This window comes from Moschus berezovskii, chromosome 18 (genome assembly GCF_049115385.1).
Source record: "Moschus berezovskii isolate FMDL1 chromosome 18, NW_MosBer_1.0, whole genome shotgun sequence".
In the NCBI taxonomy this organism is placed as follows: Eukaryota; Metazoa; Chordata; class Mammalia; order Artiodactyla; family Moschidae; genus Moschus; species Moschus berezovskii.
The window spans coordinates 69208098-69496455 of record NC_142477.1 but is presented as its reverse complement, the minus strand read 5'-3'; the positions used below and the strand labels follow the sequence as shown (position 1 = coordinate 69496455).

The window sequence follows — 288358 nt, the reverse complement described above, 5'->3', positions numbered from 1 at the left end:
GAAGCTGAAGACAGATACCCAAGGCCAGCTCATCACAAACAAGCAGTTTATACTGTACCTCCCACTCCACCCTACCCCCAAAATGTGGGGTGAGCATTTAAAAAGCTGTTTGGAGCAGAACCACTTTGTGCATTTGAAACTTACACCCGTGCCTTGTTCAGTGGAACAAAAGGGTAACTGATGGCAGTCTCCAAAAGACACTCACCTCCCAGGGCCCGGCAGGAGGAAGTGGCCGAGATCCACACTGCAGCAGAGACCTCGGCCGGAGCGGAGAAAGAAGCCTAAGAGCTTTGTGAAAACTTCTTCCCTTCGGTGCCTGAGCTTCACCTTCCCAGCTCCGATGGTCTTTTCCTGCCGCGTAAAGGTCGCCAGCTGTCAGCAGTGTGTCAAGCCCAAAGCCCCAACCCAAATTGACTCCTGAGAGATGTTAATATTTAGTTCTTAAAAACCTGTCTCCTTTGATTGCCAAGCTTTGTTTGGAATTACATGTAAATTGAAGAGGCTGCCCAGCCATGGCACCCCAGCAAAGACGGAGGGTGGAGGAAAGGGTGTCTCTGGACTTCACCAGCAAGGTCAGTGTCATACTGTATACGCCTCTGGGTCTTCTCTAACCAGCAAGTGTTCGGAATCAGATTGCATCCCCTCCTCATTAAAACTCTTCAGTGACTTCCCAGTAGTTCTGCAGACATAGGCTAAGATGTTTGACAAGGCCCCATGGGTTCTGATTGGGACACCAGAACTTTCAGCTTGTACCTACAGTCAGGGCCACACTCCACACCAGGAATCTCAGGGTTAGGGTTAGCACATCACAGCCGGGACCAGGCAGACCCCAAGTCACTGTCCCCAGTCATGATCCTCCACTCAGCCCTGATGCTGAGAGAGAGAATGAATAAAGGCAGATATCCAGACAATAAACCTGCAACTCTGTTAGGAGTGTGTCCTTGCTGGCCAGAGACCTGGTGTGAGTCCAGGGGCCACTCAGTGGACTTCCCATCATGTTGATCCCTGCAACCCCAAAATGAAGACAGAAAGAGAGCAAGGTGGGGTTGTTTCAAAGCCAGGGAGCTGGTGGATATGATTTCCTGGGTGTTGGACAGCAGCTCTGTTTGGGGACTGTAGCAGCAGTGAAATATAAAGGTATACATAGCCTGCAAGTTGCCCTCCGGTACCTTTCCCCCACTCCACGGTCTTGCCAGGCTCCCCCTCCTCCTCTTTTTAAGGATCAGCTACTGTTCCTTTAGCTCCCAGCATAGTCCCCAGAAGTCCAAGGAGTCTGATGGCACGGCTGTCTGTGTAACAGTGCTCCCAGGGTTCTACCCAGCAGTGGTTCTGACTTCACTTTGGCAAGGAAGCCCTGATAACCCTTCTGACTAGTCCAAGTGCCCCTCTTATGGTTCTGGGACCAGGAATAAGTGATCAGTATCTGTCTTCGTCTCTAGACTAGAGGCTTCACCAGAGCAAACCCACAGGTCCTGTTCTGTGGCTTTGCTTTTTCAGTTGTATGTCCCCACTTGATGGCCTCAGTCCTGACACAGAGGAGATGATGAGATGAGATTGTCTGCTAAGTCATGTCTGACTCTTGTGACCCCATGGACTGGGGCCTGCCAGGCTCCTCTGTCCATGGGATTCTCCAGGCAAGAATACTGGAGTGGGTTGCCACTTCCTTCTCCAGGGGCTTTTCCCCACCCAGGAATCAAACCCAGGTCTCCTGCATGGCAGGCAGACTCTACTGACTGAGCTACGAGGGAAGTCCAAGGGGAGACAGAGGAGATGCTCAGCAGATAGGTGCTGAATTCCTCTTTTCGGAGCCCTATCTCCAACCTTGAGCCATCAGCTCTGATGCTCTGTCTTTAAAAACATAAATTACCTCTGTGTTAGCACTTTTTCTGTCTTGGGACAGTTGGTGTTGAATGACTCTGCTGTCTGGAACTAAGCCCCATCGAGGCCAGTTCCCTGCCTATCAGACTCCAAGCATCACCGTGACAAACTGGCTGTCCTGCCCTCCCTCCTTCCACACTCAGATGTCCTTTCCTAACGCCTCTTCCCCTTTTGAGCCACCCTTGCCACTCGCCAGAACCCAAATCCAGGGATAAAAGTGCGGTGAATGAGGATGAGGAGGGAGAAGGAGGAAGCTGTGTAGGCAGTGGCGGTGGGGACGCCACTGGTGATGCTCCACTGGGTCCCTGTCACCAAACGTCCTCCCTGAACTGATGGTCCTCAGGCAGGAGTCCAGTAGTTCATGAATGCATTGAGTGTAAAGCTAGTTTCTATAAAATGAATTATATCTTTCAATTACCTTCTATCAGTGAACATGAAAATGAATCTTCATATACGGAGATTTCATCCCTAAGATGAAATTTGTAAGAGTACAAATCACAATAATAATATCGAGCTTATTTTAATCATATCTTTGGAAAACTAGATATTTCTAATCAAGATTAGTAAAAATCACTCCATATACAAACGCAGTAACCAGACTCTGAAGGACTGCTATGTCCTGTTTTCCTTTGGCTTGAGCTTCCCTTTCCTTACGTGGCCTGTCCTTTGTAGCCTTTGGAAAATACTTTCTTTTAAGCCCTGATGGTTTTATCTGTCTCTTCTAAAGTCTGAGAGTCTGTTCTAGTTGTCAGTTCAGATTCTTGGAGGTTAAGGGTACCAAAGATTTTTTTTTTTTTATATAAAGAAGGTGACCTTATCTTAACCATAAAGATTGTTTCTATGACTCATGGTTTTCCAGGTGTTGACACGGGAGCTCTCTTCTGACTTAACAGATCTCATCTATGTGAAGGGAAGTGATCATGTTCTGTTGGCCCCTGGGCCCAGGACAGATCCTGTTCTGGGGTGGATGGGCTTCAACTTTGCTGAAGAACTGCTGGGACCCAGTGATAACTCAAGGATTTATTGATTTCATTGTCCCATTATTATTTATTTTGCATGTTTAATCCAGCTATCTAATAGTATTCTAACAGGAGACATTCTTTTACTCCACTTGATTCATTTATTTTTGCAGACTTTAAGATATCCAGAGTCCTCCAGGGACACCAGATGGCCACCAAGTTCTTACAGATATGTGGATACCCTTTAGGGGCTGAGAACAGGCACTGGAAAATCTCCATGTGAGCCTGTTTTCTGTTCCCTGCTTCCTTCCCACCCCTACTCTCACTACTGTGGAAACTCCCAAAGTCACAGCAGCAGTGATTTTTCCCTTGGCTGTGCTGTGCTGTACTGTGCTTAGTTGCTCATTCGTGTCCGACTCTTTGCAATCCCATGGACTGTAGCCTGCTAGGCTCCTCTCTCCGTGGGGATTCTCCAGGCAAGTATACTGGAGTGTGTTGCCATGCCCTCCTCAGGTTCCCTTGGCTGCTAGAGCTCAAATGAAGACACCAGTGCTTCCCAGTGGGAAAGGGATGGGTGGTGGATAAACAGGTTAAATTCCTGATCCTGAACCATATCCAGGGGATTTCTAGCTCTATCAGAAGGACACTTCCCCACCCCTGCCTAATTTTTACCAACCAGAGAGATTCAACCTGCCACTTCTCCCTGCCCCACCCTCCCCAAATGGTATCTGTCAGGACTTTCTGGTTAGACAGCTCTGCTATCTAATTTCTGAAGGTCACAGCACAGAACACTTCAGCTGTCAGCAACAAAACTAAAATGTTGTGCCCTCAGCTTCATAGTCTAGCGAGAAGGGGAGCATATCTCCTCATACGGAGGAGGGGAGAAGCAGGCAGAGTCCTCATCTCCCAGCGGTGTCTCTTCTAGTTGCTCAGCATCAGGGCTGGACCTGAAATGGAAGCAGAAAGGACAAGATGCCTTACAGCCCCCAGCACGATTCTCAAAAACGGTGACACCGTCACAGCAACAGGCCACGTAGAGATCCGCAGTCTCCCACCACCTCCCTTGCAGATGGAACACAGCCTTAGATCGTGACTGCCGCAGCTGGGAGGGGATCATCCGCACTTCACCCACCCTACCTGCCGTCTCCAGTGTCCACAAAGGAAGGGTAGTCCAGGTCGTCAACAAAGGCAGCATTCTCCGGAGGGTAGATGGTATAGTACTGAGGGGGGCTGGGCATGGTGGCCGCGACCCCTCCGGTTGGTATGAGGCCACATGGGGTCACCACTGGCTGCAGGTAGGTGGGGTTCATCCCCATAGGCTCTTGAGAGCCATAAGGAGGAGGGATATACTGTACCACAGTGGCGCCGTGGAAGGTGATGGGTTGGTTGATACCAGTGAACACAAAGGATTGTCCTCCCGCTGTCTGCTCCGGATCCGGGAGCCTCTCCTCACTTCCTCTGCACCACTGGCAGGACAGCATTCTGAACTTGCACACGGCAATCAGGATGAACGTCACCCCCACCGACAGCAGGATGGGCCCGAGGAGCTGGGTCCATTCGAAGTGGGAGACCCCTTGGTATTTGATCCAGCCCATGATGGTGAACGTGACCCCCACCAGTCCCAGGAAGATGCCCGAGAAGAGCAAGGTGGCCCCTGCCTTGTCGTCGTCTGACACCTGGATGTCGGCGGTGCTGGGTGTGTACGGAGTGACCGAGAACACGTTGAGAGGGAAGTCCTCCATGCGGCCGCAGCCCCGCTCCATTGTCCTCACGCCTGCCCCAGGGCAGAGCGATTGTGAGAGCTCCTGAGAGCGGAGCCCGGGAACCCCTGGTTCAGGTTAGTTATGGAAGAACTTTGGGCTTCTGTGGTTAACAGAGTAGAACATTCAGAGGCCTGAACTTTGCTTAGAAGAACAAAGGTCTGAGAAGTGAAGCCTGCAGCTTTCTCATAAATTTCATCAACAGTTGGAGGCCTCTGATTTGCAATTCAATGACAAGCGCTCTCCCACAGTCATTCCTTCACTCATTCAGAACGTTTTTACTGAGCACATTTTATGTGCCAGGAGCTACTTTTTTTAGATGTGTCAGGGGCTGCTCCGAGACTCTGTTTTGTTGTTTAATTGCTAAGTTGTCTCTGACTCTTTGTGATCTCATGAACTGTAGCCTGTCAGATGCCTCTGTCCATGGGATTTCCCAGGCAAAATTACTGTAGTAGATAGCCCTTTCCTTCTCCAGGGCATTTTCCCCACCCAGGGATCAAACCCTTGTCTCCTGCATTGGCAGGTATTGGGAGGTGGATTCTTTGCCACTAAGCCACCAGGGAAGCTCTGTTCACATCCTGCCCAAACCAAGACTGTAGAAATGGCAGAGGACCTCCAGGGCCCTGGGTTGTGCAGGGGCCCTAGATATGTCCACCATGTGCTCAGGGATCTACTCCAACTTTCCTGCTGGGTCAGTTCACTAGAAATAAGCAGAGACCTGTTTGAGGGTGGTCTGTTTTCCTCCCCACCTCAGGAACCTCTAGTTGCGATGACACAAACTTTCACATTTCTGTCTCGCAGAGTCCTGAGGTCCTGGTCTTTCCTGACCAGCTCAAGTGCCTTTGCTGTCAGCATCTGGGGAGCAGTTGCTGCTGTGGGAGAGGAGAGACACCCTGGAAGCCTTTCCATGCCTTGCCTCTTTGCCAGAGAATCGGGTGTGACCTGGGGTCTCAGGGAAATGCACTTCAGACCCTCGCTCAGTGGTGGCAGCACAGCCCTCAGTTTCCATGGAGAAGTAAATAGCTGCATTATCAAGCCTCCTGTGTTTCTGCAATCACACCCAAGCTCATTTTGGGAAGAAAACTTGCCCTTCCTGATATGATCTGTCATTCATAACTACAGAACTTCAGAACAGCCCCATCGATAATATTTTAAAATATTTTTTTGATGTAGACCCTTTTTAAAGTCTTTATTGAATTTGTTACAATATAACTTCTGTTTCATGTTTTGGTTATTTTGGCCACAAGGCTTGTGGGATCTTAGGTCTCCGACCAGGAATGGAACCCGACACCCCCTGCATTGGAAGAATGGAGTCTTAAGCCCTAGACTGCCAGGGAAGTGCTGAGTCCCACCAGTTTCATCTTTCATGGAACAGTAACTGTAGCCCTGTTCCTGTCTCCAAACAGATGTCTCTCTTCAATGGTTAAATGTTATATCCGCTGCCTTTTGCAGGCATGAGTTCAAGGTCCAGGCAGAGTTGTCCTCTTGCCCCGTGGTAGGGCTTCCCAAACTTGCTTGATGATAAAAATCACCTGGGCCACTATTTTAACTGGCAACATCCAAGTTCCCACCTCAGCGCAGCAGAACTAACATTTCCAAGGGAGGGAAAATACCCCAGGTGCCTCTTATCATCAGGAATCTCTGGAAACCCCATGTTAATCCCAAGTGCTCTTAGGAAACCAGAGCGCTTTTCTCCCCTCCAAAATGCCTCTCCCTGCCACAGGACAAGGCTTGTGACCAGCTTCACTGCCAAGCAGACGGGAAAGCAAGCAAATGACCCTCTCAGGTATCTCCCTGCAAGCATCCTAGAGCAGCAAGGATGGAGCATTGTTGCAATAGGTGTGGTCTACCCTTTTTCCCACGGGGCTAGATCAGAGATCCAGGGGAGCCAACTTTTCTTGTTAATCATGAAAATTCTGGTCAGCTAGCCTGACATTCTTTTCAGGCGCTTAACCCCTGAGTTAACAGTTGGGCTCTGAAAACATTGTTCTTCTAAATCGTTCAGTTCATGTTTCCCATTTGTCTTTAGCGACAGTCACTTACAATTAAGATAAGAACTGGAAAGTTAAAGTTGCTCAGTCATGCCCGACTCTGCAACCCGTGGACTGTCCATGGAATTCTCTAGGCCAGAATACTCCAGGGGATCTTCCCAACCCAGGGATCGAACCCAGGTCTCCTGCATTGCAGGAAGATTCTTTACAAGCTGAGCCACCAGAGAAACCAAGATAAGAACTGGAAACAGGGAAAGAGTAGACACAAGAGATCACCTTCCTCCAAACAGCCCTTGAATCCATAACTAGAATGGATTCCAGAGCACACGGGTAAGAAAATCCTAGTTGTACTTTTTTTATTTCATTATTTTAAATTGAGGTGTAGTTGATTTACAATATTGTATTCATTTTAGGTTACAACAAAGTGATTAAAATTTGTATAGATGATACTCTAAAGTTATAAAATACTGGCTCTATCCCCTGTGCTGTACAGTTTATCCTTGTGGCTTCTTTACTTAATACATAGTACTTTGTGCCACTTAATCCCCTACCCCTGTCTTGTCCCTCTCCCATTCCCTCTCCCTACTGGTAGCTACTGGTTTGTTCTTTATTTCCACAAGTTTGTTTCTGTTTTGCTATATTCATTCATTTGCTTTAATTTTTTTCAGTTCCACATATAAATGATAGCACACAGTATTTGTGTTTCTTGGCTGACTTATTTTACTAAGCATCAGTTGACTGCACCAATTTACAATCCCACCAACAGCTCAGGAGGATTCCCTTTTCTCCACATTCTAGCATAAGTTATCTGTGTTCTTTTTCATGGTAGCAATCCTGACAGGTGTGAGGTGATATGTCATTGTGGCTTTGATTTGCATTTCTCTGATTAGCAGAGTTTAACCTTTTAAAGTTTAATCTTTTCATGTGATTGTTGGCCAGGTGGCCATTTGGGAAAATGTCTATTTAGGTCTTCTCTTCATTTTTCTATTAGGTCGGGGTTTCTTATTTTCAGTCTTATGAGCTATTTATATATTTTGGATAGTAACTCCTTATCGGTCACATCATTTATAAATATTTCCTCCCATTCAGTATGTTTTCTTTTTATTTTGTCAGTGGTTTCCGTTGCTGTGCAAAAGCTTTTAAGTCCCATTTGTTTATTTTTGTGTCTTTTGCCTTAGGAGAGAGATTCAAAAAAGCTATTGCTATAATTTATGTCAAAGAATGTTCTGTCTATGTTTTCTCCTAAAGATATGATGTTTCCAAATAAGTTCCCTGCTCCTTTCACTCTTGTTTCTCCTGCTGGGCCCCCTGTAATGTGAGTGTTAGTGTGTCTGATGTTGTCTCAGAAGTCTTTTAAACTGTCCTCATTTCTTTTTATTCTTTTTTCTGTGTTTTCCACCAACTACTCTTCTCCTGGCTCGCTAATCCATTCCTCTGTATCATTTCATCTAATGTTGACTCCTTCTAATGTATTTTTCATTTCAGTTATTGCATTCTTGGGCTCTATTTGATTCTTCTTTATCCCTTCTAATGCTTTGTAAAAGTTCTCACTGTGTTCATCCAAAAGAACTTGTGTTCTTCTCCCAAGTTCTTTGATCATCTTTATGATCATTACTTTGAACTTTCATTGAGTAAATCCACTTTGTCTAGTTCTTCTGGGGTTCTAGATTGTTCCTTAATTTGGAAAATATTTTTTCTGCTTTTAATTTCTACATATCTGGTAGATTGGATACATTTCCCAACATTGGAGAAGTGATCTTTTGTAAGAAATGTACTGTGTATCCTGGGATTGCACCCCTCTCTGGTACCCAAAGCTACATACTCTAGGGGTGCCCCGTGTGTGGGCTGCCTAGTCTTCCTCTGGTGGTGGCTGACTGCCATAGGCAGTCTGGTAGGTGTGGCTGGCATTCAGTCTGTTTGGTTGCCAGGCACTGGTTTGTGTGGAAGTGGTTGGCTGCTTGTTAGGGGGGCCAGAATGCAAGGCGACTGGCTATGGAACTCTAGGGGGTGCGAGGGCTAGTTTTGGTTCACTAGAGGGCAGAGCCAGGTTCTGGGGTGGTTAATTGTGGGGCCAGGATTTCCAGATCTAGTGACAGCCTATTGGTGGGTGTGACCAGTTCCTGACACAGCTGGCTGTGGGTTCCAGGGTGTCCCAAAGCTGGTATTGGCCTCCTTGTGAAAGGGACTGGATCCCAAGATGGCTGGTTGAGGAGTCCAAGGTGTCTCTAAGCTGTTGTTGCCCTGCTGGTGGGTGGGACTGGGACCTGAGTTGTCCTAGAGCTAAAATTGGCCTGCTGGTGGGCAGAGTCAGGGCTGAAGGGGTTCTGGGCTGGCATTGGCCCACTGGCACATTAGCTGAGTCCTGCAGTGGTCCTGAAGCTAGGCAGAGTTGGGGTCCAGGAGTTCCTAGGACTGGTGTCTACCCACCGGTGGGCAAAGGTCCATCTAGTCAAAGCTATGGTTTTTTCAGTAGTCATGTATGGATGTGAGAGTTGGACCATAAAGAAGGCTGAGCACCAAAGAACTGATGCTTTTTAACTGTGGTATTGGAAAAAGCTCTTGAGAGTCCCTTGCATTTCAAGGAGATCAAACCAGTCGATCCTAAAGGAAATCAATCTTGAATATTCATTGGAAGGACTGATACTGAAGCTGAAGCTCCAATACTTTGGCCACCTGATGCGAAGAGCTGACTCGTTAGAAAAGAACCCTGATGCTGGGAGAGATTGAAGGCCGGAGGAGCAGGGTTGAGAGAAAACAAGATGGTTGGATGTCATTACCTACTCAATGGACATGAGTTTGAGCAAGCCCCAGGAGATGGTGAAGGGCATGGAAGACTGGCATGCTACAGTCCATGGGGTTGCAAAGAGTCAGACACGACCGAGTGACTGAAAAACAACCAAAGGGCTAGTGGCAGCCCCCTGGCAGGCAGAGCCAGGCCCTAGAATCTCTGGTTGCAGAGCCCACACTGCTCAGAGCTGCTGTCAGACTGCTGGTGGTTAAGGCTGATTCCGGACACTGACGGCTGTGGAGTCCAGGCTGTCCCGAATCTTGTGTCAGCCCACTGGTGAATGGAGCCAGATTCTGGGGGCAGCTGGCTGAGGGGCCCAAGGTGTCTCGAGTTGGGTAGGGCTGCTGGAGGGCAGGGTTGGGGCCCAGCAGGTCTGGGGGATGATTTTACTCTACCACTGAGTGGCCTGGGTCTGGTCATGGCCGGCTGCAGGGCTGTGTTTATCCTGGGGTGGGTGCCTGCCTGCTGAGTCTTCCAGTCTCTGGTTGGAAGACCCTGCAGGTCTTGGGTCTAGCACCTGTGCACTGCTGTGTGCGGCTAATTTCTGGGCACTCTGGTGCACTGGGCTGTGTCTAGGGATGGCTGTGCATTCAGGGAGCCCTAAGGATGCCTGCCTGCTGGCAGGTGGGGCTACGACCCCACCTGGTTTGTTGCTTGGCCTGAGATATCCCAGCACTGGTGCCTACCGGTTAGTGGGCAGGGGTTGGGACTGGGTCCTGAGGCTGAGAAGCTGTGGGGAGGATGACAGAGTAGAACTTGCCAGCACTAGAGTCCACAAGCTCCCCAAATTAGCTCCTGTCAGTGCCTATGCCCCAGGGTGATCTCTAGTTGCCTCCTTTTCAGGAGACACTTCAAGATCAGCAGATGGGTTTGACCCAGACTCCTTTCAAATGACTGCTTCTGCTCTGGGTCTCAGACAGTGTGACATTTTGTGTACACCCTTTAAGAGTGGAGTCTCTATTTCCCACAGGCCTGTGGGGCTCCCCGTAGTAAACCCCACTGGTCTTCAAAATCAAATGGGCTTGTCTTCCTCAAGCAGGGCTCCCAGGCTGAGGAGCCTGATATGAGGTTTAGACCCCTCATTCCTTGGGGAAGACCTCTGCAATTGTAATTATTCTCTCATTTGTGGGTCACCAACCTGGGCTTGGAAGGAAAGTTATGACCAAACTAGATAGTATATTAAAAAGCAGAGACATTACTTTGCCAACAAAGGTCCGTCTAGTCAAGGCTATGGTTTTTCCCGTGGTCATGTATGGATGTGAGAGTTGGACTGTGAAGAAAGCTGATTGCCGAAGAATTGATGCTTTTGAACTGTGGTGCTGGAGAAGACTCTTGAGAGTCCCTTGGACTGCAAGGAGATCCAACCAGTCCATTCTAAGGGAGATCGATCCTGGGTGTTCATTGGAAGGACTGATGCTGAAGGTGAAACTGCAATACTTTGGCCACCTCATGCGACGAGTTGACTCACTGGAAAAGACTCTGATGCTGGGAAAGGTTGGGGGCGGGAGGAGACGGGGACGACAGAGAATGAGATGGCTGGATGGCATCACCGACTTGATGGCCATGAGTTTGAGTGAACTCAGGGAGTTGGTGATGGACAGGGAGGCCTGGCGTGCTGTGATTCATGGGGTCGCGGAGAGTCGGACACGACTGAGCGACTGAACTGAACTGAACCTGGGCTCACGGGTCTTGACTATACTGTGACTCCACCTCTCTTACCCGTCTCATTGCAGTTCCTTCTTTATATCTTTAGTTGTAGAAGGTCTTTTCTAGTAGATTCTAGTCTTTCTTACCAATGCTTGCTTTGTAAATAGACGTAATTTTGGTGTGCCGTAAGAGGGGGTAAGCTGAGGGTCTTCCTACTCCACCGTCTTGTCTAACATCTTGATTCAGATCCCTCTAGTTACACTTTTAAGGTCACCTTGACTGAGCTTCTCTCACTGAAAACTCAAATCCTGTGTGTGTGTGTGTGTGTATATATAAATTGGAATCTCCTATATATAGATAGATACCAATTTTTAAAAAGCTAACAAGCTGAATTCAATAGCTTATAACAAGTGTTACACATCGTGACCAACTGAGAGTCACTCCTGGAGTGCAAGGATGATCCGGCGTGTGAGCACCAATCAGCGTCGCCCACGGCATTAGCAGAGTGAAGGGGAGAGACCCCGTGTGCTCACTCACTGTGTGCACATGTTGACACTCGGTCCCTAAGGCTCTTTTTTCACCAGGCACTTTTCTGCAGCCTACTGCAGGTAATATTTTGATTAATTTTGATGTTACTGCATGCCATGGGTTGCTAATGTTCCATTTTTCACCGGGCTTGGTATTGTATGTGAGGGCAAGAAAAAGACCAGACCAACTCCCGACTCCCATCTGTATCGGTCTGCTCCCTAAACCCACTGCTGGTAATAAGCATTAGTCAGGATACAGCTGCTGTGCCATGCTCAGCCACTTCAGTCATGTCTCTTTGTGACCCCATGGACTGTACCTGCCAAGCTCCTCGGTCTGTGGGATTTTTCAGACAAGAATACTGGAGTGGGTTGCCACACTCTCCTCCAGGAGCTCGTCCCAACCCAGGGATGAAACCCGCATCTCCTGTGTTGCAGTTGGATTCTTTAGCCCTGAGCCACCAGGGAAGCCCCAGGATCCAGTTAGGGAAACACAAACCATATCAGTGATTTTAATAGAGAGGACTTAATTTAGGAAACTACTTAAACAGGTATTAGAGGACTGAAAAGGCAAAAAGTGAACTCTGAGGTAACTCAGAGACAGTAAAAAAAAGAAAAGAAAAAAATAAATAGGTTGGGGGAACAGAGGGAAGAGGCTGGAAATACATTCGAATGTGGAAACTCAGAGATGGGCCCCTATGGAGCTGGCATCTGGCTTTCTGAATAAAGGATGTCACTCAGCTTGTGCTGGCATCTCAGGAGGTTAGATAAAGAATCTCTGGGAAGCCTCCATTAAAGTCTAAAAGGACCGGGTCCAGAGAGCTTCTGGGTTGGTGAGCATGTGGAGTTTTTGGGAGAGTGGTGCCCTCTGAGAGAGGATGGGAACTCTGCACACCTTTCCCCATACCTGCCCTCTGCACTTCTGCTGTCTGACTGTCCCTGAGTTACAGCCTTTTAAAATAAAGCAGCAATCTATTTACAAAGAAAAGAGTGACTCTCTGAGGAGAGCGCACTGTTTGGCTGCTGGTGGTATTTTGGAAGGGGCACAGTGAGGCAGGGTCTGGGGGTGTGTGTGGAGGGAAACTGAAAATTGGAACTGTTGCTGCTAGGATGAAGAACTGCTACGGGAGTGACTGACAGTAGCCGCAAGCAGGACCGGAAACAGTACAGCTGGCCCGTGAACCACGCGGTGGGCGTGGTTAGGGACGTTGACCTTCCAGACAGCTGAAGAACCTGCGCATCACTGGTAGTTGGCCCTGGTATCTGTGGCCTCCTTGGATCTCTAGTTCTGCATCTGCAGATTCAACCAATCACAGATCGTATAGTACTGTACATTTACTATTGAAAAAACCTCAGTGTATATGGGCCCATGCAGCTGTTGTTCAAGGATCTATTGTAATTGCTTTCTCCTTCCTTCCACCTTGTAATCTCCCTCTAAGGCACCATGTTAGCAGAACTGAATATGGAACCATTGGGCAGAGGAAAATGTCCATGACAAAGTGTCAGCCAAAGCAAAGTATCAAAGGGTGGGTTTGGAGCAGACTCAGAACAGCTTAATAATCAGCATACTTCTCCTGATTGTAACCTGGGTGTCAAATGGATGAAATGAAACTGTGTATATTAAATATCTAGAATAGCTATAGCCTGTGGAATAGAGATGGCCACTTCAGAGTGCCCTCGAATACTTACAGAAAGAAGAACAACCACCTCAAGTCTTTAAAATCTCAGCCCAAGTAATGGTGAGAAAGCCAAAGACTTTCCACTGGCCTTAAAAGAATCGATTCTTTTCAGAATCTACAGGGCTCACTGAAAATCAAACACAAAATTTAAATATGCCATTTACATAATTACAACAAAAGTTTAATTCACAACCTTATCAAGTTTCTAACATGGAAGTTAGGGGGTTGATTGTGAAGCATTGGGATCTCGAGACTTGGAATGAGGATGCCTGTGTAGGCTCAGGGGAAGTTGAGACTCCTGAGCTCTGAGTCATTCTGAGCCATCCTTGTTGGCAGAAGCAACTCTCCCCGCTTACTTTACCTGAATACACTATCATAACCTTGCCTTCACCAGCAAAGGATGCCTATTCTCAAAATCCGTGCCAAGTACCTCTTACTGCTCTAAACATATTAGATTTCAGCATACTCTAGGAATATATAGTACATTCTCTTCTGACTCAGAAAAAAACGGTGAACTCTGCAAAAGACTTGTAAGATTTAAAAAATTTGTATTGGCATAAATGTGGAGAATTTGTAGACATTAATCCTAAGGATGCTAGACCAAGGAGAATAGAAAATAATATTGGATTGATACATTTTTGTGTAGGTGCACTTAACAGATATTCTAGATTTAATGTTAGTGCTATTAATTTATTGTTACTTAATGTATTCTAGATCTAATGTTAATGCTAATTTGTATAACTGGAGGTGACCTTACTAGTATACTTGGTTGGTTGATTGGTAAGTGGCTTGTATTCAATGAGGTTGAGACACCAGAAGTTCTCTGGTATAATGTACAGGAATTCAAAGCCTTTGAGAGAGAGAACTATTGGAGTGGATTTTTAATGACTGACTTTTATACCTGTTTTCCACCCCTTGATCCCTTCTCCAAGGGTTGAGAAGTACCCTAGTTCAGAGAGCATCAATATCCTTGATAAGCTTGCCGATGGCTGTCTTCTCTAGGCCAGGTATGATATCAAGAGAGATCGCCAACAAGGTGGGTCCCCTTATTTTAGTGGTGGTGATGTGGGAATTTCAGCCTAGTAGAAGCCAAGAGAAAGCACTTAATAGCCAGAGACAAGAAGACTGCATTTATTATAATGGGTATTTTGACCTTCCATAATCTCGGGTTATGGTTAATTGATCATTGTGTCCCTAGGAATGAAATAGATGAGTATACTACTAAAATGTTACTCGGTGTGCAAAACAGGAAAACCTCCAGACCTGGTGACCAAAACCTGACCCATGTCATCACAACAGAGAGTCAGGCTTCTTATTCAGTTTTTGAATTGAATCCATTCATAGACCTGGAGCGCCTTGATTGGAGGAGAGCCTGGTTCCACTTGAAAAGAACCCTGCCACAATGCTACAATATGCATACTTTAAATCTTCTTCCAACTGTTTTTCAAAGGACATAGAGCCATTTGCCCAAATCTCTGGGGACTGATATACCCTGAGTCTGAACTGACAGTCTTTCTAGGACCCAAAATGTCACTGTGGTCCCTAAATAAAAGTGGGGGCTTAAGGTGGTCAGGTGCTAAATGGAATTTTGTCTTATTGATTAACAGTGAGGCCAGTAGGTCTGTGAAACTGCCCTGTGTTTACCTCCCTAGTTCTTGAATGTAAAATCAGAAGAGATATACTTGGCAATTGGCAAATCCCCACATTGACTTTCTAATCTGTGCAGCAAGGGCTACTATGGCAGGAAAAGCCCAATAGAAGTCCTTCTTTATCAGGACAGAAAAATAAAACCAGTGATATTCTCCTGGAGGAAACTGCAGAGATCAGTGTCGTCACGAAAGACTTGAAAGATACTGGGGTGGTGATCACATCCTATTTAATTCACCCCTTTGACTTCTTAAGAAGCCAGGTAAATCTTAAAAAATGGATGTTTATTATCGTAAATTTATCAAGTGGTGATTCCAGTTGTAGTTGATATTCCGAATATAGATTTTAACTAGAGAAAATCATATAGCCCCTCGTACCTGATACACAGTGATTGATAAAAAAAACAAAAACTTTTTTCTGCATCAGTTTATAAGAGGGTTTCCCAGGTGGTGCTAGTGGTAAAGGACCCACCTGCCAATGCCGGAGACATTAGAGATGTGGATTTGATCTTTGGGTCAAGAAGATCCCCAGGAGGAGGGCATGGCAACCCACTTGAGTAGTCTTGCCTGGAGAATCCCATGGACAGAGGAGCCTAGCGGGTTACAGTCCATAGGGTTGCAAGAGTCAGACTGAAGCAACTTGGCATGCAGGCAGTCCAAAGAACCAGGTCTTTCTCTATTCTCTCTTCAAAATTTTTTTCAGTGTAAATAAACGGTCTCAAATGACTTATAGTATATCTGATCAAGTAAGTCTCTTCCTTCAGTTTTCAATTTTTATTTTTACTATTGTGACTTCATGCACAATAAAAATATCCAGTTTTCCCTTGCAGTTGTTGTTCAAGAATATTTAGCATTGAAACTTGAAAAATATGTGTTAACTAAATCAACATTGTGAGCCTTTTGTCCTTAAAGTGAGCAATCCATTCCTTCCTTTTATCCAGATTGTAACCCTTTGTACCAGTGGAATAGTTCTTCTCCAATGAATACAAATGAGAATTCAACTCTGAATTCAGAAAGCCTGGCTGGTAACTTTTCACAATGATTAATAATCGTTAATTTTAAATGTGCTGAAAGCATTTGCATTCAATACACACTATGCATTTTAAAAAGCAGAACTTTCTTTTATTTAATTCCTCTAAATAAAAAAATGCAGGGGCAAATTCTTTGGGGTGGGATTCTCAGTAAAAGCAGTGGCTGATGGAGATACCTCAGGACCCCACCTTATTGAAAATTTCTCCAGCAGGTATTGTCTGATCAACTGGAAAGGTCCTCATAGACATTATAAATTAAAGTTATCTCCCTTGGGCTCCCCTTGTCTCCATCGCCAGCTGCATCAGATACGTAACTAACTGAATCAGAGACAAAATGACTCGAGGTTCTGTTACAACAAGTGAAATCTAGTCAATTAAAACTAAATACGTAAACAACTAACAAATTATTCAGCAAATCAACCTAGATCCATTTTCATGTATGGAACTAAGACTTGTTAAATCATTGATGTTCATACTTTTGAAAATGTTAAAATCATTCTTTCACTAATTGTTCAAATACCACATATCTTTTCTTACGAGCACCCTTTTTAGTCTGGCTGCCTCTTTCAACTCAAGTATTTTTTCTGTCCTCTCTAGAGTCACCTTCTTCTGAAGCACTCATGACATTTTCCTTGCAGGACATTTCAGGCAGTGTTTTATTGCTGGTTTGATTGTGGTTTATAATTTGGATAGGTTTTGCTTCTTATTGACACCTTGTATTTATACTTCCAGACTTTTTTTTTCTTAGAAGAAGTTTACACATTTTATAGAAATGGAATTGCATGAAACTAAGTTATTCATCCACTCTCTTTTTACCTAATAGCTCATGCTATCTTTTCCCAATCCATACAACTTATTTTTTAATATTCTGACATAGATAATTGTTTCATACAATTATAGCTGGGAGTTTCTCAACAAGAGGTATCTAGACATCAAATAGAAATCAAGGATTAAGTTCATTTTTTTTGCAACTATAATAAAATCCATAATCTGTATGAGAATCCAGGGTAAACAATACCCCCCCATGGAGAAACCTTGTTTATTTGATTAGACAAAAATAAAATAAGCTGCATAGGAACAATTTTAAAGTCCAAAGAGACACCAACTTTGTTTTAAGGTTGCAATAGCTGATATGGCATCTCCTTGCTACCTTGCCCAGCCTCCTCTGTGGACCACAGCAAAATATTCAGAAGCCTATGAGCTAACACAGGAGTTTTTGAACACTTTTCCGTTGGTGAAGAACCAACAGAAAACCAAAATAAACTTCAACCAAGCTACATGTGCTACACTTGGAAATTAAAGCATTTTGCTGACTGTCCATGACAGTGAATGGACTGTATTAAGCAAAATTCATTAAAAAAAAAAAAAAGACTAACAACCCTCCCACCCACTGGAATATAACTAATAAGCTAGTTAAAAATGACTTCCCTACCCCACCCACCCTCTCACCTGTACTGAATTTAGGGGAAAAGAAGGGGGACAAAGGAATCTTACCACCCTAAAAATAAGAACACTGCAGAACATGAAAAATCTTCCTCTGAAAAAGATAACTACACAAACTGCTAGAAACACAAAGAACTATTCCAGAGCTGGTTATTTAAAGAAAGCGAACACTTAGCTACAAACATTAACATTCAGTCAGTGTGCTCTGAGATAGAGCCTTTAGAAAAATACTACCTGAGCTTGTAAGTTAGTACAGTCATCATAAGCAGGTCAACCCTAAAGGAAGTCAACCCTGAATATTCATTGGAAGGACTGATGTTGAAGCTCCAATTCTTTAGCCACCTGATGTGAAGAGCTGACTCATTGGAACAGACCCTGATGCTGGGAAAGATTGGAGGCAAAAGGAGAAGGGGAAGGGGAGGATGAGATGGTTAGATAGCATCACCGACACAGTGGACATGAATTTGAGCAAACTCTGAGAGACAGTGAGGGACAGGGAAGCCTGGCGTGCTGCTGCCCATGGGGTTGCAGAGTCAGACACGACTGAGCGACTGAACAACAAAGAAGGAGGTCCACACCCACGTGGATGCACAAAACCCTTAGAACCATTATTGGTTAAATGGTGATGGAAAAGCATCCCAGCAGGCTGGCTTGTTAACTTGTAAGATTAGTTTTTAAAATAGGCATCATTGAGGGATATATCCACCATGACATTTTTAAACCAAATTCATGAGAATGACTGGTCTTAAGGACCCTCTCTTCCAACCAAAACAAAAATTAAGCAAGAGGGGGAAGTGAGGTGGAGAGACAATACAGTATTAACTTGGTAGTGTGCTTCTCTATTTTATCAAGTATTTAATCAACAAGCAAAGGGAAAAAATAACCTATCAAAGAACATGTTAGAGGGTAAACAATTTTTAAACTTCAGTTAAGCACTGTCAGGGCAAGAGTATAGGAAAATAGTCATCTTTAAATCTAATTGGTGAGAATATGACTTGACATAACTTCTCCTTTGGAGGGGAGCAATTTGGCAATATCTATTAACATTTAAAGTGCACATATAATTAAATTCAATTATAGGAATGTAACCTACGTATATCCTTTAGATATCTGCACAAAAGCGTGTTTTAGCAGAATACACAACGAATCACTGCCTTTGGGAAAAAAAAGATCTAAATGTCCATCGGTGGCCTGGCTGCATAAGTTATTCTGATAAACAATGGGGTATCCTGTCAGTGCTTCAGAAAGGGTACGCTCTCAAGCCCTGTGTTTCCTTTTCCACCACTTTTTGTGCTTCAGAAGAGAGAAGAGCAGGGTGTTCAATTCTGCCCTGTTTCTGTTTCTGCTTGGGAACAAACATTGGGTGTGTGTGTCTGTTTTTCTGTCATTGTTCAAGAGCAAGGCATGTCTGTGTGAAGTGGTATGGAATAATCTCTAAGATGTGCTGTTGACTGAAAAAAAGAAAAGCAAAGTAAATAGTGTATTTACTATGCTATCATTTTGCAAGGGGAGCAAGGTATACTTGTCATTGAAGGTACATGCATAAAATATCACTGAAGGGATGCATAATCAATCAGGAAAGAGAAATGGGAGGATGTTTCAGTTGTAGAAGAAACTACCCCCAAGCTTTGTGACTTAAAACGTAATTCTGTAAGTTGACTGAGTTTTGCTGGGCAGTTGGCTAGGGTTGCAGTCATCTGTAAGCCCAACTGAATTGGATGTCCAAGATGTTTCACTCACATGGCTGAGTTATTCTGGCTGTTGCTCAGAGTTCTGTGAGGGTTGCCTACCAGACCTCCTGCCTGGAGGAAGACCTGGACCACCTTTCCAGGTGATTTCTCTAAGCACGGCAACTGGATTTTGAGAGGTAATGTCTTAACAGCAAGTGTTTCAAGGGTCCCAGGTGGAAGCTGCAAGGTGTCTTGTTAATAGCTTTGGAAGTCCCAGAATATCACTTTCATTGCATTCTACTGCTTGAGCAAGTCACCAAGTCAACCCAGATACAAAAGGAAAAGAATTAGATTCTTCTTCTCTAGGGGAAGAATGTCAAGGTCATAGTACAAAAAAAAACATGTGAAATAGGAGATATTATTGTCACTCTCTGGAAAATACATCTTCATCTGTGCTACTGCTTGAATTTTTGCCCATGTGAACATCCAAGTATGCCCCAGGATTTTAAATCAAGTGTGTTTGTCTGCTTATTAACTTACGGTTGGTTAGTAGCCTCTTCTTTCTTTGCTGGCAAATTCTCAATGGGATCTGCACTGACAAATCTGTTGCCGTCATCAGTATCATTAAGTTCTGATTTGTTCTGAGTTTCTTGCATATTTCCACTGTTTCTCAGACTTAAACATCATTCCAATTTTCAAGCACTAATCCACATTCCTAGTTAAAAATTATAATTTTGGAATGATTACAGTTCAAAGAGTTGAATGAAAAGTGACACTAAAACCACAAAAACAGAGCTTTCAGAGCTTATCAGAGAACTCTGGTGGGAAGTGAAACTAAATGCAGTCACATTTGTTAACGAAACATTTGACTGAACACATTGTGGTGGGAAGTAAATTGCTTTGTGGAAGCCGTGTGGGTGTGTGTTATGTGTTTGAGCAAATGCCTTTTAAAAAAGTTTGATAGTGACAAATAGGTCTTTCAGCAATCTAGCTGCTCAGCCATGCTCCCGCAGTGTAACCTCTTTTCCTGCTGTGCGGGCCACACTGACTTTGATTTGATTACAGATGAAGTACCATCAGTTCTCTAATACCAAAAAAAAGTATCAAAAATTTCAACCATTCAAAGCACATAAAAGGCAAAATAAAATAAAACAAAGCCATGAGCTTGGACAACATGCAAAAACAGCTATCTACTAGGTTTGCTTTCAAATATGTGTCTCAAAACCCTTCACGGTTTCTAAAATTCAGAATTTCTTCACATTTGGGTAGAAGTGACACTACATGGCTTCCCCTAACCCAAGCATATTGTGGGGCGAGGGGTGTGAAAGGGGTTGGAGGGGGAACAGAACAGCAGGAGGGAGCTGGACACTCTGCTCTGCACAGCAGACCAGCGTCAATGGACGTTGCAATGGTCCATGCAATGGAGTGCAATGCAATAATCCTGCAACGGTGAGATCAGCAAAATCAAGCAAGGTGTGGAGGACATGTTTGGATTCTCAAGGAAACTGGTCCATGGGCTCAACTCTGCATCCAGCTGCTATGAGAAGAAAACAGTCAGAACTCACAGCTTCCGACCCTGCTTGTAAGTCCAGACTATAGACTGGTTCTGCTGTCCCACACAAGGCAGGTGCTTCCTCCGAGACGTACCTGTCATTAGGGCTAGAGCAGGGAAAGCAGGCAGCTGTCATTGAGAGCAGCAGCTAGGGTCCAAAGCCATGCTCCAACCAGCTCTGTGCCTTCAGAGGGCCAAGGTTGCAGACTTCAGGGAGCATGAGCAAGGCTACTCATGTACTCAGCCACACCCGGAAAAGGACTTGTGGCAGGAGGATCAATGCACAGTAAGGATGGAACAGATGTGGGACCTCAACCCTGAGAGGTGAATCTGCACTATATGAATGTCAGGGGCCTGTAAGTCAGGTGGAGGTATTTGGGGACATCTCAATAGTAGGAATTGTCCACCACTAACCAGTTTTATTTACTTGAATTTCGTCTGACTGGTGGCAGAGAGTTATATTGACCTTTTACAAGTCATGACGGTGGTTGAATCAGAGCTGTGTGTGTGTGTGAGTCATTCATGTCCAGCTCTTTGTGACCCCATGGACTATAGCCTGCCAGGCTCTCCTCTGTCCATGGAATTCTCAGGCAAGAATACTGTAGTGGATTGCCATTCCCTTTCCTGACCTAGGGATCAAACCTGTGTCTCCTGGATTGCAGGTGGATTCTTTACCATCTGAGCTACCAAAGGAATCCTTGTACTATCAGAGCTGTACTATAATCACATTGAAAATCAAAATGGTCCCAGGTATTTCACTTTGTTATAAGAATAACAAAAATCTTTGGGGGTAGGGTGTGGGGATCATTGTTGTACAAGATCTACATACTTATCCCATCCTGTTGCTTGAGCTTCCGTATCCTGGCGAGGGACATCTTTATAGATGATGAATCTCAGAAACAGGGAAGTATGTTATCTGACCAAGGAGCAGCACAGGAGGATAATGTGTTTTCTTGAACTGTTTTTAAACTGCTCTTCCATGACGGGCAGGCAAATGTGTACAAGCTATCTGCTGAGCTCTGAGTCCGGCTGTCTGCAAGGGGCACTGGGGCAGGCAGTCCTCGGGGTGTTCCTCCGATGACCTTTTTTCTAACTGAACTGAATGTTACCTTGTTGGGGCTGGAATTTAGGTCACAGCCACTAACATTTTTAGCAAACAATAAGGTAAACCTCCCAGGGGCTCAGCTTGTGGTCTGAGGATTTTCTGATGAAGTGGGTCTGCGTTGGACAGTAGCTCCTTTCTGAATTCAGGAATGTGTGTACTTGTGTATTCGCTTCCTACTGTGGTCATAACCACAAACTTAGAGGCTTACAAAGTCGCTCATGTTATAGTAGGTCAGGCATCATCTTATCTGGAGGTTCTGGGAAGAATCTGCTCCCAGGTTCCTTCAGGTTGTTTGCAAATTGCACCCTGTGCAGTTGCAGGAGTGGAGGCCTGGTTCCTTGCTGGAAGTCACGTTCTGCTTCCCCGCTCCTTCTCTCCATCCTCACAGCAGCACTTCCCCTCATTCTCAGACTTCAGATCCCTCTGACTTCTCTTCTGCCTCCTCCTTGCCTTAATCTTGTGCTGTGACAACCACAGAAAGTTCTCTGCTTCTCTGAAAGATCTGTGTGATCAAATTATTATTGGCCTCAAGGCATGTGGGGTCTTATTTCCCTGAGCAGGAACTGAACCCACCCATGCACTAGAAGCATGGAGTCTTAACCACTGGACTGCCAGGCAAGTCCCATGTATGATTAAATGAGACCCACTCAGATAATCCTCTTCGAGATGGACTGTGCCACAGAACATAGCACAATCACAGGAATGCTATCATATCCACAGCCTGGGGGCGAAATGGCTATGGAATCCTTTTTGGGAGGGGGAGGGCTTTTTTTTTTTAAGAATTCTTCCTACCACCGTCTGGTTCTGTTGCTGAAAGCAGGAGGTTATTTTATGAACAAGTGACTCAGCTAAGAATGACCTGGCTGGGCATGCATAGGTTTTGACATTGCTAAGAAATAGTAACAGCACCGCAGTGGGTCTTATCGTTCTTACTGAGTCCACTTTACTCTCGTGCAGTTTTCACAGGGTACAGTCCAGGGACCAGCAGCATCAGCCTCACTCAGGACTTTGACAGAAATGTAAATTTGGGGCCCCACCCAGACCTACTGAATTAGACACTCTGGGGTTGGAGTCCAAAGTAACCAAGTGATTCTGATGCTTGGCCAGTTAGGAACTATTTCTTTAAGGCAAGTCTCCTCTTCCCTTTTTTGTGGAAATCAAAAGTCAGGGACGGGCCAGATAGGTCATCTCTAAGCTTACGTTCAACAACCTATGATTCTGTGAATATTATTAAAATGACTACAGTGTATAAACAGGGTAAAAAAGGGTACGTGTATACACCATTGTGTGTGTGTATGTGTGTGTATGAGTTTACACACACAAAGTGGTTAAGAGTGAGCTTGGGCTCTGCAGTCTTTTCTGTGATCAAAGCCTGGCTCCATTGATCACTAGATATCAACTCCATCAGCTGCTTAGGTTCTCTGAGCCTCAGTTTGCACATTTATAAAAGAAACGAATGACGGTATCCGTGTGATGAGGGTATGAGGGGTGAGTGAGATGACAGAGAATGGCGTCTTGTAAGCTCAGCAGCTCTCAGCTACATTTAGTTAGTATTTTTTAAAGAGCTTATTTATTTATGTTTTAATTTACTTGGGTGCAGAGGGTCTTGGTTGGTGCACATGGAATCTTTAGTTGTGGCATATGGGCTCCAGTTCCCTGATCGGGGATCAAACCCAGGCCCCCTGCATTGGGAGCAGGAGTCTTAGCCACTGGACCGCCAGGGAAGTCCCTCAGCTACATTTATTTTTCTCTTGCTACATTTCTTTACGCTTCCCCTTTGGGTACTTGAGGAGCTGGGTCCCTGGTAGGGGTGAACAGCCAGGCCCTCGCCAGGAGGCCCTGAGGCCATTGCCTGGGTACTAAGGATTAGCTGCCACTAGACCTGAAGGCCAAGATGAAACTTCTCCGATTCTTAGCGTCAGCAAAAGTCCTATTACAGCAAAGGAAGACATATAGGTGAAGTGTGTATGGTATTTATCTTCTCTGGGAGGCTGAAAATCACAAGGTGGAAAACTCATATCTTAACGTAGAATCAGCTGAAATTTGGAGCGGGACTGGAAACAATAGGTCTCTGCTGTCTCTGTGTGTGCCTGTTTATAGATTTGCTTATTTTCGGTTTTGCATTTTGTTCTTTCTGTATCTTCAAAGGAGCAGAAATACTTGAGCCCAAAACAGAGTCCAGATGCGCCTTGTATGAAGCTCAGGTGAGAAAGTGTCACCTGGGGGAACAGAAGGTCCCCTCCACCCCACATTCCTCCCTGCCCTCACCAGCCAAGCCTCACAGAGACAGGCTTGCCGAGAGGTGGGAATGGGAGATGGAGTCCTTGTGGACCACAAGCAGGGAGAGAGGAGAGGCCGTCTTTTCTCCAAGGGGAGCTACGCTCCTCTCAACCTTCTGGATAGTTCTCCGTGGTGCTGGTGTGGGGAACACGGCGGAGGCCACCCAGTGTGAATCGCTGCAGCCTGAAATGGAATCCAGTCTCCAGGTGTCAGCAGGCGGGGGGCTGCTCCCCGCTGCTGCTCCCTGCCTGCAGCCCCTCCCCAGCCCCCACACGGCCCCCCCGAGCCTCACTGCCACCAGGAGGGCGGCTTGGCCTGCGAGAGACACTGCTCTGCTCATAGCCACTATTAACCTCGGGAGCTCTCCGGGCAGGATCTCCGTCCGGGAAGAAGGAATCAGAGCTAGCAGATACCTGTGCTGCTGGAGGTATGGACCTCTGGCTGAGGTCTTAAGCAGCTGCCTTTCTTGCTGTGTCTGATGAAATACAAGCCAGAGCCAGGGAACTGCTCCTCTCACCCCCTCCAGGAAAATGCCCTCCAGCCTCGAGGGACAGGTGAGCTCCCCCAGGGAGAGTTCGGAGGGTCTGGCATGTTTGGGGAAGGCCTGTTAGTTCAGAGAGTCAGAGGTCCAGAGTACCTCAGTAACTGCTCTCACAACCTAACACCTCACTCACTCCCCAGCCATGTGCTGTCCCTGTTCATCCTTTGGTCTCCTCATGCAGACCAAATAGTACAACTGGGGAGGTGGAGATTAAAGGTATTTTGTTCTCCCTTTTGCCACTCTAGAAAACCTGAAAATTTCAGTTAGTGAGAAGTCTGTATAACAGTATTCTGCCATACTAAACAGGATTTGTAAAATGTCACTATGGAAGGAGCCTTGGTGGTGGTGGTGGTTTAGTCACTAAGTCGTGTCCGACTCTTGCGACACTTTGGACTGTAGCCCGTCAGGCTCCTCTGTCCATGGGAATTCTCTAGGCAAGAATACTAGAGTGGGTTGCTATTTCCTTCTCCAGGGAATCTTCCCGACCCAGGAATCGAACCCAGGTCTTCTGCATTGCAGGCAGATTCTTTACCAACTGAACTACAGGGGAAGCCTGGAAGGAGCCTTCAGTTCAGTTCAGTTCAGTTCAGTCGCTCAGTCATGTCCAACTCTCTGCAACCCCATGAATCACAGCACGCCAGGCCTCCCTGTCCATCACCAACTCCCAGAGTTCACTCAAACTCACCTCCATGGAGTCGGTGATGCCATCCAGCCATCTCATTCTCTGTCGTCCCCTTCTCCTCCTGCCCCCAATCCTTCCCAGCATCAGAGTCTTTTCCAGTGAGTCAACTCGTCGCATGAGGTGGCCAAAGTATTGGAGTTTCAGCTTTAGCATCAGTCCTTCCAATGAACACCCAGGATTGATCTCCTTTAGAATGGACTGATTGGAAGGAGCCTTAGAGACTAGCAAATGGTGCTGAGTTAAAAAAAAATTTAGGAATAAAATGAAGAGATAGTACAATATGATATATGAAAATTTAAAGTCCGTACATGAAACAATGCTCATGTTATAAAACTACATACCTGCTCAAAGAGAAATATCTTTCATATCGATGTGGTTGCCTATTGGGAGAAAAGGGATCAATGCTGGGAATGGAAAAAGCAGGAAGAGCAGAAAATGAAGAAAGGGGGAGGGAGGAGAAAGGGGAGGGGAGGGGAGACTTGCCGTAAAGATAATGGTAGCAGACTATGTCTTGAGTGTGAGCAATTCTACCCTTTAGAATGAAGTTCTAGAACAAAAGGTAAAAAAAGAAAGGAAGCAAGCCCTACTTAGACTGGTGCTGCTGCTGCTAAGTCACTTCAGTTGTGTTCAACTCTGCGCGACCCCATAGACGGCAGCCCACCAGGCTCCCCCGTCCCTGGGATTCTCCAGGCAAGAACACTGGAGTGGGTTGCCATTTCCTTCTCCAATGTGTGAAAGTGAAAAGTGAAAGTGAAGTCGCTCAGTCATGTCCGACTCTTAGCAACCCCGTGGACTGCAGCCTACCAGGCTTCTCCATCCCTGGGATTTTCCAGGCGAGAGTACTGGAGTGGGGTGCCATTGCCTTCTCCCTACCTAGTCTAGTCTTTTTATTTTACAAATGGAGAAATGGAGACTCAAAAAGATGAATTATTTGACTCTACCGGAAGGCAGAAACCAGATATTTTGATTCCTGCTTCACTGCCCCCTCCACTGCATCAAACTGCTGCACATGTTCTTATGATACCTCTTTGCCTTCTCTTCTAATGAGTTACAGTTTTAACTAGAGATGTTGATCATTGCTGGCCCAACTCACATCCCCTCCTCGGAGAAGCTGGAAGACAGGAGCCTTGCTGGATATCAGATGATTCAGCCCTCCGCTTGAGGCGGCATGTGATCCAAGGGCAAGCCTTCCCAAGATAGAGGGAAGGCTGGCCAATTACCATGATTTGCCTGGTCTGAGGGGGTGCCCAGAACACAAAAATTTCTGTGCTAAAACTAGAAAATTCCTAAGCCAACTAGGACAAGTTGGCAACCCTAGCAGAAAGGGACTTATGACCTGTGTAGCCAAGTTCAAAACAATAACACAGACAATCAGCTTCTCCGTTAGAAACTGGGAAACTAAAAGGTTGAGGGGCGGAAGTAAAAGTGCTGTGATGCAGAGAAGGCAAGGAGCGCTGAGGAGCTGCCAAGTTGGCCACATGTAAACAGAAGTTAAGAGCAGGAACTATGAATAAGTACAGGACACTGACTGTATTGTAGGAAAATTGACTTTCGGTAGCTTTTTCCTTAAAAACCACCATAGCCAATTTCCGATCCTCGCAGAGACTCTTTCCAGATGCTTCTGTTTGCTGCTGCTGTTTCTGCTTTCATTGCCAAGGAGAAGATTCTAGCAGATGACTCTTCTGTATTAAAAACAATTCTCTCCAGACCAGTGCTGCTTATCTTCCAGATTAAGAAGTAAGCAAAGTGCAGCACACTTAGAAATTTCAAGTTGGGAAAGGCAAAAGTGACTTTCTGACATCTTCTGGAGCTCACAAAGCTCTTAATTAGCCAAAGTTGGCGTAACATCATTTTTCCCAAAGATAGCAACAATCGCATTTCCTATTTCTCCTTCTCTTCTTACATTGTTACTTTGATGTTACTCTCATTGAGAGATGGAGTTTTTTTTATGTTCCCTGTTTTTGAAACTGACAGGATTTTGTAACCGTCTCCTAGAATATGATGGAAGCAACACCATGTGACCTCCAAGGCGAGGTCCTCAAACACAGCTTCCACATTGTTCCCTAGTAGATTTCATCTGGACGGCCCAGAGACAGCCATGCTGTGAGGAAGCCCAAGCTGCTCCATGTGGAGAAACCACACACAGAGGTCCTGAGACTCTGTGAGGCGAGAGATCAATGTCTGGGCCAGCCCCAACTGCTTCATCTCTTCTCTCTTCCAGCTCCAGCTGGCAGGTGATTACAACTTCATGAGAGACCCTGAGCTGGAAGTGACGGGCCAAGCCAGTCCTTAATTTCTGACCCAGAGACACATAGTTTATAAGAGATAATAGAGTGACTATTGTTACTTTAATCCCCTAAGTTTGGGATGATTTTTATACGGCAATAGATAGAAGAATCAGCTGACCTTGAAGATGTAATCACACCTGTGGCCTGATCTCTCTTCGGAACCATGCCTGCCACAGCAGGACCAGAAGAACCTAACTAAATGCAGCAGCTAGCCCCACGCTCCAAGCTAGGGATATATCTACACATTTGCTTGAAAGACAAAGCAGGTAGTGACCAGTCTTCTAGAAATAATTACTCATTTTACTAAATGACTCACAAAACATCCTTGATACATGCAAGTATTTCAAATAAGTTAAATAAAATTATTTTTCTTTATGAAAAATGATCTAGACTCAACTTTTGGGGAACATATCAGTTCAGTTCAGTCACTCAGTCATGTCCGACTCTTTGCGACCCCATGAATCACAGCACGCCAGGCCTCCCTGTCCATCACCAACTCCCGGAGTTCACTCAAACTCATGTCCATCGAGTTGGGGAACATATCAGGATGTGCTAAATTCTAAATGCAGGGCTCACCACCAGTAGTTGAAAGCAGTTGTGTTTTCTAGGCACCAGACCCCAGGCAGCTAGCCCTGATGCCGGCCAACACATACAGAGCATACAGACAGGAGACCAAACACAAGACTGTAAGAACAGGCAAGAGAGCTGAGCCTCTCGGAGGATGACATTGAGTCGGGATTTTAGGACTGCACATTTTTTCTTTAACAAGGACGTTTCAGGTTTCAGTTGGGCACCTAATCGTTTGGGTAGAGAATACATTCAGTTCAGTCTCCCTTCCAGCAGGTGTAGCCATGTGACTAATTTCTGGCTGAGAGAGGTGAGTGGAACTGGTCTATGTCACTTTGGGGATTGTGCCTGTGAAAGAAATGGGTGAAGCTCTGGCGATGAATGGTGGTGAAGGTTGCACAATCATGTGAATGTACTTAATGCCCCTGAATTGCACACTTAAAAATAACCAAAACGATAAGTTCTATATTATGTGTATTTTCCCCCAATGTGGATGAATGAATGAACAAACAAACAAAAGCAAGGGGCCCCTCTTGCCCGTTTCCCCTCCCCTGGCTGCAGCGCAGACATGGCAGCAAGAGCTGGGGCAGCTGTCACAGGCTGTGCGATGAAGCTGAGTTTCAAGGATGGCAATGGGACCACACGGAGTGACTCGCACTCCTGATCTCAGGTCTCTGGACAGTCTCTTGGGGCAGAGCCCCCTCTCTAGCCTTCAGCTTCCTCCAGGCTGGTTTGTGAGAGAATAATACACAACTGTCTTACTAAGCAACTTTTGGATCTGCTTGGTGGCACAGCTTAGACTGAACCCTGACTAGGGAAGCAAAATTGCAGGAACATTATCTCTTTCACCAAGTAGGAGAAATTCTAAGGTGATCACTTTATCTGAGTGGCAGTAAGTGGGCGCTGATCTCATCTGTGCCTCCCTGCTCCTCACCACTAGTGGGAAGAGATGATTCAGCTCAGGGACATTTCAAGGTTACACTGTGAAAGGTGGAGAGTATTAATGAATGGAATATTTGTTTCTCTGTGGGCGTGCCTCGCTACAGAACTTGACCTGAGCCGTAAGGGACCACCAGCTACATTACTTCCCGGTCGCCCCTTCAGTGGCATCAGCCACAGTAGAAGCTGGTTGGAATCAGGACCCTGTAGGGCTAGCTAAGATGGAGAAAAGGAAAGAGAAAGGAAAACTAGAGGAGGGGAGCTCCTGGAAACCATCAGAGAGTAACTGTAAATGGATTGAAAATCCTGGCCCAAATTTCCTTAGCGGAGCCTGGACACCCACACTCTAGCTACTGTGACTGCGGCCAAGAATAGTTCACAACTGTTCCCAATTCAGAGAATTGCCACTGCCCACACCCCCGCTCCCATACACATACCCGGTAATGGGAGCCTTCTCTCCTAGACCCATAACAGTGTTGCAACTGCTCAACTTCTTGAAAAATCCTTTGCATCCTGTGCCCCCATTTCCCTCCCTCTCGGGCAATCTCTCAGTTCAGCCGCCCAGTCATGTCTGACTCTCTGAGATCCCATGGACTGCAGCACGCCAGGCTTCCCTGTCTATCACCAACTCCTGGAGTTTACTCAAACTCATGTCCATTGAGTTGGTAATACCATCCAACCATCTCATCCTCTGTTGTCCCCTTCTCCTCTTGCTTTCAATCTTTCCCAGCATCAGGGTCTTTTTTAGTGAGTCAGTTCTTCGCATCAGGTGGCCAAAGGATTGGAGCTTCAGCATCAGTCCTTCCAATGAATATTCAGGACTGATTTCCTTTAGACTGGTTTGATCTCCTTGCAGTCCAAGGGGCTCTCAAGAGCCTTCTCCAATACCACAGTTCAAAAGCATCAATTCTTTGGTGCTCAGCTTTCTTTATGGTTCAACTCTCACATCCATACACGACTACTGGAAAAACCATAGCCTTGACTAGACAGACCTTTGTCAGTTAAAGTAATGTCTGTGCTTTTTAATACGCTGTCTAGGTTGGTCATAGCTTTTCTTCCAAGGAGGCTTTTAATTTCGTGGCTGCAGTCACCATCTGCAGTGATTTTGGAGCCCAAGAAAAAGTCTCTCGCTGTTTCCATTGTTTTCCCTTCTATTTGCTATGAAGTGATGGGGTTGAATGCCATGATCTTAGTATTTCGAGTGCTGAGCTCTAAGCCAGCTTTTTCACTGTCCTCCTTCACATCCATCAAGATGCTCTTCAGTTCCTGTTGCTTTCTGCCATAAGGGTGGTGTCATCTGTGCCACAGGGCAATCTCTAAGCCTCCCTATTTATCCCCTTCCCCCTACCTGGGGGAAATTACTAAGGTCCTTATCCCCAAGCTCACCCAGCAGCCGGATCCAGTAAAGTAATTTTGGCCCTTAAGCTGAGATGCCCCACTCTTGTGTAATGTCTCACACGTTTACTACACGCTCCCCGTCGCACTTTTCTCTGGCTCTGCCCCTACTTGCTAACGGTGGACCTTCCTAAGGAAGAGCTTCGGGATGTCCCACCCTTCCCTCCTCAGCTCCAAGACCTCACTTGGGCACTGTCTCAGGCTGCTGGTGAGTTAGAGGTCTGAAGGGAGACATTTTAATACCAAAATGTACCCTTTTGTAAGAGATGTGTAGCCTTTTGTAAGGAGTGCCTTTTGCAAGGTGTCCGCATAAACCTGGTTTTCATTGTTTAGCAAACAGGGCCACCTGTGCCTTGTTTTCCCTGAAACTCAGTTTGGCCTGCAGGATTCAGCTGGGGAACACCTGTGCCTGCTCAGAGAGAGTTCAACTGTGCAGGAGTGGGGATCTAGGTAACCATTCACCTCCTTCCTACCTAGGGCAGCAGAGACATGGCCCCTGCCCAGGTGTCCCTGACATGTTTTGAGACCACCCTCCTTCCCCCAGGAGCTGCCGAGAGACCCAGAAATCCAGCAGAGCTGCAGGCAGGTATTTGTAATGCTCTTTGTTTCTAGAATTCTGTTCAAAAACAAGCACTTAGAAGAGTTTGGAGAAAATCATGATTCTAGCCATGTCTTTATAAGTGTCCTTCTCTAAAGAAGAATTTGTAGACTTGGGGCAAGCCATAACACCTCAACATTAATTTTTCTTCACTGGTAGTGATAGTAACTGTCATCATCATCATTATTATTGAAAGTTGGTGGGAAATGTAGAGAAGTCATCAAAGTTGAAAGTACAGAGAAACTCTAAATGCCCTTCATCTTTTTCAGCAACGATTAACATCTACCAGATTTGCTCCGTCTCTGCATTTGTGTACAGAATTTTGTTCTTATTGAACCATTTGAAGGTAAGTTGCAGGCACCATGACATTTCAATTATAAATACTTCAGCATGTATCTCCTAAGAATAAGGACGTGCTTCTACCCAACCAAAATAGCATAAGTACACCTAAGGCTATCAACATTCTGGAATATTATCTAATAGCCAGACCACAGTCAAAAATTCCAGTCATCTTAGTCATATCTTTCATAGCTTTGTTTTCACCAAATTGGGATCCAATTGAAATTCACAGAGTGCATTTGGATATTAGTCTTTATTTGGTCTTTAGTCTATTAGAACTTTTTTCAACTGAAGTAAAATTAACATTCAATTTTAATGCACCCATTTAAAATGTATATTTGATGAGTTTTATATATATACATATATACACACACACACACATATATATGTATACACTTACAACAATCACATCAAAATATAGAAAATGTTCCCTCATGCCAACTTTGTAACCAACCACCCTTTCACTGCCCTGCCCCAGTAAGCCACTGGTCTGATTTTCTTATCACTATAGATAGCTTTGCTTATCAAGAACGTCATAAATCCAAGAATTTGGATTTGCTTCTTTTGTGTCTGGCTTCTTTTGCTCAGCATATTTTTGAGAATCATCTCTCTTATTGTGTATATGAGAAATTTGTTCCTTTTTATTGATCGGTAAGAGTCAGTTGTATGAATATACCAGATCATTTACCCATTCACCGATCGATGAACTGAATTGCTCCCAGTTTTATGCTATTGTGATTCAAGCCACTAGGAACATCCATATGTAACTCTTTTTGTGGACATATATTTTCATTTCTCTTGAGTAAAAATCTAGATTTAAAATTGCTAGATTATAGAGTAAGTGTATAACTTTATAAGAAACTGCCAAACTGCTTTCCAAAGTGCTTATAATGGTTTATACTCTTACCAGGAATATATGAGTAGTTTCTCCACATTCTTAACAATACTTCATGTTATCAATCTTTTTACTTTTTTTCATTTTACTGGGTGTATCTCAGTGTGGTTTTAATTTGCATGTCCCTCATAGCTAGAGATGTTGTACATCTTTTCATGTGCTTATGGCATATATATGTGTATACACACACACACACATATATACTTTTGTGATGTGTCTGTTCAAATATTTGCTCTTTTAAAAACTGGGCTGCCTTTTTGTTATTGACTTGTATATATGAGTCCTTTGCCAGGTTTATGCATTACAAATATTCTATTCAGTGACTTGACTTTTCATTTTTTAATGGTGTCTTTTGAAGAGCAGTTTTAATTTTAGTGAAATCCAGTTTATCAATATTTTAAGATTGGCACTTTTCTGTATTCTAAGAAAATTTTGCCTATCCCCAGATTGTTCTTTGTTTTATTCTAGAGGTTTTTTAGTTTTAGCTTTTATATGTAGGTCTAGAATTCATTGAGTTAATTTTTATATATAGTGTGAGATAGGGGTTGAGGTTTTTTTCATATATATCTTCAGTTGTTCTAGCACCATTTAAGAAGACTGCTTTTTTCCCATTCTATTGCCATGACACCTTTGCAAAAAAAGAAAAATTGACATTGTGCATATGGGTCTACTTCTGAATTCTATTTTATTCCATTGTCTAGTCTATGCCAATATCACAGTATCTTGACTACTATAGCTTTTTGTAGGTCTTGAATTCAGTGTGTGTTTCAGATTTGTTCTTCTTTTCCAAAATTATTTTGAGTCTTCTGGTCCTTGTCATATAAATTTTATAAGAAACTTCCCATTTTCTTTTTAAAAAATGGCTGTTGAGATTTTGGTTGGGATTGTACAGAATCTGTTAATCTGTTTGGGAGAACTGACATTTTAACAATACTGATTCTTCTGATCCATGAACATGGTAAATCTGTCCACTCATTTGGACATTTCATAGAGATTTAATTTAATTTTTTAAATTAATTTCATAGAGATTGTTTAATTTTGTTCAACAATCTACTGTAATTTTCAGTACACAGTTCATATATTTATGTGTAAGTTTATCTGAAAACAAATTTTTATATTATAAGCAGTATTTAATTTTCCTGTTGTTTTTGCTGAATAAGGACATACATTTAATTTCTGTCTATTGACCTTGTGTTCTATATTCTTGCTAGATTCACTTTTTGGTTTTAGTAGCTTTTTTGTGGAATCCTTAGGATTTTCTATGGTCACAACCATGTTTTCTTCTTCCTTTCCAATGTTTATCCCATTCTTTTCTTGCCTTTTTGCACCGGCAAGGACCACGTAAAATGCTGAATAAAAATGGTGAAAGAAAACTCCCTTCCTGTCTTTGATCTTGGAGGGAACTAGTCTTTTACCAAAATATGTGGTGCTGCTGCTGCTGCTGCTAAGTCACTTCAGTCATGTCCGACTCTGTGCAACCCCATAGACAGCAGCCCACCAGGCTCTAGCTAAAGGTTAATAGGTTCAGAAAAAGCATTTTACACATTTCAAAACCCATTCGTGATTAGAATTCTCAGTAAACTTGGAATCAAAAGTCAAAGGCATCTATGTTGTCTTCCTTCAGAGGTTGTTGAGTTTTGTTTTCACAGGCAGTTAATTCATGGATTGACTTGCTTCTTTCAGGACTTAAGCTTTGCTGAGGCGGCTTAGCTGAAGTCGGTTAGCCCTAATCCTGAGGTGTGGCCTTTCTGGTAGTCTAATCCTAACACCCTCCGTGCTCAGTAAGGCCTTTCCATTCCGGTTGGTCAGAACCCAAGCGTCTCCCAGCTCCGTGGGCTCCAGGAGTTATGATGTTTGCAGCTCCCTGGTAACCTTTCTTTCCCAGCGTTTTGCTTTTGAATCTAACCTGTGGTATCTCCCACTACTTGTGCACAGCCTAGTATTTAGCCAAAGACTCGAAAGGAAGGGTCTAGAACTCCTCCTCTGTGTAGTTTCTTCCTCTAAAATGCAAATTCCAGCTGCCTCAGCCTCCCCTCCCCGCTGTTCAGTGTCCGTCTTGTCGGCTCAGTGAGAACTCTGTATTCTGTTTGCACACCCCTCCCTAAGTGGGGAATCCAGCGAGTGCCTCTGGTAGACAACTTAAATGATTGCAGGGCTCACCTTGTTTGTTCCTTTCTCTCAGAGAGTCCAGCCCTGTGCTGCCAACCATTTCATGACCGAAAACAATTATTTCATGTTTCATCCAGTGTTCTAGTTGTGTATGCCAGAATGGCTAGCCAGTACTACTTAGTCTGTCGTCAGTGGAAGCAGACGAGTTATTTTTAATGACCAGTTAGGTCTAAACTTATTCTCAAGAGCAAGAGAGAAAATATTCCAGGCCACACTGTTCCTGTCGCAGTCACTCAGCTATGACACTGTAGCACAAAAACAGCCATAGACAATCTGCAAATTAAAAAGCATGGCTGGTTTCCAATAAAATTATATTTACAAAAATAGACGGTTGACCTTCCAGAAAAACATCTATTTCTGCTTTATTGACTATGCCAAAGCCTTTGACTGTGTGGATCACAACAAACTGTGGAACATTCTGAAAGAGATGGGAATACCAGACCACCTGACCTGCCTCTTGAGAAACCTGTATGCAGGTCAGGAAGCAACTGTTAGAACTGGACATGGAACAACAGACTGGTTCCAAATAGGAAAAGAAGTACGTCAAGGCTGTATATTGTCACCCTGCTTATTTAACTTATATGCAGAGTACATCATGAGGAACGCTGGGCTGGAAGAAGCACAAGCTGGAATCAAGCTTGCCGCTAGAAATATCAATAACCTCAGATACGCAGATGACACCACCCTTATGGCAGAAAGTGAGAGGAACTATGACCTGGAGGGAGGATATGGGGAGGAGGGGGGTGGGAGGGGGTTCAAGAGGGGGACACATGTACACCCAGGGCGGATTCGTGTCAATGTATGGCAAAACCAACCAATATATTAATGGAAGGTAATGTGCCTCCAATTTAAAAAAAAGCCTCTTGATGAAAGTGAAAGAGGAGAGTGAAAAGGTTGGCTTGAAGCTCAACATTCAGAAAACTAAGATCATGGCATCTGGTCCCATCACTTCATGGCAAATAGATGGGGAAACAGTGGAAACAGTGTCAGACTTTATTTTTTTGGGCTCCAAAATCACTGCAGATGCTGACTGCAGCCATGAAATTAAAAGACGCTTAATCCTTGGAAGGAAAGTTATGACCAACCTAGATAGCATATTAAAAAGCAGAGACATTACTTTGCCAACCAAGGTCCGTCTAGTCAAGGCTATGGTTTTTCCCATGGTCATGTATGGATGTGAGAGTTGGACTGTGAAGAAAGCTGAGCGCCAAAGAATTGATGCTTTTGAACTGTGGTGCTGGAGAAGACTCTTGAGAGTCCCTTGGACTGCAAGGAGATCCAACCAGTCCATTCTAGAGGAGATCAATCCTGGGTGTTCATTGGAAGGACTGATGCTAAAGCTGAAACTCCAATACTTTGGCCATCTCATGTGATGAGTTGACTCACTGGAAAAGACTCTGATGCTGGGAAGGATTGGGGACGGGAGGAGAAGGGGACGACCGAGAATGAGATGGCTGGATGGCATCACCGACTCGATGGACATGAGTTTGAGTGAACTCTGGGAGTTGGTGATGGACAGGGAGGCCTGGCGTGCTGGGATTCATGGGGTCGCGGAGAGTCGGACATGACTGAGCGACTGAACTGAACTGAACTGAACTGCTAGTCATAGTTTGGCAACTCTCGATCTAGAACGTGCTTCTGCCTTCCTTTACCCCATGCTGTAAACTTTTCGAAGAGTCCAAGCCAATCATCTTATTGAATTCCCCCAATTCTAGATTGATCCAGTTAGTTTCTCAAGATATTGTGTAATGCACTCCTTCATCCTCTATATTCTCTATAAACTGTTAATTAGGTCAAGAGGCTTTATGAGAGTCAGGTTAAATATTTGGGGGTGATAATGATGCCATAAGTAATGTTGGGAATATTAACTTTTGAAGAAACCTCATCCAAGTTGATTCAACTGCATTTCAATCCCTGATTCACACATTCATTCACTCACCCATCCATCATCCATCCATCAAGGCTCTACAATGAGCTCACCTTCTGTCATGTGTGATGTTGAGTGCTCTGATGAATACAGTGATACAGCCAAGTCTTTCCTCAATGACTGGGTGACAGAAAAGCACAGAACTAGAAAAGTCAGTGCCTTACTCCATCTTTCTGGGTCAGAGCCAAAGGGTTCACTTTATCTGAAATAGTTGTGAAAATATAGATTCACCAACCCATATCCAGTGAAATGTGAAATAGAACCCCTTGGCAAGGTCCAGAAACCTGTGTGTTAACCAATTCCATGGTTAAAAGAGGTCAAAGGAAAGCCGGTTGTGATGAAAGTTAATTCCTAAGGGGAGAACCATCCACCTAGGAGGAGGCTATATTTTCCATTGATTTACCAGAAAGGTAGACATAAAGGACAACCCCAGGGTCTGGCAGTCCTTCAGTTGCTGGAGAAAAAGCATCCTGGCCTTAGGGACTGTGGTGATTTTAAAATACGCCATGAATTCTTTGGGCCACCTCCCTTCAAAAGGTAGAAATTAATTTCTCTCCCCTTGAGAGTAAGCCAGACTTAGTGATTTGCTTCTAACAAATAGGTTATGATGGAGATGATCATCTTTGGCTTCAAGACTAAATTCTGAAAAGCACTGCAGCTTCCCCCTTGCTTTCTCTTAAACCTCTTGCTGAAGGGAATCCAGGCATCATATTCGGAAGGACTCCAGCAGCCTTATGGCTATCCCCACGGAAAGCAACTGAGGCCTCCTGCGAAGAGCCAGCATCACCTTGTCAGTCTGTGAGGGACCATCTTGGTAGTGGGCTGTCCAGCCCCCATCAAGTCAAGTCAGAGGACTGTGACCTTGGCTAACATTTTAACCACCATCTCTGAAGAGACTGCAAGCCAGAAAAACCCAGCTAAGCTGGTCCTAAATTTCTGACCCACAGAAACACATGGGATAATAAGTTTATTCATTCGGGGATCACTGGTTATGCAGCCATATATAATTAATAACACAGAGACATCACACATGATTTTAGGACTGCTGCTGAGACCATGCCAGTGAGCCTCATCTGTCTCTCCAACTTGAAAACATCATTACGCAGGGCTCTGCATGCTTTCCTGTTGGATACATGTGTCTTCTCAACTGCTGGCTGACCTCACAGTGAAACTCCGAGGCAGAAACCTGTGCCCAGCCTCCAAAGAATCGGGAGTTGGAACATCCACCCCCTGAGAGAACAATGTTTGGGGATGACGCCATTGCCCCTTCCTTAGCCGCAGAGTGTTTTTTTTTTTTTTTTTTTTTGAGACTTCTGTCTGAATGAATGGCAGCTGGGCAGCCCCACTCCTGGCTGGAGAACAGCTCTACTTGATGTGGGTATCAAAAGTGCCACCTTTGTTTCATTAGCACCATGTTCTAGCAAAACCAGCTGACTGGGTGTGATTTTGAAAAGGATTATAACATTGCTTTGGTGCCAGAATTCTCTAGTCAATTTGATAAGACCTTTGAAGAAAGGTTAAATGTTAAAGGATAGCCAGTATTTTTTGGTTTACAGTGAGTTTGGGGGGAGGGAGCAAAGTACAGTGTAGTGACGTTTCCTTGTCGGCTTGATTTTGTTTTATATTTCTCTAGTAGGTACAAATGAAAAGTGAAGTTGTTTGTATCAAGTAAGACTTGAATTAAATTTTAAAAAATTAGACTACAAGCCAGTAAATAACGAGCAAAGACTGTAAACTGATAGTTCACAGAAGAGTCAAAATCCCTTGACATTTGAAAAGATTTTCCGTCTGACTCATAGGTTATTGCTGCTCAGTCACTGAGTCGTGCACGACTCTTTGCGACCCCATGGACTGTAGCACGCCAGTCTTCCCTGTCCTTCACTATCTCCCAGAGTTTGCTCAAACCCATGTCCACTGAGTCTGTGATGCCATAGGTAGAGAAGTATAAATTAAAACTGCCCTGAAATATGATCTTCCACCTAACAGTCTGACAAAACCCCCAAAAGTTGGATTTGAATGACATGCTCTATTGATGAAGCTGTAAGGAAATAGGCACTTTTATATCTTGCTAATAAGAGTGAAAAATGACACACCTTATGGAGGAAAATTTTTCAATATCTAACAATATTGACTGGTTTGATCTGCTTGCAGTCCAAGGGGCTCTCAAGAGTCTTCTCCAAAACCACAGTTCAAAAGCATCAGTTCTTTGGTGCTCAGCTTTCTTTATGGTCCAACTCTCACTTCCATACATGACTACTGGAAAAACCATAGCTTTGACTAGATGGACCTTCATTGGCAAAGTAATGTCTCTGCTTTCTAATACACTGTCTAGGTTTGTCACAGCTTTTCTTCCAAGGAGCAAGCATCTTTTAATTTCATGGCTGCAGTCACCATCTGCAGTGATTGTGGAGCCCAAGAAAATAAAGTCTGTCATTGTTTCCCTATCTGTTTTCCATGAAGTGATGGGATACATGATCTTTGTTTTTGAATGTTTGAAGCCAGCTTTTTCACTCTTCTCTTTCACCTTCGTCAAGAAGCTCTTTAGTTCCTCTTTTCTTTCTGCCATGAGGGTGGTGTCATCTGAATATCTGAGGTTATTGCTATTTCTCCTGGCAATCTTGATTCCAGCTTGTGCATCATCCAGCCCATCATTTCTCATGATATACTCTGCATATAAGTTAAATAAGCAGGGTGACAATATACAGCCTTGATGTACTTCTCTCCCAATTTGGAACCAGTCCATTGTTCCACATCTGGTTCTAACTGTTGCTTCTTGACCTGTGTACAGATTTCTCAGGAGGAAGGTAAGGTGATCTGGTATTCCCATCTCTTTCAGAATTTTCCACATTCTGTTGTGATCCACACAGTCAAAGGCTTTGGTGTAGTCAATAAAGAAGAAGTAGATGTTTTTCTGGAACTCTCTTGCTTTTTGAATAATCCAACAGATGTTTGGCAATTTAATCAATCTGCAAGGAGATCAAACCAGTCAATCCTAAAGGAAACCAGTCCTGAATATTCATTGGAAGGACTGATGCTGAAGCTCCAATACACTGGCCACCTGATGTGAAGAGCTGACTCATTGGAAAAGACCCTGAGGCTGGGAAAGATTGAAGGCAGGAGGGGAAGGGGACAAGAGAGGATGAGATGGTTGGATGGCATCACCGACTCAATGGCCATGAGTTTGAACAAGCTCTGGGAATTGGTGACTGACAGGGAAGCCTGGTGTGCTGCAGTCCGTGGGGTTGCAAAGAGTTGGACACAACAGAGCGACTGAAATGAACTGAATTAAACTGAAAAAAATTAAATATTCATTTACATTTCAAAGTAGCAATGTCACTTTTAGAAATTTACAGTGAAGATGCATCTACTCAAATAAAAAGCAACATAAACATGAGGTTACTCATTGTGATACTATTGTAATATTAAAAGACTAGGGAAGGGCTCCAAAATCACTGCAGATGCTGATTGCAGCCAGGAAATTAAAAGACGCTTCCTCCCTGGAAGGAAAGTTATGACCAACCTAGATAGCATATTAAAAAACAGAGACATTACTTTGCCAACAAAGGTCTGTCTAGTCAAGGCTATGGTTTTTCCCGTGGTCATGTATGGATGTGAGAGTTGGACTGTGAAGAAAGCTGATGGCCGAAGAATTGATGCTTTTGAGCTGTGGTGCTGGAGAAGACTCTTGAGAGTCCCTTGGACTGCAAGGAGATCCAGCCAGTCCATTCTAAAGGAGATCAATCCTGGGTGTTCATTGGAAGGACTGATGCTAAAGTTGAAGCTCCAATGCTTTGGCCACCTCATGCGACGAGTTGACTCACTGGAAAAGAGTCTGATGCTGGGAGGGATTGGGGGTGGGAGGAGACGGGGACGACAGAGAATGAGATGGCTGGATGGCATCACCGACTCTGTGGACATGAGTTTGAGTGAACTCCGGGAGTTGGTGATGGACAGGGAGGCCTGGCGTGCTGTGATTCATGGGGTCACAAAGAGTTGGACATGACTGAGCGACAGAACTGAACTGAACTGAGGGAACTTCCCTGAAGGGCCAGTGGTTAAGGATCCACCTGCTAATGAAGGGGACACAGGTTCAATCTCTGGTCCAGGAAGATCCCACATGCCACTTAGCAACTAAAGAATAGGCACCAGAACTACTCAGCCTTTATGGTGCAACTACTAAAGCCTGTGTGCCTAGAGCCTGTGCTCTGCAACAAGAGAAGCTACCACAACAAGGCCCATGTACTGCAACGAAGAGTAGTCCCTGCTCATTGCAACTAGAGAAAGCCCACACACAGCAGCAGAGACCCAGCACAACCAAAAACTAATTTAAAAAATAGGAACAATCTAAATCTCCATAAAAGTTGAATAAACCATGAGATATTCACATAATGGTGTGTATGTGTATGCGTGCTCCATCATGTCTGACTCTTTATGATCTCGCAAACTGTAGCCCAAAAGTCACCTCTGTCCATGAGATTTTCCAGGCAAGAATACTAGAGTGGGTTGCCATTTCCTCCTCCAGGGGATCTTCCTGATCCAGGTATTGAACCTGTGTCTCTTGCATTGGCAGGCAGATTCTTTACCACTGAGCCACTGGAAAAGCCCAGTATATAAATAAATAAATAATATATGGGTGGTTTCCCAGGTGGCATTATTGGTAAAAAACCTGCCTCCCAAGGCAGGAGACATAAGAGACACAGTTTCAATCCCTGGGTCAGGGAGATCCTCTGGAGGAGGGCATGGCAACCCATTCCAGTGTTCTTGCCTGGAAAATCCCGTGGACAGAAGAGCCTGGTGGGCTACAGTCCATGGGATCACAAAGAATCGGACATGACTGAAGTGACTTCACACACACACACATATATATACACACATACATACCAAAAAGGAAACACTGGAAGTATACTTGAAACTAATAACAATAATGATGGCCTAAAGGGGATGGGTGGGACAGGGTCGATGAGAAAGGAGTGGAACCGAGACTTTCCTAGCACATTTTTTCATACAGTATATGTTTTGTGTGTTAAAAATTAAAATTAATCTCAATACTGAATATTAACAGGAGTAAATGACTGTAATTGTATATCGTCAGTAATATAAAAGCAAAGAAAAACAATTATCTAAATAACTTTCAACACACTATTCTAAGTTTACAAATGTGCTTAGTAAGATATATTTTAAGGACTTAAAAACTTCAAAAAATCTTTTACTTTACCCAGTAGTTTTAATGGTAGTAACATTGAATTGTAATCCAAAGAGAGAAAGAATTCCAAAGCCAGCAACCTACTATGGAAAGAGGATACCCTTATAGAAGCTGGACTACAATTCTGGCTTTTTTCCAGAGCCAAAGGGCACCTCAGACATGGGCCGGGACAGGAACGGAGCAGCGACCCGCCCAAGGCCACACACATCTAACCAGCTGTGAAGGCCCCGCCCCAGCACACAACCCTGAAGGGCACAGGCCCTCCTGAAGGACATTGGGCTCTGCCAGGTTCGACCCATGGGACTGATAACAACTGCTAGTGTTCACAGAGCAGCTGTGGGGGAACAGCTCGGCCAGCTGGCACCTGCAGAGCTGAACTCTAGCCCCCAACCTGCAGGCTCCTGTGGAAAACTCCATCTGGAAAAAGGGATGAGAGAGCAGAGCTTCAGAGCCTGAGAAAAGAAATCTTGGAGGCAACATAGCACCTAAAGACTTGAAGGAAACTGGGAGCACCAGAGTTTCTGGTGGGGCCTGGAAGACTTGACAGACGGGGCAATGGTTACTTGCTACGTAGGTTCTGGAACCACCAGGATGGCCCTGAGCTGGAGGAAGAACCACAGCCCCTCTAGGGACTGGGACCTCACCAAGCCTCTGCAGTCATACTAGATGCTGGTTCCCTCCTTCTTCTGGAAAAGACAGGCCTCCTCCTTTGTGAAAACCCCTAATAAGCCATTTGACCCGCACAGCACCTATTGGTAGGATTCACTGGCTCATTCAAAGGCCTTTAAGGAAATTTCCTAGGAGTGGTTTGGCACATGACACCAGTGGTGGCTCATCCACCCCAACCAAACTATCCTGCCCAGCTTCCGCCCCTTCAGGCCTGAGCAAGCTCCTGGAGAACTTCTAAAGCAGTTAAATCACCACCCAACTCTCTTCCTCATCAAGTTGCTATCTGTCACTTTGTCCCCTCAGGGAGGGAGAGCATTAAGTCACCCTGCACTCCTAGCCTTGGTCCCATTCAGACAGAGGGCCGGGCACCCGCTAAATGAAACAAGGTGCAGACAGCGTTTCTAAGCAGTCACATGCTTCACTCAGCAGGAATCTCCTCCCATCCCCCAAAGCATTCCTTACTAGCAAAACTCCATCCATGTCCTCCACTTTGTTCCTGTTGGGGTACTCGGATTGGTGGCAGCATGCATGATACTCCAGGAATCCCAGGTATGCAAGATCCAGGAGGGCTTATGGCATGAAGCACCCAACCATGCATGGTTGCCCACCAACATTTAGAGGACATTTGCCCCTCCAGCCACTCACCACTGAGAATGGAATATTTCCTACCGTATCAGTGAACAAAGGATGTCAGCAACTGCAGCCACCACTTACTGCGAGCTGGTGAGCTCCGAGGGAACTCAGGAAGGAAAGAATACCTGCCATCTAGCAGCCATCAGACTGCAACCGCTTCCTATGATGAGCCCTGAAATTCAGGATGTGAAAACACAGGATACTGGCCCCAGATAGCTGAGGTGCATATCAAAGGAATGATTTCAGTGAGCCCAGACTCTTGCATCTTCCTGTACATAGAAAAGTACCAAATTCCTTAACTTGAGATATCTGGTTTTCTTTAATTTACAAAAGTCTTTTGATGTTCGGATTACTTGCCCTTTGTTGTAAATCTCCTATGCATCATGGCTTCCCATCTCACCTCCTCGAAACATTTCTCTCGGGGTTACTTGACATGCTGCCTCCCAGGCTCAAGTCCTAAAAATTTCCACCAAATAAACAATAACTCTCAACTTTTAGCTTGGGTGTGTTTTTTCATTTGACACCACCCCCACAGTGTGCTTCCTGACCTCCCTTTCCTTTGTAGAAACTTCTACACCAGAGACTCAAGGATCAGTGTCCAGGGTGGCAGCTAGCAGAGCCCAGGCCACCATGCTGATTGGGCCATCATGGGCTGGGAGGAACTGAGAAGAAGGAGTCCTGGCTGAGGCAGTTTCATACTTCTGCCCACTTGGACGATCTTGAGCGTTTTCCATTTCAACCTAATTAGCATTTTCCTCCACTCTGTCTCATTTTGATAAATGTCATTGGCGCTTCCAGTTTGTAGACACATAGCCATCTTGACCTCTTCCAACACAAAACCATGCCTTCCTTAATAAATGAGTCCAAATTTCCTCAGTCTGGAAATACAGGAGGAAGGGGTAGGTGACATCAACCTGGCTTTGTTTCCCCACTCCCTTGGGGCTCTTTCATAAATCACATGCAGAGTTGTGTAGAAGGCTAGGACTGGGCAACACTGCAAAGCCTCCATCAGCACTGGGGACTGACCAGGAACTCACATGCTACCCCTCAAAGATCCTTAGTGCAGGCTGGGAAGTATAAACAGAACCCTCCAGAAGGAACTGAAGTCAAAACAAGGAGCTCATAATCCCAGATAATCTAGCCCACAAGATGTTGCCTCTGCAGTTTCCCTCTGTTGTCCTCTTAGCAGTGTTTCCCAGATTCTGAGATGATTTGGGCCAGGTCGAAATGGGACTCAGGAATTTAACATGTTCAACAGTCATCTTGGTTCTTATCATCATGGATCTTTGCAGATCCAACCAGACTACCATATCTCTTTTGCCCATCTATCATATCTCTTTTCTGCCCTTCCAAGGTTGACTTCCTATTTCTGGATTCATCCCCTTCCTGTGACCTGCCCTGGAATAATGACCCCCTTCAGGAGGGACCTACTCCAACTCCCATGGCCTCAGTCCTCTACATGTTAACCACACAAGAAGGCCAACAGTCATATCACAAAAGGTTGTCACAGAAGCCACCTTAAATTTTTTTTTACTTTTTAAAATTGAGGTATAGTTGATTTGCAATGTTGTGTTCATTGCTGCTGTACACTAAGTGATTTAGTTATACACACACACACACACACACGCACACACACACACACATGCTTTACAGAATTTTGCTGCTTTCTGTCAAACCTCAACATGAATCATCCATCAGTTCAGTTCAGTTCAGTCGCTCAGTCGTGTCCGACTCTTTGCAACCCCATGAATCACAGCACGCCAGGCCTCCCTGTCCATCACCAACTCCCGGAGTTCACTCAAACTCATGTCCACAGAGTCGGTGATACCATCCAGCCATCTCACTCTCTGTCGTCCCCTTCTCCTCCCACCCCCAATCTTTCCCAGCATCAGAGTCTTTTCCAGTGAGTCAACTTGTCACATGAGGTGACCAAAGTATTGGAGTTTCAGCTTTAGCATCAGTCCCTCCAATGAACACCCAGAATTGATCTCCTTTAGAATGAACTGGTTGGATCTCCTTGCAGTCCAAGGGACTCTCAAGAGTCTTCTCCAACACCACAGTTCAAAAGCATCAATTCTTCAGTGATCAGCTTTCTTTACAGTCCAACTCTCACATCCACAGCCTTGACTAAATGGACCTTGGTTGGCAAAGTAATGTCTCTGCTTTTTAATATACTATCTAGGTTGGTCAAAACTTTCCTTCTAAGGAGTAAGTGTCTTTTAATTTTATGGCTGCAATCAGCATCCACAGTGATTTTGGAGCCCAAAAAAATAAAGTCTGGCTCTGTTTCCCCATCTATTTCCCATGAAATGATGGGACCAGATGACATGATCTTTGTTTTCTGAATGTTGAGCTTCAAGCCAACCTTTTCACTCTCTTTCACGTTCATCAAGAGGCTTTTGAGTTCCTCTTCACTTTCTGCCATAAGGGTGGTGTCAACTGCATATCTGAGGTTATTGATATTTCTCCCAGCAATCTTGATTCCAGCTTGTGCTTCTTCCAGCCCAGTATTCCTCATGATTACTCTGCATATAAGTTAAATAAGCAGGGTGACAATATACAACCTTGACGTACTCCTTTTCCTATTTAGAACCAGTCTGTTGTTCCATGTCCATAGGTATCCCTATATCCCCTCCCTTTTGAACCTCCCTCCCATCTCCCTCCCCATCCCACCCCTCCAGGTTGATAGAGCCCCTGTTTGAGTTTCCTGAGCCATACAGCAAATTCCCATTGGCCATCTATTTTACATATGGTAGTGAAAGTTTCCATGTTACTCTTTCCACACATCTCACCCTCTCCTCCCCTCTCCCCATGTCCATAAGTCTATCCTCTATGTCTGTTTCTCTGTTGCTGCCCTGTTAATAAGTTCTTCAGTACCTTTCTTCTAGGTTCCATATATATGCGTTAGAATACAATATTTATCTTTCTCTTTCTGACTCACTTCACTCTGTATAATAGGTTCTAGGTTCATCCACTTCATCAGAACTGACTCAGATGTGTTCGTTTTTATGGCTTAGTAATATTCCATTGTGTAAATGTACCACAACTTCTCTATCCATTCATCTGTTGGTGGACATCTAGGTTGCTTCCATGTTCTAGCTATTGTAAATAGTGCTTCAGTGAACAATGGGGTACATGTGTCTTTTTCAACTTTGGTTTCCTCAGGGTTTATGCCTAGGAGTGGGATTGCTGGTTCATATGGTGGTTTTATTCCTAGTTTTTAAAGGAATCTCCATACTGTCTTTCGTAGGGGCTGTATCAATTTACATTCCCACCAAAAATGCAAGAGGGTTCCCTTTTCTCCACACTCTCTCCAGCATTTATTGTTTGTAGACTTTTTGATGATGGCCATTCTTACTGGTGTGAGATGATATCTTATTGTAGTTTTGATTTGCATTTCTCTAATAATGAGCGATGTTGGGCATCTTTTCATGTGTTTGTTAGCCATCTGTATGTCTTCTTTGGAGAAATGTCTGTTTAGGTCTTTTCCCCACATTTTGATTGGGTTGTTTGTTTCTCTAGCATTGAGTTGTATGAGCTGCTTGTATATTTTGGAAATTAATCCTTTGTCAGTTGTTTCATTTGCTATTATTTTCTCCCATTCTGAGGGTTGTATTTCACTTTGCTTGTAGTTTCCTTTGCTGTGCAAAAGCTTATAAGTTTAATCAGGTCCCACTTGTTTACTTTTGCTTTTATTTCCGTTACTCTAGGAGGTGGGTCATAGAGGATCTTGCTTTGATTTATTCATCGAGTGTTCTGCCTATGTTTTCCTCTAAGAGTTTTATAGTTTCTGGTTTTACATTTAGGTCTTTAATCCATTTTGAGTATATGGTGTTAGGAAGTGTTCTAATTTTATTCTTTTACATGTAGTTGTCCAGTTTTCCCAGCCACCTCATGAGGCTGTCTTTGCCTCATTGTATATTATTGCCTCCTTTGTAAAAAATAAGGTACCCATAGGTGTATGGGTTTATTTCTGGGCTTTTATCTTGTTCTGTTGGTCTATATTTCTGTTTTTATTCCAATACCATACTGTCTTGATGACTGTAGCTTTGTAGTATAATCTGAAGTCAGGACAGTTGATTACTCCAGCTCCATTCTTCTTTCTCAAGACTGCTTTGGCTCTTCAGGGTCTTTTGTGTTTCCATATGAACTGGGAAATTTTTTGTCCTAGTTCTATGAAAAATACCATTAGTAATTTGATACTGATCACATTGAATCTGTAGATTGCATTTGGTAGTATAGTCATTTTCATAAAATTGAGTCTTCCTACCCAGGGACATGGAATATCTCTCCATCTGTTTATGTCGTCTTTGATTTCTTTCATTAGTGTCTTATAATTTTCTGTGTACAGTTCTTTTGTCTCCTTCAGTTCAGTTCAGTTCAGTCGCTCAGTCATGTTTGATTCTTTGAGACCCCATGAGTCACAGCACGCCAGGCCTCCCTGTTCACCACCAATTCCCGGAGTCCACCCAAACCCATGTCCATCAAGTCGATGATGCCATCCAACCATCTCATCCTCTGTCATCCCCTCCTGCCCCCAATCCCTCCCAGCATCAGGGTCTTTTCTAATGAGTCAACTCTTCGCATGAGGTGGCCAAAGTATTGCAGTTTCAGCTTCAGCATCAGTCCTTCCAATGAACACCCAGGACTGGTCTCCTTTAGGATGGACTGGTTGGATCTCCTTGCAATCCAAGAGACTCTCAAGAGTCTTCTCCAGCACCACAGTTCAAAAGCATCAGTTCTTTGGCATTCAGCTTTCTTCACATCCATACATGACCACTGGAAAAACCATAGCCTTAACTAGACGGACCTTTGTTGGCAAAGTAATGTCTCTGCTTTTTAATATGCTATCTAGGTTGATCATAACTTTCCTTTCAAGCAGTAAGCATCTTTTAATTTCATGGCTGCAATCACCATCTGCAGTGATTTTGGAGCCCAAGAAAATAAAGTCTGCCACTGTTTCCCCATCTATTTCCCATGAAGTGATGGGACCAGATGACATGATCTTAGTTTTCTGAGTGTTGAGCTTTAAGCCAACTTTTTCACTCTCCTCTTTCACTTTCATCAAGAGGCTTTTGAGTTCCTCTTCACTTTCTGCCATAAGGGTGGTGTCATCTGCATATCTGAGGTTATTGATATTTCTCCCGGCAATCTTGATTCCAGCTTGTGCTTCTTCCAACCTAGCATTCCTCATGATGTACTCTGCATATAAGTTAAATAAGCAGGGTGACAATATACAGCTTTGATGTACTCCTTTTCCTATTTGAAACCAGTCTGTTGTTCCATGTACAGTTCTGACTGTTGCTTCCTGACCTGCATACAGGTTTCTTAAGAGGCAGGTCAGGTGGTCTGGTATTCCCATCTCTTTCAGAATTTTCCACAGTTTATTGTGATCCACACAGTCAAAGGCTTTGGCATAGTCAATAAAGCAGAAATAGATGTTTTTCTGGAACTCTCTTGCTTTTTTGATGATCCAGCGGATGTTGGCAATTTGATCTCTGGTTCCTCTGCCTTTTCTAAAACCAGCTTGAACGTCTGGAAGTTCACGGTTAATGTATTGCTGAAGCCTGGCTTGGAGAATTTTGAACATTACTTTACTAGTGTGTGAGATGAGTGCAATTGTGCGGTAGTTTGAGCATTCTTTGGCATTGCCTTTCTTTAGGTAAGCTTATTCCTAGATATTTAATTCTTTTTGTTGCAATGGTGAATGAGATTGGTTCCTTAATTTCTCTTTCTGATTTTTCATTGTTAATATGTAGAAATGCAAGTGAATTCTGTGTATTGATTTTGTATCCTGCAACTTTGCTAAATTCACTGATTAGCTCTAGTAATTTTCTGGTACTATCTTTAGGGTTTTCTGTGTACAGTATCATGTCATGTGCAAACAGTCAGAGCTTTACTTCTTTTCTAATCTGGATTTCTTTTATTTCTTTTTCTTTTCTGATTGCTGTCGCTAGGTCTTCCAAAACTATGTTGAATAATAGTGGTGACAGTAGATACCCTTGTCTTGTTCCTGATCTTGGGGGGAATGCTTTCAGTTTTTCACCATTGAAAATAATGTTTGCTGTAGGCTTATCATATATGGCCTTTACTATGTTGAGGTAGGTTCCTTCTGTGCCCATTTATTGAAGAGTTTTAATCAGAAATGGGTGCTGAATTTTGTCAAAGGCTTTTTCTGCATCTATTGAGATGATCATATGGTTTTTATCTTTCAATTTGTTAATATGGTGTATCACATTGATTGATTTACATATATTGAAGAATCCTTGCATTCCTGGAATAAACCCAACTTGATCATGGTGTGTGAGCTTTTTGATGTGTTGCTGAATTCTGTTTGCTAAAATTTTATTAAGGATTTTTGCATCTATGTTCATCAGTGATCTTGGCCTGTAGTTTTCTTTTTTCGTGTTGTCTTTGTCTGGTTTTGGTATCAGGGTGATGGTGGTCTTATAGATGGTGGCCTCCTCTGCAATTTTTTGAGAGTTTTAGAAGGATAGGCATTTTCTCTTCTCTAAATGTTTAATAGAATTCTCCTGTGAAGCCATCTGGTCCTGGGCTTTTTTTTTTTTGGGATATTTTTGATCACAGCTTCAATTTCAGTGCTTGTAACTGGGTTGCTCATAATTTCTGTTTCTTCCTGGTTCAGTCTTGGAAGATTGAACTTTTCTACAAATCTGTCCATTTCTTCCAGGTTATCCTTTTTATTGCCATATAGTTGTTCATAATAGTCTCTTATAATCCTTTGTATTTCTGCCTTGTCTGTTGTAACCTCTCCTTTTTTGTTTCTAATTTTGTTGATTTGATTCTTCTCTCTTTTTTTCTTGATGAGTCTGGCTAAAGGCTTGTCAGTTTTATCTTCTCAAAAAGCCAACTTTTAGTTTTATTTATATTTACTATTGTTTTTTTCATTTATTTCTGCTCGGATCTTTATGATTTCTTTCCCTCTACTAATTTTGTTTTGTTTTGTTCTTCTTCTTTTTCCAGTTGTTTTAGGTGTAAATTAGGTTGTCTATTCAATGCTTTTCTTGTTTCTTGATGTAGGATTGTATTGCTATAAACTTCCCTCTTAGAACTGCTTTTGCTGCATCCCATAGGTTTTAAGTTGTTGTGTTTTCATTGTCATTTGTTTCTCGAAATGTTTCAATTTCCCTTTTGATTTCTTCAGTAACCTGTTGGTTATTTAGAAACATGTCGTTTAATCTCCATGTGTTTGTGTTTCTTACAGTTTTTTCCTTGTAATTGATATCTAGTCTCAGCATTGTGGTTGGAGAAGATGCTTGATATGATTTCAATTTCCTTAAATTTACTGAGGTTTGATTTGTGTCTCAAGATGTGGTCTATCCTGGAGAATGTTCCATGTGCACTTAAGAAGAAGGTGTATTCTTCTGCATTTGCATGGAATGTCCTGAAGATATCAGTGAGATCCATCTCATCTAATGCATCATTTAAGACTTGTGTTTCCTTATTAATTTTCTGTTTTGGTGATCTGTCCATTGGTGTGAGTGGGGTGATAATTTATCCTTTTATGTCTGTTAGTGTTTGTCTTATGTACTGAGGTGCTCCTATGTTGGGTGCATCAGTTCAGTTCAGTTCAGTCACTCAGTCGTGTCCGACTCTCCGCGACCCCATGAATCACAGCACGCCAGGCTTCCCTGTCCATCACCAACTCCCGGAGTTCACTCAAACTCATGTCCACAGAGTTAGTGATGCCATCCAGCCATCTCATTCTCCGTCGTCCCCTTCTCCTCCCGCCCCCAACCTTTCCCAGCATCAGAGTCTTTTCCAGTGAGTCAACTCGTTGCATGAGGTGGCCAAAGTATTGCAGTTTCAGCTTTAGCATCAGTCCTTCCAATGAACACCCAGGATCGATCTCCTTTAGAATGGACTGGTTGGATCTCCTTGCAGTCCAAGGGACTCTCAAGAGTCTTCTCCAACACCACGGTTCGAAAGCATCAATTCTTCAGCGATCAGCTTTCTTCACAGTCCAACTCTCACATCCATACATGACCACGGGAAAAACCATAGCCTTGATTAGATGGACCTTGGTTGGCAAAGTAATGTCTCTGTTTTTTAATATACTATCAAGTTTGGTCATAACTTTCCTTCCAAGGAGAAGGCGTCTTTTAATTTCATGGCTGCAATCAGAATCTGCAGTGATTTTGGAGCCCAAAAAAATAAAGTCTGACACTGTGTCTTCCGCTTGGATTGATCCCTTGGTCATTATGTAGTGTCCTTCCTTATCTCTTGTAGCAGTCTTTATATTAACGTCTATTTTGTCTGATATAAGGATTGCTACTCCAGCTTTCTTTTGCTTCCCATTTGTAAGGAATATATTTTTCCATCCTCTCACTTTCAGTCTATATGTGTCTTTAGGTCTGAAGTGTGTTTCTTGTAGACAGCATATATATGGGTCTTGTTTTTGTATCCATTCAACCAGTCTGTCTTTTGGTTGGAACATTTAATCCACTTACATTTAAAGTAATTACGTTATATATGTTCCTCTTGCCATTTTCTTAATTGTTTGGTGTTGATTTTGTAGATCTTTTTTCTTCTCTTGTATTTCTTGACTATATAAGTCCCTTTAACATTTGTTGTAAAGCTGGTTTGGTGCTACTGAATTATATTAACTTTTTCTTGTCTGAAAAGCTTTTTATTTCTCCATCAATTTTGAATGAGATCCTTGCCGGGTACAGTAATCTTGGGTGTAGATTTTTCCCTTTCAGTACTTTAAATACATCCTGCCATTCCCTTCTGGCCTGCAGAGTTTCTGCTGAAAGATCAGCTGTTAAGCGTATGGGGTTTCCCTTGTATGTTACTTGTTGCTTCTCCCTTGCTGCTTTTAATGTTCTTTCTTTGTGTTTAGTCTTTGTTAGTTTGATTCATATGTGTCTTGGTGTGTTTCTCCTTGGGTTTATCCGGTATGGAACTCTTTGTGCCTCTTGGACTTGACTGACTATTTCCTTTTCCATGTTAGGGAAATTTTCAACTCTAATCTCTTCAAAAATGTTCTCATACCCTTTCTTTTTCTCTTCTTCTTCTGGGACCCCTATAATTTGAGTGTTGGTGCATTTGATATTATCCCAGAGGTCTCTGAGACTATCCTCAGTTCTTTTCATTCTTTTTACTTTATTCTGCTCTTCAGAAGTTATTTCCACCATTTTATCTTTCAGCTTACTGATTTGTTCTTCTGCTTCAACTATTCTGCTATTGATTCCTTCCAGAGTATTTTTAATTTCAGTAATTGTGTTGTTTGTATCTGTATGTTTATTCTTTAATTCTTCTAAGTCTTTTGTAATTGATTCTTGCATTTTTCTCCATTTTGTTTTCAAGGTTTTTGATCATTTTTACTATCATTATTCTGAATTCTTTTTCAGGTAGTTTGCCTACTTCCTCTTCATTTATTTGGATTTCTGTGTTTCTAGTTTGTTCCTTCATTTGTGTAGTATTTCTCTGCCTTTTCATCATATTTTTTTAACTTATTGTGTTTGAGGTCTCCTTTTCCCAGGCTTCAAGGTTGAATTCTTTCTTCCTTTTGCTTTCTGCCCTTCTAAGGTTGGTCCAGTGGTGTGTGTAAGCTTCCTATAGGGTGAGATTTGTGCTGAGTTTTTGTTTGCTTGTTTGTTTGTTTTTCCTCTGATGAGCAAGGCTGAGTGAGGTGGTAAACCTGTCTGCTGATGATTGGGTTTGTATTTTTGCTTTGTTTGTTGTTTAGATGAGGCATCCTGCACAGGGTGCTACTGGTGGTTGAGTGATGCTGGGTCTTGTATTCAAGCTGTTTCCTTTGTGTGAGTTCTCACTATTTGATACTCCCTACGGTTAGTTCTCTGATAGTCTAGAGTCTTGGAGTCAGCGCTCCCACTCCAAAGGCTCAAGGCTTGATCTCAGAACTTATGAAATGCATCAAAGTCAACTTAGATGAAAATTCCTGGGATAAATGCTTAATTGTGATATTCTCTTTATTGCAGTGGTCTGAAACCAGACTCACAAAATCTCCTGAGATATGCATGCTATTGATGCATCCACTGTGTCCCCACCACAGCCAGATCGTCAGCTTCAGCTTCTTAGTGCTGGAAGAGGGTCTTCCTTATTGCAGTTTCCAGCCTCTGACAAGGAGGAAAACTTAGTGCACATTCCTCAAACCTCTGAATTGTTTTGTCAATGGATATTTAGGTTGTTCCCATGCCTCCTGAGAAACCTGTATGCAGGTCAAGAAGCAATATTTAGAACCAGACATGGAACAACAGGTTGGTTCCAAATTGGGGAAGGAGTATATCAAGGCTGTATATTGTCACCCTGCTTATTTACCTTATATACGAAATGCTTATATGCTTATTTACCTTATATGCGTCATGCAAAATGCTGGATGAAGCACAAGCTGGAATCAAGATTGCCAGGAGAAATAGCAATAACCTCAGATTTGCAGATGACACCACCTTCATGGCAGAAGGAAAAGAGGAACTAAAGAGCCTCTTGATGAAGGTGAAAGAGAAGAGTGAAAAAGCTGGCTTAAAACTCAACATTCAAAAACAAAGATCATGGTATCCAGTCCCATCACTTCATGGAAAACAGATGGGGAAACAATGGAAACAGTGACAGACTTTATTTTCTTGGGCTCCACAATCACTGCAGATGGTGACTATAGCCATGAAATTAAAAGATGCTTGCTCCTTGGAAGAAAAGCTATGACAAACCTAGATAGCATATGAGAAAGCAGAGACATTACTTTGCCAATGAAGGTCCATCTAGTCAAAGCTATGGTTTTTCCAATAGTCATGTATGGAAGTGAGAGTTGGACCTTAAAGAAAGCTGAGCACCAAAGAATTGATGCTTCTGAACTGTGGTGTTGGAGAAGACTCTTGAGAGTCCCTTGGACTGCAAGGAGATCAAACCAGTCAATCCTAAAGGAAGTCAGTCCTGAATATTCATTGGAAGGACTGAAGCTGAAGCTGAAACTCCAGTACATTGGATACCTGATGTGAAGAGCTGACTCACTAAAAAAGACCCTGAGGCTGGAAAAGATTGAAGGCAGGAGGAGACGGGGACGACAGAGGATGAGATGGTTGGATGGCATCATTGACTCAATGGACATGAGTTTGAGCAAACTCCAGGAGTTGCTGATGGACAGGGAAGCCTGGCGTGCTTCAGTCCATGGGGCTGCAAAGAGCTGGACACGACGGAGTGACTGAACAACAACAACAACGCGTTATGAACAAAGGGTGTGTGTATTTTTGAGTTATAGTTTCCTCTGGGTACATCCCCAGGAGTGGGATTTCTGGATCATATGGTGATTCTATTTTCAGTTTTCTGAGGAACTTCCATACTATTTTCCACAGCAGCCGCCCTAACTTACGTTCCCACCAACAGTGTAGGAGTGTTCACTTTTCTCTATACCCTCTCCAGCATTTGTTATTTGTAGACTTTTTAATGATGGCCATTCTGACTGGTGTGAGGTGGTACCTCATTGTAGTCATGATTTACATTTCTCTAATAATTAGTAATATTGAGCATCTTTTCATGTGCCTATTAGCCATTGGTATTTCTTCTTTGGAGAAATGTCTATTTAGGTCTTCTGCTCATTTTTGGATTGGGTTGTTTTTTTGTTGTTGTTGTTGAGTTTATGAGCTGATTGCATATTCTGGAAATTATAGCCCTTGATCGTATCATTTACAGTATTTTCTCCCATTCTATAGATTGTCTCTTCATTTATTTATGGTTTCCTTTGCTGTGCAAAAATTTGTAAGTTTCATTAGGTCATATTTTTTAATTTTTGTTTTTATTTCTGTTTCCTTGGGAGACTAGCCTAAGAAAACATTGGTAAGATTTATGTCACTGTTTTGCTTATATTCTCTTCTAGGAGTTTTATGGTGTCATGTCTTATGTTTAAGTCTTTAAGCCATTTTAAGTTTATTTTTGTGTATGATGTGAACGTATATTCTAATTTGATTGATTTATAGTCAGCTGTCAAACTTCCCAACAGCACTTGCTGAAGTGACTTATCTTTTTCCCATCGTATAATCTTGCCTCCTTTGTAGCAGGTTAGTTGACCATAGTGTCTGGATTTATTTGTCGGCTCTCTGTTCCATTCTATTGATCCATGTATCTTTTTTCGTGCCAATACCATGCTCTTTTTGGTTGCTGTAGCTTTGTAGTATTGTCTGAAGTCTGGGAACTTCTCCCAGACTCCTCCTGCTTTGTTCATTTTACTCAAGATTGCTTTGGCAATTCTGGGTCTTTTATGGCCATATGAACTTTAGAATTACTGGGTCTAGTTCTATACAAAATGTCATGGGTACTTTGATAGGGATCACATTGAAGAGGCCACCTTAACTTTAACTGCCCCTCCAATCCACTCCAGCCTCTCAGATGGAACCTGGATGAACACATACTCACCTGCCCCTTCCGCTTTCATCCTCTGAAATCTGCTTTGTTGTCTTGCTCCACTCCTCCATAGCTTGTGGAAATACTAAAGGAACCTGACCTTGTCCAAAAATGCTTCAATTTCAGTAGAATTTCTTGACTGGGTCTACTTAACTTATCCCTGAGGGAGGACAAAGATGTCACAAGAGGGGTTTTTCATAGTGCAGAGGGAGCATGGCAGCACCTGGCATGGGTAGTCCCACCTGATGTAGACCTCATCACTATTTTCTGTAAAGTAGAGCATCACACCTCCCAAGACCATAGGAGGAAAATCTGGAGTAAGATTTCTTATGCTCCTGATGATAATGTTTAGTATTCAAAACAATACATGAAAAGATACTCAACATTATTTGTCATGAGGGAATGACTTCATCAGTGAAGTCAAAACCATAATGAAATACCACTTCACACAAAGATGAAAATAATAATAATGATAATAATATTAACAGAAAATAAGTGGTGCTGAGGATGTGGAAGAATGGAACTTGTACATGGTTGGTGGTAATATTAAAAGGGGCAGCCTCTGTGGAAAACAGTATTCAATTCCTTAAAAACTTAAAGGTCATGTATGACCCAGCAATTTCATATCTATGTATATACCCAAAATAATTGAAAATAGATACTCCAAAAAATACTTGGATACAAATATTAATACCTACACTATTCACAACTGCCAGACGGTAGATACAACTCAAATGTCCATCATGAATAAACTGTAGTATATACATACAATGGAATATTAGCTCCAAAAAGGAATGAAGTATTGATACATATTACAACATGGATGAAGCTCTAAAACAGCATGCTAAATGAAAGAAGACAGACACAAACATTCACATAGTGTATGATATAACTTATATGAAATACCCAGAAAAGGTAAATCTAGAGAGAGAGAAGCAGGTTGGTAGTTGCCAGGGGTTGGGAAGGAAACAGTGGGCAGAGACTACTTACTGGGTATGGGGTTTTATTTAGGGATGAAAATATTTTGGAAATAGAGATGTTGACCATACAACATTGTGAATGTACTAAACACCATTGAATTGTTCCCTTTGAAACGGTTGATCTTATATGACTAATTTCACATTAAAAAAAGTTAAGTAATAAAAAGACAAAAAGAAAATCAGTAACAGCCTTCCAGATGGGTTTTCAGAGCTGTCATACTTTTTTAGAAACTTGAAAGGTGAAGGAAGCATCTTCCTATGACTAAAGGATTCATCCCAGCTTGGCTGCCCAAGACTCATTCCTGCAATGAACATCTCTTGCTTAGGGTCCCCTTGCAATGGTGTGGCTTCGTCAGCTCTCACTTGGCTGAACACTGAGGAGACGGATGGAGGTAAAACAGACTTCTCCCACCGGAAGGTCAAACTTATACCTAAGCATTTCTAACTGCCATTTAAGTTTACTAGCATATAAAAGTAAAATGCCCAGTTACAAACCCTAACCCTGAGCCATTAAAAAGGGTCTTGATTATATATGAGAACTTGTAAGTGTTTAAAACTTAACTGTACCTAGAAGTTTTGGCTTAATCATTTGAAACAAGTAACAGCAGAAGCCAGTGGTGATAATCTACCCTTTGTCCTAATTTTAGAATGTGAATAATTAACCTTCCAGGGGGAAAAAAAGCAGAATTTTAAGAGCAGTTCAATCCAATAAATGTTCAGTTTAGAAATAGGTCGGTCCTGCTGGTACAGACTGTTACTCCTAATTTATTGCAGTGGCAATTCCCATGAAATCAGTCATTACTTCATTTAAACTATTGAAGCATTAACGCCTTAAATTCTGCTTTCAGGCACTTAAATATTGGATAATACTGATTTTTATGGGGATTATGGTAAAAGGGCTTGTGGTAAAAGGCATAAAAAGTTCATATTGTTGCTACATCAAATTTTGTTAACAAAAATGCTAAGTTCCTACAAATTTTCGATTCTAAAAATAAGTTTTTCCCAGGTAAAATCAATAATACTTAGTGATTATTGTTTAAAGTTTATATCTAGAATAAATATCTATTATAGTACCTAACTATACACGTGTTTTTATTCAGCAATAGATTTATAAGAATAAAAGCTGGTGGTGCAGACAGTTGGGTACCTTATAATACAAAAAGACATATCCTTCCTGAATCTCTATGGGGGAATCCAGTTACCAAAATGTCCCAAGAAATTTCTTCTCCAAAATGTCACATCATTGTAAGAAGGCTTTCAGGCATCAGTGTGTTGGTAACTGCCCCAGTGTAGATTACCTAGTTACCCTAACTACCTTCTTTCAAAATGAAAAAACAGAAAAAAGGAATAGGAAGAGGAGGAAGAAATAATAAATGAGGAGAGTAATCTGGTTTCCCTGACCCAGAAGCAATTAACATTGGAAACCCGATGGGCCAAGCTAAACATTAACCACTGCTTTTGGTTGGCCTTTGACAGCACAGGGTAGAGATATCCACCTGGCTTTCAGAAACCAGCTAGGTGGGTTCAACATCTAACCTCACCATTGAGAAGCAATGTGACCTTGAATAAGTTCATCAGCCTCTCTGAACCTTTGTCTCTTCACGCACCAGTACAAATGACCCCACCCATCTCCCAAAATAGTAAGTCTCAGTGACAGAACCTGCTTAAGTTCCCATCTGGAGGCACCCTGCCTCTCCCGTGGTCTAAAGCACTGACGGCTTCACCTGGAAGGTTTGTTACTGATTTTGATGCTATACCAAGAAGTCAGGACACAGCTGATGCTACTGTATTTTTTATTAGAAAACAAATTAAATAAAATAGTGATTGATTCTATACAAAATTGAACTCGAGTCCATGGTTCATGGCGGGGAAGGCTCAGAAGATGGAGACAAGGATGTGGTAGCAGCAGTTTCTTTTTCTTCATATCTGGGAGGCAGTTCGGATAAGAGATGGAGAGCGTGGGAGATCTCAGAGGAAGAAGCAGTCCCAGAAATAGTATATATCGATTCACAATCTCTCTCAGAGGCTGCACCTTGGCCCTCAGGAGTTGGGGACCTATGAAGAAGAAGAGAGAACATGAACGGGAGAAGAGGAAATCAGTCATCACGCTTAAATACCAGGTTCTTTTCACATATTTAATTAGATGCATTTAGAAGCATTTGCAAGGGCTTCCAGAGTAACTTCTTCCCATATATATTTTGCATAGATATGTTTTAATTTCTTGCCCCTTTCTGTCCTTAGAGCTGATTGTAATATTAAGACAGTTTCACTCCTGTTGTCATGCCCCTTGTCATTGAAAACACAAAGGGTACAAACGTATAGTGAAGTCGCTCAGTCGTGTCTGACTCTTTGCGACCCTGTGGACTGTAGCCCACCAGGCTCCTCCATCCATGGGATTTTCCAAGCAAGGGTACTGGAGTGGGTTGCCATTTCCTTCTCCAGGGGATCTTCCCAACCCAGGGATCGAACCCAGGTCTCCCGCATTGCAGGCAGACACTTTACCGTCTGAGCCACTATTCACACAAACATATAGATGCCTTCCAAAAAGAACATGCACATACATACACAGCTACTCTTCTCTGCTATTTCATCTGGAGACAGCTAACATAAGGGAGACAAACTTATGCAAATAGAAAATTAAATCATTAAGCCAAAAACTTGAAGGGAGGTGGGAAGGCATACTAGTTAATTGAGTGGGCTCCAGCAAAGGGCAGACCTACATCTAAATTTCCACCCTGCTGCTTTTGAGCTGTTTGATCGCTAAGCCTCAGCTTTCTCATCTGTAAAATGGGGGGTGATGCCAATGTCTACCTTCTAAGTAACTATGAGAATGATATAAGGTAATGGAAGAAAAGCCAGACTCTGGCATAGTAGCGGGAGTCATTTTTAGTAGAAGTAATAGACATATATCTATTTATCTCTGCGAAATTCATCACTGGAGAAACGAATACAAAAATTCACAAACAGAATTCTCCAAATTCCAGAACCTAACCTCCCTTTCATCCACACAGGGCAACTCCTGCATTCGTCCCTGGTTGGATCTCCAGCTCACCACCTAGACTGTATATCTTAAAACATGAACGACCAGGTAAGGCAGCACTCATCCCTAGCATGCTCAGGTCCCTAGCAATCTCTTGGGCCCCACTTCTCATTGCCTTTAAAAAATGCGCGTCTCAAAAGTCAATTTTCACTGAGTGCTGCTCTGTCCTGGGAGATTTTCCAGGGATCCTGCCTTCACTTCCTACAGCCTGGGTTCCCATCTGGGAAGGTACAGTGCCTTCCCCAGCCCTGCTCATCCCTGGCGTTTCCCAGAACGCCTTCCCTTCATACCATCCCTGCCCGTGGATTCTCCCCAGGTCTCTGATGCCTCTGTCCTCTTGGTTTCAGCTGCCTCCTTGCCATTCCATCTCCAGGACCTCAATTCCCTCCAAGCTCTGGCCCACCCAGTCTCCCTCCAAGGCCCATGCCTTGCTCTCCTACCACCACAAGCCAGCCATTCTCTTCTCCTGATTACACGAGCCCCTTCCCATCCTCCTCAGTCAGGGACCTCCCCTGTCCCTGTCTCTCACACTTGACATCACGACCTCTGATTTTCCCATCATCCTCCACCACAGACTCCCTCCCATACTCCTACTCTCCCCTCTTTTTTTTTTTAAATAAATGCTCTATCATTTTATTTAATTTGGCCACACCACATGGCATGTGGGAATCTTAGCTCCTTGACCAGGGATCGAGCCCACGACCTCTGCCGAAGCACAGTCTTAGTCACTGGACCACCAAGATGTCCTGCTCCTCCCTTTCTGATCACCACAACCCCAGGCTTCTGTTACCTCCAGCCTGTCCATGATCATGAGTCAGCCTCCTAACTGGTCTGGCCACCCTCAGCCTTTCCCCAGTCGGAGCTGAGCTAACCACTGTTCACTTTCCGTTGCTGTAACTCCTCAACCTTCAATGGCATCCCTCTGCCTCAAGAAAAAACACTGACATCTGCACTGTTTAATGTGACCCCCAGGCAGGCCTCCTAATTTGTGACATATGGGAAGCCTGGGGGATGTAAATGGGAATCTAACATTTCTCTTCAAGCAATCTGAGAAGACTCTGAGGCCCAGGGAACAACTTAAAATTGAGGGGAGAAGACTGGCATGCTCAAGGCAGGGTGCAGGCTGATTTCAGTCAGTCACTCAAGTATCCCCATTAGATATCAGAACCTCTGTAGCTTCCGGGAGTCTCCTGAGACCCCCACACCTCCCAGTCCACAGCAGCCTAACTTAGCAGGGGCCTCCCAAGTTCTGGTCTAGCGCTCAGGCTGGCTGACAGGTGGTTCAGCATTTTGAGACCCAGTTCTGCTACAAGCACATACAGATGAACGGAGAAGGCTTCGCATGAACCTGGCGCAACCACTCTTATAATTTTTAACTTATGTGCTATCCAAAGTTTCCTGGAAGGTACTGTGAATATTAAGATGATAATTCTGACATAATGTCAGCAAAATAGATACTCCTCCTTGATGCTTACACCTGTATCACAGCATAAAGCTGACTTGGCCTGAAGACAGGTACAGGCCTGAAAAGGTTCAGTGTTTCTACACTTCAACTTCAAAGGGAGAGTCTTACCCAGAGTGAAAAATACTGTAATATGAAGGTGGGCTTTCATCCGGAAGCAAACTGTCAGTCCCAGGACTCCGAGTAGCTGCAGAAGCTGAAGACTCAGGAAAGTAAGGTGGTGGAGGGGGTGGGAATATGATCACGGCATCACCTAAGGAAACACAACATTTTGTTGAAGACGGATGAGTAATAAATGTAAGCAAATGAGCAAGACCTAAAGACATTAATTATACATTTGGCCCATCTACAGCAAAGGTCAGAACACCAGAATTGAAAAGTGGGCCTATCAAATTTACAGAGGCAGAGAATAGAGGTCACTAAGGAACTGGAGGCGAGGGCAATAGAGTTAGAGTTTAATGGAGGCAGAGATTCTGTTCAGGATAATGAAAAAACCTCCAGGAACTGATAATGGTGATGGCTGGTTGTACAACATGGTGAATGGACCGAATGCCACTATACATTTCAGTTCAGTTCAGTCACTCAGTCGTGTCTGACTCTTTGCGACTCCATGAACCACAGCACACCAGGCCTTCCTGTCCATCACCAACTCCCGGAGTTCACTCAAACTCATATCCATTGAGTCGGTGATGCCATCCAGCCATCTCATTCTCTGTCGTCCCCGTCTCCTCCCGCCCCCAATCCCTCCCAGCATCAGAGTCTTTTCCAGTGAGTCAACTCATCGCATGAGGTGGCCAAAGTATTGGAGCTTCAGCTTTAGCATCAGTCCTTCCAATGAACACCCAGGATTGATCTCCTTTAGAATGGACTGGTTGGATCTCCTTGCAGTCCAAGGGACTCTCAAGAGTGTTCTCCAACACCACAGTGCAAAAGCATAAATTCTTCGGCACTCAGCTTTCTTCACAGTCCAACTCTCACATCCATACATGACCACTTGAAAAACCATAGCCTTGACTAGATGGACCTTGGTTGGCAAAGTAATGTCTCTGCTTTTTAATATGCTGTCTAGGTTGGTCATAACTTTCCTTCAACAATGATTAAATTGGTAAATTTTAGGTTATATCTTTTTTACCATATTAAAAAAACTGAGCCTACATTTCATAGCAAGTCTGAGCTAAAGCATTTCTGGCAAGTGTTTGCTAACAGTGTTCCTTATCTCCCCTGGGATGTCTACTGCTGTCAAGTTTTTCTTATTTCCAACTTACAGTTTTAATTCTTCAAAAGTTAGCTGTTGGATAAAGTGCCTCTGCTCCTCAAAAGCAGTTTCAGCCTCTGAACAAATGACAGTACAGCAACAATATAGTCCCTCATCCCTATTTCCACAAATGTGGTTTCCATTCTTGCTGAGTATTTATCTACCAACGTTTCTTCCAAGCTTTATCAAAGAAAATCAAACTCAAAGAAAAGCTATGGTTTTTCCCCCCTGCATTTTTTATTGCTACTGTTCACTCCAGAACACATTACTGTGTTTTGGGTAGAACAGGGGACCAGATACAGCTCATATTCTAACTCAGAATGTACTAAATGAGTTGCCCAGAACCTTCTAGACATGTGGCGGCACCTCTATGAAGAGGCCACTCCAAATGACAGCTCAGGCAGAAGGAAGGAGGAGAGGACTTTACTTCCCATCAGGGAGGAGACTGGTTTATACTGGTGGCAGTCCTGATGCTTGCAGGGTTCTCTAAAGCTACTGGGGTTCCACTTGCCAGTTACTACCCAGTGTGGCCCAAACAAGTCCTTTGCCCTCTCCAGGCTCCAGCCTACATCTGTAAACTGCAGGCAGTAACTGCACCTGCCTCAGAGGACAGATAGGAGGACCAGATTCATGTGAGGGGTTGAGACGGTGCTGAGCACGGAACAAGCTCTCTCAGAGGCCACACACCCTCAGAGGGACTTTCTCCACAGCCACCAGCACGTGGCACCTGTCTGCATGTCTGAAGAAACAATCCCACCGGCCAGTGGTTCCACTCTCCACCTTGTTGCCTCAAATGCCTCCCCGACAGAAAATGCATAAATTCCATCTCTCCTTCTGCAAGGAAATAGCAATTGGCGCTTAAAATATGCATGGCTAACTGAAGCTCGAAAAACAACAGTGGTTTTCTTGGGATTCTCATTTAATTTTTTCAGAAGGTCTTGGTAGGTCAGAGGAAGGTAGGTTGAGTGTTCACTTTAAGTACACACTGCAGGACAAAGGAGCTGGAAATAAGCCTCCAAAACAGTCCAATCACCTATCAAACACAGACAAGGAAGTACTCAGCCTCCAGCCATCTCAGAGGCTTACCTGTCCCTCTGAAAGGTCTGCGCCCAGCCCTCTTGCTCTCCCTGGGAAACTCCTGGCTCCCTTTCACTATGGGGTTCCTCCTGCAGGACTTGATGTCCCCTGTTGGTTGACCAGTCATCTGCTTGTGTATCCAGCGTCCAACACTAGGTGTGCCCACAATGCACATACCATGCATCTTGATTTATCTACTCTGTCTTCTGGAAAGAGCTGAATTCCGGCACTTAGATAAGATTTGCCTCATATCACCCTCAATTTCCCTCGTAAGGCAGAACTGACCATTGACAGACAATGTCCAGAGTCTTAACTATTGTGCTAAAAGGCATGATTTCTAAAGACGTAAACCCTATTCCATAACATCAAAGGAGAGAAAGACAGTGAATTACAGTGCCAGATTTTCACAAATTTGATAGGACTTAAATGGTTATATGGAAAAGATTTTAAACTCTTCAGTGTCAACATCAGGACAGAAATGCTCAGGAGTCACCACACCCCTGCTCCAGCCCTGCCCCCAGCTGCCCCTGAATCCAGTCACCAGGAGTAAGGCTGGACCCCCAAACTCCCTGATAGTAAACCCAAAGGGCACACTCAATACGCCCCCACCTAAGTGGAAGAACATGAGTGTCCCACGAGTATATTTACTTGACCCGCATTGTGTTCCCCAGAAGAACTAAGAGCATCTATAATATTGGGTGAGCCTTTTCATCATTTAACAGTGACTCAGGACACCAGGTGAAGGATGAAGCCTGCAGAAACAGAATTACAGGAAGTGACCCAGGAGGGCCCATGTGAGCATATGCATGCCCACTGCCTCAGTTAGGATCCTGGCTCTGCCACCTGCTAGTTTGTGACCTTAGGCCCCAATTATTTGGAATCCTTGAGCCTTGGTTTCTTCATCTTTTACATGGAGACACTAAGTATCTGCCACAGTGGACTGTCGAGGGCATGGATGAATTTCACATAACAGGCTCTTGAGGAGCGCACACTAAAACACTAAGATCATTATTTGGCCCAAGAATAAGCTCTATATGTGTGTTATCTATTATTAACAAATAACTAGTGTTGATGTCACAGTAAGTATATAAACACACAATTAAGTAAGCTGGGAGTTTCAACCCTCACCAAACACAATGATCATCTATAAATCCATCTGCCCTTCCTCTCTGAGGCCAATACCATGCAAGCCCCACAGCCCCAGGAATCCCCCCAGTAAGAACTGCTGGCTCAACAGACAGCCTCACCCACGAGAAACAGCTCACTTCTTCCCTGTTCCCTCCACAGTTTCTGCTCTGTAATCCCCTTTGCCCACCCAGCCTTTTAGATGTTAAGGCTGTGCCTTCAGGGTGGGAGACTGAAATAAAACAGCAATTTGCAAAAATAAGCAGTGATGGGGGCTTTTCTTTCTGCGCGAAGGTGAGGCCAGAGCTCCTGACGTGGTTCCATGGGGGCCCAACTCTGGGACATGGCGATGCAGGTCTCCTGCAGGGGGACCAAAGGGAATCTCTGGACACCCCGAGGGGAAAGAAGTGACCAGACAGTCACATTTCATCTGTATCCATGCCCCTGCTCCAAACTTTGCCCCGACCCTGGAGTCAAGGACAAAATCACAGAGGATGAAAAGGTGGACAATAGTACAGAAGCCTCCTTCAAAACGTGGAAGACCAGTGGACTTGCAACAGACTCAGAATCCTAGAATGTCAGTGCTGCCAGGAAACTCAGAAGTGCAATGTTCATTTTACAGACACACAAAGTAAGGCCAGGAGAAGTTAAGGACTTCCAAGGGCAGCCGGTCAAGGATAACCAGTGATGAGAACCCACGTTTTCAACAACCAGAAGTGCCATAAGAGTTTGGTGTGAGAATAATAGGAGAAACAGGGCTACGTGGCAGGTCCCTTCGGTGACAGAAGGCTCCCAGGGTAGCCCCAGGATCCTATCACGTCCTCTTTATTTGCCCTGCAACCTCAGTCAAGTCACAACTCAATGTCCTGATGCTTCACCGACTCGATGGACATGAGTTTGAGTGAACTCCGGGAGTTGGTGATGGACAGGGAGGCCTGGCGTGCTGTGATTCATGGGGTCGCAAAGAGTCGGACACGACTGAGAGACTGAACTGAACTGAGGGTATTGCTGGGACGGAAGGATGTGCTGAGGGATTCTTATGGGGATAATGACAGAGGGAGAACTGTGTCTGGGTGCATCTGTGCGTGCGTGAGAGGACAGACAGAGGACGGAGACGAAGAGACAGAATTTAGCCAGACCCAAGAGCAGCCTTGATGCTGCAGCCATGGTGATATGAACAAGCAAAGACAAGACAGCGACCCACCTACAGTCACCTGGATGGGCTCCAGGCTCTGGGTTTGTCTCTCTTCACTTTCAGAAGCATCCTGGGCCCCATTCAAATCGTTTCTCTTCTTAACATGGGCCACCACGAAGAAACACAATCCCACAAGCACAATCAAGGGACCCAAGATCTGCAGGGACAGGAACCCACAGATCGGGGGCTCTGAGCCAGCTGCGTCTGTCTCATTCACTGGTTCCTGCATCCAGTCTGAGCCACACCCAGGCACCCAAATGCCCAGTACACTGACGAGCATACCGCTCGTCAGGAACAGAAACCCAAAGATGAGACACTGGACAAACTGGCGGCTCTCCCCACAGAGGAAGGGTCGGTCGGAGTCCCCCTGGTTGTTGCCTCGCAGGCGCGCCTCAGTTTGCTGAAGTCGTGCCCGGGAGCGGGCCAGGATCACAGCCCCCAGTCCAACCACAGCACACGCGGGTCCCGCGATCTTCAGCACCATGCTGCAGTCTGAGAAGGTTTTGTATTGGCATGCCTGGAACCCAAAGATGGAGAGCAGGACCCCCACACACAGCAGGATGGCACCGATGACAAAAAGGAAGAAAATGAGCTTGCTGACACGCCTGTCTCCCTGGACCCCGTCTGGCTCGGCAGCAGCTGCAGGAGACATGGCCAGGAGAGGACCCTCGCCCGAGGTGGGTGGGATGTGTGCGTTCCCTTCGATGGTTTTAGCAGCTCTGCAGACATAACCAAACACCAAATTATAAAACGGGCACAGGTGTTCCTGACCCGCCCTGTTCTTTCTCCAAAATCACACTAGGATGAAATCATAAGGAACAACTTTGTGCAGCTGATACACTGTAGAACAATGAGTTGGTTCATGAGTCAGAGGAGCTGCCATTCAGAAACTCCTGAATATGTAATTTTATAAAGATATGTAAGAAGGGGAAATGCATTCACCATGCACCTAAGAGTATCTTGAAAACTCAAAACCCATACAACAAAAGTGACTGGGTGTGGCTTTTCCTGTTATGAGTCTTATGGACTCACTTCCCCAGGCCAAAAAAAAAAAAAAAAAACACCAACACACACACACACACAACGGTAAGTGAAGGAAGAACCACACAGATTGTTTTGATTTATTGACATCCCACATTTCATCACAGCTGCTCTGAGCATTTCCAAGTGGGTAAATTTTCCCCTTCAGTAACTAACTTTCCATTTCCTGTTTTATATTGCAGCAACTTTCCATTCCTGGCTTTATTCTAAGGCTCCATCTACAGAAGACCCAAGTTCAACAGTTTCAACTGAAGGTGAAGGCGGTTCAGAATCACAGTGAGTTTGGGAGATTTTAAGTTAATTCTGTCAAAATGTGACTCTTGAGACCTCAAACAGGCACACACTGAGGCTGCCCTGAAATCTGGTGGTCTGGTTACTGGGTCTCAGATCTTGGGGGGGGGGGGGTCTGGCACAGCGGGCCACGTAGCACCTTGTCCCCCAGGTGGGCAGGCAGCCTCCTGCTTGCCTTCCTTCATGGTGCCACCCACTTCCACAAAAAGTTTCGGCCCCATTAAAAATATGCAGTAGATAAAAATCACCAGTTACAAAACACTAAACAGTGACAGAACTTTGAAAGAGTATACATGAAATCAAGTGGGAAAGAACCTTCCACAAGATCACCCAAGCCCTGTACTTCAACGGTCTCCTATATTAAATGTACCCCCAAGCAGTGAGTAAAGAGCTGTCTACTTTATACAGACTGACTTTATCAGCCAGTTACCTTGTCTTACGCTAATGAATGGAATATTTTTCTAGGACCCTTCTAGTCAGGGCACTCAAAAAGACAACCCCAGTGTAAAGAACATATTCATTTACTCAAAGAAGAAAAACTTGAAAAACATTTTATGCCACTTGCATCCATGATCCCATGAAAGAGCTAGAGACTGAGTCGCTAAAGCCAAGGCCATCTTGACAAACACAAATCAAATGCAAGTAGCGTCAGTTTCAGTAAAGGAAACAGCTGATCTGATTCTAGGAAGTGCTTTTCCAGGAATAAGTAAGATAAAATCAGAAGGAAGTTGGAGAGAAGGAAATAGAAGTGGGAAACAAGCTTGTGCTTTAAACTTGGACAAACTATATTTATGAAGATGAAATTAAGCTGAAACAAACATTGAAAGTATTTCACTAATTAAAAAAAAGAAAAGATTCTGAATCCTGTAATACCTTTTGCTAGTCTGGAGATAGAGGTGAAGGGTGACTCTGTGCTACAAAGCCCTATCAATTCATTGCAGGGTGGTGTTTTGACTCTGATGTGAGTCACACGGCTTCAATTGCCTTAAGGCAAATTCCCAAATGCTAGTAAAGCCTAAATTTGGATGTGTAGCTTCCTTTCCATGGACTAATGGATTAAGTACTTGGCATAGGTAGTTAATCCCCCATTCAAATTAGTATGTGGGTAGTTCGTCCATCTCTCCGCCCCCCCACCCCCACCACGGATACACTCGCAAAGTGGCACGGATATCTGCAGTAATAGGAAGGAAAACCTTTCCCAAATACCAGCCTCCACTTCTTTTCCCCAAAGCCAAATCCGCCTCACAACGCTGTTTGCCAAAGGACATTTCCAAATGAGCAGAGGGGCACCACGTCCAAAGCGCTGTGTCTGGGGGCTGACGCAAAGAGACGCAAAGCCCTTCCTGGGAAAGAGCTTTGTGGGTTTCGAGAGCCAGAGCCCCCGCGGGAGCAAGCTCGGCGCCGCTGCCCGCACCCCGCCGGGACGCTAAACTCCGCGCTCGCCCCGAGGCTGCGGAGGAGCGCGGGGCCCGGGGCGCTTACCTGAGGCTCGGGCCTGCGAGCGCGCTGCCTGCGCCGGCGATCGGCCGGCAGCCCGGGCCGTGGGCGCCCGCCCCGCCCGCGGCCTGGCCGGCGCCCGGCGGCCCGGCGCTCTCCCACCTGCGCGTCGGGGCGCGGAGGGCGGGCCGCGCGGTGTGTGCAGAGGCGGCGGTGCGGGGAGGGCGCGGCGGCGCGGCCGGGAGCACTGGCCGGGGCTGGCCGCCGCCGGGCGCTGCCCTTGCGGGCCAGAGGCGCGCCGGCCCCGGGGTGGAGAGTGAGGGGCCGCCGCGGGGCTCCGGCGGCTTCCGCGTCCGTACCCGCGCGCGCAAGGAATCCGGGAAAAGTGGCCCCCGCCGCCACCTCCTTGGCCTGTGGCCTTCGGATAGGGGCGGCAAGTTGGCGTTCTCCTGGCTGTCCCAAGTCACAAGGCGACGGTCGCGATCCAGGCGGCGTATAGGAGCCGGTTCCCTTCCGGGCCGAGAGCCCAGAATTTGGGCTGGGAGTGGGGGGAAAGGGCAGCTCCTGCCCCTCTCTCTGGCTTGACCGCCGCCTGGGCAGGGGTCCCCGGGTTCCCGCCGCTGCGCCCTCTGCGACGGTCCACCCAGTGGCCTGTGGCCCTCCTGCCGCTCCGGAGATCTTGGCCGGGGTCAGTGGAGAGAGCCTGTCGCCGCGAGCGCCCGGACGAACAGGTTATAAAGACACCAGGTCACAGAAACGCGCGCTCCATTAGCGTGTGAGACAAGGGTCCTCCTTCCGTCCTAGCTCTGAGACGCACAGTCCCTTTTTGCCATCGAACTCCCTTCCCGGTTCGCAGTCGCAAATGATTTGCCGGAATTAAACTGGTAACTTTGCCCTTGAACCAGGAGGTTTCGGGATGGGTTTGCTAATCCCCGTGCTATTTGTAACCTGCCCCGTATAACACGTGACACGGAATTAACTGTGCCAGTTTCCACACCAGAGGTCAGGGCGCTGTGAAAGGTGAGTCAAGCTCAAACAGGGGAGCGCCCTGAGCCCTTCCCCATCCCTGCCACTCCTCTCTGGGGTCCTGTCCACTTCTTCTGAAACCTAGTCAAGAGTTCACACCCATTGCCTTAACCTTTTGAAAGAGTAAGCACCTTGCATGCCTAATTGTCCCCAGCTGTTTTCCACTGCAGAAAAGAATGAGTTGGTTTGGCTGATTACAGAAGTGAGAGGGAGACTCAAAGAAGGGGCCAGAGGGAGGCAAATAGGGAAGGGTGGCCAGCTGGGCTCTGCGGCACAAGGGCTGGGTGGGTGAGACAGGGCTGCCTCTGGTGAGGAAGGCTGCCAGGGTCCAGTGAGAGGGATTTGCTGGGCCACTGACCGCAGTGCCGGAAGATTATTACCATCTTGAGTATCAGCACCCCTTGCTCTGGGCCAGGTTCTGTGTTACCTGCTTCACCTACATACAGCCTGTGTGTGGTTCTCCGCTATGTGTCTCCAGCAGCTCCAGAAAGGTTACAGGCAACAGGGGAGCTAAAAAGTTCATCTTTCAGCTGAGGAACTGCAGCCCTAAGAGAGGTAAAGTGACCACCACAACTGGTTAGTGGGGAGCACGGGCCTGAACCAGATGTACTGACTGTTCCTCCTGGGGGACGCCTGTCACCCAGAGGACAGACACACAATGCCACAAACTCAGAAAATGGCTTTTTTATTATGTGGCTTTTTGATCATTACAACAAAACAGACACTGTTCCCAAGGACACTGCGGCAATCTGTGTCCAGGTGGAGCTGGTCAAAGTGTCAGGTTCTACCACCTGCTGGAAGGGCCTCCGAGCACGCCCAGCTAACGAGCAAATAACCAGCAGTGGCGATTACACAACAGCAGGGGCGTGCAGCTTTCTAAGAACGCAGCCCTGACTATACAGGCTCTCTACACAGGCCTGCTAGCAACTCCTTTCTACAAGGGACTTTCCTTCTCCTTCCCCTACACATTTTTTCCTTCTTCCTTATTTGAAACTCAATCTCCGGCCCGTCGTGTGTGGGCCTGCAAGGGGCCTGTTGATACAGCTGCCCCTCTGGTGCCACATGACTGCAGGCTGGCCACACATGACAGATTTGAATGTACTGGCACCAAGGACAATCAGATTAGCCTCCACTTGGGATGTCTGCTGCTTGGACTGTTTGTGTCTTTTGGAGCCTGTTTGACTAAATTAAACTCCTTGGAAACCACTCACCGGTCAAGTATGAAAGACGTACCCACCAGCCTTCAAGGTGCTTATCTTTGTAGCAGACCTGTTCTTAGGAGATTGGATGACCTTGTCACTATCTAAAACCTGGCGGCCTTTTCCAGTCAATGTGGTATGAAAAAAGATCAGTCTGAGTCTTTAGAAAAATAGCATCAGAACAAGCCTTAAAAAAGGATTAATCTTGAATTCAGGAAGTGAAAATGGAGAGTAAAGCTGAGGAATGCATCCATTTATTCATTCAGCAAATATTTATTGAGTGCTGACTATGTGCCAATAAGAAACACAAAATCCTTTTGCCTCATGGAACTTATGTTTTTAATGAGGAGAAAGGCAATGAAAGAAATGTGGAAATTGCACAGAGTGCTAGAAGGTTGATTGGGGGTCCCAGGTGGCACGGTGGTAAAGAATCTGCCTGCCAGTGCAGGAGACGAGGCTTCCACCCCTGGGTTGGCAAATTTCCCTGGAGGAGGAAATGGCAACCCAGTCCAGTATTCTTGCTGGGAAAAATCCCATGGACAGAGGAGCCTGGTGGGCTACAATCCATGGGGACGCTATCGAGTTGGACACTGCTGAGCGATTGAGCAGGCATGCAGAAGGTGATAAGTGTTGTGGAGAAAAAGAAATCACAAGTGGAGACTGGGGAGTGCTGGGGAGATTCCAGTTTCATAGGGTAGTTAAGGAAGACATCTCTGAGAAAGTGATATGGCAGCAAAAACTTAAGGGGAATGAGAAAGCAAGTATATGCTATCTGTCATCGCATAAGAAATGATCTGCAAAGGCAGAGTTTAAACAGCAAAGGTTTATGCTCTGGTAATTTCTGAGGGTCAGGGATCTGGGAGCAGCTTGGCAGGGCGTGGCTCTGGCTTGGGATTGCTCATGAGGCTGGGGTCAATGCTGGGCTCCCTCGTCTGAAGACCTGACTAGGGCTGGAGGGTCTGTTTCCAGGGTGCCTCTCCCCCGTGACTCTGGGTGGGAGGGCTGTTTTTCACTCTAAACCTCTCTCCACCACACTGCTCGAATGTTCTCAGGACGTGGCAGATGGCTTCCTCTGGGGGGCGTGATTCAAGAGAGAATGAATGAGCAGGAAGCTGTAGTGCCTTTTATGACATAGTCTTGAAGTTCCACTTCATTGCTTCTGCTTTATTCGGTTCCTTAGAATTGAGTCACTAGGTCAAGGAAAGAAGGGGAGAGTATCAAAGAATTTGTGAATACATTTAAAAACTGTCACAGAGAAATGTGGAGGTATGTGGGGGGAGAAGGGAAGAGCACTTCAGGCAGAGGAAACAGCAAGGACAAAGGCCCTGAAGCAGGAGCAGGCATGGTATATTCAAGGATGAACAAGAAGCCAGGGTAGTTTGAGCAGGTAAGCAAGGGGGAGAGACTAGGAGGAGGTCAGAGAGAAAAGGTGTGTATGTCACGTCTCTAGAGTTTGTCAGGCTTGGTAGGCCACTGTAAGTACTTTTCTTTACCCCCTGGCCACTCTGTACAGCTTACAAGATCTTAGTTCCCCAACCTGGGATTGAACCCAGGCCCCCAGCAGTGAAAGCACAGCGTTCTAACCACTGGACCACCAGAGAATTCCCCATTGTAAATATTTTGAGTACGATGAGAAGCCTTTTCAGGGTTTTTTAGCTGAGTGTGATTGATCTGACTTATTTTAAAATAAGAAAACAGGATTCCGGGTGTGAACAGCCATGGGAGGAGGAAGTGGAGATGAAGAGACCATTAAGGAGGCAATTATGAATAATCCAAGAGAGAGATGACCATGGCTACTGTTTGAAGGTGATCAACACAGTTGGATTCTGAATGTGTCTCATACATCTCAAAGACAGAGTCAGCAGAGTTTTCCGTGGACTGGATATGGGTTTTGACCCAAAGGTTTTTGACCTGAAGAACTGGAAACATGGTTCTGGCATTGACTGAGACTGCAGGTAGGCCAGTTTGAGTGTGAGGCTTCACAGATTGGTTTGGAAATTGGTGCTTTCAAACTGTGGTGCTGGAGAAGACTCTTGAGAGTCCCTTGGACTGCATGGAGATCAAACCAGTCATCCTCAAGGAAATCAACCCTGAATATTCCTTGGAAGGACTGATGCTGAAGCTGAAGCTCCAATACTTTGGTCACCTAAAGAGCCAAAGAACTGACTCACTGGAAAAGACCCTGATGCTGGGAAAGATTGAGGGAGGAGGAGAAGGAGCCGACAAGGATGAGAAGGGGGTGACAGAAACATCATTGACTCAATGGACATGAGTTTGAGCAATCTCTTGGAGATAGTGAAGGACAGGGAAGCCTGGCGTGCTGCAGTTCACAGGGTTGCAAAGAGTCAGACACAACTTAGTGACTGAACAGCAACTTTGAGATGTCCATTAGACGTCTAAGTGGAGGAGGTGAGGAGGCAATGGAATGTATTGTCCTGAAGTTCAGGAATTCTGAAAGAAACAGCTTCCTGTGTCTGTCAGTGATGGTCATTAGAACATCAACAGGGTTGGGCCCACCCTCTAGAAGAGTTGACACGTGCATATATGTCTACTGAGGGCTCCAGGCAGGCAGAAAACAGGGGCTGACTGATGCCTGACACTTCCCAGGGCACTGCCAACCCGGAGAAGCAGTTCAGAACAAGTGATTGGCTCAAGACTGTAGAATTCAGCATGCTCATTTTTCAGAATTCACAAGATTGCAGAAAGACAGTTCATCAGTAGAGTCTGCCAGCTTCTAGTTTTTCTTTTCTGGTTGCCCTCTGGTTCTGCTCCAGATTAATCTGAGCACCCAGAGGCATGCATTCCTCTCTTCCAATTCCTGACTTTTCTTGAGGCTCACCTGGGGTACAGGAATTTGCTCTCAAGTGCTTTCTTGGATCCATGTTTCAACTCATATTCCCAGGACTCCCGGCTATGCCTCCAAACCAGGCTGGGCCTCCACCAGCGGCCTAACCCTGTAGAGGGTACTGCAGGCAGGGGAGACCAAGGTTCCTGGGGCATTTTCCTCCTTCCCACCCTTGTGTTAGCTGTTGACCCAGGGGCCTGAGAGCTATATATGAGGTGGGTTAGTTGCTTCAGTTGTATCTGATTGTTTGCAACCCCATGGATTGTACCCCACCAGGCTCCTCTGTCCATGGGATTTCCCAGGCAAGAATACAAAGGTTGGTTGCCATTTCCTCCTCCAGGGGATCGTCCCGACCTGGGGATTGACCTGGGTCTCCTGCATTGCAGGCAGATTTTTTACTGTCCGAGCCACCAGGGAAGTCCTCCATATTTGAGATGGGATTTGGCAAACTTGAGTTGATCATTTCAGTTTGGTCCCTTAGCTGATCCCCAGTGCAAAGATGAAAGTTTTTGTAGAGTCATTTTATTGCCTGGGATAAATATTGCCTGGGTGCTGTTGATTTTTCATGGCTGATAACAGCTCAGCTTGAGTGTGGCTAGTTGGAACTGGGGGTGTGGAACACAAGGAGTTGTTTGAGAGAGAATGAAAGTGAGGATTTGCCAATTGTTTTTATCGACGGAGGCCTTCTCACTGTTAAGGGAGAGAAGGACACCCTTCAACAGAGGGGGCAGCCCCTGGGCAGAGACTAGAGGAGGTGTGGACAGTAAGAGGTCCACGGAAATGCAGTGGTCTCCTGTTTCCTGGCATCTGCTGTCGGCTCCATCAAATACCTACAGCTCACTGGGTCCCAGAGAATGAGTCATTCCTCCCCAGCATATAAAAAAGGGATGAGTCAGAACTCAGTTTAGATCTTGGCTTTGCCACTTATTAGCTGTGTGACCTTGGGCAAGCACACAACTTTTCTGTGCCTCAGTGTCCTCATCCAAAATAAGGAAATAAACAGACCTACTTCAAAAGATGCCTGGAGGAGGAAGTTTCTGGCCCATGGAGGGCTGTCAGTGAATATATCCAGCTAATTGCCTCGTCTTCCATCTGCGGCTCCTTCCCCACAATCTTCAGGAAGGTTGATCTGATAAATCCATAGAGAAGGTAGAGACAGAGGAAAAGAAAGGTCAGGGTCAGGATGCTTGCTGAGAGCAAGGTGAGTCACGTTGGCTTTGAATGCCAGCTCAACTCGCTTCTTCTGAAACATGTCTCCCAGTATTCCTTGGCGTCTCGCAGGGCTGTCACAGGATCTCAAAGATGAGCCATGCAGGTGGTCACCCTGTGTTCTCTGCCCTGTCGTTCTCTGCCTCTGCTCCACCACCGTCTGCAGCCACCCAAGCTTCAGGAAGGCACCTCTGCTGCGGGTGTCCCTAGAGGGATGAGGGGACCCTGCTAGGCGCTCCCCCAGCCAGCCAGGGGCTGGCTTCAGGCCCTACCTGCCCAGCCTCGCCTGCGTCCACCTGACTGTGTCCACCCCATCACTGTGCCCTCAGTTCTGGCTTTCCATGTCCTGGCTGCCACTGATGATTCCAAAAAGGACTCAAATCAGCCTACAGTGTTGTGAAAATAAAGCTAGTGAAATAAATATGACAGTAAATAAGAAAAAGAAAGAAGAGAGAAAGAAAAGGTTAACTGTGTTTCCCTCCTGGTTCTTGCAGGGTGGGCTGGAGTCCTTCTGTTGTGCATTCCCGTCATTTACCCATTTTAGGATCAGATCTGGAAACATGCCTGAGACGTTGGAGGTGGCTCTCCAGATGGCCTATCTGACCACTGAGGGGCTGGACGTGGGGTTTCCCCAAACCCAGCGGAGGGTCCAGTGGGTGGGGCGCGGCCTCCCTGTGAGGCATTGGTTATCTCCTCACGGTCACACACCCGAGCCCTGGCTTCTGCTGCTACCACTGCTGGCCTCGAAAGTGAAGCAATGAGAACTTGGACACCTGAGAACCGGGCGTCTGACAAATTAAAGGTGGTTTGGCAGGAAGCCACCCCCTGAGTGCCCTGTTTTTTAACAGAAGGCCCCTTGTCACAGACACAGAATTCAAGTAAAGCCCGGGCTTGAGGCAGTGCTGATTCCAAAAGAAGGAAAAGAAAGCTGCTTTGGGTTACTTTTTTTTTTTTTCTTGTTAACCTACCTCACAGGGTTATTGAAAGGATTAGATGAATACAGAAAGACCTACTGTAATTTGTGCTTGGATGCAGATCGGGGAGAAATATTTTCTCCTAAACAGTGATAGCAGCTAACCCTGCATAAAACCTGCTCTGTGTTTTGTGACGTCCGCCTTAGTCTCTTGCATTTTGTAATAAGCTGATGAGGTGGGTATGGCTGTGCTCCATTTTACAGATGCACAGAGAGAGGAGCAGCTCCTGGCTGGCCAGGAAGTGGCCGAGCTGGCCTTGACACACCAAGCTTCTCCCTTCTCGTGGGTGAGCACGGGAGGTAGCGATGGCTATTTTGTTAACATCAATTTAGAGTCAGTCAAGAGCAAACTAACAAACTCCCACCCATTCTTTAATTCTCCAATTAAATGTCACTTTCCCAAAGAGACCCCCTCATTGGAAACAGCCCCAGTTCCCCCACACCACCTGTTGTTTTCAGAGTACTTGGTAGTTTTCATTCAGGGCACTTATCACCAGCGTAGTTATTGATTATCCCTTTGCTGTTTATACCACGGTGCTGCCTTCTGCCTTTCCTGTTGCTGTTATCACGGACCTCCCAGATCTCCTGCCATGTGGCTCAGGTGTTGGCACTGGGTGCTCAGATCTCTTCCATTTCAAGTCCTACCTACTCCTGGATGCATTCAACCTCGCATGGGGGACACCTGGCATTCTGCTGTCCAGCCCTTCCTCTCTGTCCACCTCAGGGGCTGCCCCTACCAGCTCGCGCTGCACCACACTTGACCTGAAGCAGCTCCTCCTGCAAATGCAGGAGCTGCACCATCTCTGTCTGTCATGCTCATCCAGTCATTCCAGTTACAACCATCCTGCACACTCACCTGGACCCTGCACCTGCTCCAGAGGGCGCCTCTCCCTTCTTCACGTCTTTCTTATGGACTTACGGTCCACGGCCGACCAGGTCAGTGGTACTCTTTCTAATGCTCTGCATTTCCAGGCCTGCATCTTTTCATCACACCATCTGCCATCACGGCCTTTGCTCACTTGTCTGCTCTGCTCAGAGCCAGCACCTGAGCAGCTGAGCGCTGCTGGGGAAAGAACAGCTCTAGGCTCAATTGCTCTCTGTGTAAATCAGTGTTCCCAAAGCCAAGAGCCCTAGGCAGTGCCTGGCAACCCAGCCTGGTTTTGCTCCTAGACTCACTTTCCAACGACTGTTCCAGCAGGTGACCCAAGGCCCAGGGAGCCTTTTGCTCCACTCTGGTAACACCCCTGATGGTCCAAATCCCTGCCTGGCCAGCCTGGTTTTTCAAGAGAAGACAAGCCCTTGGCGGAACCTGTTCCACCTCAGATGCCCCTGGCATAGGGTCCCGGGGTTACACCTCCTGAATTTGTTCTTAAATGCTTGGTTCCTAAAGCAGAATGGCTTCTAGCTTAAGCCAGGGGCTTCAAGCCCTGGACTCCTAAGCTAGTGCCAGTTCTTCCTTCACAGTGACCCTGCCCTGACACTGGATCCATATCATCATTCTAGGCCCCCTTGGGATGAGTTCTTCCTCGAGTGCCCTAGATTATCTCCTGCCAAGGCCAAAGTCAGAACCACCTCCATCCATCAGCAAGATGTAAGGAAGGGAAGGTAATTTTCATTCTACTCTTCTGAGTTCTTGGCTGAAACCCTGTGACAAAAGAATATTAACAAAAGAAAAACCAACAGAAGTTTACTATCATGGCTACCTCCTGGATATATGGGAGATACCCAGGGAAAAATGAGTAAGTCACCAACGTGGCCTAGAATTCAGGCTTAACTACCGCCTTCGTAGAGAAAAAGGAGAGGGAATGGTGGCTTCTTCAGTTCAGTTCAGTTCAGTCATGTCCGACTCTTTGCGAGTCACAGCACGCCAGGCCTCCCTGTCCATCACCAACTCCCGGAGTTCACTCAAACTCATGTCCATCGAGTCAGTGATGCCATCCAGCCATCTCATTCTCTGTCGTCCCCATCTCCTCCCGCCCCCAATCCCTCCCAGCATCAGAGTCTTTTCAAGTGAGTCAACTCGTCGCATGAGATGGCCAAAGTATTGGAGTTTCAGCTTTAGCATCAGTCCTTCCAATGAACACCCAGGATTGATCTCCTTTAGAATGGACTGGTTGGATCTCCTTGCAGTCCAAGGGACTCTCAAGAGTCTTCTCCAGCACCACAGTTCAAAAGCTTCTTAGGGGAGAGTAAGTGGTTTTTAGGAGAGATGAATGGGCCCCTAGAGAAATAGATGGGAGGTGTGATCGTTCGTGACAGTTTGCTGGGGTGTGGTGTTGACTTCTGGAACTTCTCTCCTGTGATAAAAGTCAGTCTTCCCTGGTTGATGAAACTCCTGGGAAGGGGATTTATGACAATTGAGTTTTGTTTGGAAGATCTGTCTTCAGGTAGACAAGGGGAGTTCCAATAAAGACTCTGCATTTGCTGTTTTTTAAAGTGCCTATAGCAGTAAGAATGATTTTTACACATAAATGGTTTAAAAAAATTTGAAATGAGACTATTTTGTGATGTGGAAAATATATATAATGTATATTTTTTTCCAAAGCATAATATATTTATTTCAAAGAAATATAGTAAAGTGATTAATAAGAAATGCTTTTATATTAAAATTATTACATTAGGATAAAATTCTGTAGGGAGGACATATATGGAAATAAAAGTTTACAGTAACAAAAACCATGTAATATTTGATATATTGAATAACATGTTAGTCACTCAGTCATGTCCGACTCTTTGCAACCCCATGGACTGTAGCCCACCAGGCTCCTCTGTCCATGAAATTCTCCAGGCAAGAATAATGGAGTGGGTAGCCATTGCCTTCTCCAGGGGATCTTTCTGACCCAGTGATTGAACCCAGGTCTCTTGCATTGCAGGCAGATTCATTACCATCTGAGCCACCATAAATGTTGGCTAATTTTTAATAAGATATTATGATTATTTCATGAACTAACAGGCTAAACCAAGTTAATCATATACACCCCGTGTTTTGTTTCAGTAGCTACCAAAAATATCTGAAGTACTTGAAGGCTCGCTACTCCCTCACAATCCCACTAATATGTGAAAGCAAAGATCTCAGACATCTCAGATCAAATTCTACTAGACATCCAGATGCTTATTAAATGTGTTAACATGCACAAAGCAGTGTATATGGCTGCCCATCCCATGAGTGTGAAGACGCTGACCTGACAGGAGGTGGCACTGACCTTTTCTGGAGCCGAAATTCATCAGACATCCTTGTCCATCAGCTGTTGGCTGACCTGGGAAGGGTTGAGCCACTGGTGCCTTCCCTAAGGGCAAGTCAACCTTGCTCACTCTAGAGTAAAGGATACCTCTAAAATCATAGCCACCCACAGGTCTTGCATACCTCGAATGCCCCAGGGAAAAAGCCCATCACTAACTTCATTGTGCCGATTAACAGACCACTACTTTCACCAATAAAACCACACTTTGGACCCTAATGCTAATTAGCCAAGTCCTGGTGTGGGTTGAGATGAGGATGCAGAAGCCTCTGTGGGAGCCCCTGACCTGTGGCCTTTCTGATCTTAGCTGGCTTCTGGATATCCTAGCTGACCTGTTGGAGTTTAACCTAAGTAGCACGCACACAATGTCACACGTAGCCACAGAGTTTTGAAATAAACCACAGACATCTAACAGTGAGTGTGTATCCTACCTTTTCAAATGAGGTGTGTTTTATTTTTAAATGTATTTATTACGTGACATGGGAAGAAATCTTGTCTACTTAAATTTATGATGAAAATTTCACACGCCAACTTTAAATGAGCAAGAGACCGTGCTGTGTGCGTGCTTGGTCACTCAGCTGTGTCCAGCTCTTTGTGACCCCATGGACTGTAGCCCGCCAGGCTTCTCTGTCCCTGGGGATTCTCCAGGAAAGAAGACTGGAGTGGGTTGCCATGCCCTACTCCAGGGGATCTTCCCAACCCAGGTTTCCCACATTGCCGGCAGATTCTTTACTGTCTGAGCCACCAGGGAAGCCCAAGAATACTGGAGTGGGTAGCCTACCCTTCTCCAAGGGATCTTCCCAACTCAGGAATCGAACTGGGGTCTCCGGCACTGCAGTGGATTTTTTACCAGCTGAGCTACCAGGGAAGAACAAGGGACTACATAGTTTTAAAAATGAGTTCACGGTCAGCCTCAGCAGGGCTTTCTTTGGTGGTGGTACGGAATGTCTCCTTGGCCGTCCTGCCCTCTCCTCACCCTTTCCCTAGAACCCTCAGAGCTCTGAGCTCCAGAAAGTCAGGTGGAGCAGCCTCTATGACATCACCAGGTTCCTGGGATGCTGTCTCCCAGCAGAGGGGGCCATCTGGCCTTGTAGTTTATAGCCAAGAAGCTTTTTTAAAAAAATTAATTAATTTTAATTGGAGGCTAATTATTTTACAATATTGTGGTGGTTTTTGCCATACATCCACATGAATCAGCCATGGGTGTACGTGTGTCCCCCATCCTGAACCCCCACCCACCTCCCTCCCCATCCCATCCCTCAGGGTCATCCCAGTGCACCAGCCCTGAGCATGCTGCCTCGTGCGTTGAACCTCGACTGGCGATCTGTTTCACGAAGATCTGTCTGAGGTGGTGTGCTTCTTCTTCTTAAACTGAGAGGCCCTGATTGCTTAAATAGCCAGCTTTTCTCCTAAGAAAAAAAGCTTTACTTTACCAGTGCCCTCTTTACAATACAATTCTACGTATATTTGATTTGTTTTGTTTAAAGGTCTGTGTGCTTTATTAGACTAAAGCTGAGCTCCAAGGAATTAATGCTTTTGAACTGTGGTGTTGGAGAAGACTCTTGAGAGTCCCTTGCACAGTAAGGAAATCCAACCAGTCCATCCTAAAGGAGATCAGTCCTGGGTGTTCATTGGAAGGACTGATGCTGAAGCTGAAACTCCAATCCTTTGGCCACCTGATTTGAAGAACTGACTCATTTGAAAAGACTCTGATGCTGGGAAAGATTGAAGGCGGGAGGAGAAGAGGACGACCGAGGATGAGATGGCTGGATGGCATCACCGACTCGATGGACATGAGTTTGAGTGAACTCCGGGAGTTGGTGATGGACAGTGAGCCTGGCGTGCTGCAGTCCACGGGGTCGCGGAGAGTCGGACACGCCTGAGCGGCTGTGCTGACTGAAGCGCCAAGAGAGCAGGGAGGCGTCTGCACTGTCCCCACCGCGCCCCCAGGACCTGGCCACACAGCTGTGGAGCCAGGATGAGAGAAAGTCAGCCGCTCAGCCCTGTCTGATTCTTTGTAACCCCGTGGACTGTAGCCCACCAGGCTCCTCTGTCCATGGGATTCTCCAGGCAAGAATCCTGGAGTGGGTAGCCATCCCCTCCTCCAGGGGATCTTCCTGACCCAGAGACTGAACCCAGGTCTCCTGCACTGTGGGCGGATTCTTTACTGTCTGAGCTATCAGGAAATAAAGGTAGGTGCTCAATGAATGTTTGCTGAATGAAGGATGAGATGACTTGAGATGGGATGAGATGGAAATGAAACAGAACCAGGAGATCCCCTGTGTTGAAGCTAACGATGGTGGAGGAACTAGGCCGCCAGTCAGCTAAGTGGATCTGGTGTTTCTAAGGAAACTGGATAAAAGCCTCTGGGGACAGAAGACAAGCGAGCCAGGTCTGGGTCCATGCAGAGCCAATCAAGAATTCTGGGAATTCGTAAGTCTGAGTCTAGAAATGAGCTGACATAGATAATACTTCCTTCTTTCTGGTTCCTGCTTGCCAGGCTTCCACGTTCCTCCACTACTCTCTTCAACTTTGATGGCTCATCCTTCATTTCCTGCTTTCTTAGCCTTACCAGGAGCTCCTGTTTCACAGAGGTCATTGCCTCATCAAGTTTTCAAGCTCATAATTTTATATTTGGTCTCGTTATTCATGTTTCTCAAAGGTATCTGATGGCAGCCTGTTTCTGGTGACTGTACATCACCTGCCATTTGTTTTACCTGTCGTGCTTGTTTTGTTCTCTCCTTTTTTAAAAACAATCAATGCATAGACATTTAAAATTAGTACTTGTGTTTGGATAAGGTCAGTGTTTTGTGGGCAAGATATTGTTAGGAGTTATGTGCAGAGAGAGGACAGGCCTGTGTTCCAAGCTGTAACAGGTATTCTCCTATGATATGTTGTGGGTTGTATGAGTTGATTCTTTCAGGCGTCACTCCCCCAAAGCCAGCCGAGATCGCAACTATCGAGTTCCTCTGCTGGAGCCTTCCCTACAAGTACGGCTTGTACATGTGATTCCATATTTGACCCTTCTTCCCCACATTTTCTTGGAGACAAACCAGGTCAGAAAAACTCCTGCTGCCCAGGTACTTGCTTGTTCTCGCTGCTGAATAGTTCTTTAATTGTGCCCTCAGTATGGTTGTCTCCTGCCTTTGGAGAACCACGTGTGTTCGGTTTTGTTTGGGATGTGCACCTACAATTCCAAAGGCACCCTTCCCGCTTGCTGTGTTTGCTTTCACCTGGTGACAAGGTGCTGGGGGAGCGAGCCGTCCCTCACGTCAGCCAGCAGGGCCACCCAGGTGATCCTCATGCTCTGGGTGTCACTGCGCTGATAGCTCTTTATTACTATTATGTCTTGTGGTTTTGAGTTATACATGTCCTCTGGCTTTGTCCAGGGGGTAATTTGCATTTCTGTTGCTCACTGTTATCACTGTCTAGGGACAATTTTGAACAGGGAGAAGAGGGCAGCGTTTGTTGTAAAGGAGCCATCACCTGGGCTGGGGAGTTGATGTTGGCAGTGGAGGAGACAGAGAGAGGCAGGCATCCCATGTGGAGTGAGAGACGGTGATACATGAAGGCCAGGGGCTGGAAGAGCGCTCTGGAGTTAATGAGCCAGACTAGGTTAAGCTAAAGCACTGCACAAGTCAGGGGAAATGTGAGACAAATTTACTTGGGAAAAGTCAGAAATCCTTCCCTGCCAGATGGGATGTGTTCACTGAGTTCTGTAGGCACAGGAGGGTCTTCCCAGGTGGCTCAGTGGTAAAGAATCTGCATGCCAATGCAGGAGACACAGGAGACGTGGGTTTGACCCCTGGGTGGGGAAGAGCATTTCCCTGGGAGGAAATGGCAACCCACTTCAGTATTCTTGCCTGGGGAGTCCCATGGACAGAGAAGCCTGGAGGACTATAGTCCATGGGGTCACAAAGAGGCGAACACGACTGAGCGCATACATGCAGGCAAAAGAGAACCACTGAAAGTTTATAAACAGAGCCTTAGCAGGTCATAGCTTATAAAGCAGATTGAAAGTGGATGGAGCATCAGACAAACCAGTGACGAGATGTTGCTGACACCTGGCAGAGAAGTGCTGAGGAATCAAACTCCTGCCACACACACACACACTCTTTCTCTCTCTTAATTGATTTATTCATACTATATAGGTCAACAAAGATTCAAGCTGGTTTACAAACGACATAATGCAACTACATAAAGTGAATTAACAAATGCCATGCTATAATGTAGAATCCTGCCCGCCTACCACCTCCACCTGACTTGAGTTCTTTGAAGACTAGACCTACATGCCTCGAATGTCCTTCTCCCCTCTGGGAGGCAGACACATAAGAAAGAACGGAGGAAAGGGGGAGCTAGACTGACAGGAAGCTGCCTGTCAGCTCATCTCTCCCTTGCGGACTTTGCAGGCCAAAGAAGCAGTCCCTGAGGGAGGCAGGGGACACCCTTGCCCAGGAGGGACTTGAAAATGGGGCAGTGGAGCCCTCACGCCATCTCCAGGTGCCATCCCCTGAGGCCGTCTCTCAGACGTGTGGAGGCTGCTCTCCAGGGTTTGAGTTTAGGGGGAGGTGGAGCTCAGGGATGCTGAAACCCATGCTCAGCCAGGAGGAGCACACACTGAAGGTGATGGGGTGACACTGCCTTACAGAAGGAGTCATCTCTTTGTCGTTTATACAAACAGGTGAACTTCATTTCAGACACTATCTCCCCACCCTTGCTGGTAGATGATAATCCCGCGGGACCTGCTCTCCTCAGCTGCACTTGGATCTGCTTAGATCTTTCTGGCATTCTCAAGTTAGGAACCATTGTATTTTCCCATGTGAAAACCCTTAGGTGAGATGCCAGCTGGGGAACATCAACCAGACTTGTGAAACTTACTTCTCTCTGGAGCCAATTAAAGGAACGTGGATGGGACCTGGAAGACCCACATCTCATCCTGGCTCTGAGCAGGAGCCAGGAAATTCATTTAATTTTTCTGAACCTCAGTTTCCTCATCTGTAAAGTGGGGTGAGATGATCCCTTTCCTTGTTGGCCTCTGTCCTGAGGTCATGGAAGAGAGGAACGCTTGCTGGCATGGGAGCAACGGCAGGAGCCCGCCCATCAGAGGAACCCTTGCTGGTCCAAGACTTTGAAAGTTGGGCCAGGCAGGTCCACGCTTGGCCCTCAGTCATGTCCATGGACAGTATGACCTCATGTCAGGAAAGAAGCAGTGGGCGCCCATCATGCAGGCCATGAGCAGAAAGGAGCTGTGGCTCTGGAGGCAATCCCAGTCCCGACCCTGCCGGTGCCTCGCAAGGTGGAGGGCAGGATGGGCTCTGGAGCTCAGTGGTAATCTTTCTTCTCTGAAGAGTAAAGCGTTACTCTTTTACTCCAAGAGTAAAGCCCCAAAGCCTTTACTCACGCGCAGTCTTGAGCGTGGACAAGCAGGAAGACTCAGTGTGTAGAACAGATCTTGGGCTGGACTCCCTTGGAACATTAGCCTGGTCCCATCCGACCGGCCCCTTCTCCTGACACACAGAGAAGCTGGACCCAGAGAAAGCAATGTTTGCCTAAGGTCACATAGCTGGTTCATGACAGAGTCAAAATGAAAGGGAAACAATCCAGAGATCTCCCATTTGATGAAGATGGATTTCAGGATGAGCCCATAGAAGCGGGAAGATGAATGGAGGAGGAGGCAACCAGAGGTGAGTAAGAAACAGTGAAGGAAACCTTGCCCAGGGAGACAGAGTCCTGAGCGAAAGAGGACTCTGTGCAGCGGGAAAGATGGGTGCTGGGAATGGGGTCAAGTCCATTGAAAAGGGGGGTGGTGGCAGGAAGCAACTCAACTTTTGCCATCAAGAGGGCTCTGTCAGTGGGGAAAAAGTACCAGTACCCTTCCAAGTAAGGGTTCCTATAAGTGCAGGGCTCCTAGAAGTTGCTGGAACTGGGATTTCCTATATGATATGCATGAGTTTGTGTCATTGAGTGTTATCATGGAAATAAAGGCTTCCTAAGTCATGCTCAAAATTCTCCAAGCCAGGCTTCAGCAATACACGAACCGTGAACTTCCAGATGTTCAAACTGGTTTTAGAACAGGCAGAGGAACCAGAGATCAAATTGCCAACATCCGCTGGATCATTGAAAAAGCAAGAGAGTTCCAGAAAAACATCTATTTCTGCTTCATTGACTATGCCAAAGCCTTTGACTGTGTGGATCACAATAAACTGTGGAAAATTCTCAAAGAGATGGGAATACCAGACCACCTGACCTGCCTCTTGAGAAACCTGTATGCAGGTCAAGAAGCAACAGTTAGAACTGGACATGGAACAACAGACTGTTTCCAAATAGGAAAAGGAATACGTCAAGGTTGTATATTGTCACCCTTCTTATTTAACTTCTATGCAGAATACATCATGAGGAAAGCTGGGCTGGAAGAAACACAAGCTGGAATCAAGATTGCTGGGAGAAATATCAATAACCTCAGATATGCAGATGACACTACCCTTATGGCAGAAAGTGAAGAGGAACTCAAAAGCCTCTTGATGAAAGTGAAAGAGGAGAGTGAAAAGGTTGGCTTGAAGCTCAACATTCAGAAAACAAAGAACATGGCATCTGGTCCCATCACTTCATGGGAAATAGATGGGGAAACAGTGGAAACAGTGTCAGACTTTATTTTTTGGGGCTCCAAAATCACTGTGGATGCTGATTGCAGCCATGAAATTAAAAGACGCTTACTCCTTGGAAGGAAAGTTATGACCAACCTAGATAGTATATTAAAAAGCAGAGACATTACTTTGCCAAGAAAGGTCCGTCTAGTCAAGGCTATGGTTTTTCCAGTGGTCATATATGGATGTGAGAGTTGGACTGTGAAGAAAGCTGATCGCCGAAGAATTGATGCTTTTAAACTGTGGTGCTGGAGAAGACTCTTGAGAGTTCCTTGGACTGCAAGGAGATCCAACCAGTTCATTCTAAAGGAGATCAATCCTGGGTGTTCATTGGAAGGACTGATGCTAAAGCTGAAACTCCAATACTTTGGCCACCTCATGCGATGAGTTGACTCACTGGAAAAGACTCTGATGCTGGGAGGGATTGGGGGCAGGAGGAGAAGGGGATGACAGAGAATGAGATGGCTGGATGGCATCACCGACTTGATGGACATGAGTTTGAGTGAACTCCGGGAGTTGGTGATGGACAGGGAGGCCTGGCATGCTGTGATTCATGGGGTCACAAAGAGTCAGACACGACTGAGCGACTGAACTGAACTGAATTGTTAAGGACGTAAGCTTGAATTAAAGCTGTTGGGAACTCAAGAATAGTAAATAAGATCAAGATCAAAATAATAAATATGATAGAAGTCGTAGTAGGGCTAACGCGTAATAAGGCTAAGGTTGCTCCTCCAATGAAAACAATTCATAAGTGGCCAGCAGTAGTGCCGCCTGTTAGTCACATCGCTACGGCTGCTGGCTGAATAAATCGCCCAATGGTTTTGATTATTAGTAATATAGGAGTAAGTGGAATGGTTGTCCCTTGGAGTAGGAAACAAAATGTTTCTTTTTTGGGGGTGGGGGGAATCCAGTAATTATAGTTTCTGCTCATAAGGGAATGGCAGTTCCTAGATTTATTGAGCACTGTGTGGCAGGTGTAAATGTGCCTAGCAGGTTTTTTGAGCCAATAAATAAGTGATGCGAGTGTTAGGTATTGCTTTTACTTGCATGCTTATCATACAGTGAGGGGGCTTGCCTGATGGCTCAGCTGGTGAAGAATCTGCCTGCAGTGCAGGAGACACAGGAGGCGCAGGTTCAATCCCTGGATCGGGAAGTTCCCCTGGAAGAGGAAATGGCAACCCACTCCAGGACTCTTGTCTGGGAAATCCGTGGGGTCACAAAGAGTCAGATGACTGAGCAGCAGCATCAGCATATATGGAGTCTCAGTCCCTGCCCACTTAGAGGGCTCTGTGCTTACAAGAGCCCTCACTTGGAAGGGTCCTGGCACTTTCTCCCTAGCGGCCGATGGCGAAAGCTGAGCTGCTTCAGATGGCCATTATCTGTATATGTTGAATTTATCATCGTTGGGTAGAAATGACACAGTTACTGGTTAGTTGGTGGGGTTTGAGAAACCACTGAAACAACAACAGGTAGCTCTGCTATTGTTTGGGTGGGAAAAGAGGTAAAACAGTCCTGGTTCGTTTTGTTCCTCAAGGGGTATAATGTCTGATGGTTTCATTTCAGTTCTGAGTTGAAAGATGAGAATGTTTTGAAATTTTCAATTGAAATATAGTAAATAGTACTATAATTATAATAGTGATGAATCATGTTAATGTATCTAGTTGTGGCTTATCCTTAGGGAAAGGTTGAAATTCTGTTTTTAACTTAAAAAGTTTATACTATTTAGCTTCTTAATGATCTTATAATTTGATGCTGATCCTTTTTAAAATGTTTTAGTGGAACTAATTTGAAGTCAATAGGCATGAGGCTGTGACTTGACCCCTAAATTTCTGAATGTTGTCCAAGCCTGTAAATATTAGCATTGTTTAAGGTTCTCTGGAATAGCATCTGTCTTTAGACCTACAAGGGAATAGATCAAGGGTGTAGAAGGTCTTTCGGAGAAGGCAATGGCAAGCCACTCCAGTACTCTTGCCTAGAAAATTCCAAGGATGGAGGAGCCTGGTAGGCTGCAGTCTCTGGGGTCGCTAAGGGTCGGACACGACTGAGCAACTTCACTTTCACTTTTCACTTGCACACATTGGAGAAGGAAATGGCAACCCACTCCAGTGTTCTTGCCTGGAGAATCCTAGGGACGGGGGACCTGGTGGGCTTCCATCTATGGGGTCACACAGAGTCGGACACGACTGAAGTGACTTAGCAGCAGCAGCAGCAGTAGAAGGTCTTTGGGTGAAATTAGTATTCAGACTGTTGTTTCTGAAGGCGAGACTGCCCCATTATCGATTTGCAGTGGTTGTAGGTCTCCCTTTAAATCCATTGTAGGAATTATATAGAAATCAAAGGTTAGAACTTCATAGTCTGTGTTCAAAGCTTCACTACCATTGGTCACCTATAGTTTTTACAGCTAGGGAAGGATTATTAATTCATCTATTATGTAAAGAATTTGTAACCATGGTAGAGAAATTAGAATGATAGCAGCTAGAATAGTTCACACTGTTTGTACCTCTTGTACGTCTGTTGTACTTGTGTGAGTTAGTTTAAAGGTTAGTATTAATGAAATGATGTGAAGAGTCACAGAACTAATTGGGAAAGCACTTATGACTGTATAATCATGAAAATACAGAAGTTCTTCTATAAAAGGCAGTGTTGTGTCTTGCAAGCCTAGTTGGAGTGGATATGGCACAGAGATATAAAAGGTTTGAACCTGTAATTTAACTTTGATGAAGTTACATAATTTTTACTAATCTCTCATTTGTTGAAAAGACATAGTGATTATGAAGTTGGCTTGAGACCAGATGGAGAAGGTTTGATTCCTTCCTTCTTAAATTTATGTAAGTTATTCAAATATGTTATGGTGGGAAACAGATGTTCAAGGTATTTGTTAATTCCATTACTGCGTCTATATTCTTGTTTAGCTGCAAAGTCTTGACAAATTATAAAAATCACTGGTAGTACTCCTGTTAATGATGAACTGGGAGAAATATCAATAACCTCAGATATGCAGATGACACCACCCTTAGGGCAGAAAGTGAAGAGGAACTCAAAGGCCTCTTGATGAAAGTGAAAGAGGAGAGTGAAAAGGTTGGCTTAAAGCTCAACATTCAGAAAACGAAGATCATGGCATCTGTCCCATCACTTCATGGGAAATAGATGGGGAAACAGTGGAAACCGTGTCAGACTTTATTTTTTTGGGCTCCAAAATCACTGCGGATGCTGATTGCAGCCATGAAATTAAAAGACGCTTGCTCCTTGGAAGGAAAGTTATGACCAGCCTAGATAGCATATTAAAGAGCAGAGACATTACTTTGTCAACCAAGGTCCGTCTAGTCAAGGCTATGGTTTTCCCCTGGTGGTATTACTGAAAGGCCAAGAATGTTGTGGAAAGAGATTTATATTAATGCTTACAAATTGAATTGTAAAATGAAACTTTGCTTAGGTTGAGTCTGTAGTCTGAAAACAATGAAAATCAATGATCAAACCTCTTACAATGGTGAATACTGCTCCTGTTGTTAAGACACAGTGAAAATGTCTTGCTGCATAGTATGTATCATGAAAAGCACTAAGGAGGAATTAGCTGGGACAATTCCAGTTAAACCTCCTATTGAAAATAAGAAAATAAAACTTAAGGCTCAGAATGTGGCTGATGGTCATTTATTATCACCTCCATGGAAGGTTGCTAGTCAACTGAATACTTTAACTCCTATGGGGACAGCAGTAATTAGAGTAACTGATGTAATACATTCTCATATGAGCATCTGCTCCTATTGTGAACACGTGTTGAGCTCATATGTGAAAGCCTGGGAAGATATAAGTCTTCAGACTATTACTGTGTACTCCAAAGGTTCTTGTTTTCCTGAATAATATGTGATGATATGTGAAATTATCTCAAAGCCAGGTAAATGAAGGACATTAAAATCTGGATGGCCAAAGATTCAGAATAAATGTTGATATAAAATTGGATCACTTCCGCCTTCAGGATTAAAGAAAAATTAATAGACTGTGGTTATTAACAAAGTGATTCTGGCTGCTAGAACTGGGAGTGACAATAATAGTATGGCCAGAATTATAATGAATCAAACAGTGGTGTTTGGTAAAGAGATGTTGCTGGAGATTTTATGCTAATAATTGTGGTGATAAAATTAATAACAGAATTAAGTATAAATCTGCTAAATGTAGGGGAAAAAATGGTTAGGGGAACAGAAGCTCCCATGTAGGCCAGATTGCCAGTTAATCACAGATACACTGTTGAGCCTGTCAGCCTGATGGTGGTGGAAAAGGTGAAACGCTTTTTATTGGGGGTAATGCTATCACGTGCTCCAGTTATTAGTGGACTACTCAGTCTTTGGATCCTCCAATTAATAGTAGGTATAGCCAGGAAAAATTACTACATATGCATGGGTGGTACAGCTACCTTGTAGATCTGATCAACTTCCAGTAAAGCTCCAGGCCTGATTTGGCACAATTAAAAGGCTTAAGGCAGGACTTCCACTCTGGCACAGACCAAAAACCAGATGCTCAGTGTCTGTGACATTATGGTTTTTTGAGAATAAACAGCAGTTTATGAACATAGAAAAAAAAGACTGAGCAAGCATTAGACTGTAAACATAAGGACAGATTGAGGTCTTTTTGCCAAGCCCAGTGGTGAATGACCTCAGTTCAGTCACTCAGTCGTGTCCGACTCTTTGCAACCCCATGGACTGCAGCATGCCAGGCTTCCTTGTCCATCACCAACTCCTGGAGCTTGCTCAAACTCATGTCCATCGAGTCGGTGATGCCATCCAACCATCTCATCCTCTGTTGTAACCTTATCCTCCTGCCTTCAATCTTTCCCAGCCTCAGGGTCTTTTCCAATGAGTCAGTTCTTCGCATCAGGTGGCCAAAGGATTGGAGTTTCAGCTTCAGCATCAGTCCTTGCAATGATTATTCAGGACTGATCTCCTTTAGGATGGACTGGTTGGATCTCCTTGCAGTCCAAGGGACTCTCAAGAGTCTTCTCTAACACCACAGTTCAAAAGCATCAATTCTTTGGCGTTCAGCTTTCTTTATAGTCCAACTCTCAACATCCATATTTGACTACAGAAAAACCATAGCCTTGACTAGACAGACCTTTGTTGGCAAAGTAGTGGCTCTGCTTTTAATATGCTGTCTAGGTTGGTCACAGCTTTTCTTCTAAGGAGCAAGCATCTTCTAATTTCATGACTGCAGTCACCATCTGCAGTGATTGTGGAGTCCAAGAAAATAAAGTCTGTCACTGTTTCCCCATCTGTTTGCCATGAAGTGTTGGGACCAGATGCCATGATCTTAGTTTCCTGAATGTTGAGTTTTAAGCCAGCTTTCTCACTCTCCACTTTCACCTTCATCAAGAGGCTCTTTAGTTCCTCTTTGCTTTCTGCCATAAGGGTGGTGTCATCTGCATATCTGAGGTTATTGCTGTTTCTCCTGGCAATCTTGATTCCAGCTTGTGCTTCTTCCAGCCTGGCATTTTGCATGATGTACTCTGCATGTAAGTTAAATAAGCAGGGTGACAATATACAGCCTTGATGGACTCCTTTCCCAATTTGAAACCAGTCTGTTGTTCCATGTCCAGTTCTAACTGTTGCTTCTTGACCTTCACACAGATTTCTCAGGAGGCAAGCAAGGTAGTCTGGTATTCCCATCTCTTTAAGAATTTTCCAGTTTGCTATGATCCACACAGTCAAAGGCTTTGGTGTAGTCAATAAAGCAGAAGTAGATGTTTTTCTGGAACTCTCGCTTTTTCTATGGGATCTCTTGCTTTTTTAATGAGATCAAAGGCCACCAAATCTAGTAAGAATTTAGTTTAATAAAGGTGTTTGGGAAGGAGGTGGGAGGAAGGTTCAAAAGGGATGGGACATATTAATATATGGCAGAAATCATCACAATTTTGTAATTATCCTCCAATTAAAAATAAATTTTACAAAATGTTTTATTTGCATTCAGTTGATGTAGGATAAAAGTCTTGCAATCCTTATCTTCAGGAATTAAGTAAATGATACTTGATTAGGGCTTTGAGGGCTCTTAGTCTGTGTTCATCTAGATCCTAGTCCAGTGCTGATAACATTGATGAAAAGGGAAGAAGTACTTTGATACTATGATTAGTGGTGGTAAAAACATTATTCAATTCATAATTTTTGTATTGTCATTTTATTTTCATATTATTTTTGGGAATGTGGTTGATGATATGGATTAGATTTATATGAAAATATAGATTAAATTGTGTTCTGATAGCTATTAATATTGGTGAAATATTTTTTGCTATTTCTTGAGTAATCATTCAGGTAAAACTCAAAGTGGTAGGAGGCCTCCTAATTATATTGTAATAGTGAGAATAAATATAGCAATTAAGGGTGTTTATTTCACAAATTAGGGGAGGGATGGCATTGTGGATGAATTATATATAAATAATATAAATGCAGTTAGTGTTTATAAGTATAGGATTATTATAGCTGGATTATAAATGATAATAGCTGTTATTCAATTTATGTTACCAATTGATGAGCAGGCTATGATTTTTGTAGTTGGGTTTGGTTGAGACTTCTTCATTCTCCTACTACTTAGTAACATGTTTAGATTAATGAATGATGAAATTCAATATAAAATAAAAGTTTTTATATTTCTATTAAAAAGAAACTTGATAGTGATACAAGTTTTCGTCATGTTAATAAAATTAGGTACTCAGAAGTAGAATGGGGCAAGTTCAAGTTTTATGACAAGGGCTGCTGTGATAATGGATGTTGTTGGATTAAACATGTTTATACTTGTTCATTGGCTAGAATATATTAGATTAGTAGGAACAGATGTGATGGCTTGTGTCAAAAAAAAATTAATGGAGGCTTCTTTGGCTCGTGGGTTGAATTTTTAATTAAAACTAATATTTCAAAGCCAATTCGGATTATTAATCAGTGTGAGCTTATCATAACAACTGTAGTTCCTGAAATTATAGTGAAATGATAATAAAAATAGGGGATTTGTTACTATGGGAAGGATATAAATCAACATTTTCAGGGCATGGCTTATTTAGCTGACCTTACTATAGCTGCTACTGCTAAGTCACTTCAGTCGTGTCCGACTCTGTGTGACCCCATAGACGGCCTCCTACCAGGCTCCCCCATCCCTAGGATTCTCCAGGCAAGAACACTGGAGTGGGTTGCCATTTTCTTCTCCAATGCATGAAAGTGAAAAGTGAAAGTGAAGTCGCTCAGTCGTGTCCGACATTGAGGGACCTCATGGACTGCAGCCTACCAGGCTCCCCTGCCCATGGGATTTTCCAGGCAAGAGTACTGGAGTGGGGTGCCATTGCCTTCTCCGGACCTTACTATAGAATACGATGTAATTGGTAGCGCAGAAATTTTTGAATTCTTAGTAGGTTCTATCCCTATAACAATAGAAATAAGAGGATTTAAACTCCTATAATTCATTCCATCAAAGTAACTGTTTTGTCAGACATTATGTTTGGTGGGATGCTTGTTATAATGATGGTTAATAATATATTTCATATTAAAAGAGCTAGTGTTAATAGTAGGAAATTTTTCATAGAAGATGTGTAAGTTGGAATCATGGATAGGATGCTCAAATTTATAGGAAAAATGATTAGGAAGATGATTTAGGTAATAAAATTGAGTACATTTCTGGTTTGTGGGGGCCGTGAAATGCTCCTACGAATAGAATTGTAAAAAATATATTTATAATAGTAATGTTGGCATATTCTGCTAAAAAGAATAGGGCAAATGGACCTGCTGCATGCTCAGAATTGAAGCCAGAGACAAGTTCTGATTCTCCTTTTGTTAAGTAGAAAGGAGTTTGGTTGGTTTCTGCTGGGATTGAGAGAAATCATATTATGGCCAGCAGCCAAGACAGAAAAATTAGACATAAGTATTCTTGAGTAGTGATTAATGTTGAAAGGGTCATTGTTGTTCAGTTGCTAAGTCGTGTCCGACTCTTTGTGACCCCATGGACTGCATCACCCGAACTTCCCTGTCCTTCACCATATCCCAGAGTTTGTCCGAATTCATGTCCACTGAGTCGGTGATGCCATCCAACCATCTAATCCTCTGTTGCCCCCTTCTCCTGCCTTCGATCTTACCCAGCATCAGGGTCTTTTCCAATAAGTTGGCTCTTCACATCAGGTGGCCAAAGTATAGGAGCTTCAGCTCAGTCCTTCCATTAAATATTCAGGACTGGTTTTGTTTAGGACTGACTGGTTTGAACTCCTTACTGTCCAAGGGACTCTCAAGAGTCTTCTCCAGCACCACAGTTTGAAAGCATTAATTCTTCGGTGCTCAGCCTTCTTTATGGTCTAAGTTGAGAGTTGGACTTGAGAGTCATCTGTATATGACTGCTAGAAAAAGCATAGCTTTGATTAGATAAGACACTTGTCAGCAAAGTGATATCTCTGCTTTTTTATACACTGTCTAGGTTTGTCATAGCTTTTCTTCTGAGGCACAAGTGTCTTTTAATTTCATGGCTGCAGTTGCCATTCGTAGTGATTTGGGAACCCAAGAAAATAAAGTCTGTCTCTGTTTCCATTGTTTCCCCATCTATTTGCCATGAAGTGATGGACTGAATGCCATGATCTTAGTTTCCTGAATGTTGAGTTTTAAGCCAGCTTTTTCACTCTCCTCTTTCACCTTCATCAAGAGACTATTTAGTCCCTCTTCACTTTCTGCTGTAAGGGTAGTGTCATCTGCATATCTGAGGTTATTGATATTTCTCCCAGCAGTCTTGATTCCAGCTTATGATTCATCCAGTTTGGCATTTGTACATGATATACTCTACATATAAGCAGGATGACGGTATAGAGCCTTGACGTACTCTTTTCCCTATCTGGAACCAGTCTGTTGTTCCATGTACAGTTCTAACTGTAGCTTCCTGACCTGCATACAGATTTCCCAAGAGGCAGGTCAGGTGGTCTGGTATTCCCATCTCTTTCAGAATTTTCCACAGTTTATTGTGATCCAGACTATCAAAGGCTTTGGCATAGTCAATAAAGCAGATGTAGATGTTTTTCTGGAACTCTCTTGGTTTTTTGATGATCCAATGGATGTTGGCAATTTGATCTTTGGTTCCTCTGCCTTTTCTAAAACCAGCTTGAACATCTGGAAGTTCACAGTTCACATACTGTTGAAGCCTGGGTTGGAGAATTTTGAGCATTACATTATTAGCGTGTGAGATGAGTGCAATTGTGCAGTAGTTTGAGCATTCTTTGGCATTGCCTTTCTTTGGGATTGGAATGAAAACTGACCTTTTCCAGTCCTGTGGCCACTGCTGAGTTTTCCAAATTTGCTGGCATATTGAGTGCAGCACTTTCACAGCATCATCTTTTAGGAGAGAGATGAATTAATACTAAGTCCTTTGACTTTTAGGCTATTGCAAGTAATACTCTGGCATATAGTTTTAATTATTGCATTTAGGGCTAAGCATAATAGAATATTGGATCCCAGTTTGAGTCTTATTGTGTAATCAGGAATATTAAAGTCATTTTAGCTATAACATTTGCAGCCTAAGTAAAGTTTATTATATCTTTAACATACTTTACACTGAAATTTTGAGTTACTCATATGACCTTGATGGCTTGCACGAAATTTCACAACTCTTGCTATTGTTTAGTCACTCAGTCGTGTCTGACTCTTTGCGACCCCATGGACTGCAGCCCGCCAGGTTCCTCTGTCTGTGGGATTTCCCAGGCAAGAATACTGGAGTGGGTTGCCATTTCCTTCTCCAGGGGATTTTTCCCAACCCAGGGATCAAACCCCTGTCTTCTGCACTGCAGGCAGATTCTTTACAGCTGTGCCACTAGGGAAGCCCCGTACGGGCCACCAAATGTCATGGTCTAAGCAGGGATTGGAAAAGAATTTCCAGACACAGAGTGTTTCCGAATAGAGTTTATTAGAGCAGCGGTTGCTGCTAGAACAGCGGGGACAGCTCAAGGGAGAGCTCATGCTTTTATGAGCTACTACCCAATTTTTATAGCCTCAAGACAAAATTCCTGCTGGAAGGATGGCATTAGGTGACTGTTTGGCTGGGTATTTTTACCTAATGTGGGGTTAGGGAGCTGGCCAGTTTAGATCAGTGGGGCTTATGGCAGTGGTTGGTGTGAGGCTCAATCAATTCTGGAGATGACCTTGATGCGGGGCTCTGCATCTGTGGCTTTGGTACAGCTGTGACTTTGGTGCAGGGCTCCACATCGGTGTCATGAGCTACTTGGTAATGTGCCTCATACCTACTCCTTTCAATTGTTGGTGATCCAAAGGCCATTCTTACTTGGATGGAGAATACTTGCACGTGTAATTTTATTAAGAATTAATAGAAAGGACTGGTGCCAAACCTGTGTGTTTATGGAGTTAGTAATCTCATCTAGGTATTTTTAATGCCTTGCTTTATTGTTAGAGTAACAAACTAGATACAGGGAGATCCCTGTCCATCAAAATTTTGTGAATTTAAGTAGCATGCTAGTGTTAGTAGAAGTATTTTAAGTTACTGTGGAGGGAGTACGTTTTTCTAGTCCATAGGTGTTTTTTGTATTTTTTGGTTGTGCTGGGTCTTTGTTGCTGTGCGAGGACTTTCCCTACTTGTGGCATTCGGGCTTCTCTTGCAGTGCCTTTTCTGGTGGCAGAGCACAGACTCTAAGGGGCACAGGCTTCAGTAGCTATAGTGTAAGGGCTCAGTAGTTGTGGTGCATGGGCTTTAGTTGCTCACAGCATGCAGAATCTTTCCAGACCAGGGATGGAACCCGTGTCCCCTGCGTGGACAGGTGGATTCTTATCATCTGTACCAACAGGGAAGTCCAGGTGAGTAGGTTTAAAGTTAAGAGTCTTTGATGTTGAAAATTTCATTTTGTTAAAAATCTTGGCTAAAGTATGTCTTAGTTTAATTTGTGATTTAGGTATTTCTTATAGAAAGTAAGCTTTTATGTACTTATTGGAAACTTGGCAAGATTGGTAATATATACTGTGAGGTGTACAGGTGCTAAGGGGAATTAGCTAACTTTCTTTGGAGAATGAATGTACACATGTATCCATTTTCTTATGTATTTCAAGCATTGACTAATATCTATGGTTCTTGATGTTGAAAAATAATATTCAATATAGACTCTGCTATATGTTGCTTTACTGTGTCCAGGCCTCAGATGGCCATAGCTGCCCTCACATTGAAAAATATCAAAAGTATGACACCACAGTTATGTGTGCTGATTAGTCATTAGTCCAACAAGATGTCTTATTTAAGAGGAAAGGTTGGGAGATTTCAGGTGGGACAGTCCTGAAGAACCAGATGGCAGATACGTTTCAGTTCTAGAAACCTCCACATGTTAAATGGGCCCAAAGCAAGAAGAGGGGTATGTTTGTGAATGAGTTGCAGACCTCCCAAAGCTTGGGATTAAGCAAAGTCATGGGTTGTGATAAGTATGGTGACTAGAGTTGACTTAATGGAATTTGTACAATGAGTATTTTGTTCTGTGTAATTATATTATATTCAGTTTGTACTTGTGCATGGAGTAAACAGTGTATAATTATATAGAGTGTATCATGTACAATCGAGTATGTATGACTAATACACTGTAATAGGGTAGGTCACTTAATATCTGAAGCACACAGCAATGTGATCCTCTAGAATTTTTTAACACTGACATAGCATGATAGTCGGAGAAGGCAATGGCAAGCCACTCCAGTACTATTGCCTAGAAAATCCCATGGATGGAGGAGCCTGGTAGGCTGCAGTCTGTGGGGTCGCTAAGGGTCGGACACGACTGAGCGACTTCACTTTCACTTTCCACTTTCACACATTGGAGAAGGAAATGGCAACCCACTCCAGTGTTCTTGCCTGGAGAATCCCAGGGACGGGGGAGCCTGGTGGGCTTCCGTCTATGGGGTCACACAGAGTCGGACACGACTGAGGTGACTCAGCAGCAGCATGATAGTAGTAGTTTACTGTTGATGTACAACTTTCAAGGAATAGTTTAGGTAGAATTCCAGCTTTGGGTGCTGATGGTGGAGTTGGACCTTCTTCCTTGATGTTGTAGGGAGGTTTTTTTTTTCCTTTTCTGGGTTTCAAGACTGGAATGATAAATAAACTATAAAGATTCTTCATTTTAGGTTATTTTCAGTTAAGTTTGTAAGTAGCCTAAGTAGAGAATAAGAAAATAAAAGATTGATGCTAGTTGTCCAGTGATGATAAATGGGTGTTTAACTGGTTATCCTCCAACTATTTTACGTTGGTAGGTCTGCTACTAGAAGCCAGAATGAGCACTGGCTGAGGGGCCAGAATATTATGCTTTGATATATGAACTATTGAGATAATTGCTAGAATTAGGATGGAAAATAATAGCACTAATATGCTACCTGTGAAAGTGAAAGTGCCTCAGTTGTGTCTGACTCTTTGCGACCCCATGGACTATACAATGAAATTCTCTAGGCCAGGATACTGGAGTTGGTAGCCTTTTCCTTCTCCAGGGGATCTTCCCAACCCAGGGATCGTACCCAGGTCTCCTGCATTGCAGGCGGATTCTTTACCAACTGAGCTATCAGGGAAGTCCAGCCACCTAAATTATTGGAATGATATTGAGGTGATAACATCAAGTTTCTGAAATTTAAAGGGCTCTTAATTTTGCCAAAATCTACCCTAAGACAGAAAAATGATTCAGTGGAAACCATTGGAGCCTTTAGTGGAAGAGCTTCCTGCCAACCCATGGAAATGGCCAGTGTCAACATCATTAACTGACTTGTTTGTTGATAGGAAACTGATGTAATTAAATATTGTTATGTTAAAAAAAAAAAGATAGCCTGAACCACGTCGTACTTATATATTTCTTAAGTCCCTTCTCTTGATCATACCTTTTTAAAAGAGATTGATTTGGGCAGAAAAAATAATTGATCCTGTATTCACTTAGGAAAAACATATTGGGGCATTTAGCTTTGAAACAAAAGAAGTGTGTGTGTGGTGGGGGTAGCAAGTGGAGCAGAAATCTACTCCAATACATTAATAAGCAATACAAAACAAAGTAGTTATTTTGCAGAATGACAGAATCAAGTGGAAGGTTAAGGCAATGATCAAAATAGGAAGACCATTATGTAAAGAGATCCTGTACATTGTTTATATTGGCTTGTACTCTATTTCTAAAACTATTTTTCAAAATAAAAAATTTTTGTTATAAATGTAATACCTACTCATTATTTTAACAAGTGCAATTTGGACATTAAACAGTCTATGTAAAAGAAAATATCCCATCACCCAGAAATTATAATACAACTCGGTACGTAATTTTACAAAGGTTTTTTGCTTTAGGTATATGTATTTTAAAAACAAAAAATAACTACCTTTAACATCTAACAATATCATGGCAATATTCCATGTTGTTGCTGTTGTTTAGTCGCTCAGTTGTGTCCAACTCTTTGCAACCCCATGGAATGCAGCACACCAGGATTACCTGTTCTTCAGTATCTCCCAGAGTTTGCTCAAACTCATGTACATTGAGTTGACGATGTTACTTAAACATCTCATTCTCTACCTTCCCCTTCTCCTTTTGCCCTCAATCTTTCCCAGCATTCAGTTCAGTCGCTCAGTCGTGTCCGACTCTTTGCGACCCCATGATTCACAGCACACCAGGCCTCCCTGTCCATCACCAATTCTCAGAGTCCACCCAAACCCATGTCCATTGAGTCGGTGATGCCATCCAACCATCTCATCCTCTGTCTTCCCCTTCTCCTCCTGCCCTCAATCTTTCCCAGGATCAGGGTCTTTTCAAATGAGTCAGCTCTTCGCATCAGGTGGCCAAAGTATTTGAGTTTCAGCTTCAACATCAGTCCTTCCAATGAACACCCAGGACTGATCTTTAGGATGGACTGGTTGGATCTCCTTGCAGTTCAAGGGACTCTCAAGAGTCTTCTCCAACACCACAGTTCAAAAGCATCAATTCTTCGGCACTTAGCTTTCTTTATAGTCCAAATCTCATATCCATACATGACCACTGGAAAAACCATAACCTTGACTAGACGGACCTTTGTTGACAAAGTAATGTCCCTGCTTTCTCATATGCTGTCTAGGTTGGTCATAACTTTCCTTCCAAGGAGTCAGCGTCTTTTAATTTCATGGCTGCAATCACCATCTGCAGTGATTTTGGAGTTCCTAAAAATAAAGTCAGCCACTGTTTCCCCATCTATTTCCCATGAAGTGATGGGACCAGATGCCATGATCTTAGTTTTCTGAATGCTGAGCTTTAAGCCAACTTTTTCACTCTCCTCTTTCACTTTCATCAAGAGGCTCTTTAGTTCTTCACTTTCTGCCATAAGGGTGGTGTCATCTGCATATCTGAGGTTATTGATATTTCTCCCAGCAATCTTGATTCCAGCTTGTGGAATCCAGATTCCAGTCTGGCATTTCACATGATGTACTTTGCATAGAAGTTAGATAAGCAGGATGACAATACAGAGCTTTGATGTAGTCCTTTCCCTATTTGGAACCAATCTGTTGTTCCATGTCCAGTTCTAACTATTGCTTCTTGACCTGCATGCAGATTTCTCAGGAGGCAGGTAAGGTGGTCTGGTATTCCTGTCTCTAAGAATTTTCCACAGTTTGTTGTGATCCATAAAGCCTTTAGTGTAGTCAATGAAGCAGATGCTTTTCTGGAATTCCCTTGCTTTTTCTATGATTCAACAGATGTTGGCATTTTGTTCTCTGGTTCCTGTCTTTTTTTTTTTTTCAAGTATTTTCTTTTTTATTTAAATATAAGCAGCATCCATCTCTACAGAGTATTTTCTTTCATACTGAAACCTCATCTTAGCTTTTAGGTTAAATTTTCCTTTGAGAAAACAATTGTCCCACCCTACTTTCTTTATGGACTACTATGGCAATTGACTGCCAGTACCTTATCTTCCTCCTTCCACTGGTATGTATCCTCAAATGCTCATCTTTTTTTAAAAAAATTACTTTATTTTTAAATGAAAAAAAAAAGAATATTTTTAATGATAAAGGGTACAATGCACAAAGATAGACATTATAAACAGACACCTAACAACAAAGAAACAAAGATACAGAAAGCAAAAATGAGAAGAAATATAAGGGAAAAGAAAAAATATATAATCATAGTGAGACATATTAACATTTCTCTGAGAATATTTTATCAAGTGCAGAAAAAATAACAGGAGCACCTTGAATGATGCTACTAATAATTTAAATATAATAGATTTATATTTATATTAATCTTATATCCTACATAAATATATTTAGAATGTTGTATCTCATACATTCTTATTAGATTTCTATAGGACATTTAGAAACTGGCAAAAAGATAAACATCATTAAATTTCAAAAAATAGAATCTTTTTTTTGTGATTGAGTTATACATATGCACATATATTTTTGAAATTATTTTCCTTTATAAGTTATTATGACAGAGGATTAGATGTTGGATGGCATCACTGACTCAATGGACCTGAGTTTGAGTAAGATCCAGGAGTTGGTGATGGACAGGGAAGCCTGGTGTGCTGTAGTCCATGAGGTTGCAAAGAGCCGGACATGACTGAGCTGAACCAACCAAACTGATAGGCTATTACAAGATATTGACTATAGTTCCCTGTACTTTTCAGTAAACTTTTGTTGCATATCTATTTTTTAAAATTAAGAATCTGGCATTCTATTCATACTAAGTCAAATAAGTGGAATCAAAATGTCATTAATTGTTTAGTTTGGCAAAAATTAAGTTTTCTAAACTATATATACTATACATATTACATATATATATATAAGCTATTTTCTACTACTTAAAGGTTTAAGGAAGAACATCCAAAAAGAAAAAAAGAGATGGGGAAGTCAGAAAATATAAACTTAAATGAAATGGGAACAATGAATATGAAATAGAAAAAGTGAAACAAACTAGATAAAAGTAAAAGATCTTCATATAGTCCAGTTGTTTTTAGACATGACTGCTCATTAGAAACATCTGGAACTCTGGTGGAAAAAAAAAGCAATACCTGTGCATTTTGCATTTTTCAAAAAATGTCAAGATAATTTTGATATATATGCATCTGGATTTTAAAAAGTGATTACAGGTTTTTCTATTAAGTGGTAGTTTTGGTGATACAGAATTCTATTATTTTTCTGTTGACCAATCATGACACAATGGTATTAAAATCACAATAGTAAAAGATGTTTACCAGTTTTCACTATCAATAGCCAGACCAAAAAAAAAAGATAATTACAGTTGCAAGCCATAATGGGAACATGAGTAACCTAACAGTATAAAACAGTTACGTACAATTTGGGGAGATCAAGCAGTGATGTAGTGAAAGTGCATCCATGCATATGTTTTTGTCTGCTCAGTCAGTCTATGTCTTTTGGTTGGTGCATTTAATCCATTTAAGGTAATTCATGATATTTATGATCCAATCAATAATGTGCTGAAGTCAGTCCATGGGGTTGCAAAGAGTTGGACACAACTGAGCAGCTGAACTGATCAATAATGTATGATCCTGTTATCATTTTCTTAATTATTTTGGGTTTATTTTCTGTAGGTAGTCTTTTCCTTCTCTTGTTTCCTGCCTAGAGATGTTCCTTTAGCATTTGTTGTAAAGCTGCTTTGGTGGTGCTGAATTGTTTTTAACTTTTGCTTGTCTGGAAAGCTTTTGATTTCTCCATTAAATCTGAAGGAGAGTCTTGCTGGGTAGAGTCTTCTTGGTTGTAGGGTCTTCCCTTTCATCACTTTAAATATATCATGCCATTCCCTTCTGGCTTGTAGAGTTTGTGTCAAGACATCAGCTGACAGCCTGATGGAAGTTCCCTTGTACATTATTTGTTGTTTTCCCTTGTTGCTTTTAATGTTTTATCTTGGTCTTGTAATTTTTCCAGTTTGATTACTATGTGTCTCCATGTGTTCCTCCTTAGGTTTATCCTGCCTGGGACTCTCTGTGCTTCCTGGACTTGGTTGACTATTTCCTTTACCATGTTAGGGAGGGAAGTTCTCAGCTATTATCCCTTCAAATATTTTCTCAGGTCCTTTCTCTCTCTTCTCCTTCTGGGACCTCTATAATGTGAATGTTGGTGCATTTAGTGTCGTCCCAGAGGTCTCTTAGGCTGTCTTCATGCTTTTCATTCTTTTTTCTATGTTCTATTTTGCAGCAGTGATTTCCACCATTCGGTCCTCCAGGTCATTTATCCGTTCTTCTGCCTCAGTTATTCTGCTATTGGTTCCTTCTAGTGTACTATTCATCTGTTTGTTCTTAACTCTTCGGTAAACATTTCTTCGATCTTCTCAATCTTTGCCTCCATTCTTTTCCTGAGATCCTGAATCATCTTCACTATCATTAACCCTTTTTCTGAAAGGTTGCTTATCTCCACTTCATTTAGTTGTTTTTCTGGTGTTTTTATGTTGCCCCTTCATCTGGGACATAACTTTCTGCTTTTTCATGCTGATTAACTTTCTGTAATGTGCCTTTTTTAGTCATTGTGGGACTGTGGTTCTTCTCGCTTCTTCCAGATGCCCTCTGATGGAGGAGGTTATGAGGCTTTTGTAAGCTTCCTGATGGGAGGGAGGGACTGGTGGTGGGAAAAACTGGGTCTTGCTCTGTTGGGCAGGGTCTTGCTCAGTGAAGCTTCAGCTATCTGCTGATGGATGGGGTTGCACTCCCTCCCTGGTAGTTTCTTGGCCTGAGGTGACCCAGCTCTCAGGTCTACGAGTGCTATGTTGCGCTCTATGGTCAGGTTAATGGCGACCTCCAAGAGGGTTTATGCCAAGGGGGCCCTCCGCAGACTGCTGCTGCCAGCGTTCCCATCCCTGTGATGAGCACCTGCCAACCCACGCCTCCAAGGAGACCCTCCAACACTAGCAGGTAGTTTTGGTTCAGTCTCCTATGGGGTCACTGCTCCTTTCCTCTGAATCTTGGTGTGGGCAAGGTTTTGTTTGTGGCCTCCAAGACTGGAGTCTCTGTTTTCTCTAGTCCTGTGGAATTCTTCTAATCAAGTCCCGCCGGTCTTCAAGGTCAGATTCCCTGGGGATTCGTAGTCTCTTTGTCGGATCCTCAGGCTGGGAAGCCTGAAATGGGGTTCAGAACCTTCACAACAGTGGGAGAACTTCTTTGGATTTTGAGCATTACCTTGCTATCATGTGAAATGAGTGTAATTGTGCGGTAGTTTGAACACTCTCTGGCATCGCCCTTCTTTGGAATTGAAATAAAAACTGACCTTTTCATTATCAATGACTATAGACCTTCATGATTGTTTTAATTTATTGAAGTTGATTTACAATGTGTTTCTGGTGTATGGCAAAGTAATTCAGTTATACATATATACACATACTCTTTTTCATATTTTTTCCATTATGGTTTATTATAGGTATTCACAGTGCTATTCAGTAGAACCTTGTTCATGATTAAATACCTATATATTTCACTAAATGGGAGTTATCAACTCACTTAACCAATCCTTCCAAGCTTTTTATATTATAAACTTACCTTTGCTTTAGTTAGTCAGTTCAGTCACTCAGTCGTGTCCGACTCTCCACGACCCCATGAATCACAGCACGCCAGGCCTCCCTGTCCATCACCAACTCCCGGAGTTCACTCAAACTCATGTCCATCGATCGAGTTGGTGATGCCATCCAGCCATCTCATTCTCCATCGTCCCCTTTTCTTTGCTTGTCTCATTTTCTTAGGACAAATTCCCAGCAGTGATGAATTACTAGTTTAAATGATAGATAAGGTTTTTAAAGGTTTTGGAAAACTGCTCTTTAGGGAAATTATACTGATTCACTCTTCTGAAGATAAAAAAAGATTTAGAGCACTTTCAAGTTCACCCTGCTCCTTGCTGAGTTAAAATTGTCAAGTAAGTTGACTGGGCTAAATGCAGAGATTTAATTGGAAATTTGCTGTAAGGAAACATGCTCACATGCATTGGTGTGCTAAGTTGCTTCAGTCATGTCCAACTCTTTGACCCTATGGACTGTAGCCCTCCAGGTTCCTCTGTCCATGGGATTCTCCTGGCAAGAATTCTGGAGTGGGCTGCAGGGTCCTCCTCCAGGGGATCTTCCTGAACCAGGGACTGAACTTGTGTCTCTTCTGTCTCCTGCATTGGCAGGAAGGTTCTTTACTACTAGTGCCACCAGTCAGAAATTCTGTGGTTGATCTGCTGGCTAGCTCATTTTCAAGCCATTCCCAGCCCCTTCTCCTTTATCATTTAAAAATAAAGCCTACTTTAAACAATTCTGCCCCTTACACAATTCTGGCCAGTAAGAAGTAAGCAGAAACGTGCTGGAAAAGCTTTAACTCTCCTGATAAAAAGGACAGACATACTTGAAACTGCCCCTCTCCTAGATTTGGATGTAAACATATAATCTGAAGCTGTGGCAGCCATATTGCAACCACAGAAAAATGCCAAGAGAATCACTTGTTCTGTCCAATAACAGCAACAGACAAACTCGCAGACTTTGTGATGTGAAAAACACTTTGTTTAAAACATTTTTAGTTTTGTGTTACTTGCAGTTAAAAAATTACTGATAGATGAAATGCTGCATACTAAAGCACTAGTTTCTGAGTTATAAATAATCATAAATATCATATACAATTAGATGAAATTTGGAAATAATCAGATATAATTTAAAATAGGGGTAAAATATGTATATAATAGCAAGAGATGATGGAACAGACCATTTGGAGTAAAAGCCACAGACACTATTAAATACACATTTAAGAGAAAGGAATAAAGTAAGTTAATCAAATAGAGAAAGGGTAGGTAGGATACCTGCCAGAGGATTACTGTGTTAATGTTTTCTTTTCCTCCCAGGCACACAGCCACACTATATACTTCCCATCTTTCCTTGTAGTTAGTTGGGAGCACAGATCAAGTTGTTGCTAAAGGAATGTGAACAGAAATAATGCCAATTCTGGGCCTGGCCCATAAATACCCATTTTCTCTCTTTCCCCATCCACTTGGCCAAATGGAGAAGATATTGAGCAGAGTCACAAAAACAGAGGGAGCCTGCCCTGAATTACTGTGAGGAGCAGAGCTCTTCCTCCATAGTGTTAAGTTCCCAAGACCGACCTTATTATAGCAGCAAGCATCATTCACCATAACAGGTGGGAGTGTGGGAAGGGGAAAAAAGAGACTAATGAAGAAATAAGATAAGTGCATGACATGAAAGGTGAGAGTGCTGCCTGTGTGTTACACAGGTTCCCCAACCCGACACAACCTGTCCTTTTTATGACACAGATTCAGCAAAATGTTTAGTATTTATGAGGAAATCTTTTTCAGTTTTTGTTTAACTCCTTTCTAAATCCACTGGTTTCTGAAAGCCTTGATGTTCCTTCAGTTCAGTTCAGTCGCTCAGTCGTGTCCGACTCTTTGCGACCCCATGAATCACAGCACGCCAGGCCTCCCTGTCCATCACCAACTCCCGGAGTTCACTCAAACTCATGTCCATCGAGTAGGTGATGCCATCCAGCCATCTCATTCTCTGTCGTCCCCGTCTCCTCCCACCCCCAGTCCTTCCCAGCATCAGATTCTTTTCCAGTGAGTCAACTCGATGCATGAGGTGGCCAAAGTATTGGAGTTTCAGCTTTAGCATCAGTCCTTCCAATGAACACCCAGGATTGATCTCCTTTAGAATGGACTGGTTGGATCTCCTTGCAGTCCAAGGGACTCTCAAGAGTCTTCTTGGAAGAGTATAATTTTGAAACTGTAACAGTGTGTTCCTAAAAAACTGGTCAGGGGGAAAGTATTTGCTAAAGCTTAACATCAATTTAAGTATCAGTTCAGTTCAGTGGCTCAGTCGTGTCCGACTCTCCGCGACCCCATGAATCACAGCACGCCAGGCCTCCCTGTCCACCACCAACTCCCGGAGTACACTCAAACTCATGTCCACAGAGTCGGTGATGCCATCCAGCCATCTCATTCTCCGTCGTCCCCTTCTCCTCCCGCCCCCAACCTTTCCCAGCATCAGAGTCTTTTCCAGTGAGTCAACTCGTCGCATGAGGTGGCCAAAGTATTGCAGTTTCAGCTTCAGCATCAGTCCTTCCAATGAACACCCAGGATTGATCTCCTTTAGAATGGACTGGTTGGATCTCCTTGCAGTATAAGGGACTCTCAACAGTCTTCTCCAGCACCACAGTTCAAAAGCATCGATTCTTAGGCAATCAGCTTTCTTCACAGTCCAACTCTCACATCCATTGAGAAAAACCATTGCCTTGACTAGACGGACCTTGGTTGGCAAAGTAATGTCTCTGCTTTTTAATATACTCTCAAGGTTGGTCATAACTTTCCTTCCAAGGAGCAAGCGTCTTTTAATTTCATGGCTGCAATCAGCATCTGCAGTGATTTTGGAGCCCAAAAAAATAAAGTCTGACACTGTTTCCACTGTTTTTCCATCTATTTCCCATGAAGTGATGGGACCAGATGCCATGATCTTTGTTTTCTGAATGTTGAGTATATTTAGAAACAAAAATAATCCCTTGTTAAACAATTTTTACATTTTTGGGTTATACGCTAAATGAAGTTTTCCTATATTACCAATTAAAACTCAATAACAGATCAATCTATATGCCTGTCTAAATGGTGATACAAAGTTCAAAACTAATTATTCATTACTTACCAAGCTTGCCTTGTCCTAATGTTTATGACATAGCTATTATTACCATCAACAAAAGTACAACACACAAACCAACTGATAAATTATATATTACATGTTTATTAAGGGTACAACTTTTATGTAAAATTTACATTTTTATGAAAAATCAAAGATATTTACAAAATATTGTAAGATTTGCCTTGTTCTAATTACAACTCAAAGTAGTAAACAACAAATCTTAAAAACTCACATTTGTTAGAGTTCTGTGTTTACAAATTCTTGGTTAAAGAGGCAGCTACAAAGTTTATCACTATACATAAGCAAGAACCAGCTTGCTAAAATACATTTCCCATTGAAAATCTATTGGTCTTTTTTTACACCATTAGTGGATTTTTAAATGAAAAAATCAGTATAAACTCATATGGCTTCAAAATTGTAACCTGCACCCGATACAAATTTATGTACCAACACTTGATATGAAGACTGGTAATTAAGAAAGTGCAGAAGTATAACCATTTCACTAGTTTGTACATTTTAAGGTAATACTTGATTAAAAACAAACATGGTGAGTATAATGGTGTCTATCCAATAATAAAATATTAACTGCCCAATAAAAGCAGTTTGACTGCAAAGCAATTACAGTTAAGATTCCAGTAAGGGACTGTAATTGGCATTTAAAAGGGTACAATATGTTAGAAATTCTAATTCTGTCCACTATCTAGTAAAGATGAAAATTTTAGCAAACTGTCTTATGTATTGCTTTAGTCAAATCTAAATTTAGAATGGGGCTAACACTGAATATATTAAAAAGCACATATTGTGTTATATATATATTGCTAATGAGTAGATTTTCTGCTGTATTTAATATAGCAAGATGTTGCATAAGTGTATAGAGGGAGGGATTTTACTTTCTGTAGAGCTTAGGAGAACAACTAGTGATTTTATATAAATTTACTGTATATAACACAATTTATTACTTCTATGCAAAATGCAGGACACTGGTACTTATCCTTATAAATAAAGTTCCCATTTGTAAATTATGAAACTGTGTCCAAAATATTTACTTCCTTCAGTTAATCAGGATTTGTTATAAAGTTAGGTTTTTTACTATTTAATATTAGTAGTTTATTTTAAGAAACGCTTAACCCAATCCATCATTTCAAATAGTTTCCTCATTTTTAGCAGGTGGTGATTAGATAAGAAAAAGAACATAAAAACTGCTAATTTTTCCAAGTGTTGAAAATGCCAAAACTGATCTTTTCTAAAGTGTGTTCCTCACAAACTACTACAAACTCATGCTTACATCACATTCAGTAAATAAATATATAAATTTCCAATAATAAGAGTGAGGGGAAATGTTAAATTGAGAGTGAAAATGCCAGTTTCCAATTTACCATTACGGTTTTGCAGAATTTTCTGATAAGGTTAAGATGGAACATCTGAAGGTAATCCTTTCCCTGTAAACATATGCTGTTAGCTGTATTTCTCTAGTGGCTACAGTGTAACACTAAAGAAGGGAGCCAGGGTTCTTAAGTATAAATTGTCCTCTAGTTATTCTGAACTCCCATTGCAACTGCAACCAAAGATTTTTATAAAAATCACAATTATCTTGTAAAAATTCTTGACTAAGATTCTGAATATAAAATCTGGACTGTGAGGAAAAAAGTGAGGCACATTAATGAACACAAACTGGATAGGCACATTTCTGGGTTTTGTTAATGTTTTAAAGGCACACATTATGCAATCCATATAAAAATAAATTAAATCTACATCATTAATTCATCAAAAGAATCACAACTTCTATAAAGTTAACTGCAGAAGCAAATTTCTCTGCTGTCTTTTGCAAGCTTATTTTAAAACACATTGCACTTGAGGATTAAAAAAAAATCATATAAAACACCATTTACATTTTATTAATATGTTTATATGAGAATCAAATTATAAATTTTGCATACACCTTGTACTCTGGTCTGATTACTTTATGGCACATAACTCAATTTGATTGAGTATTATTAACATTATCCCAAACTTAGAATTCACGTTCTGTCTGTATCCATTCAATATCAAACTTAAACGTTTAAAAGCTATCTCTGACTCTAAAAACTTATAGAAAGCTAAATTATTTTGTGCTTGCTCTCCTGAAATTTCAGGCCTCATATTACACTATAAGCCCCTTTTTCAACATAGACACTGAAGATAACTTAAAATTTCCAGCCTATAAAAACTTCGTTTTACTGAGAATCTGAATAAATGTGCTTCCTGAATATCGCAGTTGATCATTTACAGCGTTGAAAATCATTTCAGTGCTATTTTCTTCGGTGACTCACTTCAAAAGTGCAATTTAATGTTTGTAGTCAGCTCTTAAAGATATAATACAAGTCAGAATAGTGTTTGGAAAGAAAAACAATGCAGAACGGCAGGTTTGTACTATTCCCTTGAGCCAACCACTTTCCCAGGTCCATCAACAATCCGCCAGATATCGTCCTGGAAAACACCAAGTAGACCTTTGCCGTTATAATTTCAAACAAACTCAAAGGAGGACATTTCTCTGTGGTTACAGATACAAGCCCCAGTCCCCATCTGCTGTTTACAGTACATTAGAATCAGATCACAGGTGTTCAGCTACACTGACCATGAGTACTCTCTCTCCCAGGTGTGTCTCTATCTGGCACTTTGTACCAAAGGTCAAAGGAAACACCTCCATGCCTTCAGACTATAAACTACTTGAGAGTCATTTAGTAACTGTCAGAATATAAATGTTTCCCATGTACATGAAAAAGCTTGAAATCTCCCAACTTACCAGTGGCAAACCGCTTCTTTACTAAGGAAAGCCTGTAGCCAGTGCCTACAAGTTCAGTATCTACTCCTGAGAGGGTGCTTCCCTCGCTGAGGAATTGCACTGCAAGTGTTGTGGGTTTACTGGGTCCTTCTGAAAGATCAAATTTTGCTCTGAGGGACCCAGAACCTATAAGGAAAAGAACAAAGAACTTATACAGGATACTATATTTCACACCAAAAAAGGCAAGTGAGCAGGTAAAAGCTAAAAAACAAGTCCTATCCCAAATTCTTTAAACATGTAAGTGAATCATCGTCCTGTTTTCAAACCAAATTTTCGTCACTGAATCTGAATTTTCATTAAGTAATCTTAATCCATGCTTCTCTGACTTAACAACAGTCTTCAGAGGGATTCACTATTGATATTCCTATACTCTGCGTGTGAAGGGAGTCAAAAGACAAGTAAGGCTGAGGGCAGGAAGGAAGGAAGCCCTGGAAGCGATGAATGGGCATTAAAGCCAAGGGAAAATGACTGCTGAGGACCATGGGGCGGGAGAGGTACAGAAGCGAAGATTGGGGAGAGCTGTATCAGTATTGCCTCTGTATTCACCTTTCTTTTTAAAATCATGCCAAATATGTCTGAGGGGCTTTCTTTTCAATGTAACCATTTATTCTGCATTCCTCAGTCTAATAGTCTGGCAGAAATAGTATATAATTATGAATATTATAAATGCTGCAAAAAAAACTATCAAAAGCTATGGACACAAAGCACATAAAATGTTGTGGGGATGATGGTGTCTATTTCAGGAAAAGGAAACTACAGGTGCCGAGACGGGAGAGCTGACAGCACGATGCATTTAAGGTAACTACGTCTATACCAGAAGATCTGGAGAACAGATGTAAGTGGAGCAAAGCGGCAGAAGATGACAGACTGGCAGCTAAGAAAAGCTCTAAGTATCTTTACAGACCATGGGAAGAAATAACCATAGGGAGCCACCAAAGACAAGGAAGACAAAACATTTCAGGTAAGAATCTTAGAAGGGCAGCAAGGTGCAAGATGCAAGGTAGGGACAACACCTGAAAGTCAAAAAAATGGTCTAGGACTCCAGGTGACAGGAAAAGTGTATTTGAACTACACTGAGGGCAAGGAAAGAGGAGAATAAATTTGGAAAACATTCAGGAGTTGAAATCAAAGGGTAAATAGGAGGAGAAGCCCAGGAGGGAGGGTTCCCAGGCTTCTGGTTTGAGGAAAGTAGACAGAATTGCTGGGTAGAAACAGTGACATTCTATGATTCCCCGTACAGAAACCGAACACCACAGAGAGAAATGTGAAAGAAAATATAACAAAGACCCATCCTATACTAGTGTACCTGGTGGCACACAGATCAGTTGGGAAAACGAATGGCTGTCTAACTCTTAGCCCGTGTCCGAGTCCTCCTTAAACTTTTAGTTTGTGATATGCAACTCAATTCTGTGCAAGTGCGACCACAGGCCAAGAGCGGTCACCAGGGCAACCCTTAAACTTTGGAATATTTCCTGCTCCTCTCTGGAGCATAAAGCCAAAATAGAAACAGATTTCTGCCTTACTGTGTTCCGATTTGGAGATCTCTCTTTAGAGGCTGACTAACCAAATCAGAACCACATTTGAAAGATGTTTCCATTTCCTCACATAGTCACTCTGATACCCGAACAGCAGAGGGAAACTAGAATGACAGTACCCAGTTAGAAAATCTGTATCCTGTTTTTCACAGAAAAAATCCCCTTCTTGGCAAATATCTACAATATTATTGTTTAATTAAATATGGGGAAAATATACCCTTCTTCCTTGCTAACTGGTTGTACTTCCAGTTTCAACTAGGAATTTCAGTTTTATCTCCTAACCATACAGCTAGAGTAAAAATCAGTACATTTGCCACTTGAACATAGGCAACCTTTAAGTACCAAATACGAACAAAGGAACCACAGATTAGCTAGGTTATTTCATCCAATGTGTGGTTCTCTAGTAGTAAAAGCCTAGTTCAGCACAGGAGGTGAACAACACAAGTATGTACCTGGTCTTTTATGCAGAAATACCTTCAAGAAAAACTACTGATGATATATTTTACATTTTAATCACATGATGCTTAAAATGTTCAAAAGGAAAAAAGTGAGTACAACTTGAAAAGCCAAAAAACCTACTTAATGGGAAAAGTTATTGGAGATTAATTAGGCATTCAAAAGAGGTAGGAGAAGTATCCTTTGATTAAGAGAAACTGCCATTAAAATGTTAAAGACTGTCCTGGAAATTATATTCTAAATTGAGTTAGAGGATATACTAGGAGGAATCAACTAACTAGTAGAGACTTTTCCTTTGCATTGTGAACACAAACAAATGCAGACATGGTGGGAGGAGGCAACTAACTTGCTTCTCCTTGAAATAATGATCACAAAATTAAAGGCTGTTAATAGTTTTAATAAGGGTAAATGACCAAGGAAAGGTTCTCTTGAGAAAGAGTAGGCAAGATAGGCAAGGGGAGTTTTTAAAGCCTGAAAGCTTCTGTACTATTTCCAGGAGGCCAGGCAGACCCCATTAACAGAATGAACTAAACAACATGTTAATTACTTTAATTAGTTATCAGTTTCAATTATCAGGTTTCCCAGATGTCTATAAATTAACAGGTATCTTCTCAATGTTAGCACATGAACATAAGGAACAGTTACATAATATTTATAAAGTTACAGCAAAACATTTTCTCACAGAGAAAGCACATTCAATAGAGAAGAAAAAAATGTGTTCTGAAATCTCAATTGGTCCACTCTTCTTTAAGGTATTAACTTCCACCTAGTGGTCAGTTCTAGAACTGAAGGCATGAAATTCCAGGAGAAAATTTTCCATAAACATGCCTAAAAGATCCATTTTCAGTGCCATTATATTATAAACAAAAAAGCCATGCACACACACTAACCTCCATTTTCTGATTTTTCTGAAATACCAGACAGTTTCCAAAAGGCTTTCATCTGTTCTGCATTCCTGTAAGAACAAATATCTTCAGCTAATGTGTCTAGTATAATGCCCTGTACATGGATGAACACTCCAATAAATATTTTAAATATTTCACTAGAACTAGTGCTAAATTTACTTTAGAATAGTATCACTGGTGAAAATGTGTTTATGAATAATATAAACAACATATTATTATTTTTCTTAATAAGTAGATATTTACCAAATTATATAATTCCATTTCTATTGATAAGAGAAAGGAAAACAATGTGTAAGTGATCAAGTACCTTCATTACTCAAGGAAAATAGTTTTATTATTAAATGGTGAAGCAGATATAAACAAAGATTAGTTAGAGTATATACTAACATTAATGGACGAAGCAAGAGAGGCAGTTAAGAGACGGGACTAAAACTAAACACTAACCAGGTAGCTTTTCCTATAGATATGCTAAATACTATATTTAACTCTGTAAAATAATTATTTTTAAATGAAAAAAATAGTTTAGAAAAGTAACGTACTTTGAGGGTAAAGTTGTACTGAATCATTCAAGTCTGGGTGGGGACAGCAAACTAGTTTGCTTATTCTCGGTTGAAGCTACTGTAGCTTGACTAGTAAAATGTATGATACATTTTATAACATGATTTCTATGAAAATACACTAGAAATTTTCAAACTTGTAAGACAACTTTCAGAAATTAAGTCCTATAACTGGGGGACTGCAGACAGACATTTAGTAGCAATTCAGAAATCTACTTATTTACCATATTGCAGGGGGAAGGGACTGCATGTTTGTGACTCCTCCGTCCACTGGTACCACCACCTGTATGTTGGAAAGCACACTTGGTGCCACCATAGCTTCCGGGTTGTACTTGTAATCCACTCTAAGATCTGTGGTGCCCGCACTACATTTCCAATATGTTGCAAGATTTAGAGGAGTGGACTGAATGCCATTTGATGATACCTTTAAAGAGAGAAAAAAACAAACAACTGCCTTTGACCTACAAAGTAAACAAGTCATACTGACATATACATGAACACAAGAGATCACACATTCAAAAACAATAATGAGGGAACTGTCTGTTGCTAGGTAGAGTGAAGCAGGCTCATCTCAAAGGTATAAGCATGACTCTCAAAGTGTAGACCTGGGACTGTTTACATCAAAATTTCTGTGGTGCTTGTGGACAATGCATAATCCTCTGGCTCCAAATGCAGAAAATCTGGAGGCATTGGTGGTATTAGTGGTTACCACTGCTGCCTTCCAAATGCAGAAAATCCAATTCAACAGGTAGAGTATAGAAATCAGGGTGTTACCACGTGATTCTTATTTATGCAGGTAACGTTTGAGAATCTCAACATTCAACAGAAAATTCTAAGATTCTTCTTAAGAATTTGGATTTAAAACAGAAAAACTGGGTCACCATGCAGTTCCACAAGCCTGGAGTTAGAATACTTCAAACTTCAAATGAAATTTTAATCACAACGACTTACTCCTTTTCAATGAGACCTACTCTGATCATCCTGTCTAAATTTACAATGAAAACTCCATCTTCACTCTTCCTATCTTATTCTATAGACTTTCCTTTCTCCATTGCACAATATACATTACTTACTTATTATGTTTTCTATCTCCCTATGCTAGTCATAGCAATTAGCAAGCAATGAATAATAAATACTTGCTGAATGAATGATAAAATAAATACTTGGAATAAACTTTAAGCCAACTTAAGTGGCAGTACTTTTTAATACTTTTAAGTATATTTCCTAGAAATGTTGTCATTTTTAATACAGTTACCCTATTAAAAATTCAAACAAGACATAAGTATATGAAAATAGGAAATTTATCCCTTGGCACTTACTCCCCACTGTTAACCTCATGGTACATACACTTCCAGACTTTCTAGGGATGCAAACGAGATCTGTCTCATTCTTTGAAATGGCCATAATAATTAATTTAATCAATCTCTTCCTCTGTGGACATGTACTTGAGTGGTGTCCAAACAATGCGGAAGTGAATATCCTTTGTACCTTCCAACCCCATCTGTGTGATTTCCAAACGATTGATTTCTGGAACTGCTGAATTAAAGGTTACATCTATTCAACAATCTAATAGTTACCTTCTAAGAGGTTCTATTAATTTGTACTTCTATTAACAAGTGGTAATTTTATGGACAGAGGAGCCTGGCTGGCTACAGTTCATAGGGTCACAGAGTCAGACATGAATGAGCATGCACGCACACACATACCTTTCCTAATAGAGCAATCTTTTTCATTTTGGTCAATCTAATGTTGTCTTAACAGTCACTGCTCTGATTACTACTGACATGGAGCATCTTTCTAAAAGTTATCTATTGAGTTATTCATCTTTTACTTCTAATTTATAAGGATTCTTTGAAGCAAACCTTTTGATCTATTTTACATAATATTTTTCCCTCAGATTAAATACTGATTCTGTTTCAACAAATATAAACACACACAGATTCATTTCTTTCTGTCTCAAGTATCTTATTTGCTTATTGTCTTCTGGGTTTGCAGTATACTTAGGTCTTCCACACTTTAAGATTAAAAAATATGTAATAAACACACAGTTCAGTTCAGTTCAGTCGCTCAGTCGTGTCCGACTCTCCGCGACCCCATGAATCACAGCACGCCAGGCCTCCCTGTCCACCACCAACTCCCGGAGTTCACTCAAACTCATGTCCACAGAGTCGGTGATGCCATCCAGCCATCTCATTCTCGGTCGTCCCCTTCTCCTCCCGCCCCCAACCTTTCCCAGCATCAGAGTCTTTTCCAGTGAGTCAACTCGTCGCATGAGGTGGCCAAAGTATTGCAGTTTCAGCTTTAGCATCAGTCCTTCCAATGAACACCCAGGATCGAGCTCCCTTAGAATGGACTGGTTGGATCTCCTTGCGGTACAAGGGACTCTCAAGAGTCTTCTCCAGCACCACACAGTACACATGCATATATACCCATGGATATACATATATTCGCCCATGCTTTATTTTAGTATGTTTTATGTCTTTATTTGGGCTTCCCTGCTAGCTCAGCTGGTAAAGAATCCGCCTGCAATGCGGGAGACTTGGGTTTGATCCCGGGGTTGGGATGATCCCCTGGAGAAGGGAACAGCTGACCACTCCAGTATTCTGACCTGGAGAATTCCATGGACTGTATAGTCCATGGGGTCACAAAGAGTCAGGCATGACCGAGCAACTTTCGCTTCACTTCACGGCTTGATTATTATTAAACATTTGATACATGCAGATTTTATTTTGGTTTAAGGTATGAGCTAGGGATTTAGCCACATTTTCCCCTCAAATCTCTAGTCTGTTGCCCCAATTTCACTTATTGAAAAATTCATCATTTCCACATTGTCTTGAAATGCTACTATGTCATATAAGCAATTTTCTGTTTATTCTTAGATCTATTTCTGGATACTCTAATCTGTTCCATTCATCTGGCCATCTATTGTTCAGCCAGTTCCAAACTATTTTAAATACTGTTGGCTTATAATGTTTTCCCATTACAACTAAACAGTACTTCACGTTACTTTTTAAAACATTTCTTAATTTTCCAAGCTTTATGCTTCTGAGAACTTAAAAATGATCATCAGGTCTCCAGAATTCACTAAGTTTCTGATCAGGATCACATTAAATTTATAACCTAATTTAGAAACAGCTTTTTACAACATAAGTCTTCCTTTTTAAAGTATACCTTTCTAACAATATTCAGGCAGTAGAGATGATATTATGTTTCTTCTTAATTAGTTTGAAAAAAAATTTTGTGTGTTCACTGTAGCCACAGGAAAAGGGATGCTATAATAGATCTTTTAAAACACAATTTTAACTATAACTGACTTATTAGCTTCAGGTGTACCATGCGATGATTTGATATTTATATACACTGCGCAGTGACCACCACAATGATCATCACAGTAAGTCTAGTTACTGGGTGTCACCATACATACTACACATTTTTTTCCTGTCCTGAGAACTTTTAAAATATACTCTTAGCAACTTAGAAACATGTTTAAAAACTCTCCAGAATTAACAACTTTGGTTACCATGCTGTGCATTACATCCCCATGACTTTTATAACGACAAGTGTGTAATTTTTGACTGCCCACGCCTTCATGCATTTCACGTATCCCCAGCCCCCTGTGCCCCAGCAGTCACCAATCTGTTCCCTGTGCCTATGAACCTGGTCTGGTTTGTTTGGTTTTACAGATTCCACATATAAGAGAGATCCTGCGATTTGTCTTCCTTTGCTTGACTCATTTCACTATGTTTTGCCAATACCATGTTTCGATTACTATGCCTACGTCGTAAGGTTTGAAGTCATGGAGCGTAAAGCCTGTAGCATTTTGTCCTTTCTCAAGACTGCTTTGGCTACTTGGGGTCTTTTGTGAATCCATACAAATTTCACGATAGTTTATCCTATTCCTGGGGCTTTCCTGGTGGTTCGGTTGGTAAAGAATCTGCCTGTGATGTGGGAGACCTAGGTTGGGAAGATCCCTGGAGGAGGGCATGGCAACCCACTACAAGATTCTTGCCTGAAGAACCCCCAAGGACAGGTGGGCTACAGTTCATGGGGTCGCAGAGCTTTGGACATGACTGAGCGACTAAGCACATTTATTTCTGTGAAAAAATGCCATTGAAATTTTAATAGGTATTACATTACGTCTGGGTAGTATGGATGTTTTAACAATTTTAATTCTTCCATCAATGAGCATGGATTAGCTTTTCATTTAGTTTTGTCTTTATCACTGTCTTCTAGTTCTCAGTGTACAGGTATTTCACCTCCTTGGTTAAATTTATCTCTAAGTATTTGATACTTTTGATTATTTTCTTAATTTCCTCTTCTAATTTATTATTAGTGTACAGAAGCACAACATATATTTTGGATTCTGCAACATCACTGAATTCATTTATTATTCAATATTTATTCAAAGTTTTGTTTTGAAGGAGTCTAAAGGTTTTCTACATATACTATGTGATTGGCAAAGAGTGATAACTGTGCTTCTTCCTTTCTAAATTGGATGCCTTTTCTTTTTCTTCCCTAATTGATTTGGCTAGAACTTTTATTACCGAATAAGAGTTAAGAGTGGGCCTCCTTGTCTTATACCTGCTCCTCGAGGAAAAGCTTTCAGATTTCCACAGCTGAGCCCGATGCTAGCTGTAGGCTTGTCATATATAGCATTTATTATGTTGAGGCATGGTGCCTCTATACCCACTGCATTGGGAGTTTTTAATCATAAATAGATGCTAAATCTTGTCACATACTTTTTCTGTAATCCATTGAGATGATCATATGATTTTCATCTTCCTTTTCTTAATGTTGTACATTATGTTGACTGATTTCTGGATGTGAAACCATCCTTGCATCCCTAGAATATATCCTACTTGATCACAGTGTATGACCTTTTTAATGTACTACTGAGTTGGTATGCTAATATTTTGTTGAGGATTTTTGCATCTATATTCATCAGGGATCAGTTCCGTTCAGTTCAGTTCAGTCGCTCAGTCGTGTCCGACTCTCCGCAACCCCATGAATCACAGCACGCCAGGCCTCCCTATCTATCACCAACTCCTGGAGTTCACTCAAACTCATGTCCACAAAGTCGGTGATGCCATCCAGCCATCTCATTCTCGGTCGTCCCCTTCTCCTCCCGCCTCCAACCTTTCCCAGCATCAGAGTCTTTTCCAGTGAGTCAACTCGTCGCATGAGGTGGCCAAAGTATTGCAGTTTCAGCTTTAGCATCAGTCCTTCCAATGAACACCCAGGATTGATCTCCTCTAGAATGGACTGGTTGGATCTCCTTGCAGTCCAAGGGACTCTCAAGAGTCTTCTCCAGCACCACAGTTCAAAAGCATCAATTCTTCGGTGCTCAGCTTTCTTCACAGTCCAACTCTCACATCCATACATAGCCTTGACTAGACGGACCTTTGTTGGCAAAGTAATGTCTCTGCTTTTTAATATACTATCTAGGTTGGTCATAACTTTCCTTCCAAGGAGTAAGCGTCTTTTAATTTCATGGCTGCAATCAGCATCTGCAGTGATTTTGGAGCCCCCAAAAATAAAGTCTGACACGGTTTCCACTCTTTTTCCATCTATTTCCCATGAAGTGATGGGACCAGACGCCATGATCTTAGTTTTCTGAATGTTGAGCTTCAAGCCAACCTTTTCACTCTTCTCTTTCACTTTCATCAAGAGGCTTTTGAGTTCCTCTTCACTTTCTGCCATAAGGGTAGCGTCATCTGCATATCTCAGGTTACTGATATTTCTCCCGGCAATCTTGATTCCAGCTTGTGCTTCTTCCAGCCCAGCGTTCCTCATGATGTACTCTGCATAGAAGTTAAATAAGCAAGGTGACAACATACAGCCTTGACGTACTCCTTTTCCTATTTGGAACCAGTGTGTTGTTCCATGTACAGTTCTGACTGTTGCTTCCTGACCTGCATACAGGTTTCTCAAGAGGCAGGTCAGGTGGTCTGGTATTCCCATCTCTTTCAGAATTTTCCACAGTTTATTGTGATCCACACAGTCAAAGGCTTTGGCATAGTCAATGAAGCAGAAATAGATGTTTTTCTGGAACTCTCTTGCTTTCTCCATGATCCAGTGGATGATGGTAATTTGATCTCTGGTGCCTCTGCCTTTTCTAAAACCTGCTTGAACATCTGGGAGTTCACGGTTCACATATTGCTGAAGCCTGGCTTGGAGAATTTTGAGCATGACTTTACTAGCGTGTGAGATGAGTGCAATTGTGCGGTAGTTTGAGCATTCTTTGGCATTGCCTTTCTTTGGGATTGGGATGAAGACTGACCTTTTCTAGTCCTGTGGCCACTGCTGAGTTTTCCAATTTGCTGGCATATTGAGTGCAGCACTTTCACAGCATCATCTTTCAGGATTTGAAATAGCTCAACTGGAATTCCATCATCTCCACTAGCTTTGTTTGTAGTGATGCTTTCTAAGGCCCACTTGACTTCACATTCCAAGATGTCTGGCTCTAGGTCAGTGATCACGTTATTGTGACTATCTTGGTCGTGAAGATCTTTTTTGTACAGTTCTTCTGTGTATTCTTGGCACCTCTTCTTAATGTCTTCTGCTTCTGTTAGGTCCATACCATTTCTGTCATTTATCGAGCCCATCTTTGCATGAAATGTTCCCTTGGAATCTCTAATTTCTTGAAGAGATCTCTTGTTTTTCCTATTCTGTTGTTTTCCTCTATTTCTTTGCATTGATCACTGAGGAAGGCTTTCTTATCTCTCCATGCTATTCTTTGGAACTCTGCATTCAGATGCTTCTATCTTTCCTTTTCTCCTTTGCTTTTCGCCTCTCTTCTTTTCACAGCCTGTAATTTTTCTCTTATTCTGTCCTTTTCTGGTTTTGTTATCAGGGTAATGCTGGTCTCATAAAATGAGTTTGGAAGTCTTTCCATTTTTCCTGTTTTTCTTTTTTTGGGAAGAGTTTGAGAAGTTCCGTTTGGTCGCTCAGTCCTGTCCAACTCTTTGTGACCCCATGGACTGCAGCACACCAGGCTTCCCATCACCAACTCCACCAACTCCCGGAGCTTGCTCAAACTCATGTCCATCGAGTTGGTGATGCCATCCAACCATCTCATCCTCTGTTGTCCCCTTCTCCTCCTGCCTTCAATCTTTCCCAGCCTCAGGGTTTTTTCCAATGAGTCAGTTTTTCGTATCACGTGGCCAAAGTATTGGAGCTTCAGCATCAGTCCTTCCAATGAATATTCAGGACTGATCTCCTTTAGGACTGACTGGTTTGATCTCCTTGCAGTCCAAGGGTCTCTCAAGAGTATTCTCCAACACCACAATTCAAAAGCATCAATTCTTCAGGGCTCAGCTTTCTTTACAGTCCAGCTCTCACATCCATGTATGACTACTGGAAAAACCACAGCTTTGACCAGATGGACCTTGGTTGGCAAAGTACTGTCTCTGCTTTTTAATATGCTGTCTAGGTTGGTCGTAACTTTTCTTCCAAGGAGCAAGCATCTTTTAATTTCATGGCTGCAGTCACCATCAGCAGTGGTTTTGCAGCCCCCAAAAAAGTCTCTGTTTCCATTGTTTACCCATCTATTTGCCATGAAGTGATGGGATCGGATGCCATGATTTTAGTTTTCTGAATGTTGAGTTTTAAGCCAACTTTTTCACTCCCCTCTTTCACCTTCATCAAGAGGCTCTTTAGTTCTTCTTCACTTTCTGCCATAAGGGTGGTGTCATCTGCATATCTGAGGTTATTGATATTTCTCCCAGCAATCTTGATTCCAACTTGTGCTTCATCCAGCCTGGCATTTTGCATGATGTGCTCTGCATATAAATTAAATAAGCAGGGTAATAATGTACGGCCTTGACGTACTCCTTTCCCTAGGAACCAGTCTGTTGTTCCACGTCCAGTTCTAATTATTGCTTCTTGACCTGCATACAGATTTCTCAGGAGGTAGGTTAAAGTGGCCTGGTATTCCCATTTCTTGAAGGACTTTTCACAGTTTGTTGTGATCCACACAGTCAAAGGCTTTGGTGTTGTCAATAAAGCAGAAGTACATTTTTTTTTTGGGAATTCTTTTGCTTTTTCGATGTCCCAATGGATGTTGGCAATTTGATCTCTGGTTCCTCTGCCTTTTCTAAATCTAGCTCGAACATCTGCAAGTTCACGGTTTATGAACTTTGAAGCCTGGCTTGGAGAATTTTGAGCATTACTTTACTAGTGTGTGAGATGAGTGCAATTGTGTGGTAGTTTGAACATTTTTTGGCATTGCCTTTCTTTGGGATTGGAATGAAAACTGACCTTTTCCAGTCCTGTAACCACTGCTGAGTTTTCCAAATTTGCTGGCATACTGAGAGCAGTGCTTTAACAGCATCATTTTTCAGGATTTGAAATAGCTCAGCTGGAATTCCATCACCTCCACTACCTTTGTTTGTAGTGATGCTTCCTAAGGCCCGCTTGACTTTGCACTCCAGGATGTCTGGCTCTAGATTGGTGATCACACCACCGTGATTATCTGGGTCATGAAGATCTTTTCTGTATAGTTCTTCTGTGTATTCTTGCCACCTCTTCTTAATATCTTCTGCTTCTGTTAGGTCCATTTTTGGACCTTTTTTGTCCTTTATTGTGCCCATCTTTGCATGAAATATTCCCTTGGTATCTCTAATTTTCCTGAAGAGATCTCTAGTCTTTCCCATTCTACTATTCTTTGCACTGATCACTGAGGAAGGCTTTCTTATTCTCCTTGCTATTCTTTGGAACTCTGCATTCAAATGGGTATATCTTTCCTTCTCTCCTTTGTCTTTAGCTTCTCTTCTTTTCTCAGCTATTTGTAAGGTCTCCTCAGATAACCATTTTGCCATTTTTCATTTCTCTTTCTTGGGGATGGTCTTGATCACGCCTCCTGTACAGTGTCATGAACCTGCATCCATAGCTCTTCAGGCACTCTATCAGATCTAGTCCCTGGCATCTATTTGGAATCAGTTTGAGAAGAACTGGAATTAATTCTTTAAATGCTTGGCAGAATCTGGCAGTGAAACTATATGGTCCTGGACTTCTGTTTGTTGGGAGGGTTCTGATTATGGATTCATATCTCCTTACTAGGAACTGACCTATTCATATTTCTACTTTATGATTCAGTATTGGAAAGCTGGTTGGATGTTCCTACTAATTTATCTATTTCTTATAGGTTGGCCAACTTGTTGACATAGAATTGTTCATAGCAGTCTCGTGTGATTCTCTGTATTTCAGTGGTAAGGTTGTAACAACTCCTCCTTTGTTTCTGATTTGAGCCCTCCTTTTTTCTTGGTGAGTTTAGATAAAAGTTTGTCAATTTTGTCTACCTTTTCAAAGAACCAGCTCTTAGTTTCACTGATCTTTTTTCTTAGATTTCTGCTCTGAACTTTGTTATTACCGTCCTCTACCAACTTTGGGCTCTGTTTGCTTTTCTTTTCTATTTGCTTGAGGTGTAAAGTTCAGCTGTCTGAGATTATTCTTTCTCCTTAAGGTAGGCATGTATCACTTTGAACTTCACTCTAAGAAATGCTTCTGCTGCATCCCGTTAATTTTGGTGTATTGTATTTTCATTTGTTTCAAGTTTTTTTTAACTTCTCCTAGGATTTCTTTGTTGACCTATTGGTTACTCAGTAGCATACTGTTCAATCTATATATATATGTGCATTTTTCAGTCTTCCTGTAACCAATTTCTAGTTTCGTACTGCTGTGATCCAAAAAGAGATGTCTGATATGACTCCAATATTAAATTTATTACGATTGTTTTTTAACCTAATGTATGATCCTGGAGAATGTTCCATATGCAGTTGAGAATATGTATTCTGCTGCTTTTGGATGGAATATTTTCTAATTATCTGTTAAGTCTATCTAGTTTAATGTGCCAGACGAGCCTGGCAGGCTACAATGCATGCGGTCGCAGACACGACTAAGTGACCAACATTAACACTTTACATGTAACAACCTACGTAACAGTCTAAGTTGCAAACAACCTTAAGTTTGAATATTTTCCAAAGCTCTACATTTTTACTTCTCCCAATTTTGTTTTTCACATCACATTTTGTATCTTTTTATCTTGTGTATAACTTCACTAATTACTGTAGCTATTTTTTTTTTACTATTTTTGTCTTTTATCCTTCATATCACCTATGTATGATTAATCTACCTCTACTTTATATTTACCTTTACCAGTGAGATTTATACTTTCATACTTTTGTTACTAATTAGCACCCTTTTCAGCTTACGAAGTCCCTTTAACATTTCTTGTAAGGCTGGTTTATTAGTGATGAACTCCTTTAAATTTTGCTTGTCTAGGAAACTCTTTTATCTTTCCTTCAATTCTGAGCTATAACTTTGCCACGAAGAGAATTCTTGATTAAAAACTTACTTTGAATATATCCCTCTGGCCTGCAAAATTTCTGCTGATAGTCTTAGGAGAGTTCCCTTGGTTTTTTCCATTGCTGCTTTTAAGATTCTTTTTTTTAAACTTTCAACATTTTAATTATAATGTGTCTTAGTGTGAGTCTCTCTGGGCTTCTTGGATCTAATGTCCATTTCCTTCCCCAGGTTAGGGAAGTTCTCAGCTATTATTTCTTCAACAAGTTTTCAGCCCCTTTATTCTCCTTCTGGAACTCCCAAAATGTGAATGTTAGTTTGCTTGATGTTGTCCAATAAGCTATGTCCACTTTCTAAAGTTCTTTTTTTGGTTTCTGTTGTTCTGATTAAGGTGAGTTTCACTGCCCTGTCTTTGCATTTACTTGTCTTTTCTTTGCTTCATGTAGTGTGCGGCTGAACCCCTCCAGTACATATTTCAAATCTGTTACTGTATTCTTCAGTTCAGTGACTTCTATTTGTTACTTTCTTTTGTTTTCTATTTTTTTGTTGAAATTCTCACTGTGCTTATCCATTCTTCTCCCAAGTGAGGTGAGCATTTTATTACCACTACTGAGAACTCTTCATCAGGTAAATTACTTACCTCTGTTTCATCAAGGTTTCTTCCCTTAGGTTTTATCTTATTCTTTTGTTCGGAATATATTCCTGTTTCCTCATTTTACTTGATTTTCTGTGCTTCTTTGTGAAATAGCCATTCCTTCCAGTCTTGAATGACTAACCTCTTGTAGGAGATGAACCTTATTGTTCAACCTTGCCTTAGCTCTTGGTTGCCTCTTAAACCTTGGTGATTGTCCAAGGAGCCTATTTTATATTTACTAGCTCCTGGTGATCAAGGGTGTGCCAAGACCTGTTAGTGTTCCAAAGCAGGAAATTTGCCAGCATGTAGATTCAGACTGATTAGGAAGCTAGACCCTCAGGCAGCAGCTTTGAAAGGAAGCAAATAGATATAGTCCTGTGGGACTGAACACAAGTGTAAGCCCTGCTAGCCACCTGATCAGGTGATCTGGAGATGTCCCTTGGTTAACAGTCATAAAAATCAGGGCTCTGGATGAGTGCATACGTTCTGAGGGAGGCAGAGGGAGTGAACTGACAGCATCCCCAAGCCTATGTTCTCTGAGAACATACCTGCAGACTCCTAGATGTGCGTATCTGAAGTTTGTCCCTTGGGCTGCTGTTCCAGGCCAAGCAAATGAAGTCTTTTAGAGAAAGACTACCAGGGTTTTCCAGTCTGCTTTCTGTGCATTACCCTGGTGGCAGTAGCCTACCAAGAACTGTCTCACTAACTGTTATAGTCCTGTGGGACTCAGAATTATAAGCTACCCTGGCCTCCAGAGCCAGGAGAACAAGGGGTGTCCCCTGGGCTGCAGCTGCAAAACCTGGGGCACCAGACATCTATAAAAATTCCTCTAGTAGATACCAGTGTTTCAGAAGACAGCACTAAGATGACACCCACCAAGGAAAGGACGGGGAGAGTCTTAAATAAAAAAGATAGCACCTGCCAGCCTTAGCATGAGAGAGGGAGAGTCCACTGGTTGGAGGATAACGTAGCGCCCACCAAGAGAAAAAATCTACAGTAAAACTAGCCATCAAGTGGTACCTGTTTGCTTCAGCAAAGCAGAGGGAGAGAAAGAGGTGCCCTCAGCACCTCATTCCCTGGACAGCGTTCACCTCACGCCCTGGCCCTTCAAGCTGACACTTTAAGGTCAGCAAATGAATCTCCTTCACGTGACTGCTTGTATACCTAGAGTGCCTGAGTCTGCATGCAAGCCCTTCAAAGCTGTTTCTCAGATCCCTGCAGCCCTTGGTTCCTGTGGATGTGAGCTCCGCTGGTTTTCAAAGCCGGATGTTTCAGGGACTTGTCTATCATATGCAGGTCTCAGAAGCTGGAGTGTCTGTGCTGGTTACAAACCGTTTGTTCCTCAGAAAGAAGCTCCAGGTTTCTGAGTTCCATCCAGGTAATAAACAGGCTGCCTTGCTAGGGTTGAGGCCTGTGGTGAAGCTGGATCTCAGCCTCTCCTACTTGCCTCAATGTGGTCCTTTTCTCATATGCTGATGTGAAGGAGCTAGTTAGCTATCTTTCAGTCTCTTTAAGAGGGAACATTCCACATGCGGCTACAGATGTGGTGTGTCCCTGGGAGAAAGTGAGTTCAGGATCTTCCTGTGTTACCACCTTGGACACCGCCTCCATATTTTTCTCCATTAGTTTCCCTAAATGGTTGTTTTGAAAGCTATTAATTTTTAATATTAATTTTTAAATGACCACTTTGCTAAATTCTCCATCAGTTTTTAAGTCGATTATTTTGAGATATATTGATATCAACATATCTCTTGATATATTCAGAACTATATCACCTTTACTAATAACTTTGGTTCTTTCCCAAATTTATCACCAATTACTTAATTCTCTTGTGTAACTACACTAACATATCCAGAAAAATCTTACATACTAATAGGAATAATAGGTATCTTTGCCATTTCTTTCAATGCTTTAGGTATTTCATTATTAAGATTGATACGCTGGTCTTTTCAGGTGAAGGACATATTCATATATTTATATTTACTCAGTATTTTAATTGGTAATAGGTGGTGAATTTGATCAAATTGGTCAAAATCTCCATAAGCTTATTAAAAGATTTTTAAATTTTGAAATATCTTTGCATTGCTCAAATGAACTTCATTTTGACCATGACATGTTATTTAATGATATGCAAGATTCTATCTGCTAATATTTTAATTGAATATCAAAATATTTTAATATTTTATCAATGATATGATACTTACCTGATACTTTAATACATCTACATTATAGTAAGAAGCAGCTGGATTTTGCTCTGATAGCTTCTTGAGGTAGACAGTAACAGCTTGCATGTTCATCCAGAAATCTTTTGTGTTAGAATCACACTGTGATGGATCACTGTACGTATAAGAAATATTTTCATTATTTTATTTATCTTTATTCTCTGCCTCTCTGTAGTAATTTGGTGACTTGGGAAAGACTAGTAGAAATGAACCAAAAGATAGGATAGAAAAAATTAAAGTTAGGGAATAAAGAATGGTACACGGTAGAAGGCTGCCTAAAAGATGAGAAGATGTACAGCAGAGAAGGATTTAACAATAACTATTACCACCACCAGCACACGTAAAGACAGCAGAAGTCTAATTAGTCATACTAATTTTGGTACTGTCTTCAAATTGAACCATTATTGCTTCAAAGAAGAAATAAAAAATTTCTTAAAAAGGAATTTCACCTTCAAAACAAAAGTACACAAACCTGAACACAAGTTGTGCATTTGGAAGAATCTGTTCTAGTCTGCTGATATTTTTCACTCTGAAGCAGAGCACAGCTGGAGATGGATTACTGGTGAAGACTTTAATAACTCCACTTGGAAATGATATTGTCATGTCACCAGTGATCTTCACAATACACCTGAAAGTGGAGATTGTGAAAAATTTGAACAGTTTATAAATAAGGCATTTAAATCTCCATTTAAAGCACATTTAAAAAGGGCTTTATTTATACATACAGCATTTTATAATTATGGATGAATTATTTCTTAATAAAAATGATTAATTGTGAAATGACGTATTCATCTAACACCAGTCTTTCCTAGAATTAAATTCCAAACACAAATGGAAGCACACTGATAATGTTTGCTCAAACCATCCCCGGGTGGTCTCACAAGGCCACTGCTTCCCTGGTAACACTATCTCAAGCTGCAGCTATTTTTCCCTCCAAACCCTACAAAGTGCTGGGCCTGATGGTGGCAGTGGTAGGTGCCTTGCTTCTTACTGCTTCTTACAACTATATATTCTTTCTTCCTTCTGAAAAACGTTCTTTTGAAAGAAGAACCACCTTTTGAAAACTCAAACCACCAGATTATACTACTCTCTATCACAACCCTTCAAATAATTTTCAACATTTCATTTCCTGAAAATTTCAGCTCCTGACCCATTGTCAATCTGTTTCTGTACCACTACTCCTATCATAAATTTTTAGTGATTTCAATATCCACACAGACAATCCTCTCAATACTTTGGTCACCTAGTTCTTCAGCCCCTTACCTTCTAGATCCTGCCTTCCAGCCTACCTCAGCGACACTTCAGCCCCTCTATCATCTCAGTCTGACTCCCCACTGATCAGATTGTCACTTCCTACGTTTATCATTCTGTCTAGTACTGCATCCCCAACTTCATCAAAACCCTCCACAGTCCATGTTCCTGCTAGCCTTTCCACTAATCTTCACCCTTCCTTCCCTTTACAGCCTCAGCTTCCCCTACCCTGAGACTTCATGGCCCCTCACTATGCACACTCCTTTGCATAACCCACCCCTTGGCTCTCTCTCACATGACTAGGCTTGCTTGGCAAAAGTCTTAACTATTCCAGCTCCTCACCCCCTTCTATATGGCTGAACGTGACTAGGAAAAACATAACTATACAGCCAGAACTCTCAACTGGACCCCCTTAGTATTGGTATAGGATATTCAATTACATTCCCTAGCTCTTTTCATACTTTCTTTCTCCTTTAACCTGTAAAATACCACCCCCTCCACCTGCAGTCAATGACTTTCCTTTACATGTCTTGAAGGAAATAAAATGAGAAAAGAACTTCCTCATAGTCTCACTGCTAAAATCCTAAATCTCCCTTAGGCTGAAGGCATCTATACCTTCTGCCTTCCCTCCTATTTCAACAGATAATAAGTCTATGCACCTAAGGTTAATCCTACCACTTCTGTCCTGAAGCACATCTCATACTGAAGAATTTCACTCATGCAATTGTCCCCTTTCCTGCAGGTTCAGTTTTTTCCATAAATTATTAATTTTTCCCACATGCATACTGAAATGCCTATTATCTTTAAAAAACACAAAAACTAAAATTAATAAAAGCCTCCTCTGATTTCTCTCCTGCTACCGCCTGCTTCCTCTACTTCTACTTAGAGCAAACTATCCTGTGAGAAGTGCCTAACACTTGCTCTCTCTGAATACAGCTATGTGTATTTGCATCATCTGCTCCTGAGCTCCCCTGAAGCAGGCTTTCATCTCCACCAGTCTACTAGAGTTGCTCCTGTGAAGGTCATTAGAGACCTCTATAATGTCAATCATCAGTTTTTCTTGACCTGACGCCTGTTTTCATGAAAGGGTTTATTCACAGTTTCTGGGACACTGCTCTACTGGTTCTCTCCTCACCTCTCATATTGCTTGCTGTCCCAAACTCCACTGCTCATCATTCTTAGCTTCCTATTTTTAAACACTGGAGGGGCCAGGACTTAGTTCTCATCAGGTCTCTTCTTTACATCCTAATGCCCCCAGTTTAAAGTGTCATGTACAAACTAATAACTTCCAAATATTTTCTCTCTAATCTGAACCTATCTCCCTAACTCCAGAATCATGTATTCAACTATCATCAACATCTCCACTAAGTTGTCTTAGAATAAGTACTTCAAATTTAGCAATCTACACCCTCAACAATCTTGACAGCTCTCTTTTCAAAATATATTCAAAATTCCCATTACCATTCACTATCTCCTCTGCTAATACCCTTATACAAATAACCATCATCTCTCACCTGGACTTCAGTGGTTAACCCTTTCTCTGCATCTACTCTGGCTCCTTCTAGTTTACTCTCCATAGAGCAGGCAGAGTGCTACTTCAGAACGATAGGTTAGCAACCTCATCACTTCTCTACCCAAAGTCTCGCCTTGCTTCCGGAATGACTTCCAACCGTGTTATCATGGTCCGCAATACCCAACTCAATCTGTTCCGTCTGTGGACTGGTCGTGCTTCCCACCTCACCCGGAATGACTTCCAACTGCGTTATCATGGTCCGCAATACCCAACTCGATCTGTTGCATCTGTGGACTTGTCGTGACTACCATCCTCTTTGTTTACTTCTACTCAGTGACATGGTTCTTTCTGCTGTTTCTTGAGTATTTCAAGTGTGCTTCTACCTCAGTCCCTTATACCTCCTGGAATGCCCTTCACACAAGTTATGTGCATGGCTTGCTCTTCCCTCAATGTCTTTCACAAATCTACTTAAATCAACCTCAAAAAGTTTTCTCTGATCATTTTATCTAAAATAGTAGCTGACTTTTGTTAACTGTTTATCCCCTTAAATTGGTTTTTCTTCACAGCATATTATCAATACCTCTACTTTTCATAAGTAACATTATTCATTCAACACACATTAATTCATGAAATATTTGCATGCTTACCACGTGTAAGACTCTGTTATAAGTGCTGAGGATACTTCAGTAAACAAAAATTCTCTGCAGATCTTACATTATCTCAAGAGAAAACTAATAAACTTTCACAACAATGCAAACTTATAATAGTCTTACACATATTATGCACTAAACTACTTAATGAATGAATGTTATACATGAAAAATAAGAGTGATCATTTACCCAAAGATCATTTTCTTAAAAGAGGTTAAACTAATCCTTCATGAGTCTGCTATAAATACATATACACTGTAGGTCGTTCTTGCAAAAATCACACTTTCACCAAAGATATACATTAGCGAAGATTCAAGTTCTATCCCCATCTAGGTCAGCTGCCACAATCCTGTTCTACAGATGTGTTAAACAACAATGTGTCACATTGGTCATAAAACCTGGCCAAAAAGGTACATAAACTAGAAGAAAGCCAACACTACTCATTATAGTGGTTTCTAACATCTGAAAGACAATCTCTAAATGACTATAGTTGGTAGCAAAAAGCAAGGAAACAAGTAATAGAAAACCCTAGCCTATAGACAATCAAAAGATAACTCTCAAAATTTACCACCAAGTCCCCTGTTCCCTGCAACACACACACACACACATCTTTTAAAAACTAACTTGGTGGGATCTGCCCCTTTAAAGTAGGCATTAACAGATTCTGTGAGGGCAATTGCCACAGGCAGGGTGTCTTGATTTCCAAGGCTGACAGGACTGGGACCTCGTGACACACCTAGAATAAACACAAGTTATTTGTTAATCCTATAGAAAGATATTTATTGAATACCAAGACAGAGTAGAGTAAAAATGTTAGCTTGTCACAATTAACTCTATTACTGGTTTCAAAGATGCCCCAAGTATAAATCTGGTTAAAAAACAGAGCATAAAACAAATTGGACAAATAAAAAGTCAGGAAAACATGTCACACTGACTTTTAATGGAATGACACAGAACGGTTGGGTTAAGGAATGTCAGCGGGGAAAAAGCTCTTCACATAAAGAGCTGAAGTTATTAAATATGGCTTCAAAACCATTCAGATATTAAATTCTCTCAGGTTCTACCCTGAGATTTTTCTTCTTAGGGTATCTCTATCCATTAGGTACTTCTAAATGAGCAATGTACTATGATCAAGTACTACTTATCATTGCGCATGTGTGTGTGTGTGCGTGTGCACGCACGCACAGGCTCAGTCATATCTGAGTCTTTGCGACCCTACGGATTACAGCCCGCCAGGATCCTCTGTCCATGGGATTTTCCAGGCAAGAACACTGGAGTGGGCTGCTGGAATTCTCTTCTGCCTCTTCTTTGTCTAATGCTTGTACTATATTCCCATAATGTCTTTCCTTGAAATATGACTAATAACATAATTTGGGTGTAACATTCATGACATAAAGTTCACTTAGTAAGATACCTTTAAGAGACAAATCATACATGTTTTGAAAGCATAACAAAATGTAAACAAATTCAACGCATGTGTATTTTAAAAACCTAAACAAAGTATCTGGTTTACTTCATGACAGAAAAATCCCTTCAAATAGTGCATGCTGCTGCTGCATCACTTCAGTCGTGTTCGACTCTGTGTGACCCCATAGATGGCAGCCAACCAGGCTCCCCCGTCCCTGGGATTCTCTAGGCAAGAACACTGGAGTGGGTCAAATAGTGCACTACCTTTTTTTTTCTTTACAAATGTACTCTTCTCATTTATGCCTTACCATTATTGTTACTGGTTGGAAAGTGGAACATTTCTTTTAACATATGATTTATGATGCAATTTTGTAAAAATAAGTCAATAGAGTAATTATTCATTCTTAAAAAAATAACCTAGATCAACACATACCTCTGAAATTTGAATGTATGTTTTTGTTATGTAAACATTATACAATGTTCACAGTCACCAAATGTTTTTATTTCAATGTGAGTTACTTCGTTATACCTAGAATATTAATTCTGACAAAAATCAGTTTTCTTTGCCTTGCAACTAAACTTAGTATCCCACAAACAATGAGAAAGAGCTTTTGTTACCTTTAGGGGACAGGAAGATTTTGTAATGTTAAAGATTTTGACGAATTCTGATTTAGAAGGTTCTTCATAATTTAAAAAAAGGGCTCAGTGATTAAAAATACAGGGAAACAGGAACTGCTATTTCTAGGTCACTGGGAAAGTAAATCCTCCCTAACAAGACAACTTAAAATTTCATACGAAAATAAACTCAGTATTAAAATGTATTCACAAAATCACAACAGCTACTATTTACTAAGCACTAATATATGCCAGACACTTTGCCAAAGAGGCATGGAAGAAATGGTGCCTTTTTGAACCACAAATAGTTTTTTTTGCAAATCAGAAACATACTTTGTGGTTGATAGGCTGAGTGATGAAAGGACATGAAAATGTGTCTGAAGAAGTGTTTATGACCCAGACAGGACATGGAGGACCTTTAATTTTATCCTTCTGGCACTAAAAGCCACTGAAAATGTTTAAAAGAAACATGATTACGTTTTTCATTCTGCAAGATCACTGAACACAGTGAATCCTGGATTGAAGATACAAATGACTTGACAGTGATTCAAGATGAGGCGAGAGATAATTTAATGAAGGGCTTGATCAAGAGGCAGTAGTTTCTAGGATATGTGATTATAACTATGCAAACACATGTTCATGCAGTGGAAAATTTCACTGTAAATCTAAATTAGTTCAATTGTTTAAAAATATATTGTTTAAACTAGAGTCACTAGAAATTCAGGAAAGCATATTTTCAGAGAAAGAGGAAGGCTATAGTAATCTTTTATTAGAGAAAATTGTATTTTCCTAAATATGGAATAAATCTTTTCCCTTAAACAATCTACACAAGTGAGTATTTACACACAGTCAGGGGTAACATTGTCTGCTACTGCTCTGACATTAAAAATCAAAAGAACCTACCAAGTTATTCTTTTCAATTATCCAATTTGGCCATATAAAATGAGAGTTCTTGAAATAGTTTCCCCATAAATTGTAAAGCCTGTTATTGAAATACTGGTGAGAAGGAAAAAGTATTGGGAGAGTCAGGGAAAAAACTCAAAATCTACTTAACATTTTTGCATATCCTCCTTTGTATTTTCCATTTTTGTTCCCAAGACCATATTGTATATGCATACTTAAAATGTTTGACATAGGAAATATGTACTTAAGTCCCTAAAAAGTCTAAATGTGTACTGTATTATTCAGAATAACTCACTGTATAGAAATAATTCCTTGGATATTCTTTTTAAGGATAAAATGCATTCTAACTCTGACTTAACTGTTGCATATTTAAACACTGTATGTGTTTTGAAAATGCAGAGACAGCCGAAATAAAGAGTATCTACCTTTGTAACAATCAATGAATATATTTCTGTGGAATTCCTCTCAGCTCAGAAGTGAAAAACAGGTGCTTAATCCCAACTACTTCCTGTCTCTGTGCCACTAACTTCAGCTCACTGTATGAGTGGTTTTTGTATAATAGCCTTTGCTTTGGATGTCTTTATGGTTTTCTTTACACTGATATATTCTTTCTGGTTCTTTCCTAATCACTTTTTCTCTGCTTCTGATAGCCCCAGAGGTAATATTTATTGTTATATCTTAATAGAGAGGAAAGAAGAGCAGGGAGATGGAAGATAATGCAAAAATACTATATATTTTTATAATTTATCCAGTATCATCAATAGATCCTGTACAGAAACTGGACATAATTAGTACAAAATTGAGATAGTTAAACCTTAGAGTTATTCTTGATTTCTTAAACACCATACATTGCTGGAAAAGGAAAAACTGGGTAACAGTATTTTAGATATACTTTAGGATCATTAGTCAACACATACATCTGCTTTCGATACAATACCTTGTGAAGTTTCACAGTGCTTTTCAATTTCAGAGAGTGTCCCAATCAAATTATCATCTTCTATCATATTTAAATAAAACAAAATATTGCAGGAAAATACTTTCAAGAACAAGAAGAATCAAAAACTTAAATCTGAACAGAGAGCTGAATAAATATCACAATAAAGCGAGCCAACATTTTAGATGGATTTAAAGAAACTCTGGACAAAGTCCACATTACATCCTGCATGCCTGTGCCGTCAACGCCACCTACTGTGATTCTCCTATTGCCAGCACTGGCTAAAACTATAAACAAATATTTTCCAACTTAATCAAAATTAAAGTTTCCTTTACAAACAGAAAACCTTATGAATTATCAAGGTAATGGGAAAGGACTAAAGCAATTTTGGTAACTCAGACCTGCTTGATTTCTAACAGGACCCATCTACGTTCTTTATCACTAAAACACAGATTCTATGGAAATAAAAAGTAAGGAAACCACATATGCAAAGAAAATACAAAAAGAAAGCGCCTGTTACAGCAAACAGAAATACTTACTGAATATATTATTTACATAAAGTTAGAACATGGGAAAAACCGCATGCTCACAAAGGTACATAAAATAAAATAGTAACACCATGTTCAGACATTTAGAAATCAAATCACTCCTCTCAGCCTGTGCCACTCATGCCATTTTTATAATGGATACACACGGAAGATGCATTTCTCCTGAGTTTTGATGAATCAAATTGGGTATAATTACATCAGCTTAATTAGAGTTGGGATTCTGAAACTTAACATGCATCAGAATTGCCTGGAAGGCCTATTCAAGGACTGCTAGCCCCACTCCAGAGTTTCCAGCTTAAAAGGACTGCATTTCTATTAAGTTCCCAGGTGATACAGACAGATGCTGCAGGTCCAACGATCACACTGCAAGCACAAAGCCCTCTTTCTTTCAGAGCCAACTGCTTTTTAAAACAAATTTTTTTAGGAATGCAAATATTAATTCACAGTAGAAAGTACTGCATCATATTCTGCCTTCAACTATATTTATATTGGTCAAAAGTTTATAAATTTTATGTATTCTTAACAGTGTTAATCATGATTAAAATTCTCTATTCAGATAATATAAAATGTGAAAACAAAAAGGAACTATCATTATTAGTTTGATAATGCCAGATGTGTTTCCAAAAAACCAAAATGTCAAATATTAAAACTTTACTACCATCAATCAAGCTGATCATATTTTGGACGCTAACTTTTGCATGTAATCTGTGATATTTACTTACCTACAGTTGGAGTATTGGCAGCACTTAGTGAAGCAGAAGATGAGATAGAGGAAGAACTTTCTGCCCGCGCTAATGGAGCAGCAGGAGGTGGGCTGGTATTAGAAGTTACAGGTGGGCTGAATGGCCTGGGCTTAAAAACAAAATGTCATTTACCAAAATGCTCAAACAACCCCCCAGTTATATACTATTAATAAACCAAATTTATTATGTTTCTTAAAACTCACAATTACATGCCATAGAGCTGAAAAAGCTATTTTAAAATAATCCTGTCAAGAGAATCTTTGTATATAAAACTTTTTCTGTATTTTAAAAAGAGTACTTTAGATTCTCAGAAGTTAAATTATTAAACAGTATGAAAGCTTTTCATACATAGTGCCAAACTGCCTCCCATCTGGGTAACTCACTTTACCCTATTGCCTATTGTAATATAAGAGAATATTTTTCTGCACTCTTGCCAGCAATGAATAGATGAACCTTAAAAGAAGGAAAAATAATATAAACTTTAAAAATTTTTAGCTAATTCTATAGATAAAAACAAAACTGGCATTTCTGTCTTACAAGCTATCTATATTAGCTTTGCCTGATTCAGTTCGAGGAGGTCTTAGTATTATCTGAGCTTTCACTATCTCTTTTTTTTCATTTGAAGCAAGTATTTTCTTCCTAAATATTGCTTCAATTTTGGCATTTATAAATCTGTCTACATTTTCCTTATAATTCATTGTAATGTCTCCTCACTGAGAAAAGTTTACCCCATTCAGAGGAGAAAAATCTTAACTCTATTGTCTTCCCAGTTTTCTGGTTAAAAACAAATACAAAAAATATGATTCTAATTCATTTATCTTTTACTTGGTGAATGGATTTTTTCCTTCCAAATTCCTAACTGTTCCAATAATACATTAGCAACACTTCCTGAGGTGTTTCATTTTTAAAATATGGAATACTGAGCTTAGTTAAAAACAACCCTTTCCTTATTATGTGAATTAAGTATTTATTTAGTGCCTACTATATGTCAAATCACGGGTACTAGATACAAAGCAGTGGAAGACTCTGTTTCTGTCCCCAGTTATTTGGGTTCTATTCGGAGTCAGACTCTCCCAAACTAGTCTTCTTTCCTTCAATCTGTTCTGCTTTACTTCAGCTAAAACATTCAATACATGGATAATGGAGTAACACTGCAGATGTGTATCAGGGGAAAAGATTAAGCTTGACACTTAGAAATTTAATTCTGGCAATTAAACAGGCAAGTAAAAGATGAAGTAAAGCAGGGAAAATTTTTCTGTACTGTGAAGACTTGAGTAGAAAATGCCAAGGATTTAGCAGTAAAGGAACATATAGAAAAATATCATTTGCATATTAAATCAAAACAGTTATGATGAAAAAGAAAACTAAGTACATACTATTTCGTTAATCCCGCAGAGTCTGCCTGAAGTGAGCTTTGGTCTGGAAGCGGGCCTTGGAGGTGGGACAATGGTGCCCACAGAAAGAGGAGTTGTGGGCCTGGCTGGTGGGTAAAAGAAGAGGATTTGAAGAAAATCATTAATACTTAGATAAAACATTCCATTACAGAGCACTTGTTAGGATTCAGAGCTCATTTTTCAGAACTTCTTTTTCTTTAATTAAATGTAATTATGGCTATTTATGAAATGCTGGGAATCTATCAAGTATGATTTTCTCAGAGTTACCAATAATATTCCTGAAAAAAATTAAGTTTTCAATAAAACTGACAATTATAAATTATATTAGCTTCAATTATTTATATATATAAAAATCAAATAAGAAGGTAAAAATAAACTAATTTAAGGCCTAAGGTCTTTAGTTTCTTGCCAATACTTGTAATTTACACTTATGTAAGAACAAGCCTTTGAAGCAACATCTTCAAAGAAATAACATGAACTCTAAATAAAATATCTACCTTAATTAAACTTGTAATCTCACTTTTAAGTTGAACCACACTGTGCCATTTTTTGGTGACAATCAAAATATCTTATTAGTTTACAAAAACCTTCCCCCCAAATCACTATAATTAATTTCTGGCAAACAGAAAATTATGTATTAACTTCCTAAATCCTATGTAAATTTAGTGTTCAAATTTTTTCAATACTATTTGCAAATGTTGCAGTTTTAAAAACCAGAAATACAAATCTCAGTTCAGTTCAGTCACTCAGTTGTGTCCGACTCTTTGCGACCCCATGAATCACAGCACGCCAGGCCTCCCTGTCCATCACCAACTCCCGGAGTTCAGTAGTCCTAATTAAAAATAACTCTCAGCATGACAGAAATTAATGAATAAAGTTCAAGTGTATATTATCAAAAGTTACACATGTATTAGCATAATCAAAGCAAGAATGTAGAATGGAAGCAAATACATTTAGATAATCTTTAATTAAAATGACCTTCATATTCTTTTGGTCCATTCTAAAAAGTGGGTCTATAATTCAGATTGAAGAATATATTTCAGTAAGTTCTATAAGTTAAAAATATAAGAAAGTGCCTAAGTACGTACACAGAAAAACAAACACTAAAGCTCAGAACTCTTAGCAATGGAGGAGTAAAAGGAAGGAGCGTGGAGGTGGTAGGAAGAGACCCAAAGAAAAAAGCAGTTACACAGGAGTGAAAGCAAATGCATGGGGGAATGGATTTATCTAGAAAGCAGATCATACAGACAAAAGATGCAAGCACAGTTCAGGTTGCTTGAAGAAAAGAGTAAAACCCTGATAAGAAATCAAGTTTAGCACCTGCCATCTTCCAGTCAGCACCAGTTCTTTCATGCTGTTCCCTTACTTTAAGCCGAACACTGGAAGAAATATGAACTAACCTGAGGGCTGGAATACTTCCTTGTGTGATGACACATTTACTTTATTTTTTATTTTTTAACTGATCATATGGGCTTTTTATTTTATTTTTTTTAATTGGAGGCTAATTACTTTACAATATTATATTGATTGGTTTTGCCATACATTGACATGAATCCGCCCCGGGTGTACTTGTGTTCCCCTTCTTGAACCCCCCTCCCACCTCCCTCCTCCTCATATCCTCCCTCCAGGTCATCCCCATGCACCAACCCCGAGCATCCTGTATCATGCATTTAACCTGGATTGGTTATTCGTTTCACATATGCTAATATACATGTTTCAATGCCATTCTCCCAAATCATCCCAGCCTCATCCTCTCCCACAGAGTCCCAAAGACTGTTCTATACACCTGTGTCTCTTTTGCTGTCTCATATACAGGGTTAATGTTACCATCTTTCTAAATTCCATATATATGCATTAGTATACTGTATTGGCATCACCGACTCTGTGGACATGAGTTTGAGTGTACTCCGGGAGTTGGTGATGGACAGGGAGGCCTGGCGTGCTGTAATTCATGGGGTCGCGGAGAGTCGGACACGACTGAGCAACTGAACTGAACTGATACTGTATTGGTGTTCTTCTTTCTGGCTTACTTCACTCTGTATAATAGGCTCCAATTTCATCCACCTCATTAGAACTGATTCAAATGTATTCTTTTTGATGGCTGAATAATACTCCATTGTGTATATGTACCAAAGCTTTCTTGTCCATTTGTCTGCAGATGGACATCTAGGTTGCTTCCATGTCCTCGCTGTTATAAACAGTGCTGCAATGAACACTGGAGTACATGTATTTCTTTCAATTCTGGTTTCCTCGGTGTGGATGCCCAGGAGTGCAATTGCTGGATCATATGGCAGTTCTATTTCCAGTTTTTTGAGAAATCTCCACACTTCTCCAGTGTGGAGTTTGCATTCCCACCAACAGTGTAAGAGGGTTCCCTTTTCTCCACACCCTCTCCAGCATTTATTGCATGTAGACTTTTGGATAGCAGCCATTCTGACTGGTGTGAAATGGTATCTCATTGTGGTTTTGATTTGCATTTCTCTGATTATGAGGGATGTTGAGCATTTTTTCATGTGTTTGTTAGCCATCTGTATGTCTTCTTTGGAGAAATGTCTGTTTAGTTCTTTGGCCCATTTTTTGATTGGGTCACTTATTTTTCTGGAATTGAGCTGCAGGAGCTGCTTGTATATTTTGGAGATTAATCCTTTATCAGTTACTTCATTTGCTATTATTTTCTCCCATTCTGAAGGCTGTCTTTTCACCTTGCTTAGAGTTTCCTTTGCTGTGCAGAAGCTTTTGATTTTAATTAGGTCCCATTTGTTTATTTTTGCTTTTATTTCCAATATTCTGGGAGGTGGGTCTTGGAGGATCCTGCTGTGATTTATGTCGGAGAGTGTTTTGCCTTGTTCTCCTCTAGGAGTTTTATACTTTCTGGTCTTACATTTAGATCTTTAATCCATTTTGAGTTTATTTTTGTGTATGGTGTTAGGAAGTGTTCTAGTTTCATTCTTTTACAAGTGGCTGACCAGTTTTCCCAGCACCACTTGTTAAAGTGACTGTCTTTTGTCCATTTCATATTTGTGCCTCCTTTGTCAAAGATAAGGTGTCCATAGGTGCGTGGATTTATCTCTGGGCTTTCTATTTTGTTCCATTGATCTATATTTCTGTCTTTATGCCAGTACCATACTGTCTTGATGACTGTGGCTTTGTAGTAGAGCCTGAAGTCCGGCAGGTTGATTCCCCCAGTTCCATTCTTCTTCCTCAAGACTGATTTGGCTATTCTAGGTTCTTTGTATTTCCATACAAATTGTGAGATTATTTGTTCTAGCTCTGTGAAAAATATCGTTGGTAGCTTGATAGGGATTGCATTGAATGTATATATTACTTTGGGTAGTATACTCATTTTAACAATATTCTTCCAATCCACGAACATGGTATATTTCTCCATCTATTAGTGTCCTCTTTGATTACTTTCACTAGTGTTTTATAGTTTTCTATGTACAAGTCTTTTGTTTCTTTAGGTAGATATATTCCTAAGTATTTAATTTTTTTCGTTGCAACAGTGAATGGAATAGTTTCCTTAATTTATCTATTTTCTCATTATTAGTGTATAGGAATGCAAGGGATTTCTGTGTGTTGATTTTATATCCTGCAACTTTACTGTATTCACTGATTAGCTCTAGTAGTTTTCTGGTAGAGTCTTTAGGGTTTTCTGTGTAGAGGATCATGTCATCAGCAAACAGTGAAAGTTTTACTTCTTTTCCAATTTGGATTCCTTTTATGTCTTTTTCTGCTCTGATTGCTGTGGCCAAAACTTCCAGAACTATGTTGAACAGTAGTGGTAAGAGTGGGCACCCTTGTCTTGTTCCTGACTTTAGGGGAAATGCTTTCAGTTTTCACCATTGAGGATAATGCTTGCTGTGGGTCTGTCATATATAGCTTTTATTATGTTGAGGTATGTCCCTTCTATTCCCACTTTCTGGAGGGTTTTTTTCATAAATGGATGTTGAATTTTGTCGAAGGCTTTCTCTGCATCTATTGAGATAATCATATGATTTTTATGTTTCAGTTTGTTAATGTGGTGTATTACGCTGATTGATTTGCGGATATTGAAGAATCCTTGCATTCCTGGGATAAAGCCCACTTGGTAATGATGTATGATCTTCTTAATGTGTTGTTGAATTCTGGTTGCTAGAATTTTGTTAAGGATTTTTGCATCTATGTTCATCGGTGATATTGGCCTGTAGTTTTGTTTTTCTGTGGGATCTTTATCAGGTTTGGGGATTAGGGTGATGGTGGCCTCATAGAATGAGTTTGGAAGTTTCCCTTCCTCAGCAATTTTCTGGAAGAGTTTGAGTAGAATAGGTGTTACCTCTTCTCTAAATTTTTGGTAGAATTCAGCTGTGAAGCCGTCTGGACCTGGGCTTTTGTTTGCTGGAAGGTTTCTGATTACAGCTTCTATTCCCATGCTTGTGATGCGTCTGTTAAGATTTTCTATTTCTTCCCGGTTCAGTTTTGGAAAGTTGTACTTTTCTAAGAATTTGTCCATTTCTTCCAAGTTGTCCATTTTATTGGCATATAATTGCTGATAGTATTCTCTAATAATCCTTTGTATTTCTGTGTTGTTGGTTGTGATCTCTCCATTTTCATTTCTAATTTTATTGATTTGGTTCTTCTCCCTTTGTTTCTTGATGAGTCTGGCTAGTGGTTTGTCAATTTTATTTACCTTCTCAAAGAACCAGCTTTTGGCTTTGTTGATTTTTGCTATGGTCTCTTTTGTTTCTTTTGCATTTATTTCTGCCCTAATTTTTACGATTTCTTTCCTTCTACTAACCCTGGGGGTCTTCATTTCTTCCTTTTCTAGTTTCTTTAGATGTAGAGTTAGGTTATTTAATTTTTTTCTTGTTTCTTGAGGTGTGCCTGTATTGCTATGAACCTTCCCCTTAGCACTGCTTTTACAGTGTCCCAGAGGTTTGTGGTTGTTGTGTTTTCATTTACATTCATTTCTATGCATATTTTGATTTCTCTTTTGATTTCTTCTATGATTTGTTCGTTATTTAGCAGCGTGTTGTTCAGCCTCCATATGTTGGCATTTTTAATATTTTTCTCCTGTAATTGAGATCTAATCTTACTGCACTGTGGTCAGAAAAGATGCTTTTGGAATGATTTCAATTTTTTTGAATTTACCAAGGCTAGATTTATGGCCCAGGATGTGATCTATCCTGGAAAAGGTTCCGTGTGCGCTTGAGAAAAAGGTGAAATTCATTGTTTTGGGGTGAAATGTCTTATAGAGATCTATTAGGTCTAACTGGTCTATTGTATCATTTAAAGTTTGTGTTTCCTTGTTAAATTTCTGTTTAGTTGATCTATCCATAGGTGTGAGCGGGGTATTAAAGTCTCCCACTATTATTGCGTTGTTGTTAATTTCCCCTTTCATACTTGTTAGTAATTGTCTTTCATATTACGGTGCTCCTATGTTGGGTGCATAAATATTTATAATTGTTACATCTTCTTCTCGGATTGATCCTTTGATCATTATGTAGTTTCCTTCTTTGTCCGTTTTCACAGCCTTTGTTTTAAAATCTATTTTATCTGATATGAGTATTGCTACTCCTGCTTTCTTTTGGTCTCTATTTGCATGGAATATCTTTTTCCAGCCCTTCACTTTCAGTCTGTATGTGTCCCTCGTTTTGAGGTGGGTCTCTTGTAGACAATATATATGGGGGTCTTGTTTTTGTATCCATTCAGCCAGCCTTTGTCTTTTGGTTGGGGCATTCAACCCATTTACGTTTAAGGTGATTATTGATAAGTATGATCCCGTTGCCATTTTCTTTATTGTTTTGGGTTCGAGTTTATATACCCTTTCTGTGTTTCCTGTCTAGAGAAGATCCTTTAGTATTTGTCGGAGAGCTAGTTTGGTGATGCTGAATTCTCTCAGCTTTTGCTTGTCTGTAAAGATTTTGATTTCTCCTTCATATTTGAATGAGATCCTTGCTGGGTATAGTAATCTGGGCTGTAGGTTACCTTCTTTCATCACTTGAAGTATGTCTTGCCATTCCCTCCTGGCCTGAAGAGTTTCTGTTGAAAGATCAGCTGTTATCCTTATGGGAATCCCCTTGTGTGTTATTTGTTGCTTTTCCCTTGCTGCTTTTAATATTTGTTCTTTGTGTTTGACCTTTGTTAATTTGATTAATTTGTGTCTTGGAGTATTTTACCTTGGGTTTATCCTGTTAGGGACTCCCTGGGTTTCTTGGACTTGGGTGATTATTTCCTTCCCCATTTCAGGGAAATTTTCAACTATTATCTCCCCAAGTATTCTCTCATGGTCTTTTTGTCTTCTTCTGGGACTCCTATGATTCGAATGTTGGGGCATTTAACGTCCCAGAGGCCTCTAATATTGTCCTCATTTCTTTTAATTCGTTTTTCTTTTTCCCTCTCTGTTTCATTTATTTCTACAATTCTATCTTCTAGCTCGCCTATCCTGTCTTCTGCCTCCGTTATTCTGTTTGTTCCCTCGAGAGTGTTTCTGATCTCATCTATTGCATTATTCATTGTGCTGCTGCTAAGTCACTTCAGTCGTGTCCGACTCTGTGTGACCCCATAGATGGAAGCCCACCAGGCTCTCCCGTCCCTGGGATTCTCCAAGCAAGAACACTGGAGTGGGTTGCCATTTCCTTCTCTATGTGTGAAAGTGAAGTCGCTCAGTCGTGTCCGATCCTTAGCGACCCCACAGACTGCAGCCTACCAGGCTGCTCCATCCATGGATTTTCTAGGCAAGAGTACTGGTACTGGAATGGCTTATTATTCATTGTATCCTGACTCTTTTTTATTTCCTCTAATTCCTTATTAAACCTTTCTTGCATCTTCTCAATCCTTTTCTCCAGTTTATCTGTAACTCCATTTTGTTTTCCAGATTTTGAATCATTTTCACAATTAAAATTCGAAATTCTTTATCAGGTAGGTTCCCTATATCTTCCTCTTTTGTTTGTGTTGGTGAGCATTTATCCTGTTCTTTACTTGCTGGGTATTTCTCTGCCTCTTCATCGTGCTTATATTGCTGTGCTTGGGGTGGCTTTTCCGTCTTCTGACAGTTTGTGGAATTCTCTTTAGTATGTAGTTTCCTCACTGTGTGTGGGGTTGGACGGGTGACTTGTCAAGGTTTCCTGGTTAGGGAAGCTTGTGTCGGTGTTCTGGTGGGTGGAACTGGATTTCTTCTCTCTGGAGTGCAGTGAAGTGTCCAGTAATGAGTTTGAGATGTCAATGGGTTTGGAGTGGCTTTGGACAGCCTGCATACTGAAGCTCAGGGCTATTCTCCTGTGTTGCTGGAGAATTTGCATGGTATGTCTTTCTCTGAAACTTGTTGACCCTTGGGTGGTGCCTGGTTTCAGTGTATGTATGGAGGCATTTGATGAGCACCTATCAATTAATGTTCTCTGGAACAGGAGATCTCTGGTGTTCTCAGGATTTGGACTTAAGCCTCTGCCTCTGGTTTTCAGTCTTATTCTTGCAGTAGGCTCAAGACTTCTCCCTCTGTTACTTCCAAGGCAGTTCCTTCTGTTAAAGCTCTTCTGTTTGCTGGTCTCTTCAGTGTCTAATACCCGTCATGACACCAGGGGGCGGTGGTGGACACTTTTTTCTGCTCATCTGTTCAGTCCTGCTGTGGGGAGGGAGGAACGCTGCTAACAAATATCCCTGGCGTCTGTGGGGAGTGCGCGCAGTGTCTCCGCTTCACTGGGATTGCTCCCGCTCGCGGCACGTATGCTTTCCCTGTTTATGCTGCTCAGGCTCTAGGTTGCTCTGCCAGGAGCTGTCCGCGGCCGGCACTGGGTTGCATGCACTTCCCAGGTCTGAGAGGCTCAGGTTTGGTACTCGGGTACTCCACAAAGGCGCAGACTTGGTTGGGCCTGCGTTTTGTGCCTTCCTTGGTCCAAGCAGCTCAGATGACCAGGCGTTTGGCAAGCACCATCGCTGAGACTTATCGCCTCCTCGGTCCCTGCCCGCTCGGTTTTCTGGGTGTACAACCAGCACACCTTCTCAGGCGGATATCCACCAGCCCGAACCCAAGAAGTCTTGGTTAGCAAAGAAGCCTGCCTGCAGCTTGGTATGGGAAGCCTCTCTGGGGCCACGGTTGCTTGCCCCTTCCGGCTCTGGCCGCCCTCCCCTGTCTGTCCCGGTGGGGGGTGGGGGATGGGCCGCCTGCAGCCGGCTCGCTCTGCTCAGTCTTTATTCTGTGAGAGGGGCTGCAGCAGTCTTAGGTTGGGGCTTTTTGCCTTTTCGCAGGCTTTTCGCCTTTCCGCGGGCATCGCTTTCCCACCTTCTGCTTAGCTATCTCCCATTAGCACCCTCAGCTTGCCCGCGGGGCATTCAGGCCCAGTCCTCACTCTAAGTGCTGCCACCCGCGCCTCCCTGCCTGGCCCCCACTTGCTAGTGGGGGGTGAGGGCGTCTGCGCTGCTTCTCTGCTGGAAGTTTCCTCTGGGCACTTAGTTTGTGGATTTTAATTATTTATTTCTTTTTTCTCCCGGTTATGTGGCCCTCTGAGGTTCCAAGGCTCGCCACAGACTCGTTAGTGAGCATTTCCAGGTGTTTGGAAACTTCTTTTTTTTTTTTTTAGGCCTCCCTTCCCAGGATGGAGCTCCGTCCCTCCCTCTTTTTATCTTTTATACTATTTCCTACCTCCTTTCGAAGACAATGGGCTGCTTTTCTGGGTGCCTGATGTCCTCTGCTGGCATTCAGAAGTTGTTTTGCGGGATTTACTCAGCGTTCAAATGTTCTTTTGCTGATTTTGTCGGGGAGAAAGTGGTCGCCCTGTCCTTTATTCCTCCGCCATCTTCCTAAGCCCACCACATTTACTTTAAAGATGTGTTCATTATCAACGAAACCAGCACTCAAGCTACTTCACTCTTATAAGAGAGCTTAACATAGCAGAGATATTAACACTTGAAACTTCACTAGGGAACAAGTGGCATTTAGACTGATTCAATCCAAGCCTGGTAGGAGTGTCAAGTTCCACTTTTTCAAATAATCAGAATTTGCTTTTTGAGAAAAACTAACTTGGGGGCAGGAGAAGGGGACGACAGAGAATGAGATGGCTGGATGACATCACCGACGCAATGGACATGAGTTTGAGTGAACTCCGGGAGTTGGTGATGGACAGGGAGGCCTGGCGTGCTGTGATTCGTGGGGTCGCAAAGAGTTGGACACGACTGAGCAACTGAACTGAACAGCAATATTCATTCACTTCACTGTTTATAAATTAATCTATCAGTTATAAGTTATAATAAGTAAATTATAAATAAATCTATCCAAAACACCAGAGAACCTGAAAGTATTTTCATTCAGCTTTACAATGCAATCTCTGGAGTACCTTCTGGGCTCCACCACTAATTTTAACAAGTTCATCAGTAAAGGAAATCCACCAACTTTGCAACCATGAGGCAAAAGAAAATTTTTTATGCTTGCTGGTGGTGTCATCACAGCAGGAGAGCAGAGAGGATTGGTGGAAGAGTCTGGTGATGGGTTTTCTAGACACAAAATCTGACCTGGTTTCAAGTTAACATGCAATTATCCCACACCCAGACAAATGAATCTGGGAGAGAAAAGCAGAGTTCCTATTTTGTTCATTAAGAACAACAGCCACAGAAGAAAGCAACTGAAAATTAGAAACAACAGGAACATTCTAAAACCAAAATATAAATCTATATAGCCAAATCGTTCTTACTTCAGGTTAGGATTATTTTAATTACTCAAAAACAGAAAAGTTTAATACTACGTGGAACAAGACAAGGAGCTCAAACTTTATATTAACTGGGGAAAATAATTACGAGAATAAGAAACTAAATTTAAGGCCCAAAGTTATATAAAGCCAGAATTATTCTTGTTTTCCCAGAGGAGCAAAAGGTAATGCTAAGTGTCAGTAAAAGTCTAAAAGATTTGACAAGGTGTCAAAGTGATGGCGCTAGGTACATGTGTTTCTCAACAAGTGGTAAAACTTAAAACTGTCATAGGAAGTAAGACAGGCGAAATCAGTGTTGGAGTTGAGATGGTCTATACTAGCACTTATCAAAGGGGAGGCAGGTATGAGATATTTATATACATGTTTTTATTATATATAAATTTGTATGTAAGTTATACATATGTAACATCTATATGGTAGAAAAAGCAACTGAAAATACTTCTGTACCAAGCTCTAAGCATGTTTTTTAAATATAAAACACTGAAAGGTTTATTGTATCAGTTATTAACTGACAGGAATTATTTTCTTAGACTAGTTTAGCTGAGATGGAGTCATTAATGAATTAACATTCTGGAGGGGACAAAAGAGAGGAGGAAATAATCTGACAACCTGGCCCATTCTAACATGAGAATGGGTTATTGGTGTAGATGATGTTAAAATAAGGGAGACATGTACTGCAAAAAGAGGTGGAAGGAAATTTAAGACAAAATGCCTCTTTAATAATTTTACTTAGGGCCAGTCTTATGAAATAGAATCATCATAATGTATTTATCAGTTTTTTCAATAATTATATCCTGTCCAGGTGAAGACCTAATAATAATTACAGGTGAAGACCTAATAATAATTATTGTACAGCAGAATAACTCTTTTCAACATCACTAACATTCTTTGAAGGGAAAATAATATAGCATTTTTTTAGACTTAACAGGAAGGTTTTAAAAGGCATATCAAAATAAATTTTAAAATAAGCAAAAAAAATAGTTTTATCACTCCCAACCCACTAAACATCAAATGACAACTAAAGTATCACTTGTTTTACTTGAAGTTGAAAGTAATATGGGCAAAACATTCTTTAGATGGTAGCAAGGGGAGAAGAGCAATTTTCTGAAAAGAAAGAGACTGTGCTAAAGAAAATAATGAGAAACAATGGTGGAGTTATGAAGAAATTTCTGTATGACAGAAACCTCTGTGAGAACAGACAATGTGAAAATTTTGATTAAAGATAAAAAACCAATTCATAATACTAACTAAATTAGAATTAGGACCTTCTTCATTCTAAAAACAAAATGAAACAGTATTCTAACATTTTTACTAAATAAAAAGAGACCTTAATACAACTTCAGTTTTTAAGATCCATTAGTAAGATTAGTTTCCTGAAACTGAACAGTAAACAAAAGCCAAATGAGAAAGGCTAAAATGCCACTTCAGAATATGTTCAATTAGCTAATGACTGGTTCTTGCTCTTCAAAATCCTCAGTCGTTTCAGTTAAGGTTGCCTTTGGCCACCTCATGCGACGAGTTGACTCACTGGAAAACACTCTGATGCTGGGAAGGATTGGGGGCAGGAGGAGAAGGGGACGACAGAGAATGAGATGGCTGGATGGCATCACCAACTCGATGGACATGAGTTTGAGTGAACTCCAGGAGTTGGTGATGGACAGGGAGGCCTGGAGTGCTGTGATTCATGGGGTCGCAAAGAGTCGGACACGACTGAGTGACTGAACTGAACTGAAAATCCACATAATTTCTAAAACTAAAAAACACTAGTTTCTAAACAATCCAATTGTAAATACTAGTGTTTGTTTTAGTATTTATAGCAAAGTGTTTCAATGTGACTTACTGTTTTGTTAATCTGCCAGAGTATGATGAACTGAACGAAGATTTTGGAATTAGTAAAATCCAGGTTTGACTCTATGCTTCAATTCCTAGTTATACGGTGTTAGAGAAGTTCCTGATCATCTCTGAACTTTAATTTTTTCATATATAAAATACTGACAGTAAAAAGGACTTCATGCAACACTTCCTTAACTCTAAATACTGTACAGCATTTCTGAAATCCCAAAGAAGTTTTAAGATCAACTTAAAGTGATTTTATTTTCTGTTTCTGAACAAGCAGTTTTATTAAACATGCTCTGATTGCTGACTAATGGGATTTTATATTTTGAAGAAAAGAGGAGTTTAATATATTCTTTCCAGAAGAATAACTAAAATGCATTCATTAAGTTCTTTCATGCACTTAAAGTGCATGGTGAAGTGCTGAAGCCTTTCTGGAAAGCAGTTTGGCAGTAAGCATCAACGGGCATATCTTGTGACTCCTAAATCTTGTATTGATAAATTATTATAAGGATATGAGACGTGTGGACAAAATCTGTTATATCTATGAATGTCCATAACACTAAAATTTAGATGCAATTTGAATGTACATCAAGAATGGACTAGTTATATTAACACACATCTATGCTGCTGCTGCTGCTGCTGCTAAGTCACTTCAGTCGTGCCCGACTCTGTGTGACCCCATAGACGGTAGCCCACCAGGCTCCCCCATCCCTGGGATTCTCCAGGCAAGAACACTGGAGTGGGTTGCCATTTCCTTCTCCAATGTGTGAAAGTGAAGTTGCTCAGTCATGTCCGACCCTTAGCGACCCCATGGACTGCAGCCTACCAGGCTCCTCCATCCATGGGATTTTCTAGGCAATAGTACTGGAGTGGCTTGCCACACATCTATGCAGTTGAATACTAAAAATTATTATTTGTGCAGTGATATACAAAGGGAAAAAGTTGGGTTTTGATGAATTTTTACTTTAAAGCCATATGGTCTTTAACGTAAGTTAACAAATCAGTATAAAATTACTTTTATAGGGGCAATATGATCAGAGGACAAGTTAAATTTTTGATAGTTAAGTACAACATAGAAGCAATGGATAAATCAGTTAGAAAAAATAACTGCTGCATTCCTTTACAGTTTAAAAAAATAAATATATTTACCTGATGATGATGATGAAGTTAATGAAGCTGAAGAAGATGAATCAAGAGATGGTCCAAACAGGGGGTCCCAAGCAAGTAAATCACTGGTCCCTTTCCTATCAGAACATTTTAAAAATAAGCATTTTAGCAAATGAGCATTTTATTAGTATAAAATCTAGGAATACATTTCATAGCAAGAACTACAACAGCAATATATATGATCAAAGAACTGGATATTCTGCCAGCTGAATATATGAAGAACTTAATTAGCAGGTAAATAGGTTTAATAAATTGTATTTATTAACTGCTATAAACAGAACCTACAATAACATCATGTAAAGCTTGCTCCTTGGAAGGAAAGTTATGACCAACCTTGATAGTATATTAAAAAGCAGAGACATTACTTTGCCGACCAAGGTCCGTCTAGTCAAGGCAATGGTTTTTCCCGTGGTCATGTATGGATGTGAGAGTTGGACTGTGAAGAAAGCTGATCGCCGAAGAATCGATGCTTTTGAACTGTGGTGTTGGAGAAGACTCTTGAGAGTCCCTTATACTGCAAGGAGATCCAACCAGTCCATTCTAAAGGAGATCAATCCTGGATGTTCATTGGAGGGACTGATGCTAAAGCTGAAACTCCAATACTTTGGCCACCTCATGAGACGAGTTGACTCACTGGAAAAGACTCTGATGCTGGGAAAGGTTGGGGGCGGGAGGAGAAGGGGACGACGGAGAATGAGATGGCTGGATGGCATCACCGACTCTGTGGACATGAGTTTGAGTGTACTCCGGGAGTTGGTGATGGACAGGGAGGCCTGGCATGCTGTGATTCATGGGGTCGCGGAGAGTCGGACACGACTGAGCGACTGAACTGAACTGAACTGAACTGAAAGTTCCTAAGTGAGAACAGTTTAATCCCTACTAATTAAATCTTGTTATATTCTAATAATCATAGGAGCTGCCAGAATGGAAATTAATTTCAGTTTCACAAATGAAAAGCAGCATGGGGAGTCTAAAAGAGCTGCCTAAACTCAATGAGCTAATTCTATGGCAGTGTCAGATTTGAGAATTCACATCTAGAACCCAGTCTTGGACAGAAATTTCTTAAGTGACATGAAATCATATAGAAATTTTATAAGGGCATATTTATTATCGAAGATGAAGAAAGCGGGTAAAGGACTTTTTAAAAGTATCTTTTAAGTACAGGGTGGTGGCTTAAGCCCTATGTGTATAAATGATGCTACAAACTTCAACAGTCTGACCACTGCAGTAGATCATGCACAGGCAGAATTTCTCCCTAGGTAATCCCTGCCTGGGCCACTAGATGTATGGGTCATACACGCCTTTTTATGAGAGGATCTTCCCTGGTGGCTCAGACGGTAAGGCGTCTGCCTACAATGCCTACCATGTGGGAGACCGGGTTCAGTCCCTGGGTCGGGAAGATCTCCTGGAGAAGGAAATGGCAACCCACTCCAGTATTCTTGCCTGGAAAATCCCATGGATGGTGGAACCTGGCAGGCTACAGTCCAGGGGGTCGCAAAGAGTCGGACACGACTGAGTGACTTCACCAAGACTAACGACAAAATCAAGAGCATGAATATTTTCGTTTCAGAAACCTCAGTGTGCTGCATAAACAAAGATTTCCTCCACTAACCTTTCGGAGAACCCTCCAAACTAGTTACTCTCTACAAAATCAAGAGCATGAATATTTTCGTTTCAGAAACCTCAGTGTGCTGCATAACCAAAGATTTCCTCCACTAACCTTTCGGAGAATCCTCCAAACTAGTTACTCTCAAGATTTCAATCTTGGCTCTTCACTTTAATACAAACTTTTATATAAATGTTTCTCTTTTTCATTTTAGTCATACTCCTTTTAAGATGCTTAATCTCTATTCTGAACACCTGACCTTGGTATCCCCTTCTTTTTAAACTAATTGTCCCGACTTTATTGAGGTATTCTTGACAAATAAAAATTGTATGTATTTATGCATAAAAATAAAATTAATCCCCATTTTAAAATAATTTAATGTATCAAACTACGATTATTGAAAATATTTTTTAGAAACCTGAGAAAACAGGCCCACGATAATAAAATATTACAATCACTTATGATAAAGTACAGAATCATAACTGTATAAATGATTCCCGAAAACAGTCTTAAAACACTAAACAACTTATCTTTAAAAATGAAAAATCAAATGAATACCACTGGTGTGCTCAATTAGTGCTTAGCTTCGAAAGTTTACATTTCAAACTATCCATTTAATTAAGTCTAGTTTTACTCATGCAATAAATATTTAAAGTATTCTTACTGATATAGAAGTGAGGAAAAAACCCATGCAACACTGGCTTAAAATATTTTTTCTTTTTAAGAACAACTGGCAACAAGTCTTCTCTTCTTTATTAACTTAATTGAAACACTTCATTTTGAGGTTCATCAAGTATTGGAGTCCAAAAAAATAAAGTCTGACACTGTTTCCACTGTTTTTCCATCTATTTCCCATGAAGTGATGGGACCAGATGCCATGATCTTTGTCTTCTGAATGTTGAGCTTCAAGCCAACCTTTTCACTCTCCTCTTTCACTTTCATCAAGAGGCTTTTGAGTTCCTCTTCACTTTCTGCCATAAGGGTAGCGTCATCTGCATATCTCAGGTTATTGATATTTCTCCCAGCAATCTTGATTCCAGCTTGTGCTTCTTCCAGCCCAGCGTTCCTCATGATGTACTCTGCATAGAAGTTAAATAAGCAAGGTGACAATATACAGCCTTGACGTACTCCTTTTCCTATTTGGAACCAGTGTGTTGTTCCATGTACAGTTCTGACTGTTGCTTCCTGACCTGCATACAGGTTTCTCAAGAAACAGGTCAGGTGGTCTGGTATTCCCATCTCTTTCAGAATTTTCCACAGTTTATTGTGATCCACACAGTCAAAGGCTTTGGCATAGTCAATGAAGCAGAAATAGATGCTCTTCTGGAACTCTCTTGCTTTCTCCATGATCCAGTGGCTGTTGGTAATTTGATCTCTGGTGCCTCTGCCTTTTCTAAAACCTGCTTGAACATCTGGGAGTTCACAGTTCACATACTGCTGAAGCCTGGCTTGGAGAATTTTGAGCATGACTTTACTAGCGTGTGAGATGAGTGCAATTGTGTGGTAGTTTGAGCATTCTTTGGCATTGCCTTTCTTTGGGATTGGGATGAAGACTGACCTTTTCCAGTCCTGTGGCCATTGCTGAGTTTTCCAAATTTGCTGGCATATTGAGTGCAGCACTTTCACAGCATCATCTTTCAGGATTTGAAATAGCTCAACTGGAATTCCATCACCTCCACTAGCTTTGTTTGTCGTGATGCTTTCTAAGGCCCACTTGACTTCACATTCCAAGATGTCTGGCTCTAGGTCAGTGATCACATTATCGTGACTATCTTGGTCGTGAAGATCTTTTTTGTACAGTTCTTCTGTGTATTCTTGGCACCTCTTCTTAATATCCTCTGCTTCTGTTAGGTCCATACCATTTCTGTCCTTTATCGAGCCCATCTTTGCATGAAATGTTCCCTTGATATCTCTAATTTTCTTGAAGAGATCTCTTGTTTTTCCTATTCTGTTGTTTTCCTCTATTTCTTTGCATTGATCACTGAGGAAGGCTTTCTTATCTTGCCTTGCTATTCTTTGGAACTCTGCATTCAGATGCTTGTATCTTTCCTTTTCTCTTTTGCTTTTCGCTTCTCTTCTTTTCACAGCTATTTGTAAGCACTCCTCAGACTGCAGATGCTGATTGCAGCCATGAAATTAAAAGACGCTTACTCCTTGGAAGGAAAGTTATGACCAACCTAGACAGCATATTAAAAAGCAGAGACATTACTTTGCCAACAAAGGTCCGTCTAGTCAAGGCTATGGTTTTTCCCGTGGTCATGTATGGATGTGAGAGTTGGACTGTGAAGAAAGCTGATCGCTGAAGAATTGATTCTTTTGAACTGTGGTGTCGGAGAAGACTCTTGAGAGTCCCTTGTACCGCAAGGAGATCCAACCAGTCCATTCTAAGGGAGAACGATCCTGGGTGTTCATTGGAAGGACTGATGCTAAAGCTGAAACTGCAATACTTTGGCCACCTCATGGGACGAGTTGACTCACTGGAAAAGACTCTGATGCTGGGAAAGGTTGGGGGCGGGAGGAAAAGGGGACGGCAGAGAATGAGATGGCTGGATGGCATCACCGACTCTGTGGACATGAATTTGAGTGAACTCCAGGAGTTGGTGATGGACAGGGAGGCCTGGCGTGCTGTGATTTACGGGGTCGCGGAGAGTTGGACACGACTGAGCAACTGAACTAACTAACTAAAGTATACATTCTACTTTTCTAAGTCATAGACAAAATTGAAGGAAAAGTGAGAGAATTTCCATGAGAATAACTAGTTGAAATATAGACATGTACGCTGCTGTATTTAAAATGAATAACCAATGTCCTACTGCACAACACAGGCAACTCTGCTCAGGGTTATGTGAAAGCCTGGATAGGAGAGGAGTCTGGGGGAGAAAGGATACATGTATATGTAAAGCTGAGTCCCTTGCTGTCCACCTGAAACTGTCACAACACTGTTAATCAGCTATACTCCAATATAAACTAGAGTTAACATAAAAAAAAAAGTATATGAATTTGGGATACTATCATTTACTTAGAAGCAGCAGTGAGGACACCAAAGCCAAATACAGTTGAACGAATGCTTTTTTTAATTATCACAGAAATAAATACTATCAAAAGAGAAATAATTTAAAACATCTAAAACCTCTGACATTTCACAGCTTAGGAAATGGGATGATTACAGTCTTCTAGAATTAAAACTACAGAGAAAGTACAACTCTCTAGAAAGTTTAAAATTTAAATGAAGTGGGGAGGAAAGGATTAACAGGTAGAGGACATAGGATTTTTAGGGCAGTGAAATTATTCTGTATGATACTGTAATGGTGGACACATGTCATTATCCATTTGTCAAAACTCACAGGATATATACAACACCAAGACATAATCCTAATGTAAACCATGGACTTTGGGTGGTAACGATTTGTATATAGAGGTTCATCAATTGTAACTATGCTCCTTGGTGGTGGATTCTGATAGTGGGGGAGGTTTGGCATATGTGGAGGCAAAGCGTACATGCAAAAACCTCTGAACCTTCCACTCAATTTTGCTGTGAACCTAAAATTTCTCTAAAAAATAAAGTCTATTCACAAAAGATTTAACGTAAAACTTACTCATTGGATGCAGCAGATGGCTTTGATTTTGTTAACTCTTCACCTAGTTAAAAAGTTGAAATATTATGAAAAAACTAATCCAGTAAAATATTTTAATGTAAAGAAAACTACTAAACATAGATCAACTTTTAAATTCTGATATTAATAACATACACACACACATGAAGAAAATGAAAATAAGCCTTTAACAAATTTTCTACCATGCTTAAGGATATTAAAATAAGAGCTGAATTTCTGCTAAATCTTTATCTCTAATATCTCTGATAAGAAATAACTTGAGTCCACTAAATCATCATATTCATTAAACTGCTGTTCATTAAAAAATATGGGATGCAACTCTAAAAATCAGAACAGATGTTTAAAAGCTTATGTACTACTCAAAAATTTTCACTGATGAATCATGAAAGCATTTTTCAAGCTCTAAGATATTATTAGTGATTATTTTATTGACCAAAAGTAGATACTAACTCTTAAGGAACACCTTATTTTGAAAAATAAAATTTTTGTAACAACCTAGAGCAACAGTCTCTTTATGAGATAGTCTATTTTGCCACCTTCTGCATTTGTAACATGAATCATTTCATAAGCAACTGGTACCTGGGGGAACAGCATCAGTAATGCAAAAGTTCTGTTGGTTCATAAGCAATTTCCACTGCACCTTAATGTTTTGTATCACCAAGAATAGCTGATGAATGCAAAATACATCAGCATGGGTAATTCCAGTGAACTGTGAGGAATAACTCTGTGCGACCCCAAAGACGGAAGCCCACCAGGCTCCCCCATCCCTGGGATTCTCCAGGCAAGAACACTGGAGTGGGTTGCCATTTCCTTCTCCAATGTGTGAAAGTGAAAAGTGAAAGTGAAGTCACTCAGTCGTGTCCGACCCTTAGCGACCCCACGGACTACAGCCAACCAGGCTCCTCCATCCATGGGATTTTCTAGGCAATAGTACTGGAGTGGCACGACTGAAGTGACTTAGCAGCAGCAGCAGCATGAGGAATAACAGGCTTCCCTGGTAACTCAGTAGTAAAGAATCCACTTGCCAATGCAGGAGACACAGGTTCAATCCCTAGGTTGGGAAGATCCCCTGGAGAAGGAAATGGCAAATCCCTCTAGTATTCTTGCCTGGACAAGAATCCCATGGACAAAGGAATCTGGTGGGCCCATGGGGTTACAAAAGAGTTGGATACTACGGCGCAACTAAACAACAATAACAAATGTGGAATAACACCACAGTGTACATAATGCCCATTCATATCACATTCTCCCATTCGGCTTTTCTCAGCCATTTGTTTTGCCTCAAAGCATTTACTGTGGTGTTCTTTATCTTCCTGCACTTTGCCCTCATCTTCATAACTCAGCTGCTGAAACTGAGTTTATACTCTTTTTCCTCATATCCCCTAGCAACAAGCTACTTAGCATTTTTTAAAGTATTAATGAAATCTTACTTTTAGTTTGGTATTTACTATGAATTTAATAGGTCTTTTCAACTGTTCTAGAATTTTTAACTACGACTGATGTCATGGCTTTTATTAGGCACTGTTCACAGAACTGCATAACTTCGGTGTGGGCTGCTCAACTCTGTTTTTCCCACAACATGTGTTATGTTTGGGCTTCCCTGATAGCTCAGCTGGTAAAGAATCCACCTGCAATGCAGCAGACCCTGGTTTGATTCCTGTTATGTTTAACACATGATTCTGCAAATGGTGTTACCACCCCCAAATCATTTTTAATATAATTTAAGTTACTATACTAAAAACTTTATAATAGAAACTACAAATATGATATGACTTAAAGATCAACCTAAAACTCAAAAGCGCTTTCTGCTTCATGAAGAGTTATGATAGTTTAACTGTTTTATAAGCTCAATCAGAAGCTGCTCTTTGGTTTTGCTGATTTATGAAAAATGTGGTAGCCATGTATTAAAGCTTAAAGCACATCTTAAAACTAAAAGAAATAATACACATAAATTGTCTTCTGTTGCAAAATAGCTATACTTCTAGCCTATTATGGTTAATGATGAGCAAAGACCATTTCTACAACTACATATGTTAGGCTACAAGCTTAGCAAATTCTCTGATAAATTTTAATAGACTTAAAATAACCAATTTAATGTCAAACTTACTAGATGAATTCCGATTCATCTGCACCTAAAACAGAAATGCAAAAACTAAGTGCCATCAAACAAATAATTTAATGTGGTAATAAAATTACTTGATAAAATGCTAACACTGGGAACATAAATTTTAAGTTTTTCATATATCTGCTCAATTATAAACTGTATTCAGCTAAAAAGATTACAGAAAAAACCTTTTGTTTTATAGTCAAAATATAACATGTGCACCTTTTTAAAATAATTCAATAAAATGACATGTTTTAAAATACTAGTACCTACAGCATGATACTATGACTTGCTAACCTAAAAAAAAATATTTTGAAAATCAATGTTTAAATATACAATGATTTTTTAAGTCAATAAATAAAAATATAAAATTTTGCACTTACTGGGCTGTGTCTCTAGTAGTACATGGAAAGAAAAAGAAAAACATAGTGTTAAAAAAAGGAAAAAGAAAACCACAGTACTCATTTCAGAGTCTGAAATATATTTCTCTGCTCTAACAATTTGTCTATTCCCCCCTTCTTAATCATATCTAAAATCTATATATATATACCTTAAAAGACATACACTGCTGGAGGAAAAAACAACTTAAGCTAGATAAGCAAACTAGGCAACAAAATATACTCTCAAGATCCTCTTTTCAAACCTGATATTAACAATTAACTTTCCTGATTATTACTTATTTTCTGAGTATGAAATCAATACATTCCTTTTAAAAAAAGAAAAGAGCACAAAGCATCAATTATCTCCCTACCCAAAGATGATTAATATTTTATTTCCTCTAGGCTTTTTATTTATTTACATATATATTTTAAATTAGTTATGCTATTACAAAATAAAACTTTTTAATAGCTTTAAAACTGTCTACTTCATTTATATATGCACCATGATTTAACCTTGGCATTAATAACAATAGTAGAATAAAACCTCACGTCAGAAATATCTTTTTGGTGGAAAAAACAGTTCTCAAATTCTAAAAGTGTAAAGGAAATCAGTCCCGAATATTCACTGGAAGAACTGATTGCTGAAGCTGAAACTCCAATATTTTGACCACCTGATGCGAAGAACTGACACATTGGAAAAGATCCTGATGCTGGGAATGACTGAAGGTGGGAGGAGAAGGGGACAAAAGAGGATGAGATGGTTGGATGGCATCACTGACTCAATGGACATGAGTTAGAGCAAGCTCCAGGAGTTGGTGATGGACAGGGAAGCCTGGTGTACTGCAGTCCATGGGGTCGCAGAGTCGGACATGACTGAATGACTAAACTGAACTGATTTGATGACACTGGGAGAAAAACACTTTTTCCAACAAATACATATAACATACTTAAAATCTGCAATTAAATAATAATACAAAATGGTGAGAATTTTTATTCTCCATTATCAAGAATAGGTTTAATATCAACTACAATAAGTATATACAGATAAACTAATTTGACATTCTAAGACATGCTTTTTATTCCCCACAGTTTAACATTTCTGAATTTAAAAGTATGACATCATTAGAAAGATCTATTATGTTGACTGCTTTTCTGCCTCAAAAGCTATCAAGTTTAGTATCTCAGAATTGAGGAATTAATCACTATCAACTAAGAATTCTTATCTGTGCCTTTTCCAGTATGAAAATTATGGAAAATAACTATTCATTACAGTGACAGGAAAAAAAATGAAGATACAATTTAACCATGAGATTCATTTTAATGGAATTCCCTTTTACAATAAAGCTTACCAAAAAAAAAAAAAAAAGGATGAAAAACTTTAACATCAGACCAGGAAAAGATTAACACTGTAGTTTACAAAATTCTGCCTGAGACATATAGTAGTATTTATAAAATACATCAATGACAAAAATAGTGGATTTTCCATGTTTTCACTTAAAACACATTCAAAAGGAAGCAAAACTAAGCCAAACTCACAAACTCATTTGCCTGTATAAAGATTATAAACTGTATACTCAATAAAGCTGAAAAAATAATAAATTATTTCCTTATCCAACATGCTTAAATAAACTCTAACTAAGTGATTTGAGGGTAAAGCGGCTGCCTGCAATGTGGGAGACCCAGGTTCAATCCCTGGATTGCGAAGATCCCCTGGAGAAGGAAATGGCAACCCACTCCAGTACTCTTGTCTAGAAAATTCCATGGAAGGAGAAGCCTCTACGGTAGGCTACAGTCCATGGGGTCGCAGAGTTGGACAGGACTGAGCAACTTCACTTTCTTTCACTAAGTGATTTTTAATTTTTGTTACTCCTAAAACTATCCAGATGCAGGTAGATGAGCTACTAAACAAAAACCAAAGGCTTCTATATAGTGAGTAGAAACTTGATTATTTTCTTACTTACAGATACTGCTGGGGAGAGTGTTATATTTCCTATAGATACTTTTAATTCATCCAAGGAAGCCATTGTGTGATGTGAGTTGTTTGGATGCACAGGTTTGATTTCTATCCGATACTTCTTTGGTTCTTCATCTTCAGAATCAGAATCACTAGATGAGTAGAAATGGTTCTCTTTGGTATGTAAGTATTGGTTAAAGAATTGAGTTTTTAGATTATCTTAGTGCACAACCAGTTTTTTACACATTGATAAAAAGGAACAAAAAACTTTAAAAGGTAAGATGGATTTTACCAGAGATGTAACTACTAACTTATAACATATCAAATAAAGAACACAGAGGTACATTTTATTACAATTAATTAAAAATTAAAGTCTTTATTAAACAATAGGTTATTTTGTTATAACTGTCTACTTATATATGCCAACACAATCCACAAGAATACCCAGATGGTAAAAGGATATCATTCTGATTTGCTTCTGGTTTTATACTATAGCCTTCTTCATCCACATCAGGGATGTTCTGTGGGGAAAAGATAAAACCTTTATCAATGGCTCCAACTACAAAAAACATTAAAGGTTATCAAAACAGCCTTAATTTAACAACTACTGAGGGATTTTACTATAATTTATCAATAGCAATAGATTAACAAAATTATTAACATTATGGGAAATTATGTCTTTTTAGTTTGCTTCAAATGATACTCCATACTTAAGATGTCTAGAAGAGAAAAGCACTGCAAAACAAACAGGATAAACACTGAAAGGAAGTGAACAGGTGTTCCACTGGGCATGCCAGCAGTTCTGCGAACAATCAAAATTTCACCCAAATCTTCAAAATGAAGAAATAAAAGCATGGGGTTGTGTGTAACATGGAAGAGAGGAGGTAAAATCAGAGGACTGACAGCTTAAGTACATGGAAATACATATCAAAATTACAAAACAAATAAATAAAAGACTACCAAGAAAATTTAAACTATACTAAAATACCATCTTTTACCCATGAGACTGGATAAAAACTCAAGTTTGAAAATATACTCCGCTGGCAAAGCTGTGAAGAAATGTACTCTTATATTGTGCGAGTATAAATACAAAATAGTACAATGCATACAGATAGAAAAATAGCAGTATCTAACAAAAATATTTACATGCTTATTCTTCTACCCGAGTTCCTTTTCTAGGAATTTATTCTGAAGATATGCCCCCCCCAGGAATTTAAAAATACATATGCAATAAGGTTATTTATAACTCAAAATTTTGGAAACATAACATGTCCAAAGTATAGGCGAATAAATTATAGGTGTAAACACAAAATGAAGTACTATGCAGGTATTTAAAAACAAAAAAGATGAGAGAAGTTTTTATGCACTGATATGTGGAGACCTCCAGGAAATACTGCTAACTGAAAAAAAAAACAAGTACAAGAGAACACATGAAAGACTGCTAATCTAAGAGGCACAGCACTAAGGTTTACACAGTTACAGCTTCCAAGTTATAACTATATAAACCTTGTGCTGTGCCCGTTAGATTCTAATGTAGCTAGCAGTGAGTTAACAGACTGGATTAAAGTTTAGAAGTGAAATATCTAATACAAGGTAAAGAGCAGATTCCATAGACAAAAAGATGACAAGTGATGTAGTTATGACCCCAGAAGTAGAGCACTTTCTTTGAGTTCTGTATGTTGCTTGCTAATGTGCAAATAATACTTTAAATACTTTAAAGAAAACTTGCCAAATGTGGATTCATTAAAAATCAGAATAAAAAAGTGTTTTTCAAAATACTTTTATTTGTATTATTGATATCCTAGAAATACAAAAGATATTTAATCTCCTGGAGGTTCTATGTGGGATCTGCTACTCACACTATTTTAAAATGTGCTTATAATACACTATACTAGACAATGTACTAATTTAAAATAATGCAGAGCTGTTTTCTCTAAGACCAAATAAACTCTGAATCAACCTCCTACAGATTACATCAATAAACTCTGGTCAAAATAAACAAAAACAACTATCTGAAGGCACTCGAGAGTGGCCCACAGTAACCATCTAAAATGATATACAAAGTGATATGCTTAAAAAAAAAAAAAAACCAAACTATAAATCCAAGTAAAATTCTAAAAAAGAAAGGTTCAAATAACCCACAGAAAAGTAGGAAAAAGAAAACAAAATTCAAAGACAGATAAGAAAAAAAACAAAAAATTAAATGGCAGACAAACCCCAACATGTCAACAATTACATTAAATATTAACATACTATACACATATATATCAAAAGAGAGATTTACAGAATTAAAAAAACATGACCCATATGCTACCCATAAGAAACTCACTTCAAATAAACAAAAATAGGTTCAAAGGAAAATGAAAAAATATATATACCAGGAAATATTAATTAAAAAAAATAAAAATGACAGTGACTATTTCACTATTAGATACTAATAAAATAGACTTCAGAAAGAAAATTACCAGTGTCAAAAGAGAACATTATGTACACAAAGACCTGTACACAGTTGTTCAAAGTAGCATTTCCAATAGTCAGAAATTGGAAACAACTAAATATACCACAGTAAGTGAACAGACTTTGGTACACCGACATTGTGGAATACTATTCAGCAATAAAAAGGAATGGACTATTTATACATGCAACAATCTGGAATAATCTCCAGAAAAGGGTGCTGAGTGGAAAAAAGTCAATCTGAAAAGGTTACATACAATTCCACTTAAATAACATTACTGAAATAACAAATTTATAGAAATAGAGAAAAGATTAATAGTTGCTGGAGGTGGTTGGGGGAGACGGTAGTATCAGAACAGAAGTGACAGGAAAAGGGCAATTAAAATGAAAGATCCTCCCAGAAATCCAGCAATAACACTATTTATCCACCTGATATTAAAACTATTTTCCCACAAAAATGTGCACACAAATGTTATTAAGCTGCTTTATTCACCTAAAAGAAGCAGCAAGCAAAATATCCTTCAATAGGTAAATAAGTAAACTGTGGTACATCTGTGCAACGATACACTCTTCAGTGCCAAAAAAGGAATGAACTATTGAGTCATGCAACAATATGAATAAATCTTAAATGCATATCTAATATTCCTGGGGCAAAAGAATCCAGTCTGAAAAAGTTATAGGATCCCATTTATATGACATTCTGGAAAAGGTAAAAATATAGAGGTGATAAACAGATCAGTAAATTCCAGGGATCTGAGCATTGGGACAGGGTTAAATAGGTGAGGGGGAAAAAAAAAAGATCCTTGTTTAATGGCAATGTTCTGACTGTATTAGTATCAATATTCTAGTTGTATATGTTACTGTACTAAAGTCTTGCAAGATGTTACCATCAGGAGAGGCAAGATGAAAGGTATATGAGACTGCTTTGTGTTATCTTTGTAATGACCTGTAAATTGACAATTATTTAAAAATAAAATACTTTCTTGGCATGTGTTTAAAAAAAAAATAGCAGTAATTTTTACTGTACCGGGCTTTCAATTCTAGAACTATTCATGATATTAATAAAAACTTACACAATACCTGTTTACACCTTTGTCCATTCAATCCATGGTTTCTGTATTAGGGCCCCATACTGCTAGAGCAAAGTATTAAGTCAAAAGCGGTACAAGAAAAAGAAATGAGCAGGTAACTTTAGTCAACAAACTTAAAGGCAGTTTTGGCTGGTAGTGGTGGTAGTAATTTCTTTAAAATATTGGGATAAGAGCTCACAAGTCAATGGTATATTTCTCAGTCTCTCTGGAGAGGGGAAACTGGCTAAAACTAAAAGAAGAGAGTAACTTACACTTCATTCGTCAACTTTCAAAAGATCTACATCTCAAAATAATTTTTTAAAATTATATACATAGACCTTTTTAAAAGGAACAGAAAATGATGGATATTTCCCTACCAAAGTAGCCTACTGACGTTTAAGTTACAGTAAGACTAGCCATAAACAAAAAGGTGACAAACAGGCCATAACTGCCTCTTGAGATATCTGTATGCAGGTCAGGAAGCAACAGTTAGAACTGGACATGGAACAACAGACTGCTTCCAAATAGGAAAAGGAGTACGTCAAGGCTGTATACTGTCACCCTGCTTATTTAACTTATATGCAGAGTATATCATGAGAAACACTGGGCTGGATGAAGCACAAGCTGGAATCAAGATTGCCGGGAGAAATATCAATAAACTCAGATATGCAGATGACACCATCCTTATGGCAGAAAGTGAAGAAGAACTAAAGGGCCTCTTGATGAAAGTGAAAGAGGAGAGTAAAAAAGTTGGCTTAAAGCTCAACATTCAGAAAATGAAAATCATGGCATCCGGTCCCATCACTTCATGGGAAATAGAAGGGGAAACAGTGGCAGACTTTATTTTTGGGTGCTCCAAAATCACTGCGGATGCTGATTGCAGCCATGAAATTAAAAGATGCTTGCTCCTTGGAAGAAAAGCTTTGACTAACTTAGACAGAATATTAAAAAGCAGAGACATTACTTTACCAACAAAGGTCCATCTAGTCAAGGCTGTGGTTTTTCCAGTAGTCATGTACAGATGTGAGAGTTGGACTATAAAGAAAGCTGAGCCCCAAAGAATTGATGCTTTAGAACTGTGGTCTTGGAGAAGACTCTTGAGAGTCCCTTGGACTGCGAGGAGATCCAACCAGTCCATTCTAAAGGAAATCAGTCCTGAATATTCACTGGAAGGACTGATGTTGAAGCTGAAACTCCAACACTCTGGCCACCTGATGTGAAGAACTGACTCACTGGCAAAGACCCTGACACTGGGAAAGACTGAAGGCAGGAGGAGAAGGGGATGAGAGAGGATGAGATGGTTGGATGGCATCACCGACTCAATGGACATGAGTTTGGGTAAACTCCAGGAATTGGTGATAGACAGGAAGACCTGGTGTGCTGCAGTCCATGGGGTCACAAAGAATCGGACATGGCTGAGAGACTGAACTGAGGCCATAAATAAATCATGGTGGTTTAGTCACTAAGTCGTATTCAACTCCTGCAACTTCATGGACTGTAGCCTGCCAGGCTCCTCTGTCCATGGAATTTTCCAGGCAAGAATACTGGAGTGGGTTATCATTTCCTTCTCCAGGGGATCTTCCTGACCCACGCATTAAACCCGGGTCTCCTGCACTGCAGGCAGATTCTTTAACGACTGAGCCAGCAAAGAAGCCCTAAATAAATCATAGGCCATAAATAAAAGGAAACAACAACAAATGAAAGCCTCCTTTCTCTGCTGATCACCACTGTAATACTTCTCTTCAAAGGTAACCACAGAGAGTCTCAGCCTCGCTGCTGCCGCCCAGAGACTGCTGAGAGCTGTCTGTCCGTCGCCACCTACTCCAGACACAGAACATCCAGTCATGGATAAAAACAAGCTGGTACAGAAGGCCAAACTGGCCGAGCAGGCTGAACGATATGATGACATGGCAGCCTCCATGAAGTCTGTAACTGAGCAAGGAGGTGAATTATCCAATGAGGAGAGGAATCTTCTCTCAGTTGCTTATAAAAATGCTGTAGGAGCCCGTAGGTCATCTTGGAGGGTCGTCTCCAGTACTGAGCAAAAAACGGAAGGTGCTGAGAAAAAACAGCAGATGGCTTGAGAATACAGAGAGAAAATAGAGACCGAGCTAAGAGATATCTGCAATGATGTACTGTCTCTTTTGGAAAAGTTCTTGATCCCCAACGCTTCACAAGTAGAGAGCAAAGTCTTCTATTTGAAAATGAAAGGAGACTACTACCGCTACTTGGCTGAGGTTGCGGCTGGTGATGACAAGATAGGGATTGTGGATCAGTCACAGCAAGCATACCAAGAAGCTTTTGAAATCAGCAAAAAGGAAATGCAACCAACACATCCTATCAAGACTGGGTCTGGCCCTTAACTTCTCTGTGTTCTATTATGAGATTCTGAACTCCCCTGAGAAAGCCTGCTCTCTTGCAAAGACAGCATTTGATGAAGCCATTGCTGAACTTGATACATTAAGTGAAGAGTCATACAAAGACAGCACACTAATAATGCAGTTACTGAGAGATAACTTGACATTGTGGACATCGGATACCCAAGGAGACGAAGCTGAAGCAGGAGAAGGAGGGGAAAATTAACTGGCCTTCCAACTTTTGTCTGCATAATTCTAAAATTTACACAGTAGACCATTTGTCATCCATGCTGTCCCACAAATAGTTTTTTGTTTATGATTTATGACAGGTTTATGTTACTTTTATTTGAATTTCTGTATTTCCCATGTGGTTTTTATATTTAATATTAGGGGAGTAGAGCCAGTTAACATTTAGGGAGTTATCTGTTTTTCATCTTGAGGTGGCCAATATGGGGATGTGGAATTTTTATACAAGTTATAAACGTTTGGCATAGTACTTTTGGTACACTGTGGCTTCACAAGGGCCAGTGTTAAAACTGCTTCCATGTCTAAGCAAAGAAAACTGCCTGCATATTGGTATGTCCTGGTGGGGAATAAAAGGGATAATTGGTTCCAATCACAAGTGTAGTTGTGGGTACTTTTTAGGTTTGGAGCACTTACAAAGCTGTAGTAGAAATGGATAGCCCGTGGATATCGCATGTTAAACCGTGTGTTACTGTGGAATACTCAGACTCTGTGTGCACACCGTTGACTTCAGCTACATAAGTGTTCCTTTAGTTGTGACCCAATTTACTCTGGATAAGGGCAGAAACGGTTCACACTCCATTATTTGTAAAGTTACCTGCTGTTTGCTTTCATTATTTTTGCTACACTCATTTTATTTGTATTTAAATGTTTTAGGCAACCTAAGAACAAATGTACAAGTAAAGATGCAGTAAAAATGAACTGCTTGATATTCATTACTTCATGTATATCAAGCACAGCAGTAAAACAAAAACCCATGTATTTAACTTTTTTTAGTTTAGTTTTTTTTTTGCTTTCGTGATTTTTTTTGATACTTGCCTAACATGCATGTGCTGTAAAAAATAGTTAACAGGGAAATAACTTGAGATGATGGCTAGCTTTGTTTAATGTCTTATGAGATTTTCATGAACAATCCAAGCATAATTGTTAAGAACACGTGTATTAAGTTCATGTAAGTGGAATAAAAGTTTTATGAATGGACTTTTCAACTACTTTCTCTACAGCTTTTCATGTAAATTAGCCTTTTGGTTCTGAAACTTCTCTAAAGAAAATTGTACATTTTTGGAAATTTATTCCTTATTCCCTCTTGGCAGTTAATGGGCTTTTACCAAGTTTGAATACAAAGTTTATCATAACAGTAAAATACTACTAAGATACCTACTACTGTTCCCAACCATGTCCTATACTCCCCCCTCCCCATGAAAATTTTTTTCAGAGACGGGGAGTTGATTGAAAAAAGTAATGTTCGTTTAAAATTTTGGTAATATGACATTTTCTAACTTAGGAAGCCACAATGTTCTCGGCCCATCATGACATTGGGTAGCATTAACTGTAAGTTTCGTGCTTCTGAATCACTCTTGTTTTTAAGAATTTCTTGGTATTCTTAGAGCCTGCCTTCAATTGTGATCCTTCCTTCTATTGGTCAGGTGCACAGGATTACCTTCTTTAGCCTCTGTCTCGTCACCGGCCATGTACTTGAGGAAAAGGCCGCATGATCTTTCTGGCTCCACTCACTGTCTAAGGACACCCTGCTTCCTTTGCTTGCATCCCACACACTATTTCCCTCTTCCTATTCACTGCAGCGAATCTCTCCTGAGTTGATGAGATTGTGTTATCATCCTATACACCCTACCTATCCTGAATGGTCTGTCATTGTCTTTGCCTTTAAATTCCTTCCCCTTCCTCTTTTTAAATAATGATGGGGCTAAGTAATACCCAAAGCTCACCCTACCAACTATTTCCTCAGTACCTTGCAGAAAACACCAAACAAAAATAACCATTTTAAAAGAGGTGTATTTTTTTTTTTCTTCTAGAATGTAAGCTCCTCAAGAGCAGGGACAATGTTTTCTGTATGTTCTATTGTGCCTAGTACACTGTAAATGCTCAATAAATACTGATGGGAGGCAGTGAGTCTTGATGATAAGGGTGAGAAACTGAAATTTCAAATACTGTTTTGTTGTTTGTTTTATTATGACCTCAGATTAAATTGGTAATTAGCCCTCTGGGACAATTGTCCCAAATATTACATTCAAATAAAAGTGCAATGGAGGAAAAAAAAAAATAGGTAACCACATTTCAACGTCTTGTAACTCATTCTTTTTAAAAAGGAGAATACATATCATATACACATGTATATATTTTAAAAAGCAATTACTTTAAAGACCACACAGTTCTTCCCATATCAACAGACACAGAGCCACCTAGCTCTGTAAAATGACTATTTCTTCAAGTAAATGTTTAACAATTTACTTAACCAATCCCCATGTTAACTGATGCTTTCTTTAGTGCTTCCAATTTTTTGCTAATATCAACAGTGTTGAAATAAACATGTCTCTATCTACCTTTTCTCCCTCCCTATCTATATAAGCATATATCTTGATGAAGAATATATATATATCAGTACACACATGCACATACATACAATGCCTGTGACTATAGTAATAACAATAAAGCCCTAGCAGCAGGACTGCAAAGTCAAAAAGAATATACATTTCTTATTTGGAGAGATACTGCCAAACTATGTACAAGACAGATTATACCAGTTTACAGTCCTAACAGCAGTACAAGTGTATCAAAACTTTTGCCAGTATGATTGGTGAATACAGAAATTTCATTTTAATTTGCATCAGAAGAAGACTACTATTTTGAATAACATTACTTATGATTATTCACCACAACCTTTAATTTATTCTTATGAAAATTGCCTGTTTTTATCCCAATGCCCTTTTCCTACTGGGATACTTGCTTATTTTTATTAAACTTACTTGTATAAAAATTTTGCAAAGGAAAATAACTAGCCCCTTGTTAAACATCTTGCCACAGAAGGCAATGGCACCCCACTCCAGTACTCTTGCCTGGAAAATCCCACAGACGGAGGAGCCTGGTAGGCTGCAGTCCATGGGGTCGCACAAAGTCGGACACAAATGAAGTGACTTAGCAGCAGCAGCAGCAAACATCTTGCAAATACACTCTGCCCAACTATATCTTTAGTGATTCAAATCATTCTATGGTGTATTTTTTCTAATTTTATGATTTTAATTTCTATACCATCTAATTGATCAATCATTTCTTACATAGCAGTAGAATTTCGTGTCCTCTTTAAAAGCCCCTTTCTAATTCCAGATAAGTATTGGCTTAAGTTCAAAACTATTAAATATTGATCATTACAGAAAAGTATCAATGAACTAAGAAAATTTTAAATATTTTATTTATAGGAGTGTGTATATAAATAACACAAAGTATTAACATTTTTATTCAATGTTGCAGTCATCAAATAAATGCTATAAATCATTCAGAAATAAAATGCATGATGAGCACTAAAGTAAATGCCAAATACATCTGTTGACTTTTTCATTAATTAGTAAACTAAGGGTATCAAAACAGGCAAGTGGAAAGTCAATGTTACAACTCCACACACACTGATAATTTTAGGCCTAGAGCTCATCAGAAGTCAATTTATTTTCACTATAAATTTATTAACAAACAATAGTTTTCTTATTTTAAAGCTGAAACATGCAACAAAAATACTAGTTTTATCTTAATTAAAATAAACCACAATGTTTTACAAAATATGTAGTTCTTTATGTTGGTATACCAATATGCTGCAAAAGACCATAATGTTTTGGAGTCAAAAGAAACAAGTTTTGCAAGCAAGAACAATAAAGAAGAAAGCTTAACTCTACGACACTTAGCAACATGACCAGTGTCTAACGACCAATCCTAATGACAGATCTGACCGTATCTGTCTACCCCATTACTTAACATCATTTGGTAAATCTATTCTCTCATTGTAACCACAGGGAGCTCCATTTGATGTCTTCTTTAATTATACATGAAGAAATATATTTAAGTAAGAAATACATACAAATTTTCTTTAAAACACGAAATAAAAAGTACAGAAAAGTACTAACCATGGTTGCTACTTTTTCTAAAATGAGTCTCCTAAACAAACCTCAAATACGTGAACAGATATAGTAGTAGTTTAATAGATATAAGAATCAATTAATAACAGCACATTTTAAAATAAAACAGGCAGACTTGATATCTGACATATTTCCCAAGAAAAAGCAATATACTATGGCTCTACTCCAATTGTAAATGTCCACTTTTCAAAAGTAGTTAGAAATACCTTCTATTTATTAAAGGAAAGCATCTGGCAATGTAAAACCAAAAATACATCTGTAAAATAATTTCAAAAGTGAATCTCTAATAATATGGCTAATATTTTTCTTAGAAAGATCTGCAAACAAACTCAACCCAAATATTCTCAGTATTCCTAATGAAAACAGCTAAATTGTTTGTACCAAAGTAAAATCTACTTACAAGTGAATCTGCATCAGGGCATTCCCTATTGAAACAAACAAAATATTATAAATATGCAGCTATTAGAACTATCTGGTAAATATACTGTATTGAAAGTATTTGCTTGGCATTTAAACATAACTTTCATTTAAACCCCATAAAAGTATTTAGAGATATAAAATCATGAATATTAAAATATACCAAATGATTTTAAAATTCAGACATTCCCCTTTATTTATACAAGACAAAATAAAACAAACAGCTTACAAATATTTTTAAAACTTTCAAAATTACTTCTTTTCCATGAACTGGCACATGAATCATATCAACGAAGCTGTCAAGGATTTCTAGTGGCTTTTAATCCTTCAGGTAGAAAAAGATAAAAAAACAAAAGCAAACAAAAAACTCCCTTAAAGAAGAAAGTCTGGCTTTTAAAAAGCCTGTATTTACATTTATTGGTAAATAACAGTAACATTTTTAAATAAAAAAATTTTTAACTTATTCCCTTTAAAGTACTTCCATAAGGCAGAATATATAGAAGTGAAACCACTTTTCTCCAAATATGTTAAATGAGCAGCTAGACTTCCAGTTGGAATAGTTTCTAGTCTAATGTAACATGCAATTGAGCACTGATATTTTATCATTTAACTGATAAGCAAATATAAATTTGGATATAATCTAGTGAAAATATTTTAAATCTAAAACATAAGACACCAACCTTCTCAACTAAACAAATAAAGCCTTAAATATATAAAATTAAAGGCACTGAAACCATTAGAATAAGGTTAGAAAAATTTATACATATACATTCTAAAACAAATTCACAAACAGAAATTAGGGTGTCTATTTAAAAGGCAGTGGATTAGGTATAGTCTTTGGCTTGATAGACTTAATGGAATATCATATCAGATTCTGCCACTTTAATAACAGTCTGAAAACACAGACATTAGGTACACCTTAAGAGCTAAAAAAATTAAAATATAAGATAAACAGGTAATCTGTATCAATTCAAAGACCAAGCACAAACCAGAAAAATCCATAAAGAACTTCCCTAAATAAAGATAAGATGGAGTAGACAAAAAGAATGATAAAAAGACGGAGATGACTATCCTGCTCTTAATTCAAAAGGGACCACTGAGGGTAAATGCAAATCCCACACACTTTTATGTTTACTTAAAATCATAAATGCTGAAAAAGGGCTTCCTTATTACTGGTGGATTATAAGGAATATTGTTATCAAAAAAACCTATGTATACTCTGAGGAAATGACCAGAAAAGCTACCATAACGATCAACTCAATCCCTGTACAGAATCAAATCACTTAAGATGTTAAAACATTTCTACTTCTTTTTTTAAAAGATAAAGTTGAAATATAAATGTAAGTGTAAAAGTTCCAAACCATTTATTCTCTGGCTTTGAGCCAGAATTCTCTAGCCTTTGTGGTAAAGCACTTATCTGTTTGCCTTCACAGCATGCAGTATGAGACCTGAAGATGAAGCCCCAGGAAGACTGAGCTCCGAGCAGGACCCCTCGTACACAACTGCTGGCATTCAAAAGCCTTCAGGCTATGAGAAGAAGCACGCCAAGAGCCTCGGGCGTTTCAAGCAAAGTGAACTCTAACATTTTTCCTGCCAAGCAGTGTTGAAAGATGGCGATAGTGATGCAATGATTTAAGCGTTAGTTTTCTGACTTAGTATTCTTATTGGTTAAAATATTCCAATATCCAAGTGGCCTAATGATCATATTGGGAAATTACTGATCATGAAAAACTATTTTAAAAACATGAAATACACAAAAACATTAGAAGCTCCCTAAATGAACAGCTGTGAAAGTCGTCAATTATATAAACATATTAACTATTTATAATATAGTCACTAACAGATAAACTGGCTACATTAAAAAAAAAAAATTACTTACAAATCAACTGTTAAGACTTCAATTCCAAAGTTATAATAGAGATTAGGTTCCATCCCTTAGCAAAATAACCCCTTCACAAAGTTCAAAAGACATCTGCAGAAGAGACAGCAGCTATAGGCACAGGCCACTGTGCAAAGAGTCTCGATTTGTTAAAACAAAATACCACTAGGGAGGAGGAAAGAAACAGACTTTGGAAAGTCAGAAACTCAGATAAGCACATAACCAGGGAGGAGAGAAGAACACCCAAAGCACAAACTGTGCTCTTATACAGAAAATATGACTGTTCATCAAAATATGAACTCTTGGGAGAGTTTTGCTGATTATGCTAGAGTGGCAGGGATTTTAAACAAACTTTTCATTCAGTGTTACTGGGTCAACAAATCACTTGAGATTTTTCATTAGTGTCTCTACAGTCTAAATCGGTTGAATAATCAAGCAAAGAAGAGTTCCTTTAATTCCAATTTGTCTCTGGTTAATCATAATTTAATGACTCTCAACCCTTGGTGTATATTAAGACAACACAAAAACTTCTGGGGCCTCACATCCAAAGAATCTCATTTAATTGGTCTGAAGGCAGAGGCTGGCATAGATACATTTAATTTTTCAGGTAGTTCTAATGTGTAGCCAAGGTACAAAATTTGAGTCAGTTAACATTAGTTATATGATAACTGTATTTCTCTGTATACCAATTTATTTTTTTTTAAAGGTAAAAGAAGTTTATACTCCATCTTCCATCTAAAACTGATGAATTAATGTAAATGTTTAAAATGTGTTATGGCTTTTTTTCTCCTCCATTTAACATTTTCCATTTATGTATACATATATCACTAAGTTCCTATATGCTTAGAGTTGTCTTGAAAGATTTTCATCAAATTGTTGACCGTGGTGCTGCTTTTAGGTTATTAAGACTTAGAACAATTTTTAGTTTTCTCTGTACTTTTCATTTTTTTAAATATGCATGTATCATTTTATAAAATAAAGGCATCTTTGAAGTTTCAATTTGAAAATACTAAAGCTTTCATCTTGAAATTTTAAAATAATATAAAAGGTTCACATTTTAAATTAAAACTAGAGGGGTTGGCAAATGTTCTTAGAAAAGTCTGTATTTTTCACACCTTAGCCATATATATTTTTGAGTTATTTCCAAAATAATTTTTTCTTTTCAAATTCATAATAATAGTTTTATGGTTATAAGACTATTTATAAAGTATTATTTCTAAAAATGGAAAGAATTTTGACAATACTTAATATACTTACACAGACTCTGCATCCTTTTCCTTTTTAATTATTCCTGGTAAACCAAAAGTCTTTCTTTTCCTTGGTTTTATACCTTAAAATAAACATATGTTGTTATAGAAACATGACTCTTCCTGATAAACGTATTAAATTTATGAATGCATCTTGTATCCTGACACATGATTTGCTTATAAATGTTGATACTAAATTTGGATGAAAGGAATACAAGCATCAATTACTAAGCCCTAAAATTTAAATCAGGGTCATAATCTGTTTAAATTTTTCTTATGTTAATATAATATAGCCTGTTATGCACCAAAGAGTTATACACAGAACAATCACTTGAGCGATGACATTCTCTCCTCCTCTAAATTACCTCAGGCAAAGTGTAAGCATTTGCAGATATCTTAAGACTTCAAAGAAAGTGCATCATTCATTATAAGAGATTTGGTTATGAATGCAGGTCAGATCACGTTCTCTGTATAAAAGGTCACAAAATATAAATGTGTTGTTTCAAATAAAGAGACGACAAGAGGTCCATTAACAGTCAGACAGATATTTATAATACGGCATTCTTTTGTACATGTGTTCTAATAAAAATGTTATAAGTGGATCCAATCATAAATGAGGAAAAATATCATTTCTATTTGCCAAATAAGGCAGTTCTTCCTCTTCTTGCATAACAAATTATTTTTTAAAAAGGTCAGTTCTATTATCAATTAATAGAATTCAGCACTTAAAGCTTAGCTGTTGTTGTTCAGTTGCTAAGTCGTGTTCGACTCTTTGCGACCCCATGGAATGAAGCACACCAGGCTTCCTTGTCCTCCACCATCTCCTGGAGTTTGCTCAAATTCATGTCCACTGAGTCACTGGTGCTATCTAACCATCTCATCCTCTGTTGCCCTCTTCTCCTTTCACCTTCAATCTTTCTCGGCATCAGGCTCTTTTCCAATGAGTTAACTCTGGCTCAGATGGCCAGAGTATTGAGCTTCAATTTCTGCCATCAGTTCTTCTGATGAATATTCATGGTTGATTTCCTTTAGGACTGACTGGTTTGAGTACACCCAAGCTAACTTCACACCTTGTAGATGAGGAAACTCAAAAGTATTATTTGTTTTTGTAACTGTTATACAGATAGTTATCACTACAATCAGGATAATAATCCAAATGTCTTATAATTACTTGCTTTCATGTAAAACTAATTCCCTGAACCATATATTTGTATAGCATATTATAATATTTTTAAAATAAAATAATTTTTTTCCTCAGAGTAGGTATTATTATAAACATTTTTAAAGAACTCTTTAAATTCTTTTTCAGCTTTTGAGGAATCTTTAAAGATTATAGAGAACTAAATAATTACTGCTCTTAATCAAACAGCTAGTAACTATAAAAAGTCTAGGCCCTAGGGCTCCTTGACTGCTGAAGTAATAACCTTACACACAACAGCAAACCGTTTCTCTAAACTCTTACACAGGTCCTGGAAAAAATCAAAGACTGCTTTCAAATTATTTCTAGCAGCTCACAAAGTGAGATATATAAAACACAATACACACACACACACAAAAAAGGCCCAAGACAAAAACTGCAGATTATCTCTTGGGTTTCATACTATAAAAAACAAATTTAAACAGGAAGTGTTGTGGACCCTTTCTCCAATTCAAACCAGCACCTATTCTGAATGACAGTCATATTAGCATTAATATATAACCTTATTAATTACAATGCTACCCATTGTAGAATAAGCAATATACATAAATATGTAGTGATGAGTTTCATATTTATAACATTAGAATGTTTAAAGAAGGATATCAATGGAGAAAACATTCTCAATGTATATCTAAAAACAAATACATGTTATATTTAATCTTTTAAAATATATATATTCTAACACATTAGTATCACTTTGGGCAAACTTGTTATTTATAAAGCAAACATTATATAGCAAGCCTTTAAACCACATTCAGATTTTTTACATCACTCCACAGACATGCTAACACCAACGGGAAGTAGTCTCTCTCTTCAGGAAACAGAAGTCATCAGTTAGTTGCCACACATTACAGCTAGTCAACTTACCTTCAACTGCACTAGCAGGGTCACATTCTTCAAATTCAATAAGGCCTAAAAAGAAAAATGTTATTACATGGACAAGTACTGGTTAAAAAAAAAAGTGACAGAAAACAATCAGATGGGATCCCATTACATTTTTTTAATGATTCTGAAGTTTCAGGGTTACCTGATGTTAATGAAAATATCAGCAATAATTTAAAAATCAAATAGCAAGCATGTTCAGTGTTACTGAAAAAAAACTGAGACTGGCCCATTATTATGACCACAATTTACTGCAAACCCTTTACATATGATGCCACACAACTTTCAGCACAGAGATCTAACATGTAGTTAGGAGCCTGTTGTATGTATAGATGAGAGAAAACAATAGTAAGAGGCAGTTGCTGAATCCTTGGTTGCGCTGGTGGTAAGACCAAGGGGCCAAGACAGCAAACACTCCTAGAATGGGAGCCTGGGACCTTGCTTGTTCAGTTCACCACTGCGCCCTAGCAAATAATGTCTTCCATGAATATCTGCTAAATAAGTAAGTGAATTAATTACATACTAGCTAAGAGGTGATGCTAAAGTCAAAACCCAGATCTATCCATATAGCAGGTCAAAGAATTTAAACTCTAGTTTGCAGGCAATGGGAAGAGCTTTCATGTGAGAAACTGAAACACATACACCTTCCTGAAAGTGGTCTTATAGAAAAATTAGTTCAGCACTGGTACGAGAGATAGACTGCAGAGAAGGGGACAAAAATAAAATGGAAACCAGGTGAAAAACAATTAAAATAGCCCTGAAATGACAGGTCTGCTGAGACTAACCTTAAATGCTATAACATGTGGTATCTTTCATATACGTAAATTACCAAATTATTTAGACAGTAAATAAAGTAGTGAAAAGCAGGAATTATTTTTCTATTGAAATATACGTAAAACGAATTATCAAACTAAAATTTTACATTCCACTAAACTGTTGCTTTAGCCCTGTTCTATAACATACAAATTTATGCAAGTCCAGTTTTTTTGTGAAACCATTTTTATTAATGGTAATTGGTACAATGTGCTGCATCAAGAGATTTTTAAACAGAGCTTGAAGGAAAGAGTACATAATAGATTTCACTACTGATCCTTCTGATATGTTAAGCTTAACTGTAACTATGTCCAAATTCATGATCACAGTTCTTATAGGTCATTCCATTATGAAAGAAAACCACTAACGAACAAGGAAAATTTCTCTACAAGTAGGAGCATCTAAAACATTGGCTAAAATGTCCTTCTTTTTACCTTTAAGTCAAAGATTTACTTCCTCAGTTCCAGTTTCTATTCAAATAGAGTAGATTAACATTTAGTGAAAGCATAATAAAAGTCATAAATGTGACGATAAACAAGGTCTTAATTAATTAATTAGCAATACCTTCCCTACTGGGGCATTCTAATGGTAAACATCATTTGGCTAAAATGAAAAAAATACATTCACTACTTCCACCCAAAAAATTCTTAAGAGTCAGAAAATGGCCCAATTAAAATTTCAAGGACTTCAGGTCCACTCTGTAAATCTGGAAGCTTAAACATTCATTAAATGAAAGGGTAATAAGCTTGGTCTTAGAATCCTTTAAAGGCCTACACTAATAGTTTACAAAGAGATGAGAACTGAAAGATTAATAAAGGTAAGGAATTTCAGTAGTATGTGCATCTGATAAACAGCCATCTTTTGCTGTTTAAGAATTATGAAGAATGAAAAATCTCTGCCTAAATCACCAGCAGCTTATTATGTATTATTAATTTTATCACTTCCTAATAAAGCTTGAGAGACTATAACCACCTGTCAAAAAAACACACAAAAAACAGAAACATAGTTAATCCAAAATTTTCCTATTACAAGCACATCATTTGTGCCCAGTAACTATTTACAGAATCTCTAATACTCAAGCTATGGGCTTTTTCTAGGGAACAAAACAAAACAGCAATACCAAATTGCATTATTTACAATTTTAAAAAGCAGTATCTAGAAAACCTTTTAAAACATCACCTGAACAAATACAGTATATATTCTTTTAGGATCTTTGGATGTCTTCAAATATGTGAAAATAGTAAAGACATCCCTTATCCCTATTAACATCAATCCTTTCAAACAAAATTCTACATTTTTTTCTCACATTTTTACCCAGACATATCTTGATTATTTTTCCCTTTATCTTTTTTAAACATCTTCTTAAAATCCATTTGAAACAGAAAAATATCCAATAAAAATAAACTATTCAAAATGACATTTCTGAAATGTCAGATGCCAAATCCTTTCAAATTATAAACTATACATTTAAAAAAATTAATTGACTTCAATCCACACATAATCTTTTCTATTAAAACAGAAATACAGTTTCTGGAACAATAAAACTAAATATATGCCCTTAAAAAAACCATTAAATCATGCATGAAAAAGATTTTCTCTTTCAAATGGCATACGCCCCACATGCTGCTTCACATGGCAAAGCTTTGCGTGCCTGGCTCAGTGCCAGTTGACAGCCCAGCTGGATATCAATGCACATTCTGACCCCCCTTGTAGCATGTCACTTCTGAACTGTTTCACAAGTAGAAAGTTTATTCAGCATCTCCCCCAAATGCAGTCCACTGCCCATCATTCTGCTATTTAATCATAAGACAAGTTACTTTTTTTGACAGTACCAAAGCCAGAGGGAGAGTCAGAAAGAATAGTTTGCTACAACTGGAATTTCAATTGTTTTAGGCTCAATTAATTCTGTTGTCAAAATAAATAATTGTTCTTAGTACTTAGATTTTATGCTGGGCTACAAGGGCAATTTAGTTTGTGTAAAAGCAAATAAGACCATTTTGGCTCTGCCTCCTGATGCTCTTTTACACATTATCTAAAAATGCCATCAAGAGTTCAATTAAAGGCAGAAGAAATTAAAGGCAGACCTCAAAGAGGGCCAATGATCCAAAACAAAACAATTCTTAAATATGATGCCTTAATCATCAGGTAGGAATAAACTGTTGCTAGCAAGAGAAAAAGTCAATAACCTAAACGATTCATCCAAATATAATCTGGAGCAAAACTTTTAAGAAATGTTACAGGAGGAAATTATTTATTTAACACTAATCTTTAATCACTATATGTATTTTGTGGAATGAGGTAGAGTATTAAAGAAAAGCAAAACATTTAATTAATAGTTTCCATTGTTTTGGAATCAATTCTAAATCTCAAGCCATCAACAAGATTAGCAACTTTGTCTAGTTATAAACTGGCCCCCAAACTCAAATAGGTTTGGGCTACCTAAATCAAGTATTTCCTGCATATACTCAACTTAAAACCACAGATCACTGGTTCTATTTAGAAGCCAAAGTAAAACATAGAAATATGCCCAGACCTCAGAGTTAACAAAAAGTGATGACAATGAGGGAGGGGTGAGGAAGAGAGGAGGAAGAGAGAAAGAGACAAAGGGAAGCAGGGGAGGGTGCCTGGTGAACAATGGGAGTCGGTGACATTTTCAAGCTTACTCCTGGGCCTGTGGACCGCAACACAGCCACATTCCTACGTGTCTCAGATGCTGAACCAGGAACACTAACAGGAAAAAGAGCATCAAACGCTAGCTTGTGGTGGTATGCAAAGGGCATGGAGGTTCAGGTCCTGGTTCTGCCACTTGCTTGTTGGCTGGTTACCCTGGACTAGTTACTTACCTTTTTTAAACCTAGGTCTTATCATTTTTATGAATGATATGGAGGGGTGATAATACCTTTTGCCATATTTCCTTCCTCTTTCTCTATCTACACATATGGCGGACTAGAAGGACGTGTGCTCATCTCCTCCTACAAGAACTCCAAAATTGCAACTCACTGCTGAACAACCATCAACAGGAGAATGTTGGATCCCACCCAAAAAATATACCCCACGTCCAAGGGCAAAGGAGAAGCCACAGCAAGATGGGAGGAGAGCGAAACTGCGTTTAGAATCAAACCCCATACCCACCAGAGATGCCTGGAGGGCTCAAATAAAACCTCGTGTGCAGCAGGACCCAGAGACCCCACAGAAAGTGAGACAGACCTGCTTTTGAATGTCTGGGTGAATCCTGAGGAGGCACGGGTCAGCAGTGGCCTGCCGTGGGGGCAGGGGCTCTGGCTGCAGCAGACCTGGGCCACCCAGTATGTGGCATAAGCCCTCTTGGAGGAGGCCACCAATAGCCCCAACACAGAGCTGCTGAGCAGATGACCCACATACTGCAGAAAAATTATACCAAAGAAATTCTCACACTGCTTATACAGTTCTAGGACACACAACAGATCTCCCAATTTAAGGAGCTGGCAAAGGGACTTAGAACCCTCAGGGAATTTGACTTTGGAGGCCAGTGGGATTTATTACAGAACTTACACAGGACTAGGGAAACAGACCCTTGAGGGGCACAAACAAAACCTTGTGCACACCAGGACCCAGGAGAGAGGAAAAGTGTCCCCACAGGAGACTGAGCCAGACTTGCCTGGGAGTGTCCAGGAGTCTCTGGTGGAGGTGGGCCGACAGGGGTCTGTGAAGGGTCAGGGGCACTGAATACAACAGGGTGTACTACAAGTCCTTTCCAAGGAGGTCACCATTATCTTCATTACCCCTACCAGTTTGGCCTTAGCTCAAACAACCGGGAGGGAACACAACCCTGCCAATCAATGGAAAATTGGATTAAAGATTTACTGAGCATGGCCCCGCCCATCAGAACTAGACCCAGTTTCCACTATAGTCAGTCTCTCCCTTCAGGAACTTCCATAAACCTCTTATCCTTAGCCATCAGAGGGCAGAGAGAATAAAAACCACAATCACAGAAAGCTAATCAAACTGATCACATGGACCACAGCCTTGTCTAACTCAATGAAACTATGAGCCATGCTGTGTAGGCCCACTCAAGATAGACAGGTCACAGTGGAGAGTTCTGACAAAACGTGGTCCACTGGAGAAAAGGACGGGAAACGACTTCTGTATTCTTGCCTTGAAACCCCATGAAAAGGCAAAAAGATAGGACACTGAAAGAGGAAACTCCCCATGCTGGTAGGTGCCCAATATACTACTGGAGATCAGTGGAGAAATAACTCCAGAAAGAATGAAGACAGAGCCAAAGTGAAAACAACGTCCAGATATGGATGTGGCTGGTGATGGAAGCAAGGTCTGATGCTGTAAAGAGCAATATTGCATAGGAACCTAGAATGTTAGGTCCATGAATCAAGGTAAATTGGAAGTGGTCAAACAGGAGATGGCAAGAGTGAACGTAGACATTCTAGGAATCAGTGAACTAAAATGGACTGGAATGGGTGAATTTAACTCATGACCATTATATCCACTACTACAGGCAACAATCCCTTAGAAGAGATGGAGTGGCCCTCATCTCAGCAATAGTCCAAAATGCAGTACTTGGATGCAATCTCAAAAATCACAGAATGATCTCTGTTCATTTATAAGACAAGCCATTCAATATCACGGTAATCCAAGTCTATACCCCAACCACTAATGCTGAAGAAGAACAGTTCTATGAAGACCTAAAAGACCTTCTAGAACTAACACCCAAAAAAGTGGCCTCTTCATCATAGGGGCAGAGAAGGCAATGCCACCACACTCCAGTATTCTTGCCTGGAAAATCCCATGGACGGAGGAGCCTGGTAGGCAGCAGTCCATGAGGTCCCACAGAGTTGGACACGACTGAAGTGACTTAGCAGCAGCAGCAGCATCATAGGGGACTGGAATGCAAAAGTAGGAAGTCAAGAGATACCTGGGGTAACAGGCAAATTTGGCCTTGGAGTAAAAAATGAAGCAAGCAGGGCAAAGGCTAATAGAATTTTGCAAAGAGAACATACTGGTCATAGCAAACACCATCTTCCAACAACACAAGAGACAACTCTACACACTGACATGACCAGATGGTCAACACCGAAATCAGACTGATTCTATTCTTTGCAGTCAAAGATGGAGCTCTATAGAGTCAGTAAAAACAAGGCTGGGAGCTGACTATGGCTCCACTCTTGAACTCCTTATTGCAAAATTCAGACTTAAGTTGAAGAAAGTAGGGAAAACCACTAGACTACTCAGGTATGACCTAAATCAAAGCCCTTATGATTATACAATGAAAGTGACAAATAGATTCAAGGTATTAGATTAGATAGAGTGCCTGACAAACTATGGATGGAGGTTTGTAGACACTGTACAGGAGGCAGTGATCAAGACCATCCCCAAGAAAAAGAAATGCAAAAAACCAAAATGGCTGTCTGGGAGGCCTTACAAACACCTGAGAAAAGAAGACAAGCTAAAGGCAAAGGAGAAAAGGAAAGATATACCATCTGAATGCAGAGTTCCAATGAACAGCAAGGAGAGATAAGAAAGCCTTCCTCAAGGATCAATGCAAAGAAATAGAGGAAAACAGCAGAATAGGAAAGAGTAGAGATCTCTTCAAGAAAATCAGAGATACCAAGGGAACATTTCATGCAAAGATGGGCATAACATAGGACAGAAATGGTATGGGCCTACAGAAGCAGAAGATATTAAGACAAGGTAGCAAAATACACAGAACTATAAAAAAAAGATCTTCATGACGCAGATAATCATGATGGTGTGATCACTCATCTAGAACCAGACATCCTGGAGTGCGAAATCAAGTGGGCCTTAGGAAGCATCACTACAATCAAAACTAGTGGAGGCACAAATCCTAAAAGATGATGCTGTTAAAGTGCTGCACTTGATATGCCAGCAAATTTGGAAAACTCAGCAGTGGCCATAGGACTGAAAAAGGTCAGTTCTCATTCCAATCCCAAAGAAAGGCAGTAACAAAGAATGCTCAAACTACCACACAACTGTTCTCATCTCACATGCGAGCAAAGTAATGCTTAAAATTCTCCAAGCCAGGCTTCAACAATACATGAACTGTGAACTTCCAAATGATCAAGCTGGATTTAGAAAAGGCAGAGGAACCAGATCAAATTGACAACATTCGTTGGATCATTGGAAAAGCAAGAGAGTTCCAAAAAAAATCTGCTTTATTGACAATGCCAAAGTCTTTGACTGTGTGGATCACAACAAACTGTGGAAAATTCTTAGAGAGATGGGAAGAACAGACCACCTTACCCACCTTCTTAGAAATCTGTATGCAGGTCAAGAAGCAACAGTTAGAACCAGAAATGGATCAACGGACTGGTTCAAAACTGGGAAAGGAGTATGTCAAGGCTGTATATTGTCACCCTGCTTATTTAACTTATATGCAGAGTACATCATGAGAAATGCCAGCCTGGAGGAAGCACAAGCTGGAATCAAGATTTCCGGGAGAAATATCAATAACCTCAGATACGCAGATGACACCACCCTTATGGCAGAAGGCGAAGAGGAACTAAAGGGCCTCTTGATGAAAGTGAAAGAGAGTGAAAAAGCTGGCTTAAAGCTCAACATTAACAAAACTAAGATCATGGTATCCAGTTCCATCATCCCATCACTTCACGGCAAATAGATGGGGAAACAATGGAAATAGTGAGATTTTATTTTCTTGAGCTCCAAAATCACTGCAGATGGTGACTGCAGCCATGAAATTAAAAGACACTTGCTCCTTAAAAGAAAAGCTGTAACAAACCTAGACAGTATATTAAAAAGCAGAGACATTACTTTACTGACAAAGGTTCATCTAGTCAAAGCTATGGTTTTTCCAGTAGTCATGTATGGATGTGAGAGTTGGACTATAAAGAAAGCTGAGCCCTGAAGAATTGATGCCTTTGAACTGTGGTGTTGGAGAAGACTCTAGAGAGTCCCTTGGACAGCAAGGAGATCAAACCAGTCAATCCTAACAGAAATCAACCCTGAATATTCATTAGAAGAACTGATGCTGAAGCTGAAACTCCAATACTTTGGCCACCTGATGCGAAGAACTAACTCACAGGAAATGAGAAGGGGAGACGGAGGATGATCACTGGATGGTATCACCGACTCAATGGACATAAGTTTGAGCAAGCTCCAGGAGTTGGTGATGGACAGGGAAGCTTAGCATGTTGCAGTCCATGGGGTCGCAGAGTTGGGACACGACTGAGTGACTGAACTGAACTATTCTACACATACTCAGAGACACTTTTTTTTTACCCACTAAATCATTAGAAAATAAAGTTGCAACATCAAAAATACTTCATTTCAGGAGTATTTCTTTTAATAAATGTTTGTAGAGACAACTCCCTCAATCCAAGTCCTAGTTGCCCCTGACTCTCCTAATGCAACGCTTCCTGTATTAGAAGCATCAGGAGGGCTTGTTAAACCACAAATTGTTGGGGGCGTATCTACAGAGTGTTTTCTACAGAAGATCTAGGCTGGTGTTCAGGAATTTGCATTTTAAACAAATTCCCAGGTGATGCGGTAGGTCCTAGGATCACACTTTGAGAATGACAGTACCAAGGATTCCTGGGTCCACTGTCAGATATTCAGTAATCAGATATTCAGTAAGTCTAGACAGTGTTGTTCTCATTTTACTGCACATACAAACTGGCTGCGTGCATGCTCAGTCATTTAATCTTTGGGGACTCCATAGACTGTAGCCCACCAGGCTCCTCTGTCCACGTGATTATCCTGGCAAGAATACTAGGGTGGGTTGCCATTTCCTTCTCCAGGGGATATGCCCAACCTAGGGACTGAACTCACTTCTCCTGTGGCTTCTGCATGGGCAGGTGGATTCTTGACCACTGAACCAGAGTCACCAGGGAAGCACCACAAACTGTCCACTGACTTTACTAAAATACAGTTTCTAATTCAGTAGGTCTGGGGTAGGGCTTGAGCGTCTGCATTTATGACAAGCATCCAGTGATGTAATGCTACAATTTCTCAACAATGGCTGCATGTTAGAATCAGACAAGTTTTAAAATAAGAGTGATACCACAGACCCACCCTACACCAATGACATCAAAATTTCTGGGATAGTACAATGTCTGTACGTTTTTTTAGGAGAGAGAGAAAGAAATAAAAAAGAAAATATTTTCACCAAATGATTCTCACAGGTAGCCAAGGCCTGAGAAGCAGTGATGAAGCTAATTTAGGAACCTTGGTCTCAAATAAAAAGAACAGGTTTTAACCACAGAATCTCAGTCACTGTAAAACCTAAATTTTCACCGAGTTCTTCAACATCACATCTTGGCACTGAAATATAATCTCCTCCTATATCCAAAATCTGACACTGCTTCCATTCCCTCGACTGAGTCATGTTTTCCCTTTCTGGGATCATAATAGAAGCTTTAGGAGTTAACACTCTGCTTGTGGTAATCTCTCTTCTCTGGGAATTTCCCCTTGTTCACAAGTGGACCAGCAGCCACTAGTGAGACCTAGTGAGAACTGACTGAACTAGAGAGAAGATTACCCCAGCCCACGATTACCTGACCAGGTTCTCTACGGTCAGGAAGGGAGAAAAACCTGGGCTAATTCTGAGCTGTGGATGCAATTAAGGGACAAGTGAAAATATCTGGAATTTACTAAGAGATCATCTTACATAATGTACCTGGAGAAGCAAAGAAAGTCATTCTGCAAAGAAAAAAAAAAAGGCAGTAGAAATGCAGAGACTGACTAAAGGAAAACCAATACCAAGTATTTCTACTGGGCTGGGTTTCCTTCTGTAGCCTGGCTATACTCCTGATTTTGAATCACTGGGGTACCTCAGTTTCTTTTTTGATTTTACCTCTTTTACATACTGCAAAAGAAACTAAAACCCTGTCTTTATTCTGATGCACATGTAAAAACTGTAATGAGCTTCCTTTAGTTTTTTCTTTACTTTTTTTTTTTTTTAATCAGTGTTTATACATTGAACAGACTTCGCTGGTAGCTCAGACAGTAAAGAACCTCCCTGCAATGCAGGAGACCTGGGTTCAATACCTGGGTTGGGAAGATCACCTGGAAAAGGGAAGGCTACCCATTCCAGTATTCTTGCCTGAAGAATTCCATGGACAAAAGAGCCTGGCAGGCTACAGTCCGTGGTGTCACGAAAAGCTGGACACAACTGAGCAACTGAACATGCACATACACTGAATATTTTTAATGGTCACTTCAATGGCAACCCACTCCAGTACTCTTGCCTGGAAAATCCCATGGGAGGAGCCTGGTAGGCTACAGTCCATGGCGTCACAAATAGTTGGACACGACTGAGAGACTTTACTTCAAATTAATGAACTAAGTTTTCCTTAAAGTCTGCTCAAAACAGCTTAATCTTTACTTCACAATTTAGGATTACTATTATGATGTACTGTGCTGTGATATGAAAAACAGATGTAGTTGGTACAGGGTATCAGATTAAATGATATTTGAATCCAAAAACAGCAGAATCAACTTTTGGAAAAAAAAATAGTATTGTTATAAGCTATACAATTCCAATGTATTATCAAGTTTGCTACTATCTACATAAAAAAGTACATCCTGTAACAAAGTTAGGCAAAGATTTTCTATAAAAAGTCAAGATAATAAGACATTGTGGGTCATAAAGTCTGTCACAACTAGTGACCTTGGCTACCACAGTGTGAAAGCACACAAGACATGGGTCACGGCAGACAAGTGTGACTGGTTTCAAAAAACTTCCATGGACACCAACACCTGAATTTTATAATTTTATGCATCACAAAATACACGTTCTCCCCACCCCACATTCATTCTTTGTGGGCCTCAACATAAGAGGCAAAGCTAAATCTCGCTCAGGAGATAATCACTATCAGGAGGCACACGCATCCCACAGGGCAGACTTCTATGCCTCTGTCCTAGGTAGTTAGGACACAATAGGTAGAGGTGTACTCCTGCACAAAGCAAAGCTTATCTGTGTTATCTACTCTGGAAGTTCTCCTCTTTCACTCTCCTATTTGTGCAAATCTTATTATCCTCTTCACTAATCATCATCCATTCTTTTCTCTTTCTCTGATCATTCCCATTTACCATCAATCAGAAAAATGAAGTAATCACAGCAAATTCGGTGTGGTTTGTGGGTCTTTGGTTTTATCAGCTAATTTTAATTTTGCTTTCTACAAAGGGTTTCAATGCGTCTCCAAATTAAAAGGAAAAAAAAAAGTTTGTGGAAGAAGGTTCAATTTATAGGTTTGGCATTACTCCAAATCATTGAGGAGCCTGGAAAGATGATCACTAGATTTTTTTCAACTATATTTAAAATAATATTCTATAATCTGTATCCTATATTTAAAATAATATACCCAAAACTAGAAGCTGAAAAATTCTAAAAATCTAAACTAATCAATTTCACATTTAGGTGGTCTGACTATAATAATCTCATTACAAGAATCTCATTGTTGCTTTTTTGTTTGTGGCTGGTTTTATTTTATGTCTACCTTTCTGGGGCTTTTTCTATTTGTAACTTTAAATACAGTATATAATCTCTGCTGCTGCTGCTAAGTCGTTTCAGTCGTGTCCGACTCTGTGTGACCTCATAGAGGGCAGTCCACCAGGCTCCTCTGTCCCTGGAATTCTCCAGGCAAGAATACTGGAATGGGTTGCCATTTCCTTCTCCCTGGAAGTCCTCAAATGGAAGCCATAAACATATATTGTCATATAATGAAAATAAAGATAAGCTTTGCAACAAAATCTTTTATTTAAACATATTAGACACTGGTTTACCAACTTTTTATCTATGCTTCTGTTTCTTATAAATGGAAACTTGCTTAGATTTTATGAATTATAAACAGAACAGAGTGAAATTAGCAGAATGACTATAAAACAGGAAATTTAAAAAATACAGATTTTAATCTTAATTTTAGCTGCAATTAAAACATATGAGAATGAGTAGAAATACTAGGATAATGTCATTAGAACACAATAAGCCATTCAAAATTAGAAAACACCTGTTTATTCATGACTCTTTGAGACCACAGTGCTTTGATATCCAAAGCATCCACTTAAGAGTAACTGAAATTCCAGAAAAGCCAGGCAGTACAACGTTTAAAAAGTACTGACAAAAATAGTATGGACGTTCCTCAAAAAATTAAACATAGAACTACTATACGATTCCAGCAATTCCACTTCTCCATATTTATCAGAAGGAAATTAAATCACTACCAAAAAAAATCTGCACTCTCATGCTTAGTGCATGTATGCGCTCAGTCGTGTCCGACCCTCTGTGACCCCAAAGACTGTAGCCCACCAGGCTCCTCTGTTCATGGGGATTCTCCAGGCAAGAGTATTGGAGTGGGTTGCCATGCCCTTTTCTGGGGGATCTTTCCAACCCAGGGATCGAACCCAGGTCTTGTGCACTGCAGGCGGATTCTTTACCATCTGAGCTCCCAGGGAAGCCCCATGTTCAGTGTGGCACTATTTGTAAGAGCAAAGACATGGAAACAACCTAAGTCTCTATTGACAGATGAAGGGATCAAGAAAAAAAAAAATATATATATATATATACACACACACACATATATATCTACACACACAAAATAGTCAGCCCTAAAAAGAAGAAAGTCCTGTCTTTGTGACAACACAGATGGAACCTGAGGGCATTATGCTACGTTAAAAAAGTCAGAGAAAGACAAATACTCTACGATCTCACTTAATGTGGAACCTAAAAAAAAAATGAGCTGACAGATACAGAGTGGGTGAGAGGAAACCCACTGGGTAAAACGGGTAAAGGTGTCAAAACAGACAAACTCCCGGTCATAGGACAAAATAGGTCCACAGGTAGAATGCACAGCACGGTGACTTTAGTTAACAATGTTATATTATGTGTTTGAAAGCTGCTAAGAGAGTACAGTCATTCCTCAGTATCTGAAGCCGACTGGTTCCAGGATCCCTGCAGATACCAAATTCTGACGATGCTCAAGTCACTTATGTGGCCTAAGGCAATCAGCCCTCCGTGTCCATGGATGTGGAATCCTCAGATAGAGAGGGCCAACTGCAGTCCTTAAAAGTTCTTATCACAAGAAAAACAATTTAACTATGTGTGGGAAGATGCTAACTAAACTTACTCTGGCAATCATTTGCAATATATACATTTATCATTATGTTGCATACCTTAAAGCTAATACAATATTATTTGTCAATTATAACTCTAAAAAAGTAATGACAAAAATGATACTACATATTATAAAATATATTTATTTTTATATAGGTATATTTATATTTAATCTTCATATATATGCTTGTTGTGATCCACACAGTCAAAGGCTTTGGCATAGTCAATAAAGCAGAAATATGTTTTTCTGAAACTCTTGCTTTTTCGATAATCCAACCGATGTTGGCAATTTGATCTCTGGTTCTTCCGCCTTTTCTAAATCCACCTTGAACATATGGAAGTTCACGGTTCATGTACTGTTGAAGCCTGGCTTGGAGAATTTTGAGCATTATTTTGCTCGCATGTGAAGTGAGTGCAATTGTGCAGTAGTTTGAGCATTCTTTGGCACTGCCTTTCTTTGGGATTGGAATGACCTTTTCCAGTCCAGTGGCCACTCCTGAGTTTTCCAAATTTGCTGGCATATTGAGTGCAGCACTTTCACAGCATCATCTTTTAGGATTTGAAACAGCTCAACTGGAATTCCATCATCTCCACTAGCTTTGTTCGTAGTGATGCTTCCTAAGGCCCACTTGACCTCACATTCCAGGATGTCAGGCTCTAGGTGAGTGATCACGCCATCGTGATTATCTGGGTCGTGAAGATCTTTTTTGTACAGTTCTTCTGTGTATTCCTGCCCCCTCTTCTTAATATCTTCTGCTTCTGTTACCATGCTTCCATACCATTTCGGTCCTTTATTGAGCCCATCTTTGTTATCTCTTAACTTTCTTGAAGAGATCTCTCGTCCTTCCCATTCTACTGTTTTCCTCTATTTCTTTGCACTGATCACTGAGGAAGGCTTTCTTATCTCTCCTTGCTGTTTTTTGGAACTCTGCATTTAAATGGGTATATCTTTCCTTTTCTCCTAAAAGAGATCAGTCCTGAGTGTTTATTAGAAGGACTGATGTTGAAGCTGAAACTCCAATACTTTGGCCACCTGATGCGAAGAACTGATGCATTGGAAAAGACCCTGATGCTGGGAAAGACTGAAGGCGGGAGGAGAAGGGGATGACAGAGGATGAGATGGTTGGATGGCATCACTGACTCAATGGACGAGTTTGAGTGAACTCCGGGAGTTGGTGATGGACAGGGAGGCCTGGCGTGCTGCAGTCCATGGGGTAGCAAAGAGTCAGACACGACTGAGCGACTGAACTGAATATATACTTATTATATATGTATATTTATGTTATATATAAAATAGTCTCAATGAATAGTGAGAAAATTTAATGCTCTCAAAGTGTGATTTACACCGGAGAATTGGAGACATAGAGCTAGAGGTTACATCTTTCAACAGATAACTGACTAAAGAAACAAATACTCATTTTTCAGTGTAAGACAAATAGGTTAACTTTCATTTTATACTAAGTTTTGAAAGAAGTGGGCCTCCTGCTGTGTTTTAAAATTGTGTCCCATAGGACTAAAAGCAGTTTACAGAGGAACTCATCCACCAGAGGGAGCCCTTACAAAAGAGAAAAACATGTACAGGGCGGGGTGGGGTGGGGTGTGGGTGTGGGGGTGTGTGTGTGTGTGTATACACGTACGGGGGGAGGTGGGGCGGGGGGGAGGGGTGTGTGTGTGTGTACACGTACCAGGGGGGAGGTGGGGGGGTGTGTGTGTGAAAGAGAGAGCATGTGTGTGCATGCGTGTGTGTGAGAGAGAGCGAGCGGGCGAGCATGTTTGTGTGTGCGTTTTCACTCTGGACTACAGTCGTCCAGGCTCCCCTGTCCATGGGATTTCCCAGGCAAGAATACTGGAACGGGTTGCCATTTTCTACTTGAGAGGATCTTCCCGACCTAGGAATCAAACCCTCATCTCCTGCATTGCAGGCAGATTCTTTACTGCTGAGCTCCCAGGGAAGTCCTAGTATACACAATTGAAGGAAGTGCATTTCTTACAAAACAAAATTCTTTAAATCCAGTAATTTCTTACAATCACATGTATTATTTTCTGAGAAATACAAAATTTCCATTACTGAGATGAGCTCCCTCTAGTGCGCACAGATAGAACAAGTATGTATGAAAGAGCTGTAACTTGACGCCCACAAGTCAACTAGAGAAGTAGTATTTAACCTTTCCATTCCACTCCCACTCACGACTTTTCCTTCCCCTAAGTTAGTTCTAGGATCATTTATCTTGAAAATCAGTCACCTATATACACGATGTCAACAGTTATCCTAAAACTGTCACCTAATTCTGGGTTAAGTAATTCTAGGAAAGTCCGTGTCATCACCAATGTTAACCTCCCTCTTACCAGTTAATCACAGAAATTTTCTACACGTCTTTGCATATCTTGAGGCAAATACATTTAAATTTATAAATAAACAATACCTCATCAGTTCAGTTCAGTCGCTCAGTCGTGTCCGACTCTTTGCAACCCCGTGAATCACAGCACGCCAGGCATCCCCGTCCACCACCAAATCCCGGAGTTCACTCAAACTCATGTCCATCGAGTTGGTGATGCCATCCAGCCATCTCATTCGCTGTCCTCCCCGTCTCCTCCCGCCCCCAATCCCTCCCAGCATCAGACTCTTTTCCAGTGAGTCAACTCTTTGCATGAGGTGGCCAAAGTATTGGAGTTTCAGCTTTAGCATCAGTCCTTCCAGTGAACACCCAGGACTGATCTCCTTTAGGATGGACTGGGTGGATCTCCTTGCAGTCCAAGGGACTCTCAAGAGTCTTCTCCAGCACCACAGTTCAAAAGCATCAATACCTCATAGTACCTATCTATTAATCGAGTATGTATTAATTTGGGGAAAATAACACTAAGTACTCAATGCTAAGTCACTTCAGTCGTGTCCGACTCTGTGTGACCCCATAGACGGAAGCCCACCAGGCTCCCCCGTCCCTGGGATTCTCCAGGCAAGAACACTGGAGTGGGTTGCCATTTCCTTCTCCAATGTGTGAAAGTGAAAAGTGAAAGTGAAGTCGCTCAGTCGTGTCCGACCCTTAGCGACCCCACGGACTGCAGCCTACCAGGCTCCTTCATCCATGGGATTTTCTAGGCAAGAGGACTGGAGTGGCTTTCCATTGCCTTCTCCGAAGTACTCAATAGATGTTACATTATCTCAGGGAAACCTCACAACAGCCCCATGAGGGAGGTACCGTTATTATCCCGACTTCACAGATGAAGACTCTGAGGCTTCCCATCTCACTAGTAGTGAAGTACAGATCACAAACTACGGGGTTAAGTACTGTGCTATCCCCCAGATAAGAAAGTAACTGAACTTAATGAGATAACTGTAGATTTACAGTTTTTTTTTAAAAAAGGAAAAAGGAAAGAAATGCAACAAGATTCCTTGTACACTTGGCCCAGTTTCCTGAAATAACATTTTGCAAAATTACAAAATAATGTAACGAAAAGGATACCGATACAGTCTACCAACCTCACTCAGTTCTAAGGCGTTTTCAGCCAGCCAGTACACATTTGCTTTTACACTGTCAATACTTCTAACACTCTGTATTTCTACCTCTCATAACTCGTCTTCAGTCAGTTCAGCTCGGCCGCTCAGTCGTGTCCGACTCTCTGTGGCCCCATGGACTGCCGCGGGCCAGGCCTCCCTGTCCATTGCCTGCTCCCAGAGCTTGCTCAAACTCATCTCCATCCAGTCGGTGATGCCATCCAGCCATCCAATCTTTACAATAAATTTTAGGGTTTCACACTACTCTATAGTTATGTATCTCAGCATTCTCATTCTTTCTACATATGTAAACTTATGCAGTTCAATTCTCATTCCTCCAAAGCATGGGCCTTGAGGTCAAGCATTCTGAAATTTAACCCCAGTATTCTGCCATGTACTTAGTTTGGGCAAATAATTTAACTTCTCAATATTTCCATCATCTGTAAAACGGGATTAGAAGTACCTACTTCAAAGAGTTCCTGAAGATCAAGCTTTGCCTGCAAAGCAGTTGACACAGTAAATGGTACAAATAAGTACTTTAGCCATAATTATTTACTATTTCTTTACCAAGACTTTTCTAACAGCATTCCATCCATTCCAGTATCTTCAACAACCATTCCAACCTCTTTAACATCCTAACCTTACCATATATGTCCACCTGTTCATTCATTGAGCAAAAATGTACTGTTCACACATAATGAAGATAAACAGATGAGTCAAATACAGAACCTTTCTTCACAAAAGCACAATTACTAAAATCTAACTTAGACAACAACGACTGTGCAAGTAACACACAACCTGGCTTCTTTAAGAGTTTATTCATTTGGCAAATGAGTGGGATATAGCATTTTCTAGAGCAGACATGAGCATAACTAAGGTACCAAAGGTGAAAAGGGGGTATGAATAGGAAACAGCAAGCAGTTCAGGTTGGCTGCAATGGAGGATGCCAGAAAATAATGGAAAGTAACACTAAAGACTAGGCAAGGACAGATCCTGAAAGGCTTTGAATCTAAGTCCAGAATCTAAATTTCATTCTGTCTATAAAGAAGAAATGCAGAGTGCAGAGTTCATCATGAGAAACGATAGGCTGGATGTAGCACAAGCTGGAATCAAGTTTGCCAGGAAAAATATCAATAACCCCATATATTCAGATGACACCACCCTTATGTCAGAAAGTGAAGAGGAACTAAAGAGCCTCTTGATGAAAGTCAAAGAGAGTGAAAAAGTTGGATTAAAACTCAACATTTAGAAAACTAAGATCACGGCATCTGGTCCCATCCCTTCATGGCAAATAGATGGAGAAACAGTGGAAACAGTGGCAGACTTTATTTTTGGGGGCTCCAAAATCACTGCAGATGGTGACTGGAGCCATGAAATTAAAAGACGTTTTACTCCTTGGAAGGGAAGTTATGACCAACCTAGACAGCATATTAAAAAGCAGAGACATTACTTTGCCAACAAAGGTCCATCTAGTCAAGGCTATGATTTTTCCAGTAGTCATGAATGGATGTGAGAGTTGGACAGTAAAGAAAGCTGATCGCCGAAGAATTGATGCTTTTGAACTGTGGCGTTGGGTGAAGACTCTTGAGAGTCCCTTGGACTGCAAGGAGATCCAACCAGTCCATCCTAAAGTAGATCAGTCCTGAGTGTTCACAGGAAGGACTGATGCTGAAGCTGAAACTCCAATACTTTGGCCACCTGATGCGAAGAACTGACTCACTGGAAAAGACCCTGATGCTGGGAAAGATTGAAGGCAGGAGGAGGAGATGACAGAGGATGAGATGGTTGGATGGCATCACCGACTCAATGGACATGAGTTTGGGAAAACTCCAGGAGCTGGTGATAAACAGGGAGGCCTGGCGTCCTGCAGTCCATGGGGTCGCAAAGAGACAGACACAACTGAACGACTGAACTGAACTGATAATGAAAAGTCTGCAATTTATGAGTAATGCAGTTATTAAGTTAATAATTATATAGCCAAAGCATTAATATGCTATACAATGTAAGATAGACTAGAGAAATCTTTACGGCACCTGTCTTTAGAAACCTCCTGCTGCATTCAACGATGCAGGTAAGGAGGAAAGCCTGAAGGGAAAAATACTGAAGAAACTGAATCAATACAATTTAAAATATAATGACATGTGGGAAAAAGGAAGGGAAAATGATTTAGGTTTTAAACTTAGTATTGTGAACTACACTAAAGAAAAATGGCTCACAGACTTCTCAAATCACTTATTCATTTTCCTGAATTCTAAACTAGATTTTAACTTCAGTCCACTGTGAACTGAATACTTTTTACCTGTGGAGTGAAAACAAGTATCTTGAAAGAATATGGAATAAATGATTTTAAAAATCTAGAAGATTATAAGTATAATAAATAGATTCAAGAAATATGATAGACTGCAAGTATGTTGAGTAGATAAGAGAATGCTGCTTATGAAATCTGATACAAAATGAATATTAAAAGTGAGATTAAGGAAACCTATAATTATCTCTTCATAAAATAGGAAAGAGGATTCCTATACTCACTGATATGTCCCCAGGGTCTAAAACAGTACCTAGAATCCTGTGAGCACTCAATAAAAACATTGAATACATATATGAATGAGGAAAGAAAATTTAAATTCTTACTAAATTTTAAGAAAGGTTCTCCACTGTCTTCAACGCTCTGAGGGCTCAATATTCTCTCCCACTCTTTTATTATAAAATGGCCTTCTGTTGCTAACTATACTTATGAAAATATAAACTTTAATATATTCATTTAGTATAAGTATGATAACCATTTTAGTAAGTGTTAGTTGCTCAATCATGTCCAACTCTTTGTGACCCCATGGATTACAGCCTGCCAGACTCCTCTGTCTATGGAATTCTCCAGGCAAGAATACTGCAGTGGGTTGCCATTCCCTTCTCCAGGGGATCTTCCTGACCCAGGGATCGAACCCATGTCTGCTGCATTGCAGACAGATTCTTTACTGTGTGAGCCACCAGGGAAGCCCGTGATAACCATTTTAAGTAGTACTAAATTATTAACACTGAAGGTCAAAACAAAAACCTAATGTACTATCTGACACAAAGCAAATTATATCAGGTTTCACACAGATTTTTAGGTATTTCCCATGCTCCATTTTGCAATTTTGGAATTTAAAGGCAAACACACTTGTTACTGAATGGGAAATATGAATATGTCTCCTTGCAATCTGTCATCTTACCAGGTCTTTCCTTCCCAGTGCCTTTTGACTCAGCAAATTTTTGTATCAAGCTTTCAACTGTAGTATTGGCCATATTATTTATAAATTCTTCATGGACCTGTTAAAATGAAATAAAGATAAATTTTTTTCATTTTCCATACTGTATTTCAGACAAAACATCCACAAAACAATTAAAATAGAAGTCAGTGCAGTGACATGTTCATATCTGAGTGTTTTAGAGACATCAATCTTACAAGAAATAAAACTCATAAAGCAATGAAAATAGTATTAGAATTTTGGTAACAAAGATAACAGACTTCATCTTTCTCTGTTATATTTCAATGCACCCTAAATATCATCATTAAACCACTTTTATATATTTTGGAAAATTTCTAAGTATAAATTCTATAACTTACTGAAGTGGCTATTCTAAATTTTAAAAAACTTTAAAAAAGAAATATTCAAAAACTATTAACAGCAGACTTTTAATGTAAAGAAACTGAGCAAAGTTAAAAGTTAAATTATCATCCTTGATAGGATGACAAACTCCAGGTTATTTCATATTTAATACATGTAAATATATAGTCTTTATTTTAAATAATTCAGTACCATGTAATGAGTTTGGACTTTTAAAGTCATAAGAGAACATAAAATTCTCATGAATCAGTTCACTAAAAGTGAAAACTTACCTGGCCTATTTGCAAATGAATTTCCTTAATAGCATTTGACAAGGATCCTATAATTTCTTTTATGTGAATGAGATGAGTTTGTTCAATATCCTGAAATTTCTGGGTAGCAAATATAAAAACAACATTACAAACACACAGATATATTCTGAAATTAAAACAAATTTTTCAAAGTCATCTTAATACAGCTTACCAAAGTTAACAAGTTATCATTATTATATAAAATTTAACAATGCTTTAAAAAGCAGAGACATTTCTTTGCCAATGAAGTCCGTCTAGTCAAAGCTTTGGTTTTTACAGTAGTCATGAATGGATGTGAGAGCTGGACTATAAAGAAAGCTGAGCGCCAAAGAATTGATGCTTTTGAACTGTGGTGCTGGAGAAGACTCTGGAGAGTCCCTTGGACTGCAAGGATCCAACCAGTCCATCCTAAAGGAAATCAGTCCTGAATATTTATTGGAAGGACTGATGTTGAAGCTGAAACTCCAATACTTTGGCCACCTGATGCGAAGAACTCATTTGAAAAGACCCTGATACTGGGAATGATTGAAGGCAGGAGGAGAAGGGGATGATAGAGGATGAGATGGTTGCATGGGATCACTGACTCAATGGACATGAGCTTGAGTAAGCTCCAGGAGTTTGTGTTGGACAGGGAGGCCTGGCGTACTGCAGTCCATGAGGTTGCAAAGAGCTGGACACGACTCAGCGACTGAACTATGCTTCCAGACAAATGAGTCTAGTTAACATACTGAAATATCAGAAAAAGTTAACTTTTTGTTGTGCCATTTCACAGACAAATACAAATTTTTTCAGTATTAGAAGATAACACAAATTAAAATCTATAATCATGGTCAGAAAATTAGGAGACCCAGAAGAGAATAGTGTCAAAAAACCAAAGGAGAAGTATTAAAAAAAACTGAAAAACAACTAGCTGGCAGAGCTAAAACTAGTTTACTTCTTAAGACTTCACAGTCTAAGCCCAGCGACTTTCAAAATGTCTAATTCTTAAAATGCTAATATATACTCTCCAAAAGAGGTAGTCCATGGTTTAAAAACTCCGTAAAAACGTGTGTGCATACTCTATCTCAGCAGCTCTCAACTGCAGGCAGGGATGACTCAGATGACCTGGGGAATGCTTTCAGGCTACAAAACACACAGATCCTCCAGGACTACTCAGAAAAGGGGCTAGAAAGAGGTAAGAACATTCCTGGGGAAAAAATTCCACGTTATTGTCATCTTTGCTTCCTGGGAAGAAAACCAGTGCTATACTTCTCTTCACAAGAAACATATTAAAAACTGAAGTAATTGAGAAATATTAAAGTAACAGAGCTTGTTTTACTCTGCTTAACCCTGTGTCTTCCAAATTTCTTTAACCACACAACCCTTCTTTTCCTGAGTATCTATTAATATCTCACAGAACAATAATATTCTTCAAAACAGGATTTGGGAAATGCTGAACTAGTCATTTTCAAATAAAAAAAGAAAAAATACATCTGTCATTTCCACTGCCAAACCTGATTACCCTCTTTCTTGCCAAATTACATCAGGTCTAAGCAGCAGGCCTAGATGTTTGCTATTTTCTCTAGTTTATCAAATTAAATTCCCTCTCCCCGTATTAAATGTTCAGTTTCCTTCAACATGCATCAGAAATCCCTAAGCCAAATGATCATATCCATATTTGTGCAAAGGTCTGAACTTCAAAAAAAATCAATAATGGTGAAATTATAGTTTTGGCAGTAATGCAACAAGAGTCCAAAGACTTACCAACTTTATTCGTGAGGAATGATAGAGTTAAAATACATAACTTGTTTTGGTTAATTCTGACCAAGTCCAATGAGAATACCTAAACTGCAAGATCCTAAATTACTCTTAAGAACTGAGGAAAAGTCAGCCGGAACATGATTCTACTTTATGTTTCTATTATGAGAATTCCCCCTCCGCTTAAATTTTGGTAATTTTATGAACAACATATTTTCTCACAGAAAGGTAGTCTCAAATCCAGGAAAGACTGGTCAAATAGTCACTAATTTCATATGGATGATTCCTAATTCCAAGAAAACCGTGTGCCTTCTTTCTCTTTTGAAACACCAAACCTAAGTCAGACCCTTAATAATTGAGAAATATCTTGAAGTGTGAAGCCAAACAGAACTTAAAAGCATGATTTAGCTGCAATTTTGAAATTACGCTTTATTTCCGGTGGGAAGATATTGCTAAATATCACAATTCCTCAAAATTAGTGACTACTAAATAAATTCAGTTATTTAGCAAAGGAATATAGTATCAAGTGTTTGAATATAAATGAATAAATTTTCTTGAACAAAACAGATTTTTCTTCCTTGCATTCAAATTCACTGGGCTCATATTATTATTACATTAGCTTTTTTAAAAAGTACAATTTTGTCAGCCACTACAGATGAACAATGGGCTGGTTCAAAACTGGGAAAGGAGTATAACAAGGCTATATATTGTCACCCTGCCTCAGTACATCATGTGAAATACTGGGCTGAACAAATCACAAGCTGGAATCAAGATTGCCAGGAGAAACATCAAGAACCTCAGATACGCAGATGATACCACTCTAACGGCAGAAAGTGAAGAACTAAAGAGCCCTTGATAAGGGAGAAAGAGGAGAGTCAAAGAGCTGGCTTTGAACTCAACATTCAAAAACCTACGCTCATTGCATCCAGTCCCATCACTTCATGGCAAATACATGAGGAAAAAGTGGAAACAGTGACAGATTTTCTTTTCCTGGGCTCCAAAATCACTGCGGACGGTGACTGCAGCCATGAGATTTAGAGACTCTTGCTCCTTGGAAGAAAAGCTGTAACAAATCTGCTGCTGCTGCTGTTAAGTCGTGTCAGTTGTGTCTGACTCTGTGCAACCCCATAGATGGCAGCCCACCAGGCTCCCCTGTCCCTGGGATTCTCCAGGCAAGAACACTGGAGTGGGTTGCCATTTCCTTTTCCAATGCATAAAAGTGAAAAGTGAAAGTGAAGTCACTCAAGTCGTGTCCGACTCTTAGTGACCCCATGGACTGCAGCCTACCAGGCTAGAGAGCATATTAAAAAGCAGAGAAATTACTTTGCCAACAAGGGTCTGTATAGTCAAAGCTATGGTTTCTCCAGTAGTCATATATGGATATGAGAGTTGGATCATAAAGAAGACTGAGTGCCAAAAACTTGATGCTTTTGAACTGTGGTGTTGGAGAGACTAGAGAGTCCAGTGGACAGCAAGGAGATCAAACCTGTCATTCCTAAAGTAAATCAACCCTGAACATTCACTAGAAGGACTGATGCTGAAGCTCCAACATTTTGGCCACCTGACGCGAAGAGCCAACTCATTGGAAAAGACCCTGATGCTGAGAATATTGAAGGCAGCAGGAGAAGGGGACGATGAGATGGATGGATGGCATCACCGACTCAATGGACATGAGTTTGAGCAAACTCCAGGAGATAGTGAAGGACAGGGAAGCCTGATGTGCTGCAGGCCATGGGGTCACAAAGGGTCAGATATGACTTAGCGACTGAACACCACCACCACAGATATATATATATATAAGCACTCTAATACTAAACTTAATCTGAGGGTGTTACTTAGACAAATCTCAAATTTCCTTGTACTAGTCATGTTATGGTTCAAAGTAAACAAAATCTCCCTACTGTTTCAAGTTAAACTGATAGTGGTGAAAAGCATAAGCAGAGTCACAATTTTAGTCATGTTTATTCTTAACTCAGGGTTTCCAGGTGGCTCAGTGGTAAAAAAAAAATCCACCTGCTAGTGCAGGAGCCACAGAAGATGCAGGTTCAATCCCTGGATGGGGAAGATCCCCTGGAGGAGGAAATGGCAACCCACCCCAGTATTCTTGCCTGGAAAATCCCACGGACAGAGAAACCTGGCTGACTACAGTCCAAGGGGTTGCAAAAGAGTCAGACATGACTGAGTGACTGGACACATATTCTCAAGTGAAAAAATTTGCATCACAAGGACTCCAGTGAAGTCTAACTTCTCTCCCCCAAGCACGCAGCCTCTTCTCACTCTGGTGTGGCCCTGCCACCCAAATCTCATTACTGCCAGACTGACGACCCCTTTCCCACTGGGGTTAGGGCAACCTGCCTGGCCTGGAACAAAAAAGCAGAGAAGCAAAAGAATTCTTTTCCCTTCTCAGGAACTCAAAATAAAGCCTACTGCCTGTTAAGAAACAAAAGTTCAGCTGGTGCACGGCTGTGTGTACAAGAGACAGAGACCAAGAGTGAACACAAGGGAGGAAACACACGCGTATGAGCACAGGACGCCATCACCCTTAGTTAAAAGCAGCGTGGCTACACATCTGCTCAAACAGACCAAGTATTCCACCTCGGGACTGGCAAGGTAAACAATTAAAATGCCAATCTGAAAAAAGAAATGTAGTGAGGAAGCACAAAGAGGGAAGGGAAAAGGAAGTGCTGAAAATTCTATATAAGGTAATGCATACAAAGAAAACGCTGACTTGAACAAAGTCTAACTTTTCTTGTTTCAAATTAAATAACTGAAGGCAAGATTTTCACTGACAGAAATTAATCATTCTGAGAGAAAATTAATAAATCAGCAACTGCCTTATAAATGAGTGTTCCTAATGATTTAAAAGATAAAAGAGAACTTGCTGGAGTCCACAAGAACCACAGTTGCTACAGAAATTGAAACTTTCTATCTCACTGGAGTTGGAGCCTCATTTAACACAATTAAACCCTTCCTGAAACATTATCACTTCTGAGCTGCCACCACATTACACTTTGCAGTTTTCTTCCTTCTCTGGCTTCCCCTACTTGGGTTTCAGCATCTCTTCCTCTTCCAGACTGACAATGATGAACCTCTCAGAGTTTGGCCTTAATTCCCCACTCTCTATCCAAAGATGATGTCATTATGGTTTTGTACACTGCCAAGCCCCTATATTATAAAGGTCCAATTCTTTATTCAAAATCTTCAGGACCAAGTGTTTGGGAATTTAAATATTTTGGATTTTTTTTGAAATAAAGGTAACATGTTACCATATATGTCATTATACTACCAGTAGGATATGCAGTGGCATCTGTTTATCAAACACTAAAGGAAAACATTTATATTCAGCCTAAGTAGGATAAAGAGACTATATATAGCCTCACATCAGATCAAATCAAGTTCTACTGCCAAATGAATTCTAGGAAAAAAAAAAAGCAGGGCCAGGGGGGTGGGGCGGTTAAGAGAATTCAGAATTGTCAATAAGGGATCGTGAACATTATATCCAGTCCAGATTACTTAGAGCCTCAAAAACGGCCATTTGCTTTCTCCACTTAAGTATACAGGGATTAATCCCCAATGGTTCAGTGAGTAAAGAATCTGCCTACAATGCAGGAGACCCCCTTCCAACTCCTCAAACTAACAGCTCTTCATCTAGACTTTGCTATTCAACTCTAAGAGACCTTGAACCCCTTTAGAATGCTCCCATCCACCCTAATTCTGCCACCTCCAAATGTATTCACTTTTCTCCTTCTCCAAGGCTACCACACTGACTCTCATCCTTCTCACTGGACTACGATACTACCTTCCAAATTGGACTCAAGATTTTCCTTTGGCCTCACTATAATCCGTCTTCATGAAACTGTCAAAATTAGCTTTAAAAATGCAGATCATATCATGTCGTATCCCTGCATACAGCTCTTTAATGTCTTCCAACTGCTCTTAGAAGAAAACCTAAGCCCTCACTAGAGCCTGGCCCTTGACTATCTCTTTAACCTCATTTCCAACAACCACCCTTCCTGTTTTAGTAAGCATTTTTACTTTCTAGAATGTGGAGCTCTTTTATACACCTCGGTCTTCATAGCCATGGTCCCCAATGCCTGGAATACACAAGGCCTAGACTGTCTTGTACTGATTGTTCAAGGCTCAATTTTAAATGTTAGTTCTCCAAAAAGGCCTTTCCTAACTCCCTAATCCAAATTAAGTGAAAGCCACTCAGTCATGTCCGACTCTCTGCGACTTCATGGGCTATCAGTTCAGTTCAGTCGCTCAGTCGTGTCCGACTCTCCACGACCCCATGAATCACAGCACGCCAGGCCTCCCTGTCCATCATACAGTCCATGAAATTCTCCAGGCCAGAATACTGGAACGGTAAGCCTATCACTTCTCCAGCGGATCTTCCTGACCCAGGAATCAAACCAGGGTCTCCTGCATTGCAGGTATTTTCTTTACCAGCTGAGCTACCAGGGAAGCCTCTAGTCCAAATTAGGTCATCTCTATTATTCTATCTCATGATCTGATGGAAGCCTGTTCTCTTCCTTTGTAACATTTATAATAATCTGTAAGTTTATAATTAAGCATATATTTAATGTCTGTCTCGCTCCTCTCTACTGTATACTCCACGTAAAGCACAGAGAATGTATTTACATATATATATACTATATACATCTAGCACAGTGCCTACCACATGGTAAGACGAATGCATTATGCCTACGCACAAGCATGCAAACCTGGGACGTGACTCATTCAGCACTCCAAGCAATGAATCCAAAAAGTCAGATTCATAAAGTCCTTCTTCACACTTACAGAGTGCCTACCATGAGATAGGAACTGTTTTAAATGTAGAGGAGATAGCAGTAAACAAGTCAATCTCTGCTCTCATAGAACTTACTTAATGGTGGAAGACAGACAATACAAAATATGGGTAGAAAAGCTAGTGTGCTTCACATTTCTAGTCCTCTCAGACATGATGACTAAGAATGCTCTAAACAGAGGTTTCTCTCCCAGCCTCAGTGCCAGAGTGAAGAGCTCGCCCGTGATGGGCAAGCAGCATGCACTTGCTATTGTTATCCACTGAGCTCTGTGGGGATTCTCTGTCACTGCAGCATACCCATCCTATCCTGTCTGAAACAGGACATAAAATTCATGGTGTTAGATGATGACAGGTGTTAAGGAGAAAAACGAAACAAGAGGACAAGACATGAGGGCAGAAGTTTTGGATATGATTCATAAAAGGCACCCATCTTAAATCGAGGCCTGTAATTAAGGCTTTAAGAACATCAAATTAAATATAATTTATCCCAAGTTAATGGGAGACAGACTTTTTTAAACTATTTTTCCTTACTAAAATGGAAGTTCTATGACAGCAGGGAGTCTTGACTGCTTTATTTATTAACTACTACATCCTCAGCACTCAGTGATTTCCAGTTTTATACTTAAGTGTAAGTCAATTTTAAAACCCATACATAATATAAGAATATACTGTGCAGCACAAGGAATAAAGCCAATATTTTATTATAAATATAAATGGCATATAATCTGTAAAAGTTGTGAATCATTATGTTGTACACTTGAAACTTACATAATATTGTAAATCAATGTACATCAATAAAAAAAGAAAAATGTAAAAAAAAATAAATAAAATAAAACCCATACATAATCTTCATCATCAACCAATGTCCTCATTTTCTCCAATACTCTTTAAACATTCTCTTCTAGTTAATCTGAATAATCCCTTATGATACTATAACTACTGACTGACCATAATTTTCAATCTCCAAAACAAGAGGTGTATTTTTAAAACAGCATTATTAAAATATTGAGACTGCGCATTTTAACAGTTTCTAATATAAAAAAAATCTTATGACAGAAAAAATTATATCAGAAATATATTTAATATAACTTACTGTAATTTATAAACAACAAATACAAATATCCTATTTTAGATTTAAAGCCTTAAAAATACCAACCTGAGCTGTTTCTGTCATCTTCTGTTCAAAATCTGCTTTTGCTAATGCATATTTTTCCACATAGAGTTTGTAAGTATCTGTAGCTTTCTTAGATTTAACAGCTGCCTGTAACAAAACAAAAACATTTAGAATTACACAAAATCACTTTACTTTCCTTAAAAAAAAGAAAAAGTGCCTTTTAAGAGATGAGGCCTGTGCTGAGTTCAAGATGACATAAACTAACTTTAATATCTTTTTCCAAGTCTTTCTTATTAGTGTTTTTTGCTATGGTCACACAATGATGTAGAAATTAAATCCTAATTCTTTTGTCCAATGGAATGCGCTTTTAAAAGTTAAAATATTTTCATTTATAACCCAGAGGAAGATCATACAACCACATTATAACAGTACAATGTTACTAAAAATTCAGCAATCAAGAATGTGACTATATCAGCAGAATATGCTATGAGTCTTCTTCCTTCCCCCAGAACAGACACTCCACTGAAGGTCTGATCAGCAACTCTAAAGCTAGCACGAAAGTTGAAAAAAAAATCAATTTTCCCTGATGTTGCCCAATTTTTTTTTACACTTCAGAAAGTCAATAATTTGTTTTAATCACTATTTTTCAAGATTTATATTTTTTAATTGCTACTGTATTAAAATAATTTTATCAAAGTTACTTATTCAACACAAACTTAACAGTATATTAAATATTAGGCACTAAGGAATATGAAGACAAATTATGTAGGAATCTTTTCCTCAGGGAGTTCATAAAAGAAGTGTAACCAACACAAAAAAGGCTAGAAATTGGTGGAAAGTAACCAGTAGATTGGGGGAGACATGTGGCTATCAAGAAATTTGATTATTCTGCTCAATTTGAATACAGGAAGTTTGAAGGGAAGGGGTGTTGAAGTAAATAAAAGTTTAAAGAAGATCAAAAAAAAAAAAAAAGAAGCTATAGCATTTCAAGATAAAAGATCTCCACTTTGTTGGTGATAAAAGGTGGTCTGCTATGAGTAAAGAAGAGAAGGCTGTGGTTGGAAACTTCGGAAAAAAGTTTCAAACCACGGTTATGGAAGATGCAACTGGTAATAATTACAGGAGTAAAAGTATTACAAGAAGCCACTGAGGGCTAAGCAGCAAAACCTGGAATTTGTGCACAGACAATCAGAACCATAGATAATTATTTCCAGCTATGTTCAGGAGTTTAAAAATAAGTATTAGAAACTAATCTAATAAGTATTAGAAACACAAAGTTGGGTTTACCTGGAGGCTGGGAATGGCAAGAGATGCATACAGTTCTAGACCCTAAAAAAGTAACTCTGCACTGTCTTGAAAATTTTACTGCATATACTATATTAAACATATATGTTCTATCCTTGCTGGCCTTTATAAACAAAGAATATAGGATGCCACTTTATCTTGCAGTGTATCAAACTACATCTTGTATCAAAAGTGAATGCGGTTTCCATTCATGGTCTGGCAACAAAGATCCCACGTGCCAGGGAACAATCAATTCCGATGCTCCAGAGCCCGTGGGCCACAATTCATGGGCCCACGCGCTGCAATGAACGTCCCTGCGCGACACAGTGAAAAGCCCGCGTGCCACAACTAAGACTCGAGATAGCCAAATAAACTAAAATAAACAAACGGGAAACTGGGACAGAAGAAACTATGCTTTAAAAGCAATACCTGCATTTCTTCTCATAATTAAAAGACTGGTTCTAACAGATTACCTAGTGATAACGAAAGAAATCCTCTATTTTATCATTTCCTTAGCATCATAAATAAATTTACTGATATACTTACTAGAAATAATTCTGTTTCAGGGTCTATATAATTTTCCCAGTAAAATCTTATGAATCAAATGTATACATAAAAAATAAGTACATTGTCATAGTCCACAAATACAAGTAACTTCTAAATGGCGTTTTATAAAAGGGTTTGTAAATGAAGATGAGAAGTATACTATGTCATAATAGCCAATAAGTATTTGTTTTCAAGTTCACACACACACAAAATAGTTCAAAGATCTATGTTTTTAAAAAAATCTACACTCATGGTAATAAAGAGCTTATTACAGGCCAAAGTATTTACTTAGGCTTGGATGTAACTACATATAAATCAGAGACCCACTAACACTTTCAGTATCACAAGTAACAGTATCACCTCTTGAGCAGAACAATTAGTAAAAAGTACTGCTTTCCTCTTCTTTTCACTGATTCAGAAGATTTAAATTATACTTTTTTCAGTAGTTATGCTTATTGTTCATACTTGACTACTACTAATTCTAATATACCATTAATTGTAAAACACACCATTATTTTGTGTACCACTCAAACAGAAAAACACTGTCAATAAACCATAAAATAATGCTTTCTTATCATTTAAATTTTTAGACTTATTATAAGAGCTCTTTTAGACTTACTTGGAGGTAGATTTTTATTCTTGTGTGATAAAAATAAAAAAGAAAGCAAAATGAACTATTTGAGATACTCCTGAATCTTTTTTCACATTCAGGTTCTGACTCTTCTCAATTATTTCCAAATCAGGGACTGCTAAGGTCTGTTTTCCCCCACATATTATCATCTTCCAAGTCACCAAGAATATTATTGACAGAGAATATCTTAAATGCTCCACCACCATCTTCAGATTTTCTTCCAAACAGTGGTGTTCACATTTTCTTGATTTTACCAGGTCTCAACAAAAGGTGTTCAAACAACAATCAGAACTATTCCTTCCTCAATGGTCTTAAAGTGGTCTGTTAACTGAAATCACAGTGTTGCAGCTGTCCAGTCATGCCACCACGTATATACCAACCAAGCTCTGAGGCAGTGAAACCACATGACAAATGCCACCTTCCCACAGTGATTATAATACCACCATTTGAAGATGCACTCTAATTTCAGAGATGTGAGGAAAAAGATATACCTGGTAGCTTTTAATATTCTTTTTCTGGTGTCTCAGTCTGAATAATCTTTATTTAACCTACTTAATACCGAGAATGTATTTATGATCTAATTCTTGAATTTCTTTAATTCTGAAAAAATTCTCATCTGTTAACTCTTCAAATATTTCCTGGCTACCACCCTCTCCAATTTTTTTATTCTAAAATCCACAGCAGACGATGGTGACCTTTACTCTCTGCATATGTCATAGGTAAGTTCCCAAATTCAGTCTTTTACTGTATCAACTCTAAAGTTTATCTTCTCTAATACTTTTTTAAAATTTCAATAACTGTATATTTCATTGCCAAGTTTTTTAGTTAGCTGTTTTCCCATCTACTAGTTCTTGTTTCATTATGTCTCTCTTAATTTATGTTCATTTGCATCTCTGAATATCCTCAACATATATGAACCTTTCTGATCATCTGTTTAATAAATCTAATTTTTATTTGAACTGAATTCTTCTTCTAGTTGTTAAATTTGTTGCCACCTATCTTAACAAAGGTATCCCCTGCTTTTCCAAAGTTTGTCTTATGCCACTTTGCTTTTACTAATGAATTACATTAGTACCTATCTTCACAAACTGGAAAAAAATCCAGAGAGGATTTTCATTTTTACAAAAAAAAAAAAAAAAAAAAGGTGAAAAGAAAAACAGTACTCAGTGTTTGCTTTGCAGGAGCCATTATGAAGGGAGCACATACCCTGAGACCAGTGAGCATGGTCTGAGGTCCTTTCCAGGATCTACACTTAGCATCTCAGCAGTGGTCTTCACAGCTCTGAACTGTTTCTGTAAGCACCTGTGCTTTAACTCAATTTCCTTCATATGTTCATTAGCAACATATAGTTCTAAGGCAATTGTTTCTCTGCTTATGCCATTTTGGTTCATGTAAGGTTTCACGGGAAGAATCCACTGTTGTATAGCAGGGGAAAGCTATATAAGATTTCTTAAGATGTACTCTAAAAGTGTGGTTGTTTGCTCATTTCAAGTGTGAGGTTTCTTTTTTTTCCTCTCTCTTCTCCCTGTCCCTCCATCAGTGATACTGGACTCTATAAAATACAAGGTAAACATCACCTCCTAGAATTGTGTTGTATTTAATCATTTATGCTCACCCATCCCCATCTAGCAGTTTCGGGTTATCTCCTGCCAGCCCTCCAAGGTTCCAATTTACTATCAGTCTTACAAAAGCAGCTTTTAATTACTTCCCTGGAAGAATATTGAGGATATGATCAAAATAGTCATAATCAGGCCAAATCCTTCGCCTGATTGCCACTCAGAACTGTGTCCATTAAGCCCCCACTTCCAATAATGTTTTAGCCCTTCAGCAACACAAGTCTTTTTTTTTATTTTTTGCTATTTATAGCTTCACCGAGTGGGGTTCCTTGTGGCTTCACCTCAGTTCAATTCAGTTCAGTCGCTCAGTCGTGTCCGACTCTCCGCGACCCCATGAATCACAGCACGCCAGGCCTCCCTGTCCATCACCAACTCCCAGAGTTCACTCAAACTCATGTCCACAGAGTCGGTGATGCCATCCAGCCATCTCATTCTCCGTCGTCCCCTTCTCCTCCCGCCCCCAACCTTTCCCAGCATCAGAGTCTTTTCCAGTGAGTCAACTCGTCGCATGAGATGGCCAAAGTATTGCAGTTTCAGCTTTAGCATCAGTCCCTCCAATGAACATCCAGGATTGATCTCCTTTAGAATGGACTGGTTGGATCTCCTTGCAGTATGAGGGACTCTCAAGAGTCTTCTCCAACACCACAGTTCAAAAGCATCAATTCTTCGGCGATCAGCCTTCTTCACAGTCCAACTCTCACATCCATACATGACCACGGGAAAAACCATTGCCTTGACTAGACGGACCTTGGTTGGCAAAGTAATGTCTCTGCTTTTTAATATACTATCAAGGTTGGTCATAACTTTCCTTCCAAGGAGCAAGCGTCTTTTAATTTCATGGCGCCTCAAGTGGGGAATATTTAGTCCCCTATACCATACAAAAGCTAAATTCCACTGCCTAACTTAGGACTTTGGGTCCAACAAGCCTGCATAATCAATCTCGATGCATGCCTTTGAGTTTCTGTTTCATTTCTAGTTCATTAAGAATAATAATATTCTTCTTCTGGGACCATGTTTTTTGCTTTACTTTCTCTTTTTATATTTTATTCTTAACTGATGTGTCTGAAATGAAAAGTGTTTGAAAATCATGATTTTGCTGTGCCTCATTTTTTATCCCCTTCCAATTTTTATTTATTGCACTACACTAAAGGAAACATAATACCCCAAATTCCATTGACTGTTTTGATTTCTCCAGATTTCTAGCTTTAGCCCATGTATATATAATTTTATAATTATTATAACTGCAAGATAGTTACTTTATTCTTTACTGGATATTTCAAATATTCTACAAAGCTTTCAAAATTATCACTCCCTATGACTGATTCCTAAATGATAATATACCACATCAAACAACTGGATGGTTAAACTGTTTTGAAAGGGGGAAAAAAATCTACTTTCAATCAAGATGAGAGTCAGGGAAAGCGTTGAGGTTTACCACAATGTTAGATACATGGGCTCAAAGTCAGCAATAAATCACCCACAACATATATTTATAGCTTACCCTCAAGTATCTATTGCCGTGCTAAATGTACCAAAGTCTTGCTTTAAATTTTTTTTTACCTTATTATTAAATCTTATACCAGGGACTATCTCATCAATTATCTTATACAAATATCCTATAAATGTGTCACTGATATAAAGTAATCATCCCTTTTCATGTATCTGCTAAATTACTTACCATACACAGTATATTTTGCAAACCTACTTCTGTTTCACTTAGGAAAATCATTAACACTCAGGCACAGTGACTTTCATCTTTAACATGAGATCATTCTTGAGTGTTTAAAGATTAAATGCAGCCTTGTATTTGAAAATGCTTTGGAAACACAGAGGTATTACTTTTATCACAATTACCTTTTCTATTTCTCTCTGTGTAGCTCCTTCCTTTTTCAAACGTTCCTGTTCTACACACTTGGCGTTGTAATTTTCCTTGGATTTCTGGAGGGCCTGAGTTATGCTCTGAATGGCTTGAACAGCTTCTAGAGTTCCTGCAACTTCTTCTTTAGTCTGTTAGGTATGAAATGATTCATCAAAATGACAGAACTACAAAGTATTCAATATCTGACCAACCAATCCAATGATTAACAAAACTGATACCTTTTTATGCGATTTTACTTGTTCTTCTCCGTACTTCTGAACTTCCTTTATTAATTCTTGTAATTTTCTAACAAGATCCAAGTGACAATTTGCTAATTTCTCTGTAGATGTTTTGAATACATCCCACACTGGTGCAAATGTTCTAAAGTGAAGAAAACATGGGAATAATTTACTAATAGGAAAAAAAAGTTTAAAGCTCCAAAACAGAACCACTGGAACTAACGGGGAAAAGACGAGGTTAAATTAAATCACAAATGAAATGAATGAAAGCCTGATCTTGATGTTTTAGGCCTTGGTTAATTATTCAAAATACTTTCATACCTCAGATACACAGAAATGACTTAATTCATATCACAGGTCTGGCCATGACCCTCTCTTAATTATAACGTCATTTTCTGAGTTGATTTGGTTATTTAGATTTTTATCAGAAGCCTTTCTAATCACTGTCTGTTTAAAACTAATCTATTATCAACTTTCAATTTTAGATCCTTTCAGTTCAGTTCAGTTCAGTTGCTCAGTCGTGTCCGACTCTTTGCGACCCCATGAATCACAGCACGCCAGGCCTCCCTGTCCATCACCAACCCCCAGAGTTCACTCAAACTCATGTCCATCGAGTCGGTGATGCCGTCCAGCCATCTCATTCTCTGTCGTCCCCTTCTCCTCCTTCCCCCAATCCCTCCCAGCATCCGAGTCTTTTCCAGTGAGTCAACTCGTCACATGAGGTGCCAAAGTACTGGGAGTTTCAGCTTTAGCATCAGTCCTTCCAATGAACACCCAGGATTGATCTCCTCTAGAATGGACTGATTGGATCTCCATGCAGTCCAAGGGACTCCCAAGAGTCTTCTCCAGCACCACAGTTCAAAAGCATCAATTCTTCAGCGATCAGCTTTCTTCACAGTCCAACTCTCACATCCATACATGACCACGGGAAAAACCATAGCCTTGACTAGACGGACCTTTGTTGGCAAAGTAATGTCTCTGCTTTTTAATGTGCTATCTAGGTTAGATCCTTTAGTGCTCCATTTAAAAAGCTTCACTGAAAATAAAAGCTCCTGGAAATTCCCTGGCCATCCAGTGGTTAGGAAGCCACACTTCCAATGCAGAGGGCACAAGTTGAACCCCTGATCAAGGAACTAAGATCCCATAAGCCATGCAGTGTGGCCAAATAAACAAATAAGATTAAAAAATAAAAACTCTTCTGAACTGAAACATGCAAAAGTTAAATCTGCACATGATTTTTAAAATGTCTTCATCATTAAAGTTTATTTAAGAATTATTTTAAAACTGTTCTCTGAAACTCTGTTTCAGATTTTACCCATGCACTTCAACAAACACTAGACAGTCTCCTTTCTACTACACTTGGTATAGAACATATAACATTTTTCTATCATTTTTTTCTCAACATTGAGAATTTAATATTTTTAGCAGGTTCAAGTACTTCCAAGAATTACTACACTGTAAAATCTTGGATAATACTTAGGATGCCAAAGGTCAGTTTAAACTAGTTTGATCAGTGGAGAATATTACAAGAGTAATTTTATCCTATGCTTTCCTCAGGTACTTCGTCAGATATTTTCAACAGCACTTGCCTTGCTCTGTGATAAAACAAAAACAAAGAGTAGCAATGAGTCACTAAGGCAAGAAGCTAGAGAAAGAAATTACTCATCCTAATATGTACACTTTCTGAGCCAGCAAGAAAGCTAACTGACACGATCACTTTAAGCAGTAACAAAAATGTTCACGGAGGACAAATACTTAAACAGGACTGTTCTGATTAGATCTTACCTCCCACTTTAGAATCTAATCAGCACTAAAACTGGCAAGTAATTAGATGGAAAATTTCAAGAGAAAAAAAGGACACCTGGAAAGTATCCACTCACAACAGCACCCAAACACATGAACATCACTTCAAGTAAACCTGATATCTGATAGTCTAGATTTCATGAAACAAATGAGCCTGTCCCTTTACTTTAACCGAGGATTATTTACACTGAAAGGAGGTTCAGCATAAGATTTCTTTAAGGAATTACAACTATTCCATTTTATAAAGGTTGATACACACAATGTTTTTCTGGCCAGGTAAGCTGGATCATGGAGAAAGAAAGAGAGTTTCAGAAATACATCTGTTTCTGCTTCATTGACTATGCCAAAGCTTTTGACTGTGTGGATCACAATAAACTGTGGAAAATTCTGAAAGAGATGGGAATACCAGACCACCTGACCTGCCTCTTGAGAAACCTGTATGCAGGTCAGGAAGCAACAGTTAGAACTGGACATGGAACAACAGACTGGTTCCAATTAGGAAAAGGAGTATGTCAAGGTTGTCTATTGTCACCCTGCTTATTTAACTTATATGCAGAGGACATCATGAGGAACACTGGGCTCGAAGAAGCACAAGCTGGAATCAAGACTGCTGGGAGAAATATCAATAACCTCAGATATGCAGGTAACACCACCCTTATGGCAGAAAGTGAAGAGGAACTCAAAAGCCTCTTGATGAAAGTGAAAGAGGAGAGTGAAAAGGTTGGCTTGAAGCTCAACATTCAGAAAACGAAGATCATCGCATCTGGTCCCATCACTTCATGGGAAATAGATGGGGAAACAGTGGAAGCAGTGTCAGACTTTATTGTTTTGGGCTCCAAAATCACTGCAGATGCTGATTGCAGCCATGAAATTAAAAGACGCTTACTCCTTGGAAGGAAAGTTATGACCAACCTAGACAGCATATTAAAAAGCAGAGACATTACTTTGCCAACCAAGGTCCGTCTAGTCAAGGCTATGGTTTTTCCCGTGGTCATGTATGGATGTGAGAGTTGGACTGTGAAGAAAGCTGAGCGCTGAAGAATTGATGCTTTTGAACTGTGGTGCTGGAGAAGACTCTTGAGAGTCCCTTGGACTGCAAGGAGATCCAGCCAGTCCATTCTAGAGGAGATCAATCCTGGGTGTTCACTGGAAGGACTGATGCTGAAACTGAAACTCCAATACTTTGGCCACCTCATGTGATGAGTTGACTCACTGGAAAAGACTCTGATGCTGGGAGGGATTGGGGGCTGGAGGAGATGGGGAGGACATAGAATGAGATGGCTGGATGGCATCACCGACTGGATGGACATGAGTTTGAGTGAACTCCGGGAGCTGGTGATGGACAGGGAGGCCTGGCGTGCTGTGATTCATGGGGTCGCAGAGTCGGACACGACTGAGCGACTGAACTGAACTGAATACACAATCACATACAATAAGCACTAAGAAATGAAACTAATGAATCCAAAATATGTTTAAATGCAACTAAATACAGAAAGATAATATTCAATTTCAGTAATACTTAAAATCTTTATAATCTTAAGTTACAACACTAACAGAAAAAATGAAATATCATCAATTATTCATGAAAGGCATACATTTCAAAGACAGAAATGTTGTCAGTAACTTTATTAGGAAACACATGTTTTTTTCTACCTGCCACCTGATAACTAAACATAAGGTAGAATTTCCTAGATTAAAACTATGGCCTCATGTTCAGTGAACTAAGACAAATATCATACACTATTACTCACGTGTGGAATCTAAAAAAAAATGACGGCATAAATGAACTTACTTACAAAATAGAAGTAGAGTCGCAGAAGTGGAAAACAAACTTATGGTGACCAGGAAAAGGGGGAGGGGGGATAAATTGTGAGATAGGTACTGACATATACACACCATTATACATAAAATATAACTAACAGTAAACTCTACTCAATACTCTGTTAATGGCCTACATGGGAAAAGAATCTTAAAAAAACAAACAAAAAACAGAAGTAGAGTCACAGATGTAGAATGGACATATACATGCTACTATACATAAAATAGATAACTGATAAGCACCTATGCTACAAGCATAGCACAGGAACTCTACTCAATACTCTATAATGGCCCATATGGGAAAAGAAATTTTAAAAGGACTGGAGAGAGAAAGACATATATATACACATACGTACATACATATATATATATGGATAACTGATTCACTTTGCTGTACAACTGAAACACAACACTGTAAATCAACTAGACTCCAATAAGAATTGTTTTAAAATATTAATAAAGCTGGTTTCTATTTTTCCAGTTATTTTGTGGCCCGTCTACTCTGGTCAGTAAAGAAGAAATTATGTTTAGAAGAAGCAAAGTATACATGGAGGAGTTAAAAAGAGGAGGATGCAAAAAAAGTGAGGAGAGATGGAAAAAGAAGGAAGAAAGAAGTTGCATGGAAGGAACCAGTAACTGCAGGACAACTGGGAGGAAAAAACAAGCACAGCCATCAACTACCAGTCTCCACTCTCCTCTTGGTGAAAACAGAACTGCAGAAGATCCTCTTGGCTGTGGCCATTAGCACTTACATAATGGACAGTGTCACCACCCCGAGGATGAACTACGAGCCCTACTCCCCTTTATCTGGGCTACAAACTAGGGAGACTTCTGTTTAAACCCGTCCAACTACAGTAGAGAATACTTTCATAAAAGTCATTCTTAACCAGCTTTTTAGATCGTAAGAACCATATATGAATCTGATAACTGGTATACACCCCTTCATCAGAAGTATGGATTAAGACCTACACAAAATCTTATACAAAATTTCAGGGGAATCATAGATTCATCAGAATCCCAGATGAAGAGGAATCTTTCACTGAGTCTCACTGTAAAAATCTGTATACTAAACAAATATAAGACTATTTTAACATCTTAGTTAAAATATAATATCTTACCCAATTTTAGATAAGTCAGATTACGTATTCCTTCCAGACTTATTATTCAAATTACACAATTACTCTTTCCAGAGTTATGGCTATAACTATACCTCATTTAAAATATATTCTTATTAATAATATTCATTTTTCAAAGAAAACATTTCCTGAACACGTATTTTTAAAAGGAAAATTTAAAGGTAGTCTATAAAATCCTAACTGACATTTCTAATGCATTTTAATCATTTCAATAAAATTTATATTGAGTTTTTAAAGACCACTGTTCAACAGAATGTAAATGAACTTACAGAAAACCAGAATAATGTGCATAACACATAACATGTATAATCCCAAAATTATACTACTGAAAGACTATGTAGTTTTAAAGGGGAAAAAGTAAGTTTCATTTTGCATTAACTTATTCAGCAAATTCAGCTGTATTTTCTATTAAGTCAAGAATATATTCATATAGGCATATTTTAAACAAATAATTATATATTTTATATTTATGAACTATTACATCTTTAATGGAAATGTATTATTCTCAAAAACTTTAGCTAAATCAACACTGAAAAGGCTGCTCAAAGAAATTAACTCACCCAAGTTGTGAATAATTGCTTGCAGATTTTGCTAGTTTTGTCATTGACCTGGAGTACGCCTCTTCTATTGTAGCTCTGTTAAATCAAATATCCATATTGTAAGGGCTCTTGTTTAATGACCAAACACAGAAAATACAAAATAATTACAACTGCAGAAATAAACAGATAATTCAAAGTATATGTTAAAAATAAGTAGGTATGTGGTCATGAATTTCTGATCTATCTTTAAATGCCCTTTGTGTACATCTATTTAAAGAACTTGTCTGGTATAGAACTAAAATAATGTACGTCACCAAGAAACTTCAGTATAAAGTCACTCTTTTTTTTTTTAGTACCAACGGTTATGTGAACAACAAAAGTACTGCTTCCTATATTCTCTATATATACAAACTGATTCAGTATGAAAATCTTTTGTGTTTAACTAGTTTTATTATTAACACTGTGATTTCATGATTATGCACACTTAATCGAATACGAGATTGATGACAGTCATCTGCACAAGACTATTAGCAAGTCTGAGATCATGAACTTCAAGTTCTTAATCTAGTCTGTGATTAGATCTAATAACAAATAAATATTTCACTCTATAACATTGTGTTTTACATACTATTATTCAGCATACAGAATTTTATGCTAAAAAAAACTGAACCAAAGCCATTAATGTTCCCATAGGCACATAACATACAAATGAAAAATATGATACTATCTTGGCCTTTCCAACTCTACAAAAGTTAACTTCTATCTTCAGTCAGTTCAGTTCAGTCACTTAGTCGTGTCCGACTCTTTGCGACCCCATGAATCACAGCATGCCAGGCCTCCCTGTCCATCACCAACTCCCGGAGTTCACTCATGTCCTCTCCCATAATTACCCTATCCCTTCTCAATCTGTGCTACCCTTAACAGAGGACGTCTACAACCACCATTGCCTTCCATTTATTTATTTTGATAGGTTCAACTAACATTGATTTTAATGTGCAAATTCAGATCTACACTCTGTTCTTAAATCATCTGTTTAATATCTAAATGCCTCAAGCATAACTCTACCTAGATATTTTAATCACCTCAAACTCAGAATATCCAAAATAAGCTTATCTCCAAACTCTTCCCCAAACCCAACCCCACAAAAATTCTTTTTTAAAAAAAGGAACTATTAATAGTAACTGCCTTTCACTGACAGCACTGTGATTTTTTTCTGCTACTTTAAACTTCTAGGCGTCTTTTTAATATACTATATTACAAGAGCAGTACTTTGATAATTTTTAAAAAGTTAATACAGAAATAATTGCAGCTTTAATCTTGCCATATATTATTACAGTTTAAATGTAAATGATGAAAAATATTTTGTGCTTATCAGCATTTATGTGGAAATGTGTTTTACAGTGATATATGGTGTTATATTTCTATTATTGTGATGAAAAAGAAAGCTATACAAAAAGACGAAGTGTTTATTAAAACATGAAAAAAAAAATAAAAGGTTTTGCAGCACTGAAGAGATTATAGAAAGTAAATAAGCTAGATCAGACCTGTTTTATGTAGTAATTTTATAGTTTATTTTAATTATTTCAGTTGTAAAATATTGTTATACTGTTAATTAGTTATGACTGTTCATATTAAACTACTGTAATGCAAATAAATAAATAAAATAAAAAGAAAGAAATAATATATCAGTGAATAAGTTAAACAGCAAGGAAAAAATAGTTCAATTTCCAGTAATAGCAAATTGATCTAAAAACCTTCCAATGAGAAAGGAGAAAAGTAGGAGAGGTGGGGGGTATGCCTAAAGGGCATCAGAGAACTAAAGACCAGTTAAGAATCAGTAAGCCAAGATCCAAGAGAAGGATATCCAGAGAGAGACAGATATGTAGGGCAGCTTTTCCCTGGGGGCATCTAGAAGAGGCAGCTAAGACTGAGAAATGGAGCAAAGCCTCACAAGGTAAGGGATCTAAAACTAGCTTCCCACTTGCCACAGGTGGGAAGCATGAGAAAATCCATATCCTTTAAACTGAGACACAAAGAGTAAGCATAAGGAGTTAAGGATGAACCATAAGTAGACAAGCTCTCAAAGTGACTACAAACTCTTATCTTTTCAAACTCTGATACTGGACCCTGCATGGTTGTCTTAAACACATTCAAACAACCACCAGGCACATAAAGAAACAAGATAAGATGAACAATCAGCAGAAACAAATTTAACAATGTTCCAAATGTTAATATTATAAAGCTCAGACTATATGAGTTTATGCATTATAAAAGTATATATTCTATATCTGAAAAATACAATAACCAAAATTAATATCTCAACGGATGCAGTTAAACTGTAGATTTAATATACTGTAGTGTGTGTTAGTCACTCAGTTGTGTCCGACTCTTTGTGACCCCATGGACTAAGTCCACCAGGCTCCTCTGTCAATGGGATTCTCCTGGCAAGAATACTGAAGTTGGTTGCCATTTCCAATCTCCAATACAATGTAGTGAGAATTGGTAAACCAGAGAGAGGTGAGAAGAATCTATTCTGGTTTAAAGCTCAGTGAAACATAAACTAATAAAACATTGTAAATCAACTACAATCCAACAAAAGTTAATTTTAAAAAAAGAAAAGCTCAATGAAACAAAAGACTGGGAAACAGAAAAGAAAAATAAAAGACAAAGGACAATGCAAAAATGTCTGACATGTAAAGAAAGTAAGAACAGGTCAGAAGAAATATCTACAAGAGATAATGCTGAAGAATTTTCCAAAACTGATAAAAGCTATCAAACCACAGGTTCAAATTAGCCCAACAAATCCTAAGAGGACAAATAAAAAGATATGTACACATAAATAAAAATAAAAAGATAAATCACATCATAGTAAATCTAGAGAAGGTCAAAGACAAAAAGAAAATCTAAAAGCAGCTAAACCCTTCCCACCATCAAATGTTACCTTCAAAGGAACAATAATTAGACTGACAGCTAACATCTGAACAGTAAACAATGCAATAAACTTTGAAGGATTTTTTTTAATCTAGTAAAATGCAAAACCATAAAACCCCTGGAAAATGACATCAGAGAAAACTTAGATGATCTTGGCTGTGGTGATTCCTTTTAGATAAATCACTGAAGACACAATCTATGAAAGAATTCATTGACAAGTTGGACTTCATTAAAATAAAAACCAGCTCTGTGAAAGATGAGGTCAAGAAAATAAGAAGACAAGCCACAGACTGGGATAAATTATTTGCAAAAGAATGAGAAAAAAAAAAACACGTTATACCAAATATATTGTTGACTCTTAAAGCTCAACAGTAAGAAAACAACCTGATTAAAAAATGTGCCAAAAACTTTAAGAGACACCTCATCAAAGATAATAAGCAGATGACAGATAAGCATATGAAAAGATGCTCTACATTATATGTCATCAGGGAAACGTAAATTAAAACAAGATACCACTATGTATCTATTAGAATGGCCACAGTCTAGAACACTGACAACAGCCAGGATGTGGAGCAACAGAAATTCTCTTTCATTGCTGGTGAGAATGCAAAATAATATAGCCACTTCACAAGACTCTTACCTCACAATCTAGCAATTGTGTTCCTTGCTTTCAGAGGAGTTGAAAACTTATGTTCACGCACAAGAATGGTTACAGTAGGTTTATTCATAACCGAGATGTCAAAACTGAAAAGCAACCAAGATGTCTGTTCTTCAGTAGAACAGATAGAATGGATAAATAATGAATAAATAATTCACATCCAGACAGTGGAATATTATTCAGCATATTACTAATTGAAAAAAGCCAACCTAAAAATGCTACTATTACATACTGTATGATTCCAACTACAGTTGACCTTTGAGCACCACAGGTGTGACCTGTGTGGGACCACTTGGACACAGGTTACTAAATGATCCACAACTGTTTGAATCCATGGATACAAACTTGCAGATACGAAGTGTCCACTGTAAAAATATACATGATATTCAACTACATGGAGGGTTGGCACCCCTAATACCTGTGCTATTTAAGAGTCAACTACAATATGACATTCTCGAAAAGGCAAAACTATGGAAACATTAAAACAGAACACAAAGGGTTCTAGAGAAGCGAAAATACTCTGCAGAATATTATAATGATGGGTATATGTCAACATACATTGACCAACCCATAAAATGTATAACACCAAGACTGAACCCCAAGGTAAACTATGGATTTTGGATGATTGTGATTTATCAATGTAGATTCATTCTTGGTTTAAAAAAAAAAAGTATCATTCTGATGAATAATGTTGATAATCGGAAGGCTATGTGTCTGGGGACGGGGACACACACAAAACCTCCTTTCAATTAGCTTCCCTAGTGGCTTAGTCAGTAAATAATCTGCCTGCAATACAGGAGACCCAGGTTCAATTCCTGGGTCAGGAAGATCCCCTGGAGAAGGAAATGGAAACGCACTCCAGTATTCTTGCCTGGAAAATTCCATGGACAGAGGAGCCTGGCTATCAATTTTGTTGTACATCTAAAACTGCTCCTAAAAAATAACAACAACAAAAAAATCTTCCAACTAAAATACTATACCCAGCAAAAATACAAATGAAAGTAAACCCTTAATAAAATAATGGATCTAGGTGATGAGCATCAATGGCTACTAACATCACGAAAGAGATAAAACCAAAATATTATATGTCTTTGATAGAAGTATACATATTGCCGATGAAGTAGTCTCATCAAAATACTGAACTGAATTTTATCTAGTTGCTACATTTTATTCTATTACATTTTTTTCTTCTATTACCTTAGAAGTAATAGCCTTGATTTTTAGTGGTTAACCTAGAGATTGTAACATACTTCCTTGATGTATTAACTTCTAGTAATAATTGGTACTTTTATCATCTTCCTGAAAACGCAGGAACCTGAGAACACTACCACCTCCTGACTTATACGCTTTACGTTCCATTAGTGAGTATGTGTGTTTAATTTTTTACTCTGGAAATTAAAAGTTTTCTATTTTTAAAACACTTTTTATTGTGGAAATGTACACTTATATGCCATTTTTGTGTGTGTTTCTTTAGGTTTTTATTATAAACCATTAAGTAATGAGCTGTAATATAGTTTCAACAGTTTTTAGTATTTTCACAGTCTTGTTTAAAACAGTTCTCTGACATCAAATTATTACCTATCCATAGACACTTATGTATGTATCTCTAACAGCTAATGATTTAGAGGACAATAATATTACCCAGCTAATAAAATTAATGATAACTAAATATTTTTAATGTCTATTTGTTCAAGTCAGGTGGTTATGTTTTTTTATATGTTTTGTATAGTCATTTTTTAGATTAAATTATTTTACTTTTTTTAAAAAATATCTTTTAATACCTTTTTTTTTCTTTTTTTTTTTAATTGGAGGCAAATTACTTAATATCTCTTAATATGGATTTTCTGGTGATAAATTCTCAAGTTTTTGTTAGTTGGTCATATCTTTAATTTATCTTCATTTAAGAAACTTTTTATTATGAACACTTCCAAACATGTATAAAGCTTACTCAGAAGCTAGGATCTTACTACAGTGAAGTACACAATGGAGTACTACTCAGCGATTAAAAAGAATACATTTGAATTAGTTCTAATGAGGTGGACGAAACTGGAGCCTATTATACAAAGTGAAGTAAGCCAGAAACAAAAACACCAATACAGTATATTAACACACATATATGGAATATAGCAAGAGGATAACGATAACCCTGTATACAAGACAACAGCAGAGACTTGGATGTGTGGAGCAGTCTTTTGGACTGTGTGGGAGAGGGCGAGGGTGGGATAATTTGGAAGAATGGATTGAATCATGTATTATCATATGTAAAACGAATCTGACGTGGTTGGGGGCTCCCCACCTCAACACTCTGTGGATTTAAGAGGCCGTTCCTTCCGGAAGTGTATAAATTAGCCTGGGATAGAACCTGCACGCTGAATTTACTAATTAAGAAATGAGAAACCAGAACTATAAAGGTGGCATAGAAATACAAGAAACCATTCTTAAATAATCTTTTAAAACTTTGAACAGAGTTACAGATTTTGTCATTTGTTATAAACTGGTATATGTAATTTAACCAGAACCATGAGAAAGTTGGTATTGTGTGAATTCTGAGGCACTTTCGACATGTTGTAGGAGTGATGTGGACTTTCTTGAGTTTTACACATTCATAAGTGAATGGTCTGTGTCTCGTGCCTTTGTTGGTTTTCTGTGAGCTGTGGTTTCTGGGAAATGAGCCGCTCTCATTCCTGTAACTCTTGTAACCCAGTCATTCGTGTGCCTCCTTCATGAGGATTCAGTGCGGCTGTGGTGCTGTTATCCCTCTGATAGGAACTCTAACTCGGTGTAAAGCCCCAAAGATCTGTTACTTATTTTTATTTTATATTGTAGTATATTTTATTTACAGTGCTGTGTTTGTTTCAGGTGTATAGCAAAGTGATAGAGTCATATATATATATATGAATGAATTAACAAAAGCAGTTCCCGTCTTTTGATGGGGAGCTCGTGGTTTATAATATAAATGGCATTATGTTGAGAGAGAGATAACTTAGGTATGGCATTGGTTTTTTTTTTTTGCAGCTTGAAGCAGTTGTAAAATAACTTAATGTAGCTTTTTGCAACTGTGTATAGTATTTTTTTCATTTGGTGAAATTTTAACTGTTAATGTTTTTGGCATTGTGCTTTGTACCATTTATTAAATAAAAACTTAAAAATTAAAAAAAATAAAATTAAATAAAAAATATCTTTTAATACCTCTTTTTTTCCTTTTTTTTAATTGGAGGCAAATTACTTTACTTAATACCTCTTAATATGGATTTTCTGGTGATAAATTCTCAGTTTTTGTTAGTTGGTCATATCTTTAATTTATCTTCATTTAAGAAACTTTTTATTATGAACACTTTCAAACATGTATAAAGCTTACTCAGAAGCTACGATCTTACTACAGTGAACTTCCATGTTGCAATCTCTGTGCTTCAGCATGGTTAAACCATGGCCAGGTTTGTTCTGTCTATTCCATACCACTACTATTGAATTGTTATAAAGCAGATCTCAGACTCAAAGACACTGCATTTCATCATTAGCATTTCAGATGTGTCTGTGAAAGCTAAGGGCAATTTCAAAAACATAACCACAGAATGTTACCTTATCTAAAAATATAGTATTAGTTCTCTAATGTCACCAAATATCCAGTCAGTGCTCAGTTTTCCTCAACTGTCATATACACGCATAGTACGTGTAATTGATTTTCTCCAGTCAGGATCACAGCAAAATTTATACATCATGTTTAATTGATGTGATTTCTGAGTCTCTTTATCTGTAGTTTCCTCACCCCTTCCTTACTGTTTTTTTGATGTTGAAGGAACCAAATTATTTGTTCTATAGAGGGTCCCACATCCTAGAACATGCTAATTGCATATTCATAGCTTTCACATTTTCTTTTACCCTAATATTTCATGTTTGAAAGTGTCCATAATAAAAAGTTTCTTAAACGAAGATAAATTAAGATATGACCAACTAACAAAAACTGAGAATTTATCACCAGAAAATCCACATTAAGGGTTATTAAAAGATGTTTTTTAAAAAGAAAAAAAAAACGATCCAAGACAAAAGCATCAGAGGAAAAGTAAAATAATTTAATAAATCTAAAAAATGACTATACAAAACATATAAAAAACATAACCACATGACTTGAACAAATAAACTAGACATTAAAAATATTTAATTATCATTAATTTTCTTAGCTGGGTATTATTATTGTCCTCTAAATCATTAGCCGTTAGAGATACATACATAAGTATCTATGGGCACTTACACATAAGTGTCTATGGACAGGTAATATTTGATGTCAGAGAACTGTTTTAAACAAGACTGTGAAAATACTAAAAAATGCTGAAACTACATTACATTTCATTACTTAATGGTTTATAATAAGAAGCTAAAGAAACACACACAAAAATGGCATATAAGTGTACATTTCCACAATAAAAGTGTTTTTTAAAAATAGAAAACTTTTAATTTCCAGAGCAAAAAATTAAACACACATACTCACTAATGGAACATAAAGCATATAAGTCAGGAGGTGGTAGTGTTCTCAGGTTCCTGCGTTTTCAGGAAGATGATAAAAGTACCAATTACTAGAAGTTAATACATCAAGGAAGTATGTTACAATCTCTAGGTTAACCACTAAAAAACGAGGCTATTACTTCTAAGGTGAGAGAAGAAAAAAATGTAATAGAATAAAAAAATTTAAGGCCAAAAGGTAAGAAAGAGAAGGACAAAATACGAAAACAAGTAAGATAAACAGAAAAAAATATTAAAATAGTAAAGAGGCTGGCAAACTGCAGCACCATCAGCAAATCTGGCCAATTGTTTATTTTCATAAATAAACCTTATTAGAACACATCCATACTCATTTATTTACATGTGGGTCGTGGCTGCTTTTGTATTAAAGAACAGAGGGACTTCCCAGGTGGTCCAGTGGCTAAGACTCTTGAGCTCCCAATGCAGGGGGCCTGGGCTGGATTCCTGGTGAGGAAACTAGATCCCACATGCCACAACTAAAACCCAGTGCAGCGAAATAAATACATTAAAACAACAACAACAACAACAACAAAAAAAAACACTAGAGCTGAACAGCTGCAACAGACACCAAATGACACAAAAAGCCTTTACACAGAAAGTTTGACAGCCTCTGACACAACAGATTTGAGCCTAAATATACACTGATGTAAAGGACCAAACGATCCAATTAAAGAATAAAGATTGTGAAAATGGCTTTAAAAACAAACGAGAAACACATCTATACCACAACAATACAGGTAAGAAAAAAAATACAAATAATCATGCAAATACTAACTAAATGCAAACAGATGAAACTTTAAATAAAGAAGACTTCAACACAAAAAAACACTGCTAGAGACATAATCGGAAACTTTAGAATGAATTTTTTTTTCAAGTTCAGTTTACCTGAAGATGTACTAGTTCTAAATTTCTATCCATATGGCCCCAAACATACAAAGCAAAAAGTGGCAGAACTACACAGATGAACATTCATAATCTACATATGAGATTTTCAAAACAGCTCTTTCAGAAACTGATAAAATAAGCACGATTAAAAAACGAAAAACAATGAGAATATATTAGAATTGAATAACAGAATTCACAAATTTACCATAACATATAGAGAAACTTGATATCTAGCAAATGCAAAATACTTTCAGGTAGGTAAAAAATATTTACTAAACGCAAAATACTTTCAGGTACATAAAAATATTTACTAAAATTGACTCTATCGTGGTCCATAAATCAAGTGTCAACAAATTTCAAAACACTGAAATCATACAGAGTATGTTCTTTAACCACAATGCAATTAAGCTTTAAAAATGAACACATATTCGGAAATTAAGAAATACACTTCTGAATAACCCAGAGAGGCAAGAAAGAAAACACAATGAAACTTTAAAAATATATTTAAACAAAGTACAATGAAAATCCTATTTCTCAAAAATAATGGAGTACAACAAAAGTAAGGCTTGAGGGAAATATATAGAGTTAAATAAATACATCAGAAAAGAAAAAAGTTGAAAATTATTAAGCCTCCATCCCCCAAAATTTAGCAAAATAACAGCAAATTGAACACAAAGTTTAAGGAAATAAAGAACAGAAGTTAACAAAACAGAAAATAAATATATAAAAAGAGACCAACAAAGTTAATAACTGGTTCTTCATAATAACTATTGAAACAGACAAACATCCAATGAGACCGATCATGAGAAAAGCGAGAAGACACAAGTAACCAGCATTGGGAATAAAAAGTAAGACATCAGGGTAGACCCTGCAGACAATTTTAAAGGTTCACTAAAGAATAGTAAGAAAAACTGTTTGCCAACATATCTGAAAATTTACGTAAGGGAAAACTCCTTAAAAGACAACTTACCAAACTCAATATCTGAATAGTCCTGTAACTATTTTAAAAATTAAATACATGATTTAAAACTTTCCTACAAAGACAATTTCAAGCCCAGGTGGTTTTAACAGCAAATTCTATAAAACACATAGGGAAGAAACTATAATCTTCCACAAATTTTTTCCAGAGAATACAAAAATAGGGAATATACCCCAACTCATTTTATGATGCCAACAAACCTTGATTAGCAAAACCTAAGAAGGACATTTAGAGAAAGGAAATTTTCAGGTCCATCTCACTCATAAATATAGATGCAAATATACAAAGTAAAATAGCAAACAGCTCTACTAATGTATAAAAATGATTAATACATCTCCACTAAATTTGGCTTATATCAGGATTGGAAAGTTCAAAATTCAATGTAATTCAGATTAACAAAAGAAATAAAAAACAAAGAAAACATCCATTCATGATTTTCTTGAAAAGGAAAACAAAAGCGTTACAAAACAATATATAGAATTTCTACAATCTGATAAACAGTAGGGAAAAGAACTGAAATAAATATTTAAGAGTGTGATGTGGCGCTGGAAACAAGACTGGGGCTCCTCTCATCACCATCTCTGCTCAGCATTACACTGGAGGTGCATGTCAGGGCAGTACGAAGTGAAATAAAATATACACAGATTAAAAAGGGAGAGGTAAGACTGTCATTTTCACAAGATGACTGAACACACAGAAAATCCGAAAGAATCTACAGATAAATTACCAGAATAAGTAAGAACTTCCAGGCTGCTGGACATAAAAATCAAAATATAAAACTCAAGCATGTTTACATAAATCTGCAACAAATAACTGACAAATTGCTTTTATCTAGAATATAAAAAGAATTTTTTTCAATGTATTTTTTAAAAGGAAAGAAAAAACAGAAAAATAGGCAAAGAATGAACAGATACTTCATTAAAGAAAAGACGCCAATTATATATGAAAAGATGTTCAATTTCATTATTCATCAGGGACGTACAAGTTAAAACCACGAGTACTACTTATCAGTATGGCTCAAATAAAAGGATAGACAAAACCAAGTGTTGTTGAGGACATGGAACAGCTGGAACTCTCCAACAAGGCTGCTGCTGCTGTAAATTGGTACAACCACCTTGGAAAATTCTTTGGCATTATCTACTAGAGTTGAACATACACATACTCTAAGACTTGGCAATTTTACTCCAGGGTAAAGGAAAGTGAAATTGAAAGCATCAGCTGCTCAGTCATGTCCTACTCTTTGTGACCCCATTGGGTGTAGCCCACCAGGCTCCTCTGTCCATGGAATCCTGTTCCAATTCTACTCCAGGATAATTAACTAATATAAATATGTGTACACTAAGACACATGTGCAAGAATATTCAAAACAGTATTACTTGTAACAGCAAAAACCTGGAAACATCCCAAATGTCTGTCAACAGTAATAGATAAATACATTCAGTATATTTACATAATTTGATATTAAACAGCATCATAAATAAACACAAATGAATCTCACAACAGTGCGGAATAACAGAAGTCAGAAAAAATACCTACTACAGAATTAATTCAAAGTTCAAAAAATAGGTATAACTTACTTCCTTTGACAGATAAAATTACCATATATCCATAAATGGAACACTACTCAATAGCAAAGAATAAATTAGTGATGCATGCAACAACATGGACCAATCTCAAAATAATTATACTGAGTGAAAGCACTGGACAACTAAGTATATCCTGCGTGATTCCATCTAGATAAAATACTAGAAAATGCAAACTAACCTAAGCATCAAAAGCAAACTGGTATTAGCTTATGGATCGGGGGTGGGGAGAGAAGGAAGGAATTACCAAGGCAAGATAAATATGGTCACTATCTTGATTGTGGTGATGGTCATGAGTGCATGTATATGTCAAAATGTATCGAACTCTACGCTTTAAATATATGCCATAAATTGTGCGTCAATTATACCTCAATAAAGCTGGAGGGAGGGAGGGAGGGAGAGAGGAAAGGAGAAAGGAAAGAGAAAGGAAGAAAGCATGGAAGAGGGGAGGAAAGAATTACAAGGGTATGAGAGAACTAGCTTAACAAGTTATTTAACCTTTCTGGGCCCCAGTTGTCTATCTATAAAATGAGACTTAGAGTTTTGACAGTTAAATGAGATAGTGTATGCAAATCCTTGAGCTGCCCAGGTGGCACCAGTGGTAAAGAACTCGCCTGCTAGTGCAAGAGATGTAAGAAAGGCAGGTTCAACCCCTGGGTCGGGAAGATCTCTGGAGGAGGGCATAGATAGTAACACACTCCAGTATTCTTGCTGGGAGAACCCCATGGACAGAGGAACCTGGCAGGCTCACAAAGACCCTATTAATACATAGGGTCGCAAAGAGTCGGACACGACGAAGCAACTTAGCGCACACACACACACATGCGAATTCTTAGTGCAGAGTATATGTTTGTGTGTGTATCTTTTCTATTTTCTTTCTCATTCACTCCTTCAAGAAATATGAGTATCCAATTGTTTCAGGCTCTGTGCTAGGCACTAGGATACACCAGAATATTGTATACTGTTTCCCTTATAGGGGAACATAGAAACAAATAACAAAAATAAGAAATTACAACATTTTATAAATACTACAAAGAGATACATGATCTTAAGAGAGATTATAAAAGGTGATTTTGACCTAGTCAAAGAGATTAGGAAAGGCATCCCTGGAAAGGAGAGCATTAATACATTGCTGACCTCTACAGTCAGTACGTACAAAGGACTGCTGCTGCTGCTGCTAACTTCAATTGATAAAAGCCTGTCGATAAAATAGCCAATGTTTCTGGAGAGGAAAATGGAGTCTAAATAAGCATAAGTCTGGTGAGCTAAAGTTTGAAAGGCAATTTGGGGTCATACCATATAAGCCTCTTAAAAGCAATGGGAAGCCTCTGAAGTGGTTTCAACAGAAGTAACAAACTGAACTTTGAAAGAGTTCACTTTGAACTTTCAAGCTGTAGTCTGAAAAAGAAACCTCCAATTGCAGTACAGAGAATAAACTGCAGGAGAAGAACAATGAATGCAGACAGGACAGTCGGGCTCTACTGCTACAGCCCAGGCAACAATAATGACAGCTTGAATCAGGACAGTGCTGTCAGAAATGCATGCTATCAAAAAATGTCTCCTGCAGGCCTACCAAGGGCCAAGCTCTATCCTAAGTGCAGGATGATGAACAATAAGCAAAAAAGAAAAAAAAACAATAACCCTGTTGTTGTGGGGTTTATATTCTAGTGGGGAGAGACAGACTAAATAAGTAAAACATCACTCACATCAGGTGGGTGCTAAGTGCTACAGAGAAAAATACAGCAGGAGCGGTCAAGTGGAAGGAGGTGTTTTCTCAATGCCCACAGAAACATTCAAGGGTCAGATTCTCAACAAAGGATGACCCAGGAGTCCTGGACTTCTTATAGTAACTGACACAAACAAGGCTAAAAGGTATAATTACAACTGCCCTGTTGGTCTCAAGGTAGATAATTAGAGTAGTGATGTAACTGTTGGTCGAGAAGGAGGCTAGAGGATGGGCCAGGAGATGCAGAGTTCCACAGTCTTGCCTTTTACTCTTTCCATTGATGGAAAGTGTGTCAGTAAGGGACAGCTTTATCCACAGCGCTTAGGGTGGAAGTCAAAGAGGATTTGTCTAATGTTAAATACTTAGTTCTCCAATTCCTACCAGCTGATAAACTCCAAGAAGGCAGAAGCTGAATCCTTATCGCCACATTCCCCAAATCCACACAAATGCCTGGCACACAGGAGATGCGGGACATATACAGAAAGAATAAATGAATGGTGTATTGTATCTAGAGGCAACATATCCCTATATTAGCAAGGAAAACATTTTAAATGTGTTCACATAAAAATTACCAAGTGAGACCAGCCACAAAATAGCCTTAATCAAATTAAATTATGCTTATACTAATAGTTTTTAATTGACTATTATATTCTAAGAGTATTAAAGAAAACTATGTTATGTAAATTTACACAATTTAAAAACACATGCAGCTGTTTATAATAGCAAGGACATGGAAGCAACCTAGATGTCCATCTGCAGATGAATGGATAAGAAAGCTTTGGCACATATACACTATGGAGTATTTTTCAGCCATCAAAAAGAATGCATTTGAATCAGTTCTAATGAGGTGGATGAAACTGGAGCCTATTATACAGAGTGAAATAAGCCAGAAAGAAAAACATCAATACAGTATACTAACGCATATATACGGAATTTAGAAAGATGGTAACCTTAACCCTGTATACAAGACAGCAAAAGAGACATAGATGTATAGAACAGTCTTTGGGACTCTGTGGGAGAGGGTGAAGGTGGGATGATTTGGGAGAATGGCATTATAGCATGTATATTATCATATGTGAAATGAATCACCAGTCCAGGTTCAACGCATGATATAGGATGCTTGGGGCTGGTGCACAGGGATGACCTGGAGGGAGGATATGGGGAAGAGGGAGGTGGGAGAGGGGTTCAAGAAAGGGAACACATGTACACCCGGGGCGGATGCTTGTCAATGTATGGCAAAATCAACCAATATAGTAAAGTAATTTGCCTCCAATTAAAAAAAAACATATTATTAAGGATTTTTTAAAATAAGTCATAAAACTATATAGCTAAATGACAAATTCAGAAAACTTAAGTCTTTTCATTTTAGTATGTTTAATGACATACTTGTTTAAAGAAACAGTAATTCTTACCCTACAAAATTCCTCAGTTTTATCACCTTGCTAGCATATTCAATAAAAAATATATAGATAATATTCTCAAGCAGTGATCTGCAAACCAGATCAATGCCACTGAGAGCCACTACTTAGCCCGCAGCGTATAGATGACAGAGAACCACGACTTTAAAGTGTAACTAAAGTGTACTTTTTTAAAAGAGTAATTGATTACTTTTATTCAAATCCAACTAAAAATTTTCTCAATTATTCATATTTTGAAATGTTTCTCAATATGAATTATTAAATGACTTACTAAAAAATACATACCTTTCTCTTACAAAGTCTGCTAGTTCTTTTGTCGATATCTGTCCATGTTTCATATTATGGTAAAGGACATCAAAGCCACTATTTTTTTCCCCCTAAAATTTAAAAAGATTTTTAGTTTAACAAGAGATCAAAATTATTTAAACATAACTAACATGCAATTCCAATGTTCAAATGAGCTGTTTTCCTTAAGTTAAGCATTGCTCCTCACTGTATAATTTTAAACTGTATCAAAGGAATACTATAGGCTTTGATAAAGTGTACATTATATACACATATATTCACAACACACATATAAACACTCTATAATCACTATTAAGGACACGTTAATGAAACATATTTGAAATTTAAAAAAATAAACGCAGTGTAATTTAGGGCTTTATTTTCTTGGAGTCCAAAATCACTGCAGATGGTGACTGCAGCCATGAAATTAAAAGATGTTTGCTCCTTGGAAGAAAAGCTATGACCAACCTAGACAGCATATTAAACAGCAGAGACATTACTTTGCCAACAGAGGTCCGCACAGTTGAAGCAATGGTTTTTCCAGCATCCATGTATGGATGTGAGAGTTGGACTGTGAAGAAAGCTGAGCACCGAAGAATTGATGCTTTTGAACTGTGGTGTTGGAGAAGACTCTTGAGAGTCCCTTGGACTCAAACCAGTCAATCCTAAAGGAAATCAGTCCTGAATATTCATTGGAAGGACTGATGTTGAAGCTGAAACTCCAATACTTTGGCCACCTGATGCAAAGAGCTAACTCATTAGAAAAGACCCTGATGCTGGGAAATATTGAAGGCAGGAGAAGGGGATGACAGAGGATGAGATGGTTGGAGGGCATCACCGACTCAATGCGCATGAGTCTGAGCAAGCTCTGGGAGTTGGAGATGGACAGGGAAGCCTGGCGTACTGCAGTCCATGGGGTCGAAAAGAGTTGGACACAACTGAGTGACAGAACTGAACTGAATTGAATTTAGGAAAGATAAACATGGACCATTACCAAATCCCATGTCAATCCCTTTAACCTATATTGAGGGATTCCTGATTATTTAACTCAGAGTCTATACTTTAACAAAATCTTGATTTTTGAGTCAAAACAGCATTTACTAATCACATAAGCACAGAACACTTCATAATCGCTAATTTAAGTCTTTCAGTAAACTTAACTTGAGATATTAGAAAGGCGGTAAAATTTTAATAAAAGAGCAGCAACAGACTATTGGCTGTGTGTTAGTCGCTCAGTTGTGTCCGACTCTGCAACTCCATGACCTCAACTAATGGAAAATTAACAGAACCAGACTACTATACAACCCTAGAAAATCTTAAAGCCATTTAATCCAATACAAAGTTAAATTAGCAAGTAATAACAAAGAAAACATTAGAAATAGAAATTTTATGGGTGAAATGAAAGAATATAAACTAAGTTCAACAACTCTTTTACAATCAGCAGTTTTAGTTTTCTTTTAGTGATAATAAGAAGAACTGAACATATTTGTTGGAAACAGAAAGCAATGCCAAAAGCAAGTGTTATGCAATCTGAGACTTAGTTTTCCACAGTTCACAAAAAAACAGGAAACATATTATAGAAACTTCCAGCTATGTTGAAGTGATTCCTAATAAACCTGTCTGCCAGTATAGCAAGTAATCAGACTGTTACACATACAAAAAATTAAAATATATGTAACGAGATAATACAAATAATATCCCTAGCATTCTGAACATCCATTTCCATTTTATCAAGGATATAAAACTACAGTCTCCTATAAATCTAAACACATCCATTTTTGCTTCTATAATTTTTCATGTTTAAAATAAATTATGATCTAACTTTAGTTCTTTACTTTCTCTGGGTTTTTCATGCAAATTTATTTCAGCCAAAATAATATTCTGAGGTAACCATTATCTCTAGTCTATCGCAAGCAAAAATAACAACATAAAGATTAGTAAATAAAAGTACAGACAAAACAATCAAGGACCTGAAATCTCCAAGGGATTTACTCCATTACTTGAATATACTGCTGCTGCTGCTACTGCTAAGTCGCATCAGTCGTGTCTGACTCTGTGCAACCCCATAGATGGCAGCCCACCAGGCTCCTCTGTCCCTCGGATTCTCCAGGCAAGAACACTGGAGTGGGTTGCCATTTCCTTCTCCAGTGCATGAAAGTGAAAAGTGAAAGTGAAGTCGCTCAGTCGTGTCCGACTCTTAGCGACCCAATGGACAGTAGCCTACCAGGCTCCTCCGTCCATGGGATTTCCCAGGCAAGAGTACTGGAGTGGGGTGCCAATGCCTTCTCAGTGAATATACTGCAGAAACTACAAATAATTAAACTATCCACCAACTCCCATAATATAGTCATGAATCCTGAAAGAAAAACAAATCTAAAATCGTAAAATCCATAGTCTGGAGCTCTCAGTCCCCAAAATTCTTCCCTGACAACTACCAGTTTTCACTGGCCCATAATTCTAAGTCAGGTTCCCAATGTATGTTACACATATTCATTATGCATATTCAAATTAGAAGTAAGCTGGTGCTATGCTGTGTTCAGTCATGTCCAACTCTTTGCAACCTATGGACTATAGACCGCCAGGCTCCTCTGTCCACAGGACTCTCCAGGCAAGAATACTGGAGTGAGTTGCCTTGCTCTCTTTCAGGGGATCTTCCCGACCCAGGAATCGAACCCGTATCTCTGGTGTCTCTTGCATTGCAGGCAGGGTCTTTACCCACTGAGCCACCTGGGAAGCCCACTCATTCGTTTGATGCTCTAAAAAATGTAAAAACGCCCAATTCTAGGCACTGTTTTCTTAATTTCACAAACCTGTTAAATACTTAATGGATCATTAACTTTCTTTGGCAAAACTAAGCAAAAATTTTAATACTTCAAATGGCTCTCTCTCCATACACACACACAAACAAATATACATGTATCTTTAAGAAAAATGTTCAAAGCTAAGTACCAACAAAGAACCCAAAGCTATTATTACCTCATCAAAACTTAGTTTCTAGCTTCTGATAAGAGATGACAGTGTATTAAGTATACACATGTCTACAGGTGAAAAATACAGTAGGAGACAGAGCCCTAGAACTCAGGTCCAGACACAATTGGCTTCAGTATCTTCACCTGAAAAAAAATTTGGAAATTCTGGGGAGATAGGGAAGACTATTCTTGAAACTAGCAATCCTAACTCATAATTCTATCACCATTTGAGATTAACCAGTTTTCTTAACACTACAAGTACCTCCATGCAAGTTCTAACTAATCTTTTAATAGCTGCCAGTGTTTTTATTCTAATTCAAAGACAAGTAAAATAACAGGAAATATTTCTGAATTACATATCCATTTTATCATCTTAGACCTTGAAGTGCATAAGTTCCTATCATTTCCTTAATTTTTCTTTTATATTGGGGTATAACTGATTTACAATGTTGTGTTAGTTTCAGGTGTATAGCAAAGTGATTCAGCTACACATACACATATACACATTCTTTTTCAGATTATTTTCCCCTACAGGTTATTACAGAATACTGAATAAAGTTCCCAGTGCTATACAGTAGGTCCTTGTTGATTATTTTATATGTAGTAGTATGTACGTGGTAATCCCAAACTCCTAATTTATCCCTATCCAGCACTGTTTCCCTTTGGTAATAAGTTTTTTTCCGACACAGAAAAAAATTTATCTTAACATATTTTGTTAATTCAAGCAAGCAGAGCTTGATTTTTCTTAGCTAACTACAAATACATAAATGTACAAGCAAATAGACAACAGTTTTATTATCAAGTAGAATTATAAATAAAGGTGTTTTCTGGTCTTCAGTATTTCACTAAAACTGTAAATTTTCATGCCCTTTGTCCAGCAATTCCACAGTTAGAAATCTATACTGCAAAAACACATATACAAAGATAAATGTGGAAAATATTCACTGCAGTACTGTTTATAATTGTGAAAAAACAGAACAACCCAAAACATCCATTAACATTACTAGTTAAATGATAGCATATCCTACAATGAAATATAGTGTTTTTTAATTGCATTAAAAACTTGCAGTCGAATTTTAAGTATTAATCTCTTAAATCTGCCCAGATATACATAATATCAGTGAGGAAAAAAAAGCACAATGCAATTATTCATAAAAGTCAAAATAAATCTAACGTTGGGAACAACCTAAATGTCTCAAATTGGTGAATGGAGAGACAAAATGAGGTAGATTCACACAATAATACAAATTAGCAATAAAAAGTAACAAACACTGACATATAAGACCTCATGGATTAACCTCATAAACACTTTACAAGTGAGAGCCAGACACAAGAGACTATATACTGTATGATTCTGTTTATACAAAACATCTGTTTATACAGAACAGGCAAATCTACAGAGTTGGGGGTAGAAAAGAGCATTAACTGTTAGTGGGCATGATCTAATCACTGGGAGGATAAATATGTTCTAAAATTGATAATGGCTGCACCATTCAGTAAAGTTACTAAAAATCAATGAACTGCACACTTACACAGGGTAGATTTTATGATATATAAAATATGCTCCAATAAAACTTTTTTAAAAAAAGCAAGGTGTAAAACAGTTCAGTTTAGTTCAGTTGCTCAGTCGTGTCCGACTCTTTGCACCCCCACGAATCACAGCATGCCAGGCCTCCCTGTCCATCACCAACTCCCGGAGTTCACTCAAACTCATGTTCATTGAGTCGATGATGCCATCCAGTCATCTCATTCTCTGTCATCCCCTTCTCCTCCCACCCCCAATCCCTCCCAGCATCAAAGTCTTTTCCAGTGAGTCAACTCTTCGCCTGAGGTGGCCAAAGTATTGGAGCTTCAGCTTTAGTATCAGTCCTTCCAATGAACACCCAGGACTGATCTCCTTTAGGATGGACTGGTTGGATCTCTTTGCAGTCCAAGGGACTCTCAAGAGTCTTCTCCAGCACCACAGTTCAAAAGCATCAATTCTTTGGGGATCAGTTTTCTTCACAGTCCAACTCTCACATCCATACATGACCACGGGAAAAACCATAGCCTTGACTAGACGGACCTTTGTTGGCAAAGTAACGTCTCTGCTTTTTAATATGCTGTCTAGGTTGGTCATGACTTGCCTTCCAAGGAGTAAGTGTCTTTTAATTTCATGGCTGCAGTCACCATCTGAAGTGATTTTGGAGCTCCCCAAAATAAAGTCTCTCACTGTTTCCATTCTTCCCCCATCTATTTGCCATGAAAGTGATGGGACCTGACGCCATCTTAGTTTTCTGAATGTTGAGCTTTAAGCCAACTTTTTCACTCTCCTCTTTCACTTTCATCAAGAGGCTCTTCAGTTCTTCACTTTCTGAGACAAGGTTGGTGGTATCTGCATATCTGAAGTGATTGATATTTCTCCAGGCAATCTTGATTCCAGCTTGTGCTTCATTCAGCCCAGCGTTTCTCATTATGTACTCTGTATATATAAGTTAAATAAGCACGGTGACAATATACAGCCTTGACGTACTCCTTTTCCTATTGGAAGCAGTCTGTTGTTCCATGTCCAGTTCTAACTGTTGTTTCTTAACCTGCACACAGATTTCTCAAGAGGCAGATCAGGTGGTCTGGTATTCCCATCTCTTTCAGAATTTTCCAGTTTATTGTGGTCCACACAGTCAAAGGCTCTGGCATTTAATAAAGCAGAAATAGATGTTTTTCTGGAACTCTCTTTCTTTTTTAACAGATCCTTTAAGAGAACACAAACTTAGTACCTATCTTTCCTCTAAAGATGCTAATTGAAGTAAGATCCGTGAAATTAACAGTTTGATGTGTATCAGGCCAGATTCCTTCTTTGCGTACAAAAACATGCTTCGTTTTAATATAAAAATGAGATCATTTATGCACATTGTTTTATATCTAAATCATCAATTTAAGTGAAATTTAGCTGAAAAAATAACTAAGTGATAAGTAAGGCCACGAAGTCACTAAAAATGTTCAGATTTTTTTCTGGTCTAATATACTCTTGCAGCTTCCCAGGTGGCTCAGACAGTGAAGAATACACCTGGAATGCAGGAGACCTGGGTTTGATCCCTGGGTCAAGAAGACTGCCTGGAGAAGGGAATGTTAACACACTCCAGTATTCTTGCCAGGAAAACTCATGGACAGAGGAGTCAGGGGGGCTATGGTCCACAGGGTCACAAAGAGTCGGACACTACTGGGCGACTAAGCATACAATATATAGTCTACAAGTGAGATATCCTTGAAATTTCAAGTTAAATTGTTTAAATAAGTCATCAAAGCTATTTTGGCAACTTAAAACATTCACTTTTCTGGCTGATCTTATAACTATACACTTAAAAAAATTTTTAATAGTTATAAAATACAATCAGATCCAACCAGTCCATTCTAAAGGAGATCAATCCTGGGTGTTCATTGGAAGGACTGATGCTAAAGCTGAAACTCCAATACTTTGGCCATCTCATGCAACGAGTTGACTCACTGGAAAAGAGTCTGATGCTAGGAGGGATTGGGGGTGGGAGGAGAAGGGGATGACAGAGAATGAGATGGCTGGATGGCATCACCGACTCGATGGATGTGAGTTTGAGTGAATTCTGGGGGTTGGTGATGGACAGGGAGGCCTGGCGTGCTGTGATTCATGGGGTCGCAAAGAGTCGGACACGACTGAGCGCCTAAACTGAATTGAACAATCAAAATACAAAGTATTTCCACCTGAAGAAAAATGTGCACTCTGTTAATAATGCTATGAAACTCCTATCTTAATGAAAATGGAACTGTCAACATATCTGGGTTTTAGAGAGCCATGGAAAGTAATAATGAAAAAGCACTAAACTATAAATCCTATAGATTTTAATTGGGCTCTGATACTTCTTCAAAGAACTCTTAAGGGCAACTGTAAATTAAACACTAAAATTAAAAACCTGGATATTCTTCACTTTTGGTAAGTCAAAGAACTAGAAAACAGGCAAAAGATTAAGACTGCATGCTACATAATCAGGCTATTCATTTAAAAGTTGACTTTACCTAGTTTCCTTTTTAATCAAAAAATTTTTCTGGAAGGAGAAAAGGATCAGGAGGTACTATCACGTGAACAGCAATATCATGCCTAAGCTTCCTCTCAACTCTAAACTGCTTCAAAAATGAATAAATATCATCATTTCCAACCTTTCTACATTCTCCATTTACTCTAGCTCTTACTGACATTTAACAGGTAACCTAGGACAGTTCAGTTCAGTTGCTCAGTCGTGTCCAACTCTCTGCGACCCCATGAATTACAGCACGCCATGCCTCCCTGTCCATCACCAACTCCCGGAGTTCACTCAAACTCATGTCCACAGAGTCAGTGATGCCATCCAGCCATCTCATTCTCCGTCGTCCCCTTCTCCTCCCGCCCCCAACCTTTCCCAGCATCAGAGTCTTTTCCAGTGAGTCAACTCGTCGCATGAGGTGGCCAAAGTATTGCAGTTTCAGCTTTAGCATCAGTCCCTCCAATGAACATCCAGGATTGATCTCCTTTAGAATGGACTGGTTGGATCTCCTTGCAGTATAAGGGACTCTCAAGAGTCTTCTCCAACACCACAGTTCAAAAGCATCGATTCTTCGGCGATCAGCTTTCTTCACAGTCCAACTCTCACATCCATACATGACCACGGGAAAAACCATTGCCTTGACTAGACGGACCTTGGTTGGCAAAGTAATGTCTCTGCTTTTTAATATACTATCAAGGTTGGTCATAACTTTCCTTCCAAGGAGTAAGCGTCTTTTAATTTCATGGCTGCAATCAGCATCTGCAGTGATTTTGGAGCCCAAAAAAATAAAGTCTGACACTGTTTCCACTGCAAAACATAACATTATTGTGTGTCTGATATCATCTCATTTTATTCTGCCTTCTCTGAAAAACATGATGAAACATTAAACTAATTCTGAAAATTTTTTTTCCTTTGCTTTGAAGAATGGCCCCTCTAGTGAGGAATTTTCTAGATATTTTTTATAGGAATTCAACAAATATGCAATGATGGCCCTCCAGGGCCATTTCTTTTTTGCCTTGAAAACCACTACGAAAAAAATAATACATGCACACAGTTTTTCGACAGGTAAACAGGACTTCAACCACGAGTTACAACCTCTATGTATCAAAATTTTCACACAAGATCACTGAAACTATTATGTAGAGCTCTTGACAAGATATTGTTAAAGCACAAAACAGTGATTAAAATGTAGAATGAGTACTGCTCAGCAGTCAGAATAGTAGTTAGTCAAACACATCTGTTGATTGGTTGAAAGAAACAAATCTTGTTACTTAAAAAAAAAATCATTTTCTCACCCCTCAAATACTCCTCCCATATCTTTTAAATTACAACTCAGCTCTTCCAGTTAGTTAAATCCTTAAGCCATATAAAAAAATATTTTATAGATACAACAAAAACAGCAGAAGCAAATAGTTTTGAGCTAATTGTTTTATATTTCAAATTTTCTGTAGTATTCTGTAAATAAATTTGTTTTCATTACTTCCAAAATGAAAAATAAAACAATTTCAGCTTTTTCAAAAACTTCTCAATCTATGCTTGGAAAGACACACAAGGCTACCATCTTAATCTGGCACTTCATTCACATTAATTGGTGATTTAAATCACCAATCTTCATAATTCATGAACGGAAAAAACAAAAACTGAAAGTAACCTAAATGTCCAAAAGGGGAATGCTAAAAATTACGTCTTATCTATTCCATGAAACCTATACTGAAAATATCTTCAAAGAATACTTAATCACGAGAAAAATGCTTTGATGTCAGTATCATTTGAAGATATCAAGATACAGAAGTATACAGTAGAACTCGCTAAGAATTTTGTTATTTCCAAAGAAAGTCCTGGAACAAAAGACTATAGGTAATTTTTACTTTCTTATGTCTTTAACTATCACATAATAAGCTATAAATAATAGGGAAACACACACACACCCAAAAAAAGGAAAACATCTTCATCTTCTGTTGTTATTCAGTCACTCAGTCGTGTCGGACTCTTTGCAACCCCAGAGACTGCAGCACGCCAGGCCTCCCTACCCGTCACGATCTCCCAGAGTTTGCTCAAACTCATGTCCATTGAGTTGGTGATGCCATCCAACCATCTCATTCTCTGTCATCCCCTTTTCCTTCTGCCCTCAATCTTTCCCAGCGTCAAGGTTTTTTTCCAGTGAGTCAGCTCTTTGCATCAGGGGGCCCAAGTATTGGAGCTTCAGCATCAGTCCTTCCAGTAAATATTTAGGGTTGATTACCTTTAGGATTGACTGGTTTGATCTCCTTGCAGTCCAAGGGACTCTCAAGAGTCTTTTCCAACACCACAGTTCGAAGGCATCAATTTTTCGGCACTCAGTCTTTTTTATTGTTCAGCTCTCACATCTGTACATGACTACTGGAAAAACCATAGCTTTGACTATATGGACATGTGTAGGCAAAGTAATGTGTCTGCTTTTTAATATGCTGTCTAGGTTTGTCATAGCTTTTCTTCCAATGAGCAAGTGTCTTTTAATTTCATGGCTGCAGTCACTGACCACTGTGATTTTGAAGCCCAGGAAAATAAAAGTCTCTCACTGTTTCCATTGTTTCCCCATCTATTTGCCATGGAGTGATGGAACCAGATGCCACGATGTTAGTTTTGTGAATGTTGAGTTTTAAGCCAGCTTTTTCACTCTCCTATTTCACCTTCATCAAGAGGCTCTTTATCCTCTTTGCTTTCTGCCATAAGGGTGGTGTAATTTGCATACCTGAGATTACTGATATTTCTCCCAGCAATCTTGACTCCTGCTTGTGCTTCATCAAGCCCAGCATTTTGCATGATGTCCTCTGCATGTAAGTTAAATAAGCAGGGTGACAATATATAGCCTTGATGTAATCCTTTTTCAATTTGGAACCAGTCTGTTGTTCCATGTCCAGTTCTAACTACTGATTCTTGACCTACATGTAAGTTTCACAGGAGTATTGGTGGTCTGGTATTCCCATCTCTTCAAGAATTTTCCACAGATTGGTGTGATCCACACAGTCAAAGTTAAGAGTAGTCAATGAAGCAGATGTTTTTCTGGAATTCTCTTGCTTTTTCTGTGATCTAAGGGATGTTAGCAACTTGATCTCTGGTTCCTCTGGCTTTTCTAAATCCAGCTTGAACATCTGGAAGTTCTCAGTTAACATACTGCTGAAGTCTAGCTTAAAGGATTTTGAGCATTACTTCGCTAGCATGTGAAATGAGGGCAACTGTGCATTAGTCTGAACATTCTTTGGCATTGTCCTTCTTTGGGACTGGAATGAAAACTGACCTTTTCCAGTTCTGTGGCCACTGCTGAGTTTTCCAAATTTGCTGGCATATTGAGTGCAGCACTTTCACAGCATCATCTTTTAGGATTTGAAATAGCTCAGCTGGAATTTCATCACCTCCAGCTAGCTTTGTTTGTAGTGATGTTTCCCAAGGCCCACTTGACTTCACACTTCAGGATGTCTGGCTCTAGGTGAGTGATCACACCATTGTGGTTGTCTGCGTGGGTCATTAAAATTCAGTGTATTCTTGCCACCTGTTCTAAATGTCTTCTGCTTTTGTTAGGTTCATACCCTTTCTGTACTTTAGCTTCTTTTCTTTTCTCAGCTCTGTGCAAGGCCTCCCCAAATAACCATTTTGCCTTTTTGCATTTCTTTTTCTTGGGGATGGTTTTTATCATGACCTCCTGTACAATGTTACAAACCTCTGTCCACAGTTCTTCAGGCACTCTGTCTATCAGATCTAATCTCTTGAATCTATTTGTTACTTCCACTGTAAACTCATAAGGGATTTGATTTAGATCATACCTGAATGGCCTAGTGGTTTTCCCTACATTTGTCAATTTAAGTCTGAATTTTGCAATTAGGAGTTCATGATATGAGCCAGTTACTGGCTATGAAGCAACTACTAACACTTCTTATCTAAGGTCCCAGCAACCACTAATTTGCATTACTTGTACTGTACCTTCCTATTTTTTCCCTCAAGTCAAGCAAACATGCTTGTCATATCTTCCATACATTTCACTCCTGCTATTCCATCACAGAGCACGTGTGATGGAAATGATGGAATTCTGTGCCTCAACTTCATCACAGTTCACTAATCACTTCCCAGTTTAATCCTCTCTGCCTCTGGCCACTGCAGCAACGTTCTCTAGCATCTTTACCAGTAGATATACAGAGGAACACTGAACAACATAGTTTTGAACTGTGCAGGACCACTTACATGTTTCAATAGTAACTACTACAACACTACTACACTATCAGGGGCTTGTTAAATCCAAGAATGTAGAGCCCCATGACAGAGAACCATGGATAGGAAGCATCAACTATAATAACTATAAGTTATACTCTGATCTTCAACTGTGCAAAGGTCAGCACTCCTAAACCTCCTATTGCTCAAGGGTCAGCTATAATTATAGGTCTCCATTACTGCCTGGCTTTTGTTTTTCCTCACATCTGACCAATTTTTGCTTATCCCTATGAACCAGATTTCTATTAAAATTCTTCCGATTCAAATATCTTAATTTTTCCACACTAGATAAATTTAAAGGCAAATCCTAATTCCCTTTCCTGCATAATTTTCCTTGCCATTATATTTCTAGAAAGACTTCCCAGTGTGCTTCTGTTAAATTGTTCCACAATTATAAAATCAGGATGGATAATCTGAGAAGATACCCTACGACTCAAGAAATTACTTGCCCTCCTCCCAAAACATACATGTTTGTGTGGGTGGGTGTGTGTTTCCAAGGGCTTTGCGGGGGGGTGGTGGTGCTCAGTGGTAAAGAATCCACCTGCCAATGCAGGAAATGCAGATGCGGGTTCCATCCCTGGGTTGGGAAGATTCCCCTGGAGAAGGAAATGGCAACTCACTTCAGTATTCTTGCCTGGGAAATCCCATGGACAAAGGAGCCTGGTGGGCTACAGCCCATGGGGCCACAAAAGAATTGGACTTAGCGACTAAACAACAACAATGTATTTCCAAAGGGCTTATGCTAATCAAAACTGCAGGATGACACAAAGCATACTACTCTCCCATACTTTTGTGTAAATAATTTAAGTAATTCTGAAAGGATTAGAACAATTAAGATTTCAGTCTGTAGGGCTGGAAAAGAACCTAGACAGCAAATTTTTATCACTCTGTATCAATTCTCTAAAATCCTTCCCCTAAATTGAACTAAATCAGTAACAATTTATTAGTAAATGCAGACTACATTTCTTCAGTTCAGTCGCTCAGTTGTATCTGACTCTTTGCGACCCCATGAATTACAGCACGCCAGGCCTCCCTGTCCATCACCAACTCCCGGAGTTCACTCAAACTCATGTCCATCAAGTCGGTGATGCCATCCAGCCATCTCATTCTCTGTCGTCCCCTTCTCCTCCCGCCCCCAATTCTTCCCAGCATCAGACTCTTTTTCCAGTGAGTCAACTCGTCACATGAGGTGGCCAAAGTATTAGAGTTTCAGCTTTAGCATCAGTCCTTCCAATGAACACCCAGGACTTATCTCCTTTAGAATGGACTGGTTGGATCTCCTTGCAGTCCAAGGGACTCTCAAGAGTCTTCTCCAGCACCAGAGTTCAAAAGCATCAATTCTTCAGCGATCAGCTTTCTTCACAGTCCAACTGTCACATCCATACATGACCATTGGAAAAACCATAGCCTTGACTAGACGGACCTTTGTTGGCAAAGTAATGTCTCTGCTTTTTAATATACTATCTGCTGCTACTGCTGCTAAGTCACTTCAGTCATGTCCGACTCTGTGTGACCCCACTGACGGCAGCCCACCAGGCTCCCCCGTCCCTGGGATTCTCCAGGCAAGAACACTGGAGTGGGTTGCCATTTCCTTCTCCAATGTGTGAAAGTGAAGTCGCTCAGTCGTGTCCGACCCTTAGCGACCCCACGGACTGCAGCCTACCAGGCTCCTCCATCCATGGGATTTTCTAGGCAAGAGTACTGGAGTGGCTTGCCATTGCCTTCTCCAATATACTATCTAGGTTGGTCATAACTTTCCTTCCAAGCAAATTTAGTAAAAGGAAACTAAATCAATAACAATTTCTCAATTTCAACAATAAAAGCAAAAACAAAAATAAACCACCTTCCACTCCACCTCCCCCCCAGAAAAAAAATCTAAGGGACTGACAATAAAATTCAGTTCCATCTAAAATAATATAATTATATAATAGCTACCTGACAAGTCTACTTGAACCAAGTTAGATGAACCTGTAGTTTGAGTTTTCATAGCCTGTTGCAGTTGAAAACAGTTTGGACATAGATAACTGGCTAACATATAATAACACATTTTAACATATATGCTATTTGCTTGTATATACATAGGTTACCTCTAGAAAGCTACCTAAGAAATTGGTAACAGTGAATTGCCTTTTCGGAGATCTTGGTGGGTGGATAAAAGGAAGGAGATCTTATACTACATTCCCTTTTCACCTGTTAAATACTAAAACATGTAAATATGTTAATTAACATATATATGCAAATATACAAACGAACATCCTTTAAAAGTTTTTGTATATCATCTGATGGGATCAGATCCAACTACAATATTTGTAAATTTCAAGTAACAGTCTATATTCTGGGTTTCTATGGTCACCTCAACTAATCTTCTAAAGATGTATATTTTAAAATTTTCATATAGATTAATAACCCCAAAGAATGTGTATATATGAATGTGGGGGGGTTGTGTGCCATTAGTCGCTCATGTAGGATACTAAATTTAGATTAAATAACCAAGCAAAAACATAATAATGGCTTGCATTCCACAGTCCTATTAATAGCAACTCCAGATTTTTTTTAAAAAAATTTTAATCCTCCCAGTTTATCCATGTAATGACAGATCAAATTTTGGATATCCCTTTTACACAGCGGACTGGGGCATCATGTAGATTTTGGTATTGGTCCCGGAAACAATTCCCCAAGGATACGGAGAGACAGAACTGTATAACCAGGTGCTCTGAATTTATTTAAAAGTAAAGCATGACAATATCAGTGAAATCAACAGATAAATGATGTGAGACTTCTTAACTAGTTAAGCACTAAAAGAAAAGAAAACAAAAGGCAGAGAAACTTCAGAACAGGGACTTCCCTGGTGATCCAGTGGCTAAGACTTCAAGTTCCCAGTGCAGCAGCCTGAGGTTCGATCCCTGGTCAGGGAACTACAGCCCACATGCCACAAGTAAAGATCCCACATGCCACAACTAAGACTTGTTGCAGCCAAAAAAAAAGATTCAGAACAAAAATATCTAAGATAATTGTTATTTATTCATTCTTGATATGCTGAATGGAGATCTTTGAAAAAAGTTACCTAAGTAAAAATGTCATTTTATTACAACGTAATGTATGCTAAAAAATACTTGGTGTCTTTGGGAGAATGCTTTATATCTTACACAGATTGGGATCACTACATAAAATGAGGCCTATTTAAATCATGTTATGTTGTTCAGTTCAGTTCAGTTCAGTCGCTCAGTCGTGTCCGACTCTCCGCAACCCCATGAATCACAGCACGCCAGGCCTCCCTGTCCATCACCTACTCCCGGAGTTCACTCAAACTCTACAGAGTCGGTGATGCCATCCAGCCGTCTCTTTCTCTGTCGTCCCCTTCTCCTCCCGCCCCCAACCTTTCCTAGCATTAGAGTCTTTTCCAGTGAGTTATGTTGTACTCACTTGTTTTTTCCCCTTATTACTATGAAATCTACTTTTTAAAAATAAAAACCCTTTTAACTCCTGAATTAAAATAATTTGGGCTTTATAAAAAAATATAAATCACCATTTTAATCACTATAATGTAAAGTGGACATCTATAATCTCAAAAGTACTAAAAACTAGTACTGGAATCTTTGAGAAAGAAGCAGCATTTGGAGATACTTCTTCACTGTAACATTTGTCAATAACTTTTTTTAAAAGTTAAATAATCTTTTGAAGGGCTAACAACTGTTTTTACATACTAAAGGTAACTGTGGATATGTTATCAAATTATTTTTGCCATCTAATTTTAACAGAAAAACATTTTCTACTTGATTATCTTTGCAGCACTATGTGGAAAAAACTGACTTATCAGCAACAAAACACCTGTTGTGTAAGAAGTTTTGTATATATTTTCCTCTTCAAACATTAGTATTAAATAAAGGAATTTGTAACGTAGCATACAGTTTTAAGAAAAAAACTATAAAGAAAAAGGCAGGATGTGTTGCTTTCAAATGAACTTGAAGAAAGCTTGAATGATTCAAATTTTCCTCTAACAAAATGCCACAACAAAAAGATCTGTCTTTTTATATGTAGGGAAAAAAACAATTAATAGCCTGTTTGGTTAGAAACCTAAAGCTTTAAAGGTTCCCATTACTTCACTTTGACAAGTTTTATTTTGTTTTGACATTGCCACTTTAAACATTAGGGGAGAAACGTGAGATTGAAAAGAGAAATAAATTCTCTATTTTAAGAAATTATTTTATAATGATTCAGAAATGTGCAAATTTTTAAGGTGTCTAAATAGACAGCTAAGAATTCTGAGAAGTTATTTCGTTCTCAGGGTTTTCCAGTTCATTTATCATTCTTTGGAGCTTTTTAGGAGCCAATTTAGCACGTTCAGTCACAACTAGGCTTGGAAGTAAAATAAAATGCAGTCTATTTTAAGAATATGTACACAATATTGGAAGTGAAAGCAAACACTAAACATAAACTAGACTTGGTATTCTCTCTAGATTTCAGATATCCAAATTTATTCCCATGCCTCGACTAAGAGGGCAAACAAGGGGCACACAAAAATCTGCACAAAAATGTTCATAAAATAGCCAAAAACATCCCCAAAAGGTTATGTTCAAAATCATGGACAGAAAACAAAACGTAACTTTTAAATGTTAACGTGCAGTTATCAAACTTCAAAAACACAATCATACATCCAAAAAAAATACAAAAAAATACAAAAAACTCTAAGAACATCAAATATTAAACAATCCTTATATAAGTTTCACAAATTGCCTACGTAAAACCTAAAGTCTAAAATCAATAGGCTATATCAAAAATCAAGGGACCCAGAAGAGACAAAATAATGTTGAAAAAGAAAAATGAAGCTGGAGCACTCGCACTTCCACATTTCAAACTTACTAGAAAGCTACAGTGATCAAAACAGTGTGGTACTAACATAAGGCTAGAGAGAGAGACCAATGAAAATCCAGAAATAAAACTCATATATCTATTATTAACCGATTTTTGACAAGAGTGTCAAAACTATCCAATGAAAAAGAATAGCCTTTTAAATAATGCTGGGACAACTAAACCCGCATGCAAAGAATAAAGGTGTACCTCTTCCAGCGCTGTACACAAAAACTAACTTCAAATGGATCACAGGCCTAAATGTAAGAACTAAAATGTCACATAAAACCCACAGAAAAAACACAGAAGTAAACCTCTCTGATCCTGGATTAGGAAAGACTTCTTAGATACGACAACAAAAGCGTAACAGATAACAGAAAAATTAGACAAATTTGACTTCATCAAAATTAAAAACTTACAAGCTTCAAAGGACATCATCAAGAGAGTGAAAAAGACAACCCAAACAATGGGAGATAATACTTACAAAATCATGTTATCTGCAAACCAACAGTACAATGAGATATTACTTCACACACATCCACTACAATAAAAGACAGATAACAGCAAGTGTAGTCCAGCATGTGAAAAAACTGGAACCCTCAGACATTATCAGTGAGATTGTAAAACGTTGCAACTACTTTGGAAAATGTTTCTCAAAATGTTCAACACAGAGTTACCATATGACCCAGCAATTCAACTCCCAAATGAACTGAAAACATGTGCTCACATAAAAACTTGTACAAAAATGTTCACAGCAGCATTATTCATAATAGCCAAAAAGCACAACCAAACAAATCGCTACCACTGATGAATGGCTAAACACAATACGATACACACACACACAATGGCTAAATACAATACAATACACACGCACACACACAATGGCTACATACAATACGATACACACACACACACACCCCCCACGAACATTATTTGACCATAAAATAGAATTAACTACTGTTGCATGCTACAGCCTGAGTGAACCCTGGGAACATGGTAAGGTAGGATGACTGCTAATAAACACTGGTATCCTTCCTTAGATGAAGAAATTGTTCTAAAAGCATGGTTGACGTCTGCACAACTCTATGAACATATGAAAAACCTTGAATTGTTCATTTAAATAGGTTGTATGGCAGGTGAATTGTACCTCAATAAAGCGTGGTTGACGTCTGCACAGCTCTATGAATATACGAAAAATCCTTGAATTGTTAAATGAGTTGTATGGCGGGTGAACAGTACCTCAATAAAGCTGTTTAAAAAAAAAACAAAGCAGACGTCTAGTATTTGTGTAGCTTGTGGAAAACAAGGAACATTCAAGACAAATAACTACGAGCTGATTTGATAACTAGGCAAATCTGTGGGTGAAACAATTAGAAATTAGGTATTTAAGACATTCCTTATTCACTTTATGCGTACCACTTTAAATATTTCTACATCTTAACTAAAATGGAATTGGACCTCTTGCAACTGTCAAGCCATAAAATGGGATTCCTGAGACACCTGAGAACACATGTTCCTTTCCTGTACAGGGCTGAACTCTACTCCCCAATACAATAAACAATAACTGCAGAAAAACACGCCACAGGGAGACTGCGAAGTCATTCTCAGAGAACCACCTAAAACCAACACTGAATTTAGAGGAGAGGTGTGGAAAGAATGAGGAAGGCGAAGGAGCCCAGGGAACAAGGGGAAGTATGGGTGCACTCAAGCCCAAGGAATCCAGTTACACTAAATTCAACTTTTGTACGCTTTGTGAACAGGCCCAGAGGCAAAGTCCTGGGCGCAGACCAACGAGCCGAGCTGCGAGGCCGGGAGGAAGTGCTGATCCAGCCCGAGTCCGCACGGGAACTCGTGGGGAAACGGTGGGGTGCCGAAGAGCTAAGATGGGGGCCTGCGGGGCGGGAAGGGGGCGAGCCTGCCCGCCCGGCTCCGGGCCGCACTCGCCGGCAGCGCGCAGCTGGGGCGGCCGCGCCGCGGGCCCGCAGTCCGCGTCCGCACCGCGGAGCGCGCCCGGCGCCGGAGTCCCCGGCGGGGCCGGCTCCCGCCCCACCCGGCGCTTTGTCCCCGCGCGGGCGGCGGGCGGCCCCTCGGCGTCCGCGCCGCGGGCTGAGGGGCCGCGCTGACAGCCCCCGCCCCCGCCGGGCGGCGAGCCCGCGAGTCGGCGCGGCCGGCGACCCGTCACCCGACGGGCTTCGTCCGGGCAGGACGCAGCAGGCGGAGGTCCGAGGACGCCGGCCCTGCCCGCGGAGCCGCCGCCGCCGCCGCCCGAAGCGCACGCAGGCCGAGGTCGGGCGGGGAAAGTCTCGGCCTCTGAAACCCACAAATGTCCAACATCCTTCTCTTACCCAGAAATTCTCAACGAAATGCGCCATGACCATCGTGCCGCTGCCGACGCCGCGCCGGGCTCCGCGTCCGCGCCCTCCCGCCGCTCCGTAAACACGGGCCCGGCCCCCACGGCGCCCCCGCCTTTCGGGGCGGCCGCCGCCTTCTTCCCGGAGACCTGCCCGCACCCTCCAGGGCGCATGCGCCACCTAGCGGCGGCCGCCGCGGGGCGAACCTTCAGACGCGCAGGCCGGGTTGCGCATGCGCCCCAGGCCCCATTCCCGGGCTTTTCGTCGTCTTCCTCTCTGCCCCGCGCTGGCGCGTCGGAGAATGAGTTTTTTTTTTTTGGAATGGTGGAGAACCCGGTCCCGGAGCATCACCCGGGAGACTGCCCGCACCCTTCGCTGTGCCATGGGTACCGGCATAGGGACGGAGCGAAGAGAAGGGCCGGCCAGAAACAGTGGAACCCACCGCCAGGCTGCCTTCTCTCTCCCTCCGCAGAAGACTCGCTTCCTGAGCTTTCGAGGATCTCGAGGAGGGACCCAAGCTGGGGCCAACTGGGATGGGGGAAACTTGGCCTCTAGCCAACCGGAGGAGACTCTGAGAAATGGTCAACAGGGTGCCTTTCCTTGATAGGGAATTAAGAACCAAAACAAAACTTTCCGAGGCCGGAAAAGGAGGAAACGCCGTGGAGCCAGAGAGCTGCCGAGACCCAGGCACCAAGTCCGAGGCCGCTGACCTCCAGCACGCCCGGAGCAAACCGGCCGGGACTGCCGACTGCAAGAACGTGACCCGAAGCCGACGATTTTTCCTAACTCAGCCTGTTTTGTCTCTCTCTTTTTTTTCTCTTGCAGCACTTGTTCACGTAAGTCCATGGTTCTCTCAGCAACTTGTACATTTTGGAAAAAGAAACAAGTTCAAACACGCCTCGGCATTTAACAGACACCAAATCCCCTTCCCAAGCCTTGCTTTCCAGAGGTTAAGGGGAAAAAAATTAAACTAGGTCAGCTAGGTCCAAAATATGCAGTTCTTGAAGCCAAGCGGGACAAATAGATTTAGTGTAGCTTAACTGTACATGCATGGCACACCTCTTAAGATCTTGTGACTTCAAACATGCGGAACACGACACCACTATTTCTTCATGGCAAATAATTTACATCCTCAACAGTAAGAACCACACAGTGCTTTTCACAAGGATGAAGCTGTGAAGGGTAGTTAAGTAGGAATCATTGGATAATGGTTTTGTGATTTTATCTTTTAGAAGTAAATAGGATGTTAGAAGACACCTAGGCTATGGCAAGCCACTCCAGTACTCTTGCCTGGAAAGTCCCATGGATGGAGGAGCCTGGTAGGCTGTAGTCCATGGGGTCGCTAAGGGTCGGACACGACTGAGCGACTTCACTTTCACTTTTCACTTTCACGCATTGGAGAAGGAAATGGCAACCCACTCCAGTGTTCTTGCCTGGAGAATCCCAGGGACGGGACAGCCTGGTGGGCTTCCGTCTATGGGGTCACACAGAGTCGGACACGACTGAAGTGACTTAGCAGCAGCAGCAGCAGCAGCAGGCTTCCCTGGTAGCCCAGCTGGTAAAGAATCCGCCTGCAATGCACGAGACCCCGGTTGGATTCCAGGGACTGGAAGATCCGCTGAAGAAGGGATGGGCTACCCACTCCAGTATTCTTGGGCTTCCCTCCTGGTTCAGCTGGTAAAAAAATGCGCCTGCAATGTGGGAGATCTGGGTTCAATCCCTGGGTTGGGAAGATCCCCTGGAGAAGGGAACGGTAACCCATCCAGTATTCTGGCCTGGAGAATTTCATGGACTGTACAGTCCATGGGATCGCAAAAAGTCGGACACGGCTGAGCGATTTTCATTTATAAAACACCTAGGATTTGCTTTAAAATGAGTCTTTGAGGGAGGAGGAATGGGTAGGGGTATAGATGAAGTAAGACTGACCATCAGTGGGTAATTCTTGGAGCTAAGCATTGGAAATGGGGTTCACTTTACTATCCTCTTTTTGGTATATGCTTTTTCCTTTCTTTAAAAAGTCTTCATAGCACTATCATTTACACCTAGTTTCGGGGAAAGTCAAACTTAGAGATTTGCTATAATTCTCTAAGCCAGTAGTCTCCCACTGTCTTTCTTGATGCTGAAGAAATTCCAAGGAAAATACAGCCACTTAGTGCGCAGGTACTAAGTCACTTAAGTTCTACTGGACTCTGCAACCCCAGAGGGTCTCCTCTGTCCATGGGATTCTCTGGGCAAGATTACTGGAGTGTGTTGCTATGCTCTCCTCCAGGGAGCCTTCCCCGACCCAGGGACTGAACCCTGGGTCGCTTATGTCTCCTGCGTTGGCAGGTGGGTTCTTTACCACTAGCACCACCTGAGAAGCCCACAGCCATCTAGATCATCTTGCAGATGAGCGTGGCATTAAATTCCCAGTTTCACTAACCACTACGGCACTTAGACCTAGACAGGAGTGGCCCTTATCCTGGACCCCATGCTTTAAAGGACCTTACTTGTCACAAATTTATTAAAAAACATGAATGCCTCTCCCACAGATGCTGAACTCTGGCCCATAACTATCAGTACCCTCTGCCATGACCAGTACTATTCAGGCTCCTAGGAAACATTTTGGATCTCTTGCCCTTTATCTTCAAAACAAAAGGTAGAACTCCAAATGCAGTGAAAATTTGTGGGTGCTATAGCCGCCCGTGTCAGAGATAGAACTGCTTTGGAGTTAGGCAGAATCTGAGCAGCAGAAGCACTTAGGTAAATCAGAAGACAAATTAATTAACTTGTGAAGGCTTCCTCTCAGCTGAGTGCAATAAATACTTGCATTACAAAGTTGTTTTTTTGGTGGTTTTTTTTTTTTTTTGCATAACAAAGTGGTGCCTAGTACAGATTTTCCTTGTTTTAGTGTTCCAATTTATGATTCCAACACCAACAATTTTGCAGAGTATTCAAAGAGTTGCACAAGGTACACTGACTTCCATTTCATACTCTTCACACTGTTCCCATGTATATCAGAGGCCATGAAGAGAAATCTTCTGTATCTTTTGGATATTTATTGATACAAGATTCATCAAGCTCAAAAAACCATATGCTATAATCTCCTGGTGTTTAAATTGTGGGACTTTATAGTAAATAGTGATTAAGGTCACTAATCTTCAGACAAGATGGTGTAGTAGAAGAATGTGGATAGCATTAACCACATTCTGACCTCAACTGAAGTTTCCAAGGATGCAAAGTGTAGATAAGGCCCTGAGCCAGTAGCCTCACTCATACCTTAAAAGTATTTGTGCCCCACACACTTAAGCCTCACTTATCCAAACATACTCTGAAATTATTAAATGCGTAGATAACAACAGTGTTCCACTCACTCCTGCCTGTAATACCCAGCACTTAATAGTCACTCAGTAACTGTTCAGTGCAAGAATAGATGAATGATTGAGTATATTAGAATATCAGGGTGGATGGGCTTTGACTTTTCAGTAATTCCATTCTGATTTTAATAGCTCATACTTTTAATTGTGCTAGATCTTAGAGCTTATAAAGATGTCGTTATTTAAGTTCCACTTGACTTAATTTCCTCACATTACTTTAAATATTTTCAAAAGAATTTGGAGGAGCTTGAGTATACTTATTAAAGTATAAGCTATGTTTGTAATTAAAACTGAAATGATAATATTCAAGATTAGCTCTGGCAGGAAATCTTCTGTTGGGAAGGGGCTACTAAACAATTTAGCCTTCAATTTTGGGGTGACCCTCACCTCCTGAATCTTCTCCCTCTTGGGAGCTCTCTCTAATTATACCTGCTATCTATATGTTGGCTTCCAGGGGATGCTCCTGTTCACCATTAAATCTCTGGTTCAAGCAATTATGTTATAGCCCCGCTAAAAAGAAACAACAAACCCAAAATGGAGTCATGGTGCATTTTATAGAGAATTTTGGGGTGACAGAAGGATGTTGGAAATTATGTGAGTTTTGGAGTCCAAGGGTTTCTGCCATTGACCTCAGCCTGTGGGGGCTTTGGGCAGTGGTAACCTCAGTACTTGCAGGCTCACAGCCCTTATAGAGGGCTGGAGGTTCTCAGTGTGGGGCTCCTTTACTAGTTTAATCCATTTCCCCAAGCCAAAGAGCCTTGAGAATTGTTGGTGGTTTCCAACTGGGATCATACTAGTTGATTTAAAAACTGGACTAGGTCTAGTAAAAGCTATTGCTAATGGGGATTTTGGAAGCCAGAAAACCTAAAAAATTGGTGGCTATGGATTAAACACTTTACAGTGTTTGCCACCTCAAGAAGACTTCCATGATAAGTTGATTATGGAATAGGTTGGTTGGATGCTAAGTTTCCCACCAGGCTCAAGAAAATTTCTGTGCAACAGGTTATGCCGTAAAACACCCCACAGTTTCCAACACCACACATGTCTCTCTTAGGTGTTAGTTCAGCTCCACAGAACCCAAAGGCCTAGTTAAAGAAATGGCATCCTTTATATCCAGACTTTGTTACCAAACCAGGCTTACTTGCCTGACTTGCAGCAAGCCATATGCTGAGATGCCAAGGTTTGTAGCAGAGAAAGAGTTTATTCACAAGACAGCCAAGAGAGGAGATAGAACAAGTCTCAGATCTACCTCCCTGAAGGCAAGGGCCTTGAGATATCGATGGCATAAAGAAGCAAGGTGGTCTTAGGTGTAGGGAAAAGTGATTGGAAGTAGGGAAAAGGTGAGGTAGTAAGCCTCCTGGGCAGGTATATTTGGGTTACATGCTTCTTAGTGGGATGCATATTCAAAATTGGAGGTGATTAGCTTGATTCGAGGGTGGACTTTTCAGCCCTTTGACATCAAAAGGTCATTTCATCCAATACCTGCACAGGCCCAGTTTTAGGGTCAGTGGTCCTAAACAACTTTAGCCAACTTGAACTGGACAGGCTGACTCTCAGTTTCTAGAAACAACTTAAGCCCCCATTGTAGTAACCTCATGGGTTAGAGGTGTTATCTAAGTGGTTAAAAAGTCTTGTAATATATTACCTAATCTGTGTGAAGCTTGGAGAATATACAGTTAAAGAAAGAAGAATAAGAAACAGAAAAACATTATGTATTCATCAAGCTTCATCACTAAACACATGTTAGAAGAAGAAGAGTTTTTAAACAAACCGTTCCTTTATCTGTTGTTCTGTAAGACACCAGCTTCTGTTAACCCCATGGGGCGTGGTTTCAAGTTGAATGTGCTACCTTCTGGCGATCTACTTATTTTATGTTTGAAAAATATGGTCCCAAAGCTATAAATACCTACAAAATTGGCAAAATCTTACTAAAGACGATCTAGAATTTTGTCTCCTGAGAATCTGACTTGGTAACTAACCATCAGGTTGTGGGGGGAGGTGTCCCAAAATATGGCTGAACAGAGATGTGGATTGTACCCCATTTGCAGCCAGATATGAAGGGATGGAGCAAAAGCAAAACCAATACCCAGTTGTGGATGTGACCAGTGATAGAAGCAAGGTCCGGTGCTGTAAAGAGCAATATTGCATAGGAACCTGGAATGTTAAGTCCATGAATCAAGGCATATTGGAAGTGGTCAAACAGGAGATGGCAAGAGTGAACATAGACATTCTAGGATTCAGTGAATTAAAATGGACTGGAATGGGTGAATTTAACTCAGATGACCATTATATCTAATACTGTGGTCAGGAATCCCTTAGAAGAAATGGAGTAGCCATCATGGTCAACAAAAGAGTCCGAAATGCAGTACTTGGATGCAATCTTAAAAACGACAGAATGATTTCTGTTCGTTTCCAAGGCAAACCATTCAATATTACAGTAATCCAGGCCTATGCCCCAACCAGTAACGCTGAAGAAGCCGAAGTTGAACGGTTCTATGAAGACCTACAAGACCTTTTAGAACTAACACCCAAAAAAGATGTCCTTTTAATTATAGGGGACTGGAATGCAAAAGTAGGAAGTCAAGAAACACCTGGAGTAACAGGCAAATTTGGCCTTGGAGCACGGAATGAAGCAGGGCAAAGGCTAATAGAGGTTTGTCAAGAGAATGCACTGGTCAGAGCAAACACCCTCTTCCAACAACACAAGAGAAGACTCTACACATGGACATCACCAGATGGTCAACACCGAAATCAGATTGATTATATTCTTTGCAGCCAAAGATGGAGAAGCTCTATACAGTCAGCAAAAACAAGACCAGGAGCTGACTGTGGCTCAGATCATGACCTCCTTATTGCCAAATTCAGACTTAAATTGAAGAAAGTAGGGAAAACCACTAGACCATTCAGATATGACCTCAATCAAATCCCTTATGATTATACAGTGGAAGTGAGAAATAGATTTAAGGGACTAGATCTAATAGAGTACCTGATGAACTCTGGACGGAGGTTCGTGACATTGTACAGGAGACAGGGACCAAGACCATCCCCATGGAAAAGAAATGCAAAAAAGCAAAATGGCTGTCTGAGGAGGCCTTACAAATAGCTGTGAAAAGAAGAGAAGCGAAAAGCAAAGGAGGAAAGGAAAGATATAAGCATCTGAATGCAGAGTTCCAAAGACTAGCAAGGAGAGATAAGAAAGCCTTCCTCAGCGATCAATGCAAAGAAATAGAGGAAAACAACAGAATAGGAAAAACGAGATCTTTTCAAGAAAATTAGAGATATCAAGGGAACATTTCATGCAAAGATGGGCTCAATAAAGGACAGAAATGGTATGGACCTAACAGAAGCAGAAGATATTAAGAAGAGGTGGCAAGAATACACAGAAGAACTGTACAAAAAAGATCTTCATGACCAAGATAGTCACGATAACGCGATCACTGACCTAGAGCCAGACATCTTGGAATGTGAAGTCAAGTGGGCCTTAGAAAGCATCACTACAAACAAAGCTAGTGGAGGTGATGGAATTCCAGTTGAGCTATTTCCAATCTTGAAAGATGATGCTGTGAAAGTGCTGCACTCAATATGCCAGCAAATTTGGAAAACTCAGCAGTGGTCACAGGACTGGAAAAGGTCAGTCTTCATTCCAATCCCAAAGAAAGGCAATGCCAAAGAATGCTCAAACTACCACACAATTGCACTCATCTCACACGCTAGTAAAGTCATGCTCAAAATTCTCCAAGCCAGGCTTCAGCAATATGTGAACCATGAACTTCCAGATGTTCAAGCAGGTTTTAGAAAAGGCAGAGGCACCAGAGATCAAATTACCAACATCTGGTGGATCATGGAGAAAGCATGAGAGTTCCAGAAAAACATCTATTTCTGCTTCATTGACTATGCCAAAGCCTTTGACTGTGTGGATCACAATAAACTGTGGAAAATTCTCAAAGAGATGGGAATACCAGACCACCTGACCTGTCTCTTGATAAACCTGTATGCAGGTCAGGAAGCAACAGTCAGAACTGTACATGGAACAATAGACTGGTTCCAAATAGGAAAAGGAGTACCTCAAGGCTGTATATTGTCACCTTGCTTATTTAACTTCTATGCAGAGTATATCATGAGGAACGCTGGGCTGGAAGAAGCACAAGCTGGAATCAAGATTGCTGGGAGAAATATCAATAACCTCAGATATGCAGATGACACTATCCTTATGGCAGAAAGTGAAGAGGAACTTGAAAGCCTCTTGATGAAAGTGAAAGAGGAGAGTGAAAAGGTTGGCTTGAAGCTCAACATTCAGAAAACAAAGATCATGGCATCTGGTCCCATCACTTCATGGGAAATAGATGGGGAAACAGTGGAAACAGTGTCAGACTTTATTTTTTTGGGCTCCAAAATCACTGCAGATGGTGATTGCAGCCATGAAATTAAAAGACGCTTACTCCTTGGAAGGAAAGTTATGACCAACCTTGATAGCATATTAAAAAGCAGAGACATTACTTTGCCAACCAAGGTCCGTCTAGTCAAGGCTATGGTTTTTCCCGTGGTCATGTATGGATGTGAGAGTTGGACTGTGAAGAAAGCTGAGTGCAGAAGAATTGATGCTTTTGAACTGTGGTGCTGGAGAAGACTCTTGAGAGTCCCTTGTACTGCAAGGAGATCCAACAAGTCCATTCTAAAGGAGATCAGTCCTGGGTGTTCATTGGAAGGACTGATGCTAAAGCTGAAACTGCAATACTTTGGCCACCTCATGCGACAAGTTGACACACTAGAAAAGACTCTGATGCTGGGAAAGGTTGGGGGCGGAAGGAGAAGGGGATGACAGAGAATGAGATGGCTGGATGGCATCACCGGCTCTGTGGACACGAGTTTGAGTGAACTCCGGGAGCTGGTGATGGACAGGGAGGCCTGGCGTGCTGTGATTCATGGGGTCGTGGAGAGTCGGACACGACTGAGCGACTGAACTGAACTGATGGTTGGACAAAAATGCAGGTAAATTCTGTCTATGCCTGAGATCCTGCCAAACTGTTGCGAACTCCTAGGGCATTTACAATATAGAATTATAATGGCCATTGTGAGCACTGTTCCACTTGGGTAAGATTATTCCAAAAATGCACTTAAAAGTAAGAATTCCCATGTCAAACAGTAGAGTAATTATTTTAATTTGTATATAGAAGCCTCCAAAAGGCTTTAAAACTCCAAAAAAAAAAAAAAGCTTTATTAAAAGTGAATGAGAGACTTTCATTAGAGACTAATGAAAGATTAGAGATATTTGAGGTACCTAAAACAAAAGACTAAGACTGCTATAACTCCTGTGCTCCCCGCTATACTCCTGTGAGTGCTCATTCTAGTCATCCTCTGTCTGAATTGTTTTTCCACTCTGAAAAGACTAGATACCACACACAAAACTCTGCCACATTAATGACCTGACAAGCACCCCTATATCTACCTTCAAAGGAGGGCCCCCATTTGGGCACTTCCCAAAGTTGTCTGGGACTCCAAGGGATTTTTCTGGTAAATTGCTGTTATTTCCATAATCATCAAAGGGAAAACTAAATATAAAATTAATGGAAAACTTTGCCAGATTCTGGTAAATACCGAAGCCTGCAGATGGAGTCCTGGGAAAGCCGACAAAAGTTGGTTAAGTGTGAGAATTCCTACAAGAGTCAGCGCTCCTTGGATCTCAGTCTGTAGGTCCCAATTGAGAAAGGAAAATATAATGTCACGTTATCCCCTCCTTTCCAAAAACCAGACCCAGTGGTTATTGATCCTTTCTCTCCCAGGGGCAGCTGTTATCTTCTTTTTGGTCATTATCTAAGTTTTTCTTTTGGTCATCTTTGGGAGTAGCTCTAAGATCTTGGCAGGGGAGTGTCTTTTGCACCTTCTTTGGGAATGCCTCCTAAAACCAAGGGATTGTTCAGTACTGCCAGAAATATTCACTGTTGTCCCAGCTGAAACCCTCTGAAAAAAAACCTGAACTCTTGTAGTTTCCTCAAATATCTGATGACAACTCTCCAAACTAACATTTCCAGTTTTCTTCCATCCTTCTAATTTGGAATCCCTAAGAGCAAAGACTATGAGAAGGCAATGGCAAGCCACTCCAGTACTCTTGCCTAGAAAATCCCATGGACGGAGGAGCCTGGTAGGCTGCAGTCCGTGGGGTCGCAAAGGGTCAGACACGACTGAGCGACTTCACTTTCACTTTTCACTTTCACACATTGGAGAAGGAAATGGCAACCCACTCCAGTGTTCTTGCCTAGAGAATCCCAGGGACGGGGGACCCTGGTGGGCTTCTGTCTATGGGGTCACACAGAGTCGGACACGACTGAAGTGACACAGCAGCAGCAGCAAGAGCAAAGACTGCCCTCAAATCTCCCTGGAAGGGACTACACCAGGCCTTCTTCACTACCCAAATGACAACCAAACATCAAGAATTTGAACTCTGGATATACATCTCCTAGCTGAATACTCTTCCTGCCATCTGCTCCTGTGTAAATGCTATATACCTTCAAATCAAATTGACTAAGAAAAGAAATAGCTGACATCAATGTAGACTGCTTCCACACAAGTTGCAAGATCAAGATTTCATATTTTAACTAAACATAAAACCTTCTCTTCTTCCCTTTACAAAGGATGTCAATGGCCTGCAAAATAATGATGTCACCCATATCTCCCAGGACATTGCTAAGAGGGAGTGATCTCTGGAATTTAGAACAACTTTTTATTTCGGGCCAGGAAAAGAATCTAACTGACTCTTGGCTTGAACAGGAAAATGCAGCACTCCCTGCAAATGAGTCCATTAACAATACCTTAGTGGAAGTGGTTTGTGCCCCCATAGGATTTATCTTTGGTGATTATCATTGTGATTATCATTCTCCTTGAGCCTGTGATACCTAGAAGACTGGCACATAACCAGGCAACGCCTTTTAGGTTATCTAACTGTGCCCTTAACTGTCTAAGAACAAATTGAGACCTAATTGGTCAACTTCCTAGAATTTAAATTATCAAGTTTGAAAGGGCTTACCAAGAGGCATTCTTGTTTCAGGATTTACTTCTTTTGGTAGGGGTCAACTTCCCTAGTTGCAAGTGAATACAAATTAGACTATAATCAGGAAGCTGTCCTTGACTCTTAAAAATATTGCAGCATCTGATGCAAGAGCAATAGCTGTGCAATAGCGTGTGTGTGTGTGCTCAGTCACTAAGTTGTGTCCGACTCTTTGCAACCCCATGGGCTGTGGCCACCAGACTTCTCTGTCTGTGGGGTTTTCTAGGCAAGAATGCTTTAGTGGGTTGACATTTCCTTCTCCAGGGGATTGTCCCGACCCAGGAATTGAACCCGCATCTCCTGTGTCTCCTGTTGGCAGGTGGATTCTTTACCACTGGACCACCTGGGAAGCCCATGCAACACAGACCCTTAGACAGTCTGGCCAAAGTTGTTCTTGATAACAGGATAGCCCTTGATTATCTTTTAGCTGAACAAGGTCTGTGGTGGTCTGTGCCACCACCACCTGCTGCAACCTTCTGAGGAAGTTGAAACTCAGTTACATAATATCACTGAACAAGCCATTTGGCTCTAAAAATTGACTTCATCACTGTATCTTTTTTTGACTTATTTGATTTTGATTGGTTTGGGTCTTGGGGGCTATGGCTCCAAAATATACTCTAGATATGGAAATGATCCTGCTTAAAATAATCATAACAGTCTCTCTTGTGCATTGTATTCTAGCAAGAGCTTATCAAATGGGTGTTCATAGCTGCTAACTACCAAGCAAAATGATCTCCAAGCAAATAATCTCCCTAAGTTTGGAACATGCGAAAAGAAACAAAGGAGTGACCAACTTAAAAAATACAAGCCTGAAATGCAACCTGTGAATACCATGTAAGATTCAGCAAGAAACAGGAATCAAGGAGAGCTGTGAGAACTATGGAGTGGTGGCTGAGAGTGGCGTTAAAGCTTTAAATGTTGGCCACGTCTTTCAGTTAGGCTGAGAGTTTGATCAAAAGGGGGGAATTGTTAAAAAGAAGCAACAGACCCCAAAGTAGGGTCACTTACGCTAAGCCTCACTAAGATTTAATACCTAACTTAGTTGCAATCGCAGCTTCTTCCAGGAGTGGAATTTTAAACCAATGTCTGGAATTCCCTGGTTAGCGCTAGTGAGTTACCTGGTAGCTCAGCAGTAAAGAATCTGCCTGCTAATGCAAGAGACATGGGTTTGATCCTTAGGTCAGGAAGATCCTCTGGAGGAAGAAATGGCAACCCACTCCAGTACCCTTGCCAGGAAAGTTCCATGGACAGAAGAGCTTGGCGGACCACGGTCCATTGAGTGGCAGAGTCAGATACAACTGAGTGACTAAATAACGACATTGCAGTTTTATCCTCTCCCAGGAGTGTAATTTTAAACTGATATCTGGAATTTCCTGGTCAGCACTAGTGAGGTAATCTACCTAAGACCCCCAACTTTCCCCTACAGGAAGGTGACCTTGCTTGAAATAATACGGTCTTTTAATGTCTTTGTCCCAACCTCCTTCTGCTTATAAAAGCCTTCCATTTGCTGTAGCTCCTGAGAGCCTCTTTTATTTGTTAGCTGGGATGCTGAATTCGTGAATCTTTTAATAAAGTCAATTAAATCTTTAAATTTAATCAGCTGAATTTTTTTTAACAGCTCAAAGCATATTTCGAGTGTTAAAACATATCTTGATAAATAAAAGAGGAGAAATTAACACAAAACAATTTAAATCCTCAATTCTCTGGTTTACAAAATATTGAATATCTCTAAAATTTGAGAGCAAGTCACCCAGAGAACTTCCTCCTTTCATTCCTTAGTTGGATCTCCTATTTCCAATCCTGGATTCACAGCTCACAGAATACTAATCAACATTGAATTACAACAGCCATTTCTTCATTATATAATTTAAAACTAGTTCTATTCCAGAAGAGTTGCCTATAAAGTAAAACACATTTTTTTCTCATTTATTTTCAATATAGTTTTGCAAATGAACTTCTGCTTGTTCCCAAGCTGAGAGTGGCAGAGGGGAAGCTCCTGTTAAAAATAAACAAAAAACTCTCTTATTTCCTGCTAATTTCTTCAAGGAGCAGCATCCTGTGTTAGATGCAGTAGTCCTTCTCTATACTCATCTTATACTTGACAATAACAAGTAGCAAAAATAAAACAGCTAAGCTCCATTAAAAGGCAGAGGAGAAACACGCAGGCCCCTGAAATCTGGTGTTCTCTCACTTTCCCATACCCAATAGCAGCGTAGTGAAAGCAAAAGCTTTATGCAAAACAGAAAAGCACAAGCTTGGCAGATGGTATCCAGACAGGCTGCTCTCCAAGGGCCAGAAGGTAGAAACATTCCTCAGAATGCAAGATGGAGCTAAACATCACCCTCCACACACTCTTCTCTGTTCAAGCAGCTTGGTTAGGCACACCTTTTCTCTCTCCTGAGTGCATCTGGGATTGACTGCTCCTTGACGTGGCAGCATCTGTTCCTTCACAGTGAGATGTACTTTCCCAGGAACTCTTTCACCTTGCCATCTGTGAAAAAAATACAAAATACCTGACACGTTGTTAGGGGGTTATAGTGCTAGTAATCACAGGGAACCCAACAGAGATTTCAAAAATAAGGGAAGAGAGGACTTCCAGTGGTTAAGTGGAAGTGGTGGTGGTCCGGTGGCCCAGTGGTTAGAATCTGCCTGCCAATGAAGGGGATTCAAGTTCGATCCCTGGTCCAGGAAACATGCCACAGGGCAACTAAGCCTACGTGCCACAGCTACTGAAGCCCATATGCCTACAGCCTGTGCTCCCCAACCAGAGAAGCCATGACAAGGAGAAGTCTGCACTCAGCAACTTGAGAGTAGCCCCCACTTGCCGCAGCTATAGAAAGCCTGGGCACAGCGATCAAGACCAAGCGCAACCAAAAATAAACTAAATTTTCAAAATATAATAAAGAGAAAGGACTAAAATACAGACAGGTGATATATGACAAAAACATGCAAAAATGTCATCAGTATTAAGGAGAAATGCAAAGGATAACACAGAAAATAAAGTTATAAATATGTGAAAATGTATGTGTAAATGGACAAAAATCAAAAGAAAACATGGAAACTTTATGTTTATGATTGTCAGATTATGACAATTATTAAACATTTAAAACTTGTTTCACTGTAATAACCATATGATTTAAAGAGTGATCGTTATTCTTTGTTTTCATTTAATTATGTCTATAACTGGGTCAAATCTTCCTTAAGTCTTTCATTAACTATCTCCTGTCTTCAAGCAATAGACAATTATTGAGTATTTAATACAATGAAAAGAGTATTACTGCTCTTAAGAAATTCACAATGCAATATGGACTTATGTGTAAGACAATGGAGATGATCACAGTGATATAACAATTGCCCAGAAGAATGCCTGGTATGTGGCTGGCAACCAATAAACATTTATTAAATGACTACATCAGTGAATCACTTTGTTCAGAGGAATAACCTCAAAAAAGTTCAATTTGTGCTTTTTCTTTTCTTTTTATATATTTCTTTCCTTTCCCCCTCTCATTCGTTCTTTTACAAGGAAGGTGACAAGAGATTGTCTGGATTCAAAGAGACTCTTTTGCATTGGCTGGTTTGAGGTTCATGTGGGTGGTGGAGTCCAGAGCACATTCTGAAGCTCAGTGCTTCTGGGACCAGCTAGCCTCCTCTGAGGTGACTGTATGGCAACTGGAAGAACAGAGAGTAGAATAGGAATTGCAGCCATCGGAACCCAAGAAAAGAGATATTTTTGGCTGAGGTGAGAATGGGGGAGTGGGCTTGGTCTCCCTCTAAGACTCACTGAAGCCTGAACAGAGATCTCAGTCACCACCAGACCAGCACCTTCTGCACACAGAGGAGCATCAGACTTCAGCAACAGCGTGGTATACCAGTAAGAAGCAGAGTCCCTGAGTCTCTTGGTCAAATGAGGAGACAGAACGAATGGTCAAATAAATGGAGCCCTGTGCATTCATTTAAGTAACAAACATTTATTGAACACCTATAGTAAGATAGGCCCTCTTCTAAATACTGGGGGTGTTGTAGTGAACAAAACAAATGCCTTTGCTGCTCTTGTGGCACGTAGTGTGGGAAGAGAGCCCCAAGGATATAAACGAGACCCTTGAGGAGAGTGATACATGCTATCAAGTATAATTGGGATAGAGAGTGGTGAGGATTGGGTTTCCCAGGTGGTGCCAAGTGATAAAGAACCCGCCTGCCAAAGCAGGAGACAAGAGAGACACAGGCTTGATCCCTGGGTCGGGGAGATCCCCTGAAGGAGGGTGTGGCAACTCCAGTATTCTTGCCTGGAGAATCCCATGGACAGAGGAGACTGGCAGGCTACAACGTCTCAAAGTGTTGGACACGATTAAAGTGACTTAGCATGCACACATGTGGCATGCACACATGTGGTGAGGAAAAGGGACCTCTTTACAGAGAGTGGCCTCTCTGAGGAAGGTGACATTTGAGCACGGACCTGAATGAACCAAAGAATTAGCCAGGCAAACACCTGCACAGGTCTACATTGAAGTATCAGACAATGCAAAGGCTCAGAGTTAGCAATGAGCTTGATTTGTTAAAATAAATGTAAAGGAGGGCAGTATAGTTGGAGATCAGTGATAAATTGAGAGAGGATCCAAGATGAAGTCAGAGAGGGAGGCAGAGGCTGGTCCTATTCTAAGGAAGGTGGTATTCTAAACTGCAGTCCAAGGAAGCCAATGGAGGGTTTTAAAGCAACAGAGATATGATCTGATTTGTGTTTAAAAAGATCACTTTGACTGCTCTGTGTAAAGGCCACTTAATAAATAGATACTGCAGCCCTGGGAAGAGAAGGTGGTGGCAGGGACTAGGTGACAGCAGTGGAAGTGGCAAGAAGTGGTCAGGCTCAAGATTTGTCTTTAATGTAGAGCTGACAGAATTTGCTAATGGATTGGAAGTAGAGTGTGAAAGCAAAAAAGAAATCCAGGATGGTCCTGGGAGTTCTGCTTGGTGTACAATGGCGCCACGGAGATGAAAAGGATATGGAGACCTGCTGGTTTGAAGAAAGGGAGGAGGGCTCAAGGGTTTTGGACATATTAGGTTTAAGATGCCTGTTAACAATTCAAGTGGAAATGGCTATCAGACTTTTGGATACATGACTTGGGAGTTGAACACGGATGTCAGTTTCAGAGACATAAATTTGAAAGTCATCACCACGTATAGATGAGATGAACAAATCACACATAGACGGGGAGGGGAATTAAGTTGAACCAAAAATTCTGGGGCACGTCTACACTTACACGTCAGGAGAAACAGATGAGCCAGCACCAGAGATTTAAAAAGAGTAGCAAAATAGAAGAAATATAAGGGGAAAAGGATGACATTGAAGCTAAGAGAATGTTTTAAGAACTGATCAATGGCCAAATACGAAAAAATAGCACTGCATTTAGCAGGATGGAGGTAGTTTTAGCAAGTGTTGATTCTTTGAAGTGGTGGAGAAATAAACCTGATTGGAGTGAGTTGAAAGAGAAGGGGAAGTAATGACAGCAAGTACAGACAACTTATTCAATCAGCTTTGCTGTGAAAGGGTACAGTGAAACAGGCAGTTATTGAAGGGACCAAGGAATGAAAGGGAAGAAGCCTTAAAAGTCATGCTTGGGGGTCAGACGGGATGTGCCAAAAAGAAGGGAAAGGGGAGATAATTACAGAAATATGGGCCCTGAGTAGAGAAAAGGACCTGGGATCCAGAGCAAAATCAAAACGTCAAGAGAATGTTTCTGGGGACTTTATTGGTTGTCCAGTGGCTGAGACTCCATGCTCCCAATACAGGGGGCCCAGGTTTGATTTCTTGTCAGGGAACTAGATCCCACATGCCTCAACTGAGTTCACATGCTGTCCACATGCCACAACTAAAGATCCCACATGCCTCAAACAAAGATACCACAAGATCAAAGATCCTGTGTGCCACGACTAAGACCCAGGGCAGCCGAATAAATAAATATTTTTTAAGGAGAGAGTGTGTTTCTGAATTCCCAGCTAATAATTCTAATAGAATCTTGATCAATTCATTGGAAAAATAATTATAACTGTGTGTGCAATTTTAGTTCATGTATTGGGCTTCCCAGGTGGTGCTAGTGGTGAAGAACCCGCCTCCTAGTGCAGGAGACATAAGAGACACAGAGTACCATCCCTGGGTCGGGAGATCCCCTGGAGAAGGGCGCCGCAACCCACTCCAGTATCGTCGCCTGGAGAATCCCCATAGATAGAGGAGTTTGGCAGGATGCAGTCCATAGGGTTGCAAAAAGCTGGACACGGATGAAATGGCTTAGCATGCATGTTCATGTATTACCTTACCGAATCCTCGCATCAAACTTATGAGGTCACTGCTATTGTGCTCTGCTGTGCTTAGTTGCTCTGTCGTGTCCGACTCTTTGTGACCCCATGGACTGTAGCCCACCAGGCTGCTCTGTCCGTGGGGATTCTCCAAGCAAGAATACTGGAGTGGGTTACCATGCCCTCCTCCAGGGGAATCTTCCCAATCCAGGGATTGAATCCAGGTCTCCCACCTTGCAGGCATATATTCTTTACCATCTGAGCCACCAGGGAAAGGGAAAGTGAAGTTGCTCAGTCGTGTCCGACTCTTTGCGACCCCATGGGCTGTAGCCTACCAGGTTCCACCATCCATGGGATTTTCTAGACAAGAATACTGGAGTGGGTTGCTATTTCCTTCTCCAGGAGATCTTCCCGACCCAGGGATTGAAGCCAGGTCTCCCGCACTGTAGGCAGACGCTTTACCATCTGAGCCACCAGGGAAGCCTATCCCAGTTTTACAAATCAGAAGATGGGCTCCATGAGATTAAATAAGTTGCAAAGATCACAAAAGTAGTTAAGTGGTAAATTACTGTTGCTGCTGCTGCTATTAGCTTGTGGTAAATTTCTTAACAGTGGTAAGCTACAGTACCTCTAACAGAGGCATGAACAGAGTGTTATGAAGGATGGTAAATGAGACCGCAAGCAATGGAAGAAGTCAAAAGAAGACAAGTGGTCAAGCGTAAAATTTAAACTCATCCACCCAGGGCTTTTATTAATTTATTGTTTAAATCTTACTCTGATGTTCATCAGTTGCCACATTCTTTCCACATGGAAGACCCTTCTTTGGTTATTATCACTCTAACCCAGGTTCTCTAAATAGATATGAATGATAACTAATAAGGATCACATAAAAGTTTCAAGTTAATTTATTTACATATATATTATTTTAAAAAGTCTTTGGGCCTTCTCTTGTGGCTTTGCAGTGAAGAATTCACCTCAATGCAGGAGACGCAGAAGAAGCGGTTTCGATCCCTGAATTGGGAAGATCCCCTGGAGGAGGAAATGACAATCCACTCCAGTATTCTTGCCTGGGAAATCCCACGGACAGAGAAGCTTGGCAAGCTACAGTGTGTGGGGTCTCAAAGAGCTGGACACGACTGAGCTGCTGAGCAAAAAGTCTTTTCTCTCCTCACCATCAGTTCTGAAACATGCAAGAAATGTAATTGTCCAAAAGCTCATATTCTAATCAAAATCTAGATATGTCCCACCCTAAACAGGACATCTGGTCATTGTACTATTTTTTTTTAAAGTCCCTTTTTACAGGCAGAGGGAAACAGACAACCAAATCACTCTGTGGACATGACTACAATGTTCTCTATCAACTAATTAAGAAAGACCACTACATTATGATGAACTGGTTTCAGGGAGGCAACCAAGACTAGGCCAAACCGACCAGATCCAAATGTGATAAAATTTTGTTTCTAATCTTGAAATTCCGCTGGATGATATCTACCTTAATATTCTTTTTTTAAAATAGTGTTTTAAGAACAAACTATCATCAATTAGATTTTTATTTTAATTTAGGTCCAAAAAATGTTATTTTTTTTCTTCTCACTTCCCACCTGCCAGCTAAAACCACTTTTCTTCTTTATTCAAAGCCATCATCAAATATATTTTCCCTAGAAAAAGAAAGTTGCTAAACCATTGCCTTCTGTATAACTCTTATATTTCTTTTTTTAAACCCTTTATTCACTGATATATCCTTTAGATGAACTAGTTTATATCTTGTCACAAAAAGCTATAAACTGTTCTTTGTAGCATCTTTCTTGTTTTTCTCGTTTTTGTTTGCAGCCGTATGTGTTGGTGTCAGTGTTTGGGGGTAGGGGGTATTCACGCCTATTTCCTCTCTCTCAAAAACACATCCTCTCCTACTTTTCAGTTTATCTGTAGGTTTCTACATACACACACACATATGTGTGTGTTAGTTGCTCAGTCATGTATGACTATTTGCGACCCCATGGACTGTATGGCCTTCCAGGCCCCTCTGTCCATGGAATTGTCCAGGCAAGAATACTGGAGTGGGTAGCTGTTCCCTTCTGCAGGGGATTTTCCAAACCCAAGGATTGAACCCGGGTCTCCTGCATTGCAGGCAGATCGCTTACCATCTGAACCACCAGGGAAGCCCTATGTATATATATAAATATATATATATATATATCTCCACTTACTCATTGAGTAATTGTGTGTCATGTATTCCGTGTTGATACTGTTTAGATACGTGATATATGGTAGTGAAGAAAATAAATAAAGTTTGCCTTCAGAAACCTTACAACCCAGCAGGACTAATAGGCAAAAATAATACAAAATAAAGATGTAGACATATAGTACAATATCTGATATGTGTCAGATATATAATATAGTGATAAGTGCTATGTCAAAAAATAAATCTGAGCGAGGGCAATATAATACTATAATTTTAAAAAAGCAGATGAGGGACTATATAGAATATGACTCTGGAATTCAACTGGGTTTTAAACCTGGCCCTGACACTTACAAGTTCTGTAATCTTAGGGAAGTTAGTTAATTGTTTGTACATCTGTAAAGAGGGAAGAATATTATCATCTACCTCCAAGGGTTGTCAGAAGGATTAAATGATTTAAAATATGGAAAACAGATAGTTCCTGGAATAGTTCCTGGAATATAGTCAATTAAATAACTGTAAGTTACTAGTATTATCAAGAAGAACAGGAATTAATGGACTGATGCTGGAACTGAAGCTCCGATAACTTTGGCCACCTGATGTGAAGAGCCAACTCACTGGAAAAGACCCTGACGCTGGGAAAGATTGAGGGCAGAAGGAGAATGGAGTGACAGAGGATGAGCTGTTTGGATGGCATCCTCGACTCAATGGACATAAGTTGGAGCAAACTCTGGGAGATGGTGAAGGACAGGGGAGCCTGGCGTGCTGCAGTCCGTGGAGTCGCACACAACTGAGTGACTGAACAACAGGGAGGGCTGAGGGGGCCGGTTTCAGAGAGAATGTTCTCGGAGACCTGTGTGAGGCGGTGAAAGGAGTGGAGGAGAGGCTCCTGTGATGTCTGGCGGAAGAACCTACTAGGCCAAAGGGAAAGCAAGGGCAAAATATGAACAGGAGGTTGACACGCCTTGGGCAGAGCAAGCGGGGGGCAGGAAGTGAGGTGGGAGCTGGGGGTCAGATCAGCTAGGGCCTTCAAAGTGAAAGTGAAGTCACTCAGTCGTGTCCAACTCTGCGACCCCATGGACTGTAGCCTGCCAGGCTCCTCCATCCGTGGGATTTTCCAGGCATGACTACTGGAGTGGGTTGCCATTTCCTTCTCCAGGGCCATCTTCATGACCCAGGAATCGAACCCAAGTCTCCTGCATTGCGGGCAGAATCTTCACAGCTGAGCCACCGGAGAGTCCCCAGATAGGGCCTTGCAGGCATAGAAAAACTGCGGACGGTGTTCTAAAGGTGGTGAGAAGCCATCAGGGGCTTCCAGCAGAGGAGGGCTGTGACCAAATGTTTATTAGGACCATCCTAGCTGCTCCATGGAGACTAAGCTATAGAGGGGCAAGAGAGCTGTTTGTGAAATATTTACCAGCACATCACTGCTCAGTATTCAAGATATAGTAATATGCAGGAAAACACAAGATATAGGACAGAGTGCCTGGTGTATTTCTGTTTGCATAAAGGAAGAAAACTATACATGTGTGTGTTTGCATATATGTACAAACACCTGTATATATACACAAGCATTTTACACATATGCAAAAACGTTTTATACATATAACATGTATACGGTGTATATTAATGTATATTTTTAAATGTGTACTTACCCTCTCTTGTTTCCTATGATTGTGGTTTTCATTCTGTTGGACTTCTGATGGATAAGGATAAGAACCATATGGAAGCTTCCCAATGGGAGAGACTGACCGAGGGGGAAACTGGGTCTTGTTCTGATGGGTGGGGCCATGCTCAGTAAATCTTCAATCCAACTTTCTGTTGATGGGTGGGGCTGTGATCCTCCCTATTGTTTGACCTGAGGCCAAACTATAGTGGAGGAAATGAAAATAATGGTGAACTCTTTCAAAAGGTCCCATGCAGGCATTGCTGCACTGAGTGCCCCTGACCCTGCAGCAGGCCAAAACCATTAGCCCATTCAGGTATGACCTAAATCAGATCCCTTATGACTATACAGTGGAAGTGACAAATAGATTCAAGGGATTAGATCTGATAGGCAGAGTGCCTGAAAACTATGGACAGAGGTTCGTGACATTGTACAGGAGGCAGTGATCAAGACCATCCCCAAGAAAAAGAAATGCAAAAAAGGCAAAATGGTTGTCTGAGGAGGCCTTACAAATATTTGAGAAAAGAAGCTAAAGGCAAAGGAGAAAAGGAAAGATATACCCATTTGAATGCAGAGTTCCCAAGAATAGTAAGGAGAGACGAGAAAGTCTTCTTCAGTGATAAATGCAAAGAAATAGAGGGAAACTGTAGAATGGGAAAGACTAGAGATCTCTTCAAGAAAATTAGAGATACCAAGAGAACATTTCATGCAAAGATGGGCACAGGTAAGGACAGAAATAGTATGGACCTGACAGAAGCAGAAGATATTAAGAAGAGGTGGCAAGAATACCCAGAAGAACTATACAAAAAAGGTCTTCATGACCCAAATAATCATGATGGTGTGATCACTCACCTAGAGCCAGACATCCTTGAGTGAAAAGCCAAGTAGGCCTTAGGAAGCATCACTACAAACAAAGCTAGTGGAGGTAATGGAATTCCAGTTGAGTTATTTCAAATCCTAAAAGATGATGCTGTGAAAGTGCTACACTCGATATGCCAGCAAATTTGGAAGACTCAGCAGTGGCCACAGGACTGGGAAAGGTCAGTTTTCATTCCAATCCCAAAGAAAGGCAATGCCAAAGAATGCTCAAATTCCGCACAATTGCACTCATCTCACACGCTAGTAAAGTCATGCTCAAAATTCTCCAAGTCAGGCTTTAGGAGTACATGAACCGTGAACTTTCAGATGTTCAAGCTGGTTTTAGAAAAGGCAGAAGAACCAGAGATCAAATTGCCAACATCCGCTGGATCATGGAAAAAGCAAGAGAGTTCCAGAAAAACATCTGCTTTATTGACTACACCAAAGCCTTTGACTGTGTGGATCACAACAAACTGTGGAAAATTCTTAAAGAGATGGGAATACTAGACCACCTGACCTGCCTCCTGAGAAATCTTTATGCCGGTCAAGAAGCAACAGTTGGAACTGGACATGGAACAACAGACTGGTTCCAAATTGGGAAAGGAGTATGTCAAGACTGTATATTGTCACCCTGCTTATTTAACTTATATGCAGAGTACATCATGCAAAATGCCAGGCTGGATAAAGCACAAGCTGGAATCAAGATTGCCAGGAGAAATATCAATTACCTCAGATATGCAGATGACACCACCCTCATGGCAGAAAGTGAAGAACTAAAGAGCCTCTTGATGAAGATGAAAGAGGAAAGTGAAAAAGTTGACCTAAGCTCAACATTCAGAAAACTAAGATCATGGCATCAGTCCCATCACTTTCATGGCAAATAGATGGGGAAAGAATGGAAACAGTGAGAGACTTTATTTTAGGGGGCTCCAAAATCACTGCAGATGGTGACTGCAGCCATGAAATTAAAAGACGCTTGCTCTTTGAAAGAAGAAGCAACCTAGACAGCCTAGATACCATGACCAAATTAGACAGCATATTAAAAAGCAGAGACATTACTTTGCCAACAAAGTCTGTCTCGTCAAAGCTATGGTTTTTCCAGTAATCATGTATGGATGTGAGAGTTGGACAGTAAAGAAAGCTGAGCGCCGAAAAATTGATGCTTTAGGACTGTGGTTTTGGAGGACTCTTGAGAGTCCCTTGGACTGCAAGGAGATCCAATCAGTCCATCTTAAAAAAAAAAAAATCAGTCCTGCGTATTCATTGGAAGGACAGATGTTGAAGCTGAAACTCCAATCCTTTGGCCACTGATTCAAAGAACTGACTCATTTGAAAAGATCCTGATGTTGGGAATGACTGAAGGCAGGAGGAGAAGGGGATGACAGAAGATGAGATGGTTGGATGGCATCACCGACTCGATGGACATAAGTTTGAATAAGCTCCAGGAGATGGTGATGGACAGGGAAGCCTGGAGTGCTGTAGTCCGTGGGGTCACAAAGAGTCGGACACGACTAAATGACTGAACTGAACTGTACCCTCTCTTGGGAAGAATATGTATGAAACGGATAACTATGATTGTCTTTGAACATAATCTTAGCTGAAAGGCCAAGAATCAATCATGACTGCTATTAAAGAGGGAAACTAGCTAAGATGAATAAAAAGGAGACTGACTTTTGAACCTTTTGAATTTTGTCCCATCCATGTGAATGCACTATTTAAAAATAAACTTAAACACTAAAGGGGAACAAAAGAATCAGAATCATTTTACCAAGATGTTTAAAAATGGAGGAATAAGGCAGCAAACAAAGGTACTGACATGTATTGAATGTCACCACCAAAGATACTAGTATATGTATACTTGAAACAAAGCAAAAATGAAATGCCTTCCTGTTGCCTTTTTTACTTCAGAGACTATCTAACAAGTGTCTGTTGCATTACACTTTATTTCCTTGATTTTATAGAATTGTTCTACTGGCTCTTAGCAATAATATTCCATGGAGAAGTCTGAATATTATATTAGAATATAGTCCGAAGCTGGCCAAAATTGTTTTTTCCCTTTTTACATAATTTTTTCAACCTGTCTGTCTGAAGGGTTTTCTTTGAAGTCAAATAAATTTATCACAACATAACTTGTTATGGATGTTCCACATTCATTTTTTCTGTGACCCTGTTAGGATATGCTAAACTATTATGATAGATCCCTAATGAAATGGTCCTAACAAAATAGAAGTTCATTTCTTCCTAAGGAAACAGAATACAACAAGTATTCCAGGTTTCAGGACAACTTTTTTCCAGTATGGATGTATGGATGTGAGAGTTGGACTATAAAGAAAGCTGAGCACCAAAGAATTGATGCTTTTGAACTGTGGTGTTGGAGAAGATTCTTGAGTCTGTTGGATAGCAAGGAGATCCAACCAGTCCATCCTAAAGGAGATCAGTCCTGAGTGTTCATCAGAAAGACTTATGTTGAAGCTGAAACTCTAATACTTTGGCCACCTGATGCGAAGAGATAACTCATTTGAAAAGACCCTGATGCTGGGAAAGATTGAAGCTGGGAGAAGGGGAAGACAGAGGATGCGACGGTTGGATGGCATCACTGACTCGATGGATGTGAGTTTGAGTAAACTCCAGGAGTTGGTGATGGACAGGGAGACCTGGCGTGCTGTAGTCCATGGGGTTGCAAAGAGTGGGACACGACTGAGCGACTGAACTGAACTTCACACAGTGATTCAGGGACTTGAGCCATATGCCCAGTTCTTTAGAAAAGTGGGAGAACAGATTTTGCAATGATATGATGTATTTCTTCAATCAGTTGGTACAAGTCTTTTCTTTCTGGAAATTTCTGGAATATTCTTTAGAATTACATCTTAAATATTTCTTAATGTTTACTTGAATGATATCTAAACATCTTATTTAGTGTTTAGACTGAAAGACACTGGTCATGCATAAATAGATTTTTCTTTCTTTGTCTTTGTCTGATCCTGTTAAAACATATTTTTTTCATTTTGCTCTGTTTTTTTTAATCCTATCCTCTGTGTACCTGCTACTGCTGCTAAGTCACTTCAGTCGTGTCCAACTCTGTGTGACCCCATAGACAGAAGCCCACCAGGCTCCCCCGTCCCTGGGATTCTCCAGGCAAGAACACTGGAGTGGGTTGCCATTTCCTTCTCCAATGTGTGAAAGTGAAAAGTGAAAGTGAAGTCGCTCAGTCGTGTCCGACCCTTAGCGACCCCACGGACTGCAGCCCACCAGGCTCCTCCATCCATGGGATTTTCTAGGCAATAGTACTGGAGTGGCTTGCCATTGCCTTCTCTGTCTGTGTACCTACCTCACTGTGTTTCCAGAAATGCTTGTTTTCCTTTGTGCTGCTTCTGGTGTCATGCTTACATCTGAAATTTTTAAGTAGTTATTTTAAAATATTGTTTATATACTCCGCATTGTACAATATATCCTTGTAGTGACAACTGAAATTTTTGTTTTCCTTTCATTTCTCATAGGGCCCTACCGTCTCGTGTTTCATCAATGTGGAGAAAAATCTCTCTTCATGTTTTTATCTTATCTTCCCTGAATGCTCATATTTCTGCTTTGTGCGCTTATTTTATCCAGATGAATTTTATTGAGATAAAAATTTAAAACTTATTTCATGGCAGTTTGCTTGTCTCAAATTTTTCCTGCTCCATGGTAAAAATTCTTCATCTGCCATTTGTTTTGCCTGTTTTTTTCCACGTCATTCTTAATCATATCTTTTCATAGTTCCTAGAGTAGCTTTTTTTAAAAAATTCATTTATTAAATTTTAAATAAGGTAAGTTTTCCCCAGACTATCTATTTATTGGAGTTTTGTGTGAAGGAGGCCAGAATTATTCAAGATCAGTGGAAACTGTCCTCATAATACAGGGTGTGCGTGTGAGTCAGTTCCTTTAGGTTTTGCTTCTGCACAGCCTACTTGAGGTCAGTAACAGAGGGATGTCACAATACATCTTTCTCCTCTACTCTCCTCTCTCAGCAACAGACTGCTTCCTGAAAAATATGATTAGTCCTGACAAATATGATTAGCACGAAATCAGCTATTTCCAGCTCAAATCTACTTGCTCAGCTTTTTCCTGGTACCAAACTGAGTCTGAAGAGGTTCTCCCCACCAGAACCTCATTTCACTGTTGCTCATGCTTATTGATTTTCATCTTAAGTTATGCACTTTAGAGTCATGGGTTCTGCTGTCTTTTTTTTCACATCTTCAGCTCTGGGTTCCATGCTTCTCTGTACCTCTGTTTGACCCTTGCCACTTCTGGCAATCCTTCTTCCTACTTTAGTTTCAGACACCATCTCATTTCATTAGATATGCGGTTGCCATTACTGTTTCTCACTTTCCTGTTATAATTTTCCTGTTATTTATAGGTGTTATCTAAAAGAAGAGGCAGGAAAACCCAACATTTTTCATATTAATACTCAGACACCTCTAGAAAATAATTTTGCATTAATTCTGCTTGGTATTTAATAAGCCAGTTCAATGAAAGTCCCTCTTGAGTTCTGGGATATGTTCTTTTCTTATTCCTTTGATACTTTCCTCTCATTTATTCTCACAATTCTATACCTACAATTTTAGTTATGTATACCCTCCGTGTCTGTTCATGTCACTTTTCTTTCTTTCTTCTTCCTTTCTTTTTTCCTCCCTATTTCTTCATCTCTTTCTGTCTTTTGGGGCATATCATATTCAAAGAATCTTTCAGCTCAATTTTCTAACTCTTTAATTGCGTACTCAAACCAACTTTTAGGTCTAGCAATTATATTTTAAAATTTCCATAAATTCTGATTGTGTTTCCTGGGAAGTATCTCTTTTTTTTAATGTAACATACTTTCAAGTAACTCTGAGGATATTACCTATTTCTAATCTGTTTGCATTAACTCCGTTTTTAGCATGAGCTAGTTCTGTTTGTTGACTGAAGCGACTCAGCAGAGCAGCAGCAGTTCTATAAGTTGAATTAGGTGCCCTCTTTCATGTTGCTCATTCCTCTCAAATGTTCATTGGTTCTTAGTTGCCTGTTCCTATTTGTAGGTGCAAGTCTAGACTAAATTTTATCCATAGTTGGAATGCATTTCCTCACTTCAAATGAAACCTCCTGTTTACCTGGCAGTGAATGCATGTTTTCATCAGAGAAATCTGTCTCATGGGACCGTGGAAGGACAGGGTGACTATGAAGGTAAACTTTTCTTTTTAGTTTTGGTTCCCTGACCCTCTGGGCAGTGTCCTTTTCCTCCAAGCTTAGCTTACTCTGGATCAGTGGTATGCTGGTAAATATTTAACAGCTAACTCTAGGGTGGAGGGAAGGAAGCCTTGATTTGCAGCCTTTGCTGATTTTCATGATGTAAATTCTCCTACTCTGGCCAGTTTCAAGCTGGCAACATAGCAGTACTGATGGGAACTGGGAAGAGATGTGCACAGACTCCCAAGAGCCTGTCTTCAGAACACCACTACTCTGGGTCTGCTGTGATAAATAACTACTTCAGAAAACTGTACCGGTGACCCTCATCTGAACCCATACAATTAGAACCAGCTGCTGTGGGAGCAACTCCAGGAGTTGATGAGTTGGTAGAGTTTAGGGGTATGGGCTTTCCAGGCAGTGCATCGGTAAAGAATCCATCAGCCAGTGCATGAGACACAAGAGACCTGGGTTTAATCCCTGGGTTGGGAAGATTCCCTGGAGTAGGAAATGGCAACCCACTCCAGTTGTCTTGCCTGGAAAATTCCATGGACAGAGGGGCATTAAGGGCTACAGGCCATGGGACCACAAAGAATTGGACATGACTGAGCAACTGAGCAGAAGCGGAGTCGGGGTATGGCTCAATTGTTTTTCGCTTTTGTTAACTGCTCGAGTGCCCTGGTCCATGTAAGGGCTTTAGTTTCTTCTGTTCTGCCAGATTGTTCTGTCAATCAGTCTCATTTCTTTTTGAAAATTTCTTACTATATTGGTCTGCTGGAAGCACTCTTTCTGGTTTTCCTGTACTGCTTTGAATTTATTTTTCTATTTCTTGGCCATATGAATAACGGAGGAGAGGCAAAGCAGAAGTCCTTCTATTTGATGCCTTAACTTTTTGTTAGAAGTCACTTCCATTTATATCTCGGAGGCTGCTGCTATGACCAGTGGTTTTCCTGCAAGCTCACTGTCCTGAAAGATGGCTGACTAACCAGGCCACTGGCTCATAGAAGTTTCTGGGGCAATCTGGCTTATTGATTGAAGCTGTCTGCCTTTCCACTGGGCTCCACTTGGGGAAAACTCTGCTCTGTTCATGGAGACCACCCATAATGGCCAGAGAGGAGTGACCCAGGAGGCGCTCTGTCTCTGAGGTGGAGAATAGCTAGTGGCCTGGGGTTAAAGGTGTCTTCCACCCCCAGGTGGCCAGAAGCAGAAGGATGCAGGCCAAATGACCAGGCTCCCCAGGTTTGTTCAGAGGTGCTCAGCTTTAGATCTCTCCTTTTATTTATCCATTGGCTGTGCTGAATCTTTGTTGTGATGGGCAGGCTCAGTAGTTAACGCGTGAAGACTTAGTTGCCCTGTGGCATGTGGGATCTTAGTTCCCTGAGCAGGGACCGAACCCATGTCCCCTGCATTGGAAGGTAAATTCTTAACCACTGGACCACCAGTGAAATCCCAGCCCTAGATCTCCTTCATGTGACTCCTTGGTTGATGGTACTTGGACCCCAACACTTGGAAGACCCTCTCTGGCCAGAAGCAACTTTTACTCCACCCTGGAAATATGGGCAGGTAGGCACAGAGCTGAGTTCCTGGGGTGGAATCCTCTGTAGGCTAGCTTTGTGTCAGACACTGTATGAGGCCTCTACATGAGTTAATTCCTTTAACCTTGATGACAGTTTTCTAAAATATGTATTATTATTATTATCCTCAGTTTACAGATGAAGAAACCGAGACACAGAGAGGTCACATGGTCAGTAAGTGGTGGAGGAAAAATTTAAATCCAAGAAGTCTTATGACAGTTGTCATGAGTCAGCAGAGGCAGTGGCTGCCAGGTAGGTGTGTAGATAGGTATGAAGTGGCTTCCTCTCTAATGGAAGAAACAATTAGGTCCTTCCCAGGTGGGCAGGGTCATCTGTGGGTTCAATAAACTATGTCACAGGTCACATCAAAGAGTCAAGTTTACAGCAAACTATGTCCTTGTGATTGAATGCATTTCACAAAAACGGGCAAACTAATATTTTTCATCCCACATGTTCTTCTAATAATGTGCCTCTGACACCCTTCCCTCTGAGAGGTGGTGTCTGTTCCTCCACTTGAATCTATACAAGATTGTGACTACATTGAAAAAAATATACGACTTTTGAGGTGAGGTCATAAAAAGCTGTACCATATCTATCTGGTTCTCCTGGGACACTTGATCTTGACCCCCAAGCACCATGCTGTGAAGAAGCCTGTGGGCCATGGGAGAGATCCAGATAGCCAGGAATGAGGCCCAAGGAATACATTCCCATCTGGCTTCCAGCCAACAGCTAGAACCAACTCCCCAACTATTTGAATGACACATCTTGAAAGTGGGTCCTCCCATTTCCAGGAAGCCACCTCAGCCAATGAAATGCAGAGTAGAGATGGCAGTTCCCTTCTAAGCCCTGCCCTAGTTGCAGAGTCATGCGCAAAGCATTGTTGTTGTTTTAAGCCAGTGAGTGTTGAAGAGGTTGGTTTGTTATGCAGTAATAGATATTACTACATGTCTGAATAGTACTTGCTTGTCTCCATAAAATCCAAAGCTTCAGTCTCATAGGTGGGACCTACCCTGAAGGCTCTGGCAGTGGTCACATTTCCCCCACAATTTCTGCCACACTGTTGAGTTGTTTCAAGGTAGGGGAAAATACATAGAGTATGTTTATAACCTTCCCTCGATTTCATTTTTTACTTTAACATTTTTAATCTCTTTAGAATATATTTTAGTTTAAGGCATGATACAGGGATCTAACAATTTTTCTAAGTTATAACACAATTGTTTATTATATTTTCCATCATTTCATTATTGATTTAAAACAACATTTTTAATCATGATTTGGGATCCTACAGTCATATATTATCAAGGCAAAGGTGAGCAAGAAATAAACCTGCTGGAAAGAAGGGGATAGCAAGGAACCTTGTGGATTTTGACCTATACACTCAATGAAGAGGGCAAATGTCTGCTAAAAATTCATAACCACAGCTAGCACTTACATGACTTTGTAGCCTGAATTCACAGTATCTTAATATAAACCGCACAAAACTGAAGCAGAGAACTTACTTCAGTGTCCCTGGGTTACTTACATGCCAAATTAGTCAGTCAGTCAGTCAGTCAGTTCAGTCGCTCAGTCGTGTCCGACTCTCCACGACCCCATGAATCACAGCACGCCAGGCCTCCCTATCCATCACCAACTCCCGGAGTTCACTCAAACTCACGTCCACAGAGTCGGTGATGCCATCCAGCCATCTCATTCTCCGTCGTCCCCTTCTCCTCCCGCCCCCAACCTTTCCCAGCATCAGAGTCTTTTCCAGTGAGTCAACTCGTCGCTTGAGGTGGCCAAAGTATTGCAGTTTCAGCTTTAGCATCAGTCCTTCCAATGAACACCCAGGATCGATTTCCCTTAGAATGGATAAGAAAGCCTTCCTCAGTGATCAATGCAAAGAAATAGAGGAAAACAACAGAATAGGAAAAACAAGAGAACTCTTCAAGAAAATTAGAGATTCCAAGGGAACATTTCATGCAAAGATGGGCTCGATAAAGGACAGAAATGGTAGGGACCTAACAGAAGCAGAAGATATTAAGAAGAGGTGGCAAGAATACACAGAAGAACTGTACAAAAAAGATCTTCACGAGCAAGATAGTCACGATAACATGATCACTGACCTAGAGCCAGACATCTTGGAATGTGAAGTCAAGTGGGCCTTAGAAAGCATCACTACGAACAAAGCTAGTGGAGGTGATGGAATTCCAGTTGAGCTATTTCCAATCTTGAAAGATGATGCTGTGAAAGTGCTGTACTCAATATGCCAGCCAAATAAGTAGCACAGGCAAACTCAAATCCTCTCTGGAGGACAATAATTTCAGTCCATGTCAACCCATGCCTCAAGAATTTCTACAAATGAAATTCCAAGGAATCCAAAAGTTAACTTAAAATCACAGAATACAAGGGAACCAGGTACCATAAGTGAAAGAGATACCAGAGGTACCAGAATCAGACAGACAACAAATTCAGATAATGAAATCACCCAACACAGAATATGAATAACTAAGCTGAGTATATTTAAAGAATAAAAAGAGAGATTGAAAATAATGAGCAAGGAATTAGAGACTATATAAAATGACCAAATCTGAAAAAGGATCACCTGGAGCATCTAGTTTATTTTAGTAAAATAATTAAAACTTAAAACAGTGGAGAAATTAATGGCAGATCAGTCAGAACTAGAGAATTAGTGACTTGGAAGATAGTGAGAAAGAAAAGAGTCTCTGAGGACAGTTAGGAAGAAATAAAAAAAAATAGCTAAAGAATAAAAGATAAAAGTGAATTCTAACAAACATTTATGGTTCTAGAAGTAGATAAGAGATTAGATTCAGTTCAGTTCAGTTCAGTTGCTCAGTCATGTCTGACTCTTTGCGACCCCATGAATCACAGCGCACCAGCCCTCCCTGTCCATCACCAACTCCCGGAGTTCACTCAAACTCACATCCATCGAGTTGGTGATGCTATCCAGCCATCTTATTCTCTGTCATCCCCTTCTCCTCCTGCCCCCAATCCCTCCCAGCATCAGTCTTTTCCAGTGAGTCAACTCGTCACATGAGGTGGCCTAAGTATTGGAGCTTCAGCTTTAGCATCAGTCCTTCCAATGAACACCCAGGACTGATCTCCTTTAGAATGGACTGGTTGGATCTCCTTGCAGTCCAAGGGACTCTTAAGAGTCTTCTCCAGCACCACAGTTCAAAAGCATCAATTCTTCGGCACTCAGCTTTCTTCACAGTCCAACTCTCACATCCATACAGGACCACTGGAAAAACCATAGCCTTGACTAGACGGACCTTTGTTGGCAAAGTAATGTCTCTGCTTTTTAATATGCTATCTAGGTTGGTCATAACTTTCCTTCCAAGGAGTAAGCGTCTTTTAATGTCATGGCTGCAATCAGCATCTGCAGTGATTTTGGAGCCCCAAAACATAAAGTCTGACACTGTTTCCACTGTTTCCCCATCTATTTCCCATGAAGTGATGGGACCAGATGCCATGATCTTAGTTTTCTGAATGTTGAGCTTTAAGCCAACCTTTTCACTCTTCTCTTTCACTTTCATCAAGAGGCTTTTTAGTTCCTCTTCACTTTCTTCCATAAGGGTGGTGTCATCTGCATATCTGAGGTTATTGATATTTCTCCTGGCAATCATGATTCCAGCTTGTGCTTTTTCCAGTCCAGCGTTTCTCAAGTAAGATAAATAAAAATATGTCCACATTCAGATGCATCATGGTGAAATACATACCAAAGACAAAAAAAAAATTTTTTTAAACAAACATACAAACAAAAAAAAAAGTGGCTAAGATGAACACTGATCTCCCAATAGCAACAATATAAGGCTCAAGAGAGGGATATAATATCTTCCATGTACTGAGTTAAAAGAAATGTCAACCTAGAATTATCTACCCAGCCAAAATTCTCTCAAGAGAGGAAGCAAAATTAGGAAAAACTTTTCAGACAAGTAAAAATAGATTTTACTTCAAAAGAACCTTTTCAAAGGAAATTCTGAAGTCTATACTCATATAAAGAAGAAAGAGATGTTTTTCTGGAACTCTCTTGCTTTCTCCATGATCCAGCGGATGTTGGCAATTTGATCTCTGGTTCTTCTGCCTTTTCTAAAACCAGCTTGAACATCTGAAAGTTCACGGTTCATGTACTCCTAAAGCCTGGCTTGGAGAATTTTGAGCATGACTTACTAGCGTGTGAGATGAGTGCAATTGTGCAGTAGTTTGAGCATTCTTTGGCATTGCCTTTCTTTGGGATTGGAATGAAAACTGACCTTTCCCAGTCCTGTGGCCACTGCTGAGTCTTCCAAATTTGCTGGCATATTGAGTGTAGCACTTTCACAGCATCATCTTTTAGGATTTAAAACAGCTCAACTGGAATTCCATCACCTCCACTAGCTTTGTTCGTAGTGATGCTTCCTAAGGCCCACCTGACTTCACACTCTAGGATGTCTGGCTCTAGGTGAGTGTGAGTGATCACACCTTTGTGATTATCTGGGTTGTGAAGATCTTTTTTGTACAGTTCTTCTGGGTATTCTTGCCACCTCTTCTTAATATCTTCTGCTTCTATTAGGTCCATACCATTTCTGTCATTTATTGAGTCCATCTTTGAGTCCCTTGGTATCTTTAATTTTCTTGAACAGATCTCTAGTTTTTCCCATTTACAGTTTTCCTCTATTTCTTTGCATTTATCGCTGAGGAAGCCTTTTTTATCTCTCTTTGCTATTCTTGGGAACTCTGCATTCAAATGGGTATATCTTTCCTTTTCTCCTTAGCTTTTCACTTCTCTTCTTTTCACAGCTATTTGTAAGCCCTCCTCAGACAGCCATATTGCTTTTTTGCATTTCTTTTTCTTGGGGATGGTCTTGATTCCTGTCTCCTGTACAATGTCACGAACCTCCGTCCGTAGTTCATCAGGCACTCTATCAGATCTAGTCCCTTAAATCTATTTCTCACTTCCACTGTATAGACATAAGGGATTTGATTTAGGTCTTACCTGAATGATCTAGTGGTTTTCCCCACTGTCTTCAATTTAAATCTGAATTTGGCAATAAGGAGTTCATGATCTGAGCCACAGTCAGCTCCCAGTCTTGTTTTTGCTAACTGTATAGAGCTTCTCCATCTTTGGCTGCAAAGGATATACAGGTCAGGAAGCAACAGTTAGAACTGGACATGGAACAACAGACTGGTTCCAAATAGGAAAAGGAGTATGTCAAGGCTGTATATTGTCACCCTGCTTATTTAACTTACATGCAGAGTACATCATGAGAAACGCTGGGCTGGAGGAGGCACAAGCTGGAATCAAGATTGCCGGGAGAAATATCAATAACCTCAGATATGCAGATGACACCACCCTCATGGCAGAAAGTGAAGAATAACTAAAGAGCCTCTTGATGAAGGTAAAAGAGGAGAGTAAAAAAGTTGGGTTAAAGCTCAATATTCAGAAAACAAAGATCATGGCATCTGGTCCCATCACTTCATGGCAAATAGATGGGGAAACAGTGGAAACAGTGTCAGACTTTATTTTTTTGGGCTCCAAAATCACTGCGGATGGTGATTGCAGCCATGAAATTAAAAGACGCTTGCTCCTTGGAAGGGAAGTTATGACCAACCTAGACAGCATATTAAAAAGCAGAGACATTACTTTGCCAACCAAGGTCCGTCTAGTCAAGGCTATGGTTTTTCCAGTGGTAATGTATAGATGTGACAGTTGGACTATAAAGAAAGCCGAGTGCAGAAGAATTGATGCTTTTGAGCTGTGGTGCTGGAGAAGACTCCTGAGAGTCCCTTGGACTGCAAGGAGATCCAACCAGTCTAGAGGAGATCAGTCCTGGGTGTTCATTGGAGGGACTGATGTTGAAGCTGAAACGCCAATACTTTGGCCACCTGATGCAGAGAGCTGACTCATTTGAAAAGACCCTGATGCTGGGAAGAATTGAGGGCAGGAGGAGAAGGGGACAACAGAGGATGAGATAGTTGGATGGCATCACCAGCACGATGGACATGGGTTTGGATGTGCTCCGGGAGTTGGTGATGGACAGGGAGGGCTGGCGTGCTGTGGTTCATGGGGTCGCAAAGAGTCGGACACAACTGAGCGACTGAACTGAACTGATACTCATATAATGACTTTAGATAAAAATGTGACATACAAATTGAAATGCTAAAGGATAATATAATATATGGACAAATCTAAAATAATGTCAAATATATAAAATAAATATAATGCATACTTTATGGAGAAAAAAGAAGAAAACAAATACTATTCAATAATGGCATGTAAATGGGAGACAGTAGTAATCAGAGTTAAAGCATTCTAGGGTCTAGGGATTGTTCCAAACAAAGGGAAAGACACTGATTAACTTAAATATCATTGAATGACATGTTAGGTATGCAGGTAAAATAGGCGAAGTTACCATAAAATACTAAAATTAAAGGATTGTTGTTGTTTAGTTGCTAAGTTATGTCTGACTCTTTGTGATCCCATGGACTGTAGCCCTCCAGGTTCCTCCATCCATGGGATTTCCCAGGCAGGAATACTAGAGTGGGCTGCCATTTCCTTCTCCAGGGGATCTTTCTGAACCAGGGATTGAACCCACATCTCCTTCATTGGCGGGCAGATTCTTTACCACCGAGCCACCTGGAAAGCTAAAATGGAAGGATATAATTTTCAGATTAATAGAGAAAAATGGATTAAAGAAAGAAGAAAAAGTTCAAAAAAAAAAGAGGTCAAGGAAAAAGAAAAGAAAGAGAACACTGTGGGACAGATAGAAAGTGGGGATGAACCCAGATATAACTCTTTTGAGTCAGACTGGATTTTAAAGACAAATTCCACTAGAGGCACTTCCCTGGTGGTCAGTGGTTTAGAATCTGCCTTCCAATGCAGGGGACACAAGATCAGTCCCTGTCCTGGGAACTAAGATCCCGCACGCTTCAGGGACAACTAAGCCCACACACGGCAATGAATAACCCGGGTGCCACAGCTAAGACCCAGCACAGCAAAAAGTTTAAAAAGTAAAAAAAAAAAGCAAATCCAATTATACTTTCCAATTGTAATTTTTACATGACACACATAAAAATACGGAAAGCCAGGAAAAAATGATGGAAAATACACATTAGGCAATAGAAACCAAAGGAAAGTTATTGTAATTAATATATTTATTTCAAATTACTTAATAATTTATTGTAATGGTAAAAATTCAATTTCCCTGAGATGCAATCACCACTCATACTTTATATATCTAACAACTTATCTTCAAAGTATATAAATCAAATTTTGACAGAGCTACAAAGGGAAATAGGAAAATTCACAGTCCATAATGAGAGATTTTAATATACTTCTCTCAGAAATTTGTAGATTAAGTAGTAGGCCCCGTGGATCCATGAACTCTCCTGGAGTTACTTTCCAACCCTCTGAGTTGGATTAAATGTACTTGACAGTAGGTAAAGAAGATCCAGTTGTCTTCCAGGTGGCACAGCGGTAGAGAATCCACTTGCAATGCAGGAGACACAGGAGTCTCTGGTTCCGTCCCTGGATTGGGAAGATCCCCTGGAGGTTGAAATGGCAACCCACTCCAGTATTCTTGCATGGAAAATTCAGATAGAGAGGAACCTGGCAGGCTCCAGTTCATAGGGTCACAAAGAGTTGGCCATGACTGAGCACACACATAAAACAGAACAACACAAAGAAGATCCAGTCGATTGTCTGAATGCCAATTATTGCTTCCTGCTCTACTTTGCAACAGTTCTACCCCCGATGATTATCAGGGCCAATCACCCCTACCAGTAAAATAAGTCCTGTTTTAACCTGCGGGCTTACTGGTGTAAAAAGCCTGACATGACTCGGTAGCAATAGCAGCTTTTAAGTTTAGTGAGATTCCTCCTGTGGACCCTACAGAAGCATATCCCTCTGGGAAGCAAGGTCTCTCGATCGTAGTCAAGAGCCTAAGACTGTGGGAGCAGGAAGCACAGTTCCCAAGTGTCTCACTGGGCATGACTGCGCGGGGCTGCCCCCATGGGCTCCGCTGGGGCACCCACTTTAGCAAATGCTGAATGGGCATTGCCCATCAGCCAAGGGCAATGGTCAGGAGAAGAAGGCACCTGTGGGTTTTTCTCAGCCTTCCTTTCATCAGCTGGGGCTTCGCTGATTGGTTTTGCAGAGAGCCTCTTGGTGGGCACCAACAGAGTGTGCTATATTCACCTACTGCTCAGGAGAGCTTTAGGAAAGAAGGCTTAATTCACCTCACCCGCTTAAGGACTGCAACATGCTGAGGTGCTGGCCGGCTAAGAGGAAGAGAACATGGAATGAACAGTGGAGGAAGGATGTTACACATATCAGCTAGTGCTCTAACTAGCTGAAAAAGAAGGAAAAAAGACGATAGCAGCCACCCCCCCATCTCCTGCTTGACCTCTTATTAGCATATTGTGCATAGTTACAAATTTTCTTTCCCTCCACTCCCTTTCTGCTGCTAATTAATACAAATCAGTTGTAGATAATTTAAAATTTTAGTTCCTAAGATAGTGGGTTGACCAAAATTTTGTTTGGGTTCTTCTGTACTAAATCCCATGGATGGAGGAGCCTGGTGGGCTGCAGTCCGTGGTGTCGCTAAGGGTCGGACACGACGGAGCGACTTCACTTTCACTTTTTACTTTCACACATTGGAGAAGGAAATGGCAACCCACTCCAGTGTTCTTGCCTGGAGAATCCCAGGGATGGGGGAGCCTGGTGGGCTTCCGTCTGTGGGGTCACACAGAGTCGGACACGACTGAAGTGACTTAGCAGCAGCAGCAGCAGCAGCATACAATCTTATTGGCTAAGCCAATATAAGCTATCAAAAGTTCAGGTGATAGCAGAAAGTTTTAAAAAATTTGTTTGGAAATTCAATCAGGTGTTTTGTTTGCTCTAATTCTTTTAGCCCATCTCTGAAGCAAATAAATGCTTGCTGAGGTTCTAAACACTATGGGTGGGGAAGGTTAGGAGGTCAGGAAGAGAGAAGAAAAGAAATGGCAAGCCACTCCAGTATTCTTGCCTGGGAAATCCCATGGACAGAGGAGCCTAGTAGGCTATAGTCTATGGGGTCACAAAGAGTCAGACACCACTGAGCAGCTAAACCAAAATGCTTAATATTACCAAATTTTCATCTGACACATAAAGTCAAAATTTATTAAAATGCATTGATTCATATTGATAGAATAAATAAATAATGGGAAATAAAAACCTCTTCCTTAGAATGTCAACTAAAATGTAGAAAAATAGCATAATAAGAATGAAAAATCAATATAATAATAATTGATTCAGGCAAAAATAATTAATAAATGCTAAAACTAGTGACTTAGCAGCAGCAGCAAAACTAGTGGGTGAAAGTTTAATGAGAAACAGGATTTGCATAATCTCGAAGTATAAGCCTACAATATACTTTTAATTGCCAAGGGGAAAATAGTAATTTAGATTTGAGAAATGTGGTAGACAGGACCATAAGAGATCAAGGTTGACATCTCTCATAACAGTACAGATTGGCATAATATGTCTCTTAACATTACAGTGCTTCTGCCAAAAATTCATAATTCTGAATCTAACAGAAAGAAAATAATATGAACCTAAATGGAGGGACATGACATGAAAAATTTGGTTTATCATCTTCAAAAATGTCAATGTTATGAAAGACAGTGGCTGGGGGGAATCTTACTAGGTTGAAAAAGCTAAAGCAATGCCACCTGAATATGATGAATAATGGAATTTTCTTTTGTTATTAGTGATGTTATCAGTATAAATTAGTAAAATCTGAATAATGCAAATTACATCCAAATTTTGATCATTTTTATGCGGTCATATAAGAGAATATTTTAGGACAACACACTAAAGAGGCATCTTCAGCTTATACTCAAATAGTGTAGGGGGAAGAAAAGAGCATTGGCTATTTATTTCTTTGAACGAATTACCCTGAAACTTAAAGACTTAAAAAAACAATAATATTTACCCATTAATGCTTATCCAAGTGAATACCCTATGTTCACACAAAAATCTATATGTGAAGATGTACAGTAGCTTTAGTCATAATTTCCCAAAACTGGAAACAACCAAGATGTTCCTCAACAGATGAAGGAATAAATATACTGCAGTGTCCCCATACAGTGGAATACTACTCAATGAAAAAGAATAAGCCACTGATTGGTGCAATATGAATGAATCTTAAAAGCATTTTGCTAAGTGGAAGAGGTCAGACTCAAAATGTTATATACTCTATGATTTAATTCCTATGATACTATTGAAAAGGCAAACCTGTAGCGATGGAAAACAGATCAGTGGTTGCCAGAGCTTGGAGGAAGGGAAAGTAGTTGACTACAATGCAGCTGCAAGGGGAAATTTTTAGGGTGATGGAACCGTTCTGTATAGTTTCAGGACAGTGCAGAAATGATTTGTTACATTTGTCAAAATCCAAAGAGCTTTCACAGTATGCAGATTTAAAAAACAAACCAGGATGCTGGGGGAGATGAGAATCCAAGTCTGAAATGCAGGTTGAGACAAGTGACTCTAATTATATCATGAGAGTATTACACAACCTCACTGAAGGGATTGCAGAAAAAAGAGCTGACCTAAGCAACTTTGGAAAATGATTTTATGACTGAATACTGTATGTCAACATTGGACTCCAGTAAGCTCTTTCTCTCAGTGGTGCAGTTCAGTTCAGTCCAGTCGCTCAGTCGTGTCCAACTCTTTGCGACCCCATGAATCACAGCACGCCAGGCCTCCCTGTCCATCACCAACTCCCAGAGTTCACTCAAACTCATGTCCGTCGAGTCAGTGATGCCATCCAGCCATCTCATTCTCTGTCGTCCCCTTCTCCTCCCGCCCCCAATCCCTCCCAGCATCAGAGTCTTTTCCAGTGAGTCAACTCGTCGCATGAGTAATGAACACCCAGGACTGATCTCCCTTAGAATGGTCTGGTTGGATCTCCTTGCAGTACAAGGGACTCTCAAGAGTCTTCTCCAGCACCACAGTTCAAAAGCATCAATTCTTCAGCGATCCGCTTTCTTCACAGTCCAACTCTCACATCCATACATGACCACTGGAAAAACCATAGCCTTGACTAGATGGACCTTTGTTGGCAAAGTAATGTCTCTGCTTGTTAATATGCTATCTAGGTTGGTCATAACTTTCCTTCCAAGGAGCAAGCGTCTTTTAATTTCATGGCTGCAATCAGCATCTGCAGTGATTTTGGAGCCCCAAAAAATAAAGTCTGACACTGCTTCCACTGTTTTTCCATCTATTTCCCATAAAGTGATGGGACCAGATGCCATGATCTTAGTTTTCTGAATGCTGAGCTTCAAGCCAACCTTTTCACTCTCCTCTTTCACTTTCATCAAGAGGCTCTTCAGTTCCTCTTCACTTTCTGCCATAAGGGTGGTGTCATCTGCATATCTGAGGTTATTGATATTTCTCCCAGCAATCTTGATTCCAGCTTGTGCTTCTTCCAGCCCAGCGTTCCTCATGACGTACTCTGCATATAAGTTAAATAAGCAGGGTGACAATATACAACCTTGATGTACTCCTTTTCCTATTTGGAACCAGTCTGTTTTCCATGTACAGTTCTGACTGTTGCTTCCTGACTTGCATACAGGTTTCTCAAGAGGCAGGTCAGGTGGTCTGGTATTCCCATCTCTTTCAGAATTTCCCACAGTTTATTGTGATCCACACGGTTAAAGACTTTGGCATAGTCAATGAAGCAGAAATAGATGTTTTTTCTGGAGCTCTCTTGCTTTCTCCATGATCCAGCGGATATTGGCAAGTTGATCTCTGGTGCCTCTGCCTTTTCTAAGTGGTACAGGCTAGTAATTCCAAAACTACTGTACATGTTTACTGCTGCTGCTACTGCTGCTAAGTCACTTCAGTCATGTCCGACTCTGTGTGACCCCATAGACGGAAGCCCACCAGGCTCCCCCGTCCCTGGGATTCTCCAGGCAAGAACACTGGAGTGGGTTGCCATTTCCTTCTCCAATGTGTGAAAGTGTAAAGTGAAAGTGAAGTCCCTCAGTCGTGTCCTACCCTTAGCGACCCCATGGACTGCAGCCTACCAGGCTCCTCCATCCATGGGATTTTCCAGGCAAGAGTACTGGAGTGGCTTGCCATTGCCTTCTCCGGTACATGTTTACTGCTGCTGCTGCTGCTGCTAAGTTGCTTCAGTTGTGTCTGACTCTGTGCGACCCCATAGATAGCAGCCCACCAGGCTCCCCCGGCCCTGGGATTCTCCAGGCAAGAATACTGGAGTGGGTTGCCATTTCCTTCTCCAACATGTTTACTAGGGTTGAACAAATAAGTAAAGATGTTGAAGATAACTGGAGCCAGGCTTATTACTTTCAGAGAAAGACGTTATAATAAAGCAAAGCAAGAGTAGGAGGCAGGACTAGACTGGATTCACGTTGGGGACACTATGAGGATATCCTGACATTACTTTGATGCCATATTATCGTGATGATGTCTCCAGTTCCATGATCTTTATATATTGACGTAGAAGTAAATGGGGCTTCCCAGGTGGCTCAGTGGTAAAGAATCCACCTGCCAGACAGGAGATATGGGTTTTATCCCTGTGTTGGGAAGATCCCCTGGAGAAGGAAATGGCAACCACTCCAGTATTCTTGCCTAGAGAATCCCATGGCCAGATGAGGCTGGCAGGCTACAGTCCATGGGGTCGCAAAAGAGTTGGACGTGACTTAGCGACTAAACAGCAACAACACAGTAATAGATGCAGATATGTGGTTACAGATGGGTTGGTGTACATACATTTCCATGATGCGTCCACTGAGAAGACGTGGGAACAGTGAAACACCAGTAGCAGTGAGCATAGCCAGCACCCAGATGTTAGTTTTTAAATGCCATTCTCTAGAAAAAGGAACCAAGACGCCTTAGAAAAATAGCTGATTTTAGGGCTGGGGCAGGAAATACACAGGATGAGTCTGGAGCATCTCTTATTGCCAGGAAGTAAAAGCTAAAAATTAGAATAAAAAAGAATGGGGACATGTTAAAATTACACAGAACCTAAAAGGGAAGGAAACCCAAAAAAGAGGGGATATATATATGCGTACATATATATTTATATATATTCACTTTGTTGTATTGCAGAAGCCAACACAATGTTGTACAGCAACTATACTCCAATTAAAATTTTTTTAAGTTTCTTTTTTTACTCCAATAAAAATTTTTTAAAAAA

The 288358-nt window shown here is 40.4% G+C and overlaps 3 protein-coding genes and 1 pseudogene across 4 annotated transcripts; 1 reads left to right on the top strand and 3 right to left on the bottom strand.

The window, feature by feature from the left end:
* Positions 1-3678: 3678 nt before the first annotated feature.
* TMEM174 (transmembrane protein 174) lies at positions 3679-4603 on the bottom strand. Its single transcript, XM_055421708.1, has 2 exons — positions 3975-4603; positions 3679-3784 (listed from the first exon to the last, which is right to left on the bottom strand). The coding sequence occupies exons 1-2, from the start codon at positions 4598-4600 to the stop codon at positions 3679-3681; spliced, it is 732 nt and encodes a 243-aa protein (XP_055277683.1). The 5' UTR covers positions 4601-4603.
* A 53325-nt stretch (positions 4604-57928) lies between these two features.
* Positions 57929-65962, bottom strand: TMEM171 (transmembrane protein 171). Its single transcript, XM_055421709.2, has 3 exons — positions 65320-65962; positions 60770-60911; positions 57929-58211 (listed from the first exon to the last, which is right to left on the bottom strand). Exons 1-3 carry the CDS (start codon positions 65960-65962, stop codon positions 58016-58018), a joined length of 981 nt encoding a protein of 326 aa, XP_055277684.2. The 3' UTR covers positions 57929-58015.
* A 40911-nt stretch (positions 65963-106873) lies between these two features.
* FCHO2 (FCH and mu domain containing endocytic adaptor 2) lies at positions 106874-247194 on the bottom strand. Of its 2 annotated transcripts, XM_088827749.1 has the most exons (26): positions 247016-247183; positions 228581-228672; positions 213619-213693; positions 208302-208443; positions 208059-208211; positions 202170-202274; positions 194452-194550; positions 193784-193880; positions 174172-174216; positions 172117-172189; positions 168964-168988; positions 158980-159037; positions 158524-158699; positions 156566-156577; positions 156186-156210; positions 154061-154103; positions 148841-148935; positions 136164-136267; positions 134767-134896; positions 130262-130373; positions 126696-126851; positions 126206-126338; positions 113290-113489; positions 112494-112558; positions 109574-109738; positions 106874-109257 (listed from the first exon to the last, which is right to left on the bottom strand). In XM_088827749.1, exons 1-26 carry the CDS (start codon positions 247046-247048, stop codon positions 109235-109237), a joined length of 2436 nt encoding a protein of 811 aa, XP_088683875.1. In that variant the 5' UTR covers positions 247049-247183; the 3' UTR covers positions 106874-109234. The 2 variants fall into 2 exon arrangements, with proteins under 2 accessions (XP_088683875.1, XP_088683876.1); XM_088827750.1 differs by lacking the exon at positions 228581-228672 and having other exon boundaries at positions 247016-247194.
* LOC129553181 (14-3-3 protein zeta/delta pseudogene) lies at positions 163885-164623 on the top strand (annotated as a pseudogene).
* Positions 247195-288358: the final 41164 nt, after the last annotated feature.

What these genes read in the sequence shown, in the direction of transcription:
- TMEM171 (XM_055421709.2), bottom strand. Translation starts at nt 65,962, where the DNA reads ATGTCTCCTGCAGCTGCTGCCGAGCCAGACGGGGTCCAGGGAGACAGG. An exon ending in GCCCATCCAGGTGACTGTAG is followed by an intron (nt 60,912 to 65,319) that starts GTGGGTCGCTGT and finishes GTGTTTCCTTAG; the next exon opens with GTGATGCCGTGATCATATTC. An exon ending in TACAGTATTTTTCACTCTGG is followed by an intron (nt 58,212 to 60,769) that starts GTAAGACTCTCC and finishes TCTTCTTCATAG; the next exon opens with GTCCCCAACTCCTGAGGGCC.
- TMEM174 (XM_055421708.1), bottom strand. Translation starts at nt 4,600, where the DNA reads ATGGAGCGGGGCTGCGGCCGCATGGAGGACTTCCCTCTCAACGTGTTC. An exon ending in GTGGACACTGGAGACGGCAG is followed by an intron (nt 3,785 to 3,974) that starts GTAGGGTGGGTG and finishes CTTCCATTTCAG; the next exon opens with GTCCAGCCCTGATGCTGAGC.
- FCHO2 (XM_088827750.1), bottom strand. Translation starts at nt 247,194, where the DNA reads ATGCGCCCTGGAGGGTGCGGGCAGGTCTCCGGGAAGAAGGCGGCGGCC. An exon ending in TCCCTTCCCCCTGCAATATG is followed by an intron (nt 112,559 to 113,289) that starts GTAAATAAGTAG and finishes TTGTTCTTACAG; the next exon opens with GAATGCAGAACAGATGAAAG. An exon ending in AAAGAAGCGGTTTGCCACTG is followed by an intron (nt 109,258 to 109,573) that starts GTAAGTTGGGAG and finishes GGTGTTTTCCAG; the next exon opens with GACGATATCTGGCGGATTGT.